Source organism: Struthio camelus, chromosome 13 (genome assembly GCF_040807025.1).
Source record: "Struthio camelus isolate bStrCam1 chromosome 13, bStrCam1.hap1, whole genome shotgun sequence".
NCBI classification, from domain to species: Eukaryota; Metazoa; Chordata; class Aves; order Struthioniformes; family Struthionidae; genus Struthio; species Struthio camelus.
In genome coordinates this window covers 12,078,711-12,349,115 of record NC_090954.1, presented here as the reverse complement: position 1 = coordinate 12,349,115, position 270,405 = coordinate 12,078,711, and the positions used below count along the sequence as shown (strand labels likewise).

General features: G+C 50.0%; 7 protein-coding genes across 20 annotated transcripts; 3 read left to right on the top strand and 4 right to left on the bottom strand.

Annotated features, from left to right (window-relative positions):
• Positions 1 to 10,561: 10,561 nt before the first annotated feature.
• Positions 10,562 to 14,888, bottom strand: LOC138069069 (protein FAM133-like). The gene is made up of 5 exons (XM_068959193.1): positions 14,391 to 14,888; positions 12,269 to 12,329; positions 11,985 to 12,130; positions 11,195 to 11,251; positions 10,562 to 10,738 (listed from the first exon to the last, which is right to left on the bottom strand). Exons 2-5 carry the CDS (start codon positions 12,285 to 12,287, stop codon positions 10,694 to 10,696), a joined length of 267 nt encoding a protein of 88 aa, XP_068815294.1. The 5' UTR covers positions 12,288 to 12,329; positions 14,391 to 14,888; the 3' UTR covers positions 10,562 to 10,693.
• A 2,606-nt stretch (positions 14,889 to 17,494) lies between these two features.
• Positions 17,495 to 28,583, bottom strand: FAM114A2 (family with sequence similarity 114 member A2). 2 transcript variants are annotated; one of them, XM_068959187.1, is made up of 15 exons: positions 28,384 to 28,583; positions 27,749 to 28,026; positions 26,971 to 27,182; positions 26,649 to 26,748; positions 26,318 to 26,413; positions 25,911 to 26,023; positions 24,792 to 24,926; positions 24,470 to 24,628; positions 23,714 to 23,837; positions 22,679 to 22,758; positions 21,751 to 21,876; positions 21,394 to 21,533; positions 20,510 to 20,582; positions 19,878 to 19,931; positions 17,495 to 19,128 (listed from the first exon to the last, which is right to left on the bottom strand). In XM_068959187.1, exons 3-15 carry the CDS (start codon positions 27,178 to 27,180, stop codon positions 19,027 to 19,029), a joined length of 1,512 nt encoding a protein of 503 aa, XP_068815288.1. In that variant the 5' UTR covers positions 27,181 to 27,182; positions 27,749 to 28,026; positions 28,384 to 28,583; the 3' UTR covers positions 17,495 to 19,026. The 2 variants fall into 2 exon arrangements, with proteins under 2 accessions (XP_068815288.1, XP_068815289.1); XM_068959188.1 differs by lacking the exon at positions 21,751 to 21,876 and having other exon boundaries at positions 28,384 to 28,486.
• Positions 28,546 to 39,067, top strand: MFAP3 (microfibril associated protein 3). 3 transcript variants are annotated; one of them, XM_068959191.1, is made up of 4 exons: positions 28,546 to 28,858; positions 29,299 to 29,365; positions 33,069 to 33,530; positions 34,961 to 39,067. In XM_068959191.1, exons 3-4 carry the CDS (start codon positions 33,251 to 33,253, stop codon positions 35,704 to 35,706), a joined length of 1,026 nt encoding a protein of 341 aa, XP_068815292.1. In that variant the 5' UTR covers positions 28,546 to 28,858; positions 29,299 to 29,365; positions 33,069 to 33,250; the 3' UTR covers positions 35,707 to 39,067. The 3 variants fall into 3 exon arrangements, with proteins under 3 accessions (XP_068815292.1, XP_068815290.1, XP_068815293.1); XM_068959189.1 differs by lacking the exon at positions 29,299 to 29,365 and having other exon boundaries at positions 28,551 to 28,858; XM_068959192.1 differs by lacking the exons at positions 28,546 to 28,858; positions 29,299 to 29,365 and adding an exon at positions 32,220 to 32,452.
• A 28,768-nt stretch (positions 39,068 to 67,835) lies between these two features.
• LOC138069155 (uncharacterized) lies at positions 67,836 to 76,067 on the bottom strand. 7 transcript variants are annotated; one of them, XM_068959922.1, is made up of 7 exons: positions 73,187 to 76,067; positions 71,240 to 72,509; positions 69,988 to 70,109; positions 69,786 to 69,881; positions 69,155 to 69,275; positions 68,804 to 68,890; positions 67,836 to 68,071 (listed from the first exon to the last, which is right to left on the bottom strand). In XM_068959922.1, the coding sequence occupies exons 2-7, from the start codon at positions 71,673 to 71,675 to the stop codon at positions 67,932 to 67,934; spliced, it is 1,002 nt and encodes a 333-aa protein (XP_068816023.1). In that variant the 5' UTR covers positions 71,676 to 72,509; positions 73,187 to 76,067; the 3' UTR covers positions 67,836 to 67,931. The 7 variants fall into 7 exon arrangements, with proteins under 7 accessions (XP_068816023.1, XP_068816021.1, XP_068816024.1 ...); XM_068959920.1 differs by having other exon boundaries at positions 71,240 to 71,648; positions 73,187 to 73,831; XM_068959923.1 differs by having other exon boundaries at positions 69,155 to 69,250; positions 71,240 to 71,648; positions 73,187 to 73,831.
• Positions 76,068 to 94,336: 18,269 nt separating this feature from the next.
• Positions 94,337 to 190,937, top strand: GALNT10 (polypeptide N-acetylgalactosaminyltransferase 10). 2 transcript variants are annotated; one of them, XM_068959558.1, is made up of 12 exons: positions 94,337 to 94,593; positions 141,447 to 141,549; positions 142,389 to 142,527; positions 146,211 to 146,377; positions 164,556 to 164,741; positions 166,621 to 166,804; positions 167,715 to 167,832; positions 178,093 to 178,200; positions 180,270 to 180,491; positions 181,241 to 181,357; positions 183,507 to 183,656; positions 184,433 to 190,937. In XM_068959558.1, the coding sequence occupies exons 1-12, from the start codon at positions 94,417 to 94,419 to the stop codon at positions 184,598 to 184,600; spliced, it is 1,839 nt and encodes a 612-aa protein (XP_068815659.1). In that variant the 5' UTR covers positions 94,337 to 94,416; the 3' UTR covers positions 184,601 to 190,937. The 2 variants fall into 2 exon arrangements, with proteins under 2 accessions (XP_068815659.1, XP_068815660.1); XM_068959559.1 differs by lacking the exon at positions 94,337 to 94,593 and adding an exon at positions 97,189 to 97,269.
• A 4,968-nt stretch (positions 190,938 to 195,905) lies between these two features.
• On the top strand, positions 195,906 to 206,370 carry SAP30L (SAP30 like). The gene is made up of 4 exons (XM_068959654.1): positions 195,906 to 196,175; positions 197,970 to 198,092; positions 199,678 to 199,776; positions 201,766 to 206,370. Exons 1-4 carry the CDS (start codon positions 195,990 to 195,992, stop codon positions 201,892 to 201,894), a joined length of 537 nt encoding a protein of 178 aa, XP_068815755.1. The 5' UTR covers positions 195,906 to 195,989; the 3' UTR covers positions 201,895 to 206,370.
• A 10,300-nt stretch (positions 206,371 to 216,670) lies between these two features.
• Positions 216,671 to 220,063, bottom strand: HAND1 (heart and neural crest derivatives expressed 1). Of its 4 annotated transcripts, none has more exons than XR_011143916.1 (3): positions 219,376 to 220,061; positions 217,942 to 218,109; positions 216,671 to 217,008 (listed from the first exon to the last, which is right to left on the bottom strand). XR_011143916.1 is itself a non-coding variant. In XM_068959607.1 (2 exons), exons 1-2 carry the CDS (start codon positions 219,871 to 219,873, stop codon positions 218,038 to 218,040), a joined length of 570 nt encoding a protein of 189 aa, XP_068815708.1. In that variant the 5' UTR covers positions 219,874 to 220,063; the 3' UTR covers positions 216,677 to 218,037. The 4 variants fall into 4 exon arrangements, 2 of the variants coding, with proteins under 2 accessions (XP_068815708.1, XP_068815707.1); XR_011143917.1 differs by having other exon boundaries at positions 216,672 to 216,905; XM_068959607.1 differs by having other exon boundaries at positions 216,677 to 218,109; positions 219,376 to 220,063.
• Between the last annotated feature and the right edge of the window lie 50,342 nt (positions 220,064 to 270,405).

Sequence of the window (270,405 nt, the reverse complement as noted above, 5' to 3'; positions counted from 1 at the left end):
GGGGTGTGGGGCGCTGCGGGGCAGAGCTGCCGTGTTTCGGAGGTAGCCTGGGGTGCGGGGTGCCGAGGGTGCTTGGGGCTTTCCAGGGCAGTCTGGGGTGCAGGGCACGGGTGCTCCAGGGCATGGGGCGCTGCGGGTGTTTGGGGGCTCTGGAGCAGAGCCGGGGCACAAGGCACTGGGGGTGTTTGGGGTGCTCCAGAGCAGAGCCGGGGCACAAGGCACTAGGGGTGTTTGGGGTGCTCCAGCCCAGCTGGGGCTAGCGAGGCCGGGGTGCTCCCCTTTGCAGACCCCACCATACAGACTCTTCATTGCCAGAGTGTTTAGGGGGGAAAGAGGTGTCCCTCCAGTCCGGGTGGGAAACTGAGGCATAGTGCCATGAAGAGAATCCCCCCAGACACTCTGTGTAGCCAGAGCTGAACCAGTTTGGAGCCTGCGTGGGGAAAATCCCTTTCCCACTCACTGGGGCCCTGCTTGGGCTCAGTGGCGCAAGGTGGGATGCATCCCTCCACTGAGCAGCGATATGCAGAGGGGCCAGCAGCTCTTAGAGGTGCTGCAAGCAATAACTGAAAGCTGGTAACTCTGGAGCTCGGTAGCTCGGTCTTCATATAAGGGCGATCTGCATACCCCAAAGGCTGTTTTGCGTCCCCAGAAGGAAATCCCCCCACACAGTGGAAGGGATGCAGGGGGAGGGAGATCACCAGTAAGGAGTGCTGGTGAAACCCATGCCCCAGTAAGGGAGTGGCCCATGGAGGTTTGGAGTGTGGAGCAGGGCTTGTTTCAAAATCTGCTATGATTTCATTAAACAGGTCTCAAATGGTTTTAAAAGCTTAAAAAGTAAATATTTTGTGTAGCCTTTGGAGGATTCACAATCTGCTCAGTATCTTTCAAAATCGTCCCCTCAGGGTGGTGAAAGCTCCAGCCTGGGTTAGCAGCGCAGCCCCAAGGGCTTTCTTCCCCAGCTCTTGATCCCCTTGTGGTGTCCAGGCATGGCTCCAGGGACTGTGGTTGCCACTGCGAGGGTTGCAGGGCTGTCCAGGACACTGCTCTGTGCGGGACTTTCTCCAGGCTCTCCATCTGCTTCGGGGCCAGATCAATCTTTAGTCACCCTCCCAGAGGGGCGAGCTACATCTCTTACACCTAAGAGTTTTCCCATGGACATATCTCAGATGTCCAAGGCTCATTTACACCAGACCCAATCCTCTCATGTTATCGTTCTTGCCACTGCTAGCACCTGGACAGCCAGGGAAACACAAAGCTTCAGGCTGAGAGAGGATGTGAACTGTGGGCCCCCAGACTTCACAGCCTTCTGCTTTTCCACTTGAGCATCTGGGACCCTCCCTGGGGCTGGTGGTGCACGCATACCAGCGTGATTGCCCCCAGGGAGTTCTCCTCAGTCTGTTAGCCCAGATTCCTTGCCCAGCTGCGGTGGAAACGGGCTGTAGGACACCCAGAGGGTTCAAGAAGGATAAGTTTATGGCCCCTGAGCCATAAAACGAGGGTGATTTTAACTAATGGGGCTGACCTTGCAGTGACATGCCTGAAGAGTGCTCCATAACCTGGTTGCGTGGCTCAGCTTGGGAACAGCAACCCTCCACGACAGGGAGTTAAGTTGGGTGACAAGAGTAACATCGTACATCACCCCAGCCAAATCCTCAGGGAGATACTGGGCTGCTCCCTCAAGGTCGTGCCTTGTTCTGTTCTTCACCTCCTGATTCACTGAACAAGCCTCCTCGCGCATGTCGTTCTCCAGCACCTTGTGAACAGCGAGGACATGATGCTGCTTTTGCATAATGCAGTTAAAAATCAATCAGCCACAACATGCAAATCCATTGGAAACCAGGCTTCATTACCACCAGTGTAAGAACAATTTGTTTTCTTCATTCCACAGAGAGCTCAGCTATTTCTGAATTCCAAACGCTTGTGCTTGTCGCTGATATGTTTGTGCTGACTCAGCATATACTGGGGCAGGAGTCAGGAAGCTTTAAATGCTTAATGCTAACCATTCGGCTGGCCAGAGAAGGACTTCGTGTTTTGCATAATGTAGAACAGATCACGTGGACTTTAGCTACTATTTGCAAAGCACAAAAGATTTTTTTGTTTATATTTTATACTTTAAAGGTGGGAAACAGCCCAGGGTCAGTATTCCAGGTGTCAGTACGATAGAAATCAACTCCTCCTCCTGTGGCTCGCATCCACTCACTCTGGTTGCGTTTGGGCTCTTGCACGGCCTCGTTGACGTGGTCCAAATTGTTAACAGTGCAACACGTCATGGGAATCGGTGATTTCATATCAGTGATTAATTTAACCCCTTTTTGTAAATATTTGCTGCCAATGTTGGCATTCATATTTGACACATTTGGGATTAGGAGTGACACAGAGGTGACAGCACCTACGTGTGGGCATTGCCTTCTCTGTGCAGATCTGAGTGCATGTTAGGATACCTTCAAAGGCACCATAAGCACTTGCTAAGCAGGAATATACACTGTGAATGTCAGGCCCTCTTTTACAGACAGATAGCTCTGCGCCTCCCACCAACCTCCTTGTGCACTGATGAGGCAGTCTCCATTAGACCTACAAGTCCTGTTGAACAGAGGGACAAACCACTTTCCCTGTTTCAAAAGACCAGAAGTAGAAATGCATCAGCATCCCTCTCGAAGAAGGAGTGCGCCAAAAGGGGCTCCAGTGTTGCCATCAGCAAGGGCCAGGAATCTGGGCTGACAGTGGCACACATTTATATAAGCAAGTACAGCTCAAACAGCATAAGACCCAGAGTTTTATTTTTTTTTGTTGTTTTTTTTTGTTTGTTTTACCTAGGTGACTGGGCAAAGAGCCGGGTGATCCGTGGCACAGAGTCTAGTTGGAGGCCTGCAGCGAGCGGTGATCCCCCGGGGTCAATACTGGGTCCAGTACTGTTTAACTTATTCATCAGTGCCCTGGATGAAGGGACAGAGCGCACCCTCAGTAAGTTTGCTGATGACACAAAACTGGGAGGAGTGGCTGATACACCAGAGGGCTGTGCTGCCATGCAGAGGGACCTGGACAGGCTGGAGAGCTGGGCGGAGAGGAACCTCCTGAAATTCAACAAAGGCAAGTGCAGGGTCCTGCACCTGGGGAGGAATAACCTCATGCACCTGTACAGGCTGGGGGTTGACCGGATGGAAAGTAGCTCTGCGGAGAAGGGCCTGGGAGTCCTGGGAGACAACGAGTTGACCATGAGCCAGCAATGTGCCCTGGTGGCCAAGAAGGCCAATGGTCTCCTGGGGTGCATTAGGCAGAGTGTTGCCAGCAGGTCGAGGGAGGTGATCCTGCCCCTCTCCTCAGCCCTAATGAGGCCGCAGCTGGAGTACTGGGTCCAGTTCTGGGCTCCCCAGTACAAGAGAGACATGGAGCTCCTGAAGTGAGTCCAGTGGAGGACTACTAAAATGACTAAGAGCCTGGAGCATCTCTCATATGAAGAAAGGCTGAGAGAGCTGCATCTGTTCAGCATGGAGAAGAGAAGACTGAGGGGGGGGGATCTGATCAATGTGTACAAGTGTCTGAAGGGAAGGTGTCAGGAGGATGGGGCCAGACTCTTCTCAGTGGTGCCCAGTGACAGGACGAGAGGCAACGGGCACAAACTGAACCACAGGAAGTTCCATCAGAGGAAAACATGAGGAAAAACTTCTTTCTGTGAGGGTGACAGAGCACTGGAGCAGGTTGCCCAGAGAGGTGGTGGAGTCTCCTTCCCTGGAGATATTCAAAAGCCGTCTGGACACAATCCTGGGTAACGTGCTCTAGGTGACCCTGCTTGAGCAGGGAGGTTGGACTAGATGATCTCCAGAGGTCCCTTCCGACCTCAACCAGTCTGTGATTTTGTAACAAAATCCAGCCTCAGCATCTGTGCAGTCCTGCTCCTGCCCCTATGATTTACAGCACCCTTGGAGCCTTGATGTGGCTGGATCCAGGCTTTTCTGCAACCACTGTCTTTAAGACTTGGCCTAACCCATTATTTTTACTCTTCAGTGCGTGCAAATAACATGCAGGGAGTCATTTGCATCATATCCCCTCCCAGCATGTCAACAAATACATTGGCTTCCTGGAATTTCTGCTGTCTTTGCACCATAATATTTCTATATGTCTATATATTTCTATATCGTATTGCTCTATACAAAATATATGTATTTCAGTAATATAGTATCAATATTATATTATTGAAATAATATTGAACTACCAGAATTCTCCCTTTGCCACCTACAGTTGAAAGCCAGTCCTGGTAAATGAAACAAAAGGAAGTGGAAGCAGGTAATGTGGGAGACTTTTTGTCTCTAGCCACAGCTTGTCTTTTATAATAAGCACCTTCTCTTTCAGAAGGGTCAAGTCTCTATATCCAACAAGTGGAGCTGCCTCGTGCCTGGTTTTCTCTCTGACAGGTGCAAGCAGATTGCCACACTGCTCCTTGATGTCCGGTATTCAAGGTCTGAGCTGTGCTGACTAGGTGTTGGGTATGAGCCAATCACTTAAATTACATGGTGTCATTTCTGAGTCCTGAAACTCAGCTGGCTGAGAGCTCAGAGAAGGCCTGACTCTCTCAGTAAGGAGGATCAGATGTAAAGAGGGTTAGGGAATGAAAGAAAACTTTAATATTTTCCTTTAAAGAAAACTTCAATATTTTCTTTTCTGAGTCATGCAGGCTTTGCTGGAGGCAACATCATTCCTAGAGAAATGAGTTGACTATCACATGGATTGGCTGGACACAGACCTGAAATGTAATGTTATCTCATTGCTCATGTAACCATGCTTATGCCTGAAGTCTTGGAAACTGGAGAGATGAGCGGGGAGAGCCCAGATCCATATCTGGCTCATTTTACTCTCTGGAGCCAAACATCTTGGCTAAGAGGTTGGCAGAACATTGTCAGACGGTCTTGGGAGCAAGTCCCACATAAAATACTTGGAGATCTCCTTTTCCATGGGCGTTCATGTATGAGTCACATACTCCTGAGAAGGGAGTACAACTAAAAGCAAGGGCAGATTTGTCCTCATTGTCAGTGGGGTAGCACTAGGATGGGTGACGAGACTGTGGTCTGCAGTGAAGGATGCTATAAGCTTGCCTTGGTGCTTCACATTTGCTTCATCGGTGTTTCAAGGGCAGCCAAATATCCTCTTTTTGGCAGGAGATCCCATGGGGGGGCCAAAGTCAGCACTGCTCATTCAGCTCCATCGCATCCTCTCCTTGCGAGAAGTGAGTAGGCTACCTATGGCCACTGGTGACATACCCAAGTAGTCAGAGATGCAAGAGCCATAGGACCCCACTGTCTCAGGACATGACTACGCTTTTATGCTGTGGCAAGCTCCACCGCTTCCAAGGAGTTTGGTGTCAGCATAACACGGTGACGTGGGGGCTGTGTCTTTGGGGACCAGACCTAGAAGTCACGTCACCAGTCCCTCTCCCAGATGGAGAGAGCTGACTGATTCCCTGAGACACTTTCAGGCCAGCCGTGGAAAGGTTATAAGCCTTTTACATCCCCTGGGAGACACCCTGGAAAGACCACTTAGCTTCATCCTCAAGCTTTGCTCCTGGAAACAAGTGCAATGCGGTTGTGCTCTTCATCCCTGCACTAAACACAGCTGCAACTGTTTCAGCTGTTTCAGCATTGCTTCTTGCATTTCTCTGCGCTGAGAGCCGCGTAGCCCCCATCCCCGTGGGCACGCAGAGCGCAGGGTGTACCAGCCCAGCCTTGCAGCTCTATCACATGCTGTTCCCAGGCAGGCAAGCCCAGGCCTGAGCATTACTGAGAAACGTGACAGTTGCTCCAATAACTCTGTGAGACCAGTGAGCATGCGAGACCGGGGCCCACTCAGGAACTCCACCATATTGTGTTTCCCTGATGATCGGCCGTTGCTAGGGGCTCAGACAAATCTTGGTGGCTCCACGAGCTACTGTCCAGCCACATGCCTGAGCAAGTATGGCTGGGGGTGACGCCAGCCCGGCCACGCAGGGACTCGCCAGGCTGCGCTGCCCCTGTCCCGCGCCAGCCCTTGCTCTTGGCTCCTTGCCACAGCAGGAAGAGTAGGTGCTGCCTCCCTCATCTCTTCCTTTTTTGTTTTTCCCCGTCTTGCTCCCACCCGCCTGTCAAAGGCACCACAGAGGAGATGGCAAATGAGGGCGAGCAGGGGACATGGTAACTGCACATGGCAGGGCCTTCATCTGAAGTGATGCCTCTATCCTGCCCTCTTATCTATCCTCTAATCCTGCCCCGGCCACGTTTGCTCCAGCGCCCAGCTCGTCCCACGCGCTCCCTGCCCAAAGGAGTCAAAGGAGGGCACTAAATGGAGGAGGAGCCCAGCTCCTAATTCCCAAGGCACCATCTGGGAGTGCTGCTGGGATCGGCAGGGTTGTCGGGGCGTCAGAGCGCGGTGGTGCCTGGCGAGGGCGCGCAGGGCTGCGAGGGGCTACGGCTGAGCACCCCTGCCGGGAATACGCCCTCCCCAGCAGCCCAGAGCCAGCAGGGCCAACACGCTCCCCCCGGCCACGCTGCCCAGCGGGGCGGCACGTCGTTCCCTCTCTCTCTGCTGTTGTTGTCTGCTTCTGCACAGATTTTTTCCCCGATGAGCTTTCACAGGCATATCTTCCTCTTCCTTTAACCTGGTCTATCTTCCCACTACTCCAGCATTTCTATCGCTACCTCTGGCCTGATAATTCGGTGTCCCTCTCATGCAAGGGCAAGAGCTCTTGCAGGGCCAGCAGGCGCCTGTTGGCTGCCCCAATTGCAGCTGAGGCCTGAGGAAGGGGGAGAACGAAGCACCTCGAACCTCGAGGAGCAATGCGGCAGGCTTTGGCACGGCACCGAGCAGCCCCCCATCCCACTAAGCACAGGGACTAGGGTGGTTTTGGGGCAAGAGGAGCGTAAACCGTCGGCTCCCTGGCTTGCGGCAGTGGCCCAGCTCCCCGCTCCGGGAGCGGACGAGTATTTCTGGCCGTGCCTGTTCTGCGCAGGGTTTGCCTCCACCTCTCTCTGCACTTTGGACTCCAGGTGAATCCCGTCAGGGTGAGTGACTCCGCTCAGGCGGCGGAGCCAGCGGGGCCTTTCCTTTCTTACGGCACAGACAGGCGGCCCGGCTCTTAAAGGAGTCCAGTTGTTACTAGTCCGTGGAAGACCTGTCACCCAGAAACCTGTCCCGGTGAATCTCCTGAAGCAAACTGCAAATTTGCCTTCACAATCAACCTGCCACCATTTCTTTGTGGATTTTATAAATGTATTGTGGTTACATTTTGGGAGTAAAGACCCATCTGTGCTCTTCCAAAAGAGCAAATGCAGGAATCCTAGAAGAAAGGGCTTGTAGGGGAGAACAGGGTGTTGTAAAAGAGTGAAGCATTTGCCGCTTCAGGATCGCTGTTATGAAAATGAATCCCGAGCAGCTCAGTGAGTAAAGCTCGATATAACTTTTAGCTGCTAATTAACATAGCAAAAAGCATAATTTACAGATTTTTAGAATGAGAGAGAAAGTTGCAGAAGCGCTCAGTATAGAGAAGAGTGAGTCAGAGCACTCTTCATGGAGCAAAAGGGGAAGCAGAGATTTGACCTTCCAAAACACTCTTCAGTTGCAAGATGCATGTTATGTTTTGGTTTTGTTTTTTTTATTATTTAGCTCAAAAATAGAAGAGTTGGCTTATAGGAAACCTCTGCCTAGTGCTTTGTGGAGATTAGCAGATCATAAGCAGGGCTGCAGGAATCAGCTTTTCTGGGAAAGTCAGGATTTCTAACTGTTTCCATTTCTAGTGGAATGAAAAAAACAGCTTGAAATTTTCCACAAAGAAGGTCACTTGGGAACAAAGGAAAAATTTCATTTTGATATCTACCTTAGAGAAGCTTGCAAACGTGTTTCTGTAATAAGACGCCAAGGTTTACCAAATGCAGCCCCTGGGTGCAAGATAAATAATTTCATATCAAAATAAAGAGCCAACATTTTTGTTCCGAAATCGTGGGTATTTATATAAAATAGCTTCACTTGGGGGCATCTCTGCATGAAATGGTACAGAAATCATCTCCTCCTCCACCCCTCCGAGCCGGGCACCGTCCGGTGCCACCCAGAGTCCCGGCGGCTGCAGCGACCCCGGGACGGCGCGAGCAGGGGCAGCACAAGCCCTCCTGCTCCCAGAGGACCAGATGAGGTTATTATATAAACAGAAGTAAATGCGTATAAACAAGACTTAAGTAACTCCAAGGCTGCCAGTTTCTCTTGCTGGCCTTTCCCTACTCCACCCCTCTGCGAGCCTTATGCAACGGGCTGCCGGCACGACTCCGTCTGCGCCCCTTCCCCAGCCCGCCGAACCCGCAGCAGCGCCACGGACCCACACCGGACCTTGGCGACGCTTTGAGCAGATTATACGGTTGAACACCCCGATAAGAGCCACCCTGCTGCCAGCAGGCACTGGGGAGGTCCTGGCTGCCCCACGCGAGGGCGTCACGGCTCCCGGCCCCGCGGGAGGGTGCCCGGCTGCCCAGCGGCAGGGAGCCCCCGTCGCCCTGCCAGCCCCCTGGCAGAGCTGAGCATCCTCCGGAGCCCCAAAAGCCACGGGTTTTGCCTGCTTTTCTCTTCCTCCACTAAGCGTTTTTAAAGCTCTAACTCACATGGCAGACGTGAAGCTCGTGCTATGAGCTCCTTCGCGGCACCTGGATGCAAGCCAGCACGGAAAGGCAACGAGAATTAGAGACTCCAGATGCTTTGAAAGAGTTATCGCTCCTGCCTGCAAATTTTGGAGGAAACTTCATCGGTTTGACCTGTGGCAGTCTGTGGACACAAAAGGGGAGAGAGCTGCACCCGGGATGAAGAGCAGGATGCGGGAAAGCGAATCCCTCTGCTCCCGGCGCAAACGCTCGGCCGTTAGCAGAGCTGTTCCCCACATTTATTTTGCTTTTTGCTCTGGTGCCACAGGGATCTGGCTGCACATTTGCTGTTTGCACAGAGCTCAGCGCAGTGGCCAGGAGCAGGGACTGTGAAACGCGCACAGCAAACAGCACGCCTGGCCCGGCTCCTCGCTCGCCGCACGGGCTCACAGGACACGCGGAGCTGGGGCAGCGCGAGGCCGCGTGAGCCGCGCGCAGCCGTTCACAGGCGTCACCGGCTCGGGTTGCTGGCGGCTGGGCCACGGGGTGCAGAGGGCGGTTTCAGCCTGGCTCTTTAGCTCATCGCAGGGCGAGATACCGCCATCAGCTGAAGAGCAGGCTCTCGCCCCGGCGTGATGCAACACCCCTGCACTGCAGCTGGGCATCTGCAGGCATGTTTGACCTCAGAAAATACGACCTGGCACAGCACCCTTAAAAAGCTTCCAACTTTTAACTTTAAAAGCAAAAGCAGGGCGTCCCCTTTCATGTATTCCCACAGCTTTCCATCCTGCAGGAGCCTGGCCCGAGGGCGCTATAAAACGCCGTGGTCCCAGATCGCGTTTGGAAGTAGGTTGTGCCCTGCACTAGAGTCCTGCAAGCTGGCACGGAGGGCTGAAGGGGAAGAGGAGTGGCCGCACAGCGGTGTTTTACATGAAGGTGTCCTTGCTGACGTGACGTTTGCCTGCTGCAGCCAAACCAGTGTATTGAAATCCGGTTCAGCTTTGGGGTTTACTTGTTTTTAATGTCTTCATGTTTTCCCTTTAATCTCTGCGCTGGGTAATTAAGACAACATTCCTCGGCATCTTTGCTGTGATTACACCGGAGCTGCTTCATGAAAACAATAGCTGAAGCCGCGTTCTGAGGTTTCAGGGAAACTCCTCCACAATACCGACTTTCAAACACAAGTTTGCCTGAAATCCCTGTTACCAGCAAAGCTCTGTCTTCCTGCTTGGCTTAGCAAAATACCCTTAAAAATACCTAGACCCCTTCCGAAAACAAATCAAGGCAGCAACGCAGCGAGGAGAACTCTTGCTTCAATTTGCTTTGCAGTTTCTAGTTGCAGCACTATTACCTGCGTTGTTTTGGTGGCGCCAGCAGCTGCAAGGGGTCAGGGTGCTGGTGCTGGCGCTGCCGCGAGGGGCCCGCGCGGGCTCCTCTCCTGCAGAGCCGCGTGCTGCCGGGGGCCGGAGCGCGGGGCCGGCGGTGCCCGGGCCGCAGGGCTTCGGGCGCCCGGAGGCGGCCGCTCGGTCCTCGCGCGCCGAGGGAAGCGGACCCCGCTTCACCCCCCCGGCGCGACTCCTGCCCCCGCGACGAAGGGCTGCGCGCCCCTGCGCCCCGCATCCTGCACCCCGCGCCCCGCCTTTCGCTTAGCCCCGTTACCGGCTCGCCCCGGGCAGCCTGCCCCGGGCTGCTGCTGGGGCAGCCTGGCAGAAGAGCGCTGCCGAGCGGCCCCGGCCCCGGCAGGTGGCGGTGACGGCTCATTTTTGGCGGCTCCGGCCCCGGGAGGAGCCCAGGCTCCGCCCGAGCGCAGCGCGCCGGCTGCCGGCAGCAGCACGGAGAGCAGCTCCCCCCCCACACACACACACCCCCAAACCTCGCCGGCCACTTCTTTTCTGTTTTTGATAAATGTGAAGCCGCGGCCGGCTGCAGCAGCCGAGCAGAGCCCGGCACTGGAGGAACAAACCGCGTCGCCCTTTGGGGCCCAAAACACCTTTATTTAGCTGAAAGTGGCCCGGTCCCCCCCTCCCCCCCCCCCGCAATGCGCTGCCGCCTGCATGCCACCTCCCCGGCGCGCTCGGGCCGCACAGCATCGCCGCAGCGCGGAAAGGCTAATCTTCATCTTCCTTCTCATCCTCCTTGCTGCTGCCGCGGTCCTGGGGGAGGACGAAAGAGAAAAGCAACCCTGCGTGAGGGGGGTGCGGGGCGTTGTGCGTCCCGTCCTCCCGGTGTCGATAGCGCCCGCGGGAGGGTTCAGGCACGCGGACTCGGCGGGGGTCGCGTGCGATGGGAGAGCGGGGAAGGCCGGCCGGCATCTCTGCGCCAGCATTTCACAACCCCGCCAAATCCCGCAGCGCTCCCAGGGAGGCCGAGCAGGGCACGCGCGCGCTGCACCTCCCCGCTCGGAGAAGGAGAGAAAAGCAGCCCAGGTTAGCCAGAAACACATGCTATGACTTTTCTCTCGGGTGCCGCTCGCTGCCCAGGCGGGCCGCAGACGGGAGATGCTGCGGGGGAGCGGGATCTCTCCTGCTGCTGGAAGGACGCGGCCCAGGCTGGAGCAGGGAGCCCGGGCTCAAGCGCGTGCGCCAGCACGGAGCTGTGCGTGGCGTTACCTGCTCCGAATCGCTGCTGGAGCTGCTGCTGCTGCTGCTTGCCCCTTCCCCGTCTCCCTGCAGAGGTGAGGAGGGAAGGACGCGTTACAGTGGGACAGCCATGCGGCACCAGGCACCCCGGCACCCAGGATCCCGTCTGCGTTTTGGGCTAGAGCCTGGAGTCGGAGAGGCGTTGGGTCTCGGGGCCGTCTCAGAGGCGGTGGTCCTGCGGAGCCCCCCGCAGCGCGCCCCGCCAGGCACAGCGCTGCTGGCCGTAGTCCCGTTGGGGTTGAAAGGGGAGGAAAAGGAGGGGGGAATTAACTGGGCACATCAGGAGCAGAGAGAGAGCTGTCTCTGCGTGGAAAAGCCATGCACGCGCTGTGATTTCTAGGCTGCGGATGGTGCGGCACCATCTGCCAGAGGTGTGGGGTCACCGTGAGTCACACGCTGCTTCCTGTCCCAGCCAGGACGTAAATCAGTTCAGGCAGGTGCTTTCTAACAGCTTGCAAAGCCTGGCTGCCTGCCGTGCCGGCCCGCGCCGAGCAGCCCGCTCTGCAGGGCTCAGCAGCAGCCGCCCGGGAGCTCCGCGTCGCTCGCGTCCCCCATGGCGGGCAGCGGCACGCAGGGCGCCCTGCGGGTGCTGCGCGGCCACGGGCACGCTTGGACCAGGGCTCCCCAGCACAGCCCCCGCGTCGGCTGCTTTGGGAAACACCAGGCTCACCCTGAGCATCACGCTGGGGACTTTGGGGCTGACAGCCCTCTGGCAAGTGGTTCACCAGCTGATCTGCAAAAAATCCCATTATCCCCCTACCTTTTCCTCCTCCTCCTCCTTTTTCTTCTTGTTCTCCTCTTTTTCTTTCTCCTCTTTTTCTTTCTCCTCTTTTTCTTTCTCCTCTTTTTCTTTCTCCTCCTTGTCCTTTTCCTTCTCTTCGCTCTCCTTATCTTCCTGTCCAAACCCTACGCCGGGGCACAGAGCGAGGTTAGTTGCTGTCGTGCAGCAGCCGGCACGCGCAGGGCCACCGGACACGTCCGGCTGCACCGACCAAGCAGGGTCCCCGTCCCCCCATGGCCTAGGGGCTCCCACCGCACACTCACATTTCAGGATAGTCGACATTTCGCAGCAGCCGCTCGGCTCGTGGGCACGAGGCCGTCACACCTACAAGGAAGAGTAAACAGCCGAGTGACCGGGGCTGGGACAACGTGCAGACGCGGGTGGGCAAATGCGCACGGGGATACAGGTGCCTCGAACCCCACCCCCAAAACCAGCTGTGAGCGGGTGAAAATTACAGAACTATTTCAAATGAAAGGCGGGTGAATCGGTGAAGAAGGTGCTCTGGGGCTGGCAGGACGCTGCGGCAGAAAGGAGACCTCCTTCGGGGAGAGGGCGGCTGGCGCGGGGGGAGGCACAGGCAGCAGCGGGCAACGAGGAGAGGGAGCTGGGAGCAACAACAGGAAAACTCGGAGCATTGATTAAGGGCCTGAAAAGGCGACGATGGAAAAAAAGAGCACAAAGGAGAGAAGGTGGCTTTCTTTAAAAACAGCTGGAGCAAAGTCCAAGCAATAGCACAGGCAGGTCAAACCCTCCCTGTCGCACACAAATGGCAAAATCACCAGTTGTGGCGGAGGGAAGGCAGCGGGGTCCAGGAAACGGGTCTGTTTGGTGCGCAGGAAAAAGCAGGGTCATCCCTCCCCCTGGGGAGGAGGTAATTAAGAAACAGCCTCTGTTCCAGCCGCCGATGGACGGAGGCAGGATATTAACGTTTACGAGTAATGTTTCAAAGCCCACAAAATGACACGACCTGTGGCTGCTGTTTGTGCTCTTACAAGAGCTGGTTGTAGTTTGCAAGCCGATAACATTGATTCGTATTTTCTAAACATGCCGCAAAGTCCCCGGGATGCTTCAGGGGGGCAGAAAGCAGCTGGGTTTCGGGCAGCGATGGCGAGGAGAGGCAGGGTGGACAGGGCCGGCAGCGACCGGCCCGACTCCGAGGAAGGGCTGGAGTGCAGAGAGTGGCTGATGAAAGGCGTAATCAGTGCAAAGTTAAAATCTAATTAATAATGAATAGTAACGTAATTCATCTCTGTAATTAAGAAGTGCAACTACTAATTTAAAATAAGTATTTTTTAATCTCAAATCATTAAAAATAATCAAACATTAACAAAAGAAAAGGCAGCCCGTGGGAAGGTGCACTAGAAGGTGCAGCTGAGTCTCCGGCCCTGGGTCCTGCGTGCCAAAGCTCCTCTGCAGCTCCCGTGACGCGTGCCCAGCCCCACATCTGTGGGAGATGCCCTGATTTATGCCTTTGCTGCCTGGAGGTGAGCAGGTAGAAAGGCGCAAACCTACCCAGCGTACGGACACGGACCAACCTCGGCCCTGGGAGACAGGCGACCCGAGCAAAGCTGCAGCAGCCCGGCCTAGCAGGGGGCAACGCTGCCCCAGCACAGGTTAAGAAATGCCACCGAGTGGGTTGCAACCCTTTAATTTCCCACCCCCGCTGGTAACTTTGTCCCCAGGAACCAACTCAGCAGATTTCCAAGAAAGGGCATCGATTCCCGTGTCCCGGTGGCAGGCATTGCCACCCGCAAGGACACGACCCAGCGCACCGCTCGCAGCGCCCGCTTTGGGCGCTGGCCGAGACGAACACTGCTGATGCTCAGCGCCTTTCCAAACCCAGCCTGGCAGATCCCGTTTCGCCTGTTCCTCTTCCCGAGCCTCAGTCATCCCGTCGGCCAGGAAGGCGCTGCGGGCAGGCTGGTGTCCCCGCCCCGGCGAGCGGGTTGCTAGAGCTCAGGAGGACAAACCAGCAGAACGCAGCCAGCAGCCCTGCGGTCCTCGCTGAGGAGCTGCAGGCGTCCTTTGAGGCTGAGCAAGCGCGCATGGGATGGATGCTGGCTAACAAAACAGATTTGCACGTTTGTGACCTAACCGAACACGATAGGACAGATATCCTTATTTCCCCTGGGCACAACGGGCTTAGAGCCAGGAGGCTGGTGCTGCTCCCGCCTCGCTGGGGAGGACTGGCTCGCGCTCCTGACGTCCTTCCCAACGAAGAGGTCTCCATCCGGCACAGGCGCGAAGCAAGAGCTGTCCCGGGAGGCGACCCTATCGCTCGCCGCGCTCTGCCCGCTTTTCCGCTCTGCCCCACCAGCCCATAAAGTTGATAAGTGAGGCTGTAAATCCCCGCAGCGACGTGAGGGAGGCAGGAAAGCGCCTTACCTGGAGCAGGAAAGGGCAGGTGGCCTCCTCGGTGCCTTGCCGGCAGCTGCCCGCGGTTCTGGGTATTTGAGTGTTGCCGTCTCCTCCCCAGTCCCACTTTTGGAGCAGAAAAACTGGCTCTACCGCCCACCACAGGCAGCACATGACCCTGACAACACGACCATTGCGTTTGCACCCCTGGGAGCCTCACAGACACTTCTGCCTCCAGCGCGGGCAGGAGCAGCAAGACCTCCTGACCCTTTGCAAACACATCAGGGCAGCTCTCCTGGCCTGGGGAGCAGGGAGGGCACCTGAGGCTCAGTCTAGGAATATCCTTTGGTCAGGACCCTGTTTGAATTGGAGATGAGAGGATTTTGGAGTGTCCTTACAAACCACGATGGGACAAATCTCGGCCAGGTGCTTGTCCCCCGCCTCATGGGTGGGCACCCGGCCAGGAGCAGCTCCCGGAGGGCTGTGCCGCGCACGCAAGGTGGCCCAGCGCAAGTCAGCGCTCAGCACTCCCAGCCCCCTCCGCGCTCGTCCTTGCTGCTGGCTTTCGCTCCAACATGTCATTAAACAAATACTTGTCAGCAGAGAGCAGTTACCAGCAGGTCGAAACACTTGCAGAACGTGCTTCCCTCTAATGCAACGTCCTCATTTCTAATAGCACCAATACGGGATAATAACCGTCACAGTAACGTTAAGAAGGGCTTGTGTACCTGAAAGCTAATTTGTTTTCTCCGTCTAATGAAAGGTATTACCTCTCCCACATGATTTGCCCCATTTAAACCCTTCAATTGTACAACAAAGTTGCTCCTGCAGTAATTTCACAGCTGTAATTGGAGCGCTGGCGGAGTCACCTCCCTCGGAGCAAGACTAGCTCCGGGCAACTCAGGCGAGAAGGCGGCAGCTGAACACAAGTCACTCGGTGCAAATCACGTCCCTGACTCAGAGCTGAACTCAGCCCCACCTGCCCCCACGTTGCTCCCAAATACGCCGGCTACCTGCCACGTGCAGAGCAAGTCGCCTTGGCGAGCTTAGATCAGAAATAAGGCAGGTGTTTTAAACAGCACGGGGGGATAAACCCAGGAGCAGCCCGGCAAGGGCTGCGGTGGAGTCGCCAGCACTGCCAATTTTGGAGTCAACAGTGGCTGTGTTTTCTGGGAGAGATGCTTTAGTTCACACGCGCGCCATTCGGGGGAACTCCTGGCCAGTCTCGGAGTAAACGATTGCAGCAACCCCGACCCCGGGCACGACGCAGCCGCCGGACCAAAGCGGGAGGTGAACCTGGGCACGGCGCAGGGAGCTGCTGCGAGCCCGCGAGCAGGGAGCGTCGCTGCCAGGGCGCCTTCAGCATCCTCCTGTGAGCGCAGCCAAGGTGCAGCCTTGCCGTCGCTCCCGAGACCACGGCGCACCAAAGCGCGGAGCCCCGGGGAGCTGGCAGGCCCCATCCGCAAGGCCGGGCTGTGACCACCAGCGTTTTACAGCATCACGCTGGTTTCCCCTACTCAGACAGGGCAGCGGAGAAGGACCACGCTTGGGTCTAGGGCCACAAACCCCACACCTGGCTACACGCGTGCTGTCATCTCTCCCCTGCAGGGCTGGTCATGGCTGGCACGTGGCCTTCTCCAGTTTTGGGCCCAGCACCCAAAATACCAGCGCGCACAGCTACATCCGAGCTGCTGACAAAGTGCCGAGGTGCAAGGGACCCGCTGACACTACCAGAAAACATTAATCAGCGCAGTATTGGACATTTACACCCTCCCACGCTAGACCGACTTCCGTGCCAATGAGCCTTTGGCTACAGAAGACCAGTCTTTCTGCTTGAATCACATCGCTGTAGATCACTGCTTATTTGCCACTCAGCGAGGGAAATACTAGCTTTCCCGCTGCCTCCTGCCACAAGTTCTCCCCTTCCTGCTTTGGAGCCGGGCCGTTTCGTTTGCGCTGGGGGCGGCCGGCACAGCTGCCCCCTCGCTCAGCGCCGCCAGCCTCCCCGGCTACGTGGCTGCCGTCTCTTCCGAACGAGCTGGACGACTGCTCGTCCAGCCTGTGTCAAAGGCTTGGCTGCTGCTCCAGGGGTGCGTTTTAACAACAATAAAGAGTCCCTTGAAATGTGGCTGGGCAAGTGCAGGGAGCAAGACCCGAACCGTCACGGGGAGGTCGGAGCCTTTGTTTGTTTTTACACCTATCCACCGCAGCTGCCAGGAAGCAGCTTTTACAGCTGCAAGTTAACAGATTCTCTCTCCAAAGAAAATAATTGTAGCAGGCTTTTATCCCCTCCCAGTCACTGGCAGCATCTTAGCTAATTCTTATCTATTCTCAGCCACCTCTCACCTCCCCAGACAGTACCAGAAGTGCTCAAATCCCTGCCAGCTCTCATTAGGTTCATGCACAAGGCAGGGCCGAATAATAAAGCCTCCAGTCAGTTGGATGGTAAATTCTGATTAATCCTTTGGATAGAAAGATTTCAGCATTTGTGTAACTATTTTTGTTGGTAATCTAACTGCAGTCCTTATATTGGCACAAGGGAAGCTGGGGCACGTTTGGTTATTTGCTGCTATAACGAAATCCAGCTGAGCATATGACTGACAGAATTACCACCTGCATCCTTAAAGGAAATGATTTTTTTTCCTTAATTATTAGACTTAAGGACAACAGGTAGGCTTGAGTAGACTCTACCTGTGAAAAACAAGCTGCTACTTCATAAAAACCCATTATCTTTATTTCCTCTCTTCAGACTTTTCTGAATTTTTCAGCTTTGCAGTAGAAGCAGCAAAGTTGACGTTCTGCACTGATGCAGGAATTCAGAGCTCAGCAGTAACTGCCATTCACCTCTCTTCCCAGCCTGAGTTTAGACTCCTCTTTTCCAGGAGACGTCACCCTGCCATCACAGAGGCCCCAGCTGTACCTGCCCCCGGGCAGCACTGAGCCCTACCTTAAAAGCAACAGCTGGAGGTGGGAAGCAAACAAACAAAACCCCAAAACCACCACCAACAGAATTCCACAAACTCACAGCGCAAACAACAAAAAGACAACTCTTTCCTTCTTTCTCCCTAGAAATATCCTCATAGCTCTGAACTGAAAAGAGTTGTCAAAACAAATTTAATAACGTTATCAACATAAACAAGACAGAAAATAAAGTTTATTGTAGTGCAGAATTTTTCCTCCAGTCACACGCCTGTCAAGCTGAGTTTTCTTTTAAAAAACAAAACAGAAAAAGGCTCTCCCTTGGAGATCTGTTCAGCCTAACCAGGACTAAAGCAGAAGTTTTTCCAGTTTAGCCAAAAGGTAGTCCAATCATAAAAACACTTCCCTACTGCACAAATAGAGCAGAGGGGCATTAAGCCTTCAGTATAGCAGAAGTCTGCAAGACCTACTAAACTCAGTAGATTTTAAAAATGGGATTTGAGCATCATTGTTACCAATGAGCAAACACAGTGGCAGGTGTGATAGTCAGCCACCTATGGTAAGCTATTCTGGACTTTAAGTCTCATTTAAGCTGCGCATTTCTGCTCTCGCGATTCGCTGTTCCTTCCCAACGGGGAAGCTCAAAAGATAAAAATTGTGAAAGGGAACAAAGCGGGGAACTTCTCACAGCACAAAGGAAAAGGTATCATATGTGGAGCAGCTTCCGAGACAAATGAGGACTCCCACTAACAGAGTCAAATTGCTTCTCCCCCCCACCCCCCGCCCCCAAACACACTTCAATACATCTTCCAAGAAGAAGAAGAAGAAGGAGAATTGCATTACAGTGTTTTTACACAGAAATGGAAGAAAAGCGGTACCGGCGTTTGTGATCCGTCTGTCACTGGCATGTCAAGTTGCATTAAAAGAAGGGAATCCTCCTGCTAAATTACCTCATTAAATTGCCCATACAGGAACCAACCCCTTTTAGCCACTTCTTATTTATTGCTATGAAGCAAAGCACCCATGTTCTTAGGGCCAGACCAGCACTTTCCCAGCTCCTGCTGAAGTAAGCATTCTGCAAGAGGAGGAGAAATAAGACCTTGGTGAAAGTCCCCATCCCACATCCGTGAGTCACTAACAGACATCTTTAGGAAGCTGGGGCTTCTCTTTAGCAACACTGCTTTGATAAAGCATAAGGAATACTCTGTTCTAGTCTTTCAAATCGAAGAATTGCAAGGTTCATAATCATAAGTTTCATAATCATAAGTGTTTCCTTTTTTTAAATATTTTTTTTGCTATTCAATATTCATTTCAATACCAACACAGAGCTATTAGGAACCTAATTATGCCTCTCAAACTTAAAAATCACACCATTGTTTTAGCTAAGTCTTTAATCAGCCAGCTGCTACTCTTTTCTCCAGCACTGTCTTCACAGTCCAGAGAGCTTCTCCAAAGAGCTTTTTAACACACACAGCAGAGGGATTTGAGTGAAAAGATATAGACAGTCCATGGAAACAGGGAAACAGTCTGCACTTTAAGTCGCTCTCATTGTCCTCCAGTTTGGACTATGCTAATCTCATCTCTCAATGAGCTGCAGAGCTGTCTTTGCCCATCCGCATTTAATCACCATTCTTGTAGTAGCAGTGATCAGAGTTAATTTTTCCCCTTAACATCGACCATTATACCATTCTCCAGCATGAAAACTACGAAGTGGGAAGGTCAAAAAGTTCTTAATTAGAAGGAGTATTTATTGATGCAATAATTCCGTTCTAGCCTCAATAAGAGAGATCTGCAGTACAGGCAACAAGAGCTGAAAGGCATCCTGGATATATGAAGCACTGTTTGAAGCCTATGAAAACAAAATCAAAACAAATACGTGAATAATTATGCTACCAAATCAGCTTCACTAATCATATATTCATTTCAGACAACACTGATTAATGTACATAAGAAACAGAAGCCTACTGCTTGTTGAGTCTTTCAAGTTTCATTCTAGCAATGCATTTTATAGTACATTTTTTTGAGGGGCTGTATATCACCAGACAAAAGAAACTGATTTAAAGCTGCTATACAAGATCTGTTGCAGTCTAAATGTAGGATACTCTTCTGGATAACAGATGAAAACTATTCATTTCAGAGGGAAGCAGAAACATACTGTGGCAGGAAGGAAGAAGACACGAACAGGAAATACCCTTTTCCCGCCACACCTCAGAAGTTTGTAAGCACTGAGCGGCAACAGAACAGCTGGGAAGTGTTGAGACTTCTACACACTAATTTATGACCTTGTCTAAGGTTTGACCTCAGGCATCTAAATTCCCACTAAAATGCTGGAAATCTAGACTGCTGAGCAGCTAATCTATCTTCTGACCTATAACTGTCAGCTGTGACAGCAATACAGCCTCACTCTTCACTAAACAACTCATGTCTCGTGCAAATCTATTCTTAGGTATTTAGTAAAAGTGGTAGGTTATCAGATAGGCAAACTAAACCTTAGAGATTGGTTAGAAAACTTGGTATGCATACGGATACTGAAGTGGAAGTACTAGCATATCCGTTTTCTAAGTATTAGCTTAAAGTTTTAACTTCAGCATAACTGACCTCCAAAAACACTCCAGTGATTAAGGGATTAAGCACATCTGCTTTCTCTTTGACCTGCAGAGATCAGACATACATTATCCTGATTGAAAATTTGATCACATTTCTTCAAGCAAGATAAAGCTAAATCCTCAGCAAGTTTAAAATCACCACTGCTCCCTTGACGCCAGAAAAGCCGAGTCACAAGCTGCAGAGGATCTGCCCTGTAGCATGCAAATAAGCACAAAGTAACCCACATAAGCCCAAAGCAGGACCCACATGAATACACACATTGCATCTTCACATGAACTGTGGACAGCTGAAGGATTTAGAGATAGTGATTATCTTCAATAACACCTGAGTGTTTTGTAAAATCTACAACAAGGAACATAAATCTTATTTTCATTCGTCTCATAAGCACTGTCAGCACCAGTCCCCACTCCATTTCTGAGCCAGGCAGAATGCAGCAGGATGCATTCAGAAGCTCAAGATACATTGAGCTGCCACAGTCTGGGGAACACTGACCCAGAAGATGAGTTCACAGGGCAAAAATCTGCATGTATAAATGAGCAAGCACAAAAAGCACTTTGTGGTAAAAATCCCAAGGCTGTGATCAGCTAACCTATCATCCCTAAGAACTGTGATGTAATTCTTACCCCTGCAGTCGTTAAGCACGTAGTAAACTCTTTAGAGAAAGCTGATAGTTCTTTACACAGTACAATTGTCATTCTGTGGAAGAAAAGTGGAAAAATTACGTAGTAAAACACCTTCTACAGAGAATCACTTTCTTTCTGTGTTCCTCTAAAACACAAATGTCTTGTTTCCATGTATATAAAGCTAAAATCAAGCCAAAACTGATGTATAACATTTAAACAGCATATGAAGATCTTGAAGTTCCCAAAATAAATTACAGTGGGGAAAGGTGGCAAAAGGAAAAAAAAAAAAAGAAACACACCACGAAGCTGAAGATATGAAACACTGTTCAGAGGATACAAACATCCAATCAAGAAGGAACAGTACTAACTTTATTACTGGTAAGTGCCATTTTCTGAATTAGAAAGTACTAGGTATTTCATATACTTGCCAAGTATTTCCTAAGATAGAGAAAAATCTCCTGTTGTGTCATGCATTACTGGTAATATTAGTCCACTAACTAGTCTAATAATTTCACAATATTATATACCTAATATGCTAAATAATTAGTAAAGAGGTGATTAAGAATCACTTTTACAAACTGTTTTCTATCATTTTAAATATTGTATATCTGACTAACTAGCACAAGCTTAGGGCAAAAAAAAATTCTTCTTAGCTATATGAGAGTTTTCAACTGAGTTTTCTCTTTCTCATGATGAAATGTCTTTATGTTGGAAAGAGAAACAGACAGCTGAATTCTGCTGGAAGACGGCGATGTCACACATGGCAACTTCAAATATATATATATATATATATATATGCAGATTTCAAGAATTTCAAGAGAGAATTTCAAGAGGCCTGCCTAAGTCCAATTATATGCTAGGTATTAGTTAAGAGATGAACGTACTGTGAAAGACACTTGGCTCGGTCTGTGGCTGTCACCTCTTTCTTCTGACCATGTAGGAATAAAGCTGCAGTTTTGTGAAACGTTTCAATGGAGTATGCTGTCAGTTCAGCCAGGCTTCTAATGGCAAATGCATGAATATCCTGCAAGAGTTAAAAAGATCCCCCATGCCATACAAAATCTAGCAGCTTTTACTATTTAAAGCAAATAAATTGTGCAACGTACTACCACCACACTGTTTTTCAGACCTCAGCATCTGCATTCAGAAATGGAAAACCATAAGCTCTTGAGATCACAGCTACAACTTAACAGCCAGATACAGTCTGCTTTTAGATATCCTCTCTTCCGTTGCTCACTTACCTCTACTGATTTTTCAGCATTATGGTCACCATCTCTGGATTCTACTTGGTTTTCTCTGCTCTCTTCTTCTTCTTTAGAAAGATCAGTGTTGAATTGTGCTAACCATTCATGAGCAGATGTTCTCACCTGTATGAGGATGTGCCATAGTATTTAATGCCTGGAATGAAGCCCTCCTGCTCTCCACAAAGCATGGAGTACTGGATCTCCCTGGAGGAAGGAGATAACTACTACTCCTGTGCTGGAGAGAAGAACCAGGAGAAACGATCCTAGTGCCTTCAGAGCTCTGTAGAGGGTTGGCTGCTCTCGTGTTCCTGAATGCAATCATTTCTGTAGCACCCACATAACCCCTTGCCGGGGTTACCGGCAAGGCCATGACTAGCAGCAGCACTTTAAAAAACACGTCTGCAGAATGCTGCTGCCACTTGGTGGATCTGAAGGGTAGTGAAAAAAGACAAGAAGGGAATGCTTCCTCATACCAATTTTTGAGCACAGGGTCCTGGGCACAATGCTCTAGGTGACCCTGCCTGAGCAGGACGGTTGGACTCGATGATCTCTAAAGCTCCCTTCCAACCTCAACCGTTCTGTGATTCTGTGAAGAATCAGCTGCCTTGAATCAAGACCAGGGCTTCAATTCATGACTACAGGCTGATTTCACTGGTGGCTGAAGGCTTACTGATCCTAGCTCTGGACATTACTGCTCTGTGATAAGGCAGAGAGACACACTGGTGCCTACTGATGCAGAGCCAGTTATTTTAGAGAACGTGATTTTGCCCCTCTAAGACCAAAGGAAAGGGCCCATCCCTTTGGGTACTAGTCTCCAAGATACAGCTTGTATTCATGCCTTTAACACTTTCACAAGCAAAGCAGGACTGAGAAACAGTTCCCACAAGGAAGCTCTCCACCTTTTAGAAGGCGAGAAATAACTCACCATGATCAGCTTGTCTGGCTTTGTGGAGACATGCAATTCTGAAAACAGCTCTGTTACTTCCTTTGTGAATTCCTCATCACCTAAAGGAAAGAAAAGTTTAAAAAATCCATACAACAGACAAATACAGGAAATAAGCAGCACTTCAATATACAACTAGTTCTGCACAAGTCTGTCAACTGTTTCCCACACTTCTTTGAATCATTCACTCAGGCAAGGATACATCAAACCTGGTCTTTTTAATACAATTTAAAAGGCAAATTCTGAAAAGCTGGAGACCCCCGTGCCAGATTAGCCTTCGCTTTCTCAATCCTGTTTTTTTAGCTAAGGTAATTCCTTTTTTACAGATAGTCTACAACCCAAACGAACAAACCCTGTATTTTATAACGCACTAACTTGCACATCACCTTGGAGACTCTGAAACATCACTTACCAATGGTTCTGCTGTTACATGTGGCAGGGCAGATATTAACAGGGGGAGGAAGGCTGTGAGATTCATAACGTGCAAATATAAAAGATGCATTAAATGTTAAACGGTAGCAAGTGCAGGTGTGTGAGCCCTCCCTGATGAGCCATTTAGGTAAGAGCAATGGAAGAGATTTACATTTAAATCTGCATAATCCTCAAGAATAAGATGGCTCTTGCAGATGGAGGCACCTCTGAGTCTTTTGGCCTCTGTAGCTAACGCTCATTTAAAGAGCTAAGATCACTCCCTCCCTTGCAGGTTCAACAACTCTACTCACAGGCTTTCCCTTACGGTCAGGGAAACTCAACAAATCTGCATTTGGGTCTTGGCTTGAGGTCTATTGTATGAATCGCCCAGGAACTCAGCAGTTCTAATGCTGCTCTGGCAAGAAGTCCCTGCTACAGAATTAATGCATTGCAGCTTTCCAGAGACAAAGGCCATGACTACCTGTCGTGCTCCTGGCCAAGGATGGATTTGGGATTAAGCATACAGTTAAAGAATAATTTAACCATGGCATCATGCACATTGGTTGGTTCTGCACTGAGAATTTCAGTTAGAACCCGGACTCTTACCCCTCTTCTCTTCCTCTTCTTCTTCAGAGAATTCAGCTAATGAAAATGCTTCTCTAAGCTCCTCCATTTCCTCCTTCAACGTGTCCAACTGTTCCCCGGAGAGGGCATTTAGAACCGATTTTACCTAGTCAGGGCAGGCCAGCCAAAGAGAGACTCATGAATCCAACACGAAAGAAAAACAAGATCGAAGATGCAGCACTGCGTTACATCACACGTAAAAACATCAGGCTCATACCAGTGAGAAAGGGGCATTTTTCTGTGGGAAGGAAGAAGTGGGGGAGACTTGCTTGCAAAGCCTCTTCAGGTAATAATGTATTCTTAAGCAGCTATTCAAATCATTTATTTTATGAAAAATGGAAGTATTTCTCAGATTGTTTGCTGATCTGCCCTCCTCTCTGCCCAGGGACACGGGGGATAGTTTCCACTGTACCTGTGATGCTCTCCTCCCCCCCAGTCCAAGGCAATAAATAAGCTGGTACGAGGAGAAGGCGACTTGGGACAAGTTGTTGAAGAAATGCAAGAAGTAAGGCTGGCTGGGTAAAAAGAAAGGCTCTACGTGCTGAAAACAGGACACAATGCTGCCAAGGTAAAGACCAGATCATAATGTAGGGGGGTGAAAGTAAAGTTGTGTAATCAATCATTTTATAGCAAGTTCTGACTTCTGAGTATTTGATTTTGCATGCCTGTACATATATTTATCTTTTTTTCCTGCTCAGCTGAACTCAAAACAGAGAGAAAATTGCTCAAGGCCATTACCTTTGATTCACTCTCTCTGGAAAGCATCTCTAAGGCCTCCAGATGCGAAAGACCCTGAAACTCATCAAACAGTAACCCATAATGGGCTTTCTTCTCGGTAACCATGGTAACCTCAGTAGCTGTCTGCTGCTCTTCTTTCTCCTTTGCCTCTCGTAAGACCTGAAAAAGAAAAGCAGAGGACTTAGGTCAATGCCTGAAGATACAGAGTAAGGGAGGACAAGGCTTTTGGCACAACAGTAAGAAACGGTTGATTAATAACAGGACCACAAGAGAAGAAAGAAGTGAGAGATATCAGTGAAGAGCTGATATGGAACTGCCATACCTGAGACAGTGTAGAGGTCCGGCTCATTAGGCCCTTCGTTTTTTTGAAACCTGGGTCCCCCTCAGCTATCACATCCATTGTCTTTTTCCCAATGAATTCCAAGGCATCCAGACCTCCGCTAATAACACTTTTTCCCTAGGAAGTAGATTTGGATATAGACAGTGCATATAAGTCACAGAAGACTCTACAGCTGAAGAAATTAAATTGGGGGATTTACATTGGCAATGTTATAGGCCAGAGACTCACATACAAGCCAAATCAGACCTCATCACCCCAAAATTCAACCCTAATCACTACAAAGAGAGAAGAAGAACATGAAAAGAGCTACAATACACAATCATTCCACAGTTTAAGGTAGCACTCAGGCAGCTGCAGCAATCTGAAGGAAAATGGATTTTATTTTGTGAACAAGCCGGTTCTCAGCATGGCAGTATGAGTCATCCTACACTTACACACAATTCTCACATTGAAGTATTCAGTTCTTCTCCTTCAAACGAGAAAACACTAGACCTGTGCGCTTTGGTTGCTAAACTCTTGGTTCAAGCCCTAGAAGAAGCAGCAAGCTTTCCATCTGCATCTCTTTCAGATTCATGGGCAAATTGACAAGACAGCAGATCATAAAAGTGCAGTTTCTATGAGTAATGGGCCCCTTTGAAGTGCATCTCCCATGGTCACAGGAGCAAGCTGATTTCCAAGCAATTTGGGCTAGTTTCACAGCAGTTTTTGAAGAGGAGAATGGATTTTAATCTCTGGGCAGTTCTATGGAAGTCAGTGGAATTATTCCAGGAATTAGTTTGACCCTGCATTCGGCCTAATACTATAAAGGAAAAGGTCAGAGAAGAGTACAGAGGTGACGTGCACGAAAAAGCATACATCACACACTCTTCTGTCGGCCTTCTCTGTTATTTAGTTCAAAATTATCAAAATTCAAGACAACTTACACATAAGGTGCCAGTTAAAAGCAAGACACAGGATAAAGAGTGTCTGAAGGCTCAGATAGCCTCTCACCATTCATCTCACAAAAGAATTAAAGATTTCCTGTTATGAGGCTGCAAACAAGGCAAAAAACCCCCTAAAGCTCTCTTAACCCTGTTGCTCTTCCCTTCCCAACTCACTCACTGTGCTTTGGACAGCAGTAGAGATGGTTGATAAAACTCCAAGAGCCCCAGTGATAGGAAAGGAAGTGCCATCATCAACTGCATCTGTGCAGCTATCACCAGGATTCTCACTTCCTGCATTAGAAGGAAGAAAGTTAACCTCCTCACTCCCCCAGAAAGATCCTGTCAGGTGCAGAGTGGAGAAAATTAACAAACAGCACATGTTAGCCAGGGGCAGTGCTAGAATGGGGATTACGTTCCTACCCGCAAGACTTTTCGGAGCTAGCAGCAGTAAGCAATGGAATATCTTATTAGCACATAAAGAGGTATCTACCTCAATATTCAAGGAGCAAAGTAAGATGCTGCTATTTGGGGGCTGATATGTTATGAGAAACGTTTCAGTGTTCTTCTTACATAATAAAAACTGACCTTTTGTAGCATCTCTAGTCTCTGAAGAGATTTCACTAGGACTGGGGATCCCAAGGGATGTTTCTGCTTTTTCTATGACATTTGAAATGCCTTGACCTAGAGAAGACAGTAATGTTAACTTTAATCATTGGATATAACTGTATTTTTTTTAATCCCTCAGCAGAAAAAGAAGAGGATCATGGCTGTATATCCATTTTTACTGTTCTGGCCTCCCCCTGTTCAAAATACATTTTCCAACCCCTGCTTCTATAGCAGAAATTCCATTCAAAAGCACTAGCTGGAGACCTGAAGCATGGCTAAAATATTTATCAAGTGACAGAAAGAACCTTACCTACAGTAGCAACAGTAGCAGATGCAGTGGAGAGAAGCGATTTCCCCCAGCTTCCCCAGTATCCCCACCCTGTCTGAGCTGCAGCAGGAGAATCTGAGACCTTTAATGAAGAAAAGCAGAAAACGGAGATGCACGTGTGTATGGTGAGGGGAGGAGGGGAACACAGGCAGTCTGCGACATGTAATTTTTCTGAAGGGTTTTTTTTTTCCCCCCAAACAAACAGCAGTGTGAATTTTCAGAAGGGGAGCGAGGCTTACAGTCAGAATTCTTCTGTGCATAAAACTGTGAAACTTGAAGACACAGGGCTAGCACAGAGATGTACCTTGAGTGTTTCAGCTGGTGCTTTTGCTGTGGCAGCAGGCTGACTTGGGGGTTTGGGTTCAGGTCTTTTCCGAGTCATAGGCACAGGTTCACGCTCTTGCTCTCCCTGTTCACTACTCTCAGTGGAGCCAAGTTCCTCAGGTTTCTGTTCATTTTCATCTCCATGAGAGGCTTCTTCTTTTAGATTTTCACTGCTGTCTTTTTCAGACATGACTACAACATTCAAAGAAAGCAAAGCAGAAAAAATAATCACTCCTTTGTACTCATTGACATTCGTTTAAGAGCGTCATATTTGTATTTTGAATAACTAAAAACAAATAAGATAGAAATCCCTTCTTCTTGTGACTCATATTCCTTATTCCTGTATAAACAAGTCATATTTTTAAGTGAGTTTGTACAATGAGTTATACCTAACCAGAAGCGTCACACTTGGAAGTTTAAAGTCCCACAGAAACACGTGGCTTTATCTAACTAGCACACCCTCTCCACAGGAAAGAAATAGATTGATGATTCTGAAAAGTAAACTGAAGGTACAAAAAGTCTTCAGATAGTTTAACCCACGGCTTGCTTCACACACACACAAAAAAAAAAAAAAGCAAAAATAAATTGCTTGGAGTGGCTGCTTCGAGGGATATCAGATACGAACGGGGATAGCTATTAGAAAGCTGGGCAGGTATGAGGCGGTGACTGGTTTGCTTCTATATTTAGGGACGAGCTTCTTCAGGGTGTTCACACCATCTGGAATTTGAAAAATGCTCAGGTTGCCACAGCAACCCTACCTGACACCGCACATCTAGAGCCGACGGGGTGCACAGCGACGCGGCTGCCAGGCCGAGGCCTGCACGCAGCTGCAGGCAGGGAAGATCCTTCTCCTTCTCGCTGGCTCCGCGGTGGGAGCTTTCACCAAGCCCGAGCCAGGAAGGAGAAGCGCAGAAGCCGGAGGCAGGCAGGGCGATGGCGCGCGCCGCACGCCGCGGTCCAGGGTCGCTGCCGTGGCCGGGGGAGCCCTCCAGCCCCGAGGGGCGGCCGCTGATGCAATCCGGGCAGCTCCTTTCACCTACAGAACAATCATACGTTTAAGGGAGATGAAGCCAGCCCCTGCTGCAAGGGCAGCGCTGTGTGAGCAGCCCGGGACCCCCACCCTGTTTCCCTGCGGCCCCGCGTTGGCGGGGAGCCCGGGGGGGGGGGGGGGGGCTCAGCCCGGAGCACACCGGCAGCCCAGGCCCGGGGCGAGCCAGGCCGCCCCCGGGGACCCCACGGCTCTGCCCCCACCCGGGGCACCCTCCGGGGACACCCCCTGCCCCAAGGAGGCCTCCCCGCGCCCCTGCTCCCCACGCAGGCCCCGGGCTCCCTCAGGGGGCCTCGCCCCCCGTCACGGGACGCCCGTGCTTCCCCCCCCCCGCCCCCGCCTCACCCGGCCGCGCCGCCCCGTCAGCGCCGACACCCCGCCAGGCGGACCGCACCATCGAGGCGCGGGGCAGAGCGGCCCCCGCTCGCTGACCCCGGAAGCGCGGGGCCAGCCCGGAAGGGCCGCCAGGAGAAGCACGTCCGGGTGGCGGCGGCGGCGGCGGCGGCGGCGGTAGGGGTACGTCGGTGCTCGGGCAGCGGGGCCGCGGCCGGGTGGGGTCGTTCCTCAGGCCGGGGAGCGATGTTCTCTGACGTCACTGCGTTGTGATGACGCCAGCTTTGATTTGGTGGCGTCAGAGTGACGTGACGCAGAGTGGCTGCCCCGGGAGGCTCCACGACCCGTGGTCTGGCCTGGAAGCCCTGTCCGGGCTGGGGGTCGTGGCGCGACGTCACACCGAAGTGACGTCACGTTGCCTAGGTCACAGCATCGGCGGTGTTCGTGCCTCTCCTCTTTTTCGCTCCCCGCGAACCGCTGAGCAGCGGTAACTGGGGGGAGGGGGGGGTTGTCGCGGGGGGACCCCGAGCGTACACGGGGTCGGGGCCTCTCGGCGGGTGGGGGGCGCGTTCGCTTGCCCGCTTCGTCCGCTTCTGTGGGGAGACGCGTTGAGGCCTGGCTGCCTCCCTCCGCCTCCGCGCGTCATCCCCGTGGCGCGGACCGCGCCCGCGTACGGCGGGAGAGCGCGGCACCGAGGCGGCCGCGCGCCGCCGGTCTGCCCTGCCGTTTGCGAGGGGCGCCCGCGCTTGCTGCTTTCCCTCCCTCCGGGTGCGAAAGGGGCGCAGGGCCGGGGAGCCAGCCCCGAGGCTGCTCCCGCTGTGCAGCGGTCTGTGGTGCCCAAGAGAGGCTGAGCTCGCTCTGCAGCCTGACCCGTGCTGGCTTCGGTCGTGAGGTCTGCCTTGAGCAGCACGCTGCCCGCTTTTGCAGACTTGCCAGGACCAAGGTCTTCAGGACTCTCTGAAACGCTGTTGAGATGCGTTGGCAGACTTGAAAGGTGGGGACCGGCAGGATGATCAGATCAGCCTCGTTTCTGCAGGAAGCCAGCCTGCAAATAGGGTGGTGGTCTGTGTGCAAAAAGCATTGGTCAAATATAATTAGTGCACGTTATTACAGATTAGCTTGTTTTGAAATCATTGTAAGTGCCAGAATACATTTCCGCATTGTTTGTCAGAAGCAGCGGTTATTTAGAACAGTCTGTGGTTTGTGAGGTGTATCTTGGTTTATTGCTTTCCATTTCTGCAGGTATGAAATGATGTTATAGCCAGTGAATGCACAGCTATATAATTTGCAGCCTCCTGGGCCCCAGTTTTGCAATGGCTTATAAATACGTGTGTTTTTAAGTACTATCAGTACTTCCGTTGACCTCAGTGGGACTACTTATAGTGCTTTAAGTTAAACACACGTACGTTTTTCAGGGTAAGAGCCAAAGATGACTCATAGAAGTGCAAGCATCATGGATTTTTAGCTTTCCACCACTATTTGTTGTTACAACTTATGGTTTAATAGAGGTTAAATATATTGAGCTCAACTTCAGGTTCGGCTGTAAAATATCCAGTTTCAATTCTGCATGTTTCATCTTACTTGAATTTAATACTTCCTTGAAAAATCTGTAATGTTGGCACTGCTCACACTTTATCCTTCTTGGATCCTTTATCAGCTCCAGCAGCTGTTTTACATAAGTGTAACGGTTGAATAATATGTGTTTTGCAGATCATTATCTTTTCTGGCGTTCAGCAATGAGGGATCATTGTCTGCTTAACAATAATGGGTTTTCCAAAAGCGAAATGTGACAAACAATTTATAATAAATCAGACCTTGAAGAGTTTAATAGTGAAATGCAATGACCCATCACCACCAATGTTTTATGCATTATGCACTTGGTGCAAATATAGTGGAGAGCATATGCAGTTACTGAAGATGATTATCTTATTGTTATGAGAGGAAAACATTGCTCAATATTTCTTGCATTAAATAATTGGCTGAGCTTTCTGATGTCATTTTAGAAGGAGTCTCACGGACACTTGGAAATCTAATAATTTAAATTTAATAACTTAAAATGACAAAAATAACACAGGCGAAGTACAGGAGGTACTGGAATTATTCTCTAATAAATATAGAACGTTATTAGTTGGGAGGTTATTGTTTTGGAAGATTGGAAGTTATTCTGTGTGTTCGATTCAATAATGAGGATGACAGTTTGTCTTCGCTTCAGAGCTATTATGTTATAACTGCATTAAATGCTCTAAAGTCGAGTCCTGACTGCGTAAAAGGAAACATTAACATTAATGTGCAGTGGTACTTTTAACTCAAGACAGCTGGGCTTTTGAGTAATGTATGCTGAAGATTTGAGAAGCGCAGCTCCTCACTTGCTAGCACAAACTGTGACAGATGCTCAAGTGGCAACTCTGGTAGTCCAAAGGTCAAAATTTTCAAGTAGTGGTCCACAAACCAGCAGCAATCCACGGCCTATTTTTAAGGAATCTGCAAATGGTTACCAAGAAAAGCAAATCTGTTGTCGGCAGCCTTAAATTTATTATGAAAATGTCTGTACATCGCTCTGAAAATACAAGGGATCTAAAAACAAAAAAATAAAAACCAATGCCGCAAGCAAAATAATTGTTGGTCAGCAGCAAACTTAATATTGTTTTTTCAGACTTATGCACTTGATGCGGCTAGGATGCTCTTTTTCCAGAGGCGACAGAGCTCAGTAACGCTTTCCCCAAAGTATAACTGGTGGAGAACAAGAGCAAAAGAAACCTTAGTCCTCTTAACTGTTTAGCTAAGGGAAGACTGCTTATTCAACAGAGTGGTGCAAGCACCGTGCAAGTGGTGCTCTTCTCTGTGCTGAGCTCATCTTAAATGAAAAGGCAAGAATCGAGATAGAAAAAAAGAGTAGGGACAAAAAAAAAAAAAAGAATGCAGAGATTGCTGATTGCTGTTTACAAAGGAAAAAGTGCGGGGACTGTTTTCAAGTTTTCCTTGCAGGTTTCCATGTGAGAGTTGGTTAGTCAAGCGTGAAGGAGAGCTGGACACAGCTGTATTCTTTCCCTTTTTCATTAAACTGATTTTGGCAGTAGCTGCAGCAGAAATGGGTCAGATGTATAGTTCTCTTCAGAGGTCAAATTTGGGATCTGGTTTGTCCCTGGACAAATTAGCTTTAACTGAAAAAGTTTAACTGAAAAAAAACTGAAAAGTAACACTGGGTAGTGTGTTATCAGCAAACTTTCCCGTTCCTGAATAGGCTTAATTTACCTCTGCTAAAAAGAGAATTAGTGTAAATCAGCTATATTTATTCATCGTAAATTATTTTTCTGAGTGATTAAATTTCTCTCTGCTTTAGGTGGTGTTAACTAGTGGTTCTGGAAGAAGTGTCTGCATTTCTTATTAACAAAAATTGCTTCTTTGTGTTGTGATATTTATGAAATGCAACTCCTCTAGCATTTCTTATTGGTAGAAGAAAAGGTGATAAATTTGAAGTCACATAGTCAATGGAGTGAAGTGAGATATACTTTGCAATAACTGTTCTAGATGATGACTTCTGTACTTTGTAAATTGTTTTTTGTGGCTCTGGAGCAGTATAGACGGAATCATAACTTCAGGGAATGCATATTGGATTAGAAATTTTGTTGAGTCAGGCTTGAAAGAAAATTGATTACACATTTTCTCGTGTCGGTGTCATCTCATTCTTGTTACATGTTGACTTTGGTCCGGATTTTAAAAAAGAAAAATCCTTATGTGGAAAGAAAGTCAAAATAAGGGCTTTATCCTAATGTCTTAAAATATCTTGTGCACATAAAATATCGTGTGTGCACATTAATCTTAAGAGTCTGGATCCTATCCCTAAACAGGACAATTTTTCAAAGTGCTGTGAAATATGAGGCAGATTTTGGCATACTGAAGATGAGAAGATAGGACCACTGAGATGTAGCAGCATAAAGTAACAGATTTTCAGTAGGAGCCTACTATAAAAGAAAAAAAAAAAAGGCAGATAATGCAGCAGCAGCAAGAAAGATGGCAAAAAAGGATATTTAGACATCAAGGTTCTGATATTCAGAAAGAGACTTCCCTTTTTTGTTTGTAGGTAACTACCAACAGAATTTTCCTAACACAAATAACTATAAGTGCATTATATATTACTTAGGCATATAACACTGATTATGCCTTAAAACGAAATAATTGTATGTATAAATGCTAACAATTTCGTGTATGAGTGCTTTGTTTTTTCGGGATGCTAAATGAAGGACTAGCACTGGAAAACCAGGACGTAAAAGTACTTTGATAATGGTGAGGAGGGAGGCTGAAATTATATCCTCTTTCTTGCTTCTCTTCCTCTATTATGAAAATGCTTTTAACTCAGTTAAAAAATGCAAAATTCTCTTTCTGACCCTAAAGTTAGTTATGCATTTCAAGTAGTGTGAACTATCTGTTCTTTTTTTAAAACCTTTCTCCCTTAATGATTATTGTTCCTGAGATTGATTATTTTGGATAGGAAGATGAACATCTAGAGCACTGAAGGTTGTGCTAATGCCTTCTTACCCTCATTTCATTACTATGCTCCAAGCAGAGCTCCAATTTGGAACCTCGCAGCTGACAGTTTATATTACGCTAACCGAAATCTGTTTGCTGGAAATGAAATTTGAATATGCCACAAGCTTGCTATCGTTAATAAACTTAATTCTTTTTTTTTTTTTTTTCAGCTGGATTTCCAGTTTCCATACTTAGTACTGATGATCTTGAAAGTGCATTTGGATCGAAGACATTTTCTATCACGGAACGAATGAAGAGCCTCCTCTCCTATCCCAGAGTAATACAGACGGCTTAATATCATATAACCTCATTTCTTTAAATTAAATGAAAAAAGAATTTTCTCTAGCCTTCCATGAAGCTCAGCTGCTGTCTGTTACTTTTGACTGTTAGTGTTGATCTTGCAGTTGGATTTACCGTGGAAAATGTAGTTCCTAACAGGACGGTTGTTCTGAGGTCTTTCAATACATCACTTCATCCAGTATTTCAAGCGTTAGTAAACTCTCCAGCATACCATGATATCATAGCCAAGGAGGGGACCAGTGTTTTAATTGAATGTAAAGTGAACATCAGCCAATATGAATATATTCTTTGGTATAACTCCAGAGGACACCTGCTTGAACAAAAGGATGAAGGTGAGCTTTTCTGCTATTTTATGTACTTCAGCATTCCGCTTTTATATAGTTTCTGAAAACCTCTGGGACTTTGTTGTCTTTTTCCTGCTATCCTCCCCTTTTTTACAGTTGGGAGATTGGGAGAGAGCAAGACCAAGCCCTTTTCCCACGGACATGTGGCATCTGGTGGAGCAGGAATTGTACCTGAGTTCCTTTGTCCCTAGCCCATCCTTGCTGCTATAATGCCCTGGAGAATTGTTTTGTTCAAGAGAAATCACGTTATTCAGTGTAGAAGAACTGAATCTGCATCCTACCAAACACAGTTACTGATATTTTTATTTATTCTTTCTGTTTATTAATATTATATCTTTCCAAACACTTGTTAAACACAATTCTCCACAATTTGTGACCTTTTCTAGCTGGCAGTTGGTGCTCTAATTTCATTACAGAATTTTTAAAAGCATGAGGAGACTTGATAATATTTATTTCCTCGTTTATGCACCAGTGACACCGTGGAAACCAACTTGATTTGTAACGGCCAAGGAGGAAATACGTGCTGTTTAAACCTTTCATACAGAGGGAGAGTATATTTTCTTAGCGTTGGCTCTTGCAGTTCTGTCCCTCTAGTTTTTAATTTTCAGAAAATAATACCTTTTGGAAGCTCCACAGAGTATCGTTTACTGTATCAGTATTAACGAAGTCATTGAGTGAACTGGTAGGACCTTCTCAGAGGCCATCTTACTGCTTTAAGTTTATTCAGTAACCTTTTTGTAGATAAAATGCCATCTGGAAATTAATTTGAAGTAGAGTAATTAGACGTGCAAGCTGTGAAAAAGAGTTTTTCTCCCAAGTTGTAAACACATAGGAAATACTCCATAAAGCTAGCTGCCTTTATTGATTTCTTTTTACAGTTTGTATCAGTTTGAGTTCTGTATATTAGCACTGTATGCTCAGCAGAAAGCTATGTCTCAAGAAAATCCTAGGCTCTTTTGCCAGCTGAGCCTTTTACAAACTGATCTTTTCATGGGTCACTTAACTTCTGTGTCAGAACATATGGAAAATTAAAGTTTATAGAGGAGAGTCTTCCAACATACTGTTACAGAATGGGTGAAACATGGTATCTAAGAATTAGATTCCCTGCCAGAAAGAACTAGCAGTCCAACACAAGAAACTCAAAAGAAAAGCACAGATGATAGAAAGCAGAATAAACAGAGTAGCAAGTATGCAGAAGTCTGTACCGTAAAGCAGTAGGATTGGTATCCGAGTTGTACTTTTCTGTATCGTAATCATGAAAAGGAAAATTCCATCCTTGGGTGGACTCTTTGTGTTGTGCTAGAAATGGACTGTTTACTTCCAAGTTCTGCCTGCTAACGGTGGGACAAACGCTGTGCATTATGTTTACCTAGTTATTTTGATCTTGTTAGCTCAGTTTATTTCTTTTGACTCTCTAGGTGGACGGTGGTGGATTGCAGATAATTCCCTTAACATCACAAAGGTCAACTTTGCTGACCGGGGGCGATACACGTGTGCAGCTGTTAATCGTAATGGCACCTTGTTTTACACAGTCACCCTGAGGGTTATCTTCACCTCAGGAGACATGAGTATTTACTACATGATTGTATGCCTAGTTGCCTTCGCCATCACCCTCATTTTAAACATCACCCGTCTGTGCATGATGAGCAGTCACCTTCGCAAAACGGAGAAGGCTATTAATGAGTTCTTCAGGACAGAAGGGGCTGAGAAGCTTCAGAAGGCTTTTGAGATAGCCAAGCGTATTCCTATCATTACATCTGCCAAAACACTAGAGTTGGCCAAAGTCACTCAGTTTAAGACCATGGAGTTTGCTCGCTATATCGAAGAGCTTGCGAGAAGTATTCCCCTTCCACCACTGATCCTTAACTGCAGGGCGTTCATGGAAGAGATCTTTGAGGCAGTGCGAGTTGATGATCCCGATGAAGTTGGTGAGGAGGTGAAACAAACCCAAGCCTGTAGTGCCCAAGCTGCGATATACCCCATCAACCCGGAGATCAAGCGCAGCGATTCACCGTCTGGGGATTCAGACGATGGGTCCATGAATGAGCAAGGCCAGGAGATAGCTGTTCAGGTGTCCATTCACCCGCAGTCAGAAGTGCAGAGCATTGACACAGTCTCTCATGACAGCTGCCAGTTTGCTCCTTCCGAGGAAGGCACCTGCTGAGTCCAGCGGTACGCTGTGGTGAACAACGTGCAGGTGACCCAAGGATACTGCAAGAAAGAGATCTGCAAAAAAGCTGCCTCAGTCACATATGCACAAGAATTTTCTTTTCCAAAAAACAAGGTGCCAGAACTACTACTGAAATCTGTATTTTCCGTCTGTTTTTCTCAGTGTTGGATCTATTGATTTCAAGTCTGTTAGGGAAGGCCATTTGGAGTATTGTGCAGTGGCTTTTTTTTAAAGCAAGCATAGTATACTAAAAATATTTACAAAACAGGAATTCTTTGTCCTCAACTCCTCCGTAGCTTCTCATACTGTATTGTAAGTGGCCAAGTTGAGCAAAACAACTTGCGGTAAGATCTTTTCCTTCATGAACTGTTTCTTCCTTCGCAAAGTGAAACCTGAATTACTTTTAGTTAATGTTGTCCTGATGAATTGTGTGCTTTTTCTGAATCGCCTCTTGATGCGCGTAGCCCATCAGACCCACGGTGAGCTTGAACAAATCTGTTGTGTGTAGTGTGCTTCTGTGCTGCTATCAAAATATAGTGTGCTTAGAAAAAGAATAGTACCAGGATCTGCTGCTGAATTAAATGAATTGTTGTAGTTTCAAAAGCAGCTTAGAGAACAACCTGGAGGTCTCAGTTTTCCATGCACCTGCAGAAAGCTTGTGTACTCTGGTGTGTGGAAAGCAAATGGTTGTTGCAAAGCTTGTCACTTAAACTTGGTGCTGATTGCCAAAGCGCCTTACCCTGGTTCTGTCTTACAGAACAGAACAGTAAGTCAATACTGCTGATACTATCTTTCTTTTGACTGCTGATTTCACTCACTATTGAAACTCCAAAGTATTATAATGTATTTTACATTGTTGTGAGAAAGGAATGACACCGTGGTCATGTAGTGACAAGATTTAAAATGGATTAATCTACAGATTAGAAATCTCAGGCAGTTCTTTCTGAAAAACATAATAAAAGAGGGGAAAAGTAGTGACACTTATTCACTTAGCTCTGGTTAGTACTTTCAGAAAGCGGTGGAAGAGAGAGGGCTTAGCAGAGGGGCAGGCTGAGCCCCCGGTTTGCTGCTTGCCAGCCATTGTTTACAGGAGCGGAGTAACTCTCCGAACATACCCTCTCCCAGCCGCTGAAGAGGAGCGGCAGAAGGGAGAGGCGCAGGTGCTGACACGTGCCCATACGTTCTTAACCAAGGATTCTCCCACGCGGTTCCTCCGCTGTAGAGCTCCAGCCTCGAGGAATCAGGGCAGAAAAGAAGCTAGTCTCCTCTTTCACTCTTTGGTGCTGTTTTTTTTTTTTCTCCTTAACCTTTTTAAGTTGAATCACTTAAATAGCATTTTATATCACGTTGAGATTTACTAGACATAAGGCTTGTAAGCACTCCACAAATTAATTTTGTACAACTACTGGAAGCATATCACCATATCATTTTAGCAACTTGGCAACAGGAGCACCATTTAAATTCCCACAACTCTTTTTTCTTTTCCGTATTATTACAAAAATGTCAGTTGAACAAGTCATTCTGGAAGGCTGCTCAAGATTCTTAGGATGATTTGACGTTACATTTACATGAAAGGAGATGGAAAATGAGGCATAGTGGTAATAACAGGGTGGGGCCTTCTGAGGTAATGCATCCTCATAATGAAGGGTCTGAACAAATTATATTTGTCGTATCATGTCAGAGAACAGGAAGTTGAAGCCTCCATTACCATTTTAAAATACCTTCTGGGGAAGGTTCTGTAGTCAGCCACCAGTAAATGCAGTCGACTAGACTTTGGCATGTCTGGTAAGAGCTACGTTTGTCAAGAAGAGAAAAAATTGCTAGCCTTGGTCATAGTAATGCTCCCATCAGCTTGGTACCATTTCCAAGACTTAGGCAGCATTATCTGCTTCAGGGGAATAACGCCTGCTGTAGACACTTACAATAGACACTGTCCTCAACCGTACTTCTTTTTAGCCTCCACAGTTAGATGCACTTTATATCCAGGTGAAAAGTTTATGTATTTCTGTGTTACCTCTTGGGGTTCTTTTAATTTTTTTGGTGTTTAGTGTTAAAAGATACTCTTACGGATAAATGCCTACTTCTCTTAGAAGCTCTGCTGAGGTGCGGCTGGCCTCACTCGTGTGCTGCATGCAGTGAGCTCTCCAGATTTGTTGCATGTGGATGAGTGGAGTTTTGGGGGTTTATACCATTTTGAATGTCCTTGTTCAAGGAGATAAAGGCTGCAAGAGATTATGGTCTGTTGTGATCTCTTTGCACCACCAGCCATCAAGATTGTACCTGCACATGCCTTTTTTCCCTCTCAACAGCTGTTTTGGCTTCTGGGAAACTGTCGCATTACATGTGGCAATAGCATCTTTGACGTTTTGCCCCCATATGACATATGCAATTTAGAGATGCAGCTACAAAATCAAAGCTCCTTTTAAACGCTTCCTAAGAAGCAGTTACGCAATAGTGATTGGCAGATGTCTCATCAGAAGTGGCAGCTTACATGCAGCAAAATGACACTAGAGGTGTGTCAGGAGAACAGTTTCTGGAGTAATTCAATCTGTTCTTTGATTTTTTTTTTTTTTATTTTTTACCTTTTATTTACACAGCTCTGAGTTCTAACTCAGCACGGTTACTCTGTGTCTTCGTGTTTCCAGTTTTCTTCTGGTGAAGAGGGAAGAATGGTCATGCATAAAGATCCTCAGAAAAGCAGTTGCTGTGTCAACTGCTATATAGTAAAACTATGAATTTTACTGAATTGATATACTATTTGGTTTCCTAAATTAATTTCATTCCTGGGAAGGCGGCTGTTTTGTAAGGATTTCAGTAAATCAGTAGTACTTATTAAATGTAGGAACTGATCCTATTCCCACTGAATTCAATTAGAGCAGATATGAAGCTCTGGTGTATTTTACAAACTATACTGCAGAATTTTTATGCATCTGAAAGCAAGGATGATGGTGATGTTATACAGTAAATGTAATTTCCAGAGAAAGAAAGCTGACACTCATTTCTAAACAATTTGTGAACTATTCTTTGATGCAACTAACTGAAAAGTAACATGGAACAATTATGCAAATGTCACTGTTCCTCTCTAACTTTTTGTAGGGCAAGAAGGTTGCACAGAGGTTTTCTTGGTTTAAACTGAAGTCTTTGACAATCACGAGGCTATTTTATCTTTTCTTTATAGCTTTTTTTAAATAATGCAAAATCTACTTGTTATTCAAGAGAGTATCTAAAAATAACTTTGTAGTTGTTGTTTGTATTGTATACATTGTAATGTAACTGTTTAATGTAACCACATAGGATTTCATACTTTCATAAAATGAGTTGGTAGATTTGCAGAATAAATTAAAAACAAACCCCTTGTTTTGCTAAGGTTTTCTTTTTTATCAGTAAGGGTTGATGAGTAGCAGTCTATCAAAGGTTAAATAACGGCTGTATTCAGATAAGCAGAACGTTGTTAGCCACCCTGATAAAGGCTGCTGGGACACTGAGTCATTCAAGGGACAGCGCGTGCTATGACATCTTTGGGTTTGTCATTTTTAATGTCTCAAAGTCCTCAGCAGCATCTTTAATAATTCTTACCAGCTGCATAAACAAATGGTTACAGACCTGAAATGGTTTCAGTAAGGCTTAGGCATTCTTCCTCATTTCACTTCTGCAGCTAAGAGGATGATTGTGCAGTGCAGCGACCCTCAGCCACCAGTCCGTGTTTTCTGTTCTTACCTTTTTTACAGGATTGTACTATTCTATATTGTAATCTACTCTTTTTTTTTTTATTCCCCTCAGAAACTAGTATATTTGCATCTCATCTCTGGAAAGGCAACGTGCAGTTAACACAACACAAATTTGGAGTGTATTAAAACTCTCAAAGTGGCTGAGTCTTTCACTGGTGTTCCAGTGAGTTGCTGCAATGGCATAAAGAAACTTTCACTCCTGCTGTTGGGGAAGCATGCCGACTGCTCTCACTCTGCGTCCCCAGGGCTGGAAGAAGCATAGGTCTAACCCTACCCTTGCTCTTTGCAGTTTATTAAATCGCACAGGGAGGGAGTAACGTCCCCTGGAGCGCTGTACAGCTGGCATACTAAGAGTAGGAGAGAGCGGGCTCTCCCCCCTCGCACAGGTGGTCACCCAGAAACAGGCTTGGGTTTCTGATCCTGTTGCTGTCAATTCAAAGTACTAAACTCTGCCAAAGGATGATGCAGAGGCCCTAAGATAGGAACTTACCTATCAGCATTGGTTTTACCGTTAAGCCATATTTCCCGTGTAAATGCCTGTTATTGGATGGTAAGGATTGTCTTCTGTATGGGCATGTCCTGAAGCTCTGGGTGTGTATGGGCATGTCCTGAAGCTCTGGGTGCTAGCCTGGAGCACAGAGTAAAAGTGCCCATCATGAAGTTTAAACTTTAATCACCCTCAAAAGTTTGCTGTCACGGCTTCCCAAGAAACCCTCTATAATACAGTCGATGGGGTTCTGCAGGGGTAAACGAGAGCAGACGTCACCCACATTGTCTTTAAACAATAGTCTTCAGTTGCCAGGCTCTGTGCAAGGAAGATAATAGAATTAAAGCTGAATTTCTCTCCCTGGCAGGAGGATTTTCCTGTGAGAATCAGCTGCTTAAAGGAAGAATTATTGGTCCCATACTTCTCAGGCTAGGTCAGTGTTCAGTCAGCATCTGCTTTCTATCTCCCTGCTACAGGGTATGCAGGAATGATACCCCTTCAGTTCCTTATGCTCCTTTAATCTGACTCTTCATGATCCTAACCACAGTGAACAAAATAATCTGCATAAATTTAAAGCGTTCTTCTGTTTGGATAACAACGGATCATTGAAGAGGGAGGTGCATTGAGGATGATCATACTTGAATTCTAGGTGCGTTCTTTAAAAAAAAAAGATAGCTTCTGTGTTGCAGCACTCTCACCTCGTGAGTCAGGTCTCTGGCGGGAGACACACAGTGGAGAAGACACCATCTCATTCAACCCGGGCAAGTTACAGCTTTATTCACTTCTGTTCAACCAGGTCATTTCACGCCAGCTGGGTATCGTTTTTTATTATATGACAGCTCATTCAGATGTCTTCAAATACTGCTAGTTTCTGAGCATGTGGAAGGGAGAATGACATCATCTTTCAAAAAAAAAATTTTTTTTGGCTGGATATTCCTAAGTCAAGAAAGCCTGAAAAGCCAGAAAGTTGAACTTTATCACCAGTAGGACAAGCGCCTATTCCTTGGTCACTCCTGGCTGCCAATGATCGTAATAATACTGAGCAATTAGACCTTTCATTTTCATTAGGTTAATTAATTGTTTGCACAGTGCCAGGATATGGAATCATTATTTTTCTTTGGAAAAAATAAAAAGATTAGAATGGCCTTATACTTATCCCAAGATGCTCAGAATGTATTTTATTTATGTTATGAGAGAAAAATTCTCTAGTGCCTCAAATGCAAACCATATACTTGAGTGTTAATTCTTGCACTGGGACATTTACATCAGCAGAGATGCACACAGATTATACGTATGTCCATCCATCTGCCTAGATGCTCCATACGGTATCCAGGGTTCCTGCTGCATGTCAATGCGTCTGCAAGGAGGCTGGCATCGTTGTTGCGTGTGTGTTGCCAGGTTTATATGTGAGCCGTTGTCAGGAGCTTGAGGAAAGATGAGCGCATCCCTTTGGAGATCAGCTGTCCACAACACAGACGTGTGCAGAAGCCAGCGTCGCTATAATTATCGCTGCGTTGTGATAGCGCTTAGAGGCCAGGGCACTGTGGTGTATGAATGTACTGGAGAATCTCTCAAGAGGCTTACACTCTTAAGTAAATCAAAGGCAAATGAAGCCTAGACTAGGATTTCATAAAAAAATGGTACCCAGCGGATACAATATTGTACAGGCTATTGCTACCTCTTTTTGTTTACGTTTGTCCTATTCAGCACCTCTCCATGCTACCATATTATTAAATACATATTTCATATTAAATTATTTCAAGTGTAATATAAGCTTGCAGACTACCATTTAAGTGGAAAGTGAGGGGTCCTATTCTTCAACCTAGAGTTTAAAATCTTTCAGCTCTCTAATTTTCACAGTTAGCTGCATGTATGGTGGGAGAGGCCACACGTCTGATGGGGCCACACAAGCTTCCTGTAAATTAGTTGGAGATAGCTAACTGATGTCCCCCTTGTGTTTTTCCATCTCTCTGCCTCTGGTGTCAGGCCTGTTAGGGGCCATCTGCAAGAGATAAAAGTGAAACGTGTGTCCCTTACTACTTTCTCTTCCATTAAAGACCAAAGCATGGTGAACGACTGAGGGTTAGAAGGGAGTATTAGAGGCCACCTGGCACCTGCTCTGTGCCACCCTGACAGGTGTCTGTCCTATCTCTTACATAGAGCCAGTGACAGAAATGTCTCATCTCCCAGACAATCTGTTCTAATGTTAAACTGTCCTGACAACTGGAAAGATTGTCCTAATATCTGCCCCCAAGCATCTCTTACGGTACTCTAAATTCATCACCCATCTTGTCCTATCTGTGCCTACTCCATCCACAGCCCAAATCAGGGCTACCTCAAACACACAGGAAAGGAACTAGCTGGTTATATAAACCTGTGGCCATACTTGGCTTTCTGTGCTTATAGGCTCTGATTAGTGTCTCTTTCTGTGTTCAGACCTAGCCTGCAGAGTTTAACTGAAAGTCAAACTCCTTTTGCTTATTTAATGCTCCTCTCCCATCAAACTGGTTTAGGGTGCTGGGGAAACCCGCTCATCAAAACCGCTTCCAGAAAACAGGTGTAAGCCAAACAATACTCTGTGGTGATATCTAGTGCCTAAGGAGAACAGTGACTTTAGTTATTCCTCTGGTAATATGACGGAGCAGAAGTCTCTTCCTGTGTCTGAGTCTTTGCTCCTTTTGTTACAGTTTTTACGTTCAGAAAACATCAGGAATTGTTTGGTGTGGCTTCGTTTGCTTTGGTCCTTCTTGCTGTCTAACTGTTCTGGGTCATGCAAATATCCCTGCCGTTAGTGCTGGCAGCTAATAATCTCAGTCTTTATCCAGGTAAATCTAGTAACTCCTCCTAGTATTTTGGATGCAGCGTTCCTCTTGCAATAGCTTCATGCTTGTATGTGGTAGGGGATGGAAAACAGCCCCTGCAAAGGACTTGAGAATGTCCTACTGTCATCTCAAGGCTTTTGAGCACTTCACTTATTTTCAGTTCTTGGTGCCTTCACTTGAATTTTCCCATAGTAAATATTCTGAGTTTCTTGCCTGGTCAATGGGAAAATCCAAAATTTTCATTTTTCTTCCTTCTTTTTTTTCTTTTGTGAGTTTTTCTCAAGCTTAACTCTCCAAAGTAATGAGGAGGTAGGAGGACAGTAGGCAAGAACAGACATGAAGGAGTTTGGACAACTATCCTAGATTAGAAGATGAATTTGTTTTAGAAATCCTATATGCCTCACACCCCTTTACTTGAGAGTTGTTTTAACAACAAATCTCTTGCAGCAGGGTGTCAGTTCAGCTCCAAACATTACTTGCAATGCTTTATTAATTTGATGACCTTGTGGGCACTCAGAAAAAGCCATTTATCAGTGTTTTGAGGAAAGAGAACTCCTCTGAGCTAAAGGGACTGTTTTGTTGCTCAGATTTATTGGTTGGCTGACTTAATTCACCATTCAAACATCATGATTTTTAGCTGCTGGGCAGTGGCCCTTTCAATATTAAAACTAATTAACTGCTAGAACACTTCTTAGTAAGGCTGTTTTCTTTGTGTTTTTTTAACACAATGAAATAAAGCAAATACAATCCTTGAAACACAGGCTGCATGGAGACAATATCAGAGGCACAGAACTGTGTTGAATCACTGTTTTGCCAAGAAAATGAGGCCATTCGCTGTCCCTGCTGTCTATGTGACAATATGCAAAAAAGAGACAACATTTGAAAACAGAAGAAAGAAGGGACACCAGGCTCATCTCAAAGCCAGAGCTCAGAGAACAGCAAGGGAGGGCTAGACGTTTGTCTCGAGTTTACAGCTAGGGATCCACAGCCATCAAAGGTCCAAGCAGTTGCTTGCTGTCAGGTCAAGGTCAGCGGCTATGCCGCTGGAGAGTCCTTCCACCTACCTCCCTTTTCTCTATCTCCACCACTGTTTTCTAGCCTGTACCTCTGAAAGAACCATGTGCTTCACAGCTTGGATAGATCACAAGGACTGCAGTGATAGCTCTGTTAGGATCTTGTCGAAACTTTACATGGGAGGAGATGGAAGGGAAATGGAGGTAGCTGGTTATTGGGACATATCTGGCTGCAAAAAGTTATGTTGTTAGTTGTTTAGCTCATCAGTGAATTCTGCTTATCAAAACATTTTCTGTGAAACATAGCCCAAGTGGTATTTCATGGCAAGGTCTAAAAAAGGCATAAAGTGGTCTGTAAGCTGAAGCGTAGGTAAATTCAGTGTCCTTTGTCCTCCTCCAGACAGTGCTTTTGTGAAGTACTGCAGCCCTGTTCTTTCCTCTGAGTCCATAGGTGCAAATGAAAAGTAAATCGCAGCGGTTAACTGAAAGTAGGGAATCCCTTGCTGGCTCCAGCAAGCTTCTCATCTGTCTTTGTCCCTGGCAGTTTTGTTACCTTTGATGACAATTACCTTTGTCATCATCTTTAAATCCAGAGCTGCAGATACCATTAGTGGTCATAAAGAACAGCAATTCTCCTGACGTGCTTCGGCCACAGCATCCTCCTCAACTGGCAGCAAGCAGCACAGGCTAGCCGTGTGTGAGGCTGCTATGCTGAGCTGTCTTTCTCCTGTGAATTTGAGCTAGGAATCTCAGCCCCAACTCTCTGTACATGTCCATCCCATTGTCTTCCTCCCTGAGTTACATCTTAGATGTTCTCAGGATTTCCAGCCTTCCTCTGAAGGTTCACAGTCTAGTTACTTGTCCCAGGAGCACAGGAGCCTAGAGAAGCATTCTCACATTGCTGATCAAGGAAATCTCTTCACTAGAATTGCTTGGAATAAAGTGGGAGGAAGTGCAGAGGACCAGCTGCCTCTCAGAGAAGAGACCTCTGCTTCCAGTGGGTGCTGGTGATGCTCAGCTGGCCTGGGCTCCTCCCAGCTAGAGCTGAGGGGTTTACTCATTCTCTCAAAACCCACCGTGGGACTCCCAGAGAGGACAGGACACGAGGGACTCACACTGAGGTCAGCTGTGTGTATCTGAAGTGCACCAGAGAGTATTGCAGGACAAAAAACTGGGAGGTAGGAAATTACCCTCCTGCTTTTACTGCTGCATGGTTGCTTTAGTGCTTCCTCTGTTCTCACATGTTGGGATAAAGAGGTCCCAGGTCAGGGAAGGTAAGCTTAGGGGGAGGACAGGACGCAGCCAGGGTGTGAGGGGACTGCAAGAGCTGAGGGCTATGTACAATCCCGAGCGCGCACTCTAAAAGCCACAGAGCTACTGGGACAAATCAATTCTCTTCGCTCCCCTGACTTTCCTGTACGGCAGCGAAGCCACCCTGGAATGAAGCACACATCTGGTCCACATTTCTGATCATTTGCCAAACAGCCCTGCTCATCTCTTCCCTGCCTGTGAGCACCAACGCTTTGCCTCGACCCCAATGTCCTTGAAGGGATGCAGCAAAGTGCGGGACATGTTTGCTGCTGCTCTTGTCTCGGCAGCCCAAGGCTGCTGAGGACAGGCGGTTTGTGTAACTGAAACCCTGGGTCAGGGTTTGTAAGTGCCAGGCTGAATCTGAACAGCAACGGCACACAGAGGAGATCAGAGCCAGGGTTTGGGCTGAAAGTGGCCTGGCAGAAGGGGCAATGGCACGCTGGGGACCAGCCGAACACGGCTGGAGAAGGGGGATGCAGACGATGGGAAGAGATGCCATGGGGAAGGGATGCCATGGGGAAGGGGGATGCCGTGGGGAAGGGGGATGCCATGGGGAAGGGGAAGCTGTGGGGAAGGGATGCTGTGGGGAAGGGATGCCATGGGGAAGGGACGCCGTGGGGAAGGGATGCCATGGGGAAGGGGGATGCCGTGGGGAAGGGATGCCATGGGGATGCGCGGGGCCAGCGCTGGCTCAGGGCCGCGGCAGGTGGCAGGGAGGTGGCCGGCACGGCGGGCGCCCGTGCCGGCCCCTTGGCCGCCCCCCCGGCCCTGCGAGGCGGCGGCGGCGGCAGTGGCGGCCGTGCTCCCGACAGAGCCCGCTGAACGCCGGGCCGCGATCGCCCTCCCTTAACCATCCTCCGCCGTGCGGCGCGGGCGGCCGGCGGCGCCTCGGGCGGCCGGCGAGGCCGGTGGTGGCCGCCCGCCACCATGTCATTTCATTTTGGTGCTGCGGGAGACGAGGCTTACGGTCGCCTTAAAGGAAGAAATGATGCATAAAAATATTTGATCAATTAAGCCGAGCGATTTGGCAGGCGCAGGCTCCTGCTGCACCCATCCTCCTCACAATTGCCTCATTATCCAGCACTAAATCAAGCCGTCGCGGCTTTCTTTGGCTTGGGGAGGGGAAGGGCGGGAGGGAGCTGGTTTCCAGCCTTCACCTCCAAAGCAAACGCTCCTGAAGCCGGGAGCGGGGCGGTGAGTCACGGCGAGCGTCCCCCCGCCTGCCTTCCCCCGCCGCCCCCTCGCTGCTCTCTCGCTCTCAGACGGAGGCGAGCTGCCTGCGCTGCTGCTCCTCATTAATTTGATCAGGGAGCGGGGAGCGGAGATATGATTTCGGTGCCTGGAGCACGCCACGGAGATGTGAGGGTAGGCCCTATTTTTGCACCACGGCAGTTCACGGCTTCGGCTCGCGCACGCTTGCACACGCATGCCTGCGCGCGGCTCTGCACGCCGGGACGGGGGCTGCCGGGCTCCAGCGCTTTCTCCCGGGAGCCCTGCCCGTGCCATGGAGATCGAGCGAGACGGGACAGCGGCCTCGGTGCGTCTCCAGCGGACGCAGGTCCGCAGTGTAACAAGGGTTTGCACAAGCAGGGGACCTCGCAGGGCCGTGTTTCGTAGCCGTCAGCCCCGGGCGTTGGGTTTTGTGCCGATTCTCTAGTGTGTAGTAAAGGTTGGGCTTGTACCGCGCTAGTCCCTAGGTGGGGGTGTTTCTGCTGATCTACCTGCACAAGATTTGCAGTCAGGGAGTATCAGGGAGACATCCATCCTCTGTCAGAATCAGCTGCTGTTGGCCAGTGGATCCAGATGTTGCAGGAAGAGAGATACCAATGGACACACCTGCACAATATTTTCAGACCAGCCTCTTTTTGCTAGGAAACCACAAGAAAGTTGCACCAAAAGGCCCTTGATACGAACAGAGGGAATGTGTGTGTGTGGGGGGGGGGGGGTTAGCCCCAGATACCAGACATGGAGACTTTCCTGTTCATTAGTCAAGGGAGAGAACAAAATCCATCTCACCAAGAGCCTCAGCATTGCAAAGACCCTGGTGGATATGGTCTAAGGGCCTATTCGTTCGCATCCAGTGGAAAATGGTGTAAAAGTAGAGGGACCGGGAGCGTGAGCATCCCTCTCCCCAGACCGCAGGGAAGGCTTTCTCCTGGGATGGGATGTGCTAACCCTCTCTCAAGCCAGGATCTCCTCTCCCTCCTCTCTCCTCGCTCAGCTGCACCCTGGTCGTTGTGCAAGACAGGGCAGCTGCCGAGACTCCAAAGACCAGGTCTGCTAAATGGATTTGGGAGCAGACCCATCCGTTCACTCTGCTGGGAAAGCAAAACAGCCAGAAACTCGTCTGTTTAATGGAGCAGAGCCAGGGAGCCAGAGCATCCCAGCTCCCCTGCCCTCTCTCCAGCCCAGCCCGGGGCTCTAAGGGCTGTTGAATTTCAGGGGCTCCTGCTTCACATTTTAACCATCTCCTGTCGCTTTTGCCATCCAGTTCTACCCAAATCTGGCCAGAGTCCTTGGAGGACAAGAAAATCCTTCTAATTAGAGCCAGGAAAACATGAGCTCAGCGTGTCACACATCACAGCCCACACAGGGCCATCCCATGCTGCAGCAGGCCACAGCACCCTGCCCTGCACCCTGACTCTGGTGATGGCCAGTGGGAGTTTTGGGGAGAGGGTGAGAAAAGGTCTGGGAGAAGCGCTCTCACCCCCAGCATGTCCTGCCACCCCTCTCATCCCACCTCTGATCCCTCCTGGCTCCCGTGTTGTCCTACTTACCGCCACCTCCCTGCCACCCTCTCCGTATAGTCCGTGGGAAAAAACACATTTCACAGTGAAGACACTTTCACCCCACAGTCCCTGTGAGCTGGAAAATCTTCACTCCAAGGAGAAAAAGAGAGGATCACATGCTATAATCACAGACTCCTGCATACAGAACTGCTCTGACTGGAGTCTGCCAAAAATGTGATATTTTCTCCTGCTGGCACAACTCCATCTGGGCAGGGAAGGGACGCCCGTGGCTTGGCAGGCAGGCTGGGATCCCACCGTTGCTCTGCTCTCCCTCACCGGCACCCGGTTCCCAGGATCTGCCACGCTGCTGAAGGCCGCCGGCAGATCGGCTCAGCGATGGGTAGCTTGTGCCGGAGTGACAGCTTGCATGGGTGGTGTGTTCAATCCGCACTGTTTAGTTTCAGTGCCTTTTTACCGCTGTCAAAACATAAGACGCTCCTGCTGCTTTCGCAGCCTTGCTAATTGGCTGCAAAGAGCAGACTTATGTTCAAATTGCAGCTACTTTTGAACTTCGGACTTGTCTTTAAAATCCAATTTCTACAAGCGTTTTTTTTCCCCTTCTAAGCACAACTCTTCTCCAGCTCACAGAGCTGAGCAGCAGCACAAACACCAAGCTGCTCTCTCAGCCCTCCTTGGAGAAATAGAGGGCAAGTTATACACCCATGCAGGTATCCCACACGGGCTTTTTTTGTTTCTGTGCCGACTGCCCTGGGCTCCCACAGCACCCGGGACCCCTGTGCGTAGCAAATGCGCACAAAAGAGGAGGGTCATGGTCAAAACCCCAGGGAACAGCAGTTGTGTGATACCTGGGGCTGCCGTTCAGAGCTGAGGCTTCCTGCCTCTATAGGGCTGCCAGAGCCTGCCAAGCCCTCGCAACGTTTTCCTGGTGAAGGTAATAAGGGTGCTTGGCTTGAAAGTTTTCTCTTACTGTTGAGTGGCGTGAGAGTAGGAGCAAACACAACGAAGGGTCAGAGTTCCCACAGGGTCTGCCCAGGGGTGGAAATTTGGGAAACAGATGCATTTCTCCAACTCAGTAAGATGTTTTGATGACAGAAAATAAAAGCTTGGCATGGGCTTTCTTACTGCTTCAACTTGCAGAAGGAGGAGCTGTGATCAAAGGTGCTCCTCTTGGAGCGATCAACGGCTGATGACGTTTGGAGACACTTTTCAAATCAGTGTGTTTGCTTTTGTTCACTGCAGCACTGGATTCAGATACTCATGTCCCAGTGCAGGACAGCAATGCTGGTCACACTTTCATCACACTTTCCTGCTGGAGTCTTCTTGCCTGGGACTGCTCTAGAAGTGCAGGGGAGCATGGAGCCATGATCCAGCATGGTAAATCAGGCCCTCCAGGCTGTGGATATTTTCCCTCTGTCCTCCCACTGATTTCCCCAGCATCCCTCACCGTTTTGAGGGGCAGCAGTACAACGCTGGCCATTGCTCCCTGCCCAAGGAAACCTTCCCTGGCCCATCCCAACCCCAGTGCCAACCCGTCGCCTGAGCCGTGCCTGGAGCCTGCAATAAATCTGAGGGTCAGCAAGGGCTGCCCTTCTTTTGAGTGTGGGGTTGTGTTGAACCGCTAACAGATGTAGCTGTGCTGACTCCAGCACAGAAGCCAGTTCTCAGGTCTAAAGCCCAGCAGGGATCCAGCCGTACTGCAGCTTCTGGTTCATGTTCACCAAGGTCCTGAAGGTGTCACACCTTCATGTGGCCGTGGGAGTTGGGGTCCTCTCTGCCGGCATTCACACTACGGGCTCCCACGCTAACTGTATGAGGCAACAGCGGTCAGCAGGCTCGCACAAGGGCTTGTTAGGCCAAACCATCTCCCCAAAGAAATCGAGGCTGGATTCCCACAGAGAAGGGAAAGCTTATGCTGAGGTGGGGGTATGGAGCTGTGCAGCACACTCCTTCACAGCCCCGGTCAGCGGGAGGGATTACCAGGGGTTACCCTGCGCCTGGCCGTCCCTGCGCTGTCCTCGAGGGCTCTCCCTGCTCGCTGCCCCGGTTGCTGGTTATTCCCCCAGTGAACTGCTCTGATTGAGTTGGTGCAGGATCAGGCCATGCACATTGCGTGAAGCACCTACATGATTCACAGAAATAGCTGAGCTCCCTCTGTATCTGCCACCCACAACCCATCTAAGTCACCTCTGCAATTCGTTTTTGTCAGTATTCCAGCTCTGCCTAAGTCAGTGACGGCTTGTGCTTCACCACAGCGCTGAAACCACGAGCCGTACCTGGCCGATGTCTGAGTGTGCTGTGACGTGCCAGCAGGGAGGAAAATGCAAGGATGGCACCTGCGCAAACACGTGCAGCCACGAGCTCTCGTCAAGGCTGCGGGGCTCAGCAAAACAGCCCTGGACCAGCAAGGAGCTGCCCGCCAGAGCAGATGGGGCTCGTCTCCAGCGCACCCTTGGCTGGGCAGACATACTTCAGGTTCATCTAAGCCTGTGGAGAGATTCCAGAAAGGACTGAAAAGGAGTCCTCAAAGGGTGGAGAAAGGCTCAGCTCCACGAGCTGTCATTAACTCACTGAAATGATTTTCATTGACTCACGAAATCTGGATCTTGGACTCAATGAAAAGCTTTAAGATCGTGAAAACCACCTGAACACTTCCTTCGATCACCTCTTACAGCTGCCCTGAACGGCGTGTGTCCCAAAACCAGCCAGCCTCTGTGCTGCTAGTGGGCTGGGCAAGGGGGTCGGGCTGCTGCTCCCGTGCCGCAGCCTCTTCATCCTCCTCCCGAGGGCCCCGAATGAGGGATTTCCTCCGCGTGAGGCCAGATACCATCGCAGCAGCTGGGTGGGAGCAGCCGCAGCAGGACCCGGGGAGGTGGAGGTTGCAGTGCCCAGGGGGAAGGAAGCTGAACTCGCATGAAAAACAACGGAGGAAGCACACTCGCTAGAGGTATTTGGAGCAACAGCTTCACGTTTCTACATTACTTGGTAATTTCAGATCACAGATGGAAATTTCTAAGAGAAGCTTCTCGTAAATAACCTGTTCTGTGAGTTTTCTCTTTTTCCCTGACTCATTACAATGGAAAATTGCAGCCTGTGTTTTCAAAAGCCAAATAATATACCAGGCAGGCCCCGGCAGGCTGACGTCCAGCTGAAGCGAACTCCACTCCAGCTTGCTGCGCCGCTTTGAAAAGACCACTGAACCCTACAGCTGCATTTTGCGGAGTGTAATTTGTACCTTTTCCCCTGACTAATTTGGCTGCACAATGCCTTTTGCATCCTGGGCCTGATTCACCATTGTTCCCGTCCCAGTTTTACACCAATTTAATCCATTTGAAGTCAGTGGATTTCAGCTGTTAGAAAACACAGAAAAGGAAGTGATTGGAGAATCAGTAGTGAGAGTAATACAAAGATCTATTTTGATATAAGCCTCTGACAAAAAATGAGAAAAGAAAGGAACATTTGTTGCCAAAAGTTACCACGCTATTTCCCTGCACTGTTAGGCCCAGAATATCTTCTTTAAAAGTTCCCTCCCTTCTGCAGGCCCAGGAAAAACATGTTGAATACCCTAGGAAAGACACCTGGTAGCACTTCATGCAGCAGGTCCGTATGCGAAACCACATCCTCCATCTGTGCTCAGTCCCAGCAAAGCCAGGATAAGTGTCACCGACACGTCCCTGATCCCAGCCTAGCTGTGCACCAGCCCCTGTGCTGCAGCAGCCCTGCGGCTGCTCTGGCTTACTGGAGCGCCCGGGGGGAAGCAGTGCCACCCGGTCCCTGAGCCGTGCCCACCGGGGTGCCCCGCTGCCCCCTCTCTCCCCTCTCACCCCGGGCTGTGCTGTTGGATGGGCACAGCGGCAGCTTCGTACCGGCTGCTCAGGACGCGCCCACTGATTCCTCTGGGGGTATGCTCATCAGCTCCCATTTTAATTATACAGAAGTCAAAATCTGCCGCAGCGTCTGGGTAATTCTGTACAGCACAAAGGAAGTCATGTTCATTACTGTGCAGCATGGCAGCGTTTATTTTTTTGCATAATAAAGGTAAAGCGACACTAGGGACATGTGTCTGTTATGGTCAGACGTCAGCTGCCTGCAGGTCCCGGGAACTGCGAGCGGGAGGGAGGACGAGCGAGGGGAGGCAGGCAAAATAAACAGATAAATCCCTGGAACATATAGCCCGTGCTCTGTATCTTTACGCATGAAGCACTCCACTTAATAAAAGTTTAGGATGGAAAAGCCAAATAAAATTGATAATCTGCCCAGAGAGGGTGATTCAGATGAAGTAAGCACGTTACGAGGGGGTGACTGATTTACAGTTTTCTTCTATTTGCAGTTTTATGACTATTACAGTTATTCTTTTGAATATAATTCATTACCATGCTATTATTCCCAGAAGTGAAAATCAAAGGTTTATCAACCGACACTGGCAAGCATGAAATACTGCCCCAACACACAGCTCGGCACTGGAATAAAGCTCCACACCTGCGGGGGTCTAGGAGGAGGGGGGAGGTGGTTGTCTGCCGGGGTGGAGCAGCCAGCAGCTGGCCACCAGCCTTGTGTCAGGTCCAGGCAGGAGTCTGAAGCAAATTAAAGCAAAGCTACTAAAGAGGGGTAAGACACTTTGCATTTATTGTGGGGACACGGCGTGCTTACGGGCTCGGTGGGGTGGGCAGGGAGGGAGAGCCATCACGAATGGGTTAAACTTGCATGTAACATCCAGCCGCGCAGAAGGGTACCGGTGGGGCAGGGTAATAGGCTGGAAAGCAAGAGAGCATGAACTGGAGCGAGAAAGGATGAATTCAGGGGAGGGTTTTATTTTGACTAACACCTATAGCTGGAAGCAATGGACTAGAACAGGTTTTCATCCAGCCTAAAAAGCAGTCAACAGAGGAATGAAATGTAGTTTAGGTTGTTACTCCTTGGATATCTGATTCTACAGCCTGTGTTTGATACAAATGTCGTCATTAATGCAGTGAGGTTTTTCCAACTGCTGCTGATGCCCAGCCCCAGCGAGCATCTGGCATCCGATCCAGGAACGTGACTGCACGTCCTTCCTCCCTCCTCATCCCGAGCGGTTCCAGGCCCTTTCACTCCCAGGGGCCAGCCTCAGCTGTGCAAAACAAGATAAATCTCTTGCAGCCTCCCTTGCTCCTCCTTTCAGCAAGTTTTTCTGAAGTGACACGCTTTGCCTTCGCCTGTCCAGCTCCACGATGGGTCCTCATCCCAAAGACTTCTCTTTCAGTGTGATTTCAGCTCCTGAGGAAGCCTGAGAACAGCTCTTCTGGGTCGGACCAAGGGTCCTTCAGCCCAGTCCCAGGCTCCTATCCTGACCAAGAGCAGGAGTCACGGAGAGGGCAGGAGGGACAGGGCAAACTGGGAACGGACGCTTCCCCAGAAAACACCTCTGGCTTCCACCCATCTGTGGTGCAGGGGTTATCTTTGCACTTAATAGCTCTTGATGGATCTTTTTTCTTCCTAGAATTTGTCTAACCATCTTCTGAACCCTTGTAAAGTTTTGACATTCGCAGCACCTCCTAGCAAGAAGCCTCCAGTTGGCGCGCACGCCGCAGGAGGAAATTTCTCCTCTGGCTTCTTTGCTTTTAAAGTTTTAGTCTGTGACTGTATTATCGAAGCCACATATAAAGATGAGAAGTGTGAACACAGAGGAAAAGCGTTTACTCCTAGTCACTACAAAGTACAACACTGGGAGCAGAGAGTCTGAAGTCTGAACTGCTGAGAGGGAAATCAACCTCTGTCCTCAGCTGCGTCGTCGGACTCCATCCTCAGCCCTCCGCTCCCTCCGGGGCCTAGAAATGACACAGCCCAGAACAGCCGAAAACAAGCAGCCAGGATGAGCAGCAATCGCTGCTTAACAGCTTTAGTACGCAAAAAAAAAAAACCCCACACTTAAGCAGATGTGCCCACCGCATCGGAGCGAGCTGAAGCGCTGCCCGTATTCAAAGCTGAGCATGTGTCAAGCGCTCTGTTGAAAAGGGGTGGTTTGGAGAAGCCAAGAGCTCAAATAGGGAGATGTGACTCAACTCACAAAGGCTCGGCCCGGCTGCGGCACCTCCTGCCGCCCTTGGGATGGCAGCCGCCAGCGCCGGCCGCTCGGCCGCAAGCCGGGGCCGCGCACCGTGCCGGCGCTCCCACCGCAGGCGGGTTTCAGCAAGTGCTTCGTGCCTCAGGAAGCGCCAACTGGACATGCGCAAAGCAAATCCTATTAGCTGCATGCCGCATGAAGTGAAGGCGTATCAGCTACAGTAATAACCGTGTATTTTCACTGCCAGAGGCTGGGGACAGGGTGTTTCGGGGCCTTGAACGTGCCCAGCGAGGACGCAACTCCGGATTCAGCGAATGGAGGGTGTGCAGCCGAGAGGCTTTAGCATCGCGGTTAACTGTGATGAGCAATAAAACTCCAGCTGGGGATGAAGGTCCCGTGCCTGCCAATTAGTCCTGGCATCCTGAAGACAGCCTGTAATGGGATTATTGAGCTGGTGCTATTATGCACTAGCAGCGTCCGGGGAACCAGCCATTGTGCTGCTGCCGAGCTGATTAGAGCAATGTGCACAAACATCACACGCCAGGGAAACCCGCGGAGGGAACCGAGCCGCCCGCTGGCCTTTCCCCCCCAAAATAAGCACCTTTTCTCGCACCCTGGGTAGAGCATTCATCATGCCAAAGGTGGTGCTGAAACAACCGTTTCAGTCCGCACGCGAGCGACAAAGCTAGGCAGAAGAAGTGCTCGGGATTTTGCTATTTAAAAGAAAAATGAAATAATTTGCTCCCTTAGAAGAAAAAAAACCCAAAGAAGCCTGCATCAGCCTCCAGCTGAGAATATTTAAAGGGAAGCACGGATGCAAGAAGCTGTTTGCTTGGCCGTCTCGCTGCAATGGCAGGTATTTGTGATTCAGAGCTGTCTCCTTTGCAGCCCTGCCGAGGTGACATGTTCATACCACCGCCGTCCAGGCAGGGAGGAGCAGCTCAGCCCGCCAGAGGAACCCTCTCTCTCTGCGGCTCACGGGTGACGTTCGCAGCCTGTTGCTCGCTGCGGTGGCCGACGGAGGGGGGCTCCTGCGGAAAAAGGCGGCTCCTTGTCACAGCAGCCGCCGAAAAGCCCTGACTCTTCTCCGTCTCTGCTCGCTGGCAATGTTGACGGAGGAGTCTCTCTTCGATCTCGCTTTTACACGGCTGCAGGCAGGAGCCCTTGGCTCAGCCCCGGGGGCCGAAAGGTAAAAGCGTGGCATCATTTTGATCTCTGGACTTAGCCTGAGAGAGAAAGTAATATCACAGTGAGCCAGGTCATCTCCCGCTTCTGGCTTTTGGACACTTCTCCTCTCCCTCTGCTGCCAGGACCTGGCCGACGACGGGGTTCAGGCACCCCCTGCCTCCCCAGGGAAGGAGCCCAGCAGTTTTTTGCGGGGTGCCCCGGTCCCTCCGCTCGCCCCGACCACGGCCGCGGCGGGCGCGAGGCTCCGGCAGCCGGCGGCCCCGGCACGCGGCAGCGCTGCTCCTGCGGGAGCCGCTGCCGCCCGGTGCGCGCGCCGGAGCCCCGGCAAGCCTGGGAAGGAGCCCGCCCGCCACGGAGAATCGCAGCCGTGACGGGCTTGCAGGCTGATTAGAAAATTGAATCAGAGTCCATTTATTAGGCAATAAAGGGGCAGCCTAAGCGGAAAACGACTGAGGTGGGAGAGGAAGGGTTCTGGGTTGTGTCTGCAGGCAGCATTAACAGGGCATGGTTTATGGCGATGAAAAGCCATTTGATTATTAGGGCAACATTTAGCGCTTGTGGCTGCAGGAGAGGAAATGCTGCTTCTCTGTTCCCCGTTCAGCGCAGCACAGAGCCAGGACTGAACCAGCACGTGCCAGAGCATGAGCACGGGAGCGATCGCTGCACTGATGGTCTGGAGGGGCGCTGCTCCCAGCCGCGGCTCAGAGAGCGGCTGGCGAAGGTGGGAGAGCGGGGGAGGCAGGGGCGCTCCCGGCAGGCCGGGGCTGCCCGGGGGGCTGCGGCGAGCGCGGCCGAGCTGTGCCCGAGGGCTGCGCTCCCCCTGCCGCAGCGAGGACGGGGCCGAGGCCCGGCGACGCTCCCCGGAGCAGCTCAGCAAGCGTCCCGCTGCCGGAGCAAGGTTGCTCTGTCCCGCACCGGGCTGCAGCCATTCCTTCCTAAAACAACTTAAAGAGGGTCCAAATTTTACCCTCGTTCCGTTAAGAAGCTTTGCGTTAGCGGTACCTGTTGCTTTCCTTTTCACTTTTTGGGGCAGTGGGCTTTCATTTCACCTTTAGCACCTCCTGGCAGTTCCCCCAGCTCCCGGGAAGGTCACACAGCAGGCGCAGGGCTGATGAGCCGCTTCGCCTTTAGCTGGCTCAGGCGAGATGACCCGCACATCTCTGCCCAGGAAGACCCCAGGGACACGTGGGAAAACGCCCTGGGAGCCGCCGGCGACCCACGAGCTGCCCTGCTCTCCCCGCGAGGTCGAGCAACGCCAGCGGCCTGCAGCCAAACTCAGCACAGACTCTGAATGCATCGTTTCCACTGCTTTAATTTCTACTCGTTATTGATCACCTTGTAACACGCTAGGACTGTGCTGTGCCTCCGCCAGTCCTGAGCTATGAGACCATCGGTATTTGGTGGAGGTAAATGATGCGTCCTCAGGACCCATCTTTGCCTCGTTACGCAGAGCGGGAGAGCGCTCCCGGGGGGCTCCTGCTCGGCGTGCGGCAGTCCAAATGCGGCTATCGACAGTGCTTAGCCACTCTTAAAGGAGTGTGATACGCCAACAGCAGAGCAGATGGACTCTGCTGCAGGTAAATCACAGCTCCTGCACTTGTGAGCTTATAGGTATTTGGGGGCTAGAGAAGAAAGGAAAGCTAGGAGAAAGGAAAAAATACCATTTGATTATATTTTTAAAGACTTCAGATCATGTTTTTTACTTTGAAGAAACTCAGTAATTATGGCGTGAGAGATGAAGTATTGTTCTGCAGTAAAGACTAAGCGGTGAAACGAGGGCACAGGAGTCAGGAAGGTGGCCAGAGCTTTGTCCCGAGTTCCAGAAGAGCGTGAGCACGGCGCGTTCGGCTGCCCAGAGCTGATCTGTCACCAGTGTGATCCAGAAGCATGTACCGGAGCTTCTTTTCAGCACGCGTATTTGTGTCCTGGTGCGTGCTTTCACGCCAGTGCCACCCCGGCCGCGTGAGTGCCCTCCAGGAGATGCTGAGCTCGAGCTGGAAGAGGATTGAAAAGAACAAGAAAACCACGGGAGCTCCTTTTGTAGATTGGGGCCGTGACCTCATCCCGAGGACTCGTTTGAGTTATTTCATCTGAAAATTGTCCTGGAGTCTCTAGGGCAGGAAATGGCTTCAGGCGAGCGCAAGAGCAAAGCTTTGCAGCGCAGCGGGGAAGGAAGAGCCTCCACGGCGAGGGAGCCTGCGAACAGCCGCTTGGGCGAGGGGGTAGCTGCGAGGCGCTGCGGCAGGAGCGAGCGGGCAGCGGCGCCACGCCAGGCCTCCGGACACCCCTTTTCACCGCGTGAGCGCAGGAAGGCGGTTGGACAGCGCCAGGAATTTCTCAGGGATGGCCTGAGCACCGGAGACCCAGCCAGGAGACGCTGAGCTCTCCCGAGCTGCCGCTCCGGAGCGGCGTGGGGACGGACGGCCCCGTGGCGAGACGTGCCCTGCCACCCCCAGACCCTCTGCTGACGCGCACAAACAAAACAGACCGTTCATTTATCACGCAGGGATGGAAAAGGGGAAGCAGGGGCTTATTGCAGCCTGTGTGCGGCCGCCGTGACCCGTACCCGCTCCGGGACGCGGGATGCAGAAACACGTCCCGTCAGCCCAGCGCAGCTGCGTCCGACCCCGTTTACTCAAACCCGAAGCTCTGTGGGGTCTTCCCGGTATTTTCAGCGGTTTTTGTATCTGCTTCCTAATGACAGAGCAATGCTCAGGCAACGCGCAGAGAAGCGGGGAGGGTCTGGGCTGCCGGGTCTCCTAAAAGCAAACAGGACTTTGATTTGTTAAAGATTAAGCGCTCAAGGGCTCAGCTCCCACTCGGAGAAGCCCGTACAAGGGTCCCCCGCTGCGCTCAGCGCGGCGCAGATCAGACGGGCGAGCGCGACCGTGCAAAAGCCCTCTGCCCTCCAGCCTGGCCCTAATTAGATGTAGGAGCCGCACGCGCGACCGCGAGCGAGCGCGCGCCTCCGACTGGGAAACTCGGCTCAGCCTCCGCAGATACGCTAAGGAGGGCAAATATTGGGAGGGTTTTTGCCCCTCGTACTGCAGGGCAGAAGGTGACCGTCAGCCGGTGCCAGGGGAGGGCAAAACAGGCGGTCAGCCGGCCCCGACGGCAGCTGGGCAGCAAAGCTGAGCCTTTCCCCGCCGGGCGGCCGCCTCCGGCAGCTCGGAGGATGTTATTTTGTCGCTGGCTCTAAAGGTGGGGAAAAATCCTTTAAAATGCATCTCAGCCAAGGCTCATCTGCCCGTGACCCTGGAGACGAGGAAAGGGCTCTCTGATGTCCCCCCAGGCCAGGTCCTGGCCGAGGAGATGTCACCCACTCTGGTAAAATCCAGGTCACCGCCAGGGCGGGACGTGGAGGTGGGGACGGACACCGGGCCCGTTTGGGGCCCCCGGTCCAGGCCTCCCCACGGGGTGGCTGTGCCGCTGGAGAGGGGCCCGGCACAGAAATCACACTTTCACGGAGCAGCACAGTCATAAGCATTTCCCAGGGACTTACTAATCTCAGCACCAGCTCACAAGGGCCAAGGCGGAGGGTAGCGCTGCGCTAAAACGGCTGGTTTCACAACGCAGTCCCCACGGCCATCTCCCCGCGGTGCGGTCACGTCTGCTGACCCGGGGCGTGAAGCGCGGGTCCCCGGGGTCCCTGCGCCAGGGAGAGGCTGGAGAGCTCGCTCCTCCCCCGGGAGCCGGCACGAGACGCGGCAAAGCCAGACCCAGGGCAAGCTCGCGTCCGCCTCTCCCGGTTGTCCATCACCGGAAGATACCGCTCTTGCCTAGAGCAGCCCCTTGGCTCCGGATGTTGGAGTTAATCTGCAAAGAAAGCAGAAGTTCGTCCGAGGTTACCAGGACGAGCGTCCCTCTGCCTTGCCTCCCCAGCGCCTTGCTTTGCTCTCGCCGGGGAGCGTCCCTGGCTGGCGGCAGGACGCGCCGCTCGGACGCGCTAGGGTTGGTCTTGGGGGCCGGGATACGGCAGGAGCTCACGCTAACTGATGCCCAGGGACTGTGCGTGCAGATGGCACGGGCACACGCTGCAGCTTGCTGTAAGTATTGCTATTGTAGTCTTAATTTTTGTCGTAGGTTGTTTGTGATCCGGAGACTTGAAAGTGCTAGTTTCTTATCTTTTCCAAAAAACGGAGCAGCCCAGTATCTGCATTAAAACCCAGCACACACTATTTCTCTCAAACTACCTGAATTTCTTGTGCCAGCGCATTACCTGCCAGCAGGCGTCCAGCGAGGCATTGCATGGCATCCCCCGCTTGGAGCGCCCGTCCTTCAGAGCCACCGTGTGCGAGATCATGTTTCCTCAATAAGACATAAGCAGTTGGAAAAAAAGAGCAAATACAGGAAAAATCACAGGGAGCCTGTGAGCACATGTGGAGGAAAGGAAAAGCAAGTTTTGGGTTTCCTATCTATGTTCCCTTGAGCATCCTATTAAATTTGCAAACCAACTGGAGGCAGAACGGTTCAGAGCACAGCTGTTTTGCAGCCATGCAACATGAATCGCCCTTGGCCCTACAGCGAAGTTTATCTTCACTTGACTTTTGCATCCTTGGGGAGTCTTAATTATCCCCTTCTCATTCTCCAAACCCTCCTGGGCTTTGCACCCCGCACGCTGGGTCGGGCTGAGCCAGGGTGCAGGATCCGGGCTCCCAGACCGAGCCGCCTCTGTTCCCATGGAATCGTTGCCGTTCCCATATAACTGCTACAGAAATACATGGTGGCACTTTTTTCCCCATAAGTGTTTCTTTTCCTAAGGAACTTATTTCTAAACAACTTACAAACAGGCTTAAAAAAGCGGACAAGCCCCCTTTTTGGCGTCATGGCTCCAAAGCATCCATAATTTGAACGAATGAACAACAGCCTTGAACTGCTGGGGGGCATCTCCCGCCCCGGCGAAGCGCCGGGCTGGCCTGGGGCTGCAGGCGGGCTGCGATGCTGCCTCCCCCGGAGCCCGCCGGCGCCTGCAGACCCCGCGCGGGGCCGTGGGCACCTCCGCTCGCAGCGGCGGGGCAGTAAGCCCTGGAGCTGCGCTGTCCCCTTGCAGCGAAACTCAGCCTGGGGAGGGGAAGCGCGAGGCTGCGTGGCTCCCCGCAGAGCCGGGGCCATGGTACGTGACTGGGAGGAAGAGCAGCCAGACAGCAGCGCTCCCCTTACTGATTTATTTAGAGAGGATGAGATATTAATACGAGACCTGTTGTTTGCACCGGTTTCTTCTCTCCAGGCGGAGGGAGGAGGCCTGCTGCGCCGCTGCGTGCGCGCGCGTGCGGACGTGTGCACGCGTGCGCCGCGTGCTGATCCCTGCCCGGGTCCCCCCTCGCTCCATCTGCTCCTCCTAATGATTCACTCTGACTCCTCAACTTCCTATTCCCTCTCCCAAGCCTGAGCAGGGAGCGGCTGGCAATTAAAATATTAGCAGGAGAGGAGGCGTTTCATGATGCCCATGATCATCCCTTAGTCCAAGGAATTTTAATTAGCTGAAAACACAGATGAGCAAGTTTTGCAGGTTGGACCCTGCAGCCTTGCAGGGGAAACCTCGCTGGCTGCTTTCTCCCACCCTTGATGCGACTCGGATGCCCCATTATTACTTGGTCAGAGCCAGCACCTTTGGATTTTCCTGCAGTTTTATTATTACATTTACATCCTGAGTTATATAACAAACAGGTTTTACAGCAGGCTGTTTTTTGTAGGTTTTTTTATCTTGTTTTAGTTTTTGCTCAGTGGCATAACGAGCCAATGGCGTTTATGGGCAGCTCTGGGTTTTCCATTAACAGCTTTTCTTAGCGAGATCATCACTTTTGTCCCTGCCCTTGCTGGCCTTTGGTGGTCCCCAAGGGACGCAGCACACATTAGTCTCCAGATGCTGTTAGAGCAACCCAAACAGGGGTCAGACAGGAGCTGGTTTACCTAAACAAAAGTTTCAAGAACAGCAGGATTTAAGTTGTCTTCTGAGGGATTTCCTTCTGCTTTCATCCTTTAAAACAGGCTTGGGCAAAGCCTTGCTTTTGGGGCAAGCAGCACTGACGCAGTAAGGACCAAAACAGTGGTGGTTAACACCGGATGGGGACAGGAAGAACAGCAAAAAAAAAAAAAACAGCCCCCCAAAAAGCCCAAAGCTGTAACCTGGCAAAGAGATACAAAGAGATGGGGTGCTATTTCCTAACGGTACCAAACCCAGGACCCCGATGGGGGAAGGTAGGAGCCAACCTCCCTCCTCAGCTTGTGCCCGGAGCTGCGCGCAGGCTGGAGCTGCGTGGAGGTGGGGGGGAATGGGACAAATTTGGGGCTGTGACCCTGACGTGGGGGGCAGCGGCCTTGCAGCGCTTTGCGCCCTCCGCTAGCTCGCAGAGCTTGCATTCGCAGTGTTAATGCTCAAGTCCTGTGATTTCCCTGAGCCTGAGCCCCGCAGTAGGGCACCGAAGAGCAAAGGGAGCCCCGTACCTCCAGACTTGCTCGTACAACGGTCTCAAGGAAGGATGAGGGCTGACAGCTCCCTTTTCAAACCTTCGTCTCCGACAACTTGCAGAGACAAGCACATTTTAATGCTTTCTCATACATTTTGCATATATTGCCCTGCAAGTTTGGCCAAATGTTGGATTTTTCTCTGCAAAAGAAAAATTCCAGTCGGAATGGGATCCACAATGGTGCTAAAATAGGCAAAAAGACAGGGGGTATCCCTCAGAAAGGTGTATTTCCCAGAGCTGTATTTCAGCTTCCTTAGTGGCACCGGAGCATCACCAGATCACCCTCCAGACCACCCTCATCGCTGCAGGGTCCCGGAGCGGCTCCGGCACGGCGGTCCAGTGCCAGGCCGTGCCACGAGGAACGGGGCAGCGGGTGGCATCTGCCCGGGGCCGGCCGAGGAGGCCGCCGAGCCTCTCGGGATTGCGCTGGCTCAGGCTCTTGCAGGGCCACGGGTTCAGCGAGGAGATGTGACGCCAAATCCCGACCTCGAGCTCCAAGTAGCATGTCCCGAGCTTCATTTCCCACCCGTGCCCCACACCCGGGCCACCATCCCGGCCCAGGCGCAGCTCCTGGCCGCCGCTGCCTGGGGAGGCAGAGACTCCCCGAGAAGCGGGATTGCAGCAAGATTGAGGAAAGCCCTGGAAGAGGCTACGCAGCAATCACTGGGGGGCTGAGCAAGCTGGAGAGCTCTCCGGCAGGCAGCATGCGGGCAGAGCCTGTCTCACATCCAAGCAGCATCTCTCCAAAGCCTCCCCATAGGCTTCCCAACGTGCTGCTGTTCTCCAGCTCCAGCTCTAGCCCTCAGGTCTCCTTCTTCACCACTCAAATAAGACAAAAAAGGAGGAATTTCTAGCAAATCAAACCGCTTCGGTGTGGAAAGCCTTTCCCGTCGCAGGAGCCCTCCTCCCTGCCTCCCTGGAGCAGCTGGGACGTGGCAGAGCTGAATTATTAAGTCCTGCCCTCCGGCAAAGTGAGAAATTGTTCACTGGGTAGTGTAAATATTTCAGCAGTGCATTGCACGCGTTTAAGTGCCCTGTGCACTCCCACGGACTTGCCGCTAATTCCTGCGATTCCTGTGCACGTGCAAAAAAGAGCCCCCAGCCCTGAAGTGAACGCAATCAAGTTGTCACCAGGCTTCAATCTAAATAAACAAACAAACAAATAAATAGGGTTCAGTTCATTCATGCTCCTAAAACCCTGCCAGCCGGGCTGCGGCTCGCTCGGCTCTGCGCAAGGCGGGGGCGAGCTGGGAGCAGCCGAGGCGAGCGCAAGCCGAGGCGGAGCGGCCAGAGGCGCGCCGGAGAGGAGAGCGGGTGCCTGGGGCAGGTTATCGCCCCGGGTGGCTGCGGAGAGCCGCCACGGATGGGCTCTCCCCTGCCGGCGCCCGGCGGCTGGCGGTGCCGCTCCGCGCGGACGCCTCTCCCGCGGGAGGGTTTCCCGGAGCGCGAAGCGGAGCGTGAGGGTCAGCGCACGGCACACCGCTCTCCAGGGCCTCCCGGGGCAAAGGGCCACTAAAAATCACTCCACACACGTGGTCTCAGAGGGCTGGAGAAACTTTCCCCGAAGAACCGGGCGCCCCTGGGTCCGTGGTGTTTCCATGCTTTTCTTTATTTTCGGCTTCTTTCCTTTGGGAGAAACGCACAAAACCTACGTAAAATAAAAACAGCGATGCCGACTTCCTTTCAAAGTGATTTGAGACTCACTGGTGCAACGTAACTCATCAACAAGGCCTTGTTCCCGCGGCAGCACAGCCCCCCTGCCCAAAGCTGCGAGCGGCCAGGCCCACGTGCTGTCACCCTGCTGTGTTTGGATAGGAGAGGAGAAGTCTTGGGTGGCTTGCGAGCAAATAGATCGGATTTCTTTCTTGCTTTGGAGAAGCCACAATAACTGTCGGGGGGGCAAGACAAGAGGCTGGGATCTTACTAGCGCTGCGGCGAGGTTTGCTGGTAAAACACAGCCGAGGCCGTTCCCGCACCGAGCCGTGTGTCAGCTCACCTGCTGCCGGAGCCGAGCCAGGACGAGCCAGACCAAAACCCAAGCTGCTAAGCGGGGGGAAATGATATGAGCAAAATGATATTTCAGGCTTTGGAAGAGACGATACACTCGACAGGAGGAACTAGCGGAGGGAAGAGGCAGAGGATCTCCCTGCTCGGACTGGGGTTTGCTTTCAGCGGTCGAACACATCTGGGGCGAGGACGTGGGTTAGAAGCAGAGCTGCAGGCGCTGGTGAAGGACATCTTTGGTGGAGGCACAGCTTTGAGCTTAGAGCTCGTCTTTCCCAAACTTCTGGTGGACTTGGGCTGCCCCGGGCATCTCTAGGTCCCATCCAGGAGGCGGAGAGCAGCAGCCCAGTGCCCAGGCAGGACCAACGCCGGCCCTCAAGAGCGCACGGTCAAAATAAACAAAAGGTGCCAGAAAGCAATCGAAGGCCAGGAAAATGCAGTGAATTTAAAGCCAAGTAGGAATTTCCTAGGAGAACAATTTGCCAACTGAAAATGCCACGCTCTTAAAAATTATTTTTTTTCCTTTGGGGCAATTTCAAGTTTGATGAAAAATTACGAGTTTCCTCAGGGGAAAGTGGCAGGAGAACCGGAGACACTTGTCTAGTCCAATCTCTGCCTACAGAGACAAAGCGATATTAATGGGCGCTGTCTGAGCAATCACGCGGCAAGCTGAGAAACTCGTCGCGGTTCTTCTAAAGCTGTTTTTTTCCCCCTCTCTGAAAATCCCTTCCCACGAAAAATGTCTCATTTTGATGGGTTTCAGTGCGTCAGTGCAGGTCCAAAAATGCTTCGAAACCACAGGCTGGAGCATGGGATGGGATGGGATTTCAATTTCCAGCTGGCAGCAGCCAACTCGCATCAGCAAAACCTTGTGCTCTCTCCCGCCATCCCCTGCCCAGCCCGGCCCTGGTGTCACCAGCTGAAGTAGCCGCCGTCCCTGAGGCATGTGGCCCAGCTCCATGAGAATAAACCGGTGGCACCTTCTTCCCCACCGGGGGCACGCGAGGGCACGGTGGGGTCCACACGCTGGCGGCTGGACCGCCGTGCCCTGCCTCGTGTTCGCTCTCCTTTTTCCCCTGAGCCCAGAAATTAGGTGGTTTATTTTTTTCCTCAAAGTTTCATGCCCGGTGCACATGAAAAGTCTGAAGAGGGCCCCAGGCGGACTCACATCTGCCTCAGCCACTCGATCTTGTCTTTTAGCGAAGGGAGGAAAAGAGGGAAAAAGGAGCCTGGAGGGAAACGAACCCTCTGCCGAGCCTCGAAGCACGGCTCCGCGGCGGCGTTGGGGACCCTGCGACAGCGTCTCCCCGGCAGCGCGACTAACAGCCGCCGCGGGCGCTCGGGGGCGGCGAGGAGCATCCGCACCGCCCGCCCGCGGGAGGCTCACGTTTCGTTTACAAGGCTGCGGTGGGGGCAGAAGAAAACTTCTGCCAGGAAAAGCGCTCCCGGCTCTTCTCTTCTGGGCTCGCGAGCTGATTCTTCCTGCTGACGGGGAGGCCTCAACCCCGTCAGTGCTGCGGCAGCGCTGGAGCAGCACCTGGGTTTCTTCTTTGAACTCGCTGAAGAAGGATGAACACTGATGGGTGATGCCTAAGGAGCCCCAATTATTAAATGTGCTTTTGTGGAGCCTTTTTTGCTTCAGACTTCACTAAAAAGGTCAGCTGCAGGCTGGCAGCTGAGACAGTTAATAGCAGCGGCGGGGTAAGGATGCTGTGCAACACAGAGAAAAGCCCTCTTTGCAAGGACCGGCAACAGCGAGACGCTTCGGACGAGCCTGGCCGGACGCCCTGCGCCCCAGAGCACTGGAGAGGTGGCCGGGACGAGCCCCGAGAGAGCGCCTCTGACCCAAAAGAGCCGACTGTAACAACGCGGTAACAGGAAAAGCCACTGCCAAGAGGAGAAGTGTCTGTCCTTCGTCCTCTGCTGGTTAGCACAAGGCAGGGCGGACTGAAACTGCAGCGAGAGCGTTTGGGGTTGGCCATCAGGAAAACTCTTGAAGGGTAACTGCGAAGATGGGGTGGGCTGGTTAGGGAGAAGACAGCAGCTCTGGCACCCCGAAGAGCAGGCCAGGCACACGCCTCCGCCAGCTCCGCTGTCCTAAGGGCCAAACCAGGGTCTCCCCTTGTGCCCGAATCTGCTGGCAGTATCCATTTACAGCCTGCTTTTTCCAGTTTAGCGCTGTTTTTTCCCAAATGAGTTCAGCCCCCAGGGCTGGCTCGGGCACCGCGTGTGATCCCACCAGGGGAACTCGCTTTCCCCGGCCGCAGCGCGGAGCTGCGCGACGCCCCGCGGGAGCAGAGCCACGGGGCCGGGAGCCACGCGGTGCGGCGGGCTAAGGCACCTGCGCGGCTCGGGCATGGAAACGTCAGAATAAATTTTCCTTGATTAGGGACAGTCTAAAAAATGGTAAAAGACGGCCTGTGTGTTTTTTCCCCAAAAGAGGAGCAGTACCCCTGGGCCGGACTGTGTGTACTGTGCTGACCTCTTTAAAAGCGCTGCCCGGTTTCCCTCCTTTCCCCCCCTGCTCATCCCCACCCCAGCCAAACCTGCCCCCGTTGACACCGAAAATACCCCTGCAGCAGCGTGGAGCGGGTGTGCATGCAGGCCTTGGCTTTATCTCGCCCTCAGGGTGAAGGAGGGGGGCTGGCAGGAGGCGCCGGAGGGGGGAAGGCTGCCACAGTGGAGTTTACCATCCTTTTATGGCGCCTGATTTTTGTCATCTGCAAAGCTATCAGCTGAAAATGTCAAATTAGCGCTGTTAGTCCACTGTGCAGCTCTTATCTGCGTCTCTCAGGATGGAAGACACTTGAAGATGATTATTGTTCCCCACTGCTCCTGGAATGAAATCGGCCCTCCCGGAGCGCTAAAAGGGAACCGAGAAATTGTTTGCCTGAATTTGCATAAAAAACCTTGGAGACGCAATGAAAGGGGGTGACAGGCCCAGTGTCACCTTCTACCAGTTAAATGAGGGAAGGAAATTTTTCCTTTTGCATTTTTCGTGCAAAATGTTTCCAGGCCCCTTCAGGGCCTCGTTTCCCTCCCGTGCCGCTGCCCCCTCGCCTACCTGCCCGGCCAGCCCCCGAGCCCTGCGCCTGCACGCTGCCGGCAGCTGCCTCCGCAGCCGCCTGGCCTCGAGCCGGGACGACGCTTCGCCAGCGGAGGAAGGCTGATCCTAATCCAGTCTCCCGGGTCAGGCGGACGGCTGCGCGCTTAGAGGGCTCCCGAAAACGCTCCCGACTGCCGTGGGATCGACACAGCCTCATCAGCCACGATCGGCTGGGAGAGCAATGCCCCGAAGCGGGCAGGAGCACAGCGATGGGGCTTTCGGGCTAAATGCCCACGGCGACGGGGACCCGGGTACAGAGCTCCTGCGTGCAGGTACAAGAAGGAGGGGGCAGTTTTGGTGTGCAGCGTCTTGGCAGCCGGCTCCCGCAATCCACAAACGGGATCCAAAATCCGAGTCCTGCTTCACCTGAGGCCGTGCAGAGCGCAGCCCGCCGGGCGCTAGCTGCAGCCGGCCCCAAGCAGCGTTTGCTCACAAGGCTTATTTGGTGAAATAGCCGTTTCTCACCGGCCCTGTGACTTTTGTTGTGCTTCTCCAGCTCTGCCCATACCAGGCTCCCGGCTTTCGTTTTGCAAGGGAGTGCCGTTCTGGATCTCATGCTCACGGAGGAGGCCTTGAAATCACAACTCAAACGAGCCCGAGAGCTCAGAAACCAGAAGGCAAACACTGAGATCACGGACTACGCAATCAAAAAATAAAAATTCACCATCTATTTGGTGTGTGTAATCCGAGAGAGGAGACCAGACGCTCTGCCTAGCTGCTTTGGGGCAGGGCTAGGCTATTTCATCGCTGGAGCCCGGGGGTGCTGGCTTGGATACTCACCTTCGCTCACCCTTTGGGGAACAGCGAAACAAGGAGGCCCTTCCCAGCTCAGCTGATCTCGGCCAGCGAAGCTGCTGGCTCCGCTTGGCCACACGGGGTACGGCACTGACCCCGTGCGCTCTTAAGCTCTTCTTTCCTCTCTTTCTGCCACACTGGTGTTTGCCGGGGGGGTCTCAGATGCTGCAGGACTTTGCAGCGCTCATGGCAGGAGCAGGGGAGCCTTGAGGACACCTCTGGGCTCCAGATGCCTCCCCTGGTCCCCAAGGGCTGGCCCAGAGCTCCAGCCTGCCTCACCTCTCCTCCGTTCCCAGCAAGCTTCATCCTGCACCGTCTTTCCTCTCCCGCCTGCTTACAGGGCAGCCTGAGTGCTAACGAACCCAGGCGCCCTGCACCGGTGCAAATGGCTCTGGACAGAGGTGCACGGGGGGAACCTCGCTCCAGGGACTTTATTCTGCTTTGTTTCTCTTCTATCCATAAGCAAGGAAAGATCATGGAAGCAGGACCAGCGTCTGCTGGGAGCAGGTTCTCAATCTCCACTTTCCTTCAGAAGCTGCTTCCTGCAACTCCGCCGGCAGGGCCTGTTCTGCAGCCGGTCACCGGCGCGGGGCTCAGGGACCACGTCCGCGGCTTTTCCGACGAGAAAATCCTGTTCTCCGTCTCCGATGCCTGTGATAAAGGGCAAGAAGAGGGAGAGTGAAGGGGCTGCGGAGCTGCGCTCGCGCCGAGCCGCAGAGGGAGGTTCGAAGCAGCGGTAACTCGCTGCCTGGAGGAGTCTTCCCCTGTCCACGGGGGGCGCGGGGAGACACTCCAGCCAGAACCATTACATATATTTATGCATTAAATGTTATATGTTTATGCATTTATATCTATCACTCCAAACACCCCCAAGGAAAAGATAAGACACTGAAGAATTAGAGCCACAGCCAACTTCTCTCATTCCTTGCATGTCCGCCCTGCTGCCTCGCTCGGTGCTGCTCGCCCAGCCCGGAGCCCAGGCCCTGCGGCAGACCGCAGCAGCGGCAGTGGCGCACGCCGCCCTGCTCCCGCTGCTCGGAGAGGAGCGGCGACGCTCTCGCGCGCGCCCTCGTGTCTCGTCGCAGAGCCTCCGGCGCCTGTGCCCTGGCCGCACCGGGCACCGGAGGGGACGCTGAGCAGAAGCGTCCCTCCGCTTCCGGCAGCGCACAGGGTGCTCGGCGAAACGGCGGCACGGGAACCGAGCGGGGTGGACGCGTGCAGCTGGGCCGGCGTTTCAGCCTCCGTCCTTCTGCCATCCCAGGGCACCCAGAGTCACAGACCCGCTCATCGCTCCTCTGCCACTTAGTTACTTAGAGATAAAGGCTGTGCAGCGACCAAAGCCGTGCCAGTGGGCTTGGACCCGGGGAAGGACGTGACACAAACCGCCTCCTGCTTGGTCCGAGCGCTGGGTCTGGTACCGCCGCAGCTGGGCCACCCTCCGGGGCGCTTGCAGACGCGCAGGGCCTTTCCCTGGGGGGAAATGGGAGAGCCCGTTCCCTGCACTGCCAGAGGCCGGCTGCACAGGCAGCTCTTTCGCCTTCTTAGACCGGGTTTAGCACATTTTTGTGGGGCCCTGAGACCTGCCCCACACAATGAGGAAAGGAGAGGTTGGGCCACGGACAGGAAGGGGCACCCAGGGCGTCCCGCGGGCCCTCAGCTCTGCCGCTGCCCAGCCCGGCGGCCCTGGGCACCTCTCTTCACCCTGCTTTTAGGAGAAACTGTACCGGCACGTACCTCCTCTTGCCTCTTCTTTTTGTTGCACCTCTGGGCGCCGTGGGAGTTTTCTCGCCGCCTCGCATCCCGCGCCCCAGCAGGGGCAGAGCGTGGTATCTAGCCCATCCTCGAGGAAGAGAAACTGAGGCACAGCCGCCGCGGGCAGGCCGGGAGGCTCTCGCCCCTCTTCTGGCCCAGAAACGCCCCCCGCCGCGCCGCCCGGTGCCTCCCGCCTCCCACCGCCGCCCCAGCTGCCACGGGGGGAATAAACCTGCCGGGGTGCGGGACGAGAGGCTGCATGAACAGGCAGCTTTTCCATGAGAGCGCTTGTACGCGAGGCTGCCTGCCAAGGGGAAAATCAGGCAGAAAAATATACGGTGGGGAGCTCAGAGTGAGCTTTAGGAGTCTGACAGAGGGAGCCGAAAGCCAAGCCACAGTCGAAAAAGGCAACGAATAAAATCCTTGTGGCTCAGCAGTGAAAGGAAAGCAGCAGTTACAACGGGGAAAACGTACGTCGTAACAAAGGAGGACTAGAGAGCGATAGTTGCTGTATAGAAGACGCGAAATGTTAAAAATGCACCAAGGGAGAGAAAAATGCCAGGGAAAATCCATGACCGGAAGGGCTAAAGCAATAAGGAGTTTTAAAAATTACATTTGTGTTGTTGTAGACAAATGCTTGATGACGATGGCAAATTGTTAAGGATGATGCATAGCAGGCGGGCGCACGCAGCAAATATTTCTGTTTGGCCTGTGGAAATGAGCAGGCAGCTATATTTGTCTCATGCCGGGCTGCTGAAGGGCGCTCCAGCTCGTTAATGATGTGCCTGTATTAAACATCATCTGCCAGGACTAACCGTTTCGCAAAGGGTAGGCCAGGGCGCCGTGGCGGAGGGGCCGGGCGGGTGGCCGGGCTCGGGCGCGGGCGGCTGCCCGCGTCGACCCCGACAAATACAGGCTGCTCCGCCGGGCGTTAATCCTGGACAAGGCAAAGGAAAAGCTGACGTGAGATTTAATTAATAAAGAATTAAAGGATAGAAATGTAATTAGCGCCGGTCCGCATGGTGTCGTGGAAAATACATCTGGCCAAACAAACCCGGTTTGGGGCTTTGAGGAGACCGGGAGTTTGGTTAGCAGAGGCAGCTGCCGGGGGGAGCCGCGCGCTTGGCGAGGCCCTGGCTCGGGCTGCGTGATACCGTCCAAAAAGGAGCAGGGCGCCGGGTTAGCAAAGGGCACGTGAACGTCCCTGGGCCTGCCCAGTTACCAGTACAAACCAGTTTGCCAGCTCTGGCGAGGCTGCTGGTGGCCGGGGCTCCCCCAGGGCAGCCCCGTCTCCGTGCAGCTTCCGAGGGCGGCTCTGCAGGGCACCTGCCGGTCTAATCCGCTCCGGCAGTCCTTAAATAAAACTCTCGCTCAAAGGCTGAATTTGTCCCGTATTAATTAAGGCAGAAGAAGAATCCCCTCGGCTTTCTTGCCCGCGTGCCGCGCTGCTGACAGCGCCGGAGTGGCGAAGCAGCCTCCTCTGCCAGGCCTAGCAGGAGTTATGTTTGCTGTCACTCTTGATTACGCGCGATCCTAAATTATCTCCACCCGGCTCCTGCTCTTTGCACAATCAGACAGCTAGCTCTTTCCCCTCTTTCTGGCTTTTTTTTTTAATGGCCCCTTGTTATTTTCACTTTTTTTTTTTTTTTTTGCTTTAGTTTAATCAGTAGATCCTTGCAGGTATTTTTTGGAGGTGAATTTCAGGCTGGTGGAGACCACCGCGTGCCTGGGTGCCCGGGAGCGCCAAGCTGCCCAGGAACAGGCGTTGCGCCGCAGGGCGCCGCAGGCACAGAGCCGACGTGCGCTGAACCCGGGACGAGGCCGGCAGGCGTCGTCGCCCTGCTCCTCCGTGGCAGGGTGGACGGTTTGCCCAGGGACCTGCCCCACGCCAAGGGGGCAACGCTCTTGCTCTCGCCCCGTCCGCCCCAGCCTCCCGGTGCCGTTCGGCCGGAGCCATCCCACCGATCGCGGTGGCCGCGGCAGCACCAGCCGCCTGGAAACGGTACCCAAGCTGCTGGGTACTTTCTCAGACAGACATTTTTGCCTGTTTCTTGCGTTCCCACTTACCCCAGGCAGTTAGGAGCAAATGCCCAGCGGTTTTACCCACCGCGGGAGAGCTCCTCGGCTGAGCCGCCAGCGAGGGCGCCTGCTGCCAAAGCCTCCCGCGCGAGAGAGGCTGCGAGGCCCCAAGAGCAGTCCGGGAAGAGCAGGGGCTTCTTGCAGACGCTTTTTCGGCGCTTCCTTTAAATCTACCACAGCCCTCCCCAAGCGTGGAAGCTATTTCTGGCGTGTTGTACATCGCTTTCGCGCCTGAGGATGAATTATCTTTACAAGAAAAGACAGAGACATGCTCCACGCGTCGGGTCCGGCGCAGCTGGCGCGCGGCCCGCGGCGGGGCAGCGCCGGACGAGGGTGCCCGGAGATGCCCCTCGGCTTGGCCAGGCTGTACAAAGTCACCGTACCGGCGGGCGAGAGGCTGGAAGGGAAAGCAAGAGAGACACATCGGCTACGCAAACGCGCGCAAGCGTGGCACGGAGGAAGACGGGGCCCTTCAGCCTTCGCACAGGTCCCGGCGTCCCCCCCACTTTCGGGAGGCTGTGGGGGCACCATCGCCCCCCGAGCCCGGCTGGGGCCCCCGCGAGGGCCTGTCCCCGCGCGGCCGTGCCCTGCTCTCGGGGGGCCGCGTCCCGCGATTCAGAGCGCAAAGGTAGAGCTGCGACATTTTATCTGCGCTTCAGGGATCGGCCCGTTTCGGCTTCATTGAAATTCCACGTCCTCATGGTGTCTCCCGACACTGTATCATTTACAATGCCCCTGAGGCAAATACAATGAGTCATTATTATTAGTTAATGAAGCATCCAAGCACTAAACCCACAGTCTGCCAGATGGATAAAGAGCTCAGACTGAATCCGATTTAGCATGCATCTCTTTGGCTCTGCCTCCCGACGGCAGAGCGGCCGCCCGACGCGCTCCCGCCGCCGCCGCAGCGGAGCGGCAGCCCGAGCCGGCAGGCACCGGGGCGCAGAGGGCTCGTGGCGCAACCCGCCGCCCGCTGCAGGCCCGTTCAAATCGTGGGGGATTTGGCCTTGTGTTCTCTTGGGGTTTATGGATTCATTTTGCAACAATGCACCGCGAACGGTCCCTCCGTCCAGCGCCTGCTTGGAGCCGGCTGGGCAGGGGCAGGGGGAGGCGCCAAGGACACGAAACATCCTTGGTCTGCGGCGCGAATAGCGCAGGATCTCTCCGGCTGTATCTGCCTTCCCAGATGGATAAATATTTGATGACGAATTACTGTGAAGATAATCCACTTAATCCTTTGCCGTGTCTCCAGGTTTCACTGTAATTAAAGTGTGATTAATTTTCTAAAGAAAAGCTAAAAACCCATGCCGCTCCCCACCCCCCGCACCCCCTGCACCCAAGGGGCCGGCCGAGCCCGGTGACAAGGGACGGGGACCGGTCGAGACAACTGACAGCGGCTGAATGCAGACGAGAGTGGTCCCCGCTGCAGCCCTCCCGCCTGGAGCCAGGACGCGGGAGCCAGATGCACCTCCTCACCCTCCGCTGGCCTCCCCCAGCCCCTCGCCCAAGTTGTCCCCTTGTCCCCTGCCCGGAGCTGTGCCGGTCCCTCGCCTGGCTTCAGGACTGGGGTCCGCACGGCTGCGAGGTGCCGACCCCGCCGGTGCTCCTCTGCACCCATCCGAGTGGCAGGGCGGACACCCACCCGGTACAAGTTCGGCCCTTTGACCATCACCCTTTTCTTAGACATAAACTTTTATTCTAGCGGCTTTTGGCAGTTGCCTGTGGAGGGGTGTAGCCGATGAGGGGCACGCGGGGCAGTGAGTGCCGGCCTCGCCGCTGCCTTCCCACCCCGATCGTTTCCATCACCTTGCCCCTCTCGGAGCACCAGATCCAGGGTTTGACTCAGTTTATCAAAAATAGAGAGTGAGGGGAGGTGTGAAAGCTAGTTAAGGAAAAAAAAGAAAGAAAGACAGAAAGAAAGAAAAGCCAACCAACCTGACTAATGCAATCCGCATCCTCCTCCGCCTCCCCCGGAGATCCTGGAGCCGGGGAGAGGAGGAACCTGGCTCGAGTCGGGGAGGCGTTTCCGAGCCGAGCGGTCCCCGAGGGCAGCGGGGCTGGCGTGTCCGGCGCGGGTGCCCCCAGGAGCTCCCGGCGGCCGCAGGGCTGGTGGCAGCTCCGGCCAGCACACGCCGAGGCGAGCCGAGGGCCGGTTATGCCACAGCCTCGCTGGGAAGAGAAGGATTTGTGCCCGTTCCCAGGGTATCCAAGGTGACGCGGTGTCAGCCTGACCCAGATAACGCCGGCGGATCCGGCTGCGGGAGCGCCGGTGCTTCTCGCTGTCCGGCCCCGGCAGAGCCGCCCGACCCCTTTGGCGCGGGGCGAAGCGGGGAGAAGCCCCCAGCGGGAGCGGGGTGACCCCCCTCCGCAAGGGGAGCAGGAGTGAGGGAAAGACGGGGGAGGAAGGGAACGCGCGAGCAGAAGAGCGAGCAGGAGGAGGGGACGGGAACCACCAGGCAAGAGAGTGAGCAGGAGCAAAAGCCGGCGTGCCGCCTTGCCCCGGATCCGCGCGCGGGCGCCGCCGGCTGCGTGCTGCAGGGCTTTGCTAGGAGGAGCCCCGCAGCGCTCGGGAAGGGGTCGGGCAGGACGGGGTCCTCAGCGAACGCCAGGAGGGAAGGCCCAGGCACGGGAAGGCTCCTGCGAGACCAGCTGGGGAAAAGGGGTGGCACGGGGAGCTGGGAAGGGGAGAAATCTTAGGCAGGAGCCCTGTCTTTTGGCTGTGCCAAACTTTTCAGCGTGGCCTTCTCCTGTAAGGCTGCAGTAGCAGCTCTCTGAGGAGCTCCTCGGTGTCCAGCAGCAGCACGCATGAATGCTGGGACACACAGAAACATGAGGCCCACGTCATGCACATGCACTCGCACGGCCACTGTCCTCATGCGCTGCTGCCGTGGAGGACGAGCGGAGCAGAGGACAGAGGCAGCCCCGGCTGCTGGCACTTAAATATTACACGTCCCTCGAGGCAGAGCAGCTTTCTTGGCTGATGCTCTCCTGAGCCCTCCAGGCCGAGAGCACAGACCTCGCCGCTTTGCTCAGGCGCATGCGAGTTTGCAGCGGTTTGCAAGTAACCGGGAGCGAGAAATCTTTCATTTCCTTAAGCAGATGTTTCAGTAGTTTTCCTGGGAAGGAGAGGCCTGGACTGTCTTCCCTGGGCCCCTTTGAGAGCATCCCTCTCATCCCACCCTCTGGGTGTCTATCTCCCCGAGGAGCAGCCCGTGGTGCTGCCGCGCAGCAGGAGTGCTCGCCCAGCGCTGCCCAGAGCCCAGCCCCAGCCCCACCGCCGCTGGGGGACTGCTAGCGCCGCGCTGCACCGTGGCACGGCTGAACTTCGCTGCCCTCTTCCCCAAGGCAGAGGGAGCAGCCCAGCTTCCACCACGCTGTAATCCTTCAAAGCCTCCAGCATTTTGAGCCATTAATTTGTTCAGCTGCTTTGGCCTGGCTGGGACGGTCCACGCCACGACTCTTGCTGCTTTCTGCCTTGCTTTGGCTATTAGCATTTTCTCTGGCCTGGCATCACCACCTAACTGTCCTCAGGGACTTTCCCAAGACCGCAGCCAGGGGTTGCCTGGCTTCCTTTAGCCTGGGGTTGGCAGCTAGCAGGGTGCCCTGAAGAGTTCCCAACTGCAGCACGTGCTGAAAGGAAAAAGCCGAGCAGCCGGGGTGGAAACTGCAGGCGACTGCTGGTGGGAGCCGTCCTTGCCTGGGGTCGTGGCAGCCCCTCATGTACACACCGCCCCCACCTTCACCCCAGGAAAGCTGCACCGTTCGTGGCCGCCAGGCGTAGAGGAAGCCCATCCTGGAGCCTGCTAAATCAGAGGAATATTAATTTGCTTTGCCCGGATCTAACAAGGCTATGAATCTTGGCTAATTAACCTTGTGCCTTTACTGTACCACTCCAGGGGGGCCTTTCCTTGCTGTTTGTCCCGGAATAGCTATGTCTTCAAGTTCAACCTATTAAGAGAGGCTCGGGACCATGCATTATAGAGCAAACCCCACCTGAATGTAAGGAGCATGGGAGAACCGCAAAGAGCTGTGCCGATGGGATAGCTCAGCCCAGGTTCAGCTCTAAGTGCGCAGATGAAGTTGCATTATTCACAGTATTGGGTTTTCCTATTGAATCCCAGTAGCTGCTCAAGGCCTTTAATATGCACAAAGCAGCAAGCAGAGCAGGCTGAGCTGCAGGCTCTGACGGATGTTGCTTGGCACACGTTGCTCCTCTCCCCTCTCCGTTTGGCCACGTGAGTTTTTGAGCAGCCAGACTTCACTAAGGAAGGACGAGATCAGCCCGGGAAGTGGAGTTCTCCAATGCACAGCTCCGCCAGCCAGTCAGCCAGCTTCTCTACTTCTGTCCATCATTAAATTAAAAATGAGCTTTCCTGCTTGATCCACTGAGCTGGAGGAGGGAAGCCCAACCACCCACCCAGCTTCAACGGCTGCATGTCCATGACATCGCCGCATGTCATGGCTGGGCGTCTGCACAGCTGGAGCTAATCCAGGTGGAAGGCACCCATGTTCAGATCTGGATCCCTTCCTGCAGCCAGCACGTGTGCATGGAAGTGCAAATTCGTGGAAGTGGGGGAGCCAGTTTGTGAAGGCTGCCAAAGCGTCAAGGGAAAAAGAGTTGCACTGGTGAAGGACAGACGTCAGCTCCACTGCTGCGAGGAATCACACGGCGGCAGCAGCCCTCGGTGGGGGGGACCCCGCCTGCGCGTCCGGCAGCTGATGCGCAGCTCTCTGGGTATGTGCTGCTGCAAGCGAATGGGGTGATGCTGCTGCCTGAGAGTCATGAGTTTTGCCAATAAAATACCATCAGCTTTTGTATCACAAGGTCCAAGATTTTCATTAAATTATAATGTAAGGATTAAAACTCACGGCACTTTCCTAGTTTTTCTCTTGCTGGTATTCAGGTTACCCAGGCAATGCAGTCTGCAAGGTACGAGCGCTCTGCTCCTCAGCGTTTCTTTGCTTTTGTTGTACCTCAGGGTACCCTGAGGAAGGGAAGAAAGAGTTGCTTTCATAAGCCTTCCTCCCTTCCTCTCTCCTCCTCTTCCGCCCCATTGAATTTAGATTCCCAGCTCAAGCAGAACCAGGAAAAGAAACTCCCACGATCATTGCCAGCTGAGCACACTCTTTCCACCCAGCAGCAGCAAAGAATGGTATTTTAAGGGTACCCGTTGGGCTTTCTGTATTTCTGTCTATCCTTACAGGAAGCACAAAGCTTCAAATGACAATTGCAACAATTTTCCTTTTTCTGCTTCTCCGCCCCAGAGCAGTGGGTGTCAGCCAGCCCAGCACCTCTGCTGCCAGAGGCCCTGCTCTGCTTTATGCCACCAGAGTAGAGGGCACTTCTTGGTTTTTTCATTCTGTGTTTACCTTACAGCTAAGGGTGGCACTGAGTCAAGGTTCAAATCCGGATCGTGCTTCCCTAAGGCTTGATGCGGCTGGATACACCCTGTATTTCTGCATTTAGTGTGTGAAAGAGGAGCTCAGGACAGGTGTGGGAACCCTAGTTTCTCCCCAGGAGCGGAGCCGCACGGTCAGTGCTGACAGCTGCACGTCAGACGTGAGCTGAAGTGGACCTGGCTCTGCCAGCTGCCTTTGGATTTGGTTCAGGTCCATCCGGACTGAACAGGCCAGGCCAGGACACCGACACTGGTTCAGAGCATGGCCTGGCCAGAGAGCTCCTGGGCGAAGAGCAGCTGCTGAAGCCCAGACCAGGGTGATGAACTGTGATACGTGTCCTGCTGAAGACAGCATCCTGCTCCCATCTCCTCTCGCCCTGAAATTTATCTTGCACAACAGGCCAAGGGCGAAATCCTGGCTGTGGTGAAACTCCAGATTCAGCAGAGATTTCATTCCCCTCCATCTGCCCCAGCAGCTAGAAGAGCTGTGTTGCTAAAGGCCAGATTAAAAGTAGTTGATAACAGTTGCTATCTACCATGACCAGCAGCTCCAAAAGCCTTTCAGCAGCAGGAAAAACCCCAAAGGCCTTTCCACATCCTGGTGCCGTGCTCCTCGTTGGCAGTGACACATGGAGAGCAGGCTGAGCTTTCCCAGCCTGTCCTCTCCAGCACACGTGCGCAGGGCTGGGAGCCACCAGCGTGCACAGAGATCCCGAGAAGAGCCGGACCCAGGCGCTCCGCTCGCCAGCATCCAGGGCCATCCTTTACCAGCTCCAGAGCCGTGCGGCAGCCGGCAACGATCCCGCTGCGGATCGGGTGCAGGAGCTACCTCAGCGCGGGTTCACCTGACTCCACTCTGGCAGCTAAGTTCTGTATTTATTTCATTTGGAAACGTCACCTTAATGGGCACTTAACATTATGCTTAAGTGACAAGGAATTACACATTTTATTTAAGAGGAGAAACAAGGAACAGTTTAATTCCCTATAGACTAATGGTGCACTTCATCTCACAGACAGCCAATTAAACATTTAATCAGCACAATAGCCAGTTAAGTATTGTATATGGGCCTAAATACAACCCAATACATTTCCACGCTACATTAAACTGAAGCTTGTAGGCACTTGTCTCCCCAGCATCAGACACGACAGCTAGGTCGATGCTGCCTTCAAAAGCAGATTCTATTTATTTTCCATCACATTAAGTAGGCATCATTTCTAGTCTGTCCCAACCAAGTATATTAACTCTTCAGCAGAACTGTATGAATAATCTGCATCAAATTGTGGATTAGGTGAAGATTGCTTCTTTCCTGCTCAGCAAGTTTCTGTGAGCTGACTGCAAATTTCTGTGAATAATTTCTTTTTGGATGGCATCCTGGGACTCTGGCAGCGACTGGAGAGCCTTTGCGCTTGGTGCTCCTTGGACACTTAAGATGAGACGATCCCTGCCCAGAAGATTTAACAATTAATGGCACAAGCCAGAGAGAAGGGGGAAAGAAAAGCATTCTGACTCTCCTCATTTAATAGAGAGGCCTGAAGGCAAAAAAAGAGATTAAAAATCAGGTTTTCAGACACATTTTAAGTCACACATGTCTGATTTCAGTGGGTGAGATACCCAAGTGCCTGTGATGACCTGTGATACGGCTTGGCCAAGATTACCTGGGGAGACGGTGGCAAAGCAGCGAATTAAACCCTTCGCCACTCCCAGAGCAGGACCCAAACCTACCCGGCTGCTCTTGCTCTCGTGGGTCCTTTCCTCGCGTGGTTGGCCGAGGCGATGAGACCTGATTTTCGCATGCGTCACCACTCCGTGGCCACGTGTAAGTGCCTGATGCCTGCCACGAGCTCGCCCCAAGAAACCGCAGCTCCCGTTGAGTCCGGCCTCGGCGCGGCTCAGGGCTGGACATGGGAGCTGAAATGGCCGGGCGCCTTCCCCGGAGACATGTGCTGGGCAAAACTGCCCCCAAAAACTATGGGAAAAGTAAGGCAACAGGAGAAGCAGTGCGGCAGAGCCGCTCCGAAGCGGGTGAAGCAGTCGCAGGATCAGAGCCGCTGGCCGGGAGCTGAGCTGGCTCCCTCATGCCCGCGAGCTCCGCGGCCTCAGCGCGAGCGATGACGGATGCACTGAAAGAGAAAGACGGGAGACCTCCATGGTCTCTCCTCTGTGCAGACACTGGTTTTCTTGATTAATATTTAAAATAAGACAAAGTGGTGGTGGGAGAAAGGCAGGGAGCAAAGTGCTGCAGACTTTCCTCTATCCATTTTGGCCTTCAGATTCCCTGGCACTTTATTTCCTTCCGTCCGGATGATGATGAAGGGGGGTTTGATTTCCCCCGGGGCCAGCAGCAGCGGTGGCTCTTGGTGGCCGAACCCAGGCAGCGCTCGCCGGCACTCCCGCTCCGGCCAGCCCGCCTGCTCCGGGGCCACGGCAGCGTCGCTCACCTGCAACAGCGCGTGGGAGCCGAAACCTAGATCGACCGTCCTTAGGGGAAAGAGGAAGAACAGGTTTCCTGAGACCGGAGAGGCGGCCTGAGAGAGGCGGCATGGGAAGGGGCTGGAAAGCAATAACAGCAAGCAGGAAGGACTAAAAGCGCAGAGGAGTGAAGCTGGAGGCACCTTTCCAGCTCTCCTTCCACTTTCTTCCATTACGGGAAATTTCCCTGGGAAATCCGGTTTCAAACACGCCGCCGAGGGGCCTGGGACGGCCTCGCGAGCAAGCGCCCCGTCGCCCCGCAGCAGCCTCGTCCCAGCGCTCCGGCTCCCGCGGCAGGTCCCGGGGGCGCCTGCACGTGGCAGCGTCGCCCGTTGGCAACGGCCCTCTCCCGGCCCCAGCGCTGCACAGAAAACTGCCGGTCTCAGGAACAGGCTTTAAATAAGGACAATAATCCCTGGCATGCAACAACAGCTTTCTCAGGAAAAAGAAAACGGACTCACTTAGAGGTAAACGGTGAACTTAAAAATGAAAGCATCAAATGGAGCATCCTAAAATCTGGTCGTGGCGGCTATGTGCGTGGCTGGGCTGCGTGGCTCGCGCGGGCGCAAGGTGCCCGCGTGCAGGGCACCCTCGGCTCGGGGCCCCGGCCCGCCGGGGACGCGCGGTCCCGCAGCAGCCGCCCTCTTCGGTGCAGCCGGGGCTGGGTGGGAGCGAGGAGCTGTGCGCAGGGCAGGCGGCGAGGGGCAGCGGCCCCCAGGGCCCCGGGGCAGCCGAGGCATCGGGCGCTACATCGTCTAGCGCCGGTAATACACACAACACCCTGCGCACGGCCGTATCCAGTGCAATGTACAGGGAGACAAACATTTACGCCGTTTTCTTACTGTCAAGGAGAAATATTCATTCCACGGGTGTCCTATTTCGGAGCTGATTTCTATTCAGCTTTCTTCCAGTCCCCTCTTCACTTCCCGAGCTCTCATCGACTCAGTTATAACCGTAAGAATGAATCTATTTACGGTGCATTGTTGCAAAATGAATCAATAAACCCGAAGAAAACACAAGGCCAAATCCTCAACAATTTGAACGGGCGGCTTTGTGTTGCCTGCAGCGGGTGTTGGGTCGTGCGTCACCCCTGCATTTATCAGGTAAGTGCTGTTCGGAAATGTACGGTTCATTCCCAGTACAAAAAGTTAAGCTTGATGGAGGGGACAGTTGATTTTCTTTTCTGGCTTTGACGTGACTTCAGACATGAGTCAAAACTCTTTTCTCAGTCGCCCTGATGCAAGCCGTGGTGACCGGCGCTGCTAAAGTAACACGAGGAATATGAGCCACTCTTTGTAGAGATCGACTACTCCTGGAAAATGTATCTTTGCTTAATTTCAAGACAAGTGCATAATATAGCACGCGTTTAGATACAATACCTAAACACAGCGCAGGCTGACCCCAAAGAGGATATTGTGTTAGACGGCATCTTTCCTACTCAATGTATTTCCAGTGCTCTACAAAATACAGAACTGGGAGAATCCAGCCAGGGTGAACCAGGTGTCAACTATCATGTACAAAGACAGAGTTCCCGGGCATCAGGGACCATTTAACTAGAAGGGCACCGGGGTAAATGCTGCAAAATGTCACTGTAAAAACAAAAGCTTTTGAAGGTTTTTGAGCAATGCTTCAGATAGTTAGAGACCATGAAAGGGTGATGTGTAGAGAAAGATCAAAACATGGGAGGGACACCATTTTTGTGTTAAATTCTGTATATCTTGGAATAGTTTCTGCAGAAATCTATTACATTACGTAAAGGTTTGGCACTTCACATTTCTACAAGTCTTGTCTGTATCAAGTTATCCCCCAGCCCTTTCCTAATGTAAGCTCTTCAGTGGGAATCTAAATATCCACCCGAGCCAGATGCTGAGACTGAAATTCTCCTTGAGTGTGAGCCGCAGCCCTGCTCTGAGCATTACCAGCTGGATGCGCTGAAATGAAAGAAGTGGTAGCGAGAAAAAGTGATGGGAGCTACAAGTCTGCACGCAAGTAGATGCAATCAGACTGCCGTGCCAACTGCTGGATCTCGTGTAGTGATGCCGCTAGAGCTGATGAGCTCTAACCCAGAAGCCCAGTCCCAAAGGGCGGATTTCTAGAGCGGTCCATGCAAGAAGTGACCATGTTTAAGTGACCAGCTCTGGGCCTCCTCCCAGAGACACTATTTTGAAAGGCAATGCTTTTAAAACAGCCATGAAGCCAAGCCTACCTTTCCAGCATCAGCACTGCTCAGAAGTTCCCCTCCCAACTACCTCTGGATGAAAAACAGCTATTTCTGGGAGAGGGGGTGAGATCTACTTTCATCCACAGGAATCAAAACCTAATTTTCCTTGAAAAACGTGAAAATTGACCACAGAGTATTTCCCCAGGTGCTCAGCAGCAGAAAGAGGGAAGTATGGAAATGCGATGGCTGGGTGTTCGCTGGTAACAGATGAGCAGACTGGGTGTCCCAGCACCACCCTGGCCCCACGACCAGCGATGGCTGAGCAGGTTAGCGCTTCCCGATGACCTGTGGTGGCCAATAAAGGCTATGATAACTGGCTTCATGGTCTCACGGTGCTTTAATCTAACACGCATTATTTCATCCTTGGCCAGGCTATGAGCGTGCTTCTGTCACTTACATCATTACAGCTGAAGGGCAGTAAGTCTTTAAGCCACGTTAATGCCCTCAGTTATATGCCCATAGCCTTAACTGTAACCTGAACTTCATTAAAGGTAAATTTTGGTCCTAGACAGGGGAGCAACAGAGCCAGGAATCTGCCTCCAAATACCCCCAGCCACCGCTATCTGCTTCCGGCAATAAATCTCCTCCCAATAGGAAACAACATGCAAGTGCTAGGGGTGATTTCCGCTTTTATCTCTCTGTTGTGTTTAGTTCAACCTCTGCAACAGCTGCCAGACATCATAAATCACCAAGCAAAATCCTGGGGCTCGGGATCACTGTTGTGTAAACCAAATATCTTCCAGATTTTGTAGCACCTGATGCAAGTTATAAACTGTTGGTTGCCGGGTTCTTCCTTCTCTCTTCCATTTAATTCCTAGCCCCATGTCTCTGCTACACCTCGTCCGCTATATATCTCCTGCTTACTGTTATTTCTTTTCCCCCTTTGTTTTCATAATTCTTTTATTGTGGATTCTTGTAAAAACAGCTGCTCTAGCTGGTTAAAAAAAAAAAAAAAAGAGAATATCTGGAAACAGATGCTCTGGCATTGCTTCGGCTGTAATCTGCTAGATTTATCATTCCTCTCCAGTTCAATATTGATTCAGAATAAAGCAACTCAAAACACACTGGCAGCTCACAGCTTTTTGCAGTCTTCCTCTATCTTTCTTCTTCTCTGCTGTAACATTTCTTTTCTCTTCATCCAAACAACTGAAAATGTGCAGAGGCACAAAACAATGAGAGCTGATGAGGGACACCCGAGTGTCTGCCGAGCAGAAGGTTAATGTCTGGGAAAGCTCAAAAGAAGGTTGTCAGCTGCTTTTTTTATTCTTCTAATCTATTTTCTCCTGTTCAGCGTTTGCTCCCTCCTCGCCGCATCCCCCGTTAAGTGGCTCCCCGGTGTTTCACGGGACTGACAAAGCCGCCGTGGCTCCTGTCACTCACGCGGAGGCACCGGCAGCCCGGCCGCCTGGGGACGAGGTGCGGGACCTGCCACAGGTGGCTTTTGTGGAGGTCCCGCTGCTGCAATCTCTTTTTTCGCACGAGATAGATAGTGCACTTCGGAGACCAGCCCCGTGGCCAGGCACCAGCGCTCCTGGTTCGCAGCCCCCGTCTGCCCTTGAATTGCTCTTTAGGGGTTAGGGAGTCTCTTAACGGCATGCCAAAATGGAAAGAATAGCATTTCCCTTTGGTAAAGTGCCTTGTGATCCCTCAAAGAAAGGCAAGAGAAAGCTGTTAGGATATTTATTTCTGGGTGTATTTCTGTCTACAAATATAAGCCTATTTAGCAGGCACGCACTAAATATTCAGCTTACATCATCCGCCCGCGAGCTCAGGCACCAGGAGTCCCTGAAGCCTGCCTGTCTGTGGCCCCAGGGCCGGTGCCTCTCTCAGCTGTACCGTTTATTTGCCGGCACATAGATTTTTTCTGACTTACTCCGGTGCAGATGAGACTGCATCAGGCGGGCTGTAGCCTAAGTGCAACGCAGAAGGCTTGTTTGGAGCGTAAAAGATGAATCTGATCTTTCTAACATCTCTCCGCGCATCACACCTCTCTCTTACCTCTCTATTTCTTTCAGGGCTATTTGGTGTGAATGCTTGGGAACTATTTATGCCTGGCTCTTCCTTTCCAGCCCAGCACACCCATCTCTTGCCTGTGACAACAGCTCTGCCAGCCCTGCCTGTTCTCGCTTCCCGGCAGAGCTCTTATTCGGGTACCATAAATTAGTGTATTGATTTATTCTTCAGCGTGGGCTCTTTTTAGCTGGTGAAAGCGCAGGTCTTCTGCAGTTCTCACCCCCTGCCCGGACACGGTGCGGCAGCGCGCTGCGAGGCAGAGGGGTCTCCGGCCCCCCCGCCTCCGAGGAGCTGCAGCGGAAGGGCAGCCCGACGCCCTGCAGCCACGCGTCCCTGCGCTTCCCTCAAGCCAGCCGCTTAGAGGCACAGTTCAGGAAGGTGACGCACAGGATCGGTCCTACGATAGGGGCAGAAACATTTCTTCCTAGTGAAGCTACACTGCTGCGGGGCGTTTAATCCGCGGAAAGAAGCTCTGGCCCTGCCAGCCGACAGCCCGACCGTCCGTCTCCGTTCGGTAGACGGTTCGCTGACTCCCCAGGGGCTCCCACGCGCGGCGCCTGGAGGAGTGAAACCTCTCCAGTGTTCGTTGCTGGTTTGCAGCCCCGCGGGGCACACGGAGGAAGAGCGACAGCAAAATAACTGAGCGTTTCCCGCGAAGCACCTCGGGGTGCAGAGGGGGCCGCGGGTCTTGAGCGCGCCGGCTGCCTCCCCGCCGCGGTGCTGCCGGCGATGCCTCCCTGGACGTGCGGCTCTGTCTTCAGTTCTCAGCACCAGAGGGGGGTCGTGCAGCTGCAGGGCACCACGCTGGCCTTGCCGCCCCCTCCTCCGCCTAGCAGCGGTCCCGGGATTGAGCCCGTTCCCGGCTGGCCAGGCTCGGGGTCGCGCAGTGCAGCCGCACAGGAGCGGTGGTTGTCACCCGGCTTCGCGGCAAACCCTGCTGCTCGCCACGGTCGGGGAAGGGAGCTCGGTGCAGCAGGAGAGACGGCGAAAGCAACACTGAAGCTCCATATAAATGAGATTGCGATAAATTAGACTGTGAAAGAAGGGAGGAATCCGCCAAGTTTTCAGGAGCGGGGTCAAGGATCGTCTGGGGAAAAGCAGAGAGCAATAAGGAAAGTCAGCGGCACTGGGCTGGGGCACGTTTGTGCATCTCACAACACTCCGATGCAGGTCAAGCGCTGCAACGCATGGTGCCCGGGGGAGGCGCGGAGCAGAGCCGCGCTCCTCGGCTGCCGGCGCGCTGCAGGCCCCCGGACACAAACCTGACCCCGGATCTTTGCACAACAGGGGCCGGGGGGGTCCTGTCTGAACAGGCTGCTTTCGGAGCTGGGAGGAGGGCGAGCTGGCAGGAAGCAGGGCAGTTTGCAGTATGAAGCCACCAAGCAAAGGAAGGCCCATGACCAGCCTGAGGTTTGTCATAACGTCCTTAAAATCTGTCTGTGCAAAATGATCCCGTTTTAACAAACTGGCAATCTGCAAGGGAAAAAAAAATGTTCTGTTGAAGCATTTCCAGTCAGCTCTGTGATCACCATATTTTTCTTTCAAGAAATAATGCATTTGCAGAGACACACGCCCCGTGCGGTCTTCCCCAGGAGGCCTCTCTCTGGCTCCTCTCTCCCACCCGACTAATTTCCAGCATTATTCCACGCCGCGCTTCATCAGCGTTGCTCTGGCGGTTATTTGCTCCGATAACTGGCGTTTCCAGCCAGAGGCCGCATGGGAGCCTGCCTGCAGGGAGCGGGCAGCGCTTCTTACCCGGTCTCTGGTGCACCAAGTGCACCTGCGGGGAAGAGAGCTGATTCTGCCCACCCCAAGAAAGGGACCCTGTCCCAAGGACAGCCGGCCAGGGCAGGGGCTGCTAATACACAGCAACAATCCTCCTGCTAGGAATTGACAGCCAGATGCAGAACTATCTAGTGTTGTCCTAATTTGATTATTTGCCAGTTGCCTTCACGGTGCTGGAGGGCGATGTTTTCAGAAGCAGCCAGGACGCATACACGAGTTTGTGGCAGAGATTCAGTAGTCTCATTGCATATAGCCCATTAAACAGTTGTGAGGCTCTGACGCATCTCTTTAACTATATTTGCAATTGCACTGTTCTTTCTCAGCTAGTCTTTATTTATTCGTGTATGCATGGGAGGGAAGGGGGAGTTGGTCACGCTGCAAGAGGTGGTGGCTGGAAAAATAGTCCATATAAATCCACAGGGCAGTCCACGTTCCTGCAATCCCTGCACAAGGAGCTGGAGAACGCAGCTTCACAGCTGAGACCATCTCCTCTCGGGAGCTGGAAACACTCACCATGTGCTTGTGAAGTCCTGCTTCATCAGCTGTGGATAAAACACCTTGGAGGGGAAGAAAACCCCTCAGCTCTCCGGCTCTGCTCTGGGCTGGAGCAAGCATTGCCAGGGCTCCGCCGGGAGCTGGCTGGGACCTGAGGCAGCGCTCAAATACAGAGAAATTGGGGCAACTCGTTTCCCCTCTCAGACAGCCCAACAGCAAAGCGAGACACCTTCCCGTGATTTGCCCGGGCTCCTCCCTCACTCCTCCAGGCTGAAATTCAGGAGTCCCAGAACTGACAACTTTTCCCAGTTTCCAAAGAACTGAGCAGATAACTACCAGATGTGCAGCCAGGCGTACTGCGGCCCAGCAGACTGCAAACTTTGCAAAGAATGCGTCCCGTCTCCCTGTCCTTTACTAATAGCGGGGAACCCCAGAAACCACCTCCTCGGACCCAGACCTGCTGTGATCTTGACCGCACAGCTTCTGCGGAGGAACATTTGTGCTGCCTCACGGTGGTACTGGCACAGCTCAGTCCCAGGTCTCCCAGGAAGGATGAATTTTTCTGACTCCTCTGACGCTTTCCGGTGTGGTTCCCAGGTGGGAGAGATTGGGGGACCCTATAGGAAGAGCTTTTTCTTGGAAGATACCGCTGCGGTTACTGTTATTTTCACACTTGCAGAAGCTGTCAGTTATCTTTCATGCTGTTATGTTCTCTGGGAATAAGGCAGAAATGTCTGCACAGCACCTAGCAAAATGGGCTCGAGTCTCACCCTTGGGGTCCTTTGGGCTGCTGAATTGCAGTTTACCAGCACAGCAACAGAGATGTGATATGACAACCATAACCTGGGATGTCTCTGGGTTTGCCCTGCAAACTCACCTTCCCAGATCGGAGCCGCTTCCGTCTGCAAAGCTCACTTTCAGAAAGAGAGAGTTTAGCTCCAGGCTGCAGCACGACCTTCCTGTCAGATACCCAGAGCTTGGACTTTGAAAGCAGCAGCACACAGTCAGTGGCAGAAAAGCTGATGAAGATCCTCAGAGTGATGTGGTATGCAAACTAAAAGCCCAAGAGCAAGTGCCAGCCTGGTGTTAATAGCAGAAGGGTCAGGGAGGGCTGATATATCCGTGCCCTGCTGTGCCTTTGCCGTTCTGCTGTGTCCACACAGTCCAGCGAGCTGCTGAGGGACCCGCGAATCTTCCTCTCCCCGCTCCCAGGAGAGGGGCAGGCGGCACGTGGCGCCTCCCCACGCTCACGGCTCCAGAGATGTGCATCGCTCTTGTTCTGAAGCTGCCGAACACGCTGCAGCAGCCCCAGCCTGGATCTCGGGAAGTGATGTGGAAGGGTCTTTTTAATTTCAGGTTTGGAAATGGCATCTGCCTGAGGGCACTTGCTTGCATGGAAATGTTGACACATGTCCTCCCACACGCACTCCTCTCCTACCTAAGGGCATGAGCGGGTGCTGTGGAAGAGGCTGTGCACACCCCTAACCTGCTATTTAAGCAACCACGGTACAGTACAAGCCAAGTTTAGCTTCCCAGGCTCCTTCGTGATTTCCAGCCCATCCCTGGGAGCCAGCCCGCCTCCCTGGCCACCAGGGCTCTGTCCCAGCAGGGACTGTCCCCTCTGGTGGCAGTGGCTGTTTGTACACAGCCCCAGCTCCAGAGGTTTCACAGCCTTCGTGCCTCCCTCTTTCTGAGCACTGAGTCTCACAGGAGGCCAAAATGCAACAAAGCAACCAAACCTGGGAGCGTTTGAAAGCAGCAGCTGGGTCAGGGCTTGTCCAGCCCCTGCCAGAGCCCGATCCTCCAAAGGCAGCGTCTGGACAAGGCTGTGCACCTCCGTCCTCCCTTCATACTCGCCCCAGCTCAAAACTAATTGCTTCCAAGCTCTTCTCCTTGCAGGAAGAGCCTGGAGAGCACGTGCTGGTTGCCAGCACTGAAAGCTTGTCACAGTGAGCTTTCCCGACAGTCCCAGGTAAATCTCTGCTTCTCACGCACGCAGCCACTTAAGTTTGCTCTTCAAGGCCCCAAGAGACTCCTGTCCACCTGGGTTGCTGTTTTAGAGAGGCTCGCTCGGGCTCCTGCAAGCTCCCTGCCTGCTCACAAACCAGCTTGGCAAGGCCACGGAGGGAGACGGGAAGCGTGGGCAGCAGCCGGGCTCACCACTACGTGCCTATCCTGGGTGTGCAGGGAAGAGGAATCACTCCCAGACACAAGGCTGAGGAGAGGTTTGGAGCAGATACCTGGGTGCAGGAGAGCCTTTTGGTACACTAGCACCAGGAGTCTTGGCAATAGTGCCAAGGCTCTCTGAGGCCAGAAGATATGGCCCGTGATATTGACAGAGAGAATGAGGGCAGCCCTCGTGCCACTGAGTGGGAGAAAGGAAACAAGAGGGTATCTAAGCTTTATGGTATGAGTTGATCTCTAAAAGATAAAGGAATGGGAAGTGTGCCAAGTGGGTGAGCAGCTCCATCACTGATGACTACGTGGTCTCACACAGCAGCCTGGGCATGTGAAGATTGCTTGGTTCAGCTGCCTGAAGATATGGAGGGCAATGTCTTTGAGGCCCAGGCCAGTGAAGTACAGTAGAAGAGCTGGCATGACCTGATAGAAATCACTGCTGCTGCAGACCTGCTTCCACATCATGCCGGTCTGAACAGGGAGCTCCAAACTGCGCAGTCTCCAACTACGTAGCCACGGGTCACCACCACAACGCTGGCAAGGACTTGCCCTTCCTGTCTCCTCTTTCCATCCTACCGGCATTTGCCTTGCTTTTCTTCTTCTCAAATACAGTGGGTTTTCTGCCTTTCTTTTCAGGATAGAAAATAAAGGAGAAAGGGCCTGGCTCTCTTCTGGCTCTTGAACACAAGAGCCCTTAGAGAGGACCTATTTTAAGAAAGAAGAGCCTTCCCCCCACTGGAAAAATGGCTCAGCAAGGGCAGGCTCAGTGCCGTGCCCTCCAGTCAGGCACTTGAAACAACTGCTAGCAGCCACTTCAGCCGCCAAATGCTTCTCCGACTGCAGCAGAAATCAATGTGTGCAAGATGTGCTCCAACAGTAATCACAGAGAAGGCGGGGAGATGTGCGTCCCGAGGAGAAGTGCCTGCCATACCCACCGCCACACAGTCACTGCTTAGGGTGGCTCCCCCAGTGGCTCCTTCTCCCTGGGGCGGGCACCAAAAGAGCTACATGCAAGGGCACATGCTGGGTGGCTCAGACCTCCTCTGATGCTGAACATCTGATGTTTTAAGTCCACAGGCCCAAAGAGGCAGACGGTTCCCATGAAAAGAGCTTGACCAGCTCCCCTCGCAGCTGGCAGTCTCTTCTTTTCAGTATGTAAGATCTTCAAGCTTACTTTACATCTGATCCAAAGCCAGGGCAGGATGCGGTAGAGGTCATTTGGTGTCTCTTGCTCTGTGCTTAGGTCCAAGCACGTGTTCCTGGGACACCGTCTCACCAGGCCTTGGAAGGTCCCAGTGTTTTCACTCCAGCAACCTTGCCTGGTAGGTCATTCCCAGCATTTATGATCCTCCACTTGGAAAGGTACTTCTTGACGTCTGTTCTGAATTTGATTCTCCTCTGTTTCCACTTTATAGCCCTCGCTCCTCTTCCCTCGGTGGGGCTGAGTGCAGTAACTCAAGATGACATTATCTGCATTGTTTAAGGTTTTATGTGCTTCACTTAAATTTTCTCTTAATCAGCCTTCTTATTTTTCCCCTTTCTCCTAGCTGTCTTCAGCATTAGATATTTTAGCGCTGGGTCAAGCATCTTTGTCCTTCTTTCCCCTTTCTAGAAGGTTATTTTTTAATGGTGTTAGCAGAGTTTATCACACTTAGCAAAGACTCAAACAGCGCTTCTCTCACCCCAGAGCGCATCCAGCGAGCGGGAAGAACAGCAGACCTCACCTTTAGGTTCACCTCAGTCATGTGCAAACTAGTCATGAACAGTTGCTCATCTCCCTCGATACTCAGCTCTACCTTGCTTCTCACACATGCATTGGAGAATCTGCCTTAGAGTCCTCCTTGTTAAAAACGTGTGAGCCTGTTGCAAGCATATTTTGAAAGCCAGTACTCGTTTCAAGCACTAGCATCTGCTATGGGAAACAGGACAAGAATCAAAAAAGGAAGACTGAAGACGAAGATGATCAAGGCTGCCGCAATTATTGGACAGTGAGCTTCCAAATCCCTTGAGAAGCACAGAAAATATTGCCCTGAAAAGTCACGGTATTCTCAAAGAAGCGGAAGCCAGGGAGCTTGGGGGCATCTTTACTGCAGTCTGGCTCGCTGGCTCTGCCAAACTTGGAATCGGTCCGATTCATTGCAGCATCGCTGAATTCAGAGCAGAGGGAACAGGCAAGGCTCATTGCCTATTCCAGGCAGAAAGACTGCAACAACAGTTGCGGTTTTCATTTTTTTAATAAAGTTACCGGAGTAGATGGCCACGAAAAACCCTCTTTCCTCATTTCCAAACTGAGCTGCGCTGCTAATTATACACAAACTGTCAGGGCTGCTTTGAGAAAACAGCACTGGAGCTAAACCAGCCTGACACGCTTTTAGGCAAGGACAGCTTTGCCTGGAGAAGCGGAGCCCTGGCTGACAGCAAAAGCCCAGCAGGCAGCAGGGAGCGCAGGGCAGGGGCCGCTCGGTGCCGTGTTTCTGTTCTGAGCTCTGCCGCTGAGGCTGCGCCTTGTGCAGCTGCGCCCTTGCATGAGTCTCTGGGTCCCACCGCCGAGGAGATGTCCCTGCCGAGAGCCACTGCAGCAGCCGCCCGTGCTTGCAAAGCGTGGCAAGGCCCTTTCCTACTCTTTTCCAAACCAATTTCCAAATCGGTTTCCAAACCGATTATGTCCCTGCCTGTGGTGTAGCCTGTCCCAGAGGTAGGCAGTGGATTCGGGTTATTTTTGGAAAAAAAAGCATGTTCCCATGTAAAGCCAATCTCTCACTGGGTTCGTGCAACCGTTTGCGACACGTGGGAAGGAGGAGGCTCGTGTCCCCCTGGCTTAGCGCTCCGCTCTGGTATTCACCCTCCCGGCAAGCTGTCGCCACGTCTCCCTCCAGGCCTGTGCTCGAACCTAGACATAAGCAATTCCCCCTGCCTCAGGGGACAGGGGAAATTATCTAGCTAATTTAAGGCCTGGGGAGTTACAAGAGTGTTACGCTCTCTTCCAGCAGCTCGGTTGCTTTTGCATCTCTGCAGGCTGCAGACGATCCCGGCCTCTCCTTTCGCTCTGCATCGGGCTAAAGACACGAGAGCCGGCGCCAGCGCGGCTGGGAAGGAAGCCGCCGCGCACCCTTCGCTCCGGCCAGCGCCCGGCCGCCCCGCTGGGCTCCGCCGCGGGCGCCGCTCGCTTCCGCCGGCGCCTCCCGTGCCGCCCCCAAAGTCAACGCGGGCAGATTTCCCTGTTGACCGCGGGGGTTTTGTTCGCTCAGGTGGATCCACAGGGAACAGCAGCATTTTTATTTTATTTATTTTTCTGCTAAAATCGGCACGCAGGTCTGTGACTCGCCTGGAGGGCAGCAACCGCGCTTCCCGGCCAGGGGCAAGGATTCCCGGGTGTTCGTGCTCTTTCCCTCCCCTCGGAGGGATGGGAGGTGGGTCGGGTGCCCTCCCACAGCGCCACGGCTTGTGATCCCTCTCAACACGCCTGTAACCATCCTCACTTCTCTTGAGCTATTCAAGCTCTTAAATCTTTCCACAGCATCACGAGTGCCGGGAGGAAGCAGCTCCAAGTTCCCAGGAGCTGAGCAGGATCACCGGCGGGCCGTGCCGGCGAACACCGTCCTGCTGGGCAGCAGAAGAGCGGGTTTGCCCCTGAGAACGGGTGACCCAGTCGCTGCGCCCAGTTGCATTGCCTTTTACCGGGAGAGAAAAAAGGGGGAAACAAAAAACCCAAAAATCAATTCTGCTCGTGTGAGATTTGAGCTAAACTTCAGCCAACAAATAGCAAAGGATAAAGAGATGCCATGAAGAAAAAACTCCGTCGGGTCACACTCACGTCTGAGGTTTGTTTAGTTTTTAAAGATTTATTTTTCTCTTTTCCCAGTTAAAAACGAGATTTGCAGAAAAGAGAGCGCGTCGCCAGCACACAACCACGCGTCCAAAAACCTTCCCCAAAAGTAAGTGGAGGAGCCGATTTGCTATGTGAGAGCAGCGCTCTTAGGGTGCAGAGCGCAGGCCTGGAGGAGACTTTCACACTCCATCCCCAAAACGAGTCGCCTCGCAGGGAAACCAAGGGCCTGCTGGGTTTTTTACCCCCTTTGCAGTAGGCGAAGGTCAGAATCGGGCCCCTTGTGTGAGTCGCTCCCTGCCCCGCAGAGCTGCAGCCAGAGGGGAGCAGAAGGCAGGAGAGCGCCCATTTCCGAGGTCTCTGTCCACGCCGGCACGCCATCCGCAGGCATTATCGTCGGGACGCCTGTTACACGCGCTCCCGCTTGCATTTTGTGATGGCCCCGTGCCCTCTCCTAGCACCTGCTGAACAAGCCCCACCAGCCGCCCCTGCCCTTCCTCCGGCATCCGATGCTGCGTTGCACCACCGTCCGTCTTTGGGGCGCTCTCCCCGGCAGCATCTCAGCACCGGTGCTGCGAACGCCACGAGGAGCCAGGCGAGCTGGCTTGCTGGCACAGACAGCTTCCAAACGGGGACAGAGTTATTGTTAATTTAACCTAATATTTGCTTTGCAAATGTGCCTCAGCAAGGCGTGCCATTTCCATTGCCAGTTAGGGGCTTAACAGCTGCATTCCTTCTGTCTCAAAAACACAAATCCATGTTTATTTTGCATGCAACCAATTACACCCCCCATGCGTTGCATCCAGCACGCTCTGTCTGCACCAAAACACTTGAGGTGAGGGAGAGTCGCTCCATGCCCCAGCCGGAAGGAAGGGCTTGGAGACGGTCTGCAGTCAGATTTTGATTTAAAACGAGAAGCGCCTGCCTCAAGTGCCTTCACCGGGGGAGGGCCGGACTTCATCTTCCGGGAGACGCTTCCAACGGTTTGATCGTTCGAGAAGCGAGACGCTCTCAGATACAAAATCCTGATCTACCTGCAGCACGTTCTGCTCCCGGTTAAAGACTCGCGCAACGCTGCTGAAGCCGATTTATGAGACAAACACTTAATTTAGCAAGCAGGCTCCGAATCCTGAATTTAAACATATGTCAAGCCAGCTCGTAGCTTTGTTTTGATTAACTCTCAAACTTTGTGCCTGTCATTTCCTTATATAAATGCGGCTGCTCTGCCAAGGGCGGAGCGTAACCCTGCGAGCGTACCTGCAGAAGGGTCTGCTGCCTGCCCGCCGCCCCCAGCAGAGCGCTTGCGGAGGCAAGGGGGCGTGAATGTCATTATCAGGGTCCATATGGCGGTACAATGGCACTGCGGTATTAAATCAGAGGTATCGAAGCTTGCCAGCCTCGATCCTCACCGGGAAAGTACCGCGTAGCGTGTCTGCAGCTTTACTGTTGCACAATTTTAGCGGCTACGCATCACTCAGCGCCGGCCAGCGGCCTCCTGCTCCGGCGGCGCCGGAGGCGGTGCGGGCACGGGCGAGCAGATACGTTTCGCTCTGAAGGCAGGAGCGGAGCTGGTCTCTTCTCGCGCCCCGAAGACCCAATGGAAGCATTAACGTTTCTAGAAAAGAAATAAGCTGGCGACAAATCCTCGTAGATAATTAAAAGGGAAGTACAAGCTGCCTTAACATGTAGTCAGACTTAGGGACTGTAACCTGCTCTCTAAATTAAATGCTCTCCCGGATAATTTGACTGTCGCACCAGGCGCTGAAATCTGCTGCAAGATGCCATCTAGCGGATTACGGCCGTTTATTTAAGTTTAAATGCACGCGTGGGGCGAAAAGAGCGGAAAGAGAACTGCAAACGCTGGGTTTCTGCAGCATTTTTCATAGACTTTCTGCTGCCGCTGTCGTCCTAGGAAATAAAAACGTGCCCGCAGGGGCTCTCAGCGGCAGAGACCTAGCGTTTGTTTTCGCAGCAGGCCGCGGCAGGGTCGCAGCTCTGCCGTCGCCGTTCGCCCGCGGGGCAGCTGCCCCCGGGGGCCGCCCGTCTGGAGGGGCGAATCCGTTCCCCTACTTCTGGGAAGCCGAGCTGCCGCGGCTGCGGCTGCTCTTGTTCTGGGGTGCTATTTCGGAAGTCAGCCAGTCTGGGGCACGGTGGAAGCTGTTGCACGGGTGCCCCGCGAGCAAGGAGCGTTTGGGGGGGGGGGGGGGCGGGAGCAGGGCGCTGCCGGCTGCGCGGCGCTCGCTGACGCGGCCTCAGCGCCGCCGTCCTCCGGCGGCGGCCGGAGGCTGTTTTGCCTGCGTGCGTGCGCAGTCCTTACAGGCTTCATTACAGAACTAGCGCAGGTTTATCGCGGAGCGACCACCGGCCGCTAACGGGCCCGTTACAGAACCGTTCCCGCCCCGTTGCGGCCGCGGCCCGGGCCGCTGCTTCGCGCCAAGGTCGGGGCAGGCCGCGGGCGTGGGCGCTACCACTCTGCGCCGCGGCGGGGGGGGGAGAGGGGGGAAGGTTGGGGTGAGCGGCGCCCGCGGCTGCCGGCGCGGGGCGGTGGCGGTGGGCGTGGCGGCGGGGGTGGGCGTGGCGGCAGCGCCCCGCCCCGCCCGTCGGCGCGGAGCGGAAGTGCCGGAGTGGCCGCCCGCCCCGCCCCGCCCCGCCCGCCGCTGCCGCGCGCGGGGAAAGTTGGGCTCCCGCTCGGCGGCGGCGGCTGGCGCGACCCGACCCGACCCGACCCGACCCGACCCGACCCCCTCCCCTCCCCTCGCGGCGGCGGCGGCGGCTCCGATGCGGCGGAAGCAGAAGCGGCTGCTGCAGGCCGTGGGGCTGGCGCTGGCCGCCCTCGTCTTCCTGCCCAACGTGGGGCTCTGGTCCCTCTACCGCGAGCGGCAGCTCGAGGGCGGCGGGGCCGGCGGCGGGCAGGGCGCCGCGGGGCCGCCGGGGGCACCGGCCGCCGACGCGCCGGTGAGTGGCGGCGGGGTGTGTGTGTGTGTGCGCGCGCACACGTGAGTGCCCGCGGCTGCTCAGCCCTCCCCGTCCTGGGGGGCGTTTGGGCGTCTGCGCGTGTAAGGGTTGGGGGGTGTAAGGGGGGGGCTGCGTGTGCAGAGGAGCTTAAGGGGTTGTGCGTGCAACGGGGGATGTGCGTGCAAGGGGGGGTGTGCTTGTGCCACGGCACTTGGCGTGTGCAAGCGGAGGGTCGGCGTGTGCAAGGGTACTTGAGGGGGTGGCATGTGCGTGGGAGGGGAGGGTCTGCATGTGCCAGGGTATCGAAGCGGGGTTGTGTGAGCAAGGGGGGCATCTGCGCGTGTCAGGGTTGGGGGGGGGGTTGTGTGTGCAAGGGTGTTTGGCTGTGCATGTGCAAGGATGGGGGGGGTTGCATGTGTAAGGGGGGTTGTGCATGCAGGGATGCTTGAGGGGGGTTGCCTGGGCCAGGGCACTTGGGGGGGGCTGTACGTGCAAGGGGGGGGCTCTGTGCGTGCAAGAGTACTTAAGGGGGTTGTGTGTGCAAGGCTGATGGTGGGGGGGTCTGTGTGTGCCAGAGTACCTGGGGGGGGGTCTGCATGTGCAAGGGGGGGGATCTGTGTGCATGTAAGGTGGGGTGCAACGTGAGCAGTGGCGGTGGGTGGTGGGGCACCCCCCCCCCGCAGCGGGGCAGGGGAGCTCGCCCCGCGCGTCGGTGGCGGGCAAGGGGGCCGTGGGCAGGCAAAGGCTGCGGGAAGGGAGCTGCGCGGGGCGGGGGGCGCGAGGGCAGCGCTCCCGCAGCGCGGACGCTCCCGGGAGCGGTGGCAGCAGCTGCCCTTACGTAAGCCGGGGAGGGCAGCGTTTGGTGCAGGGACGGCTGCTCTCGGCTCCGGACGGCTCCCCTGGCGAGAGGGAGACGCTGCCGGGGCGCTGAGGGGCAGGGGGGCGCGGGTGCCCCCTGCCCCGGGAGGAGGAGCCGCTTTCCTGCAGCCCGGGGCTGGGCGGACGAGCGCTTTCTTTGCAGCCCGTGGGCGCAGGGACCGGAGGTCCTGCTTGGCTTTTTGGCCAAGCTCGGTAAGGGGCTAGAGCGAGGCCCCCCCCCCCCGAGGAAGGGGGGCGCGGAGCGGGGCCGCCGCTCCCTTTCCTGGGGGGGCTTTCTGCTGCGCTTCTCTCCCCCCGCCGCGGGACCGAGCGTCGCCAGGGCCGGCAGGGTCCCCGCCAGGCTGGTGGCGAAAGCCGGCGGGTCGCGCGGCCGGGGGCTCTGGCGGCGCCCGGCTGCCCCCTTTCCTGTCCCGCTGCTGCGATGGTAGGTTTAACGGGCAAACCCGCCTGCTTGGTGTGAGAGACGGGAATGCTAGATCACCCAAATTAGGCGTCTGTAAGCTCAATTTAGCTGCGTTGCGTTCTGGCTGTGTAATTGCTTTATCTCACTCTTGGTTTGGCTCGGTACCATTAAGAACGATTGGGACCCGAAAGCTTGAAACGTCAGTGTGTAGCTGTTGGCTCAGCTTGTGCTCGACAAGGCTCTCCTTGTTCAAAACCACTTAAACTCTTAGTTGTCTAAATCTCTCCCTCCTCGGAGACTTGCCATTGTGACTGAGCCGTAAAGGTGGAGAAACTTACTGTGGCAAATTTCGGCCCTAAGAGAGGGAGAGTATCCTCGAAGCGGGGAACGGTCCCACCGAGGTTGAGCTCTTCCTCCCCAGGAGGAAACCTTCTCCAGCTTCGAGCGCTGAGTGTCAGCGCGGGCACGGCGGGGCCGGCGTCCTTGTACCGCTCCGTGCTGGCGGTGAGTGGGGTCTGCTGCTACCTGCCGTAACGAATAAACGTCTAGTGAATCCCATGTCTGCACAGAATTTTGTTGTTTTTTTTTTTTAACATGTGCAGCGGCGGTTGCGTGCCTGCAGCTCCTGATGTTGCTGCCTCACGCTCGCAGGTCTGCTGCGCGCGGTGGGCCTGTTTGGCACGGCTGACAAAGCCAAGGCCTGTCGTCTGCTGCTGCACGGCTTCGCGTAGCTGGGGTCGTGGCGGGACGAGGAGCAACGCAGAATCACGTGCTTTTGGGCGGCTGCGGAGGAGCGAGTCTGTGGATGTTTTTCGGAGGCTCCTTGCTGGAAGTAGTCGTTAATTCTGATTAAATCTGTATGGGCTGAGAACAGGAACAAGCTGACTTTTTGTTCTGGCCTTCCAGAGTTGCGCCTGTAGGGCGGCCTGTGGGCTGGAGCAGCTGTAAGGCAGGCAAGGCAGCTGCTCCGCCGCTACCTGCGTATTCAGGGTTCCCAGCGTTCAGGACCCTTGTACTGCCCATGCTGCGGCCGTGCTGTACGTTTTTCTTTATCCTACGTTTGCTTGAAGCGTGACGGCTGCCAGTAAGTCGAGATGTGCCTCTGTTTTGACCGTATTTTGAGCTGGGCAGGAAACGTTTGCGTAGGGTACAGGAGAACGCGAAATAAGCCCTCTTTGCGCGTGTGCAAATGGGAGTTGCTGGGTTTTAGGCCGAAGGCTTGACCTTCCCGCCGAGTGAACTCGGAGCGGTTCTGCGGGCCGCAGCGGGTCTGGGAAGGATGTACCTGTGCCGCGTGCGGGTGCTTCCTGGAAGGATCGGGCCCTGAGATGATAGCTCTGTTTGCGCTGAGCAGGAGAAGGAAAACAAACCCCAGAGGAATAGCGACTGTCATGGTAAAATAATTTCAGATGAAGCGGAACAAAGACAAAGCAAAATTTTTTTTCGTTGTTGTCACAGCCTTATCTGCGGGCTGGCTGCAGAGGGTTTATTGGGCTTTTCAGATTCGATGGTCACAGCCTCTCCTCCTTGGTCCTGACAAGCATTTATGGGTTTTGTATTTATTGATCAAAATCCAGCTTGTAAATGAGCATGCTGTTTATGTCTGCTTGTTCACAAAGCCGTACTGAAGAGCTGGCTTGTTAATACCAAAACTCTAGTTTAAGGTGATAGGAGGCTATCTCACAAAAAGTGATATACATAGCCGTTGGAAAATACTTCTCCTGGCTTCAATCTGCTTTTTTGTGCTGGCTAATCTTTGAAATGAAGACAGTTCAGATGTGACACTGAGTTGAGCTTTTCAGTGAAATCTCTGTCTGGTCTCATTCTTTCTTTTTGAATGGTGTGTACTGATTTCACTCAGTAATTTTCTCTTTCAGAGTAACTGGAAAAGGGAGAAAAAAAGTTGTAAGGAACAGTTGGATTTAAGATGCAGGGAGTAGTTCCTAGGACATAAAGTTGCAGTGCTAAAGATTTAAATTTTAAGTCGTACTAGGAGTTTGTCTAGTTGTGTTGCTTGTGCTGCATGTTACCTTCAAAATGGCAGTAAATCAACAGAGGGGATTTTACCTTCTTTAATCTTTCTAGTGCTGGAGACAAATGTATCAGAAAATTAAGCAATCAGAAGCCATGTAAATACATTCGAGGAAAAATTATGCTAAACTGTTTTTATAGCAGTGCCTGGGAAACTAATTGCTTCTGCATTTACATGTTCAGGTGAAACATTATGCTGCCTGAAAATAACGTATTGCTTTAATAGCGCCAATGAGGTCCGTGTTCTTTATTTCCGCCTTTGAGCTTGTCCCGGAGCCTGGTGGCGGGTCCCTGCTCCCGGGAGAAGGGGTGGCCGTAAGGCAGCCGAGCTGCGGCCGTCCTCGGGACGTGCTCTTCGCCGCCACTGCGCGCACAGAGGCGTCCTCGTATCCTCCGGTCCTTACAGTCGCTCGTCAGGCGATGGGAACGTGGGGACGACGCTACTGAGGTGCTAAAGTACTCCTGCTGACAACCAGCAAAAGCATTAGCTCACCAGCTATTTAAGCTTCATTCTTCTATACCTCACCTACTTTCTCTAACCAACTAGTATGCGTATCTCAGCAGGCACACTTAACAGAGATCAAATTTTGTGTAGTTTCATCTTTTCCCACCTTTTCCACAGATATTCAAAAGTTAAAACACATGGTTTGTAGGTGTAGGAAAAAGTTAGAGAGAAATTTAGCGATTCTTGTTGTCTCCGCTGTCTGCCTTGGATGCTGGTGGCCATCCTCAGCTGAAACGTTTCCCTGATGTGTGGTCCCGCAGTAGGTAAAGCACTGAGTTAATCTGTGGGCTGGTGGTTTGTGCTGGGGCTAATGCAAATGTTTCCGTGATTTCTGTCGCTCCAATAGCGATGCTACCCCGTATCTCTGCGGTAAGGCCGGAGGCGCACGCTGTGCGTGACACGTACTGTCGGAAGGAACGTGACCCTTGAACTGCGAGACAGCTTAAACATCAATGTCTCATTCTTTGAATTGTCAGATAAGGCAATTTATTATAGCAAATCAGTTCCCTTTCATTTTATACATTGGGTCTGATATGATGCATGCTTTGTGGAGTTGCCCCGTAGCTTGTTGTAGTAATTTGCGCTCTATAAATTCACTTGTGGGTATGATGGATATATATAAATCATATAGTTGATTGTGTGGTGCCCTCTGCTGCCAGTACCCTAGAGCAAAGTTGAACATAGCTCTCTCTTGATGGGGCGTGGAAGAGAAACTAGCTGTCAACTTGTCATTGAAAAATGTTTTGCAGGAATGCTCCTCCTGCAGAGTTTGGGGTCATGAACTTTGACTTCAGTAAAAATTAAGCTTAAAGCCTCCAGCCTGTGCTGTGGAAGTAGTAGCCCGAATCGTGGCGGGAATGGGGAGCAGTGCAGCGTTGCCTTCCAAACTCTGCTCCTGCTGCTCCTGTCCTCCTCGACAAGCAGGAGAGCAAAACCCTCATCTTTTTGGTTTTGGCCCCAGGGCAGCTATGAAACTCTCGAGGATTGTCAGCTTCGTGGTCTTTCTGGGAAAAACCTCATCAGGAAGAGGATGCTTTGGCAGACCTTTTGTGCAGCCAAAACTGGGGCTGGAGGAGCAAGGCTTGAGAAGAGTGAGAGGAAACCTTGCTGCTCTCTGCCAGCCAGAGATAAATAGACCAACCAATTTATCACGCTCCTAGGCAGAGATTTCTTTGGCCAGGCCCTACACCCTACTCTTTTGTTTGAATTCTGGGACTTGGCTCCTTTCTGACCTGTTGGAGGCTGCCGTGTTGTCAGTTGTATTTAACAGGCGCTTGTGAGCTGATTTGAAAGCAAACTTTGAAAAGCTTATCTTGCTAAGCACAGTGTAAAACGATTGGCATGTAAGCACTGAAGTCCGAGTGCTAGAGCTGAGCAAGCTTGTTTGAGTGACTCACTTTCAGTGTAGGCTATTGTAGATAAAGTTGATTATTTCAGTGCGATTGTGGAACAAGCAGTTTTTCCTGGGCCAGATAACTGGCGTAGCACTTCTCTTGGTTAACAAAGTGAGCTTAAGTAAAAGCCCGGTTCCTTTCCCCAGTAGAAAGGAGATGCTGGTGGGATTCCACGTGAGTTTGGAGCACCCAAAGTGGCAAAACTGCCATGCAGGTGTGAAGTTCAAAGTCAAATTTGACTTTGATATTGATTAACAAAATGCAGATTTTAGTGGTCTCTCTTCTGGGTTTCGCTATTCCTTCTGGTGCTCTTGGCTGTAAGTTGAATAGAGCTGAATGGACAAACGGACTGTATTCTAGGTATGTCTTATGCCGCGTGAACCAAACAGGCTATCGAGGGGGCTTATCTCTCTGCCACGGAGCAGATGCTCCTGTTATCGGACAAGCGGTTCCATTTTTGGCTGTTCAAACATGCGCTGCGTGCAGTTTGAAAAAGCTGCAATGATTAACTCTCTTCACCAAAGGAAGATTTTAGTGGGAAAAGAAAACTTTTTTGGCTCCTGACATCTGGATCACTTCCTAGATTGCCAGTGAGAGCCATAATCATACAGTAATCTGTAAAGCTGTTGGCCTTTTCTGTATGAATATGGATCAGACGATGAGAGACAGCAAGATTTATGAGCAACTGCAGTTACAAATTTCCTGTCAGATAGTTGCCATGCATTTGACCAAATCAGTTGATAAACTAATGGAAAATTTCTCCACCAACGGTATAGTTTGTTGGTGAACTTAATCAGAAAAATCCTTTGTACCAGCCTTTTAGCTATACGTTATCGTCTTCCTGTTTAAATACAATTGTTTCACTGAAAAAAAAAAAAATAAAGGAACAGCGGTTAACGTTCCTGTCGCTCTTATATTTACTTCTCATTGGAGCCAACTATAACTTTGCTTATGTTGCTTAGGAGTAGATCCTGTTTAAGTTAAACATTGAGGAAATTGTTATCTGGATGTAAAAGGTATCTGCACACTGCTCTAGTTTCTCTGTAATCTTGTCGTATACCAGGCAGCACAGATGGGTAGCCTTGAAAGATCTTTGTGGAAAATCAAAAGCTGAAGAGAAGGTCAGGAGTTGGTAGGAAGTATTGCACTGTGTGCTTGAGCTATCACTGGAAAAAGTTATTTGTACTGCAAAAATTCATTTTGATCCAAAATATTTTTTAAAAAAAGTGCAACCACTACAGAAATGGCTTAACTTGGTGCTTTCTATCATCTCGAGTATAGTAGAGCTGTGATTTGTAGGCTTTTATGGGGTGCCCCTTTCCCAGAACGTGCTGTCCTGAGTGTTACAGTATAGTCTACTTCAGGGTGGCATAAATGCTTCGAAGAACAAAGCTGTTGTGATCTTTACCATCGTAAGACTATTACAGTACTTTCTCTATTATAATGCTTTCTCTAGCGTACAGGATGTTTCATGTTTACCATATCGTTAGCTCTGTAGAATAACCTCAGTAAGTTGTGCCACTTTAGATCATTTGATGATAGCATAAATACTGTGTGATACATCGACCCGGGGCAGAGGTGGCTTTAGTAACTTTGTGCTTGTGAAATCTTTTAATAGCAGTAGTTGAGTACTCTCCAGATACGTAACCTGAATGTGTGTGTACATTTTCTTCTGGGTTACGTTTACTGGAAAACTGGAAAGGATTTTTTTCATAGCGGATTGGATTAAAAACTAGCTAACCTGATGGGATGTGCTGGGATGGGAAGCAGACATTAATGATTATTTAAATAATTATTCATTTAAATATTATTTAAATGTTACTTAAATCAGATTAAGGTAGGTTGAGTTAAAGCTGAATGGTTACTCTTTATTAACCGTATATGTCTGCTCCTGTTCTGGAATAAAATCCAGGAGTAGCCATTCAGCCCTAAATTTGCACTTTGTCTTAATCTGAGTTAATCTCCTAGGCAGAACTATTTGAGTCAATCCTAATGAAGTCAGACCATCCATGTATTCCCTGTAGGTATAACTGGAAATCCTCTGCTTCTAGAGAGAATCATAAAAGATATTCTGGTTTGACTTCAGATTCCAGATTGCTTGCAAAACTGGTAGCTATTGCTGGGGGGGGGGATTGTTAGCAGTGAACAAAGTGTAAATCTGTTTATTGGATTTCAGAGATTCCTGAACAAATCCTAATGCTCAAGTCACCTTAAAGAGTATAACAGTAAATGTGATACTCTCTTCCCCTTTCCAGGGATACTATAGTTCCCCCCCAGCCCCACTTTCTGATTTTGAATTTTTCAGTTCTCCTTGTGGACTGTCTTCCATCTTCTTTGCCATGCCTAAGCTTTTGAGTTACCTTCTTAAAAGCTGACTTGTGGTTTTACCTTCACATCTAGCACTCTGCCTATGACTCCTTAGAAAACAAGGAGGTGGAAAGTGTCACTCGCTTTGCTTTTATTCAACATGAAACGTAACCTCTTTGTGTTAATGCTGTATTTTGTGTCAGTGTAACTGACGCTGATGGTCGCTCTTACCGTGTTTTGTGCTGCCCTGGCTAGATGTTGGGTAGGTTACAAGGATGGGGGTGTCCGTCATCCCAGATTTGTTAAGTGTGTAAGTAGTACTAGATATCAAATTATGGGCGACTTGTCGGGTTCCTCTTTTGTTAGTTTTAAAAGGTCTGACAGATGATTAGAGAAAGCTAGCGATAACCAAATCAATAACGAAGCGCGGTAAGTCACCAGGAAGCCCTACCTTTTTTAAATGCTTGGGTAGAAAATTAACTTCTCCTGTGCTGGAGATCTGTCCTACGTGACCCTTAAATTACAGGAAATATATCACTTGACATTTCTGCTTATTGTTCATAAACTTACTAAAGCCGTAAGTCTCAGCTTCAAAGTAGGGAGGTCTACTTTCTTTTGGTCCTTAAATTTGCTTTTCTTTCTAAATAATTAGCTCATTTCATTGCCCTTTTGCAGTTGCTTCCTTTTCTCTAGTCTTAGCTTGAGGGTTAAGAGAGCCCTCTCCAGCATATATCTATAATTAAGGCTTTTTAACCCTAGTAGCAGTAGAGTGTAAGCAGTGCTCCAGGTCACTAGGGGAAAAGTTTCCCTTAGTGAAAAAGCTGCTGATTTGATCGTAACTAAACTCTCTGCTATTCCACTCATGAAGTTCCCTGTAGTACTACAACACGCCTTTCCACTTTGCCAAGTTGCCTTTTGGAAGATGGTAGCCATTAATGGCACATATTCTGTAGCTCACAAGAAGGAAAGAAGATTTTAATTTTATTTATTCTGCCTGTCACGTTCTTGGGAACGCAGGCTATTGTGAGCAGCGTCCCTCGTTAGTACATTCGGGAAGCTTGAGGTCTGAGATCAGATTTGATGCCAAGGTTTGACTACTTCGGGGCTTGCCTGTGCAAAATGGCAATATCTTAATGGAAGGTGTGCTTTAGTTAACCAGAGGTTGTGTAGATGCAGCGTTCAGCAGGCTTTCCTCTTTTGGAAAAGAGTGGTGTAAGCACGTGAGCGCGTTGCCACCAGGGTAAGCCAGGAGGAACTGAAATCCCTCGCTTAGCTGCAAGGCCTCCAAGAACACGTGGACTAGCACGCCTATGGGCAGTTACTAAATAGTAGCTGAGGGGCTTAAAATTCACATCCTACAGAACATGGTCTATGTTTCCATAGCCTCTGGTTTTCTGTATGGTTGAGCCACGCTGGAGTGACAAGCAGTTAAACATATTAAGGATTTAAAATGGAAAACCCAGTGTCAGTGAGTTGGTGTAATTTTCTCCTGTGGGAAGAGTGATTCTTTCCTCAGCCAGAAATAGAAAGTGGAGGAAGGGGGATGGAGTCAGCAGGGGCTTCAAAGCACAGTGGTGCCCGGTCTGGTGGAGAAGTTCACTCTTTGTGCTTAAATCAGTGACTCTCTTTCCCTCGCAACCTCTTATTAATCTTCCAGCTATAATACTATTTTCTTCGTGATTAGCACCACAAGTAGCAGAAAGCAACTTCTAAAAGCTGTCTTTCAAAACAGCGAGCGGTGGCGTCCATCCCCGTTAAGCTGAGTGTTGCCTTTGCAGTGAGGTAACTGATTTCTGCTCCAAATGTCTCCCCTCAACGCAAGCATGTATTTCTTGCGTGTCAGACTTAGCTGATGTGGCAGTGACCTGATGCATTTCCCTGCTGTAGCTTTCAAATGTAGAACGTGAGCTATTTCCTCTGTTAGGAGGTTCACAAAATGAGTGCTGAAGTCAAAATTTCAGAAAAGCATTTCAAATGCATGGAAAGAGCAGCTGTTTTCTGAAATACTTAATGCCCAGCCAGGGGGGATAAATTTAAAACAAATGTTGAAGGGATTTTTTTTTTTCCCCCTCAAATACAAATAGTTGAGCTTGCATCTTCTGAAACTTGGATGTCTGTAAATGAACCCTGTCTTCCTGCTGTAGAGCTTGCACTCAGTAATAAAACAGTGGCATTGCAGAATAACGGTAAATAATAGTCTGTCTCCTGCAAGAACTTTATGGATGAGTGAAATCTACCTTCTCACCTGCCTACTCGTCCTTTCCAAAAATCTGATTAGACTGAAACTTTCTTTTTTCGTCAAAGTCTTCTTGCATTTCAGGGCATGCTAACAGGAGCTTATGTGGAAACACTGTTGGCTGTCCCTCCTACATGCAGAGCTGCTTTGTTTCTTCCCCTTTGAACAATTGCCTTTACAAGGTTGATCTGTTAGGAGAAGTTTTGCTCTACTTGATCTCTGGAGCCTGAAATCCTATGCTTGTTGTTAGAGGTGCAGGCTAGGGTGACTTTTCAAAGGAAAGTCGTTCCTTTTTTCATCATTGTTGCTTATGATTACACAAGAAGATCTGAATATTTAAAATCTCTAATATCCAGTCTTGTTTTTCTAGTGACAGATTGCGTAGGCTTGTCGTTGTATAACTTATCTTTACTTGTGTTCAAATTTGTTTTGGAAGTTACGTTTACATAATTTGTGATGCTAGCAACAAAAAAAATTTTCTCCGTGATGCTAGGGAAAAAAGGTCGTTTGTTCTTTCTTGAGCATACCTAATGTTTCTCATCCTTTAGGTGAAGTCTTGAAGAGAAATATTTTCTTGGGTGCAAGTAAGCATGAGCTTGTTACTTATTAAGGAAAACTCAGGTGAAATCAAGTTTGAATATTCTTAGCAGTTAGACCAAAGTTTTCATAGATGTCTTAGTGTGTGATGTTCCTTTGAAAATCAGTGTCTTAGTGACTTTGATCTAGGGTATGATACAGAAATACACACAGCCAAGTCTGGAAGTCTGGCATCCCATAAGATTGTCTGGCTTTATTCTTTTTTTTTTTTTTTTTTGCTTTTTTTTAAAAAAAGCAGCTTCCTCACTTCTACTCAGACTGACTTTAATCTTAACTTTACTTCCTTGAAAGTGACTCTCTTTAGAGACTGTACTTTCAGTTCAGATAAATAAAAGCAAAACATTAGCTTGCTAAAGAAAATCAGAACTCCAAAAGCTGCATAAATATAGACGTGGCTCTGTTGTAAAGGTATTCACTTAGGCAATATATCTTCTATAATTATTCTGTAGAAGAAGAGACCTCCTACAACATTACAGGAGATCTCTTAAATTTAGCCAGTCAGTTCATGTTAGCCACTACTCAACAGGATTATTCTGTGTCTTAAAAAAGGTGGACCCTGTGATTATTTCCTGTCGTCTTGTTTACCTTCCAGGTAATATACTTGGAAACTGCTAACTAACCCCTGGCAAATAACAAGGAATAACCATTTGTTTCACTTCTGCGTATGTTTATTTTGCTGATCCACCAAACACTTTGGACTCCCACTTCTGTCTCATTCTCAGGCTGCATCCTGATATGTTGAGAAGACTTTAAATTCCTATTGATGTTTTTTTACTGTAGCATGCTACCTAATTATTTTGTGGCTGTGTTGGAAACTGGTTTGAGGAACTCATCTAGCTTTAAAAAACAAAACAGAAACTCTCCAGAAAGCAGTATCTATTCCCATGTCTTGTTCACAGTGGCAAAGAAGTGATGTTGGCATAATTAAAGCGTTTGCGATGAGATTTTCCAAAATTATTTTCCCTGGCTGGTGTGGAAGACATGGAAGTAACCTGTGAAAACATCTGCAGAGTATTGGAAGACTTAGGATTTCAACGCAGAAACTGACAAAAGAATATTTGGATATATTTATAGAGACCAGAGGGCTATCAAAATGTTTGTTACTGCTACAGTTTTTCTACTGTTGCTGCTGAGCCTTTAGAAAGATGGAGGGGAGCCTGTAAAGAGTAAATTGTCCCAGCAATTGCAGCTTACACTGTTTCTTCATTCTTTCTTTATTAGTCTAAACCCACTATGTTTTTTTTTTGAATTCAGGATGCACTGAGGAATAAACACGTTTCATAAAATACTTGATTTCCATCATGGGCAGTTTTAGCTACAGAAAAAGGTACTAGTAACACTAGAAGAATGGACTGTGGCGTTGGAAGCGCTGGAGACCTGGGCCCAGCTCTTCACAGCAAATCTACTGGCTTAGATGAACTCCGATCTTCACGCGGTCTGCCTCAATCCTGTTGGGCTCCTTCCTTTGTAGAAGGAGCTGTGAAATTATGGCTAACATGGATCTCCTTTGGAGAGAAGCAGAAGAGGGAGGGGAGTTGTGTTCTGTGCTTAGCTGAGCGTATACATGGTAATTATAGATCTTTGTAGTGAAACCTGGCCAATGCTTTCTGCAGTGCATTTCGCATGTGCAAAAGCTGCATCTCCGCTACTCCAAACAGTTATGATTTATCAAAATATCCCAGACGAAAGTGCATAAAAGTATTAAAGGCACGAAGGTGACAAATACTGTTAGTGGAACCATTCTTTGTCATGACTTCTGTCATTGTTGCTTGTAGTACAAATGTTTTAAAATGCATTATGAAGGCTATCAAATGTTTACTGTTCCTGTAATTGAGGCTTTCAGACAACTGTTAGGAAATCCATCTTCTAGCTTAGTTCACAGGATTCCTGTTTTCTGGAGCAGGTAGGCATACCCTGACAAGACAGGGATGGGTCATGTGCTTTTTTCTCCTCCCGTGGCAGCAGATGCAGGTGGTACTTTTGAGGAGCCCTCCCTGTGGGACCTCTTGACGTACCTGGGACGCTGCTGTCCTCTTGGACCGTGTTTGGTGTTCTGCCGTCCCACCTGAGCAAAAGCATGTCTCTTCAGGCACTTAAGCGTGCCTGGTTTTAGCTTTCCTCTCCAGTGGTCTCAGCAGATGTCTGGTGGGGAGAGGGTCTTTACTTGACCAGAAGATGGAGGCTGAGGATTTCTTTCCTTGGTAGTGTTACCAGACGCACAGTCAGTCTCTGCTGCTGCCTTTTGCTCTCTCCCCCTGCAAAAAAGGAAAGCAGCGCTGCTGGTACATACGGCTTAAAACTTCTTCAGTTAAAGTGGCAATAATTGATTGCAGGAAACGTCGGTTCTCCTCTTTTTCCTTCTGTGTGCTTCTAAGCAGGATAAGCCATATACTCCATCACTTAAATTAATTCTTAAATTTACATTTTTTTTTTTTTTTAGAGCTCTGCAGAACACGTGACAGGCACAGCAGTGGAGCCTGGTTAGCTAGCTCAGGACTACTGCTTTTCCAGGATCTAATGTAAATTCACGGTCTATAACTGTGTTCTTTTGCAACTGCAGTCTCTTAGCTGACTCCGTGGAGAGATTTCCCCGTTCCGCCTGGGATTGTTTCAGATCTTCAGGTTCTGATTGTGCTCTGAGTGGGCATGTGGGAGACTGGGTAAGTTTTATCTGAAACACATGAAGGTGCTACTTGTATCGCCCTTGATCTCAGTTGCTGCAGACAGCCTGCGTATAAAAGATAATAGGTTTTCTTTCACCATAGTTCCATATTTTCTGCAAATACGAACTTGGGCCAGCTGACTACAGAAAGAGTCTTTGGCAAAGCCGGTTAAAAATCTCACAAGAAAATGTCTCGATCCTCCCATCTGTGCCAAGATCCTTTTCCTTGCGTTTGGCCAAAGCTGTTATGAAGAAGAATACTGTGGGTGAAAGGCTTCCTCAAGTTCTGGAAAAAGTAATGTGCTTGTGGCTTTCCAAGCGCTGATATTTTATGATAAGAGGCTGCTCATAGTAGGAAAGTGTCTGAGAGGAAGCTGCAAATTAATGCATGTGAGGAGAGAGCCCTGGCACTGCAGATAAATCAGCTAGGCATTGTCAGTCGTGCAAGAGAACTCAAATATTGGCTTAACCTGAAAATGTTAAATGAAATATAAAACTTTAGATTTTATCTCTGGATTTTTGGAAAAAATAACAAGCTATCTGAAAGCTTTTTCTTAAATTTATTTCTAGGGGGTATGAGTTTTCCTGCCTAATGTGGTAAAGACTATTTTTTATAGTCCTTGAAAACAGAACCTGACAGACAGTATTTGCCAGTGCTTATATTGCTCTGGTGACACAGCTTCTTTTTCAAGCATGCCAGAGGAAATGCTCCGTGCTGGAACATATGTTAGCGATTAGTGGGACCAGTGCTGTGGGATAAAATGGGAGAAATAACGGTTGTGTGTAGGAAAAAGCTGAATGGACAAAACGTGAGGAATGTAGTGGTTTATGGATTGGTTCTAAAGTAGGAAAGGAATACAGTTATTTTAAGGTAAGATTAGGGTTATCTCTAACTAATGTACTTTCTTGCAAATCAGTTCAGGTTTAACTGAGCAGACAGCTCCAAGACACCTTTCTCTGCATGTTTCCTGCAGTTTCCCCTTCATTCAGAGACCTCTGTTCTTTGCCCTTTACATCTGTCGTGGTGTGTGTATGGCGTAGGTGTTCGGCGTTTGCAGGCTGGTTATGCCAGGGTGAATAGAAAGCCCTAGAAGCGAGGGCCTTAAATACCTAAATCCCCCAAAGCAGTTAGGCCTAAGTGGGTTAAGGGATTGAGAGTGATCCTCGGAAGCCAGCAATCCTTTCCAAACGTGGAGTTCACTGTTTCGAAGCTCTTGCTGGTCAAGTCCCCGAGGCGTGCGCTGGAGTCCTGCCTCCACGCCGCTCGGGGCTCAGCGGCTCTCGCTTCGCTCCCGTCCACGGCCCCCCGCAGTTGACCACTTCTCACAGTAGATTAAAGCATGTTTGTCTGACCTGGGTCCTGCACGAGTCACGCAGGACCCTGTTTACTTGCACTTAGAAACGTGGGGGGGAGGGAGGAGGATGGCGCTGTGCTGTCTTGCGGCTGAACAGTGCCGAGGAAGTGGGAGACTCGGGGTTGGGTCCTTCCTGAGCGCTCGGTAGCAGCGCATCTCGTGTGCTCTGCTGGGATGGCCTCAGGCACCAGCCTCCGCTGAGGCCATGCCGGGGTGCAGACGGCCTTCTCTGTACCGCTTTGTAATTCCTCTCTGGCCCAGCTGGCAATTAGGGCACAGTCTTGGGAGAGCTCCCCCCTTCCGCAAGGATTGTCGATGGCTTTTATTTGGTGTTTCCGTGACGTAGCTACGGCACTCTCCTCGGAAGCAAGCAGGTGACTTCAGGCCCCTGCTTTGGCCGTGCTTCTCCAGGTAACCCTTCTTCTGGGTTTCGGAAAGGCTCAGCCCAGGCAGCAAAGCCTGGGAGTGGGGGTGGATGCTTGATTTTTAGGAGATGCAGAGGCCGCCTTGTAGGTAAGGGCCATGTACTGAAGATCTGGAGAAATGTGAGGTATAAAACCCACCATCTCACCCGATTGTTCCGATTCACCTGCGGGCTCTACTCGAGGCTGCAGCCCCACGGCAGGGACTGCGGACCGAGCAGCTGAGGGGTGAGGTGCCCGCGGGCTGAGCCCTCCACGGCACAGACGTAGCTCAGTCGGGTGCTGCACAAGACGTTCTCCTTCCATACCCTGCTCTCCATGGGGTTTCAGTTATGATGGCAAGCGCCTGAGTTTTTCTGCTGCAGAAATGGGAGTGAAATGAGAATGCCCTCCTCCCTTTATTCACAGTTGATCTCTGTATTTGAATTTTGGCAGTGTGTGTTTACAAAACTGCTTACTTTCTCTCCTGAAATCTTTTTGACAGAGGGATTAAAAGAAAGTCGTGTGCGGTTAGAGGAGCCAGAGGACTAGAAAAAAGCATGCGTCAGACTCTGTGTAGTGTTATCCTCTCAGTGCTGCAAGTCTAAAAATTAGACTTAGTTTTTATGGAGTGGACATTTGATGGCTATTAACTTTTTTAGAAAGAATACAAGAAGATAAGTTATTTCCAGTTAAATCCAAGTTATGAAATTGTTCTCTCTTGACCCTCCCAACTGCTGTGACTTACCTGTCTTCCCATTTTTTTGTGCAGAGTTTTCTCCCCACCCTTAGCAGCTTTTAAAATTACTTTAGGTTTATTTTTTTTGCTAGCCTATAACATTCTTGCTTCTGAGTAACTCTTGAGATAATTAGAAAAATATAATTAAATTCTCTGGGCCCGTTAAGGGAAAGTGGCTTCATGAGAATTGATTTGTATTTCTGTAGCACGCAAGAGGCTGTCAGAAATCTGTAAGGAAAAAGTAGTACACTCAAAGGAAAAATGCTTCTGATAAAGTAGCATCGCTTTGGAAGTGCATTTATTTTTCTTCTCCTATAGTTGTTCTGTAGAAAGTGCCTTAAAAACCAAACCTTATTTGCTGGAACCTGTACCAAAAAAGCAGCTTCCCAGGAGTACAATAATTTGACTTTATACTGTGTCACAAGAACTCCGTCCGTGGCTTTCTGAAAGGGACAGCTGGATTTTTCCCTAGTGACTGAACCCAATGTTTAAAGATCTTAGGTGTTTTCAGTTTTCTGATGTGCAGAGTGCTCTTGTAATTGGTATATCCTTAAATCTTCTGGCTCAGAAATGAAATTCCTGGTTCTGGTTTCTTCTTCCTTAGCTTGTCAGAGCTGTAAAAGGATCTGACTTTAGAGCCTTGATTTTTTTTTTTTTTGGTCCCTTTTTTTTAGTTCTTTACAATTGTTAGAGGTCTAAATGTTTAAGAGGAGCACCAGCTTACCTCATTTATGAGTCATACCTTCAATAACAGTGTGTCGTCAGCAAAATGTTTTCAAGCTCATTGAAGCTGGATTCATTAGTGATGAGTTCACGTGGGCTTTTGGTTGTATCTGCAGGTATAGGTGTGTGTTAGAGGGGGTGGTATTGGATTTCTTTTTTTTTTTTTTTTTTTTTTTTAAGCGGAACTGTGCATACAAGTGGCTCTTCCAAAGATTGCTGTTCCTGGGCAGCAAAGGAAAGGTAATACCTCTGATCAGAAGATCAGCAGAGAGGCACTACATTCATCCCTCCTCTTCTGGTGGTAGCTTATTGAACCTAAGATATTCGTGCATCTTGCTCATGAAGAGTCTTGTGCCTTGTTAAGGCAAACCTGCACGTAGGCTGCAGCGATCTCCTCCATCCGGAAGGGTGGCAAAGAATACCAAAGAAAATTTTCTTCTATTTATAGGCTTTGCAACCTTAACACGACTGAGTTTGGGCATGTGCTCAAGTGCTGCTGGATTATGCAGTTAGGATGCTGTTCTCTTTCTGGTTTTCTAAAAGAGAACAACGTGTAAAGCATCACTAATTCACCATATATGTAATCTGTTCTTGATTCTGTGGTATGTACAGTCAGTGAGAAGGGTTAAGAATTCAATAAAGAGGAGGTCAGTTCATGCACCTGGATCCTGTTTTAAATCACTGGGTACAAAGCTGCTAAAGCCTGTGAAAACTCTCGGCCTCTCCTCAAGTGGCGAAGCTGGTTAGTGAAGAAGACCCCTGAAAGCTGCTTGGTTATAGAGTACTCTTAAAATTTAATGAAATATAATCCAGCGCTTTAATTGCACGTCTGGGCTTGTGAATTGAATGTTGACTCTTAGCAATTCTGCTAAGTGTCTAAATGGTGCTAAACTATGTAACAAGGAATCTCTCTCCAAAAGATCTTAAGACATAAACTGATTTCTGAAAAAGTCAGGGAGGGAGCGGCAACAGTTGCAATAATACTGGTTTCTTGAAGCTTCTCAGGTTTTGAGTTTCTTTTGTGGTTCAAAGCAATCTTGGCTTTTGATTACATTATGAAAATTGCTTCCTTGTTAGTTTGCAGAATGGTGTAGGCAACCTACGCTACGAATGCAAGAGATTACCATGATCTGCAGCCGACATGGTGGAAGCATTAGACAATGTTCTTTAGCAAAAGAGCTGCACAACAGCTTTCCAAAAGAACTTATTGTCGCTCAGCCAGTAGCCACAAATGCTGGCTTGAACTCCTAGGACGCTGAATGTTTGGGAAAGTAGCTTAGTTAGCAACGGGAGTTAGTCAAGAAGTTAGCTTAGCTAAATAGGTGAGATAGACTTAGGTAAATGTAACCTCTGGGATATAGCTGTGTGCCCAGTCTGAAATGGGATGCTAGTTTAGCGATTCTTGCCCTTGGTGGTGGTTACATGCAAGTCCAAAATAGGCGAGTAACAAACAATTTTTACCAGTTCCCTATTCGTCCACTGCAGGAGATGAGTGCCCCCCTCCCACTGCATAGGCTGTTGTGGGAATGGGACTGAATGCGCTTTTCTGGAGCAGTGGACTTAAAGGTGAGGAGGAAAATAATTTCCGTTTCTTTATCTTATCCTTAGCCAACATCCAAACTGAGTTGGCAGAATGGACTGCCTTTGGAAAAAGACTTGGCAGTAGCACTAGCAAGGTTGGCAATTTTGTCATACTAGACAGCTGGCATCCTGTGGATCTGACACTGTTTGACACCACCATTAATCTATGTTAATGGAATTGCCCGAGTGGCCTTAATTTTTCCGTGTGAAGTTAGCGAGGTGAGGGTTCGAGCCAGGGTGCCTGGATACGCGCTCCCCAGGCTCTAATCCAGTTCCAAGGTGGGGACTAACTCCTACCACAGGAGGTTAATGCACAGCTGAAGTAGGAAGCGCTTATGCTAAAGCCAGAGTCTTGGAGGTGACTAATTCTGTGTCCTGTCCTGTTTTCATGTACTAGAGCAGCTCTGGTTTCTCTCGTGGTCTGCCGCTTAAGACTGAAAGAAAACATCTGTCATGTGAACACTGTCCTTTTGTAAGTATTGAAGGAACTGGAAGAGTAGCACTGAGGAAATGCTACTGTTTTGATGTTGTTTATAGCGCAATTCAGCATGTAGAAACAGAGCGGCAGCAAAGTGATGGGCAGCTTTCTTTTGAGGAACTGCTGATGAAGCAGTGGCAGTCATTTGAAGACCATCCAGCAAGAGAAGTCCTCTCCAATTTTTGTTCCTATTGATGGTAAACTATCTGCTGTACTTCAGAAAGTTATAGCTGTTATAGCTGAAGTTATAAAACCACCTCAGCAGGGTATAATCTACTCAAAAGTAATCTCTGAGGAGCTGCGCGTACTTGATAAACAGATAATTTTCAAGGGGGGCATAAGCCTTCTCTAAAGAGTAAAGGAAAATTTGTGCGTATCCAGACAAAACCGTTTGGCCAGCTAGACTTGACTTAGATACTGTTTGTGCTTGCCTGTGGGTGAGGAGGTGCTGTCTGAGCTGTGGCTAGAATGTGTTCTGCAACATATTTTAGTAGCACGTAAGCTCCCTTGACCTAATTCACTTGCTTTTCCAGTGGATTAGTAATGGCCTGCCAGTATAAAAGTAAGCAGCAGTTAATGCTTGTAAGTCAAGTCCTGTAAGACTGTGATTTGGGTAATGTCAGCTCTGTGGGAAAAATATGGCAAACTCCTTGAATATATGTGATAACGGGTAGGCAGGGGTGATCCTGGTGCCCAGTACTGACGTGGTGGACTGGCAAATTGCATGCAAAGAGTTGGGTTGTGCAGGCAGCTTCTGACTGTTGCTTTTCTTCTCCAAGTCATGGCTGATCCCAGCTCGTAGCCAGGGCAAGCTTCCCTGGAAGCCTTAACACATTCCACGGGATTCTAGATTATTCTAAAAATACTTTCTAAATGCTGTCTTAATTAAAGATTTCTTTAAGTCAGAATTAAGTTATTAAAATGTTCCAGGCATTTTCTAGGAGACTTTGAAAGCTGGCTGTACATTCCTTTCAGAGTTGATTTATTCCCTGTTACAGGTTGTGAGTAATATTGTGCTGCTTGTGGGTTACAGATAAGTTTAAATAAAGTGGGTTTTTTTTCCTCCTTGCAACAGTTTGTCTTTTTGTGAACTGACACTGCCATTAAGTCGCTCTTCAGGATTTTGCAGTGGTGTAGTTAAGTGCTTTAGCAGTAATGGAAAAGGCGTCTAGTGTTCCATGGAGGATGTTTCCAAAATCCGTTGGTAGGTTGGACGAGGTAGTGTTGCGTAAGACAACGCAACATGTAGACTAACAGCTGTTTAAAATGCTTTTTTTGCACAGCCTGTGGCAGTTTCTGAAACACTCGGTGATCATACACGATACTTTACCAAACAAATTGCATTGAGTGGAGTTCTTGGCAGCCCATACAGCTGTGGTGCTACAGATTTAATATGCTGTTACGTGATTTGAAGAAAGCAAGTGCTTTAAGAGACTTGTTTTAAAAACAAACTGCGCTGTCCTCGGTCTGTCTTTACTAGGATCAGTGAGAAGAGGGGATTTTCTCCCATTATAAATAATAGTTAGAGCCCTGAGTCTAAAAAGCATGGTAGTTTTCTTATATCTTGATGCGCAGACCTGTATGGGTTGAGTGTTTTATTGGTCTGTGCTGTTGTTCGTGGATTTTTAAATTAGGGTTTTAGGTTTTTAAAAGCATACTCTAACTAGCTGTATCCTGTATATTCAACTTTCTTGACCCTACAAACTATATGCCGGATTTTGAAAGCTGCAAGCCAGTGTCCCAGAGGTGTGAAGACGGGTAATTTGCTGATCAGAAGCGACTGGCTCACTTGGTGTCTCTGTGGCAAAGCTTGGCCAAACTGGCACGCAGTCACGTCTCACCAACCCTGCTTCTGCCGCTGGGGTGGTAAAACCATTCAGCAGCCCTTCCCAGCGCAGTCCTCTTGCTGTTTCCGAGCGAGAGCTTCTGGATATGACTAGCATTTGAGCAGCACTTCAGCATATCAGGTCAGAGACACGGTGGGTTCAAGCTCTTGAACTACTCGAGGCCATCAGCCTTGGTCCCTGGCTGCAGATTTGTAGACAGAAAGCATCCCTTGGCGCTGAAATGAAGGGGCTGATCTATCAGCCACTAAAATTCAGTCCTTTGTAGTCTGTTACCAAAAAGGCTGTGTATCAGAGAGAAGTCAAGTTCAGTGACAGTATAGCAGAGTTCTTAGCTTAAAAGCCATGTAAGGGAGCTTTGGGTCTACTATATTTCCAAATCCATATTATAGATAGTTGTTGTTTTTTGCATTGAAAGGTGATTTTAAAGAGCTAATAATCCTTTGGGTTCTGAAACAAGGATGGGAGGCAGTTCTCACGGTGCAAACAAGAACTTTGTGCTGAGGTCAGACACTAAGCAGCAAAGGTAATTATAAGCGAGTGCGTTAATCTATGTGCAGCTGAGGAAGAATGTTTCTCTCCTTGGAGAACAGGGCATAACAGGACTGTTCAGATAAGTTTCCCAGGATATACGAACCCAAAACATGTTGTGTTCAGCCTCTCCTGTCACTTTACTTGATAAATTCCTTTGTAAAACTTCTTACCTGGAGAAGTCGTCAGTTCTTGGCTCTGGCCTTGCTCCCCTGCTCCTGCTGTGTTCTTGAAAACATTTTGCAAATTTGCCTTGCTTATGAAACATGCTTCCTCCAGAGCAGCATGAATAGAAAGAGGTTTAGGGCGACTTACATTAAAAAGGCACCGTAGTTTGAGAGCTGCGTGACAGTTGCTTGTCTCTGACCAACAGAGGAACAGACATGGGGAAGGTGAGGAAGGGGGGAAGGTTGACATGGGTCTCACACCATTTCACTGCAGTCTGAAGCAAAAGTTATGTTTATTTTGAGGAGTACCGCCAGCAGTGGTTCCTTCTCCTGGTTCCTTCCCTCTGGATCTGGATGGTGGCCTGGCCTCAAGAGTGTGGGACTTTCTGCTGCCAGGCCGCGAGCTTGGGCTGAGAGCTTGCTGAACGCGCTGTTTGCCAGTCAGGCAAGTTCCTGCAGTTGGATCAGCCTTTGCGTGCAGGGAGTGCCTGTTGGGCCAGAGGGAGCGGGGGAGCCAGGGCAAAGGGAACCGCTGAAATACTTGAAGTTTTCCAGAACGTGGACTTTCCCTGGAGGAGTCCCTAAAGCAAAAACCTTGGAAAATTTGACAGACAGGCAGTGATTTGGGATGAGTAAACCCTGCAGGTTAGACAAAATGGGCTGAGCTGGTGGAAGATGAAGGCTCGTATGGAAACTCTGTGTACAGGGCAGGGAGGGAGGGTCCCTTCCAGAGTGCCCCGTTAGCCGCGCGGGTGCAGTGGTGCAACTTTGTCCCTGTTCCCCTGTATTGCTGGGAGCAAATCAGCAGCCCTGTGGTCTCAGCCGTACCTGTGGCTCGAGGCACTGTGCTTCTGCCATCTCCGTGTTCACGTACGATATAGCGGACTCATGCATATAGTTGTGTACCTTGAACCTTTGGAGCAGGAAAGCTGTATCGGCTCGCGTTTGGATGGTTTCTGGAGGGAATGGGAGGCCTGTGTTAGAATTCAGTTTCTGACTCATTTAAAATCCCTTCTATCATTTCATCTCATCTGAATCGGTAAGCCAGTATTCCTTTGAAATAGAGTTTAAATTTAAACACCATAATGTAAGTTGCTCTTGGGTGCATCATTTTGTGCACCCTCAATGGTGGTATCCTGGATAAAACAATAATCACAGGAAGCTGGTTTCTGGGGGAGCAGGAAAAGGAGGTGATCTGGGTATAGCGCTCTAACGAGAACTTCTGAAGCTTGGGCCTCTGACTGGAAAGGCTTTAGATGTGTGACCTGCAGGATCGAAACCAGGTGGATTATGGGAATTGAAAGTCCTTTTTTTATGCTTTAAAAAGCCCAAGAAGTCCAATTAGTAGAATTCAATTCATGGGACTTTAAAAATTAATGGTAAGTTACCTTATAAAATATAGATCACTTGAGACTACGCTAAGAGCAAGCATATGGTTTTGATTTTTTTTCCCCCAAACACTGGCACAGTACTAGTGCCAGACAACTTTATTTTCCTGATGCATTATAACCAGCTGCAGATGTTTTAATGTTATCACTTCTAAATGGGCTTTGACAAATGTCTGCTGGAAGCCAGCAGCTGTAAATGTTACATGCAGTGTATTCAGAAGAAATGTTCAACATAAAGTTTTGGGAAATAAATGTTTAGTGTCTAAATCCAGAAAACTTGCTTTCTGCCCTTGTTCAGGCGTTTGCTAGCTGAAAATATTCTTTTGCGAGACAGACAAATGTTAGTAAGGACAGGTATAGGCACTAGGAGGAATACTGCCGTGGATGGTCTTAAAGTATGCTGTTTACTGGCCTCTGTAGCTAATACTGCAAGATGGACACTTGTTTGGTAGTGGACTACCAGCTATATCCAAATGCTGAATGGAGATTTGTAATAGGTATGTAACTTTTTAGCTCTAGGGCAAAAAATTTAGAAATGTCCATTTAAATATATGGAAATACTGAGTTTTGTGCACCAGTGACAATGGTATGGCCCTCCACTACAGGAGTTTTGTGATGTTACAACTATTCTGCTCAGGAATAAAATAAAGGATTTTAAATAAAAAATTGTTGGTACTTGTTTGTCTGCGCCTTATCGCTTTGAATTGAACGCTTGCCCAGAAAGGCCTTTTCATATGGGATGCAAGATGTTGTTTCCATGTTCAAGTGTATGGCACTGGGGGGAAGAGGGACTAGATGGTTACAGACATGTGCATGTGAAGTTTGAGATGAGCAGGGAATAAATGGCTCCCTGTTGGTTGTGCGTAAACAAGCAGAAAGCACTGAAATTAAGACAGCTCTTTGAAAGGCACTTGGAAATGTGATGAGTTAAGCTCTGATTCTTCTGGGAATGAGTTTGACCACTACTGGGACAGGATGAAACTTTCTAGGAATCGCATCATGTGTCCTTTTAAAATTCGGACAGCTTGACTCTCACAATTGTGTAAACCATTCATTTTTCCATAGCATGGGGGAAATTTGTAGACTTTGCTGTAGACATCTCATTGAAGTGTGATTTAGTGTTTAGCAGCCTGTGTTCTCAGACTGGCCAGTGCAGAAGGAGGGAAAGAGGCATCCTTAAAGGACAATCTGAGTGCCTACAAGTTAGATGCTTAAAACAAGGTAGTAGAAATATCCCTTAGACAATGAGCTTCCAAAGAGGCAACACATTGTTTATGGATTGAATTGTTTATACTTAGTAGTTCCTCAATTAATGGTGGTCATAATTCTGTGATTGAGTGGGGAGGGGGTTGCCAAAGACTTTTCTGGGAAGTTTGAAAGGGAAGTAGGGAATGAGTGTTATCAGTATCTTTCTGTGCTTTCTTCTTTCTTTTATTTGTGAAAAGCATTTCAGAACAGGATACATCGTTAACCAGGGATGCATCTGGTTTGTATAGCGTAAGGTAACCAAAGGGAATCTGCTTGCTCATCCATCTTGCCCCTGAAGAGCCTTCTTCCAGCTTTGGACCAGTTTAAATATAAGCCAACTTGTGCTCATAGAAATCCTTTGAGTCTGTCTGGCACTGGGGGACGATTCCAGGAGAAGATTAGAGATGGCAAGCATCAGTGGGTAACTACTTGAGCAGGGGCGTTGCTGCTTGCTTGAAGAAACGTGGCACACTGCCCTGCAGCAGGGAGCCGAATCAGGCAAATGCAAGTCTAATGATTTGGATTTTGCTACTTCACATTAGTGTTTAAAACTGCTTAGACATAATCCTCCTAGCAAATCTCTCCATGCTTTGAGATGGCAAACGTTCACTACTGCACGCTGATTTTTAAGTATGAACTGGTTATGCAGAATTCTTTTGCAGCTGAACAAAGGCACTCACTGATGCCTGGCAAAGAGAAGTTTTTGTTTGATTCTGTTTGCACAGTAGCATAAAATGCTTCTTTGTATTGGGGGGCTATAACAAATGAAACATTCGGGCAGAGGTTGGGTTTTGATGCTTCCCAGTAGTGTAGTGACAGTATTAAATGTGAGTATCAAATACTGTGGGGAGGGAGAGGGATTTGGCTGACTGTACGTTGCTGTAGAGCTGCTGGTTACGTGACCTTAGTTGTACGTGTTTTCTTGTCTCACTAAGCATTATTGAGAAAGTTTAAATTGAAAGTTACTGCTCATAATACGAACCTTTTCTCTGTGGCTGCTTACCTGAACCATGAAGAGCTCTGCTTTTGGTAGCATCCCAGTTTATCCTGAGGGTTTTGACCTGTCTTTGTCTGTATTTACCTCACAATTTAGTGTTTGTGTAACAAAGCCATGTAATCCGTGTGGGATGTAATAGGTGTACATTCAAATCTGAAAGTCTCCCCCTTTGAGATGGTGGAAGCAAGATGGTAGTTTGAAAGGGAAAGGCATGGATGCCTGACTTGTACCTTCAGTAGCTACCTCAGTAACTTCTGTTAAACAACTCTACAGGAAAAATGTTTAGAAACTTGTTTTATCCAGTTGAGATATGGTAAAGGAAGACTGAATCTTGTTAAATAAGTACACATATTTATTGGAAACTCTTTTATCCTGGCAAGTTTCTGCAGCAGTGGTAACCTGCAGAAAGACTGGACTGTAGGTGGTCTACATCATGCTCTGCTGTAAACTTAAAGCCGAGTAGTGAGCACAGCTGTCATGTTTGAAGCCAAGCTCGATACCTGTCTGGATGCTCTGTATTGGACTTGGTGGATAACGAAGAAACAGTGAGCATCACTGATATGGCTTTTTAGGGAGACCAATTGATTTCTCCCTTCTCCTCCCTGAACACTGACTGTGAAAGTGCAGGAAACTGAGTAAAAAGAGACCACTCTTAAAGAATCATTCCTGTATGTGTTTGATGTAGTTGGGAATGGAAAAAAACTTACAAATTTGAGGCAAGGTGATGACCAACTGGGCGCCTGTGTCCTTTGGACAGTGAGATCCTTTGAGAGCCCTTGTACTGCAGGTCCTTGCCTACAATTCCTGCTGTACCCAGTGGTTTGTACTGGGAGATCTTCCAACTAGTGGGAGTATTAGTTCTGCTCCTCAGCTCCATCAGTGGTTGTTGGGAGATAGAAGAGTTGGCTTAGTACCTTCTCCCTCGTATTGGAAAGGTGAACACCGTTAATTACCCACCAAGCTTTGAGAAGTGTTTTACTTTGCCCTCGCGCCATGGAGGAGCAGTTCCTGAGTGCCTCCGCACAGCACCAAGGACAACGTGCTCCTGCCTCTTGTTCTGGCCCCGTTCTGCAAGCCAGAGTCAGGGTCAGGCTTAACGCGTGCCTCCTTCCACCAGACCTACGCATAAGTATGCGTTTTTATTCTGTGCAGCAGCAGAAAGCTTGTTTCCTTCCTGCCACCCAGGCTCCCTCCTCTTCTGCCAAGGTCCGTTAGCTTTCTGGGGGTTTTTTTCTCCAGCCACCGCTGGTGTTTCTGCTATCTGTAGCGCTTGCTCTGGTTTCTTGCGGTAACTTCATGAGGAGACCTGAGTGCCCTGTGCCCGTTCACTGCAGCTGTCCCACGCGCTTATGCTCAGAAGTCCTCTCTGTCTATGGAGTCTGCAATTCCTGCCGGCTAATCTTTCCTCTTCCTCCCCTATTGGGGTCTGGGGATGGGGGGGGGGGGGAGGATTGATTCCCGCAACCTCCACCCTATCTCGTGGTATGTTTGAGCCGGGCTTCTCTGCATCTGAGACGCTCTCCCTCTTCCCTTGCGTGAGGAGATGGCCGCGCGCGCTGGAGAGCTGTCAGCTCCCTGCTGAGGTAATTAAGGTTTTCCGCTGGGGAGAGTGACAGCATCGCCGCGGTTGGTGTCTGACAGTTGGCAAGGCTGTGCTGCTGTCATGTTCTGCAAACTCTGATTTATGTCTTCAAGGAGCTGTGATTTTTTTTCTTTTTTTTTTTCTTTTGAGTAAAGGATACCGTGCTTGGCCTAAAGCAAAGTTGGCCTTGCCCGTGGGTCACTTAGTTATCTCACTGACACGTGGGTCATCGTTTTAAAGAGCCATTTTCTAAGGGTCAGCATTTCTGATTAAAAGACCAGCCAATTTATGTATTTATTTTCAGAAACATCAATCAAAAAAATGAGTATTTTTGTGCAGGGCTCAAAAGATTGATATGAATATTTTGAAATACTTAGTAGCTATGAATTTTGGCGTGTGTCCTCTTTTTAAGGAAGAGAAAATGATCCTACCTGTATTAGAAACTACCAGAAAGGTAGATTTGATTTAATTGGTAAAGAAATCAGGATGGTTTCTTGTCCCTGTGGCCTAACTGGAACATGTTGGCTTGTCTGAAACAACTGCTGCTGTGGAAAATGCTTGTAACGGAATTTTGGGGGTAAAAGTATTTGATTTTTTTTTTTTCCCCCCTTACATCACCATATACTATAGATTCTTTATACTTTCCCTTTTTAGATGAAATGTTTAGCTTACTCTAGTTACAGCTGCTCTGTAAAATTATTCCAGACAGTTAGAATGCATCTTACTGAAGATGGAGGATTAAGTGAGGAAGGCTTTTAACTACATAAGCGTTGCTTTTTTGCATGCAGTGATCTTGCTGAAGCTTGCAAAGAAGATTATTTAAGTAGAACAGTATTGCTGCGAAGCCATTGTTGTTTAATTGGGATCTTCTTCAGCTGTCATTGAGATTAAAATGTCAGCATGGGCTTGATGCAGTTGTGAAAACCGAAGCAAGCGCTTTTTAAAGTTTTATATAGGGAAGATTGTTTAAATTGTAGCAGCTAACTAGATTCGATTGTCTAGAGATGTTAAAACACTGTATAATTAAGCAGCCAAAAACGTGTTGAATTTCCCACCTACCACTAAGCATTTATTGATTCCTTTAGGGCTGGCACAGAGGTTTCCCTTCTCTTTTACATAAGCACCTTCCTGCTTTGAAAGGTTTAACTTCTTTGGTCCAGTAAGCCTAGAAGTTAAGGGAAAGTGGAAACTGGTATGTATTGCTGTATGAGGGAGTAGAGAATCTGAGTTTTAGTGGTAACGATTGCAAGGAAGAAAGGCAAGGGAATTACCTGAATACTCTCCTACCTGATGAGTAGCAATCCAGTAATTAAGCAGTATGTGCTGGGCACAAATCCTCTCAGTGGCAGAGGCAATTTGATGCTCTTGCCCCCACTTTGCAGTTTGCTTCCCCCTCCGTAGTGCTGATACAGCTCTTCACGGAGACATGCTGTAAACTAGATCAATGAAGTGAGCTGGGTTCAGAACAAGAAAAAAACCTTTAAAACTAGCTTTGCTCCCAAAGAAAACAAATGTAGAAGAGCACCATTACTCAGTGAGCTGGTTTTGCTCTGCTGTGCAGCGGAAAGAGGTGGTTGGTCTGCTGCTTCTTGCCCAGACTGTTCAAACAATCTGCAAGGATTTGCTCCCAACCAGGGGGAAACGTGTCTGGGCTTATCAGTCTAAGGCTAGTTGTACTTGAAAATACATAGCAGACTTGGGGTGTTTTTTGTGTGTACGTTGTGTGTGTTTGTTTTTTAATTGGAAAGTAATTCTATTCAATTGCATGTTGCAATGCAACTGATGGTTGTCTAAGCTCTGCTTTTTTGCTCTTTTGGGATGGTGAGCTTGTCTTACCTCTTCACACAGTGGTAAATTTGTGGGAATGCATAAATATTCCCTAATCTGGGAGTGCTGTATGGAGCCTTAAATCCTGAAGTCTCTTTGCTTGTTTCTTCATGTTTCAAGGGATGTTCTTCGAAGTGAAAAAAGACTGGTTCGCTTAAAACGCTCTAGGGGCCAAACGTGTTACAACATGAGGTACCTGGAAACAGGTCTGATTAAAAGCATCTGTGAGGCAATATTGGGAAAGAAGTAAAAGCTTTAGGGGGAGTGAGAGAGTATTTCATACAAACATTGAAGTGAATTCAGCTGCATCTGAAAGACCACTCTGGTAGCTCGCTGTGTAATAGCAAGGCTGACTTTTGGCTTGTGCATTAGATATGAAGTGATCTGAATCCGTATTCAGTGCATGTCTTAATAGCAGAAAATTATTTGAAGCTGTGCTGTTTCCTATCGTTAGATGCCTGGCATATTTATGATTCTCTTGCCCTTCTAGCAGAAGTGGTAACTTTCACATGTAGTATTTTGAGAAAGCAGTTGCTTTTTTATGTTTTAAAATGTATATCTTGTCTCCCAGCAGTCTTGTGTGTGCCCACATCCAAAATTAGAATTGTAGCTGTTTAATGGATTTAGTTCAGGATTCAGAATAACACTGTTGAGGAAAAACTCGCCACGTGGCATAATGTTTCCTGATCTCATAGGGATTATCAGCTCATTGCTAGCAGGCGTGGTGAATTTTTTGGTCGTACACGCTAAACAATGCCTACTTCCTGCTGTTCCTTCTGGTAAATACTGTGTCGTTTTTTCTGATGCTTGATACCCAGCCTTCCTCTTGCACTTCCTGCTATTGCTTAAGGTAATCTTTCTTATCCCAGCCTTCCTCTTCCTTGCATCCTTTCCCTAAGATTAGCACTGCAGAGATGATGTTTTCCACAATAGTTAGCTGATTAAACGTTGCAACGTTATAGCTACTCGAAAGCGGTTGCTGGTGCCTTTTTTACTGTCAAGTCGTTCTCCCTTAAACCCTTTAACTCCCTTTTAGAAAGGTCATTGTATGTGGTTCACCTGTAAACATATCATTCCTGTCTGCCCTCCCTTTTGGGGAGGGGAGAACAGATGTTGCTGCCTGCTAAAAGATGTTTTGGGTGCTTGCTGCAGGAGATGGTCTTCAGGCTGTCAAAAGCAATCTTTATAGGCAGGTTGGTCTTTCACAAGGAGATGTGTTTACAGAGCATGAAATTAACATTTTTGCACAGAGGCAAATAATTGCTTACAATAGAAACTTTAGTAGCAGATTTGAAGCTTGAGTGATTATTAGTAAGGTCAGATGGAGCACGCAGTGGTGTCCACCTCCTGAGCAAAGTCATTCAGAACTCTTAGCTCTTCGCTTACGCTGGAAGGTTTTAAGATGCGGTGATGTTCATGCCTCTAGTCTGTCACTTCTGATAAGAGCTTAAACAAGCTTTATTGCTGTGTATGTGGTACGATTCCTTTGAAATGATTCTTGAATGGTAAACAATTTTTTGTTTGACTTGCAGGAAGAGAGAACCCTTATTCCCATTATTAGTCTTAAATCATTATCTAGTAGTGCTCTGATATTTTAAATAAAATTATTTAAAGAGACTTTGTGAGACGCGTCTGTGAAAGAGGCCTTTGTTCTGAACAAAAGGGATTTCTGAAGGCTTCCTGTGGTCAGGAGATTGGTCTAAAGAGCCAATAGGTCTTGGACGGTGTTGGCTGTCCTAAGCTGTTCTGGTTAGTGCTCTCACTCTTAGTGATGAAAACCTGTTTCTGAAGATTGGATATTGGCAAAATGAATAGAGTTGATTCTTCACTTATGATACAGATCAAGTTTTGAACTTCCATCTTTTATGATAATAAGACCGGTTCATTAACACTAATTGCCCCTCTTCGGTCCTGCTTTCCTCAGCGTGCTTACTCCCTCAAGGTGACTTCCCGCTCAACAGATATGCATAATGTCTAACACAATGTTTAAAAATCACTGAGCTTGACGTAGATGAACTTTCTTCCAATTAAATGCTGTTCTGCTGCAATCAGCCGTGGCACAGAACTTAGTAAAAGTCTGACTAATGTTAAATGTAAGTGTCCAGTTAAACTTTGGGGTGGCAGTAACTCTTCTGGAAGTCTGCTTACCACACAGTTGCACGTGCTGCTTAAGACTTGTGGGAACGCTCCATTTTCAAAACTTCCAGGCTTATGCAGGGAGAGAAAACGAATACATCGCTAACGTAGCAAAGGTGTTCTGAAAACCTTTTTAAAGTGCTGCATGTTAAACTGATGATCTTCCTAATGCTTTTTTTTGTAGAGCCTCATTCTTCAGAGGCACTGGGACTGCCTCCTTTCTCTACGCTGTGCTGATCTGCCCTTAGCAGTAAAACCTCTCTGTATAGTTATTTTTGCCTGTTTTGAAAGCCAGTGAACTTGGGCTTTGTAGAGGAAACATCCAGTCACCAGAAACAGCATCTGAAGATCTCCTATTTAGTGATGGCCCAGGGCTTTTGTTGATCTGGGTATATACTTCGGTGCAGTGCAGGAATCTAAAACAGTGCTATTCTTAAATGAGAATTTTGTTCCCCCAGGTGCATTGGAAATGCACCACCTTGTCTGTTTTATGTATCTTAAGCTGCATTTCACCCTCCTGAACTGAAGGGCTGGATATGAAGAGGAGGAAGAAGGTATTGTGCCTGCATATTGGCAGAGGATGCTGTTCCAGGGATGTGGATTTCCTGTCCTCTGCCTGCTGCAGTAGTTGGGATGTTTTTCTGTGAGTTTTCTTTCTTGCAGTGGAGTCAAGAATGCAAGTTTTTATTCCGAATTCTCACTGCTCTTAAGGAGGCAAATATGGAAGGAACAAAGCATTCGGCAAGCCTACCGAGCCCAAGGCTGAATGCCCCCCAGAACGACTATCCCTCGTGTTCTAAGAAAAGCCAAAACCCAGGATAAAGGATACGTTTCATTCCCCTCTCCCAGTAAAAGGAGACGTTAAAATAGTTTAAAGTACTTCTTTCCAAAACTCAGTAGCTGTTCAGTTTTGAAATTCCTCCAGACAAGGGAAATGGAGCTCAATGTCTCTGTGCACTCTGTGTAAGCCGTGCAGTAGCACTGTCTTGGCAGAGTCGTATAAGGTGTTACATCCATAAATTTTCAGAGGACACAAGAAAAATAATGCATACAGTAAACTGTTCAAAGGCACTGGAACAGACCTACTAATAGCACACCCTCTTTGAAGTAGCCCTAGCAGCATGAACTCTTTTTTTTTTTTTTTTCTCTTTAGGAAAATGTGATTAAAATAAGCATCTAGGCAAGTCTGAAGTGTTTAAGTCGTTCTCTGCTGTATCTTATGTACAAGTGCGTTTTATTTCTTTATTGATTTTTTTGGTCAATACTTGAACAGGATTCTTTCAATATGAAGTGAGACTCATAAAATACTAGATGAAACATGTTCAAGTCAGATTGGGTGGTTCTTTATTTTGGTATGAAAAGCTACAAAATATTGTAGGAAGTGTCTTGCTATACAGCAATGTTTCTCAGTCCCATGGAGCTTCATTATAGTGAAGCTGGACTATGCACCATAGAGGAGAGAATTTATATTTTATCAGGCTAATTCCTGTGGTTTGTAATGACCCTGAAAGACAGGAAATGATCCAAGTAGTTCACCATTTAGAATATGCTTCTACTGTTCTGTAAGAACTAGTGTAGTTCTAAGAGAATGGAAAATATTGTGGTAGTAGATTTTAATGTGAACCTTACTGGATGCCTGTGAGACTGTCCAGCTGTTGTAGCCCTCGCAGACGTTAAGCTTCCAGAATCCAGTCAGTGCAGACTTCCAGACCTCAAGGATTTCAGTGTTCTCTCAAGGGACAGACCTCTGTAAGACCCCTGCAGTAAAATGGGACTTCTCAAAGTCTGGCTACGTTTTGGCCTAAGATGGGACACTTGAATCTTTCTTGTAATTGAAAAGCCTCTTCCGTAATTCCAGCTGTGTTGCACTCTTAGAATTTCATATCTTTCCATTTTCCTCTTTGCAGCAGTCTTGAAAAATATGAGGACTATCTGTAATACCCTTCCTTTTTGCCTGGTCATCTCTGCTCTAGTCAGCACTGATTATTATGCATTTTTCTGTGTGATGCTTCTGTAAATATCTCGGGATGAAACTTGCTCTTTTCAAGTAGTAGGACACTGATTCATGCAGTTTATGCTCTGCTATCACTGAGAAATGATAAAACAGCTGTTGAACAGCTGTGTAACAAGTCATTCTTGTCTTGCTTTTGTACAGTTAATTCATGTATTCTTTGCCCTTTGAATTGTATCCCAAATTTTTTGACAGTTTCTGCTGTTTTGTCAGGACCACTGCTGAATTTTAATCTTGCTCTTCTCTCAGCTGGCAACATCAGCACATTTAACAGGCATGCTTTTTATTCCAATATGGAAATCAATAGATAATTTTATAGGGTCTGGAAAGATTAACAAAGCTCATTTTGATAACATGGCTTGAATGTTTGCCTCAAAACTTGCAAATTTTTATTAGAGTTGAGTGAGTTCCAATTTTGATATTAGCATTGACCAGACTATTCTATACTCATGATTGCATGCTTTAATGGAGTGGTGTATCTTTTGTCTCTCCTTTCTTAGTGGTTTGTTGCTTGCCCCAGAAGGAAGTTGCTTATTTTTTAGCTTTGTTTCTGATGCTCATGCTCAGCAGCTGTCTGTCTCTCAAGTGACACCTGAAAGCGTATGCCTTGATTTCATATCTGGCAGTTCCTCCCTCCCCAGCCTCTTTCCCACATTTCCCCAGATATGTTTGCCCTTTTTAAGTTACTGGAAATCTCAGCTGTCTTTCACAGGTGCTCAGAGATAACAGCTGAGACTCAACCACCTTCTTGCTCAGCTAACTTGGTTGGCCTGGTAATTCTTAATATTTTTTCCTATTGCAGCCTAACCTGACTTATGGCCCTCTTGCTACTGGCAGTATGAGCAATCAAATAGTTTCTTGCCATAGTAATAACTTCCAGCTGCTCATGTCAAGTGGTGATCACGGCTAGACAGCATCTGCAGGGTGGACCAATGCACCCAAATACAATCAAGCCTCTACCTTTTGCAGTTCAATGCAGAGTGCTTGATCCTTTCCTTACCTTGGGTCAGCCTCATCTCAGACCAGGATGGAAGTAAAGAGAGCAGAAGCCTTGGGACAGCATAAAGATCTGTGAAGTCCAGAATTTCATGCCCTGTTTGGAAGTGGTACAGGCAGACCTCTCAAGCTGTATCAGCAGTTGGCTTAGGAGAGAAGACTAAACCTGGGAAGTGTGATCACCTAGCACATACAACACACAAGTGTTGCAGAGGGTTTTGCCTGTGCTTCCCTTGGGGAGGGAGGAGTGGCAGAAGGGTGATAGAACGTATCTTGCTAGGTGCACGTTTTCGCTTCAGCATTTAACTGGTGAGAAGTAGTTATTGATCACTGAAAACCCAGCATATTTTTAGGGTGCCCAGAGCTTCTCATGGGATAACCTTCAACTGCCAGTTCATGGTGGGTGTTTAGTACTTAATTGCGTGATGTGTGTGTTCTGCAGATCTTTGTAGGCTGTGATTGATCACTTGATTTTCTACAAGTTTCAACACTGAAATAGGGATTTTTTTTTTTTTGTGCTCACAGCTCTATTTTATGTTCCAAGTGGAATAATGCAACTTATGCCTGGTCTTGAGTGGTGGCTCGCGGATCCTGACAACAAAAATCGTTTACTGGAACGCCACAACTGTACAACAGTCTCCTAGAGCTAGGGGCCAGCTGCTCTGCGCTGCAGTGGGCAGCAGAGCTTTTCGCCACTGAGGGCACTAATTCTATTTACTACCTCCCATCAAAGGAGAATTGGGAGATGCATACAAAAGACAAGTACATCAAAGGAACTGACAGCATAAATAGGGGGAAATTGCAGGTGGCATGGCTCAAATGTTTTAGAGTACTGAGATAATAGCAGGAAGTCTGATTCTGAGGAGAGTGTGATTAATCTTGGCATAGACCAGTGCATTTTCTATTGCTTGATGCTGTGCGCTAGTTATTTGAGCAGCAGTTAAATAACTTTTGGGGAAGAAGAGGCGTGTTAAATGTTGCTTTTTAGTGCTGATGCTTTCAATTTAATGTAACACTGTCAAGAAGCATCAAGTCTGCCAGGAAGCCAGTAGAGAATTTACTTTAAAACTATTAAAAGATCAGAAAGGAAAATACTGATATTCTGTTGTGTTTTTTTTTTTTTTTAAAGGGTTTACTGCATAGCTACTAATAAATAGCTCCGTGCAGAGACTAATGCTAGCAGTATAAACTAGGAAGCAAAATGAAAGTTGGGCTCCTTAAGGGCACCACCTGAAGTAATAATAAATACATACATTTAATTGATAAACAATTGTTTTGCTAAACCAAAGCTGTCGCAGGTTACCAGCACTGTTGGTCGAACTTGGAGTTGTGTGAGCCTGGAAGACGAGCGAGCAGTGTCAGCACTGCAGGTTCTGCGTGAGGAGGGTGGAAAATAAAATAGAAAAATGTATGCAGTCCTCTCTGCTTTAATGAAGTTAGTCAGAATTGTCTTGTTTGAGGGATGTTCCTAAAGGGTAATGTTTGGATGTGATTGTTCCTGGTAGCAGAAGACAACAAGGAGGAAAAGTAATCTCTGAAAATATCAGCAAGCTGCCTGATGCCTTAGGTTCTCCTTGAAATCTTTTTGGCCTGGTTGGTTCTTCTGCAGGCATCTGTGGCGGGGGAGATGCAGGGGGATTCTGTGCCATCCATCCACGCTTCCAAACACTGCTTATTGTTAGCCTGCGACTGTGACTTGTTGAGAAAGACTAGCTGGTGCAGTCTGTCTGGGGCTTATTTGCAGTACCAGCAGGTGACTGCCGTTTACCAGTAGTCTCATGGTTTGCTGTCCTCTGGTTTTGAGTTTGACTTCCCAGCAGATAGTATTGTCATCCTCAGATTTTGCCTGCTTTCGATTTCTTGATAGATATTTCTATAACTTTATGTATAACTCCTAATGATGCAAAGATGGATGAAGGCTCAAGAGCTGAAACACAGCCATATTTTTTCCAGAACCTTTCACAATTCTTTGGGGGAGAAGCAATTTCTAAGTTTGATATGCTGCTTGCTATGGGAAGAGCTCTGTCTGCTGACCTAACACTGAATCTGAGTACCTGACACAAAATGAGAATTACAGTTCCTCTTCCAATCTCCGAGTAATTTCTGTTAGGGAGTTTGTGTGAACTGTGTATCGTTTTCAATAGCAGAACTTGAATTTTACCTTTCTGGAGCATGTCAGAGCAAAAGTATTTATATTTCTGAAGCCAGTGTACTCTGCATCCTGACAAATCTTTGCCCCTCACCAGGGCACCAAACTTCTGTCATGTGCCCTTGAATTTTACTTGGGGAGATTTGGCATCAGCCCAATTCTTAGGAAGTAGGGTGACGATCTGATCGACACGAGCGCTGTTTTGACAGCTGTCTGCTGCAGAGCTTGTGATGCTTGTGGCTGCCTTGCAGTGCTCTGCTCGCTTCTCTGGGCAAAATCCAGACCGCGGTTCCGATAACTATCACAAATAGTGCTCGTAGTTCATCTTGCCTCTTGAAACGCGAGGAAAAGTCAACTGTGCTTATAATGCAGTCTCTTTCTTAATTGTGATCACGACGCACAAGGCATGCTGGGAGTATAGTTTGCATGTCAGAAAAGTCAAAACGGACTTGTGCAGCATGGTTTTCTCTCGATTTGTTTGTCCTATGTGAAATATTTCGACCTCCTTCTCCTTTGGGGGTCTGGTGGATAGATTTTGTTCTGTCCTCACTTCACAGCTCATTCGAACGTTAGTACCCATCTCCCTCCCTGTTTCGGTACTTACACCAGGTTTTCCCAAGGCTTCATTGTCCAGCCAGGTTTCCAGCATTGTTTTGTTGTATTGTACTTAAACTTTTTTGCTAAAACTTCTTTTTCTTGTCCTTTGAGGTTAAAAATGGCTGCTGCGCTCTCTGTGGAATCTGAAGCAAGCATTTCATGGGACTTGCAAATTCCAGGAGTTCCTACACGTTCGGAAGAGCTACAAATGCTATTCTTTTCCTTTGGCAAATTGAACAAAGTCAGATTTGCTGTCATATGTTTAGAGTTCACCTACTTGCGGCACCAAGTGGAGCTGTGAACTTGTATTCATCTGCAAGTTCGATGCAGAAGTGGCATGAACAGTATGTGTAGGACGTGCAGGATGTTCGTTTGTGATATCTTTAATGAGATGTCCAAGGTGTGAGTCTCTGCTAGCGTTCAAAATATTTGGAAGGAGTGTTCGTTTGAGCAATCCTTGATTGGCTTAACATTCCTATAATCTGACCAGGAATTTATAGCTCAAGTACAGGGAATTCATGGAAATGATGGAATTATAGGTCTCATAAATCCTGCATTTCTATTAAATCTTAATGCAGATTATGCCGCATATGCAGAAACACTCAACCAATCTATAAATCTAACTGATAAATCAGATTTCAAAGGATGTTGTTACTGCAAACTGCTACAGCTTGCGTGCCCTTTGCCGCTGTTAGGCGAAGCGCAGGTATATGCAGACACCTGGTGGGAACCTGCTTGCTTGTGTTCAAACGTGCCTTTCTCAAGTTGATCTCCAAACCAGCTTTTGTTCTCCCTTCTTTCCCTGACTGTCGGGCTTGCTCTACTTAAAATAGTTGCAGATAACACCCAACGCTGTGGGAAAATTCAAAGCGCGTCTTTGAGGATTTCATCCTTGTAGCTTCTTCCAAAAGCCATAGTCAAAATTAAACTTTTAGACAAACAATAAAATCCTGTGTGCGAGTTAGTTTCTTGGGAGAGCTCCCCTAGTTTTGAGTTTCCAGAAAGCATATAAAGTAGAAAGGGAAGGAAGGAGGGAAGGGAAGTCTGTAATCTCGTTTGGAATGGCAGTTCAGAGAGGACTTTTATCTCAGTCCCCACACTTCACGCTGTCAAAGCACCTCATGGTAGTGCCTGCAGCAGCGTGACTAACGCGGCCTCTTTCCTGCCTCCACAGGAGGAAAGCTCAGGGAATAGTCTTGTCTGGGAATTTTATGTCGTGCTGCTGTACGTTGAGGCAAGGCTGAGGGAACGTGCCTAGCGCTTGAAGGGGAAACTGAGGAGGTTTGTGAAGCAGCTAAATGCCTGCAGGAGCTTACTCCACGATTTTGAGCAGATAGCTAAGAAATGCTACTGTATGGGGAATAGAGCATTTCTGTAGATTTGAAGGGCTTTAAAAATTTTAGTGAACAGCAAAGACGAGAGAAAGCTGTCGTGGGCAAATTAAAGCAACGGGTTCTGTTCCGCAGCCTAAAAATAGGCCAGCTGGATTTCTAACGAGTGAACGATGGTCTGAGACTGACACTATAGTGTGCACTTAAGCTGTGCTATCGCAAGATGTGCTAAAACCTAGGGAAGAATTTGCTGCTTAGCGCTGTGCACTGACTTGGAACAGGCGTAGTGCATTTAGTGGCCCGGATTAAGTTAGTCAGCCAGTATGTTTAGAACAGCAAACACTGCAAGACCATAATGATATCTCTAAAGGCAAGTGAAGAACAAACTTAGGTATTTGGTAGAGATAGATGACTAAGCTGGATGTCAAATCGCTGTCCTCTGCTGATGTCTTTAAACCTTAATCAGCTGATGAACCAGGACTTTTTCCTAGATTAAATTTTTTTACACTAAGGGTTTTTCAGCAGCCAAAGTTGAATAAAATCAGTTAACTCGAAGGAATTTAAAGAGGAAAACAAAGTTGAACAAAGTAGTGCTCTAGCACTTGAAAGCATACAGAGGCAGCTAAAACTGAATAATGCTAAAGCCGCAGGCCGTCCTGTCCACCAAGGAGCTGCATGCCTGGGCTCCTGCAAAGAGCATGTTTCCTCAGTAGCTCTGCAAGCAGCTCCCAGGTGTCCCCAGCTATTCTGCAGGCAAGGCCCTGCTCTGTGTCCTCACGCATGGATTCGTTGAGCTGTTTCTGGTCTAGCTGCAACTTAATTAGCTGTCAGGATAGGGACCAATTCAGGAGTGTGCATAGTAGATTTCGTGACTACTTCCTGAAGGACCTAGGCAAATTATATAATTATATCCATAACCCTAAGCATGACTTCTTCCAAAAAAAAAAAAAAAAAAAACCCACACATAAATCTGAACATGGATTTCAACTTTTTCAACTTTAATGGTGTTTCTGGTGGGAGAGAAGAGCATGATGGCTGAATGGTAGGATCTTGGTGTTATGCAGGAAACCTTTAGGTCTGAGTTGAACCTGTCACTTGCATTTGAGTCACAACACAGCTGTGAAGATGTACTTGGTTTTTTTTTTTTTTGTCTTTGAAAGTATTTAATCGTTCCACATGATGTACTGCCATTTAGTCCTGCATTGCCTTTTAACAGCTTCTGAAATGTTGAGGTATGGATTATACTAATGTGGCTTTTAAATTTTTGATAGACTGAAATACCTTCAAAAAAATTAACCTTCTGAAAACGCTTGGATAGGTTGCAAGACAGGCTTTTAGCAGCCTTCTTTTTTCAAATAGTGTCCTATCTCCGTTTCAATAAACGAAGACCTTTGACTAGTTACGCTCCGCTTTCTGTCCCAGCAAGAATGCCTCCAGCTGATGTTGGAAATATTTTTTCTCATCAGATCATCTCAAAGTCCCAGCTGTTTTCCGTACCACTACTAGGATGGAGGCTGGTTGCTCTGCATGGCTGTTGTACCCATTTGTCATTCTACTTGTTCTAATAGTTATGTGTCAAGCTGAAAAAAATTTATTTCTTCATTGTGCAGTAAGGCTTGATATTCATTTGCTTACAAAAGGGTTACCTACGTTTAGCGTGGACGGTTCCACAGTCGTTAAAATCTCTGCTGCTTTTGCTACAGCAAGTGGGGGAATTCGCCGGGTGTTCAGACAGACCTGTTTTCTGTCCTGTTTTCTGCCTTCCCAAACCTCTCTTGTATTTTAGGTTTTTTGGAAGCTGGGGCTGTTCAGTGGTGAGGCCAGACATTTATTTCGCTTTTGCTGTGGCACAGATCCTGACAGCTAGATCGTACACAAAGTGCATGCTCTTGTTTTAAATCTTCCATTGCGTCATCCAGAGCGATGACAGGAATCTGAATTCTTTGCCCGCGTCAACCTTAACTTGCCAACTCTAACTTGTGCCAGCATGTATATCTCCAGCCATCGTGTGCTAAGGCAGCCAGGTCGCTATGCAATGCTCGGAGCGCTGCAGCATGGCAGAGCAAGACTTTCCTGTTGAAGCGGTGGGGCAGGCAGAGCCCAGGGAAGCTGCTGCACGGAGGATGCTTGTGCTGAGGAAGCTCTGCAACAGACCCCTTCTTTCAGCTTTCTTTTATTTAGGCAGAGCTTTCTGGGAAGTGAAATCTCTTCCTCCTTGCCCTTCGAAGCGAAGTTTATGCTAACAGTAGAAGAGGTAATCCAACCTTTTTTTGTGCATCCTATCACTTGCTGAAAATAGCCAGCAGTTGTCACAACGGCTGTGGGGTGGTAACCAAAACCTTGCTCTTAGAGGAAGCTTGTCTGTTTATTATTTTATGCTCTAATTCTAGTTAGCATGTAGACCTATCACTATCTCTGCCTCAGGTCGTGACTCTGTTTCGTTGTAAGGATACAAAAATGATTTCTGTTTGCCCTGCCCTTTCCCTGATATTTTTCTGGGTTATTTGTCCTCTTCAGCATCCTGTCGTAGGACACACATGTAAGATATGCTTGCTGAGGTGCTAGAATAAATGAAGAGACCTGGAGTGAAACAGCCTCTTTCAACATTGTCTCTGCATATCATAGCTCTTTGTGTCCGAATGTGGCAAAAATTAGCAAAATAAATGATTGAACAGAGTTTGAAATCTGTACGGCGTTACACTTTGCGTGCGTACTTCAGCAAATCTTTTCTCCTCTTGTGCAGAAAGCAGTTGGCTTACATCTCCATCCGCTCTTCCTTTATTCTGGCTGGAGCCAGGCACACTAAATAGTGATTAAACAAAAGATTAAAATTCCATTTTTGTGTGTTTGGCGTTTGAATGCTAATCGATTCCTTTGGCGGAATGTTAAGTAAAAGCATGGTAGACAGCAGAAGGGGCTTATTTACAGCAATCTGTCTAAATCCATTTTCAATGTGTTGCTTAATATGCCTTTCTACTCTAATTTCAGTTTTAAAGAAATGAAGGATGGAAACAGGCAGGAGATTAGTTTAAAATATTGCTAGAGATTGTAATCACGTCTTAGTTGTAAACAACTCGCAGTATTTAAGGAAAAGAAAATGTGCTTGAGCTGAAACGGAAGCTATGGGCTTGCTGTAGAATTAATGGGTAAAATTCAATGGTCTGTGCACTTACAGAGCTCGACCAGATGATCATAATGAACCTTTCATGCTTTAAAGTCTTTCCATTTTTTGCATTGCTATTTACAACTGACCATTTAAAAAGTGAACAGATTTTTGCAAAATGAGAAGCTGAAGTAGAGCAAAACAGAAAATCCCAAAGGCTTGCAAAGCTGTCGCCTGGTGTTTCTATTTGCTGACCTGTTTTATAGGGACAAAAATCCAGACATTTAGTACTGACTTAGCCTACGCGTGCGGAGGTAATAACTGCAGAATTTAAACAATGGTCTTTGTTTTTACATTTGAAAACATAGGTAAGGGTGGAATGTGGTGGTGGTTTTTGGACAAAAATAATGTCTCTTGCTATGTAATTAGAATTCATGAGAAACGAGGATTAAAGTGAAAATTTACCTGAAATACAGTATTTCAGGTAAGGCATAGCTCCCCTCAAAAGGTAAGCTTGTTTAATAGTTAAAGCAAAAGTGAGTGCTAGAAAACTTGCTGTGTTTTGCATGATGCTTAGATATCAGTCTAGCGCATCCGTTGAAGGGATATCATCAAGTTATTTGATTTGCATAATTAAATCAAATCCCATGCAGCATCCCTGAAGGAAACAACTAAAAAAAGGAACAGTCTGGTCTCTGTGTGCTGTGTGTAGATTTTTGGAGCTTAGATGTCTTTTACAACAAGAGAAGTTTCCAAAATAACATCAATATCAGCATCCTGCCCAGTGCCGTTTTCAGAATGAAGCAGACTTTTGCATGTATATGCATTTATTCCCTATGTCCGTGGTGGCGTGCTGCCTGCAACTTTACATGCTGTTCTGCTAATAGTGATGATATGAGCATAAAAATTGCAGTCGAGGGAAGGCAAATGTTTATTTACATTGTGTGGGTGTGTTTGGGGTTTTTTTTTCAGTCTGTTTACATTGGTTTTGAATTAGCACACTTATGCCAATCAGACTGCTGCAGCTACACCTTCAGTGCGGGGGGCTTTGCTGATAGTGGGTGCTGACAAAGGTCGCAGAAGCAAAAGCGCTGACATTCATTTTCTAGCACGAAAAGTCTCTTCGAAATTAATGTTCAGCAGACATTGTTGACAGAAGTTGTCAGTGACTCGCAGCGGACTTTGCAAATACGGTATTTTAATGGTGACCTGCAAAACCCAATATAAATGTTATATGTTTGCCTGCAAGTGATGCTATTAAGCGAAATATTCTAAACCCTTAACACCCAAGCTGAGTTAAAACTTAACGGAGCACTTCTGAACTGGGGAGACTAATGCAACTTACCTTCCAAAGACGGAAGAAGCTCCAGAATGCAGCGTCTCTCTCCTGACCATCTGTAGACATGTCTAGCCTTAAAGATTTAAATGGTACTTATAGAAAGGTGTTTCATTCTAAAGGAGACTGATGTTGTGTTTATCTCCTGTGAATCTGCTGTCTGGCTTCAGTTCTACAGGGCAGTAACTTTGTAAGCACTTCAGGCAACGGAACAGATAATGAGTCACCCCATGAGGTCTTTTTTCTTTTTCTCTTTTTTTTTTTCTAGTGCTAAAATGAAGAAAAATCAATTCTTTAAGTCTCCAGGAGAGAGCCTAAGAACATGTTCTACCCAGGGCTTAGCCGTACTCATATTTTGTGTGCTTCCGAGTCCAATGCTACGGTTTGGGAAGGTCTCGCTCGCTGATGTCTGTACTCCATCATTTCCTCGCTTCCTTGATTTAAAGTTTGCAAATTACACACATGGCCTCGACAGGGTTTAGCTTAGCTCAGCTCAAAGACTTTTTCATGTATGAGTTTATTTAGGACCGAGGGATGTAACATAGCTCTCCCCTAGCCTGTGTCCAGTGCCCTGCCTGGGCTGGGTCCTGGAGATAACGCGGTGGGGCTTTCTAACAGAACTGGAGGGTGGTGTGCTGCTGCCTGCTTTCATTCGGTATCTCCGTGCTTACATTGCGTGTTTGGCTCATTCCTCTGAGGGTATTTAAATTTATATTGCTGACCTCTCTAGAGAATGACTTGAAGCTGTGCAGAAAATTCACTTCCCTATTCATGTTAGTTTATGCTGAGAGCATGAACCCGAGGGTGACTCCAGCCCAGTGCCTGGGGGCGCTCGCCCTGGGGAGGGACGGGCAGAACTGCTCTCTGATGGCTTTAGGCTGCTCCTCCTTGGCCTGATGAATGTTGGATGCTTTCTGACCTGTGGTGCAGTTTTGATGCAAGGGAGTGACGTGCCCCTCCTGAAACAGCCAACAGCCCCGTGGTGCCTCCTCCTCCAGAGGAGGCTGGAGAGGTGCATCTGAACCCTCTGGGGTATAATTTGGACTTGTGTCCTGTCCCCTGAGAGCTCTTTTGTGGGGGAGAGCTCAAGAAGCTCCTTTTCTTCTAGGCATGTTTGAAGAGAAGAGCAATCTGCACAAGTGCCTACAGCGGTGAGCAGGTGTCTTCTTCTAAGGAATGTTTTCAAGCTAGAATTTGCAGGAAAGGGAGACCCCTCTGCTATTTTCATTTAAGTTGCTTGAGTCCCAAGGCAGGTTGGGGAAAAACGCCCTTACCATTCCCTTATTAGTCAGCTTTGGATGTCTCTTTTACTGATGTGGTGTGTTTGGGAGCGGGGGGAAGGTTTTTTTGATTGTCTCTTTGGTTTTTAAGATCCATTTTCATTGTGCCTTAATTTCCCTGGCCACTTCATAGGAATCTGGATAGCTGGCAGAGGATGCTGGATTCCTTTGTGCAGGGTGGGAGTCACGAGGCTCTGAGCTGCATGATGCATTTCTCAGATCTAGGCCCTGGACAGTCCCATTATACTCTCATCTTAAGTGGATGAGATTTCTAGAGTATCTGTTAGTAAGGGTTTTTATAACAAGTATTGAATCACAGCAAACAGTAAAATGGGTAAGAAGCTTTGTAAGTGACTTGTCTGGTGTGCCGACTCAGTCCAGAGTGCTATAAACAGCAGACAAGAGTTTTAAAATACTGAAGTTTCGAATTGGCCAGTTGTTCCTCCTGTGCCCGGTGTAACCGTTGTGCACAAGCCTATTGCTGCGGAAGCTAGCAAAGCGCTCCTGCCAAGGAAGCTGTCTGGTTTGCTAGAGCTTTCCAGGACTTCTGTTGGCAAGGAAGCATTCTGGAGAGGAAACAAGCCCATGAGCAGACCTGACAAAGTAGAAATCTTGTGAAACAGAAGCAAAATCCCACAGAACGGTAGTGTGTTCTGTGAGTTATTTAGTGGGGATGACGGAATAGTATGCTGTCTGAAAAACTGGAAACAACTGTGGTGGGCCGGACAAATGCTGACCGTGGCAGGAGGACAAGGAGGCTGCTTCATTGTGCTGAAAACCTGGTTAGCTTTCTGCCAAAAAATAACCAAGCTCCCCGTTCTACTGCTGCTCTGTCCTGTCACACGGTTGCCGTTCGTCCCTGCTCGTATTAGCTCTCCCTAGCTAGCAAAAGTCAGGTAGAGCTTATCTGCATAAACTATTCAAGTGAGCATTTAGTCAGATAAAACCATCAATAGATGCTGAAGTTTAGCCTGTCCCCATCACCACAACCCACCTTCTGCCCTGGTCCTGGCTCAGTGCACTGAAGGGAAGCATCTCACACCATGCTTGGAGGAGATGTTGTTTGATCTTTTGCTCCCCGTTGGCACCTACTATGCAAAAGTGGTTGTAACCTTCTAGGGGTTGGACTGGCATTGGCGTTCTGGTTGGTGTTAGTACGTATCTTGTAAATTTTTCAAGGTGTTTTGTGATTGCGTTGTTGAGATTAGCCAGAGCCTACCTTTATGCTTTTTTTTTTTTTCCCTTCCCAGAGTAGCTGCTGCCTAATATGCTAGTTCAGTTTGACCTGCTATTGAAACCCTCCCACTGTTTCCTTTCACCTGTTTGGTTCCAGGCTCACACATTTGTTTTGACACTTAAATGTGCTTTTAGCAGCAGGTAATATATCTGGAAATCATGTAAGAATTGATAGGATTGGTGTTTAAGGGGATATCTAGAAAATCACAAAGCAGATTAAGCAATTTTGTTTGAAATATCTGCTGGGTTCAGGTATGGTCAGAAGCCCTCCCAGGAAGGGGGAGAGCAGTTCTTCACCGCAGCTCTGCTTTTCCAGAGCTGCGCTTACCTGTTTCTGTATGTTGGGAATAGGCAAGGCTTTTGCAGCGCCTCTTGTGAAACCTGTTTCCCTCAGCAAATGCAGCTCTTCAATGCGTGCGAGCAGAGCTGAATTGAAAACATGAGACTGCTGATGACTATATTCATTTTGTGTCCTAAGAGGTGCAAAGTGAAATTCTGGACAGTGCACTACCAATTTCTGTGTGTCAACAGAAACAAACATTCATAAGAGGAAGAGTTTATGGGTGGAAGGGACAATAATTATTAAAGTAAAAATGAGCTATCATTTTTGATACAGATAACAGGTGAACAAAAGAACAGGAAGATGAAGATGATTAAAGAATCGTGGAGTAGATAAAATAAGTCTACCAGGCCATCTAAATTCAATTCTGCTGGGATGTTTCTTAGAGGTAGTCGCTCTCCTCCTGGGTTGGGTGTAACTGTCCCTTCCTGCCACCCTTAACAGCCTAACTAGCCCTTTACTGGCAGTCGTCTGGATTCCACCCCTGTTACTTACGTCCCATCGTGTAGGTCCGCTCTTCTGGTGCAAACCGAAATTCCTCTCCCTCCCTGTTTCTGTATCATAAGTATTTTCAGAGAGTGTCTTGTTAGCTCTGGGTGGCCTAAGCATAAGTTCCCTGGTGTTTGTTTAGGCTATGAATCCTAGCTGTGTGCATTTTTGTCCCTTCCGAGTGCCAGTCAGCATTCCTTCAGCAAAAAATAAAACTAAGTTGCAGGAAGGAGAATGCTCTGTGTATCAACACTAGTTAATTGAAATATGTAATTGAGCGTCTGCTTTCATGGATGAAAGCTGACTGCTGTCAGATATGTCACCATCTGCAAAATGTCTTGCAGGTAAGATGAGAAGCAGAGCATAAATCGCTTTGTCTTCCTTCATTTGAAGGGATCTAGAGTCATTTTAAATCTTCTAGTAAATGAGAGCAACTCGGTAAGTGTTATCGGCGTACAGGACAGTTTTTTAATGAGATCTAGCTGGGTTACTCTTAGAGTGCTTAGCTTACAACCTTTTGGCCTGCTAATGCAACCAGCACGCCTCAGGGTGTTTGCACAGTTCCTTTGCTGAAGGTTACCACCCTTAACAGAGTAAATGGAGCAGAACATGCCCTGCTTAAAGGTGCTCTAGGTCAGTTTGGCATCGTAGCTGAAACCTGTCTTTGCTGATGGTTTTGCAAGGTGATGCACAGGGCTTTGAGCTGGAGGAGGAAGGGTGCGAGCGAGCGTTCCCTTCCTGCTGCCTGGTGTGGAAAAGGGGTGGTCAGATGGGGTAAGGTAAGGACCTCCTAAACCTTTGCAGCGAGAGCTGCTCCCTCAGACCGCAGTGAGGTGAGCTCCACGAGACCAAGACTAATTTCTTGGAATAGCAAGTAATATGTCCAAATGTCCTGTTTTCCAAGACAAATCTAGGCATGAAAATTATGAGCTTGTAATTTAACTATTCAAGCAAATGAAATCTATCCTAGATGCCAAAGATATGTCTGATAACCTTGCAAGTTGACTGTGCCAACCATTGCTGTTTGTTGTTGATTGCTTGGTTTGATTGACCCATTAGAGTGACACTTGAAACCTTTTGTCCTCTGAGAAAGGAAGCTTTTTTCTTTCTAGGAAGCTTTTTTCTTTCTAGGAAGTCCTAGCTTGTGGAGTTTGCTCTGTGTGTCAAGAGTCAGGCTACTACAAGTGATTTGTATTTATACTTACCAGTATATTACTAGGTAATTGAAAAGTCATTCTAAGAGAAGGTATTCTCAGCTTGCTCCTACTCCCTATTTAAAAAATATATATATATATGTATCCATTTCCCCTGGACTTTGGGAAGGACAGTGTTTTAGAGATGTACCATGGCTTTCTTTCCGCAGACTATAGTCTCTTTGCTCCTGAATTCACCTCATCTTTCATTTGCTAACTTGCTCCCAAAGCACCCATTGCTTTTGAATTTTAGGAACTCTGAATGGGTTCAGTGCAGACTCATGCCTCATGTAAAATTTGCTTTTAAGTTGAGCAGCAAAAGTCTTAATAAATGACATTTAAATCTTATTCTGATTTTATTCAGGTGGAATAGTATCTTCATAAATAGTGATCCTGCAATAGAGGTCTCATTAAATCTTTATTGTTAATTAAGTAGGAAGTAAGGTGTATTAGATGTTTTCAAAATGAAAATGGGAGTTTTTAATAGATTTTCTGATGAAGAATATTGGTCCTGAGTACATGATGGTGCGCTGAAAAATATCTCTGAACAGCTGTTACTTTAACACTTAAAGTACTGTACTGAGGCAAGCAAAACTTGCTTTCTCCCTCATCCTTTTCAGGGTAAAAACTACTTGCTTGTGATAGTCTTAAGATACTTCCTCTCCTTTTGTAGGTTAAAGTGTGGGAGGGAATTAAGGGAAGGTTTCACGTGTATGGGTTTTTCTTTCTTTTCTTCTTCTTTTTTTCTTTTTTTTAACATACTCAATCTTTTGTTTAAAAGGCATCATATCTGAGGCAAAAGAAAGATCCTTACTTTGTTGATGGAGAAAGAAAAAAGGACTGGCATAACAAAGAAGCCATAAGGAGAGACTCCGAACGTGTAGGTATGTAAGATTGCTATGAATATGTCTCAATATAGATCGAAAGTTAGTTGGATTTTATTTGGAAGGCTGAGAGCAGAACAGCTTCTGGGTCAAGATAATGTTCTTGCCATGATGCAGTTATTGCAGTTAGTTAAAGCCTCCAAAATAATGATCTTGAATGAAAGGATGTTGGTAAAATCTTTGTACTTTTAGGATAGGTGCAGTATTGATTCTAAAAAGCTTACAAAAAGAGGTATGCCTGTGCCTCTGATAAAATAAAATTAAAAAAAAAAAGAGAGAGACAGGGAGATCCAGGAAGGAAGAAGTGTGAGAAAAACATTCTGGATGATGACGTTTGCACGGCTTTTATTCTAGTCCTGGCTTCTGCCCTATGTCATACAAAAGGGCAACCCTTCTGAATGTGACAGCTTTACGCTGGTGTGTCTGCAAAGGCTCTACCTCCTCTCCACAGGCGCTCAGGTTGTTAAGCATGCATATCCATCTGCACTGAAAGCAGTGGTGGTGAAGAATTCAAACCATGTGTATTCTGCTGTTGTGAATGAAAAACCATTGTATACATCCTCCCCAGTCTTGCCATCACCCGCTTACCTAGTATGAGGAGTTTTAGCTTGTATGATTTGCACAGCTGAGTGGTTTGTCGCAAACCTGCGTACCCAATAGAATTGCTGGGTTGGTATGGTTGACCCGATGTTGCCTATCACTTAGAGTACCAAACTAGTAGAGGATTTTTTCAAAAGACTATAAGGTGACTGCTGTCCTTTTAATGTATGGGTTAGTTTCTGGCCAGTTAAGTACCAATTAGTAGTAATGATGCTTGTTTGCTTTGTATCTATCCATAGGAAATGGAGAACAGGGAAAACCGTATCCAATGACTGATGCAGAGCGAGTGGACCAGGCATACAGGGAAAATGGCTTTAATATCTTTGTGAGTGATAAAATTTCTCTGAATCGTTCCCTTCCAGACATCAGACATCCAAAGTGAGTACATGGTTTATGTTTCCGCGAGTGAAAGTTGACAGGCCCTAAATTACCACATCTGCAGCAGTGTGCTTTTTTGTTTTTGTTTTTACTTTTATTCTGGACTCTTGCACCTTTGCCCATCAAATACAAGCCTCTCACAGGTGGGGTCCTGTTAGCACTGCTGCCTCCTCAGTGAAGGACAGTGTGCGGACATTGTCACATGAGCTGGAAGAGACAAATCAGAAAAAGCCTTTCAATTTCAGAAAATTTCTAAAATGCTAAAAACTTGCAGCCATGCACAAAAGGAATTGTGGGCTTAACCTAGAGGTGTCTACCTCCTTTTGCGTCTCCGGACATGTGCCAGTTTAGTTCTTGTGTCCACTGACATAACTAACAACTACAGCAGCTAAAAAAGATGGAGCTGTTTCGTTCTGTATTGAAAACTGATGTAAAGGTCAGGCTTTGTGCAAGCAGGAAGGAAAGCACTTTTCTTTAGCAAAGTGCTTCAGTTAGGATTGAACCTATGTATATATGTGTGTGTTTGTATCTTGCACAAAGCTGCAGGAGTTTTTAAATACTGCATGTGCAGTATTTAATGTGAGGGCCTTGTTAGACTTTGGCTAGAAAGCTCATTTTGTATAAATCCATTTTGGGTAGTCTGAATTCAACATCCACTTTTTTCCATAGTACAATTTTCATAAATCAGGTCTTATAACTTACATTAGCTGCACACTTGAGAGAGATCATCTCCTCTGCTGTTGCAATCAAGTAATCAAATACGCTAGCTTGACACCCTTTCTCGATGTATACTCATAAACTGAGCGGTGAATACAGCTCCATAAATGTTTTAGGCATGCAGCTGAAATGTTTGAAGTCTTCAGTCAGGTAACTGAAGAAGTTTGGTCAGCTAATAATCAGAATTCTAGGAAAATACAGTTGGTGTGCTTGCTAAGCCTGGCCTCCGTTTACACAGGCTGCTCACAGGCAGGCTACACAGCCTCAGAAGTCAAGCTTTAGACAACGACAGCGTTTCCTCACCTGAGGATTTAATATATTGCCTCGTGTTCCCTGATGTTTCACGAAGTTGCTGACTCCTCACTGCTAATTCTGCTAATTGAACTTTTTTTAAAATGTAAGACTTCAGACTCCCGTCCCCAGTTAAAATTAATAAGTGAAGTGTCTGGGTCACCACCAATTTAAACTGAGATTAATGATACCACGGCAGCTGGTTTTGCTTGTTTCCTGACACACGCTGCCCCAGTGTAGCAAGCTATAATCGTGGCGGTCTCAAGGAGAGGATAAACAGCATGCATATAATGGATGCTAGCATTAGCTAGGAAGGCAACAGGGTTATGTATAACGGAGATCTGGAGTAAAGGAATTAATGACTGAAAAGGTCTGCTGTGCATTCCCTGCCCCTTTAAACAAAAAAACATAAAAACCAAAAACTTGAAATGGTATGTTTCATGTTATTGGGAGCTTGATGAGGTCAATTTATAATGAAGTTTGGCTCAGATGAAGTCTTTAAAGAGCGCTATAGAAAGAAGTGAGCCATGTGTTAGAGCGCTCTTATTTTACGTAACCTTTTACTTCACAGAAAAGGAAGTAGAAACTTCATAGTCTGGAAGGATGCTCACGGACGGAGGGGAGTATAAGCAAAAGGTGAACTGGGGAAAAAAATCATCTGCCCTGTCCCTTACCCACACGTGAATTTTGCTGCTCATGTAGTATCACCTCAGTTTCCAAGCTTTTTAATATTAAATGCTAGTCTTAGAGGTCTTCTAAAGCAATCGCAGATGTGATAGCTGGAGGGAAACAGCTCCTTAGCAGGCTTAATGGTGATAACAGCTGAAGTTTCTCACTTGTTAGAGCTGGTCAGAAAATGAGAATTCCAGTTTAAGAAGGGTGAGATGAGGTTTTGGCACTTTTGTTTCATATTGTAACAGAATTAGAGCCAGTAAGTACGTCAGAAGAATGTTAAGGTTGCAGCCTCAAGGGCTGGATGAAAGCAGTCGGTACAGCTTTGTTTTGCACCTCTTGCATCTGTGCGTTGCAGCTCTAGCCTGCAAGCTGTTGGAAGCACCCCAAGACAGTTCATTAGACCCAGAGTAAGGTACTGTCCTTTCACACAGGCACCACAGTCGCTGGATTTATTGAGCATGTATATGAACGCAGATGCATCCTTCTCCTTTCCCTGAGAAAGGTACCGGGAAAGAGCTGCTGTCAGAGCCACTTTCTTTCCCATCTGTCTTTCTGGGAAGCAGGGAGGGAGTTGCAAGCACGCATGCACTGTATTGTGCAGGTACTGATAGTCGTCTTAACTGCTTGGGAGGAGACACTCTGCAAATCATCCCTAGTGCGTGCTATGCAATGCATCTGGTCTTGGGGCTGGGAAGTGACTGGAGCGTGACCTCCTTCGCCTACCCGTTTAAAGCACGTAGCCTGCCCTGCTGGGGGTGCTGGCCTTTAACGTGTTCTGAAAGTCTGTACTCACCTGATCGCCTCCGCCTGTGTTGCAGGGGGTACTGTGAATATAATAGACGTCTGTCCCTAGTTAACAGCTCCTGGGTATTTTTTTTAACTGCGGTTGTTCATTGTGTGGCCTAAAATCTTACCTGTTTAACAACATTCAAACTCCACTCTGAAAGTCACACCTACAGGAAAATAAACACTGCGGTTATTGCAGTAGTTTGAATATTTGTTCATAAGGCTTTGAACAGATGCTCCCACAAGGCAAGGGGATGTTAGCTCCGTTTCACAATTAAGGAGAGATTAACGGACTGGGGAAACACCCACAAACTCAAGGGATCCATAAGGGGACCCTGCAGACCTGATTCTTCAGTGTTATCCAAGTTATGCAGTGCTTTGTCTTCAGAGCCCAGCTTTCCTGACTCCAGCCTACAGAGCTGGTCCGTGGTATCAAATTAGACCCACTGAAAAATGAGGAAAATAACTGGTTATTTGGGAAAAGTTTGTTTTGATTAACTTGTCCAGCGTGACAAAGGAGGTCTGTTACAGATGTTGGGGGTTCATCTGCTTACTAAGGGAGCTGGGTTTTTTATTGAGCTGTTTTTGTTGTGTTGTGTTGCTGTTGTTTTACCATGAGGTTATCCTGTCTCCTCCATCTCTTGTTCACCACGCATCTCTTGCACAAAATCCTACTTTCTTTGCATATCTGTTTAAAAAACACTGGATGAATGTTATACACGAGATTAGAGTGATTGGCTTCTCTGAAAACTGCGAATAAGTGAGCTAGATCGTTGTCTCAATAGTGCCTAGAATAGAAGTGAGACATCAGCTTTTGAAACCACTTTATTCATAGAAATTCCTCTTCCTAGTGATCTTTGAGCACTAAGGATAAAATCTTAGAAGAACAAGTAGTTCAGGCTTCTGCATCTTGAGCTGTAATTGGCACTTCCTCTGAAAGCAGCTTCAGCACATGATAGATCCTTCTAATAACTTTGTGATGTGAAGTGTTACTTGCTGGCAATTAACTGGCCTTGTTTTGTACAGAATTGATTTTTTTTTTTTTTTTTTTTTTGGTCTGGTGAAGTAGGCCAGGCTAATGCTATCTTAACAAGTTTCTTTTCAGGTACCGTGCATCAGTTTGAGTCATAGAGGATGGGTTACTTGATGGTAATTAGTATGGAATCACTAGTGTTTTTCGGCACCACCGTTGACCTTATTCTGTCTATGTCTAGTTGCAAGAATAAACTGTACCTGGAGAAACTTCCAAACACTAGTGTGATAATACCGTTCCACAATGAAGGATGGTCCTCTCTCCTCCGGACAGTGCACAGTGTCTTAAACCGCTCCCCTCCTGAGCTGATAGCAGAGATAGTGCTGGTGGATGACTTCAGTGACAGAGGTATGATAACTTGTATGTAACATCTCTACCTATGTTTATCTGAGTGGTCAAAGAACTTGCAAATATGTATATAAGGAATCTTTGAAAAACCAAAGTCTCACAAAAAAGAACACATTCCATATTCAGTTTGTATTATTTTAGCTGCTGATGGCATCAGTGATGCTGCCTTTTGAACAATGTAGATAAACAGGATAACTGGCTTTAATATTCTATTAAAGAGCTTGTGTAGCCAGTTGATCAAGGTTAGGTGTTTGACATTTGGTATCATAATACTTCACTCCTTACATCTTGCATTTTCTTCTAGACACAGAAAATTATAAAACCAGCCTTGAAAAAAGTCTTCCACCCTGGACTTCTTATGCTTTGGCTTGCTTTTCTCCCGATTTTTCTGCTCCTGAAAATCTGTAATGTGAAAAGTTTTGACTGCTCTCCCTTGCTGACTTGCAGTGAAGTACAAAAGTGTAGTCTCAAGCAAGTCTCAAGTATGAGAGTATAGTCTCGAGCAAGAAGTAATCATTCGGAATTGGGCTTAAGAGTGAAGACATGTAGTAGCTGGCATAATGCATCACAAACACATGTAGTTACAGCAGCAGCTTGTAGATGTAGCTGCTGAATTTACTTACACTGTAGCAGAATGACAAGAGATCTTATTCTCCGAACCATGTATGTGCTCTGTGTTTATAAATTAAGCTACAGCTTAATTTGCATCTTGAGATAAAACATATGCAGTTTGCACCCTTTTTATGGTGCAAAAAGGTAATCAAATGAAGGAGCTCCTTCATCCTATAGAGACTGCGTAGTTAGAAAGATCACATGGAATTTGAAAGTCTGTGGAGCAGGTGGTGTTATCCTGTATTGAAGAGGGTACAGTGACTTTAAGGGTTTATAATTGGATCTAGCAAGTCTAATGTTTTCCTCCATTATAATTACTATGAATATTTATCTCTCTTATTATGAGCTGCAGAGTTCAAGTCCTACCAGATGAGATTGCACAAGTGGGAAAAGTACTCTCTACAAGGATACTAAAGGATACATCTCCAAAAAACTGACTCATAGGAAGTAGTAGCTATGATTGATTCTGAAACTCATACAATGAGCTTGGAAACAAGGTAGTGAGTATTTGGTGTTCTGACCCATATCAGCTTTCAGATAAGCATTGCCCAACAGCTATAGTATTTGTTCTAAAGTACATCTCTTGTTAGTTTGCAGGCAAGGGATGCTGATTTGAACAAATCAATCAGTTATATGAAATAGGTATTTCTTTAGAGAATTTTGAGACTAAGCTGCGGTTTGCGGGGGGGGAAACACCCTCCCAGCAGGGTCTCTTTATTGCTGCTCAGCCTAGAAGCAAATTAGACAAGCTCGTGCTGTAACAAGAGCTGAATTGTGCAAATAAGTGTGGTTTTTTGTTTTTTTTATGGGAGAAGTGGAAGTAATGAGAACTGGTTTCCTGTGGATCTGTTTTCCTTGTTCTCCTTGCTGTGCCCCTCTGACTAGGCCAAAGAGAGCACTTCCCTGGCTCTCCCACCTGTGCTCCCCATCAGTCTGTTCACGTGCTGTTCATCCAGCTCGCTCTCGCTCTGGTCCACCTGCCTCTGATAAGATGCAAATTCTCTCCGTTGGTCATCTGTCTTTCATGCAAAGGCTGCAAGAAGCATCTGAGATTAATTGGAATGCAGCGTATATTTATAAATGGATATAAAAGACTACTGGTATTGGACAGTGAGCTGAATCGCCAAGGGAGCAGAACAACAGACAGACACACAGTGTGATAATAACCTTTTTCAGAAACCAGTGTTTTCCTGCTAGCTTAGTTGATCTATGCATGTTGGGACAATTACTGGTTAGGATGAAACGTTTTCCCTTCCCTGCTGTCAGTCATGTATCTGCAGAGCGGTGTTTCCCGCTGGCTGCTTCTGCATTTCCAGCAGTCAATAATCTTCCTTAGGCACTCTGGAGTTGATTTCCACATACCTCCAAGTCTGAATAGATAGATCACTAGTCTCCAGGAGGCAAGAGCATGAAAAGTACTAAACATGTGATGTTGATTTGAAAGACTGTTGGTTAGAAAATTGCTTTCAATTTATCAATTGTATGTACTTAAAATAAATAACTCAAGAGCTGAGAGCTGAAGACTTAACAGGAACTGAAAATGAACTGTGGGAAGGAGCAAAGGCTCCAGCTAAGATTTTACTTCTCATGTTATATGTCTGAAAAGGCCAATATTTTTGGATTTGGACTCTGTTAGACTGCTGCTCTAGTTATATGTTTATCTCGTGATTAAGTTGGGCAGAAACTGAAGACCCAGTGTCTGAGTTGATGATCATCACCACCGTTCTGCAGAAACAGTGAGCAGTTAATAGATTGTGGAGCGGTCTCTTGGTTTTCTTTGAAAATCATAAGTGATTAGTCCTCAGCGTTAAGGCTGCCAGGTGGAGTGCCACATTTGTTTCCCATGGTAGTCCCACAGATTTGTTACAGCATCTTTCTTCTGAAATTACAGAGCCACTGCTGTACATAGTGATAGCTGGAGGCCCCATTTGAGATCGGAGAGGCACAGTAACAAGAGTAAATGTCAGTGTCTTCCCCAAAGAGATCAGTAAACAGTCGTCATAAACTCAGACTGAAAAGTAAAAGATGAAAAGGATAATTGCACACTAAAAATCTATTATTCGTTGTTTTATCAAGAGTACCCTGACAAGATAAAATATCCGATATACTCTGCTTGTACCTCATGGTGACCTTTCATTTGAAGGTTGTCTAAACGAACCTCTAGCACTTTTAATAACTCTTTTAAAGATTTATCTTCAAAAATGTGGCTATCCCTGGCAAGCAGACTATATCCCTCCTGCTAGGATTTTTTTTCCTAGATATCCTTGAGGTCCTCGTGTTAGTGTTGCTCTCTTATTCTGCTATTGTGCTAGTTTCTATAGGCGGTGATATTGGTGCCGGTCCCTCAGTCTCTTTCTGGGTGTATCTAATTAGTTCTCATTCTTGGAGAGTCTTTATTTCACAGAAAGTAAAGAGGATGTTATTAATAGAAATAAGAAATATGGAAACCTGGCTACTGCACTCAGCAGTAGTGTGTGTTTTTTCCCTGCCAGATGTTACTTTCATCTGCCTTCAAGCTTGAGAGTAAACAATTTTTGGTGTAGTTATGAAGAGGGTTGAAGAGTCAGCTGATACAGTGATACAGGAGTGAAGACGCAGATTTCTAGGTTAGTTGGTGGCTGCAGCGATCTGCAGCATACCTGAAAGGCAGCTGCGTTGCTCTGCGTTGTTGGAGCTCTCAGATGAATCATCACCTGGAAGTGTTAACAGCCATTTATTTCTTAATTTGTTCAAGAGACAATTCTGTGACCTTTAGCAATAACCATTTTTCAACCGAAAAAGGCTGTCCTGATGACAGTAAATCTTAATAGCAAGCAGCAAAAGTTTCCATATTCATGTTTTTTGAAATGTTACTTTTGCTTTCTGTTTGAAAAATTGGAATGTGCTGGTACAACTTGCTGTCCGGGTTTTCTTTGCATGACTGTAGTATAATGTAAACAATCAAAATCTCTTATTTCAGCTGAAGTTAGTGCTGGATTCTACATGAACCGCCTTGTTCTGGGAAGGGCTAGCTAGGTGATCAGTCTGATGTGGTACTGTAGTAACATTCAGTTTGCCTTGAGCTGCAGACCATGTTGTCACCTGCAGTGTCTTTTCTGACATTTGGCTCTTCCTTTACCTGTGGGGCTACCCCATAGTAGACATTGTCTTCGCAGTCTGGGATGGGTTAGCTTAAAAGAAACTACACTTTCCATCATCTGCCATTGTTCTCAATGGGCTAACGTTATGGGGTTGTTTCTGCTTTCTCTAAGAGTAGTCTCTAATATCAACATAACATTCCCAGTAAGACCGCCAGAATAGCTTGTGCTTTTCCCCACAAACTCAGTTGGGCAGTCTGTGATATAAGGACTTTCCTCTCCTGACCATGAGCATTTAAAAAAAAATTCAGGGATTTAGTGTGCAGAAGAGCGTTGAAGAGGGAGGCGTCAACTCAGAATATTGTTGGAGAATAAGACTTAACCTGCCCAGCATTGTCTGCCTCTTCCTGCTCACTACTGAGAGCTGCTGAAGACCCCGGGTTGACCTCCTCAGATTAATCTCAGCAGTTTCAGGGGGTCGCAGATAACACAAATCCTTCCAGATGAGCAGAAATTAGAAGGCAGTACATGTGAATTATGCCTTTAGAATGCCTGATCATAAAAATGCTTAGCTATGGTAGCCCCATGTGGATTTGTGGCTTCACTTATAATTTCTATAGCTATTTAGTCCTGATCTCAGTTAAATTAAGCTCTTTCATATGCTGGCTTGCAGGGTACTAATTATATCCCTCTAAGCTTGTTGTTATCAGAGTGGCACTGAGTAAACTGAAAATCTTTTGCTAATGTGTATCAATTTTCTCCTGGGGACTGTCAAATGTGAAATTTATTTGCTTTTTGATTATTTAATTATAATGCTGTTGACTGGTAAGTGAGTTCTATTATATCATAGAAACAGGAGGACGAGAAGAGAAGTTGAAACTCGGGTCAGTTGGTAACATTGCGGATTGTTGTATTAGCTCTAGCGTTTTATCATTGCTAGTGAACAGTGGATATCAGACAGGTAGTTCGTGATGCTTCGGGGGCTGCCTCAGTTCTCTAGGCCGACAATTTGAATCTGGCTATGGTTGTAAGAAATCAAGACGTTCGTCTAGTGCCTGTCTGTCTTCTGCAAAATGGATTGTTGGTCTCCAAGTTCTTGTAACTTGCAGACACTGTGGCATAAACCTCCCTTGCATTTGCACAAGCTGCTTTTGTCATTCTGGAACTGAATCCACCTCGCTGTCCATTTATCTAGCCCGTGCTTCATCACTTTGTCCATGCGGATGTTACGGGAGCCAGCGTTGAAAGCCAAGATGTCTTTTATAAGTAGGAAAAACTCCAGAATGAAGTAATTCAAACATACTGGAAGAGTAAACCTAATTAAATGGACTGCACAAGGATATCGTATGCCCCATTGCCCTGGCTGCCTTTTCTAGTCATCAAAAGGTAAAACAGCCTAGGGAAATCTAGTGCCTCTGAAATTTAAAAGTAATTGCTTGTATTTGTCAGTTTGTTGCAGGCAAACATGCGTCAGGTATTTCCAGGCCTTTCTTTAGTGTAAAACATACTAGGTTTTTGCTTTTTCACCTTTTGTAGCAATTCAAATTTTTAAATTATTCAAGGCATTGTAAGCTTCCTGTGTGCTAGAGGTTGTAACATAATAGCTGAATGTCATTTGCAAGAAACATCTTGCCCTGTACTTCAAGTTAGCTATGTGCAGAAGTAAACATATATACCACCCAGGTGGTGTTGGGAAGTACTTCAAGTAAATCTTATTTTATGACCTGGCTTGATGGAAATCGGTGATTGTGGCTCAGTGTTTAAATGTCACACACAAATCACATTTCAGCATTAGGCTATTTGCATATTGACTGACAGCCTGTTCTTACTCATTTTAAAGACTACTTTTGTATAAATGACAGTGTTTTAGAACAAGTTTGTCCCTTGTTAAGGAACAAGAATCATAGCGTCAGTCATCTCTAAAGCTTTCGTACGTTATATGCAAAGCACTGTGTTAAGACAGTAATGAAGCTGAGTGTGGCAGCGCTGAAAATACTGCGGTCTCCAAACATCAGGATTGCTCTGGAAATGTTAACTCAGCTGGGCTGCCTGATTTATGGCTTTGTATGTGTGTACAGCGGCAATGCATGAAGGATTAATATCCTGCTTGCAGTAACTGGTCAAAATGTGTACCTGCGATTGAGAGGCAGTAACAGTTTCGCCTGGATTAAGTAAATTGAACCCAACAGGACAATGACATTTGTGAAATCAGCCCTCTGGCTTTTTAGGATTCAGTTATCCAGGAGGCATGCACACTCAGTTATGTTTGGTTTGGAGGTGAGAATTTTGTTCCAAGCAGGGTGCGTGGGTCTTGTTTTGCCTCGGGGATGGTTAGGGAGGCTCCAGGTTTCAGCTTCCTCTGTCTTCCAACGCCACCGTTTCCTTGAGCCTCAATTTAAATTGTGAAAACTCTTGTCTATTTAGGAGTCCTGCAGATACTTATTTGTCCCCCCATTTTGAATGCTTCTTATTCTTTCCCTGCTTTAACTCACTCTGAGGTGTGTTTTTTCAGCAAGACGTTGTGTAATAAGTGTTAGAGCTGCTGTTTCACGTTTGGGAGATGCCTAAGCATTGTGAGCCCAGAAGGTTGCATGCTGCTCGCTGCCCATCTCTGGAAGGCAACGAGAAGCTGGTTGATGCGTTAGTAAAGGAGTCCAAGGAGTGTTTTCCCTCAGCAATGTCACCTGGATTTCACCTGTTAGAGAGATTTCAGTTTTGACCAACTTTTTTCCCCTTTGTTTGTCCTCTTCCCTCATGTAGGGTCAGCTGTCCTTGCCTTGTCGCTTTGTGCTTTCTCCACGCGTATCTGTAGGTTGCTTGAAAGTTTGCTATTTGTAGTCTCAGAGCTTATCTGTTTGCTAAGTGTCAGAGGTAGCCATAGACAAATCTCCTTTTTTCCCTTTCAAAGATAAATCCCTGTGACTTTTTAAATCTCTCTATATTGCAGAAACAGTAATTCTGGAGGTAGCCATATGGCATAAGCTGAATGGAGAAACAAATGTGGGTAAGGCTACTTGGCTGAACTGCATGCAGCGTAATTTGGTCTGAAGGGCGTAAGTCATTTTAAGTGGTGTACTGAAAGGGAGAGGCAAGGGAGGATTCATGTGTAATTTGGTGCAGCATCAGGTATGTAGCAAATACAGCCCTCTTCCGTTAACAGTACCTGCCAGCCTTTAATTGAAAGAAATCATATTCTTACTATCTGCAATGGAAAAGTGTTTAATGCTTGAATTCTTTTTGATCTTTAAATGGAACAGTAAGAGATTTATGCAGCCGAAGGGATTATCTTTTCATCTGTAGGCATACGCATTGTACAAGTTGCTTTTTTCTTTTAAATGTACTAGCATGCATCTGGTTAGTACATCTCTGAATATGGAGTGACTGTGTTTAAGACAAAGTAGTGATGGTCACTGAGTTCTGAATATGATCCTTTTATAGCTTTTAACCTTAAACATTTTTTAAAATAAAAAAAAGCCAAGCTTTGCTTAGAGAACTATGCTTTTCTACAACCTTTTCAACTTTCCTTAATGTTCCTCCTCTTGTAGAGGTTGTGGTTACTACTATCTCAAAGGACTTAAAGAATATTTTTGTAAATTGAGTTACAGAATAAAGAAGTGTTTTTTTCCCTTGCACTTTGAATTCATTGCAGATCATCTCAGATCTGTTTAGAGTTTCATAACAGCTCTGAAATATCTGTCAGTGAGATCTCCCCTTGAGTGCATGGTAGAAAGCTGGTTCTTTGAAGCGTGGAGATTTGGAAGGCTGCTTGGGGGCGGGGGGGATAAGATTCTTTATCCTGATATTTGTATGTTATTAAAACTCAGGCTCTTGATGCTCAGTTTGTGGAGCTGGTTATTTGTCTTCTGATTTAACACTAGCAGATGTATCAGTTGCACAAACTTACGTTAAAAACAATTCTAAGACTTTGGCTATTAAGATGCTTCTGATGGGGAAAATTGCATAGGTGTTGGCTTCTCTATAGAAAATCACTTAACTTTGAATACCGCTGGTTCAGATGAACATTTGAAGTTTCCTAGGTAAAGAGCTAGGGCTCGACCTCGTTGTTTACTTCAGGGGTTCTTTTGTGACAGCTTAAACTAGCCAACCAGTTCACTTTTCATCGTCTTGTATTTATTGCTTTAACATCAGTTGTTAGTGATGAAGGAATCTTCTGGAAAAAGAGATAAAGTGGATAAAATACATCCAGTTTTACTATAAACTAATTATTGTGTGATGAAGGATGTCTGGCACACTAAAGTGGTTTTTTTTTTTAAAAAAAAAAAAGATAGGGTTTCCCATTACAGTTCATTACATAAATCCAAGTGTGTTGTTTGATACTATGAAACTCTATGCATGTAGCTTCTTTTAGTGAGTTGGCAGGGAAGCAGCTTTAATTTTGTTCTCCTCACCTTGAAGCAAGTGTCTTCATTTGCTAGGAGTCAAAAATCTAGATATCTGCCAGCTGCAGTGTGAATCAGCATTTTAATGCTTTACAGCTGCTTCTCTATAGAAGTTAATTAGAAATGATTCAAACACCCTCTGCCAGTGCTCGTATATGTCTATTATTAGTAATCATCGTTTCTGCTATTTAAGTGTGCGTTTTGGGTGGCATTGACAAAGCAGCTGCCCTATTACAGGGACTTTGTTAAAGGCGGAAACTTCTTCACTGTGAGAAAGTTGAAAGGTAATGCTTCTGCAATTTAAAAATTAACATGGGAAATCTAATACACATTCCTCCTCTTTACAGTTTTAATTGCAGTGAATAGGACATTTTTTTCAGTGAAGAAATGCCCAACTCGTTCTCTCGGCGTAGCATTTACTCATAACTGGCATCAGGACCAAGTTTGCCTCTTACCAGTAAGCTTAAGCACGCGGTGTCGATGTCTCTGCTGGAACATGATAGCTTACCAGGCTGAGCAGTGGAAGCCAAGGCTCAGGTTTAAAAGCAGTGTGCCTTCAGCTATCAGTACTACCCAGCTGTCAGTACCCTCCTCTGTCATCCAGCTGAAAGGAGTGAGTTGGTCAATGGAGAACAATATTGTCCATTAGATATTTGAGTTTTGGTGTTAGCTAGCTGTTAACAGTCCTAACCTTTCTGGCAAATGTCAGTGACTTATTTTAATACTTGCATTTGCTCTCTGATAAAGTAAATAAAATTGGGAACTGATAACAAAGAAGACTAGAAGAAGAGAGTAAAGTGTGAGTGTTAAAATAGACTTCTGACATGCCAGGGGTTACTACTGCAAGTCGAATGCGTCTATGTATTTTTTTAATTCCAGATGTATTGGTAATTGTTCCGTGTGCCAAATATTATGTTTTCTGTTCTCTGACATATGAAGTACAAGGCAACTATGATTTTGCTTTTTGTCACTCATGGTTATTGATATGTGTGGCATTGTGTATGAATGAAGGCCTGTCAGTTATTTTTTTCCAGTGTTCTGCTTGGCTGCAATCCCAAAGCAAAATTATTACAAGTCTACATTACTCGTTTCAGGTTTCACAGTCGTTCTTTCTCACATAGGCGCTCACGATCAAAGCCTTTGGACTCGAAAGGATGCATCCCTACCAAATGGAAGCAGCTTTCGAGTGGGTCACACCTAGGACCTAAATGGCATGTTCTCGAACAGGACAAAAGTCCTGAATAGACTTCTTTTTCTTCTAATTCTTGTGCTCTTTCTGCAGTCTTTTCTTTCTATTGTTTTCTGTAGAGCGAGTACTCTCAGTTCTTTGTATGTAAATATTACTGATAAAGGCAAAGCTAAATCGTGAAGGACTGATTTTTTGGGGGGAGGGGGAGGGGAGGAGGATTCCCAGCAAAATTCAGTGACTTTTAAGGCTTAAATCTTATAGCTTTGATACGTTCCAAAATGTTTTAGTGTGAGGAGTCTTAAAACTTCATCTACCTATGTCTTTCCAACTGGTGGCAAGTTTTTTTTCCTCTCGGTCATAGGCTTTAGACCCAAGCGGTGATACCCTGTCCGGTACATCGCTTTCACTAGCGCGAGTATCCTGACATGCTAACCAAGCTCAGCCCTCTGGCACAGCAGCCTGTTCTGCCTCGTCCCTGCGCACCTGATGTGCCCTGAGGCCTGCTGATCGCCAAAGCCATGTTCGAGCGGGTTTGTTCTGTCCTGTGAGCAAACTTCTGAAACACTCTTGCAGCCTTGCTCGTCTCTCCAGGGCTCAGAAAGCTCAAAAAGCAGTTAGTGATGTAGATTAAAGACAGATAAAGACTAATCTGGTGTCTCATGATTTTTAACTCTAGCAGGAAGTGGTGTGCGAGTCTGCAGGATCCTGAACCAGTGTATGGTGCATATATTAGGCTCCGGTTGCTGGAAATGTTACTGATGTGATGGCTTCTCTTAATGGTTTTTCAGCGTTTGTTTCATCTGCCCATAAGATTTTTACCAATTTAGTAAGTTTGTTAGCATTGAGCAGGCGTGCAGACGTTCTCCTGGTTAAGCAAATAGCTATTCAAGAACACTTATTTGGCCTTAAGATGAGGACACAGATTCCCCAGTTTGAAGGCGGTTTTTGAGACTGTAATGCCCTTCCTGCTAGTCGTCATGGCTACATCAAACTTGAGCTGAATATTAAGTGTGCTGTAAGGAGTTTGCTCCTGTGTCAGCTGCTATGAAGGCTGCATAGCCCCAAAACTGTAGCTAATTTGTATGTCAGCAAAACATTCTCTGATGTTATAAAAGCAATGAACAAGGAAACGATTGAGAGTCACCAGATCACCTCTTTAGGTCAAATATAGTCAACCGAACAGGAAAAAATGTGAGTGCTTTAATCTTGAAACATATTTAATGAAGTGGGGAGGGAGAAGAATCAACTAATGAGAATCGCTGTTCCCCTTGGGAAAGCTTGACCTGGGAGTCAGTATGTAAAGGACCTAAGAACTAACATGCAACTCGGGTTGGGTCCATTGCTCCTAGTGAGCAAAAGGTGCTTAAACCTTACAGCATGAAGGATGGATGAGCAGAGTGAGTAAATGGATTTTCTTGGATTTCCTCAGAAGAAACTGTTGGAGTAGACTTCCTGCACAAAAGAAAGCTTTCTGAGATTAAAGAGTTATGCTGTAGCTAAGATGATTATTTCCTGAGTATTTTCCTGCTTGGAAACGTAGCCTACTAAACTTTCCCTAAAGTTTGAGTGTGAATATATGTTATGCCAGTAACTATGGATTTTCTCATTTTAAGAATACACCTTTGTGTCTACATTTAGTGCTGGTGTATCCTGAAGCTGTAACTGAACAGGGTTTGTGTGGCTGCTCTCGGATGGAGGAAGCGATGGGAAAATTCCGACTGCAAATTCAGGAAGTAGTTGGTGATACAGATGAGTCAGCAGAAGTTAAGCAACCTGGGGCTGGTTGTGGTGACTCTGTCAAAGCACTGAGCCTAGGCTCACAGATGTGATCTTTGCCCCCAACAACTTTGCGGTCTGGCTTATTACTTAGGTCCCACACTCCTACTTTTATGCACTTTATTATGCATAAAATAGAAGCTTTGTTTTTTCCAAATAAACATCTAGGAAGAGAACAGAGTGAATGAGACTTCCAGGAACCTGATCTCTCTTTTAATTTATATTTAGTCTTTATAGTAATTAATCTAATACAGCAGTCATTACTATTTAGGAAGTGGGGTGTTAGACTTTCAACTTTTATCCCGTGCACATAACGCTTCTTTCCTAGTTTTCCTTCCTGAAGATGTCTTGAGACCCAGAACTGATGCAGAGGGGGCAGTGGAAACTGGGGCTGCCTCCGCACCATATCCTGCTTCAGCTGCAGTGTGTTAGCAGAGCACAGGTCTGAGAGCCAGCAAGGCTTTTTCAGACATTCCACCACAGAACTGTAATCAGTGAAGTAAAAGATATTAATTTTCCTCCCTTTTTAAGCTTTTTCTTCTTTGTTTGTAAGAAGATTCAGCTTGGAAGGCTGTGATCAGCTTAATCACTTGCTATTATTGGGACTGGTGTTAGCAGTGCAATTTATTAAATCAGTTTATTATCCTCCCCACCAACTTCAGTGATCAGAGGGGGAAAACACTGAAAGAAAATTAAAACTAGGGTAAGTACTGCCTGTTTGTATAACAGCATATTTTGCTATTTAAAAGGATTACTCATCTGCACCAAAACAGAGAGAGAAGTTAATTTAAACGATGAAGAGCTTTCTATTTCAGGGAGGCTTGGCTTGCACATTGTGATACATTCAGGAAGGAGTATAATTCGTCCTTAAATTGTTAAACAGCATGTTAGGACCAAGTATCTGAGCAAAGACGAATGGAGTCATTTGTAATCTTAAATAAGCTTATCTCTGTGTAGGAAGGTAGGGACAGGAGGGTGGAGATAACTTGCAAGCAAATACCAGACAAACCAGTTGCACTTTATGGTTTAGTGTTTGGAAGATGGCCCAAATAACCTTCAGGAAAGAGAAACTAGCATTGGTTGCTTGAAAATGAATTCTGTGGATCCTCCAGTTCTCTTCTCCTGTGTCATGTGCCCTTCAGCAGGAGAGGGAAAGAGTTCTCCAAGCTTCCGGAGTATAAAATCCTTCCTTTCTTCTTAATCTTTCTTTATCCTTCTGTGTTTAAACGGAGCACTGCACCTCAGCAGGAAGCAGGATTCTGAGTACACACACAGCAGAGGGAAGTTCTGTTTCACCAGTGGCGTTTGAGTAACGCAGGAAGACGTTTGAGAGTATTTTTGATTTCTGCAATGCTGCTCATTCTGAATTGGTTTGAGAAGAGGAGGGTTGGTAGCACTTACAAGAGCAACCATGCTGAAATCACTGGAGATGTGATTCTCTAATGTAAAATTCAGAAGCCAAAGGTGATAGGGTCTGAAGTAACATATGAATCAGAAATACTTCCCTAAGAGGAAGAGCCTTTCTCCCTCCATCCTCTGGATATATATCTATATCATAATTACAGGTTCTGTCTGATACTTGCACTGAATTAAGTTGTTTCTTACCCAAGATCACAAATGTTGGTACCCTCCTCCCTGGCAAGCACTACAGAGACACACTTTATGCTGACCACATTATTGCTATCTGAACTCTGAGGCCTAAAAGCCCTGCCTTGTCCACCTCTAGCAGAGGACAGTTTCCTGAGTTAAAAGTAAAGGGTTTGTTTGCAGTTCCTTTGAGTTCAAGCATCTGTGAAAATAAAGATTTAATGGGATGAGACCACACAAACGAATTTGTTATCTTTCCAGCCCTGGGATCAGTTAATTACCTTGACTGGTCAGAAGTCTGAGCAATGGCCAAATGATTCAAAGTGTTCAACTTGCATCCTTTGGAGCGCAAAAAGCAAATGGGTATGGGGAGCTCATGATTCCAACGGACCAAGAATTGCTGCATTTGGAGGTGAAGGTCAGCTCTTCTCTATCATCTGTGTGCTGGAGAGTCCCAGACTGCCACCAGCCTATGACTTCCTCTAAAAGGCCATGCTGTTTTCCTCAAAATGACACCTGTCTTTGTGTCTCGGGAGAGAATGACGGAGTCATCAGCTCCGCTTCCTGCAGTGTCTCTGTTTAAAAACAAACAAAAAATCTTCAGGTACCCAGCAGGCCCGATGCTACTTTTTTTTTTTTTTTTTTTAACTGACTGGGGAGCAGCCTGGGATATGCATATAGCTTTCCTGGTTGTATGCACAAGTTCCACAGAGCCGTGAATCTTGTGGCTGTCTATTGGGAAGGCAACCAACCCGTTTGCTATTGTTTCTAAGTAGGTGCTTGTGTAATCATCTTCAGGTCTTGGCCTGTGGTTTGGGGGAAGGGAAAGGGCACATCTAAACTGTATGAGCTCAAGAGAATGAAATTCCTTTGTACTCCAAAGCAGGTTATAAGGGAATAGCTGTCTAACTTAAAAGCACGCAGACAAAAAATTGTTTCAAGTCATGTTATAAACCTGAGAATTGCTGGATCTCTTCTAGTGAATTCTGGGGGAAATCAACTTTGGTCTGGACCAAACTGATCTAAAATAAGCTACAAACATATTGGTGATTTTGCACAAGTGTCTCTGACAATGTGGCTGAGCCAATAGGGTATGAAAGAGATGGGAGGATCTAGACATTGCTGAGTGGAGAAGAGATTACATGATTTCACAGAATCACAGAATGGTTGAGGTTGGAAGGGACCTCTGGAGATCATCTCGTCCAACCTCCCTGCTCAAGCAGGGTCACCTAGAGCATATTGCCCAGGATCACATCCAGACGGTTTTTGAATATCTCCAGGGAAGGAGACTCCACTACCTCTCTGGGCAACCTGTTCCAGTGCTCCGTCACCCTCACAGTGAAGAAGTTTTTTCTCAGCTTTAGGTGGAACTTCCTGTGGTTCAGTTTCTGCCCGTTGCCTCTTGTCCTGAGACAAAAATTATTTCATTTGCAGTGCAATAATGTATTGAGATAACTTCTGCTTTGACCAAACCTGAGCCCTACGGAATCTGGGACCGCAGTGCTGTTTAAGCCATCCCTGCGTTACAGATTCATGGCCAAGTTGCCAAGTTCTCAAGCGTGTGCTTTCTTAAGATACAGAAAAACTAATCCTCGCACTGCACTGTCCTCTTCCAACTTCTATATATGTTTGCTTTTGAAGGGATAGCGTCTTATGTGCCTGTTTGATTGGCAGGCATGCAGTGGCCAGAGTGAAAAGTCAGGGATACGAGAAAATCCTTTCCGGGAAAGTCCCTGCCATGCTACAAGTGGTCACCAACTAATGGCAACTAAGGGCAGCTCTGCTCAGATGCTGAGACCAGAAGGAAAAAGTGCAGTAAGAAGGCCACAAGAATTTGGCTGAGGGAAAAAGAAATCTTATTTTGGAGAGTTTTGGGACTGCTGATGTTATCCAGGCCTCCTATTGAAGCCTCTCCTCATTCTTTGCACTGAGTTTTATTTACAGCTCAGAATAAAGCAAGTACACTATTTAAGTAGCTCTTGACTGGTATTGTTAATGTATATGCTGTATATCAAGTTTATTGCAAAGTCTGTTAGCAAGCTACCAGTCTAGTTTTTAATCTACGGACAATCTAACTCTCATTTATATGTTTAAGCCGTATTACTTTGCCCAGAGTAAACGCAGCCATTGGAATCCATCCAGTTCACCTAACAACTTTCATTAAAGAAAATTGCCCTTGTAATAAAAATTACTCAGTGTGACAAGAAGCCATAATATATTTTTTAAAGCCTCATAAAATTTTGTAGCAGTTAATGCCCCTTGTTTGTTTTTGAGATTTTCTTTAAAAAGCAAAAAATTGACTTAATTGTGATAATATTTACAATAGAATGAAACAAACGTCTGTCTTCTGTGTTTGTGGAGGCCTGGCTGGATGGTGGGAATAGAGCAGGGATTAGGAAGTGAGAAAATGTGCTTTTGAAAAGTAAATTTCATTGTAGTTTGTAATTTGTGAGGTTGTTTGAGAGTCTGTGACCCTTGTTTCGTAAGAGAAAGTACATACAATAAAGTCTGCAAACTTGAAGTTCATGATACCTAAGCCTTAACCTTATAAAATACAATGATCAAGCATCAAATTTTCTACAGCTGCTGGGGGCGTCTAATCTGAGCATCATCTCTCCTTGCAAAGAGGAGAATAGTATGATGGGCCCTACGTCGGTGGGACCGCATGAGTGCTGAGGCAGTACCCGCTAGCTCTTCCTTGCGTCTTCCATCCATCAGAGTCATAAGAAGATTCCTTGTCTGTGAGACCTTGCTTACCCGTGCAGCACAGAGGAGGCCACTTGCTGCAAGCATGAAATGCTTTGGTATCTCTTCATACAGAGACTAAACAGAGGAATGCTAAAGAAGTAAACCTAATGTATGCAAGTTGTGATGGCAGAGGCAGAGTGGGAAGTAGTGGATTAGACTTGTTGATGCTTTCTGTAGACTGGTTGCTTGAGAAAACTGGCTCCTATGCCTTTTTTTCTTGCTATGCTATAAAATTGGGGAAATTTCCCTCAATTCCTAGCTGCTTATTCATTAATTGCTACGAACCAGTCTGTCTTCAGTTAGTCTGAGCAGAACAGAGCAGTCATCACAGTTGCTACAAATACAGCCAAGTCCATAGGGACTTCTTGTTCTTGTGTTAGCGTGCTTCCTCGTGCGAGACAAGGTCCTAAAACGCGCTGCTGTTTCTTGAAGGAGCCTCAGCTATGCCATGCTCATACCAAAATGTAACATAACCAGCACCACAGGTGGGAGAGAAACCTCTTGGATCTTTCACAGTCTCATCTTCTTGTTTTGATCGAAATAAAAAGTTACCAGAAAGCTATGGGTATTCTCTATTGCTTTGGAGCTTTGGATGTTTTAAGACTTGCCAGCGCTTTACAGAAGTCTGGTTTAGATAACGTAGCTGTGGTGGGGTCTGATCTTGCAAATGCTGTGGTGTCTGTGGTCACTGTTAGGAGAATTAGACCCAGAGCTTTTGTATGATGGTTCCTTCCTCTTACTATGATGAACACTGGCAGCACTCTTTTACGTTTGGTTGTCTTGCTTAGATTAACTAAGCTGTACATCATAGCATGGTTTTAGCTGGTTTATGCTTGAGGTGAGGACTCTTTCTCTTTTTATGATAAACTAATGATGGCAAGAGATGATACGTGAAGTTAGCGAACAGTGGTGGTGGCTTCTTTTTTGCTTTTTAAGTCTACCCACTGCCTCACGAGGAAGGCAACTGTACTAATAATATATCTAGTCTCCCCAGAAGCCTCTTATTTGAAAAATCTGTAATTGAGTGGACAAAAATTCTGGTTGCTTGAGAGGATCTATTCAGAAGAGACTTGAAAAGGATGAGGGAAGTGTGCTAGACAGCAAAAAGTACTAAAGGCTCTACTGAGCAGTCTAACCAAGGTAGATATTGTGGGACAGTTAGCCGTGTCAGGCAAAACACTAAAATGCATTTCTGAACAAAAACTCCTGGTGAATGTTAAATATAGCTTTGAAAAAGGTAAAAAGCTTGCTAGGAATACCTCAAAAGCAAAGAGCAGTTGATTTGCGTGATCACTGAATGAAGGCAGGCGATGGCTGCTTCAAAGGGGAGGTGCAGAATGGATGTTAGTCAAAGGGATTTTGCCCTTTTTTTTTTTCCCTCCGTTAGCCGGAACCCCAAGGCGTGATTGCTGGGTCAGCACCATGCAGGAGAGCTCATGGAATTTGTTGAGTTTTTTTGCCCCTTCACCCTTGTTAGAAAGCTGTTCTAGGACCTGGCTTCCCTGGTGCCCTGTTCGGAGGTGGTTTCACACTGTCTGCCTTTTCAGCCCCTACCTTTTATGCCTGCTTTGGGAGCCAAGGAAGGCTCCCCTGTACAAACAGTTGGCAGAGGAAGAGTGGTACCTTTCAAAGGACGGCTCACTGCACGTAGGCAAAGCTCTTGCTTTGTCCCCTGTAGCTGAGGAAAATAAACCTGCGAGGCTATTGGTACTAAGCGATTGCCTCTATTCAAGTCTTCTGTGATGGGATTTTAAGACAGTTAATTGCTTACATCTGGCTGACTAGCTTTTGCCTGGAGAGGTTGGTCTCCTTCATCAGCTGCTGATGGCAACAGATCGTATGACGCATTAACGAGCGCTGGTTGTGTCCCTGGCACGCTGTGATTTGGGTTTGCTGTCAAGTAAGTCCAAACTTAAGATGCCTAAAGATCAGTCTATTAATAACTAGGCCTGCGTGGTCAGCTTTTACCCTCTTTTTAGATTTTTTTTCAGTGCTTTGCTCTTTGATATAAAGACGGCTGCATGCCCCGACTCTTGATGTAGATCGAGCCACCTCTGCTTTTTAGTTCTTCTAAAACAAGCTACCGTTGTTTTGATCACTCAGTAATCTTTTTTTTTACAACTTTTCTGTTTGAATTCTTGTTGATCATGGTGACCACAAGTGCGTGTGCTGTTCCAGGTGTGGCTCCACTCCGTTTTCAGTAGCAGAAATGTTTCCATATTTAAATGCAGATATCTCCTCTGCTAAGCGTTTTTATGCAACTACCCACATATATTTAGTGGCCGTGCCTGCCTTGCCAGCTTCGAGGGCTGTTTGACTAGGCTTTTTGTTGCTTTTTATGTATGCATGAGTGGATGGTCATGTTCTGCGTTCCGAGGAAATCAAACACAGCTTAAATGCACTGAGTGCAGTACACTTCTGAAAGTAACACGTCTGAGAATCCTTGCAGTATGCTCTGATAAAGTTCTCCCAGAGCTTTGCCAGTAGGCTTTTATTCTTCGTTTCCCCTTTTCCCTACTGCTTTCGTTTCTGTCCAGTACTCCTCCATCTCTTTCTGGTTGCTCCCTTTTTTGTTATTGCTAAGCTTTTGGAGTGTCCTCAGAAGTCTTAATTAAGAGGTCATGTTTAAACCTTGGATTTAAATGAAACTATTCTTACTTCCTTCTTTCCTGATGCTGCCTTTGACTGTTCAGAACCTACTTCCAAAGATACCTTTCTTCTAATAAGAAATAAGCTGTATTTTTAAGAAATGATCTGTTACAATATTTTAATTTCTTATTTTCATACAGAACACTTGAAGAAACCACTGGAAGATTATATGGCCCAGTTCCCAAAAGTAAGAATTATCCGAACCAAAAAGAGAGAAGGGCTAATAAGAACTCGAATGCTTGGGGCCTCTGTGGCAATAGGAGATGTCATCACTTTCTTGGATTCCCATTGCGAGGCCAACGTGAACTGGCTGCCACCTCTGTTAGGTAAGCAGCTGGTGTCAGGTGTTGTCCGTAGCTGAAGACTGAACTGGTAAAGAACTGGCAACAGATGTTAGCGTTGAATTTATTGCATTTCCACCTTCTGCTGTTTCCGTATGGTGTAAGCGGATAAAAAAGATGATGAAATATCTAAAAGCGGAGGGGAGGAGAAAACACTCGGGTGAATTGTTGGCAACTTGTAGCCTTTAATACAAGACTCTTTTTCTGTGCAGGAGTCCTACACTGTAATATGCTTTGCTTAATTAAAGAGCAAAGATCGTGTTCTTCTGCTTCCTCACAAAATGAAAATTTAAATAACGTACAGCTTGCTAGAAGAGTAAACAACTACCTGGTCATTCAGCAGCTTGCAGAAGGAAATTGCTTTATGAGCCAGAACAGATCTTTAGATACAATTTTTAAGCAGCTTTCGGGTTTTTTCTCCCGTAGAACTATATTTAACTTGCTAGTCTGCAAGCCTGCAGAAAATACTTCTTGTGAATAACAGCTGCCGGTATGTGTTTGTAGAACAGGGGCAGTCCTCTCCAAGGCAATTCTTTATTGTTAAGAAGGCATCAGTTTTACAATGTCAGTCCTTTTCAAAGGTGACTAATTAAAAGGACACTGCCTTCTGTTTTGCCTCGGGCCAGCACCGCCTCTGCTGATGGGGCGTTTCTGTTTAAGTAGCGAGCTACCTTTTCCTTTGCTCTTTGCAGTGCTTAGCTGAGTCAAATTATGCTATCTGGATTGTTTATTTGTTTTGGAGGAGTGTTTTTGTGCCCTGCTGTAGATTCATCAAGTTTTCCGACTGTATCTGCTGCACGCCCAACGCTATTTCAAGTGGGCATCTGGCAGTATCCAGTTCACCTTAGCTGCCAGATAGGGTGCTCTATGAAAGTAGAAATTTACCCTTCAGAATACCAAGCTCCTCTACAACCCTACTGCAAGTAACCTGTCCAAGCTCTCTGAGGTGTGGCTTTGTGGAATAAACCCTGGCAACAACAGTCAAGTCACAACAGATTTATCAGCTGGTTCTTAGATGGTAATACTGTTGCTTTCACAACAGCTTGTATGTGGTGTTAATTCTGAATAGCGTAAAACATTTGCAACTTTTTGAGCCCCAGGGAGGGAGGATAGAATTAGCTCAGATGCCATTTAAATGAGAACATGTACAGTATGCTTTGATTTTAAAGCACAGAAAGTATTTTTGTTAGACATGCATGGGAAGCTGAAACATCATTTGTTGCCTCTGCTCTGAAAGTTGACTTCCAACAAGAGACCTTCTCAGTAATAAAGTATTTAAGAAGTTCCAGATGTTTACACAGGAATTAGTCCTGTCTTGTATTATTTGATTGGAAGAAAATGTTGAGGGGAGGAGACTGCTTGATGTATTTCTTGCGACTGCTAAGAGTAGCTATGCCATTAGTCTGGAGTGCTTCCTGCCAGATTCTGGCACAGCAATTAAAGCTTATTGGGGCTAGGTAGTACAGCGGGTTGTTACCCTGGTTTTGGACCAGTGCAGAAAGGGTTCACATACAGTTCGCTCATTAAAATGAGTAACGTTAACTCAGTAAGTACAAGACTGTCTCTTTTTAGCCTAGTGTTTTAGGTATCTGTGGTAGTGTGGCTGGGTCTTCCTCTTCTGCTTCAGGGTGATGGCCACTGTGGCATGAGTGCTCGGTGTTTTTTATCTCAAGAGTTTTGGCTAGCATATCTCAATCATACCAGAAATACCAGATAAACTGACACAAGTTGGGACATCTACCAAAAAGAGACCAAAATGGAAGAAAGCTACGACTGTCTTGATGTTTTGATAGTCTTTTCTGTAATTTCACGGTCAAAGAAACTAACTGGTGCAGGTTTTCTAACATCTTTCTCCAATCTTCAGATCGTATTGCCCGAAACCGCAAGACTATCGTTTGTCCCATGATAGATGTTATCGATCACGACCACTTTGGATATGAGACTCAGGCTGGAGATGCAATGCGTGGTGCATTTGACTGGGAGATGTATTACAAGAGAATCCCTATCCCTCCTGAGCTGCAGAAACCTGATCCCAGTGATCCCTTTGAGTAAGTTACTGAAATGTGGTGTGGTGAGAGCCAGCTAACAAAATAAAACCCTGCTACAGTATTGGTTTACACCTTAGTGTAGTAGAAGTGACAAGTTGGTGGTAAGCTACTCTTTTTCTGGCAGCTGTTTGCTTTGTTGGTTTAAATGAAATGCATTGTGTACTAGCTGTGAACACTCTCCTTTTCATTGCTATTTTTTGCCACCCTAATTCCTGCAGAAGTTAACGTTCCATTTAAAACTAATGCGTGACATTTAATGTGGTCATTTATTACGGAGATCTTTCAAACATAACTTAGTTTCCCTAATGCTCTGCCAAAAACAACAAACCAATGGCAGCTAATATGTCATTCCCAGGTGGGGGGAGAAGAAAACCTAGCAGAACAATTACAGCAATTTCGATGATTGCAGTGTGCTGCAGAACTAAATCTGTGATCAAGATATGTTCTGCTGTCGTTGTGCTTGCCAACACTGACACAGTTCTGCTGTCCCTCACGCTTCTGCAGTATTAAAAAAAAATAAAAATTTTAAAAAAGACACGCACACAAAACACCTTTTGAGGTCAAGCTCAATGACTTGATCATACCACTGAGATAAAGAGCACTACATGTGCAGCACGTGGGTCCCTCTGGGAGAGGTTACGTCCCGTCACTTAATGGCCAGCTCTCGTGCCCATTTGGAGGAGAGGCATCGACTGGTTCTGAAGGGAGCCTAGTCTAGCCCTCCTTGTTTGCAAGTGGGAAATTAGCAGAGAGTGCAAAACCACATTTGCTCCTACCAGGATGCTAAGGCACTGTGAACAGTGGGTGGGGAAAAGAGTATTTGTGAAATCTTGCTTTGTTTTTTAAATGTTTAGCTAGAGATCTGTATCTTTGAATATGTTTGTAATATGGAGTCTGGTTTTTTCTTAAGGTCTCCTGTAATGGCTGGAGGACTGTTTGCAGTCGATAGAAAGTGGTTCTGGGAGCTGGGAGGGTATGATGCAGGTCTGGAGATATGGGGAGGAGAACAGTATGAAATATCCTTTAAGGTGAGCTATGTTCTCTGGAAATTACTTTTGCTTTGGAAAGTAAGAATTGTTCTGAGGCGCAGAATGTGAATGATCTATCTTGTCCTTGCTTTTGCGTGTGACTGAAGGTGAAAGAGCTGGGAGTAGTAGGATGATAGCATGCAGAAGAAACAGCGATGGTGTAACCAGTCATTTCTGAGGGTCAGTTTTGGAGCATGATTAACTGGGCTGTCTCCTGTTGGGTGGTCCCTGCTTCAGCTGCAAGTGCCCTTCCTAGCAAGGGTAAGTCAGCTTGTGTGGAGTTCTCTAAACTGCTAGGCTTCTATTACCCACCCTAGCGAGAAGATGAAATACTCTCTTTCTTGAGGGGAAAAATGATTCAGGCTTTTCAACGTTTGCCCAATTGAGTGCCTCAGTCCTGAGTTTGCGTTCCCAAAGATGAGAGTAACTTACTGTCTCTGCAGTCAATCCATCTGACTCCTGGCTGCGAGGAACTGAGGCTATTAATTCCCTTGTAAGAAATCCTCAATAACTGGAATAATAGTGTTGTTGCTGGCAATGAGTTTGGATCATTATCTGCCTGGCTGGAGCACAGTTCTGTTACTTATTGATTGACCAAGCTGTTCAGTTTGAGGGCTTTAAAATGAGACGTAGCCAGTTGACCAAAAATGCTTGCTAATAGTGATGAGTCGCTGTGACCCCCAAGATCTTTGGCACCTGTGTTATCTGGGAATATCGCACTCTGACACATGTCCTAGGAAACCCGCTGGAACGTCCCAGTTCCCTGAAGGCAGGTGGCTTCCCGGAGAGAACGAGGTAAAGATTTCTGTGTAAAACTGTGTTTGAGTCAACGTGGTGTTTCTTTTCAGAGATGGCATATATAACCTTATAGGTGTCTGGATGCTGCTGAGCTAAGCTAGTTGGCCTCAGCGTGGGGCCAGCAGATGGTCGCAACGCTACCCCAGCGCGCAGTTTACCTGGGGCAGCTGGAATCCCTCCTCTGCCTGCCCTTGCGCGCAGTCGTGACTGGTCTCTCTCAAAACAGATTCCTAAATCGCAGTGGCTTTATGCAGCTCAAAGGCCTATCAAACTATTCAGCAGGCAATTACCATACAGCAAACTATGTATTTTCTTCCACTGTTTGCTTACAAAAAAACTATTAATAAAGTCACATGGGAGGTCCCTTAAGCCCTGTAGCAGTGGCAGGAAGGGGGGACATTGACACCCTCTTTGGAGATGTCATTACGGTTAGAGCGGTTTGTTCTTTGTGCTGCATGCAATGCAATAGTGTAACAAAGTCATCCTCTGCAGGAGGGGCAGTGGCAGTACTCAGTCCCTTTCCCTTGGCCCTTTCTGGAATTGCTGGTTTCCAAGAGCGATGACAGTGGCTGGGCAAGCCCTTTGTCTCTAGTGCCACAGCAGACAGTCGCACTGCTTGATCTGCGGGAAATAAGAGTACTCCATTCATCTGTTTGCTTATCCTCTCTGAAACGCGCTGTGTTTTATTTCAGTCCAGAGATGGTAATTTATGGAGGGCTAAATTTGCCTTAATTAATCTCTGCAAAGACCCCCTTTTTCCTTTCATTGTGCAACAGAAAAATGAAGTTTTAACTGAAAGAGGCTCAGTGTGTTTTCAGAAATTAAGATAAATTGATACATTCATCTATGGCTGATAGATTTAATAATTCTGCTGGAATTGCAAGAATAGAAGGTTTGTTCACCGAATTTATGAAGCCATGACATTTCCTGGCGAGCTTAGAGCTATGCTTTTACCTTGAGAAGCAGACTGAGATTTGGTAGTTAAAGGGGTACTGTCAAATAATTTAAAGCTCAGGGTTTAGACGTGGGGTACCTACTTTCACATTATGTATTATCTAATGGGAAGCATCTTTTCAGATTCTAAGTGCCAAATTTACAGCCCACCTTTAACAAAGAATCTGTTCCTGCGCTTGGGAGTTGTGGGTGCAGGTGCTCTGTTGTACTATGGGTCTTTGAACCATTGAATCAAATCTGGCCTTCTCAAACTTCACCAGGAATAGATTTTAACATAGTCTTATTCTCTGTTGGCCACATATGGATGGTGCTTTACAGATTTTTGCCTTTATTTTAAAATCCAGGGCTCTGTTGCTGAGATACTGGAGATAAACAAGTTTATTTAGGAGCCTCTTGCGTTTCTGTTTTCTGTTTTGAAGATCGTATGTATTTCTGTCATTGTCAGCTGGCTCTCTTTCCTTCAGAGGAGAAACTTTCAGGCTGAAGGCAAGCCAACAGAGACACCATCAGTACTTAGCACTTGGGAAAGCGCTTAACCAGAGGATGGGTCAAACTCTGTTAAAAGAAGCCCTGCTCTTTGGGTGGAACGTGTACGCTGAACATCACTTAAAGAACACAGCATACTCGGGGGGGCAAAAACGCTTAAAATTTAGGCAACCTTTGAATTAGAAATTAACTTTCTCACTCAGACCCTATCCCTAATACTTATAAGAATTATAAAAGAGCAACCTACCGTCTAATACTGAAACATAAAAGAAACATGCCTCACTTGGATGCTTTATGACTCTTTTCAAAGGCTAGGAACTATAATTTTTTTTTGTAGGTGGTCTGTTCCTTTCAGCATAGCTTGCTGAGTGGTCCCTGGGCAAGTGTAGAAGACTGTGGGAGAGATTAGAAGGGGGAGGAGAGAGTACCTCTCTTCCCCCCCCCCCCCCGTTCTAAAAATGAAGCAGAGAGAGTTGTCTTTAAGCTGCAAAAAAGGGCAGCAGTCCCAGCACCTGTAAAACAGTTTCTTCTCTTACAGAAGAAGGAACTATGGGGATTTAAGTGATGGGGTCTCATGGGCATTACACCTCCCTATGTCTTCGTCTGAAGTGTCTCTTGTGCCTCTGATTTCAGGGCTGCAAGCAGGATCTGTTCTGTCTGCATGGCCCTAAAACCACTTGCGCTGTTGCTTCATAGAGCAGTACAGGCGGGTTGTTAGCACTATAAGGCGAGGAAGCCCAGCTGCAGATCCACAGCCTGTGACCTGTGGAGCTGTGAGACCATTAACCTCGGACTGGTGCTCTAGGCATGGGATGAGACGGAAGAGGAGGGTAAACAAGGGGACTCCTACAGACAGAGAGGAGGGAATACCCTAGCAAGAGAAGGCTTGACCCTGGCCAAGACACAACTGTATTGCAATTTCAACTCCTCTCTAGCAAAAAGTCTGTAATATTTCATTTTCCTCAACTGCTTTACATTAATGGAAACATATTGACTAAGAGATCTCAGAGCAGTAAGGCTCGTTAATGAGCAATTAACTGTCAGACAATACAAAAATTATCTGCCTCTCTGCAAGAGGGAAAACACCAGCGCCTATCAAAAGTGAGGGAACTGTTTTTAAATTGATAATAGATTAGGAAAGGTAAAGACACAGAAGAATTTTCCTTTTTTCTGACTTTGTCTACCCAGTGCAGTGCAGTACCTGGAGTTAAAGACGCTGGAGTTAGCTGTCAGCTGATTTATCCTATGCAAAGCAACCCAGTGCCCTGCAGAGATGCTGGCTCAGATCCTGAAAGAAGTGCAGTCATGTTAGTTTGCTGTTTCATTTGAAAAAAATTAGGCTTGCTTCTTAACAGGGCTAATTAGCTGAGAAGTGGCTCCACAGCACTGAAGCTTTTTTGGATCTTAATTCTGGTCCTAACTGTGGTGTCTCTTTGTGCTCTGCTGCAAGGTAGAGATGCTGTCAGGTATTGCTTATAGAGCAGATATTGCTGGACGCAGCAAGGTCATCTCTTTAAACAGACAGCCCGCTCTTTTGAGGCGCTATCTAGCCAGATGCATCGAGTTCTGTCTCATGAGAAGTTGCTGAGGGAAGGTTAGGTTGTCTGTCGCTGCAGCCTTCCTGGATGCCTCCTTCCCCACAAAATGTTGAGTAGAAAGATTGGGACTTTCAGCAAACTGAGGGATTTAACCCCAAACGACTGAAACATTTGTCCTCCTGTGGAGAAGGAGGTAGTATCTTTATTTCTGTCATATGTTTAACCATTTAGGTCTTTGTAGCAGAAACACAGTCTGTTCCTGGTGGCTGTGTAGACTGCTCAGTGGTTGTATTCTTCTTTGTGTTTTGGAGGAGGGCTAAATAAGCATGCACAACTCTTTCTCTGTGGCACTTGTTACCTTTCTTTTCTGGTGCCCCCTAACTCAGCAGACCTAGTTTCTCTGTTCAGTGGATTTTTTAGGCGGCTTTTGTTCTTTTGGAGTCACTTTCATGTCTCTTTTCTTCTGTGGCTTTTCTCAGTCTTTTGCATCTTTCCGCAAAGATGTGAACAAAACTGGACACTTCACCCAAGGGGAGGGACAATGTGTCTTTCCTCTTTTAAACACAACTTGGTAGCTCTGCTTTTCTGATGCTACTGCATACTCAGAAAATACCTGTACTGTGCTGCCTACGTAACCACTTCATTCTCTTTCTGAGATGAACCTGTTTAATTCAGGGCAGTATATAGAAGGGATTTAAATTGTTCCTTTCTGCAAATGCCACTTGGTACACCACTTTTCTATGCTCATTTTCACCTGCTATCATATTGCCTGTTTTCCAGGTTTTTTTTGGCTCCCATTCTTCTCTGTTTACATAATCCTCACTAAACTGCCTCACCTTTCTCTCCCGTAAATAACTTATTTCTGACTTTTCGGGGTATGGGGAAGCAAGAAGAAAAAGTGGTGGCTCTGACTTGTATAGGCGTAGGTGTACCTTGCGCATCAGACCTTGAGGGATGTGGTTCTCCATCCTTTAATTGTATGTTGTACTTCAAGAGCAAAAAATGGGAATCTGGAATATCCCTCAGGAGGTGATATACCATTTCAGTTTTAGAAATGTTTGGTTTAAATAGAAATTCCAAAACCTTTATAAAATTCAAAAGGGTTGGTGCAGACATGCAATTTTGAGAGTTGCCCTGAAAATAATGATTAAAAGGAGGCAAAAGAGAAATAAGCAGCGCTTGTGGTCTTCTGTCCTTGCTTCAGCAAAGGAAAATGTCCACTGCACTTACTCTGGTGATCACAGGTCATTGCATTTTTCCAGATCCTTTCTCCAAAGCATCAATAGGGATTTTCTCCCAGTTTCCACAGCATAAAGCAGGTTGTGCATTCTCCTGCAAATCCAAGTGTTGCACAGCTTCTGCTAGCATATCTAATGCATGCGTTGCCTCTGCCTCGTGTCAGCGGCACGTTTCTGATTCACCCTTTGCTGCTGGCCTCTGGCAGGTGCATAGTTAGGGTGCTGCTGCCAAGGGGTCTCTTCTGACAGCGTTTCTAGTTGTAATGCTGAAGTTGGTGCTGATTGTGAGCCTTCACTGCTTATTCTAGGCACATATTCGAACCGCTTTCCAGCAGCTCACGTTTGCCCACAATGAAACAGGCTGGGCATGCTGCCACTTTTTAAAGCCAGCACATGCTGCTTAATTCTAAGGCTCTCAGCTGCAGTACAGGGTGGCTTCTTTTTGCCTTCCTTTCCTGTTGATGCGGAGATCAGCTTCAGACTGTTGACTTGAGTTTTTGTTCTGAGTTCACCCTGTGTGCGTGGGTCAGGTTTCATGATAGCCTCCTACCAAGCACCAGCAGGAAGATGGAAACCCCCCTGAAACGTAGGGAGATTCCCCCCACTTTATTGGAAAGTGCTGTCGTTACTGTAAAACGCTCCAGACAGTAAGGAGGTGCCGTGCCAGTGTATGTTGTGCAAGAGAAGGCGTTGGGCAAACACACAGGTCCTAGTGCCTTTTTAGCTACCTTAATCCTTTACCGAGCGGTAAGTTCCAGCTGCAAAAGCAGCTGATGCTCACAGTTCAGAGGATTAAGATTTTCCTGAATTGCTGTTTGTCCTTGTTTTCATCCCCTCTGCTGCCCTGTTAGGCAGAGAACCCCCTACGCTTATCCAGTGTCCTTTCCTTCTCACCTTCCAGTGGGTGCTCAGCCCAGCTGGCTTCTCTTCACTGGTCCATCCCATGATCTTTATATTTGTTGTGGCCTGCAGAAGTAGCTCTCTTTTTCCAGGCTTAACTCATTCTTTTGTTCTTGTTTTTTGGTTCCCCCCCGCTCCCCCACAGAAGCATTGGCTCATCATGGTGCAGCCTGTGGAAACCATAAACCTTGTGTAACCAGATAATTTGTGTTCACACACTAACTGCACTATTGTATTGTGTGTTTGAGAGGAGAGGTTTGGCTGCCTCACGTGACATTGTTCTCTGAAATGGCAGAAGGGGAACTGGGGCAGCGTAGCGTTCCCGTGTAGACAATAGGTGGTATATCAGCTTGTGCTTTCACAGCGCACTAGCTCGGTTGTGGGCTGTTGAGTCACTTTATGAATATGGAGTTATAGCTCTCCAGGCCACTGAGGAGATGGTAATATCATCACCTGTATTGTTATTTTACGCCTCTTGCTCTGTATATACCCTTATGATTAGCGTGCGACTGGGGCCTTACAAAAGTCTGCTGCAGCATTCCCGTTGGCTTTAGCGTGGCCTGGGTTTCTGCTGGTTCCAGCAGACGTGTCAGCTGCTAGGTTCCTCCCTCAAAACGCAGAATGGTACAATTGTGCCCGAGGAGAAAGAGAAATTTCCTGTTGCCTCCTAATAAGATCTGATTAGATCGCTGTAAAAAGCCTGCCTGCCTGACCGGCTCTCGCTCTTGTTCGGGAGGGTGTTCTAATAAATGGCTGTTTGAAATTAAGTGTGTCGCGTGCAGGCGCTGATGTTTACTGTCACATCAACCAGGGAGATAAGGTGCCTTCTCACTCTATTATAAAACAACAACAACGAAAGCAGCTCCGCTGGCCAAAGGCGAACGCAGTAAGTGACGGTGTCGCTGTGAAAACACGAGGTGCTGCCCCACAGACCAGAGCTGTTTCAGCTGTTTGACGGTGCTGTATTTTCAGCAGTGTCGGTGGTGATGTTTCATGCCGGTGAACTGTACCCTTGTTTAAAAGCAACCAAATAGTGCTAACTGACTGGACGCGTCCTCTCAGTCAGCACGCGGCTGTTTTGGGTTGCCTTCCTTTGCAGTTATTCCTTGACAGACCGTTGGTTGTGGTTCCCCCAACCTTTAACTTTCTGATGCTTTTTAGCTCTGTCTTACTGATGCGCCTCACACTCTTCCTCTCTCCTCCCTCTTCCAGTGTAATAGGTAAGGACTGGTAATTGTCTTTATGGAAGTTGTAATGAGTTCTGTCACCGCTCACTAATAATGTAAATCAAAGCAGCAATGAATGAATGGAAAGCATGCTTTTAAAATTAGATTTGTACTGCAAGTGCCACGCTGTCACTTGCAGCATGAGAGAATATTAAAAAGGCACTGAGTTGGCAGAGTACATTGAAAGGTCATGTGGGGTTTGCAAGCTTACCCTTGCTTCCATGCAGCACTGTAATTGCAGCACCACTGGAGAGTAAATATTTTCAAGTATGGTTAGAGAGAGAGCATGTAAAATTGATCTTAGATTGTATGTGTTTGGTAACTCGGTTAAGTAGCTTTTCTTATTTCATTACATTTGTTTATGTAACATCTTCCTCTGCGCCTAGAGTCTTCTAATGCCAGCTGCTAGGAGCTCTTGGCCCAGCACATCCTCAGCTCTGTCTAGCTTCCCCTGCCCCGTTCATCTCCGATACCCGCACATCGGGTATGTGCTGTCTGTATTGCTTCATGAGACAGAAACCCACAATGCTAGGACAGTGCTCTCCCCTCTGTCTGCGCGTGGACTGTAGGGGTGAATTTCTCATGTTACTTAGGGAAGCCGTGTCTTCTGGGGGGACGCGCATGCAGGAAAGCCTGGCTGGAAGCCTTACCTTAGAGATCGAGGGTAGGTAAGGAAGCGGGTAGGCAGGCAGTGAGGTTCAACGCTAGGGTAACAAGCTGCTGGTGTTGTAATTCAGGCTTTTGTCATGCTAAACTGCAGTCACCTTTGAACTAATAGGACACTAGTGATGCTAGGTTCAGTGCACAGTGTAAAAATGTTGGTTGTTGAGGCAGTTGTGTTCATGATCGCACAGGACAGGCCTGTGTCTTGGTCTCTGTTTAGGGGAACCTACCGCAGCTGTATTTTCAGAGGGGTCTTGGGTGCGATGGTTCTCTTGTGGGCAAGAAAGGAAGGGGTCTGCTGATGCTTGTATATTCTGCTCTCCTGCTTCTTTTTTCCTTCCTCTTGTGTGTACGCAGAGTAAATGAGATGGGGCAATAAGTCCACGGAAAATAAGGAGAGGTAAACTTGATTCGAGATCTTCACCTCTGTCTCTGCTCCTCTGACCTCCATGCAGTGTTAATGCCCCATCGAAGAGGACACTGCTGGTTTAGCTGCCTGGAGCGAGGCAAGAGGCAGCATCATTTCTTGGCCCTTGAAGCATCCTTGAGCCTTGAACTGCAGCCACTGCTAGCGCAGATGCTCTGCAGCTCTCCCAAGCTAGTGTGTCTGTGCAACTAAGCTCGAAACTTCTCCAGCTGTTTCTGCAGTTTTTTATGCTTTCCAAGTTCTGTACCTTTTGCAACTTGCAGCTTATCGCAAAAAAAAAAAAGAAAAAAAAAAGCCAGGCAGATCTGTTGCAGCTCTTAAAGCCTTGCACAAACCATTTGTGTAATGGAAATGCAAAACATCCCCAAATTCATGTTTCTCAGTCTACCTGTTAATGTCCTAGCTGAGAAATTGTATTGTGGCCCTGTGTAATAAATCACAGCCACCACAGAGTAAGAATTATTTCTGATATAACTGGAAACTTCACGTAAGTTGAGTGCAAGTCTGTCCTTTTGCATCTTTGCCTCTTCTGTAGCAGCTTGTTAAGACGCAGCAAGGACAAAAGGAATGAAATTCTGTCAGAGTGTTTGTCAACTTTCTTCTTGTCTTTCTTACTATAACGACAGGTAATTAAGTACCCTGAACTATGGAAGTTGCCTGTGACAAATATTCCGCTAACTGAGAGTAACCAACCTCCATTAAGTTATACACAGTCAGCAAATGACTGTAATTATTAGGGCCAGTAGACAGAGCTGAAACTCCAGAGGACTTTAGTGTCAGAGCTAATAATTATGCAGCAGCTTTGGCCAAATATTTCTCTTCCTAGCTAAGTATTTAATATTGTCACCACAGAATATTAATGGAATTGCCTACTGTGTGTGAAGCTGTTGACTAAGCTCATTGTACAGTGAACTGCAGTGGCTCAAATTAGCCACACTGAATGGAGATATCGAGAATACCGCATCAGCTTGCAGCACCAGCGGCCCCTTTCATACTGCTGCTTTAGGGGCATTAACATAAGATGTAGGGACAAAATGAAGGGCACGACAGTGTCGTGCTTCCAGAATTCAGAAGGTGTTGTTTTGCATAGCGAAGGATACTTTGTCGTTAATTATCGCTTAGGTATCTCCGGGGAGTACATATGGAAGTATGTCTTAAAGCTATCAAAATAGATTAGCTGGTTGAGAAAACACGTCCTTTGACTTAACTTCCTTGAACAAAAAGGTTACATCCATGCTATAAATAAGGAATAAAAGAAAGTTGTTGCAGGATGTTGCCATAGAGTGAAGTCATTCCAGATAGGGGGGAAAAAACCTTCCTGACCTAATCAAGGCATTCATCAAGCATCACAGTAGCATTCTTCAACCCGCAGTGTGTTCCGGTGACTTTCCAAGGGCTTTTTTTAAAGCTGTTTTCACCAGGCAGGGATTTCTACTTAATTGTAAGGTTGCAAAAACAGTAAGTACGTGTCAGCAGTAAAACCATATTAGCGATATCCCAGACTTTGCAGTGATAACCACAGGAAAAAAGTAGCAGTGTTTGCTGTTTTGGCACTTAAGCAGCCTCTTGAGTTTCCTGGAGTGTTCTGTGTAACACGTGGCCTGCGCTGCAGAGGTGGCCTCCCTTCTACAGAACTGTTATATAACCTAGGCCTAAGATCTTATATGGCAGTCCAGTTTAATCATTATGGTTACCATTGCTGTAATAACGTGTGTTCATTTAAAAAGTGTGCTGCGTGCTGTTCTCTGGGTGCTTGGATTTTGTTTCTTTTCTTTTCTCTGAAGAATGCGAAATTAAACTGTTTAGCCACTGGGCTTCATAGCATTTGTGCTAAATCAAGGCTTGCATGGTTCTGAGCAGCTAGTTAGAGGATTTGAGACTAATGGAAGGGGGGAAGGATATTTGGGAAAGAACATACTTTGAAGTAAAAAATCTGGATTAAGCTTTTTCATGTCTTGAAAGCCTTTTTTTTTTTTCTCCTTTTTTTCCTCCACGTAACCAAGAGTGAATCTCTCTCTGCTGTTCCACAGGTATGGATGTGTGGGGGTCGCATGGAGGACATCCCTTGCTCTAGGGTGGGCCATATCTACAGAAAATATGTTCCATACAAAGTTCCAACAGGAGTCAGCCTGGCAAGAGTAAGTGGCAGTGATGTTCCTGTTCCTCCTCCTCCTGTGCATGATCGGGTGCCAGCCTCATAGAAGGCTCTGCAAAGCAAAGCTCTCTTCCGTTTTCTCTGTCTCTTAAGCTATGACACATCTTACATCTGCATGACCGTGCAGTTTTCTCCTGTCACCCCACAATGGGAGGCAGAGTTAGGCGTTGTAGTATATACAGCTGTAGCTGTGCAATGGGCAAACTGAGCAGTTTTAGCAGAGGCGGATGTCTAGCATAAAGGGAGGTGAGCCTAGGAGAACTGCAGTCTCTTGTGCAGGCAGCTGCCATGCTCAAGACACCAGCCATTGCAAATTGTCAGGATGGGACTTTGTGATCAGGCATTGACTGTGGAATCTCCAATAAAAACAAGATAGGACTGTATTTGTGTGATAGTTGAAATTTTATAGCTGTGTATGAGCAGCAGGCTGCAGCATGGTGATTGTGTTTTGGTGATTGAAATACCTCTCAGCTTCAAGTGTCACAGTCCACTGGATGAGCGCGCTGTAATTCTCCATGATAGAAATTTCTGTGCCATCTTATTTCTTAATTTAGTGTAGCCCAAAGAGAAGGAAGCCCTTGCTTATCATGCACTAGCTTTCTCCAGTTAATTTCCAAATTGAGAAGGGTTTACATTGCCCTCTGGTGGGAGGAAAAAAATCATACGCACAGGGAGGCTGCAAAACTAAAAACTTCACAAAGAGACCTTGCTGTTCTTGTAGTCTTATGGCTTGCATAGCATTACAAAATTTCTCAGTTTAATAGCTTCACCCTAGTTATAGATCTGAATTTTATTCCTCTGCCCAGCAACGACCTGTCAGAGGGATGGACGCTGTCCTGTCTGTGCCTCCTCTTCAGGAAGGAGCTGTATTTCTTTTGATCAAGCGTTTGAGTCTTGCATTTTCCCACAGCGCTGGAAGAGGATGGGGGCAGGTGCAAGGAAGGCTGTTTCCTGGCATCCGAGATCGTAAAGGCAGCTTGAGATGAACGCCTGGTCTTGCTTTGCGTAGGTTGTGTTTGAGGCAGTGTCAACGTGCTACTTGTTCTTAACATGCTAGTCTTTTTGGTGGTGAATGGCCTTGGAGAGGTGGACAGCACTGCTGGGTGACTGAAGTCGTGACTGCATGTCACATTAGTGTGTTGTGGCACCAAGAATGAACCTGACATTACCAGAAAAGAAGTCCAAAGTCTGAAGGTCTCCTGAATGTGTTGTGTCAAGCAGCAGGGCGTATACCTCGAGAGGGTGGTGCTCAGTGCTGACTTGGAATTGCAACATGGATTAAAATACTGCTTTAGGATTGCAGTGATGCTTGCATTCCCTGTGTGCAGTTATGTCTGTTTCTCCCAAAAGAAGAGACAGAAGTCTCCTTGCAGAGCCAGTACAAAGCTTGAGTTAGTATTCATATGAAAAGCATGATTTTAAGGGTATATTTTAATCTAAAGCAATGTGAAATACACTGCTGACTGGAAGTAAATCCATTGCTTCTGTTTTGAAAGGTCATCATCTGAAAGATGTACATTCCTACTGTATCTCTGAGTTTTTCTTAAATTGTTTTTTGCACAAGGAAGTAGAAAAATAGTGGCAGGAGAGAATGTTGTGAACTTATGCTTTCCAGAATGGGGGACTGCAAATCCCGCTTGCAGAGGGATATAAAAGATGCGGTAGGAAGGACTTAAGGAAAGTGTTTTGTCAGGACCTTTGAATGTTCAGTGGTATTTACCAGCATCACTGTCATCTACTTTTTGGAAAAAAGAAAAAAAAAAAACTTTTGACTACTGTTGTTTTCTTGGCCACGAGGAACTAGATATAATGGCAAGGTGTCAGAATTCTGTTCTGACCTCAACTGAAAATATCTTTCCAAGTCCCTTGGAACTAGAGAATAATAAAAATAATCTTAGTCCTAAAGCTGGAGAGAGAGTGGATATGAAAGAAAATCCTTTCTGAGCAAAACCACAAGAGAGCTGTTCTGAATGCTGATGTCAACAGCTTGTGCAGAGTTCTCATGTAATTTCCCCCCTCTCATTTTCACACACATGGCCGTTACCCACACAGAACTTGAAGCGTGTGGCCGAAGTGTGGATGGACGAATACGCGGAGTACATATACCAGCGTAGACCAGAGTACCGGCATCTTTCTGCAGGGGATGTGGCAGCTCAGAAGGAACTTCGCAACAACCTCAACTGCAAGACCTTCAAATGGTTCATGAATGAGGTCGCGTGGGACTTGCCAAAGTTTTACCCACCAGTGGAGCCTCCAGCAGCTGCTTGGGGAGAGGTAAGCTCAGCAAGTTCATGCTCTGAAATCTGCAGTGGGCAAACAGGCTGCAGTTTCGTTTGTTAAACCAGCATTACCTCTGTGCCCGTTTGCTGTGAGTACGGTGGCATGTGGGTGTTTTTAAAGATCCTGCTTGGTGTGTTTTGAAGACCAGAATTCCGATGGCGTTATGTTGGCCTGCTCAGAGGGCAACAGCAGTTGCAACTGTTTATGCAGCAGTTGCTGTTTGTGCACAGCTGCAAGGAGAAACTTGGCTTGTTTGGCACATTGTGTATTTAGTAGAAGGCAAAAGACTCCACAGGAAGGACGAGGATTAGGAGGCAGCTGAGCAATAATAGAAATTGTATATCTTCAAAGGGCTACACAACTGTTTTGAGCTACTCTGCTCCTTAACTTTCCTATCTGTAAGCCAGGAAAGCCATACCTGGCTTTGAAAGTCAGCTGTACTTACAGAGAAGAATCACAAGGCTTGGACTGTTAAACACAGCAAAACAGTGGGCTCTGCACTCCTCTAACTGATGGTTTGCTGTGTCTTGCAGGTTATTGTATGGCTTGAAATGGGTCCCATTTTGAGTTCCAGTGCTTTCCTTTCAGCTGCAGTCTGCCAGCTCAGTTGTATAGTTAAGTGAGAAATCTTAAGCCTGTCTTCATACAAATACTGCCACTGTTTGAAGCAGCTTAAGCCTTCTTTCCTGTTGGCTGTAACTTGGTAAGAGTTAGGAGATTTAATGACTACTTTACTGTTTCAGATACGCAATGTAGGAACTGGATTGTGTGTGGATACTAAGCACGGAGCCCTGGGATCCCCACTGAGGCTGGAAAGCTGTGTGAAGGACAGAGGAGAGGCAGCATGGAACAATGTGCAGGTAATAGTCCCTCTGATAACCCATCTGCTCCTAAACAAACTTTGGGAAGGAGAAGGTTACATGAAGAAACAAGTGTCTGTCTTTTAAATCCAGCTGGAGCATGATAATAGTGCTGCAACGGCCGTCACTTCTCAAGGGAGCAAGGTGCAGGGCTCTGCCAGATGAACAGGGGGTGCTGGGCACCCCAAAGCCCATATACTAATTATACTTGATTGACTCTGTAGCAGGATGTGGCTTGTGCTTGTGGCAGGGTCTGGAACCTGGCAGACTGTGTGCAGAGCTTTTCCCCCATGCTTTGAAGTTCTCCGAATGAACAAAGGAAAACACAAGAAAACAATATGCCAAAATAATAAAAGAAACCAGTAACAAGGCAGCAGTAATATGTAACAAAGTGAATTTTAACTTCAAAGGTTGCACTGAAAGAAGTGATAGAGGAGCATCATGCATATTAATGAACCTGCAGGTGCATTCAATAACCACTTACTATCATCCTTCTGACAGGAGGCAAATGCATTATAAACACCCAACCATTGCTGGAGAGAGACGAAGCCGGTCAGGCTATAGATTCACCCCCTTGACATATAAGGTGCCAGAAATGACAGCTTTATTATAACAGAAGGGAGGGAAACATTAGTTTGTCTAAACTAGAGCAGCTGAGCTGAGAAAAGATGGAGAAAACAATGCCTCTATTACGAAGCCACACATAACTCTTCAGGGGAATGGCTTCAGTAGTAGGACATAAAGGGTTGTTGCATTATCAATTTTGATGCATGAAAACTAGAAATGAAAACTAATTTACTCAGGCACAATTAGTGTTGGCTTACATTTAGGAAGAGAATGTGCTCTGGATTTTTGTGTAGCCTGAGCCTAAATGGTTGTGGTAATTTCTCTTGCAAGAGAGGAAAGGGACAGAAACAAAGCAGCTGCTTCTTGCAAAAGTTTTTGGCCGTGTTGCTTCAAATATTAGTTCCTTGCTCTTTGCTGATCTTTTTTTACTGCCCCAGGAGATCTTTGTAAAGAGAGATCTTTTCCCCCACCTGGCTCCGAAAGGAGCCCCCAGAGCAGCCCCTGCCCCTCAGGGAATGAGAGGGAGGGAGGTGTGCTGGCTGGTAGCCCTACAGCGCTGCACTGGCTAGTGCTGGTCGTGGGAGGAAACTTGCACCCTGCTAGAGATGCTGTTCTTGTCAAAGTGGAAAGCAAAACATCAGCACGTGCATTTAAACAAGTTTGTCTCTTCTGGGATTTAGTGCTACAGTGCTTAAAACATATAAGCCAAGCCATGATCACTGGACTGAAGATGGAGCTAGACCTGCCTCAGGCAGTGGCCAAAAGCAGATGCCAAGCGAAGAGTACTAGGAGCAGAGCACGCGTGTGGTGTTACTTCCACTGACCTCCCAGCTTCCAACACTGTGGCCTAGGGGATTCCAGGCCTCATCTGCTGGTATCTGGCAGCTTACACCAAGGCCAAGACTCTGCTAGGTGTTGATAGGTTATGCCTAGTTACTAGAGCTAACACCCTTTTTCTTTTCTGCAATAACTCCCTCCCTTTCAGTTCACTGCAACAAAGAAAGGGATCAGAAAATGTGAGAGATCATTGCAGGGTCAGTAGAAGAGAGCGCCAGGAAGCATTTCGCTCGTGTTTGCTTGTCTCGTACTCCTGTGGAGTGGGGTGGGGAGCTGTGGGCCCCCTGGTTTCTTGTCCGAGAAGACATAGGGACACACTCCTCGCAAGGTGACTGCAGGCTGCTTGTGCAGAATAGGGTGTTTACTGACAGTATAACTCAGAGCTCTTGTAGCTCTCGCCCTTTTTTGCTAGCTGGGAAACACTGTAATTGGTCAGCTGCTCGCTTAACCCGTGAGGTGTGTCTGCATTGCGGAGACGCCCAAGGCTGCCGTTAGTACCCAAGCTAACTTGCGTGGCTGTTTGCAGCAGCACAGCCTCATTTAGCATGCTGGGTGGCAGTCTGTGGGGTAGCTGATACAGTCAGTCCTGGTCAGCAGTCCCTGTCCCCAGAGGTGGAATTAGTTTTTCTCTGGAAGTTTTGTCCTTTCCCTGAAGCGATCCCCACCCTGTGGGCAAAGGAGGGAATGTCAGTCTGCTGGTGGAAGCACCGTTCCCTGTACCTGCTGTACCTGTTTATCCTGGCAGATATTCACCTTCAGCTGGAGAGAAGACATCCGTCCTGGGGATCCTCAGCATACCAAGAAGTTTTGTTTTGATGCCATTTCCCACAGCAGCCCTGTGACCCTCTATGACTGTCATGGAATGAAGGGGAACCAGCTCTGGAGATACAGAAAAGTGAGTGTGTGTGTGTGTATTAAAGTGTCAAATTGTCCGTAGGCACCTGGGTTTCCTTAAAATGACGCCACACGTTTTATTCTTCTTTCATGTGGCTTTAGTAAGAGTATTTGTGGGCAGTTTGTTGTCAGTGTGTCCTCAATTAACCTTTATTAGAAAGAGGCAGCTCCCCTGTTCCTCCAGTTAGAAATGCTGAGCCCTGTTCCTCCAGGGCTTGCTAAGTAAAAGGACGCTCTCCTTGCAGTCCAGTCCACAAGTGGCAGTGAGGTGGTGCAGCACCCTCACAAAACCTTTTTGCATGCAGATGTGCTATGTTTATTGTTTTCTTTTGAACACCAGAAGATTATGCCAAAGTTAAATAAGGCGTCATTGATCCTTCTAAGCAATGCTTATGTGCTAAACTAGTGAGTAAGTTTTTGATAAATGCTCTGTCCTAGTTCTTGCAATCTGTATGCACAGTGCCATGGAGTGCCCTCAGCAGAATGAGCCTCTAGGCTGGAGAATCCAGCTTTAGAAACAGCTTTTGAGCTTCCCAGGTCAAATATGAGGATTGGGCTGGATACTGTTGCTAGGGTGGAGGGTAGGGGGAAGGGGGCGGGCTGGGGAGAGAAGGTAGTAGCATGACACGCGCCAGACAGTTAAGTGTGGAGCAAGTTCTTCAGTTACGTGGAAGGTGATAAAAATGGCTTGTTGTGGCATTTTGGCTTCTTTCTGTTGGTTTTAAAATGCCTGTGCTTCTCCAGTTGGCAACTTCACTTCAAACTTCTCTTCTGCAGGACAAGACCCTCTACCATCCAGTAAGCAGCAGCTGTATGGACTGCAGTGAGAGTGACCGAAAGATCTTTATGAATAGCTGCAATCCTTCATCTCCAACACAGCAGTGGATATTTGAACACACAAACTCAACTGTCTTGGAAACATTTAACAGAAATCTTGATCTTTAAAAGACTGGGAATATATATATAAATATATTAAAAAAAATTATAGTTTTTACTGGGGAGGATTACAAAAATTTTTTTAAGAATAATTTTTTTTAAAACAGTTAATGAAGGTAAAAGGGAGAATCTCAGGAGAAGGTGTTAACTAGCAGGCCAGTCTTTATTGTGAAGATGCTGCATCCTTCTCCTCTGGGGATGGTGGAATTCAAAAGGCTTTTCCAGAGCCACTTCTGTGTTGAGACTGGAACAGAAACTCTGTTTAGAGGAGCCTGAATGTGATTCAGACTTTTTTTTTTTTGTTACTGTTTTACTTCCCAATCTGGGTCTGTTGTAAATGATTCTGTTCTCAAGGACCCTTGAAGTACAGTACTTCTTGTAGTTGCTTTACCACCTGCTGAAGCATTCACACACAGGTGCTTTACTTTCCGAAGTCCATCTAAGTAAAATCAAGATTCCAGTCCTTCAATGTCATGGATATATTAAAAAAAGAAAAAAAAAAAAAAAAGGACATCAGAATGTAAAATGAAATTAGTAATTTTTTTTGTCCTAAACCAAACAACATTTTAAACAGATCTAGTGTTATTAAGTTCCAAATGATAGCTCTGATAAAGGAATGCACTCTAAAGGATGTGCGGCCAACTGTTGGAGATACCACTGTAGTTATGAGCAATGAAGAATCTGGGTTTCTGGTCCATTCACTTTGCAGTCAGTTTGTTGCTCACTGTTGAATCATCAAGGTGAAAAATTCAGAGGGCTATTAGCGAAGGCAGTGCTTAAAGGTTCACTAAGAGCTTTTGGGTATCAGGTTCCAAATTTGCCTCTCATTCAGCAGCATCTTAGCATGGACACCTTTAGGGTTTCTCAGAGTTAAAACTATATAAAGCCAATCTCCAGATTTCCTTTAGAGATGTAAAGGCTAATTCAATTTGCAATTGGTGTGAGCAGACTAATTCAGGCTCAATAAGTCTGGGCTGAGATTAGCCATTGGTCTTTATCTGTTTGTTCATCAGTCTGTAGTTTATTCCAGGCATGAGTTCTGTGGTCAATGGTGTTGCTAGGCTTGAGGGAATGTGCTATTAATCTTTGCTTCTTTCCCAGTGTCCACAGCATGTACAGTTTAGTGTGATTGGAAATCTGTTTACTTAAGCTGAGATATGGAATTGGTGGGCCAGTTTCATTGGTACCACAGAATCACAGAATGGTTGAGGTCGGAAGGGACCTCTGGAAATCATCTAGTCCAACCCCCCTGCTCAAGCAGGGTCGCTTAGAGCACGTTGCCCAGCATCCTATCCAGATGTCTTTTGAACATCTCTAAGGATGGAGACTCCACAACCTCTCTGGGCAACCTGCTCCAGTGCTCTGTCACCCTCACAGAAAGAAGTTTTTCCTCATGTTTTCCTCTGATGGAACTTCCTGTGGTTCAGTTTGTGCCCGTTGCCTCTCGTCCTGTCACTGGGCACCACTGAGAAGAGTCTGGCCCCATCCTCCTGACACCTTCCCTTCAGATACTTATACTCAGTCTTCTCTTCTCCACGCTGAACAGATGCAGCTCTCTCAGCCTTTCCTCATAGGAGAGATGGCCCAGTCCCTTAATCATCTTAGTACTCTGTCCATTGTGTAGTCAGTCAGCACTGCAAGGCATTTACCCTTCTGGTTTCACTGCAAGGCATTTACCCTTCTGGTTTGGCTGCAGGATCTGTCAGATACTGAATGAGAATTGTCTCATCCCAGAAGCTGGAAAAAAGTACTGATACTGAGAGATGAGTAGGAGACCATTGACTTCAAGTCCATCTGAAGTGAGTGCATATTAAGAAAAAAAAGTTTTTTAAAATGAATTGTTACAAAAATAGACTTAATAGTTTATCAGACTTAAGTCTTGTACTGAAAATAGGTGTGATATTTTCTAGTAAAAACTGTGAATCATCATGCAGTTAGCCTTTTGCAAAGATGCTGCATAAATCGATAAAATTAGCCCTTTTCCAACAACTGCCTGGCTGCACTTTGTCCAGCTGCCCATGCAAAGAATGCTGCAGGAGGAGGCAGCGTGCAGTGGAAATGAAAGCCTGAAACGCTCTTGGGAAGAGCAAGATAGCTCTCTGGGACTCTGATACAACATGGTTAATGGACTTCCCTTCCTTGGAGGGGCATGAAAGCTCTGCTTTGGGATATCTTTCTCCCCTGTGAAGTCAAGGAGGTTTTTGCCTAGGGTCAAGAAACAAGCAGGCATTCTCCCTGCTATGTAGAGTCCAGAAATAAGCCCTTTCTTATGTTGCCAGTTGTAGGATTATTGTCCATGTTTCAGACCCCCTTAAGGCTGAGCGGTTCTGTGTTTGGAACCTAGGAGCAGAACAGGACAGAACCAGCTGCCTCTTGAGCTGTCAAGTCTGATGCATTGATTGCCAGTTAGGCTTAAAATCACTTCTGCCTCTTGCTGCCTTGAGCTGAGCCCATCTCTGACCTGTACTGCCAACTCACCTGGCACATGCAGTCACAGAGCAAGGGAAACACAGGCACTGCATAGCAGCTAGACTGAGGTTTGGCAAATATATTGCGGTCTCACATCTTGGGAGTGAAGAAAGGAAAAAGTCTCTTGACTAGGTGTTCTTTGTGACAGTTTTGCAGCAGCATTTCTGTGCAAGTGAGGCCAGTGTCAAATGGAGTTGACATCTTAAGTTCTCTGTAATTACAACATGTCTGTCATTAGGAGCCCTTTTCATTCCTGTGGGAGAGAACACCGGTTTCCCTTGCTTTGTGCCTGGCTGTTGCTTTTCTTAAGTTATTCATGCTCTCATTAGTCTAGTAGTGCTGACTGTGGATTGCTAAATGGCCTGACTAGATGTCTTTACGTATGTTTTAACACCTATGGAATAAGAAGCTGTTTGTCCATGGACAGTGCCAGTTTATTATAATTGGAACACAGTCAGTAAATGGTATATAAATGGACTGCAGGTCATTCTGCTTGCAGCTTGCAACATTGGCTGTCTTAGTTTTCTAATGAGAGGATTAGCTTCTGTTGCTAAAATGCATGGCATGCTTTGTACTTGGGCTCACCTTGGGAACAGGGCTTTGGAGTCCTAGCTGCTTGGCTTGCTGGATGCTTGCTTCAGAGAGAACTACAATAATGAGCAGATCTTTTACCTCTTAGTAATGTCAATTTGGTGAGAAAGGACAGCTCTTAGCAGCATGCACCAGAAGATTAGGTAATACTGAGGCAGTTCCTGTTTGACAACTGATCCGCCAGTACGTGGAAACTGGAGCTTTGGTGTGAGTGGTCCCACTGTATTCTTCTCAGTACGGTTGATCAGATCTGTTTTCCCAAACTTTGGGATCTGAGTGTAGTAAGTGCCCCACAAATTCAGTGCCGTTCTGACTGGCTCACTGGGCTTTGAGCTATTAATTTATTTACATCAATTATACTTTTCAATACCCTAGAGGCTTTGCTGACTAATGAGAAGACTTAATATAGCCAGCCATCCACTGATGGAGAAATAGAAGCTATATTTCATCGTCTGCATCTTTAATTGAGCCTTTGCTGGGCAATCTGGTTAATTATTCCAATTACTTTTGGTTATTTGTAAGCAAAATTGCTAAAGCATGAATATATAAGCAAATCTTCACATCTGCATGCACGTCAAGAGTGGAGATTAAATACCAGTGATTATCTAATGCAAAATAAATGCTTTTCTTTTTTTTTTTTTTCCCCCAAAGTATTCAAGCAACCCCTCTATCCATGGCTGCATAAAGTCTGCTACTTCTTAATATCAGAATCCCAGACAACAGGGGCATTCCTGGATATGTTATGTCCAGTAATGATACTTTGATTTGCTCTTGAAGCTCTTGTTGATTTACATGGGTGCTAATCTCTAAGGCCAAGAAACAGAGTAACAGGTTTTGTGCTCTTACGTGTGCAAGATGTCTTTTCTTCCATGCCTGGGAATTAACTTTCTTTTCCATACCATAGCAGAAGAACATATGAGCCTTACTGAAAGGGGAATACAGCATCATTAAAATAAAGATGTGCCTTTTTACATGTAAATGTACAGCAAATGCCTAAACTTGAACCATTTCCTAGTGCCTTGCTGGACAAGAGAGAAGAGGGGAGGGGATTAGGGGGATAAGGGTGTTATGAGAGAGCTTGACTTGTGCAGTGTGTGTGTGTGCGTGCGTGCGTGTGTGTGTGTGTATTTTTTTTTTAAATGTTCAACCTTCAGTGCAAAATTTTGAAAGACAGTACTTCAGAAGCTCCTGGGTTTCTCTGTTAAACTGATATCGGTAATGACTGGGCTTTTTTGTCACTCTTAATAGGAAGACTTGGAAATTATGGTAGCTTTATCTTGGTTTGGTACAGTATATCCACTAAAGCTATACCAGAGGATGTCTTGGTTGGCTTTTAGATGTTTCACTTCATGGTGAAGGCTCATGCATTTCACCTACATCCAAGATTCTGCATTTTGTTCTAAGTATCCAAATCAGAAGTATTCCCAAAGGCATATCAAATCTGTAGTAGAAGTGTCTTTCAGAAAGTCAATGCCTTGCATAACTGGGAAACACTTAAAAGGTGTGATTTAGTCTCTAATACAGAAGTAGCAAGAAAGCAATTTCTATGCATAAGGCTAGTTCCTTTCCAGGAAAGTCTCAGTCAGCAAACTTTCCTGCTCCCCTAGCAGGAAGCTGCTGTGTTGAGACATCAATATATTGAAAGTCAAATAGGCACCACCAGCAAGTAGTACTGCAAGAACAGGGTGCTCTTGTAGCTATTCTAGAATCCTCATAGTAGCTATGCAGGCTTACCCCACTTAGCTCTTTCTCCTACCCCCTAAAAGTCATATGGGACAATCACGTAACTGCTGTGTAAAAAGGGAGAAGCTTTCATTTCAAATCATCTTTCAATATATAGACAGAGAAGCCTAATATAGGCTGGCTTTGCTAGCACGTGGGATTCAGGTTGCATCTGCATCCACTCTGGGTGCTGCATTTCATGTCGGTATTCCCCTTCTATGTTTCTAACCACTCACAACAAAGGAGCGTGATGGTGCTAAACCAGTCACTATCTGACAAGCAGAAATCCAGGTGTGGCTCCCATTCTAACAGAATTATTCAGCATGGGAAGCTGTTTAAACTGGTAGCAAGCTGTTGTTGTTAACATGGTGAATAGTTTTAGGTTAATCTCGGTGTCTGTGGGGTGTCTGGGGGGGTAGCGTTAAAAGGCCTTTCACGGGATATAGTAAAAGGGGAGCCGACTGGGAGACAGGAGTACTGAGACCTGCTCCCAGTTCCCAGTGACCTGTTGTTTGACCCTAAGCAAGGCAAGTCTGCTGCAATTTCCCGGCCTATGTACTATTTACCTTGAAGTGTTTTATTTGCAGACCTAGTGAGTGCTGTGTCCATATCTTAAGACAAGCTGCAGTTCTTCACCTGGTTGGAATGGAGGGGAGAGATTCAATGGGTGGAGAATGGGAAAGCTGACACCTGAAATTTGCAGCAGCATTCATCACTGACATGTCCATTGAATTCATTTCACATTCCTCATTAGCCAGTCAGATTTGCCTTATCCACAATATAAATTTAAAGTGTAACTGAAACTAACTGACCTCCAGCTCTGATTGTTTATTCTTAGTGTCATGCTTTAACTTGGAGATCTGTGTATAAAACTAGACAATGACAGATTATGGAAATCCTAATAAAAATCCTATGTCTGGTTTTTGGCTCTGCCTCTGCTAGCTGAGTATGGTCCCTTATTCACTTTATTCTGAGCTTTCTTGATGCTTCTGTATTACCCAGAAGGCTTCAATGGTTCCAGCAGATGTGAGGGATTTGGAGGCTTTATTTAAAGCCACTGGATCTTTGTGGTCTCCAAACTAGTAGTTCAACTCTAGGAAAAAAAGTTCTAACTAGTCCTAATAGTTCTAAAAGTCCCAATTAGCAAGCAAGCAAATGTGAAAATTGGACAAGGAAACAAGATAAAAACTGATCAGGCTAACAGACTAAAACATTTTAGCCCTTATGAGAACAGTAACAAATAGCTTTAGCCTCTAGGGTGATGAATGGAGTTAGTTTTAAAATGCATTTTCCAGGATCTTGGTGATAAGGTCTAAGTTTGTCTGTTCCTTGTACTGCATGCGTTTTATCTGTAAAACTGGATGGTGTCTTTTGAACCGGTGTATATTTATTTCTGTGCATATTAGGACCAACAACATAATATCTGGGTGGTAAAGGACTCTAGCACTTTACTGTAGTAGCTTTCATAAATCGGGAATCATTGATAGAATGCCTAGTGTTTTTAAAGTTGAATGGACTTCCTTTTATAATATATTTAAAATAAATTTTTAATGTGTTTTCTGAAGCTGTGTATGCAGATATGACTGTCCCTGCCTGTTCTACTCCAGTGACTGACTTCCTTTTTCTCTGCTACTTAAAGAACAAGCTTAGTTACCCTTGTCTGGTGTTTCCTCAGCATAGGTTTCCTCCTGAGTTACGCGCCGCTCTCCTCTGCCCTCCTTGGGAAATGTGCTTTCCTGCTGCCCTTTGCATTGGGCATCAATTGCAAGCTTTGCTGTGCTCATGCATGAGTGCCCAATTAGCTCATGTCTGAGAGCTGTGTTGGGCATACATGACGAGTTTAGGTAGCTGGGGGCTGCAGTGGTGCCTGTGTTGGCCGAGGCCATGAACTGCCATGTGCCCGTCACAGCTGCTTCCCCAGCCAGCTGTTAAATCACTGGGAACACCCCATTGCTCCCCAAAAGGAGCCTGCAGTGCCCTGGCTCAGACATTTAAGAAAGAGAGCAGCCACTAGGGGAGGAGGCACACGAGAAGATACGTAAGGAGACGCACAGGGGACGCTGGAGGAGACGTGTGGCTAAAGACATGTTTGTACAAGGAGGCGCTTCTGGCCTGAGGGACTCTGGCCCATGAGCAATGCATGCTGGGGCAGGGACCCACACCAGGGTGGGGATGTCCCTGAGAAGGCTGGCCCACACCAGGGTGGGGACACCCCTGAGGGACTGTGGCCTGCTGGCAGCCATGCCAGGGCAGGAACAGTAATAAGCACAGAGGAAAGGAGGAAACCTAGTAGGAAGCAGAGGCCGTTACACACACAGCCTTGACCTCCCGTGCTGCTGTTGCCTCACCCAAGGAATTGGGATAGTCTGAGCGTAACCTGCGGCAAAAGCAAAGGAAGTTGAGACTAGGAAGGGGGGAAGATAGGTGTTTGGCCTAAGATGAGCCAGGGGAAGGAGGAGGAAAGATCTTTACAAAAGCATTTATTTAATTGTTTTTTTTTCTTCATACCCAAATCAGTGATTAGGAGTTTGTATTAAAAAATTAAACAAATTAAAAAGTTAAACAACAATTTCCTGAGCAGGGACTGCTGCCTGTGATGCTCTTTCTTTACACGATGGTGCATCATCCACCACAGCGCGTGGGTAAGTACTTTAGAGAGGCTGGGGTGGAACGGTGCTGAACCTTGCAGACGCTCTTGTTCCCCTCGTGTAACACTGCCACACTGTCATGCCCGTATGGTGACCCCTTGCAGTCCCTGCTGGAGCACGAGCCTTGCTGCCCTCTCACAACCAGAGCCCTGCAGGGGAGCCGCTCTGAGAGAGGACCCTGGGGCAGGAGACTCCATGCCTAGGATGGTCTCCCTGAGTCTGTCACCAGCCACAGATTTAAGGTACTGCAAAAGGCTTTTCTCATAGCCAACTTGTGTTTACTGCTGAGATATACAGCCGTGAGAATAAAAGGTTAAAACCACCTGAGCCATAATGCATCTTGTCTGAACTGCCCTTTGTTGCAGTTTGGGAGAGTTCAGCGCCACACGACTATTGCACAGCTTAGGGCTGGGTGAAACTGGCCCTTTCCTTTCTCTGCATCTCTGCCTTGGAAGGAATTGCTGGTCCATCCATCTTATTTCTTAACTCCATGGAGTCAGGCCAAAAAACAGTGAAATAAACTGAGGGGGAATACAGACAATAGCATATGTGAGAACCTGCATGCGTGAGGGAAGTGGAAAGCCTCTTCCTCCAAGGAGCAACAGACAACCGCAAGGAATGCGCCTAATGGAAGATTATGTGCCGTGGTTCTTGACCGTGGGAACACTTCCCCTGTGGGGGACGTGCCAAAAGCTGTGAGGTGCTAATGCACCTCACGTTTAAGCATTTTAGCAGTGTCATCATGGGCTCGATGTAGGCCACCCTAGAAAAATGTTAAAGAGAATGGGAGTCTGGGGAAAAGGATACCACAGCAATGTTTCCCTGGGCCCCTAAGGTACAGAAAACTGAAATGGTCTGATGATACCTGTCTGGAGGTAAAAAGGCTTCTTCCAAGGACAGGAATATCTTCAGCAGTACAGATCGTTCAGAGATAGCATTTCTGTCCCAAGAACTCTAAATGACTCAATTAAAATAGTAGGTAGCAGAAATGATGGCTACATAGTGGACTTGTTTTAGAGGGTAGTGCTGCTCCAGTTAAGATTGAAAGGTCTGTGCAAGTTTCCCTAATTTGATTAGGGAAATTTGAGGGCTGACTTAGATGGGGAAGCTATTACAGCTTCAAAGGCACTAAAACTGCCTCTGTGCTGATGGGTTTATGAAACATTGTTTCTCACTTCATTGCTGCTCCCACAAAGAATTATTAGATGAGGTTAGTGATAGATACCTAATAAAAAAATGTCTCTATGAAGCAGTTTATTTTACAGTGAGCTAGTTCCAAACTAGCAGACTGTCAAATCTTGAGATTCTCATGAGGATGTGCTGAAATGAACTGCAATTATATGAAGATGTCCATGTACTTTTTTTCCAGACTGAAAAAAATGTATTGTTGTTTTAGCCTGAGCTAACACAAAATTTAACATTTAATTAGCAAATAGACAGTGACAAGAGCAGCTTTTGCCCGTAGCAGGCATTGCAAAACAACTTAGAAAAAAAAAAATTCATTTGCACGGGACAAAAAGATGTAGCCCAAAATGAAATACAATGTGAAGGTAAGCACCAACCTGCTCTGGCACTGACTGTGCTCGTTGTTCAAGCCATTCCCACTGTCCCTTGCAGCAGTCCATGCAGCACCTAGAGAATTTTCTCTCTCGCAGGGGCATAAGGAACTCGTGCCTTTTGTGCACATTCCCTCTTACCTACTTGCTCGCTGCTATTGTTATCTGTCCGTACAGTCTGTGCTTTCAGTTTCCAAAATGTCAAGATAGCTCTCCTGCTGGACAGTCTAAGACTTCTTCAGCCTGCTACTTGAGATTTATTTGTAATGTTATAAAGAGAAACCTAGAAAGCTCACTATCAAGAGCTCTGAGACCTCCACGCAAGTGCTGTCACCAGCAGCAGTGGTGTTTTCCTTTTTCCCAAAAAGGGATCTGTATGTTTCTTGCCAGAAGGGGTAATACTTAAGGCAAGCAATTTGGATAAGGGCCTGAGGGTAAACTTGTTTGCTTTCACTGCATTCCTATTGGAGTGGTGAGCTTCTGTGAGCGTTGTCCCCAGGGGAGCACGCTGTGGTTTTCTAGCAGTCACAAGGACAAACAAATTATTCAGTGGCTGAGTGCATCAGCAATAAAAACTAAGACAAAAAGGCAGAACTTGAGAAAGAGCATTAGGACTGTGCCCTGTACTTGCGATTTATTCTGAGACACATTTATCATTGCAAGGGCAGCCTGAAATACGTTTCCAGTGTTTCTCAGTCTTCTTGTTGGGAGCAGGCAGGACAGGTTGCAAGATGCCTTGTGTCAGGGTTACTGTGAAGCAGGCTGATCTGATCAAGGGCTTTGAATGGCCTCTTTCTTTCAAAGGTCTTTTGTGTGTGCAAATTCAACACAGTTCATCCTGTACTAAAGCATTTTGTTCCACATGCGTGATTTAGGACTTCAAAGATATTCTGTTCTAGAGAACTTATTTCTGTTTGTGCAAAATGTCTTTTCTTCTGGAAGACATAGTCCTTTCCCATTTGCAGCTGCCCACACACCTTCGACAATAGCACATGCTGCCTGGTATTACAGAGGTGACAGCATTTCTCCATACAGCAGTAGGAATTCAATTTCTTTGTGAAGAGAAAACGAATGCAAAGCTTCAAGTCAGATTGCTTTGGGAAACACTTCTCCAGGTCCAATCATTTCACCATCTTTGCCTTTTAAGTAGGAAAAAAAAAAAAGGAAGAAAGAAGAAAAAAAATCTTTAATGTTTCAGCCAGGAACTCCTGCCTATGCTAGCTAGGTGCTAGCTAGGTCAGGAGCTTCACGTGACGTCCCAACCAAGAACAGGTACTTGCAGACCATGTCCAAGTAAGTTTTTTTTTTTTTTTTTTTCACAAAGGGGACTGTGCCAGAAACGCACATTCAGCAATTCAGCCTATCTGTTTTCTTTCGTGGTGTATTAGAGCGATGCTGATTCAGCTTTTGCCACGCAGAGGAACGTCGGGTTGTGAACCTGTGGCCCACAGACTGCGACGGGCAGCGCTGCAGCCAGAGGCTGGGGGTGTCTCCAGCGCGCGAGGCGGCGGGTGCCGCGGGCCGCAGGGAGCCCGCGCGCCGCCGCCTCACGCGCTCTGCGAGGTCCCTCCGCCCCCTCCTCCCCGGCCGACAAGGCCGGGCACCGGCTCTGTCGCCTCGCGCGAGGGCAGCGGAGGGGGGAGACGCCGAGTTTCTTCAGCAAACGCTCCTTCTTCTCGCAGGAAGGGCAGGCGGCGGCCGGGGCGGCCGTGACGGGATGGCGGCGCGGGCAGCGCGCTCCCTCCCCGCCGGCGCCCGCCGCCCTGTCAACGGCCGGTAACGGTCGTGGGGGGGAGGGGGAAGGGGGGACTGCGGTGCCCTAGCAACGGCGCGCGCCGCCCTCCCCCTCCTCGCGCTCGCGCGCCCGTCTCGCGGCGACCTTCCGGCTGCCGTGCGGGCGCGGAGGCGGGCCGGGGCAGCGCGGCGCGATCGGACAGGCAGCGTCCTCCTCCAATAGGCGCGCGAAGCGCCGGCGGAGCGCCCCGCCCCGGGAGCCTCGTCGCCCAACCGGCGCGTTGCTTGCGGGCCGGGAGGGCGGGACTTCCGCTGCCGGGGAGGCGGTTTTGTGTGTGTGTGTGGTGCGTGCGGGGTCCCGGCTTCCCGCAGGCGGCGGCGGCGGCTCTTCGGGGCGCCCGGCCCGCGCTGAGGGGCCCGGCGCGGCGCGGCGCGGTGCGGTGCGGTGCGGCGGGGGGCGGCCCGGCCCGGCCCGGCCCGGCCCGGCCCTCCTGGCGGCGCCACTGCTTCCGCGGGGGCTGAGGGGGGTCCCCCCGCGAGGGGGCCCCTGAGGGAGCGGGGGGCCCCCGCGGGGGCGGCGGGGTCCCCCCGCGGGCGCGGAGAGCCCCGGCGGCGGGGGGCGGCTCTGCCCGCCGGTTCCCGGCTCCCCGGGCGGGGCGCGGGGCGGGCAGGTGGGCGATGAATGGTTTCAGCACCGAGGAGGACAGCCGGGATGGGCCTCCCGCCGCCCCCTTCTACGGCCAGAGCTGCTGCCTCATCGACGACGGGGACCGCTGCGTGCGCCCCGCCGGCAACGCGTCCTTCAGCAAGCGGATCCAGAAGAGCATCTCGCAGAAGAAGCTGAAGCTGGACATCGACAAAAGTGTGAGTCCGGGCCCCGCCGAGAGCCCCCGCGCCGGCGGGCGGCGCGCCCGCCGCCGCACTGCAGCTCCCGCGGGCGCGGGGCCGGCCGCCGCCGCCCCCCAGGAGCCCTCTCCCGCCCCCGCGGGGGCTCCCGCTGCCCCCGGTGCGGCGCGGCGCGGCTCTGTGTTGCCGGCTGAGTTCCCCTGCACCGTGGCTGGGTTTTTTTTTTTTTTTTCCCATCCCGCGTTGCTGCGGTAGGATTAGAGGCAAACACGCCGTGGTAAAGATACGGTGCTTCCTGATGGCGCCCGTCGTAACGTGAGCCTTGGTGAGGCAGGTCGAGAAAAACGGGGTTGAGAAGGAAGCTTTCCTACCGAGGGCAGCAGGTTGTGTGCAGGGTGAGCAAAGGAGCGACTTGTCCTCGCTTCGGAGGCGCTAGCGCTGGTTTTAGTTTTCGAATTGAAAAATGCAGGTGCTGCTTGGTGAAATAATATATGTGGGTTACTGCTCTTTTGGCGAGATGTGACCAACTCCTTTAGTTAGGAAGATTGCATGTTCTGGTGAAGCAGATTATTTAAAAACTGTCGCAACTGAATGTGAGGTGTACTACTTCTTAAATACAGCAGCTGCATATTTGCTCTGTGGTTGGCACTAAACAGCCCTATTTGCTGCTGACCCCTTAATGATATTGAATGACAGCTGTCAGCTCCAGATAGAAACAGGCTGTTTGCTGAGTAGAGGATAGGTAGAGCGGAGCAGCCTGTCAGGTTTACAGAAGGAATTCCTTAAAAGCAACTCTGTTAACATAAGTCTGCTCTGTAAGCGGTTCTTACCTGGTCTTTAAAAGTTAAAACAACTGAAAACAGAAAGGTGAGGTTTTGAGTTGGACTGTTTCACAGTTTCTCTAGGTAGTTAGGTCGCTTTTATGTGGCCAAAACATAAAATATCGTGTGAGGAGAGATTAAATTTGAAATATAAACTTATTTTTAAAGAAGTTAAGTTTTTCTCCTGGTCTGAGTCCTCAGCAGGTTTTTGTAGTAGTACAGTCATTCTTTTCATTGTAGAAAAAATGATTTGTTACCAGAGGAAAGGCCTTAGGAATAAAAAGAGGAAATCAGGCTAATGAAATGAACATGAAGGGAAAGTATGAAGCTGTCTATGTAAAGTGATTCCAAATGTAGGATGCATTTGTTGTCTGAAGACATTTGTGCCTTATGGTGTCAGTTAATTTTGCGGTCCATTTTTGTATATATGCACTAATCCTTGTGAAATAATCTCTGTTTAAAATGATTTTCCATAACAGCATAAGCTACAGGAATGAGACATTTTTCCTTTTAGTTTGTTTGCTGTAACTGAGGTTTTTTTATTCTGACTTGACTTTGAAACAACTTGCATTATTAATCTCATGTACTGTTCTAATAAGAAAGTTCACGAGCACTGGAAAGAATAATATTTCTCTTAACCACCTCGTAGTAACTCCTGAAGCGAATATACTTCCTGCAGACAATTACTTTTTTTTTTTCCCCCTCTCTTGACATGTGATCACAGCTATAAAAAAGAAATTATCAGCAGAGATTCAGTTTCAGCTGGAGTTCTTGAGTACTTCACTTCCCATGTCTTTAGTGCTTGTAATGTAAATTATCTTTAATTCAAGAGTATGATATGAGGCCCAGGGTTTAAGAATAGAATTTCCTTAATGTCGGTCATGAGGTAGGAAGCGTGCCTTCTGTAGCACTGGTGTCTAAGTGGCTGTTTGGGATGCTGGTTTTACAGTACCTGTTTTGATTGTTTTTTTTCACCACTTTTGATTCTTAGGTGAGGCATCTATATATTTGCGATTTCCACAAGAATTTCATTCAAAGTGTCCGAAACAAAAGAAAGAGGAAGACAAGCGATGATGGAGGTGACTCTCCTGAGCATGAAACGGATGTTCCAGAGGTTAGTAGGGGTCTGAAGTGGGTGTAGGATGCTTTACCAATTTTGAGCATGTTGCCGTTTCACTTCTATGTTTTCAGATGCATGAAAATTTCCAAATTTTAAATTTTTAGCTTAACTGAAACTGCTGTGGTTTTAAACTCAGTTTTCAGGAAGATTTTACTTGATATGTAATATTCCAGTTTTTATCCTCATCCCTGGATGAGTTCTTTGTCCGTATAAAGCTTTCTATGAAAAGAGGTACGATAATGTAACTGTACAGCTTCATGTACGTAGAGCTTCCGAACAGTGAGGTGTTAAAATAGGGTTTGGTGATAATCCTCTTTTAAAGGTTAAAATGAAATATTTTTAGCGATAACTGGGGCCCCAAATGGTTTTTTGTTATCTAGCATACATCATTTTGTAAATGATGTACCAGAGAGTCCGGTTGGTCCAGTCACTTTATGCTTGGGTAGATGGTATCCAGAGATACTAAGCTTCTCCAGACCTTTGCATACAGTATTTTGGTACTATTTAAAACTACCTTCAAATCACAGACCATATTCCTAACATCTTTTTATTTTGACGAAAATAAATCTATTGTTACAAAGCACTACAGTAATCTCTTTTCTGTGCTATTGTTCACAGTGTTTGCTCTGATGATGTTTCTGGTACTGTTGACATTGCAGAAAGTTGTGCAAAGGTGATGTTTGCAGAGGAGCCCGGCTCCAGCCGCATCGGCAGAGCCCCCTGCTGGAGGTGCCACGGAGGCTGGCACAAGGCATTTTTCTTTTGAAAAAGCTAGAACTGTTTTGTAGGCAAAGCTATATCTGTGTTGGAGGTGCTGAATGTGTCACTCTGTTGTAGTTGTTCGTGCTCTTGTTCCATGGAGTTTTCTGTCAAAACTTTCTAATACAGGCTTTACCATAGTTACCAGAATGATTGCTGAAGAGCCAACTGGCATCTAAAAGCTTTAGTGCTGTAGAGCATGCGGGCTGTTTGATAGTTGAAAACTGAGGATGCACATCACGTAACTCGACAGGGAGCTCTGCAGTGTATCAGTCATAATGTCGCGTTCTTCTTGGTTTTCAACAGAGTGTCCTTTTGTTTTTGAAGCATGGTATTGCCCATGTGATCTTCATCTTCCTTCCTGTAACCTCCCCCTGCTTTTAAGTGGTGCACTTCCCATTGAAATATTTGAATTTCATTTATTCTCTGTCCTTGTGTTCTGTTTTATGTTCCAAGCCATTTGTTCAGGGCCTGCTAAATTGATAACTCACGTGTGAGCTTTTTAAACCTTGTGGGAGCAAAAGGTTCCCCTTTGTTCAGAGGTTGCAGAGGTGTAATTGAGAGCAGAAATTGGCCAGCAGTTCTGTTGACAGCATGTGAACCAGAACAAAATTTTGTATTTCCCTGAGGCTATTTTGGTCCTTCAGCCTTAACAAGTACAAAATATACTTAGATTTGTCACTAAGGCAAGCCAATGCGGCTCTGAGTGTGGGCAAGAAACAGTTCTCTTGAGGAAGAAAGTTATATTTAGATAACTCTGCATTTCTGCTTAATAGAAGCTAAAGGTGGTGCTCATCCCCCTTCTCTGCATCACATCCAGGTTGACTTGTTCCAGCTCCAAGTGAATACGCTACGACGTTACAAGAGACACTATAAATTGCAGACTAGGCCTGGACTCAACAAGGCTCAACTAGCAGAAGTAAGTGATGACAGAAGCTGTGTTATCTCTGTTATTAAAAAAGCTGTTCTTTTTCCTCTGCTCAAATGCCATTTTCTTGGGCTCTAGTAACTTTAGTGACTCTCTCACTAGTTTGTGCTATGTGCTCTGCAGCAAGTTTCAGGGCGTGGCGTCAACAGAAGGCTGTATGCTTTCTTTCACCTAAGGCAATCATGGAAATCTTGAAGCTGCCTCTTGAAAGCATGTCTTAATAACTTGCTTTTCTCTGCTTCCTTTCCCTCCTTGTTTGTAGTCACAGTCAATTATAGTCACTTTCAGGAAACAGATCATAGTTTCTAGTGGCCTGGGTATTAGTCTCACTGAAACTCAAACTTACGTGCTAATAATCACTTTCAGTGTTTCTATTAGTTTTTCTTCCCTCACAGACTCTTGAACTTGTTGGAATTGTTAATTATTAAAGGCAAATCACTGACCGTGATTTCAGATTCCGTATTCCCCTCCCTTGTCCTGGCATTTTATAATTTTCTATTAAGTCAATAAAAGACTCTTTCCTTGGGGCCTCTACTGGTTCTTTCACACCGCATGGGATACTTGTTAAGAGCGTAACTCTGTTACTGGGGCTAGTTGTGCTTGGTGTGCATCTTGAGGTGGGCATCTGCTCTGTTCTTTCTCCTGACTTGATCTGAAGGCGTTCCCTGGAAAAAGTCACCTCTAAACTTGGAGGAACTGTACCAGTTACTGAATGGTAATGAATTTTGTTTTGGTTTGGTTTTGGTTTTTTGTTTTGTTTTGTTTTTAAGTAGATCTTTCACAACTGTCTGCACCAAGATTGAACTGTTTTGCCTTAAAAAACCTAAAACAAACAGACCAAAAATGCCAGCAAAACACTTTCTTGCTCCCTTTCAAAGTAGACTAGGGAATTAATGTACAGAATGTGTAGGGTAGTGCATGGAAAAATAAGGTGAATGAAGCAGGGTGGGTGTATGTCTTCATTAGCTGATCTGATTTGTCATGTTTTAACTAAACAGTTCATAGTCTCTGTTACCTCCTGCCATGAAGGACCACATACTTAGGCAATTTTCCGTGCATCTGCCTAGGAGAGAGGGAAAAAGAAAAAACCTGCTATGCAAGCAGAAAGAGACCTTAAGGGGAGCCTAACTTAAAGTTGTCACACACTTCCCAGATTTCCTGTGAAGTCTGAGCAGCTGTGACCCTACGCTGGATCCTCGTCCAGCTCCCATGCTTGAATCACTGCTGCCTGAGGCTCTTAGACACCTGCTGCTAACCCACCGTAAGGAAAACTCAAACTTCCATAAATCTTCTTGGAGTGACTCATTGCTCAGCCTGCATCAAAATCCAGTTCTGGAGCTGTGTTGGGTACCAAAAAAGTGTTTCCTCCATACGAGAAGCAAATCTCCTCACCAGCTTCAAGATGTTTCTTACATTCCTTTTTCCAAGAATGAAACAGCTAACGTTTCAGGGTTTGAAACCTGAACCTTGTCTCTCCCCTTGCAAATACCCTGTTCCTTTCAGTGAAAGCTTAACTAGTGCATTTACCTTTGTCCAAAGATTCTCGTTAGCTTCGCTGTTGATTCTAAATCTTTGCCGTATCTGGTTCACACAGAAGAGTGTTCCGATAACTCTGACATTCTCATTTGAAATACTGAGATAGAGGGAAAACTTGCTCTCCACATAATCTCGGCGTGAATGCCACTTAGGAGAGGCTATGCTGCTTTGGCAGGAGGACATTCTGGCTTCCAAATTCTGCTTGTAGGTTGGCTGCAAATACTGCTGACATAGCAAGACTATGTTCTCTTCATATGCCCGTTCCAGCTGTAAAGAGAGAGGTAAATGAGGACTGACAGTTTTGAATTGGTGCATGTTTGCCTAAAAGTTTATTAGGCTCAGTGGCCATGAAATCGGTTTTGGGAAGCGCAAAGAACCCCCAGTTAGGATTATTTCTACTTTTTAATTTCAGAATTTCTGTCTCTTTACATGTTGTCCTTCTAGACCGTCAGCCGTCACTTCAGGAATATTCCTGTGAATGAGAAAGAGACACTTGCTTATTTCATCTATATGGTGAAGAACAACAAGAGCAGGCTGGATCAGAAATCAGAAGGTAGCAAGCAACTAGAATGAAGATTAACAGAACTTGGAATAAGAGAGACCTTGAAGGAACAGATGGTATTGTGTGGTTTTAGGTATATAAAAACTGTTGAAGTATATTGTAAATTTTTTTAAATGCAGTAAGTCTGAATGACAGAAAATATAGACGTTCTTATCAGGAATATATGAAAACATGCACCTAGCATGTTTCTGAAGACTTTTTTTTCCCCTCATTTCAAAGTCACATTGGAATAAAGAAATGAGGATAATGGGGAAACAAAGTACATGTGTAGGACTGTGGAGTCTGTCACCTCGGTGTTTTAAACCATTTCTGGAAATCTGCATCTCAGTGCAATTTAGATCACAAATGGAATTCATTCACTGAATTCAGACTGCATCACAAAACCACCATGCAATTTACCTTGGCACAGGACTGGAATAGCAGCAGAGATAAAATTTGTAATCAAGGTGCATGGGTCAGAAGTTTATCTGAAGCTTGCTCCCCACCTCCCCACCTACACATGATCTGTCTCGCCTTGAGCCAATGCTTCAAGTCCCAAACTTCTACAAATGCTTCAGCTCACCAAATCTGCTCCAGTGAATGTTACTTGACCGGTCTGAAATTGATTTTTTTTCCCCCCTCCTTCCCTCCCTCCGCAACGTGGAAGCCAAACAACTCATTGAAATCATTTTTTTTCCTAATTTCTTTTATTTAAGAACTTGCTACTTAATTGTCTAAGCATTTGAGAACTTCTGTGTTTCCTCAGAATGTGGTATTAAGGCAAATGTAGCTTTATTTGCTGGGTTTGATCATGTTGATAGAAATGCTTATTTAACTCACTCAATTATGTGCGTTTCCCTCATATGCAAGGCTCAGCAATGATAGGTGGAACAGCAGGTTAAGACATCTGCCTTTTAATCTCTGCGTCAGATCAGGTATCAGTCACAAGTGATGTGACTTTTATATTGAAGTTAGACTTTAGCAGATGTCACAAAACTGCTGTGTAGATTAGTGCGCTCGGCAGTCTCCATTTAGCATAAAGCAGATTTATGCTACTGGGTGTAGCACCGTAACCAGAGTAGTGAACTAACTGGAGCATGTTGCATTTCATTGGTCTTTGCAAGTGGACAAAAAGTACTGAAGCACTCATCTCTTGTGAGCATTACATGTGCTTTCATAAGAATTCTGTGAAACAGAGGGTGGCATGCTGGTGCTCTTTAACTGGGCGCTGTAGGAGAAAATCACTCTGATTTTGTTATCTAAAGCCAAGGTGTCCTTACAAATACACAATGGTTATTTTGGCAAAAGAAGCTTACGGAAGTGTTGATTGTGAATGACTGTTCTCCAGTGACCTCAAATTTTATTCAAGGGGATCTTGCGATTTTTAAAGCACCACTCTGTTTCCTTGCTGTCCTAACCATTGTCTCCATTCTGTTACGAGATGCCAAGACTCCTCTTAGAGTGTATTCTCAACAAGCCTTAAGCAATGAACTGAACAGTGGAAAACCTTGGCTAGCATTTTGTCCATAGCACGTTCTAATATTCCAAAACTGGATGAAGCTTTGAAGAACTAAACTCGCAGGTCAAAATCCCAATTCAGTACTGCATTACATGTTTTGTAAGGCATGAAGGGTTCACCCACTGAAACTCTTGTTGAAGCTCTCCTAGATCTCTTTACCAATCAAGTCACAATTTAAAGCAAGCTGTTTGCATCAGCTTTGAAATGTTTGCTAATATTCCAAATACACGTGCAACAGACTTCAACATTTTTAAGTCCTGTGTCATACGCAGAAATATTCTGTTATGGTACGTGTCCCATTTGTGAAGTTTTGAGGAGTGTGATCGTTTCAGCATTTCCTCATTCGACCCAGTGTGGATTTTAACAACATCAGACAGAAGAGGGGAGACTCAAGCTCAAGGAATGAGGAGAGAATATCTTGTGCCAGTATTTCATGAATGTTTAAAAATTTCCTGATTACGCTGATCCTTTCCTTATTGAAAGGATGGAGTAATTCCCACATTAGTCAACATGATCTGGCTTCTCTCATTCAGGACAGATGGTTAAGATGGTATGTTCTCTGAATGCATGTTAATCTTGAAAGCGTTCATGTACTTGGAGGATATTAGCAAGAGAAAATGAGCTTCTGAGTTGAGAGGGTATCGCCTCATCGTAACTTCTAGACCAAAATTGTAAAAATGCAGTTTGTTTGGGGGATTTCTTTTTCTGCTGTGGGCTTTTTTATTTCTAAGAGTAAATGAATCTGTTGCGGTGTTTTAGCAGCCAGCAGCAAAATGATTTTTTTTTCACACAAATATGGTGGCAGGTTCCATCTGTTCAGGTGTATTCACTGGTATGCTTTTGTGTGGAGGGGGGTATCCAGGAAACTTTTTTTTTTCTCTCTCCTCTGAAAATGGTCAATTGATGTAAAATGTCATTGTTGTTGGTTTCACTCTTAAAGCAATTATACTTTTTGAAAAAAAAAAAAGTTAGTGAAGTGGGATGATGAAAAGATGTTTACCAGCCATTAGCAGTCGTTTATAAGGTGGTAAGCTTGGAGGCAAGACACCAAAGAAACAGAAGAATCTTTGGCTGTCAGACCTCATGGCCTTGTAAACCCTTGCAAATGCCTTATTATCTTGTTCGCAACTCAGCTAGAGCAAAAAGCCTTTAGCAAAAGAAAGCCGATGTCTTGTTGGAAGGGTTAGCCACTTTGTGGCTGCCATGCTATAAACTGCAATCACACGTCAATTCAGTAGCAATATCCATGTTCAGGGTGCCTGTGATTCTTGAAAAGCATTTAGTGTCTAATAACCAGAAAACGCAACAATGCAATTGTCATTCTGTGTAATACCATTCTGTGTTTTTGATTCCTTATGCTGCATGCCAATTAAAAATACTTTCCAACTTTTTTTTTTCTAAGAAAAGAAAAAAAGAAATTCAAGTAAATGTGTTTGAACCTCACACATGTGAAGCCATGAGGTAGGATATTTTGTCAGCACTTTTAGATGGGACTGGTTGGAAAAGGAAGACGCAAATTGCTTTGGCTGGCATGATGAGACTTTTTTTTTCCTTTTGCATTTTGTTTTTCACAAATGGGCCTTAAATTCTATCTAGCTTTGAACCATGGAGCACAAGCCTTGGGGGCAGGGAGGACGACCACATGTCACCTTCTACCTATACTACTGGACGCTTATTTCTTACAAGCCTGCATAGGTGACATTCACCCTGGGGCAGAGGAATCTTCTTTAAAGCCCTCCAGCCATTACATAGCCTATTTCAATTACATAGCCTAATTCAATTCTCATTGAAGAGCTGCATTAACTTCATTAGACTTTTGATCAGAGCCGAAGCCATTAGTATAAAATACAAATAATGTGGAAACTGAGCCTCTTCCAGGCTCAGTTTTATCCTGTATGCTGACCCTTTGCTCATCTTAAGGGAAGAAGAAATAATTATTGCTGGTAATTATTGGCTTGAGCTCAACTCAAGGGAGTTTGAAGTGCATGAAGACTTGAGCTGGTAGCAATTTGATGGCTGAAAAGTGCAAATATATCCAAGGAGACTCTGTTTGCATGCAGTTTTCATAAATCTCTGCATCTCAAGGAATATTGTATATCAACTTGAAGTAAACAATTGCATTAAAAGATAATGTTTCTTTTGCCAGGCACTTTGGATGTTTGGACTGAGAAAAGGAGAGCAGGCAGGTTTGTACCACTTGCCCCCAATACTATGGTGTCCGATTTGTCTTAGAAACGTGGCTGTAAACCATTAGGTACCCTGGTGTGCAAGACTTAACCAAAATACATGAAGTCTTCATTAAAAGTTAGTCCTGAGTGCAGACCGGTTTCAGAGGCTTTGAAATCAAGAGCCGAAATAAGGCACAGTAAGAGTGTGTTTCAAGCAGGTCATGATAGCAAAGAGAAGATGAAACAGAACACAGTCCCTGGAGAGACTGAATGAAACGCTTCCGCTGTTAGCAGCGTGGGGGAAGATTTGTTCTGTGTTAACTTTTGCAATGGGTCTTTAATGAGAGAAGAAGGGGGAAGCTGTGCACTTTATGTCTTTTGGTTGAGCCAAATGTGAATACCAATGGGAGATCTTCAGCAGTAACTGCAGTTGGAGGGGGAAGGAATGGTCTGCTGCAGGACTGTGTATTTAAATTGGCGGACCGTTTTACTTCCCTGGAGCACTAGCGTCACTTTGCCTCTACAGTTTAAAAAAGTGGGTAAGATGAGGTAGCCTCCTTTACACAAGGAGTCCTTGTCTTGCCCAGAGCGTTGACTGAAGAGTCCCAAAGGTGAAAGAATGTTGTTGATGCCTCACTTCTCTTGACACTGATGCCCTTTAGCCGTCCCTAGCTTTCCAAGTTAGGGAGTTTTTGTTTTCCACTTTCAAAGTGCAAATTAACTGTTGAGATGTAAGATACTCCTTGCACTTTTCGCAGCTAACCCTGGTCTCGCCTTTCTGACTTGCCTGTTTGGAATGAATTAAATAGTTGAAGAAAGTGTGGGGAGATTGGGGGGGCTCCTGCCTTAAATCTGAACTTCCCTTGCAAGCAACTCTGCAGGCCATCCTGTATATCAGCAGGTAGCTGAGCCCCAACGGGGCAAGGTTTACTCCCGTCCTAGCCACAGCTCTCCACGGTTAGAGTACAGGAGAGGTGAATAGTAGATAACTTGCAGAATGGCTTGGAGTGTTTTAACAGGCTTACTGGGAGAGAAAAACTGTGTTCCCTCTTCTGTTTCTGGCCTCCATGCGTTGTGCTGATCTTATGCCAAATGTTTTGGACACCTTGTATTTTTAACTGTGTAATATAGCTGTGTATTGTTAAAGTAACTTAGTAACTTATAGCAAAACTGTAGAACTCATTTCTCTGAGGTGTAGGAAATGTCCTGCTTCCACTGTGTATGAGACTTAAACTCTGTACTGTCTGTAAAAGATGAAAATGCCGAATTTCACTTTAATAAATGATCTATCTAGCAATAAGGTCTACGTTCCCTTCTGTGTTTGCCTTTTCGGCATTTAGAATATTTGACTCCTGATCCGGTGGAGTTGTGCTTTGCATGGTTGTGTTGTGCCAGGCTTTTCTGATTCGCTCTCCTTTCTCCTTGCCTCCCTGGGCTGAGAATGTTGCAGACATGGAGGGGAGAACGGCCCTTGCTGGCTAGGGAACGTCAAGCCTGAAGTAGCAAAGTGAAGTGATAGGATATTTTATGACAAAGCTGTGTGGGTGGCATAGACACAAATCATGGAGTCTTTCGAATACAACCAAAAGACTTCACAAGCGAGATGGAATCAGCTGGAAAGCCTTGTTACCTTGTATTCTGGAGAACGCTGAGCTTTTCTATGTTTTTTTTTTTTCCTCACCTATCATGAACTGTCAGTCAAGTGCAACAGCTCATCTGTTTCCTAATGAGTCTCCTTTATGTCTAGATCAAGCCTGTGCTTCTGCTTCCTTCGAAATTACACTCTTGGCCTTCTTCCACACATGACTTCAGCTGATGAGTTGGGTACTGCTCCAGAGCATTGCTGACAGGTAGCAACCCAGTGTTAAATCAGTTGAGCTGAGAGAGTCATTGATGTTCCCTTCTTTTCCTATGAGGTGCTTTATTTTGTTTAGTTTAATTTTTTTCCCATCCTGCTTTTTTTCCTGACCATCATATTTATAGGCAAAGGCTTTTTTGCTGTAGTGAGACAGTGATGCCAGAAGTTGGGCTTGAATACTTTGTTCTCCTGAACCGTGACATGGAATTTCCCAAGGCTGTGCTGGAATTATCTGAGGTATGTTTAGACTTCATTTTTAGGTAGGAAAGAGGCTGTAGTGTAGCTTTTCAGACTGCTGGGCTCTCATTAGAATGCTGAGAGACTGATACTCAAAATACATGACCTGAATGTATCATCACCAAATAAATTGCACTGTTGATATGCAGTAAAGATTTACATATATATATTTCTCACCTAAACAATCCCACAGCAATTACTCTCTCCTTATTCCTTGGTGCCATCTTATGGCAAACTGACCTGTCTGCTCATCAATTTTGAATTAATGGCGAGGGCTAAAACGTGCTCTGGAAGAAGGATGGCAGCTTGTGTTGCTGTAGTTCCTATTTGCTATGTGGCAGCTTCTAGCCATGCAGAACTTGTCTGTTTATACTGCCAGCCATGCCTGCACTTGCAGGAAATGCTTGGTCCCCCTTGTCCTACATCCCTGGGTAATAGCTTTCAATAGTGAGGGTGAGGGAGCAGGCATAGGAAGGGAAGGGACCTTGGGAAACTGGAGTAAATTGTGCAGATGCTTTACTCTGTTGTGGGAAGCGATCGGTGACTGGTATTTATGTGCGAGTCTAATGTTCCCTTAGCTAAAAGAGAGACCTGGATGTATTGGAGAGCTGGGAGAGACTGAACTGGCACTTCAGGAACAAATTCCAATGTCCGCAGTGCCTTGATTTGTGGACGTATCTGGAGGCTTTTGCAATGAAGCAGGATCTTGTGTGAGGTAGCATGCTGCTGTGCTCCTGAAGTATTGTCCCTCTCTCAGGAAGCTCTCAGTTGAAGAAGACAAGAGTAGAGATGCCACAGCCAAGCAGGGGAGCATCATGAAACAAGGAACAAGGGTGGATCACTTCACCGGACATCACCTGAGTGATAACAAAAGGAGGGGGGATGGCTGTAAGCAGCAGCCTGTTGTGCAGGTGCAATTTTTATCACAAGAAGGTGTACTGGGAAGTCCGGTGATATAAATAAGCTCTGCGGGTTAATCTGTTATTTATACACGCTAATAAGTAATGCTGCTTAATCTCATGCTGGCTCCCTGCCAAGAAACCCACAGACGATGTCATGCTCAAAATCAAGGAGGAATCTAATCAATCTCTTTTTAATATCTTTACACTGGGGAATTAGGCAAACATCAGGTTGATCTAATCGGCCTAAAACTGCACATCCCTCTCTCCTCTCCCTGCCACCGTGCGAGGGCAGTGTTAGCTCAGTAACCCAGGTGGTGGGTGCTGTGCAGCCAGCTGCACCTCTGAGCCCAGGGCTGTGTGCAGCTGGCGGAGGGACCAGAGCCATTTTCCTGTCCTGAAGATGGCTCCTCAGCAGGAGCTGGCTGTTCTTGTCAGATACCGGAAGTGGGATTATACTGTAGTGGGATGTGGAGATCATAAAAATCATTTTGTTTGGGTGTTTTTTCCTGGTGGAGATTGAAATTGAACATGTCCGATTCTCAGCATGAGCCTTCCTCTGGCCTCCTTGCAAGGTTGATATAAACCAGGCTTCAGTCTTTTTGCTCCCCAGCAAAAAGGGCAGCACAGAGGACTGGGGAAAAATGTGAATGTGGATTTAATGGTTTTATGTTTTAGAGATGTGGTCTAGCAGGCTGAGCGTGGAGGGGAGAGCCTTGGGGCAGGCTTTCCTTTTTTATTTCCCTCGTATCCAATACGGGATGACTGCACAGCTCTGCCAGCACTCAATCTCTCTCTGCCAGGAGCTGGAGCCGATTTCACATCTCTTATCCTCACAAGCAATGTTGGCTTCTGCCCTAAGTACCTTAAAGCTCCCTAATATGCTTTTACTTAATTGTTTTGGAAGGTTTTCCTTTCCTTTACATGTTTCAAGAAGCGCTCTGCGATGGCTGCAGCATCCTCAGCAGGGAGCACCAAGGTGGAAAAGAGCCACCCGCGTAGGGAAGAGCAGAGACTGCAAGACAGATAAAGAGGAAAGTGTCAGGTAGCTGAGATGGCTGTGCTACTCCTTCTCCTGCTACTGCCACAGGGTTAGAGCGTGTCCCTGAGACTACAAAGGGACCTGAGAGCACAGTGACCAGCACAGTTTTAGCAAGCTCCCTAACCCAGGCTGCTATCACAAAGCAGGGAGGAGGCTCTGAGTGCAAGAGGTGTGTGAACGTTACCTCTCTCTCTTCCTTACGCTGTGTGGGCAAGCCCTTTTTTAGAAAGGGGAACGCAGTGGGTTGCAGCCAGCTGTCCTGGAGCCGGCTCTTTCATAGTTCGGTTTGGTGTCTGTGTTTTTGCCAACTCCTGCGCCTGTTGAGCAGGCAGGAGGCCAGCAGCCATGGCCTGGCAGGCAGCCCTCAGCAATCTGATCCCCTCTGTTTGGTGGCTTGCCATCCAAAGCACAGGCCTTTCATTGGGCTGGGGTGGGAAAGGCAGGCGCCACATCCAGCCCCTCTGCATGGAGACATGAGGGAAACTGAGCCCAGCATCTTCTCAGCTTTGCATTGCCATAACAGCAACCAAGATCCCCATTGGCATCCCAAAATAGTGCTGTTCAGCTCTTCCTTTTCTGTGCTGAGCAGGTTGATGTTCTCATTGATCCAAGCCCGCCTGCCCAATGGAACCTTCCCCCCCACCCTACCCCGCCCTGGGAATTTCTACTGGTTTACTGGGCATAAGTCCTGGCCCTCACACAGAAAGCTGGGCTGAGATTCAGGAGCTGTTTGTGCTCTGTTGCTGGCCTTGACTCAGCTCTGCCCTCTGTGCCTCCGTTTTCCTGGGAATGAAGTGCAGGTTGAAGGCACAGTGGCACTGGCACAGGCACAGTGAGACCAGTGGGAGACCAGCAGAGCTTCTCTTCAAGGCAAACACAAACTCGAGTGCCAGTGGAAATGCAGTCCCTCCCTGGACAAGAGCGTCCTGCTTCCTTCTCCCCTTTTCTTCCTCCTGCTATCCCTGCTGCTCATCTGCCTCATCTGTCCTTCATGCATTCTACTCCCCAAAGCGGGTGTATCTCGACAAGGACTTCCCACCTCTTTATGCCGTGTTCCTTGAAAAAGAAGCCCAGAAGAGCATTGGATGTGGAATCAGTTGGCTTTAGCCGTACTCCGCTGGCTTAGTTCTTGGTTGTTTTGCTGGTGACTTGTTGAATGCAAGCCCAGATGTGAGTCTGAGTCTAGCTGATGAGCCTTTAGCGCAAAACCTGCTTCTGCAGTATCTCCATCAGGCATGGGACCAAAGTAGGGGGAGCTAATTAGTGAAGGCAAGCAGATCAAGGAGCTTTGATGTCGACACAAACTTTGAGTGCTAGCTTGGACTCATAACTGCTTCTGGCTTCTCAGTTTGGGAAGAGAGCTCCAGGCTGAGGCAATTAAACCAGCCTGCCCCTGCCCCTGCCCCTGCCCCTGCCCCTCCCTGGCTGCTCCTGCAGGTCAGTTACAGACCATGAGAATTTTGTCAAGGTAGCTGCAGCTTAAGGAAAAAATCCCTTTTCCTCTCAATTCCTCAGCTTTCAGCCACTAGTGATGCCACAGATTCTCTTAGTTCTCTGGTTACTGTGAAGTCTTTCCGGGTGGTCAGGACCTGAATTCCTAACGCTGAAGAACTAGCAGGCAAAAAGGAATCTTTGCGAGCAAGGACCTTCCCTGTCTCGATGATCTGTCGTAAGGAATCAGCAGGGCTCCAAATGCATGTTCTTGCTTTGCTGTCCTTCAACTTAAGCCTCTTTGGTAACTGCCTTCCTTGTCCTCCTCTCTCCTACCAATCCTCAGTTCCCACTTGTGCTCCAGCAGGCCCCTCTGGCTCTTTGGCCTATCTGAACCACAGGCTACTCAGGGCCAGCTCAGGGAGCTGCTACAGCAGCTCCCGCCTTGCTTTCACAATTTCAGCACTGAAGTAACGAGGAAAGGCAAAGCTTGTCCAGAAACACACAGCTCTGGAGATGGCACAGAGCCCTGCTGAGCAAAGTGCCCTTTTCTTTTCACCCCCTCTCCTGAACTATATGGCACTTACTTTCCACAAGCCAGCCCCAGCTTCCACCCTGGACCTTAAACCCTGTCACTGCTCACTGCATAGGAAGCAGGTGGGCTGCTGTGCCACATGCATCACACAGTTTCACCTGAGGGCCATGCTGAGATGTCATGGCAGAAGGTCTTTAGGAAATCAGCAGCAAAGCGTCTACTGAAGGAGAAGGCACTTGCTAATGGCGTCGCTCCACCACCGTGCAGGGCAAGGATGAGTCTTTGTGCAGAAAGCACATGCGAGCCCTGTGAGGGGAGTAAATGCTCACTTCTCCCAACACCCTGCACTAGGAGTGGAGTGGCAGAAGTTGACTTTGGAGAGATGGGGGCATGAGGTTGGAGGTGAGTTTGTCTGTTGCTCAAAGGATGCTCTTTGAAAGGTTGGCCTAGCATGCAGTGCTCTGCCTTCTCCCAGCATGGGCAACTGCATGGAGAAATATGCCCCAGGCAGAGCTCAGTGCTTATAGACCCAAGCGAGGACAGCCACAGGGGTGCAAACCAGGAGGTGCTGGTGGGCACCTTAAAAAAGGTGGGTGCTTTTGTCTGCCTTATGGCTCTGGAGTCTTTCCATGCTTGGATATTGTTTGCCACAGCAATTCGTTGGAAATGCATCCTCTCTTTAGGTGGGTCTACAATCACATGACTCTGGAAGCATGGAGATTTAAGGGAAAACTTGAACTTTGCAACTGGGATGGGTGTCTGGTGGATAGAAAGCCCTCCTGCCCTGAGTGATAGCCTCAGCCAAGCAAAATCTTCTGCTTCTGCAAGCTGTACTCTAGTCGACGTTTTTCTGGCACATCTGCTGCTGCCAAAACCTACTCCTGTGCTTCTGCCTCGTACAGGCAAGTTAGTGGGTGGCAGGGAGCTGGTGCTCCAAAACAGGGAACGTTTCCCAGGCAAGCGGGCGGGACGTGGGGATGCAGCAGCATTGCCTCCAAAGAGGGTGTGCAGGAGGAGACAGTCTGACTTGGGAGCCAGTAACTGGGCTGAGAGGCTCCAAGTGTTGGGCAAGGATCAAAAAGCTGCCCTGGCAGTAAATCTTTCACCTGCCATGTTACTCACTGGGGCTTGTGGCCATTCCTCCGAGGTCGGCCCCGGGTCAGGATTTCTCCTGTCTCTTTAGCCCCCAAACCTGGAGATTTTTGTCTTATCTTTGACGCCATCTTGACACTGAAAACAAATTATGGCCCAATTACCCTTCCCGAGAGGGGCTGGAGCCACCTTAAATGGCCAGAACTGCCAGGCACGTCCTTAAGAGCTGATAATTAAGAGTGGGGTGGGGAGGGGGCAGGGGCCAGGGGACCCTCTTGGCATGGGGCTGCCCCTGCCCTCCTGCTTGGCATGTCGGGAGGCGTCTTCACTGTCCCGTGCTGTCCCCTGTGCTGGCCCAGCCGTGCTGCACCCGAGGGCCTGCTGCAGCGGACGGGGCAGCAGACGGGGCAGAGATGGGGGCTCCCGGGCCTCAGCGGGTCCTGCCGGCAGGACAGCACCTCTCCGGCTCGGACGCCGGGTGCGGAGGGCTCACCCCGTGCCTGTGTCGCCAGCGCAGGCCAGAGAGGCCCCGTGGCAGGAGGCCTCCTCCTCGGTCCTGGCCGTGACCTTCGGGGTGACCTTGAGCGCGTCCCTGGGGACCGGCTTTGCCTCTTGCTCCGAGCGCTCCTCGGGCCCCCTGCGCTGCTGGGCCTCTCTGCGCTAACCCCCGGGAAATAACAAACGGCGGAGTCGCGGCCGGAAGGCCGGGGGCTTTCGGACGTGGTGCCGCGGGTCAGCCCTGGGTCCTGCACCCGCTCTGGCTGTAAGCAGCTACCGTCACATCTGACCTGAAACTTAAAAGTCCTTTTCCTTTTCCTCTTCCAGTGATATTGAAACACAGCTCCCCCAGTTTGCTGCGCGCGGGGGGGAAATGCCCGTGCGTGTCTTGCTCAGGGATATGATGTCCCCTGGCACCGGCAGTCGTTTGGGTGCCCAGCTGCGCTGCCCTGGGTGTGAGCCTGCGGCTTGCGTCGCTTTATCTGGAGGCCTCTGGCGGAGGCTCCCTCGCCGCCTGGGCAGGTTCTGCCGCTCCGGGCGGAGGCCAGGAAAGCCCGAGCAGGAGGCGCGCGTGGAGCCCGGTCCCCTCCGGCATCCAGCCCCGAGAGCAGAGAAGTGAAGCTGTGCAGGATCGTGGGACGCTCCCCTGGCCTTGCAGGTTTCGCTCCAGGTACCGTCCCGCTCCTGGGTGAGTGGGTGGCTTGGGCTGCAGATGGGTGTTTCTTTCCGGGGTTTCTTTTTTTCTTCTTCTTTTCTTTTTTTTTTTCCTTTTTTGTTTTTGTCAGATTGGTATTTTATTTGGCTCCATACTGTCTACCGGGCTGTCCAGTGTAACCCTTCCCTTGCTGCTTATGAGATAAGGGCAGGCTCCCCCAGGATCAGATAAACAGGCCCATAAATACCTAGAACAACAACAAGCAGGGTCTCGGCTTGGCAGGAAGGGAGAAGTATGCAAAAGAGACAGGGCAGCCGTTGCTCCGCACGCCAAACCCCAGCGGGGCAGAGAGTGGGGCAGAGCCGTCGGCGTCTCTCCCCCAGCTTTGCCCCGTCGGCCAGGCAGGGGGGCGAGGGGCCAGGCAGGCCGGGCGGAGGGGACGAGGGGGCTGCTGGGTGCCCTCGGTCGTCCCCGGGGGCTGGATTCCAGCGGGGGACGCGGCACGTATGCTGTTGCCCGCGGCCAAGTGATCCGTGCGCTCGTGCGCCTCTGTCCGGGCAACCGCAGGCGCAGGCCTGCGTGCCGGGAGTCTCCCGCTTCCCGGCGGCATCAAGTTCACGGCACGGTCGAGCCGTAGGTGTGCGCCCTGGCCGCCAAGCGGGGCGGCCACAGGGCTGGGAAGTGAAAGCCAGTGGTCAAGCTCTTCTTCCACCCAGGCAAAAATCAGTGTGTGGCAAAAGAGGGTGAGCCCGGGGAAACGTGGCAGTCGGGGTAGGAGCCCTGCTGCTGCCTGCCGGGCTCTGCCAGCCCTGGCGCGTGGCCCCGCGGTCCCTTTCTCCCCATGTGCTCATCCCCAGGTGAGCTGAATCTGACCCCTGGGACTGAGCAAGGGTTGGGCAAGGCTCCCCTCTGAGCTGGCCGGAAGACCGGCTGCCCCTGCACCAGGGCTCCCAAACCCTCCGGGTTGGCACGGTCCTTGCATCTGGAGCTCCTGCCCTTTTACGGGGCAGCATGACCCCATTGTAGGCTGGACCCAGTGTTGACCTCAGCATTGGTGCCCCTTCCCAGCTTTGGAGCAGCTGAGCTGTGCGTGCAGTGCTGTGGTGGGGACGGTGCTGCACGGAGCCGGGCATCAGCAGGATAAACTGCTTCACCCCCCTGAGGGCAGGATCCCACAGCGGACCTCTCCTCCACGCTCCCTGCACGAACAGGCTCCCGATCTGCTTTTCTCCAGCTCGGAGCTCCCCTTGGCACTGAACTGCTTGCAAATAAACAGAGTTTGAAGTTTTCATTTTGGGGAGTAGTGCAGCCTCGGGGAACAGGAAGGGTTTAGCGCTTGTTTTCACCCACTCCGAAACACCGATCTAATCGCGCTGCATCCCAGCAGGGAAGCCCTCTGCAGACATGGAAGCGGAGAGCACTTGCCCTTGGAAGCTCACGAAGGAGCGAGGGAGGCTTGCCTGCGAGAGCAGCTTTTTGGAAGTTTGCAGCCAACAGGTACCACGTGCCAGAAGCTGGCGGTAAGAAAGGCAGTAAGAGCAGTGCACCGTTCCCAGATGCAGAGCTGGAAACCCGAAGAAAGACGAATAAGGCCAGAGGTTTTCAGCAGCGTAGTGGAGGGTCGGTCCCCAGACTGCAAAACGACGTTCCAGATAAAGCTGCCGTGCTGGGAGGGAGGGGAACGGGGACCAGTGCAGAGGGAGGCTGAGGAGACCGAGTCCTGTCCCTGGCACAGGACCCTCCTGCGCAAAGTCCCCCTGCCTTACGGAGGAGCGCACGTCTGAGGTGGCAGTCCAACGCGTTCTCTCGTCCGACGCCGCGCGGCAGCCCTGACTAGTGCCATATGTATACGGGGTACAAGCCAGCGCACGTAAACAGCATCTGGGGCTGGACGCGTTTATGGTGCGCTGGATTACAGTGTTATGGTGATGGCTTGGGAGCTTTCCCGTAAAAAACAGCCCTTTAAGGGATTGTGAAAGTCAGCTATAAAATAGGATATTTGGGGTGGATTTTCTGTAACTTTTCTTTTCTCTTTTCTTTTTTTTTTTTTGCTTGTAGTGAGTGTGTTTGTTTTTAGAAAGGCCCTGTTCTAGCTTTACTCAAGGAGTTGGTGCTATGCTAAACGTTTTATAGCAAAAGCAAAAAATACCGGCACGGGCTGATTGCTGCACGCAGGCAGTCAATTTTCATCTCGGCCTCGTTCAAAGACGTTGGAAAACAGGTCTGATTTGGGGTTGGGAAGGCAGCTGTGCTGCGGCTCCACAGCGAGCCAGCCTGCAGCACTGCGCAGCTGATTCATACAGCCTGAACATACCCTGAGTTTTAATTACGCCCGTCATACCCCAAAGCGTTTGCGTGTCCAGGGTTGCAGGCTCCGGGGAACGGCGCCGCGGTTGCAGAGTCCAGGCCGTCCCCGTCTGTTGTAGCTGCTTCCTGGTGTGAGTGTTTGTGTACACGTGTGCGTGTGTTTGCTCACGCACACAAAGTGGTTATAAAACCTAAGTTGCGCCTCCGCAGATGTTGTGGGGTGAGTTGGTGTATTTTTGGTGTATGCAGAGGTACACACACAGTTTGATAGACATGAATGTGATTTACAGATGTTGCATCATTAGTTGAACACCTTTAGTCGCAAGCAAAAGCTTGTTTTTAAATGGAAAATGTAATGCTCCCCGCTGAACCCTCTGATTAACCCTACAATAACGTACAACTTCTCCTATCCCGGTTTCCTTGCCTGACAAGCGTTCGGGTTTATCTGGACGTCTCTGGGAACGGCAGCACGGCCAGGCGAGGAATGCAGGATCGGGCCCTGAACCAGCGTGCGCGCCTGGGTCTTGGAAGCAATGCTGCAGTAACGAAGCTGGGCGAGCACAAAATAAAGAGCGAGGCTTCAGCTTTAATTATTAAGGATTATTAAGGATTTATGCCTGAGACGTTGAAGAGCTGTGCAGAGGAGATTTTGGACTGCACGGGCGTCAGTGTAGCTGAGGTTGGAGGCGCCTGTCGTGTTCTTACTGCGAGGAGATGGGGGGAGGACGTTGCTCCTTCCAAAATGAAGCAAAGGCGGCTCCTAGGAGGGGATCCCTCCGACAAAGAGCTGCGGGAGCCAGAGCTGCCGGGGCAGAACACGGGGAGCTGGGCCGTGGGTCTCCGCGTGGGAGCCGGGCGCACGCTAACGCGGGGTGCCACGCAGGGTCGGGGGGCAAGTGCCTGTGCTGCAATGAAACGGGGCCTGCGTGACTCTAGGGTGCTTGTGTCATCCAGCCAGTGTAAAAGCATAATCCTGCCATCTTTTTCCTAGTCACATACAGGTCAGGTCCCTCTAGGAGGTCTTCTGGGTCAGGATCCAGCCTCTAACATATATCTTGTAGGGAAGGGGCAGAGTTGGGGCTCTAGGGCAGACTGCAAGTGCGTGTTTGCAAGACAGGGCCAGCTCCTAGGGAAGCAGAAAGGATAAGGGGAGGGCTGCAAGCTGTGCCCCGCTTCGGGAGGATCCCCCCAAAGAGCCAGGTGCCTCCCGGGATCTCGGGCAGGAGGGGCCCTGGCTCCATCTCCCTCTCCACACTCGCTGTCTGGACGTTTGCAGCTTTGACATAAAATGTGCACGCACAAACACGACATAAAAAAGGCCCAGAGGAGCTGTGCGGAGGAGCCCGTGGAGCTGCCCGAGCCAGGCAGGAGGCAATTGCCCAGCGTGGATCAACCTCAGTCAGGCACCGACTTAAGGGGAGCCCTTAATCCTGCAGAGCCCGGCACCCTTCACCGCCTGCAGGCGGGAGGGAGGGAGGCCCGGCCGGGGAGCGTCCCCGTCAGCCCTGCCGCCTTCTCCAGCACGCGTCCCGCTCGCCCGGGCTGCGGCTGTGCCTGCGCACCCCTGCCCCGGATGATGGCGGCTGCTCGGCAGCGACTGCCCGAGCTGCAGCGGGCTGAGTCTGGGCGTGATTGCGGGAGAAGGGCCCAGTGTCCGGCGGGGAAGGAGGACGGGGGGAACCCAAGGCTGTTTGCATAAAGTTTTAATTTTATTTATTTATTTTTTTTAATTATTCTTAGACGCTTTTAAATATGTGGCGTGGCGCGCCCGGTCCCTCGGGAAGTGGTCATGCGGATCTGAGGTAGAAAACCCGGCACAGGAGCGTTCCCAAACGCACCTCTAGGTAGTTTCAATGCAGCCACACGTCTCTCGGCCACGGTCGGGCAGCGGACAGGGACGGGACGGGACGGGACGGGACGGGAACTTCTCGTATTTACAACAGCAAAAGAATAAAACCGTTTCGGCCCGGCCCGGCCTGGCGAGGGAGGGCAGGAGCCGCTGAATACTGCTTACAACGGGAAGGAGCAAAGATTACTTCAAACAGGGGAAGGGCGAGGGGGCAAGTGGCCGGCCGGGCCCCGCCGCCGCCGGCCCCGCCGGGGCGGCAGGACGCGGCGCCCTCGGCGGCGGCCGCGGGGCTCCGTCGGGGCGGCGAGGCCGGCCGGGGCCCGTGTCCTGCGCGTCTGCCCCCGCGGCTGCGGGGGCCGCGGCGAGCCGTGCCGGGCTCTCTCCGACATTGCACATGGAGGGGCGAGCGCGGTGCGCCGCGGAGCCGTCGGGGCGGGCGGGCCGCCCTCAGGGGTTCAGTTCCAGAGCCCAGACCTGCTGGGGCCAACCCGTCCGGCCCTTCAGCTTCTTCTCGCCGTGGCCTAAAGGCTGCGAGTAGACTTCGGGCTGCTGCGGGGGGGAACAAGCCGGAGAGGAGGGGAGGGGGGGAAAGAAAGAGCGGTGAGGAGCGGAGCCCGCCGACCCCGGCGCCAGCCCCGGCCCTTCCCCGGGCGGAGAGCGGGGCGGCGGGGCCGGGGCCCGGACCGCACCGGCCGGGGCCGGAGCGCGGCCTCCCGCCGCCCCGCTCGCACCTTGCGCCCGCTCGGCGCGGAGGGCCCGGCTCGGGCTGCGCCCGCCTCGGCAGCCCGTTTGGAAGCGCCGGGCCGAGCCCCGCGCCCAGGCTGCGGCTCCAGGCGGTTCGTCTCCGGTTCTGTATCGTCTCGGGCCGAGGAAAAAGTTTTTTTTTCCCCGCGCTGCAGCACGGGGGAAAGCGGCCGTCCTTCCCCTGAAAGGCACCCGCACCCCGCCGCCCCGGGAGAGCAGCCGGGAGCCGGGGCAGGGCGAAGCCGCGGGGACTTTCTGCTGCCGCCCGCCGAGGGGTTTCATCCCTCGGGCAAAGCGCCGGGGAGCCTGCGCCGGGCCCCGCTCCGCCGGCCGAGCGCCCTCCGGGGAAGGTCGGGCAGGGCTTTCTCCGCCGAGGTTCCCCCCCCCCCCGGGGGTTCTGGCTGGAGAAAAGGCTCCAGCGGGGCTAGAAAAGCGGTTTTCCACCCGGCCCCGGAGCTCCCGGGGCTGAGCACCGTGCCCTCGGCAGCGCGGCCCGGGGGGCGCAGGGGAAGGTGCCTTCCCCGGCCGCGGCCCCGACGCCGGCCCGGTGCCGGCGGGGCAGCGCGGGGCAGCGCAGCACCGAGGCGGCCCCGCGCCGAGCCCCGGCGCCAGCCCCGACCCTGCTCCCGGGGAGCGCGGCGCGGCGGGGTCCCGGCCGCCTTCCCGGGGCGCTTCTTACCGTCTCCCGTTTCCGCTTGTTCTCCCTGCCGTCGGCCTTCTTGAGCTCGGCTTTGAAGCCCTCGGTGTCCCCGGGCTGGCTGTCCTTGGCCAGCACCTCCATCAGGTAGGCGATGTAGCTGGTGGCCAGGCGCAGGGTCTTGATCTTGGAGAGCTTGGTGTCGGCGGGCACGTTGGGGATGCACTCGCGGAGCTCGGCGAAGGCGCTGTTGATGCTCTCCGTCCTCCGGCGCTCCTTCTTGGGCCCCCCGACCCCTTTCCGCCTGCCCAGGCGGCCGCTGAGCGCCTCCAGCCGCGCCTGGCCCGCCGGGCCGTACTCGGCGGGGCCGTAGCTCGGGCTCTGCCCGGCGAGCTCGGGGGCCACCTCGGCCGGGTTGAGCACCCAGCCGGGGAAGTAGGCGCGCTCCTGGTGGCACCGCGCCGCCGGCCCGAAGAGGAAGGGGTCGTGCAGCATGTGGTGGTGGTGGTGGTGGTGCTGGTAGCCCCCCACCAGGTTCATGGTCCGCCCCGCTGGCCCCGGGGGCCGCTCTCAGGAGCGCACCATGGCCGCGGCGGCCGGCCGGGCAGCGCTCGCCGCGGGCGGCGCGGCAGGCGGCGGCGGTCGCCGCTCCGGCGTGGGGCTGCGATGGTGCCGGCTGGCTTTGGGCTTGGGTGTGTGTGTTTTTGTTTTTTTTTTTTTTTAACCCTTCTGGAGCCTCCCAGCCCTGCCTTTATATAGGGCCGGGGGGCCCCGGGACCCCCCCCCCCGCCGCGGAGCCAATGGGCAGGGGAGGATGCTCGGGGCCCGGGGGGAGCGGGGCGGCGGAGGGGGCGTGCGCCGCGCTGTTGACTCGGTTTATTTGGGCTCACACCTCCGCTGTTTGCTCTCGCCTCCCGCTCGCTCCCTGCTGCGGGGGGAGCGGGCGAGGAGCGACCGCAGCCCCCGCCGCGTCGCGCTTCAGTCCCCTCCGCGCCCTGCCCCGCCGCGGGGGTGTCCGAGCCACCCCGAGCCGGGCCCCCTCCCCGGCTGCCCCACGGCGGAGAGCAGCGCCCCGTCGGGGGCAGGAGGCGGCAGTGGGTGCAGGGGAGCCGCGGGTGCCCTGGACCCCCGACGGCTGGGCCAGGCCATACAGGCACTTGAGGGCCGCAGTGACCCCGGGTCTTTCTCGTTCCTCAGTGCCGGAGTCCCTGAAGAGGGGAAGTGGCCAGTCCCGGAGCCACCAGCTTGGTCCCATCCCCACCCTGGGAAGGCTTGGCTCCACGGGGATGGGCACCTCCAAGCCCCCCCCCCCCCCCCCGGTCCCGAGGCTGCGCTGTGGAGCCCAAGTGGCCAAGCCAGAGGGCAGGCTGGGCTGCCTAGGGCTGCACCCGGAGCTGCACCCGGAGCTGGGCCTTGACCCCCGCCGCTGCTTTGGAATGGGCCAAGGCCGGTGGGTAACAGGGGAGAGGAACTGCCAAAGGCTGGTGGTGGTGGAGGGAGGCCAGGCTGGGCGCCCTGGGTCCCGCTGTCCTCAGTTCTGGGCACATCAGGCCAGCAGTGCCAGCACCACTGTCCCCGGGCCAGGCTGGCACAGATGGACTTGCTGCACAAAGGGCACGCTGTGTATGCGTGCTCTGCACAAAGAGATGCTGCACACACCTGTGCGCTACTCACTTTCAGCACACTGCACGTGTATGTGTGACACACAGCTGTGTTGCAAAAATGCACGCTGCACATGTACATGTGCTGCACATGCATATGGGTGAACCGCACACGCACATGCTGCTCACACAAACGCGCCGAATATGCTGCATGCGCGTACCACAAACATATATATGCTACATGCACTGAACACACATCTGTGTTGCAGATACAGACGCCACAAATATATCTTATACACACACACTCAACTGCACGTTGCATACACTGACTTACCACCACCCATATTCTATACAAACACACCACACACATATATGTACATACATACCCGTATGTTGCATACATATATGTTGCCTACACACACGCGCTGCCTGCGCATATTATATATACCGTGTATGCATATAGGCACACACAGTGTGTGCATGTTTCATATGCACCCACATGCATATATGTGTGTTGTGCATACATGCACAGACACTGTGCACATACACACACATATACAAATATAATGAAATTACTTACACTATATATACATGCAAGCATATCTACGATAGGGCAGTGGGTGTGGGGGGGATGTGCCCCACGTTTCCCTGTCCCAGTCTGCTCAGGAAAGGGTTGGGGGGGGGTCCGGCTGGGGGTGAGATCTTGTATTTCACTGCAACCCCTCCACGCTAAGCCCAGCATGGGGCCCTCGGTGGGGACAAGGCGTCCTGCTCTCCTCTGCACCCCTGGGTGACAGCTCCCCGTCCCTGCCCTTGTCCCCCAGGCTGACCAGGTGACTTTGGGGCCGCCCCCTCTCTTGCTCCGGGTCGTCCCGGTGTGGACAGACTGGGCGCTGTGGAGTGGCGTTCACGGCGCGGAGGGGCAGGAAGGGGCTTTGGGCCCAAGGTATGTTAGCGATTAACGGCGCTTTCGAGCGATTCATCTTGCAGCGGAGGGTGGAAACGTTGGAGGGTTGTTTGCAGGCGCTTGTATTAATCATCCGGGCTAACACACCATTAACGTCCTCCTGCATTTTAAAGATGACAAATTTTATTTGACTTCTCTCAATCACGGTTCCCGGGCGGATTCGGGAGCCACTTAAATGCCTCGGATTTTCCATCGTTAGCTGTTACAAGGCGAGCTGCAAAGGCAGGAGGAGGCGGTGGGGGCCGGGGCCCCCCCGGTCAGCCGGGGCTCGGTGGAAGCGGGTCTCCGGTTCCTTTGGCTCCCGGAGGCCGGTGGGGGAAGGCCGAACCGGATCTGCCCCACTTCGCTGCCCTCTGCTTTGTTCTCAGAGGATGCAAAGACCCCCCCACCCTTCCCCCAACCCCCCTTAAGCGAGCGCCCTGCAAACATTTGCTAGTGATTACTTCCCCGTTGGAGTCAGGCCTTGGGTGGGTTGCCCCCTCCCGGGATTTCCTCCAAAACGCCGGCATCCGGGTGGGTTCCCTGAGCCCCACATCGAGCCATCGGGGGCAGGTCCCTGCCTGGGAGAGGTGCGGGGGGTCCCACTTCATGCCTCCCGTCCCACCGTGCCCGCACAGCACCCACTTTCCAACCCAAGGTCCCTCGAATAAACCACCCAGCCTCTCCCCCAGCCCTGTAAAAGCTCCGATTCAGGCAAAGGGCCAGGAGGGGGTCCGGGCCGTCCAACCCCATCCCTGGAAAACACGCCCCGAAATCACTTCCATCCCCACAGCCCTGCATTGCACGGGCCACTCACAGGCACGTCCAGCTCGGAGCCGAGCGCTGCGCCGCCGCCGCCGCCTCGGGCCTGGCGCGAGAGCCGCCTTCAGCCTCCCGACCGCGGAGCCGAGTGAGCGCAGCCCAAGCCGGGGCGTTATCTTGCTTTGTTTTTACCCCCGCGATGGCGGTCCGCGGAGCCGGTGCGCTTTGGAAGCGCTCAGCTGAGCAAACAGTGGGAACAGCGCGTTGATTTTCCTTTGGAAAATCGTTCTAATCTTTCGTGTTTTAATAAAATAGTAAAACCGGAGCCCTTTTCACTCCGACACCTTCTAAATCAAACCAGACTGCCTTTGTCATGGCATCCAAATTTAGCACTTCTCAAACTTTTGGTGAGTTTCTTTAATTTCGCGTCTCCCCGCTCGCATCGGGAGGAGCGCCCGAGCGGTTCGGATTAGGCGATTTATGACTCGCGTCGCGGGAGGAACCACGTCGCTCTCCACCTGTTTTCCCTCAACTCCGTCCCAGGGAAAGATTTCCTGCCCTCGCGGCCGGGCGGCTGGCGGGGCGGGGGGGGACCGTGCCGCATGCGAGTGTTAAGGTGTGAGGTTATCGCAGGTCTCTGCGCCCCCAGCACCGCGCCGGAGCCGCCCGGCTCAGCACCCATCACCTGCTCGGGCACCGGGGGCGGGGGGGGGGGGGGGGGCGCGTTTTTGGCCCCGGGCCCTCGGCCGCCTCCTTATCAGCCCCCAGTGAACCGGCAGCCCAGGGTGTCCTGTGACTTTGACGCCAGCTCCGCTCCCCCTCCCCTGCTGCCTTATCTAAATAGGACCGTAAATCAGGGCCTTGGCAGATGCCCTGGCAGGACAGGGACTCCATAAAAAGGGGCTCTGCTCCAGCTCTGTTTACATTGCAGCCCCGTAAAATATTCCCCTTGTCTTCCCTGCTAACGTCTCCCTGCAGCATCCCGGCACCGCGATCATCCTCCCCCCCGCGCCGGGCCCACTGCGGCCCCGGGGTGCCGCGGGGCCCCGAGGCGCCATGGCCGGCCCGGCCGCTGCGCCTGCCCGGCAGGCCGTGCCCCGCGGTGCCGCCGCGCGGAGCGCCTTCCCGCCATCCCCCCGCCGGCGGCAGCCGCCGCCAGCGGCGCGCCGGGGCTGAGCCAGCTCCCCCGGGCGGCTGCGTTGTGTCTAAAGGTGCCCCTGGGTATTTATAGCGCTCGCCTGAAATAATGCAATAATAATCACTCAGCACCTTCCTCACATTTCTGCTTCTCGAGGCCTTGGGGGAAGGGCTGCGCAGCGCCTCGGGAAACTGAGGCACAGGCAGGCGCCGCGTCACGGCCAGGCGCGAGGTGCAAAGCAGGACTGGCTGCGCGCGTGTCACCGGTTTGGGGGGGCGGTTTTCCTCCCGGGGGGGGGGGGTGCGAAGAGAGAGCGAGCCTACAGAGGCAAACGAAAGCAGGCCAGCGTAAACTGGGCGTCGAGTGACAAGGAGCCCAGCGGGCCGCTCGCCTCGGGCCCTGGGCCGCAGGAGCGCGGCGGTTTCCAGCCGCGGCTCGGGGGGGTCCCCGGCTGCCGAGGGTCGCGGACGGGCGCGCCTCAGCTGTGCCGCGCCGGTGCCGGCCGCCGCGCCCGGCGGGCCGGTGTGCTCGCGTCGCGGTGTCTGGGGGAGAGGGCCGCGGCGCCGGCGCGGGCCCGCGGCTAGTCCCCGGTGCGAAACGCCGCGCTGCCGTCCCCCCCCCCGCAAGCTCGCTGGTTTTTAGCGCAATAAATCGCGCTGATCGAAACGAAACCATCTGTCCCGACGTTTTTACGGAGCTGCGGCGGCCAGCGCTCGTTCCTCCCGCCCGGCTGGGCTCAGGCAGCCCTTCCGCCGCCGGCCGGCCCGTCCGCCCGCCGCCATCCCGCCCCCGAGCCGCGTCCCCGCCGTCGGGAAGGGGCTTCCTTCCCCTCCCCGCCCCGTCAGGCGAGCTTGGGGTCCGGCTGGCCCTTGTCAAAGCGCCACCGAAGGACGGGGCAGGTTGCGGACCTCCTCGTGGTGGCTGTGGCGTGCCGAGGCCGACCTTTCCTCGGCTCCGCAGCTATCCGCGGCATCTTCTCTGTATACACATCTCCTCCGCCTCCCCTCCGAACTGCATAAAGGATGACTGCAACCATTGCCTCTCAAGAAATACAATCTATTTATGGCCAACCAGCCCCTGCCCTGTCTGGATAAATCAAAACGAAAACAAAGCTTTATGGAAAAAAGATTATTAAATTTTCCATGTGCTCCTGAAGGGATGCGCCAGGCACTTGGTGTTTATTTTTTTCCTTTCTCCTCGCTCGTACTGTAAATGACATTGTGTTTACAAAAGTTTTTATGTCATCAGAGCAAAGTCACAGCTCAGCTTCCTCTCCTGTGTATTTTATGTAGATGGATGTGTCTGTGAGGAACATTCAAACTAAACAGAGCGCTGGTTTATAGGAAAATGTATTTATTTGAAAAATCGTAACTCACAATTTCGGCAAAACCGGGCTCCACATTTATTGCCGCTAATGGGGTGTGGCGGCCATAAATTAACCTGGAAAATTGCTGCGGCCATATCAACAACGGCTCATTGTGCTGACGGAGCAGAGCAGAGCAGCCGATCCCCAAAGACGTCTCATGTCAATTTGCAATTACGTTTGGATGCAAACAATAGGGAAAGGGAATTTAATGGCAGCCGCGCAACTCGCTGCTGGAACTGATCCCAACGTCATTACGCCACGCTGGCTTGGGTGCCCTGAGTCTTAGTTAAAGCAGTGCTGTTCCCTCGTCCGATGCCACTGGAATCGATGGAGGGATTCTCTAAGCGCTGGAAAGGGACTTGGCTTCGTTATTACGTTACCCGTCAGGGACACATAACTGGAGATGATGGAAAGAAGGTGCTCGAGCTCGGACTCGCACCCCGGGTAACGCCGTTTGCCGGCCCGCGGGGCGAGTCGGCCTCGTTCGCTCCCGCTCGCAAACGAACTTTAGCCATGAAGCAGAAACAGCGCTTCTGCCCCAAATTCTCTTCTCTCCTCCGTTTGAATTCCCCGTGGAGACAGCGTGCAGGCGCGACACCTCGGGGCCGGCTGCTGGCAGGAGGTGCCGCCTGGTGCCGCCTGGGTCTCCCAGTGTGCCCGGGGGTGCCCAGCCCAGAGCCCCGCTCTCGGGGCAGGATTTGGGTGCCGACCCGGAGGGGCATCTCTGCAATCCCAGCGATAAGCGGAGAAGAACTACCAGCTGGGGCAGCTCCCTGACAAAAACCAGTGCCCTGCCCCTCCTCCGTACACTTTCCACTCCTGAAGCAAATTTACAAGGGCTCTAAAATGTCATGCTCCAGGGCATAAGCCAACTGCTAATGGCTCGGGATTGGGAAAGACATTTCCTCCATGAGAGCACTATTGCATAATCGCCTATTAAGGCAGCTCCTGGCGTCTTCACGTAAAGCGTCTGGTTCTGGCCACGGTGGGAGACAAACTGCTGGATCCGGACGGGTCAGACCTGGGCTGGTAGCTCCAGCTTTCCCTTCCTCCTGACATGACTGCAGGTTTGGGTAGTCTCCCCCAGGCATGAGCATGTGTGCACACTGCTAGGAAAAAAGTGGGGGGCTGCAATGCACGCTGCGTCTTTCTCCCTCTCTGCTCTCCAGCTCATACTGCTGGTGCATTTACAGCCTACCGCGAGGAGCCCGCGGGCACTCGTGGTGGATGTGGTGCCCAGCACTGGTGGTGTTAGCGCCCCTGTGGCCTCAGTAGGACCTTGCATGCTGCAAGTAGCTCCTTAGCGCCATTCAGTCCATTGGCTTTTGCTTCCTGACGCCTTATACGCGTTTGGCAGGAGGAGGCGCTGGATGAGCTCGTGGCCCCTTCCTGCCCTGGCCACTGTGACTCTGTGAGCCCGAGGGATCTCTCTGGGCCCTGCTCGTGCTGCTGTCCTGCCTTTCTGAAGAGATGCAGCTCCCCTGTCTCATGCTGGCACCATGCCTCATGCAGGGAGAGAGGCTGATGCAGATGGTTGGTTAGGTATTGAGGGCGCCCTTGCTATTGCAGCGTTTGCATGACATTGCAGACAAAACCGAGGCTCTGTGCTTAGTTCTGTAGTGAGAGATGGACAGTGAGGACGCAAGCCACCATATTAGGGTGGGAGGATCTAGCAGAGCTCGGCCATGTCCCAGTGCTTGGCAAAGCATGTTTGCAGTGAGGAGCTTCTGGAAACACAGCCAGCATCCTGTCCACGTTTCTCTGTGGTGAGACCTCTTCTCATCTTCTGAGCTGTGTCATAACTTCCCACCCACCTCTCTGTGCGTGTCCATCTTGGTTCTTCTGTTTTGATTATAAGTGGTTTGGGGCAGTTCTGGTGCTCTTTATACAGCACCTTGCACCAGGGTCTGCCCTTAGAGTTCCCGGTGCTACAGTGTCACCAGAATAATGACAATCCGTGGTGCAGTCTCACTGCTGCTATCTCATGTCTCATAAAATCCCAGGGCAACTGCTCCCCTCTCCCTGGAGGCCGAAGTTGCTGCTCCACAGTCAGGGAGCAGAGGGGCTGTTTTTCCTAAAGGTCTTTCTGTGGGGTAGCCCCACATTTCTGAGATGCCCCCCAAATCCTTGTCCCTGTCGTGGCCGTATGGCTCGGGGGATTTGCTTGCCTCTTCCCCACCAATGCCTGCCCCAAATTCCTGGGTTGCTGAAGATCCTGAGGTGCTGGGAACCCAAAATGAACTAGTGCTAGTGGAGGCCTCCTGGAACAAGCCCTGCTCAGAGCCTGGCTCCCTCCACAGCCTCGCCGGGGCAATTTCTGCATGGCCAGAGCAAGGAGGGGCTTTAGCAGCCCAAATGGGCTGGCTTCCCCCACTGGGTATCCCGAAAGCGTCCAACAGAGCCCCGAGCAACGCACGCGGTGGAAGAAAACCACGAGGGAATCGGGCTGTGTTAAAACGCTCCAGGGCAGAGAAAAGGCAGATGCCACAAAATTGTCAAAATGGGCAACAGAGCTCGAGCCTCGAGAGCTCGCGGCAGGAAACGAATCTGAGCAAAGACAAAAACCTGAAGGAAACTTGAGTTGGAGGGTAGGACGTGGCGGGAGGGGGGGAGAGGGGCTGCGAGGGGCAGAGCCCGGGGGGCCCCCAGAGGCGCTGGGGACCCCCGGCCCCGCTCTCCCCCGGCCCTGAGGGTCTCTACAGCCACCAGCTTGGCAGTGCAATTACGGCAAGGGTTGCAAGGCAGTTTTGCAAAATCACAAAGGTTGTGATGATTTTAAAAGTTAATAAGCATGTTAGGACTTTTCCTCAACTGAAAATCGTTTAATAATTAATTGTTAGATACGCTGGGTGCCTTTTTTCCACCCGTTTTTTCCCCATTTTGCAAGTGTGAGTGAGCGGCAGAAGTGGGAGCGCAGCCGGGTTCAGACCAGAACTGCAAATATTTCCCTTTTTAGGATGCAAGCTTTAGGGGAGGAGATGGCAAGGAGGTGGGGAGGGGGGGGCCCGTTATTTTTGTTTGTTTCCTTGGGGTTGGCTTTATGGCCAAAAACTGGGGAGAAGACGTGGGAATCTGGATAACTGACGGACGGCTGCTGCTTTCGCTGAAAGAACATTTTCTCACGCAAAATTTCTGCCAGCCGCGGGCCGTACCCGAAGCGCCGGTGCCACACCTGCTATTACAGCCGCGCTGCGCGATGGAGAGCGCCGGGAGGAGAGGTGCGGCGGCGGCGGCGGCGCGGGACGGCCCTGCCGCGGTGCCCGCGCTGGCCCGGCCCGCGCGGCGCTGGAATGCGGCGCTGCACTACCCCATCGGAAAAGCATTACAGACACGAGAGCGCCGCGCAGCCCGCCAGCCCAGGAGGGCGGTTAACGTGCCGCCCTTATCTGCCGCCCGCCTCTGCTTCCTTTTGTCTGGCAGCTCGGGCAGCAAAGCGCGCCGAAGGCGGCCCGTTTGGGAACGAGAAAGGGCTTTTCGAGGAGATCGTCCAAGGCCGTGGCGCCGGTGGGGCCGTGGCGCGCCGGGCAGCCCCGGCTAGCGGGGTCAGCGCTGCGCTCGCCCCCTCCGGCCCCGGGAAGCTTTGCCGGCCCTTTGCAGGCGGCCGTGGGAGCTTTGCTTTTGCTTTTGAAACGAAATGCTTTGCTGTGAGCTGAAGACATTTCTGCTCTTGGCTCCTTGTTTCCCACAAGGAACAGCGAACGTGAAGGGAAAACAAGCTTTTCCTGTCAGAACGCGCTCCATCGAAACGCCAGTTTTGTGTTAAACTTTGCTCGGAAACAATTGGAGCAGCTTCGTGCAAACCAGTTCTTCCCTCTGAGAAGTCATTAAAAGAAAAAAAAAAACAACAAAACCCTCCAAACCAGCCATTTCTCCAGGAAGCATCTAGCTGGGCACCTTGGACAAAAGCACGCGGTTTGCTTTACACCACAAATCCGCGAGCTCCCGAGGAAACAGAGGCGCTCGCTGCCTTGCAAGCTGGCAGCCCGTCGCCGCCGGCAGAGCAGCTCCCAGGCCGTTTTGCGGGGGCCGCCGGCCCGCGGCGCCGGCGAGCTCCTGGTCGCACCGCCTCCGGACGCGGCGCCCGGCTCCCTCTCTGCTGCCGTGCTCTGGCAAAGGAGAGAAGGCAGCTTTCCCCGGCGGCGACTGCGGCTCGGGCTTGGCTGCCGGCACCGATCCGCGGGCAGGGAAAGCCTTCCCAGCCGGTGGAAGAGCTCCGACTTGAACGTCTGCGATTCCTCGTCAGGATGGCGGCTTGCAGCGGGGTTGCCTGGGCGCGGAGAGACTCTGACCTGGTGGGCCCCGCTCCGAGCGTTGCTCCCGCGGCCGCCGTGAAGCTGCTCCCCGCTCCGAGGGAGCCCGAAAACCTTTCCCAAGGAAATGGCATCACGATCCCTTCGTAAAAGCCCTTTTGTCACTGACTCCACATTACCCCCAGAGCACTGAAAAAAATCCTGGCAGTTTCTAATTCAGCCATATACACCAGCAATCCTTATAGGATATTTTAAATATATATCTTATAGGCTATTTTACATATATGTATACACATATATATAATTTAGAGGGTGCGTGTGTTTTCCCATCATGTGGCGGACCCGGTTCGCCTGACGCTCTCCAGTGCATGGCCGCTCTGCCTGTGCGGGGCGCAGGGCCGAGAGCCGGAGGAGCCCTAAGGAACCGGGATGCCTTCGGCCCCCCGGAGCCGCTAATTGTGCAATGGCGATCGGCTGCCATTTAGGCATAAACGTTTCTGTCCTGGGGTCTTTGGCTGCAAACTTTCTGGTATTTCCGACCCCCCTCTGCGCGAAGCCCAGCACGGTGGGACCCTGCTCTCTGCTGGGGCTCTGTGCCCTGCACCCATACAGTTAAGCAATAATTATTACTAATGGGCATATGCAAGCCCGTGAGTTAATGATGGGAACTGGGATCCTTCCGGACAGGCGCTCTTCCTCGCCGCGGCTGTTTGGAGGAAGCTGTCTCGGCCTCATCCGCTGCGCGTGGGAAGGAAATCCCAGGGCAGAGGGTCTCTACACGGAGATTTCGGCTGCTCCTGCCCGGCCGGGTCCTCCTCGGCGTCGTGGCACGAGCGCCGGGAGAGCCGGGGCCGCCCCGGGCGCTGCGGCCAGGTCGCAGCCGTCGCCCCAGGAGCGAGGGGCATGCTGCTGTGAAATCTCAGGTTTGGAAGGTTGTTGTTGTTTTCTTAAGCTGAAACCGAAAGAAAAATCATTTCTGAAGATGACAGGCTTAATTTACAGTGTCATTAACCAGAGCCGAAACCTTAGATGGGCTGGGTCTCCTGTGTAAAGCGCATTTTCTTCACGCGTTGCAGCTGATCTTGCTCTGATTAAGCCAGATAAAGGCCTTTGTTGGTCCATTTCCCTCGCTCCGTCCTTGTTTTTCTTCATATGGATGTTATTATTTAGCATATGGGACACGGAAGTCATGTCTCCCCCACCCCAGACACATCCATATCAAATGTATATAACTTCTCGAAAGCACCAACCCCACAGCGCGCTGGAGCTGCCCTGCTGTATTTGCAGGGGCTTCAAATCAGCATAAAAACCTGAGAGCAGAGAAGCGGCCCCTCTCGCCAGGAGAAAAAAAACTCTCATTTTGAAGCTGGTCACTGCCTTGAAACCTCATGGAAATAAGCCGCTGGATACGACCCGGTGGCGACAGGGCGGCGGGAAGGAAAAGGCTGGCGTGAGCCCCCGGCGCGCTCGCCCTCGCCCCGACGCCTCCAGGCCTCTCCGCCTGGGAGCTGAAGCTTTTTGCTGCCGCGAAGCGATTTCCCCGTGCCCAGCCCTGGACGTGCGCCGTGGCAGAGGGCCCACGAGGTCGCTCCCCACCGCGGCCGCCCCACGGCCCTGGCGCCTCTGCTGCTGCGGCCGCGTCTCCTGCCCCCTGCCGCGCGAGCCGTGGGCAGCGTCGGCAGGAGCCCCGCCACCGTCGGTCTCGGGGACCTGGCCGCGGTCACCAGCCGTACGCGCGGCCGGAAGCGGCTGCCGAGATCGGAGCGCGCTGGACGTGGGGAGCGACCCCCTCGTGGGCCATCTCGGATGCAGCGTGCAGCCACGCCGCAGGCTCTGCAGGGCTTACGGACACTGGCGCGTAAAAATAAACCACTGTTTTTATTAAGGTAGCGGCTGTGGGCTCCAGCGAGTTCACAGACCCCCGGTGGGGGCTTTCTGCGGCCTCCCAGCAAGGAGCGAGCGGGGAGACGGAGGCGAGGGCTCGCACGAAGCCGGCGGGGTCACAGCACGGTAGGAACAAATACCGCAACAGGCAAAGAATCTCCTATTTGCCCCTAAGCTCCAGCTCTTCCTGTGCTGATAACGAGCCCAGTTAAACCGCCCGGCAGCAGCGAGACCTTTCCTTTTTCGCTCCTGCCTTAGCAGCGTGCCTGCGCTGCTCTGCCCTTCCGCAGGGGAAACGCCAAAAATCAGTGCAGCCCTCTGAGCTCACCGACTGCCCCGTGGGGGTGTCGGCATCCCCGACGCCTCGCACCCCTGCTCCGGAAGGTTCCTGGGCGCAGACAGGAGCTGTCTCCTTCCTAATCGTCCGCCTGGACCCCTCGGGCTGAGTCGCTGGCTGCTGTCTCGGCCGAGGCGGCTTGCCCCAGGCTGACTCGGGCGAGACGCAGACTGGTAGCCGCTCCGCCCAGGAGCCGTCCGCCGACCCGCGGGGCTGCAGGGACCTTAGTGCCGCTCTGAAAAAACGGCTTTGCACGAGCTCCCGTGCCGCGGGTGAGCTAGGTCCCGCCGGGCCAGCGCGGGACGCGGGGCAGCGGCTGTCAGCCCCGCAGCCGGGAAAGGAGGCTGCCGCCCGGGCTCCGCCAGCGGCGCTCCCACGCCGGGCTGCCCCCGGCTCCCGGCGGTCCCTGCCTGCTACCGAATTGCCCGCGATAAATAATAGCCGTGCTCAGGCTGGGCCGCTGCCCCTTCCTCCAGGCCACGGACCGGCAAAACGCTCTTGGTTTTCCTCTTCCTCTGTCGAATCCCTCATAAATTTGCCGTTGCCGGCTCGGCCAGCGCCACGTTCCCATTAAAGCTTCCAGTCTGATTACATCTGTCAGTGTCACTGTCCGCGGCTGGAATGTGTCACCCCGCTCCAGAGGAGCCATTTATTTATACGTAGCAGAGCATTTCAGGACAAAGCGCTGGGTTAGATCACGGTGGGACATTTTTCTGCAGTCCCGAGCGCCGATCCATCTCGCGCGGCAGCGGGGAAGCGCCGCTGCTGGAATTCTTTCCTATTTCTTTTTCCTAAACAGAGGGCTGAGGAGGGCGAGAGTCGCCTGCCGGCGGGCTCCTGCGCGCTGCAGCCGTGCCCCGGGGAAGGAGGGCTGCTCTAAAACGGCTCCCGAGCCCGTGAGCCGGCAGCAGATGTTTCTTACGCCTCCCCGTCCCGTGTCGCTGTTTCGGCAGCGGCTCTCGGGTGCTCCTCGGCGCGGTCCCTGGCGCGCGGCGGCGAGGGCCGAGGCTCACGAGGTCGCGGCTCAGCCCCCGGATGGCCGCGCTGGCGCGGGAACTGCCCGCAAACGCAGCCCAGCAGGGCCCCGCGTTCGCGCAGGGCAGCCCAGGCGGGGAAAAGCTCAGCGTGACGGCGATTCCCACCTGGAGAGAAGCGTCAGCTCTGCTGGGTCGCCCCCGGGGGCCCTTTGCCCTTTGCGGGGAGCGCGCCCGCCCGGGCAGGCAGCGCGAGCAGCACAGCCCTGCTGCTGGGGAGGGGGGTCTTGTAGAGATATCGGGGTAACAAGCAGACGTTCAGGGTTAAAAAATAAAATGAAATTAGCTCATGCTTTGATCGACCATGCAAACATGCAGGTAGGTGAAGAAGCCCTGGGTGCTGGGAAGTGCTTTGCCCGACACGTGGCGCGCACCGGCCCTGCCTGGCGGGAGGCCGGCCCCGTGACGGCAGGGGACACGTGTTTTGGCGAACAGCGGTGGCGGAGGTGAGGAACCGTGAGAACGGGCGCCCTTCGGCGCCGGCCGTGCAGCAGGAGCGGGTCACCCCTGCGGCGGGGAGGAGGGACGCAGCTTGTCCCGGGGTACGGGGCCCGCGGGGCCGAGCGGGTCGCCGGGGGTGGGTTTCCAGCTGCTTTTTGCCACGCTACCTGTGTTGGTTGCTCCCAGGGGTGGCTTCAGATGTGCTGGAAAGCGCTTCTCCTCGGGGTGCTGCCCGGTGACCTGCATATGGTAGGGGTGGAAGAGACAGTCAGTCTGTATTGCTTTGTTTATAAGAGCATATTTGCAGTGATTGATGTCCGAGCCGTGGAAGTATGTTTGCAAGTGAGACTTTAAAACATGAATCAAACAATGTTTGGAATACGTATGCTCCTCTGTCAAACATTTCTCTGCGTTTGGAGTCTGCAGAGCCGGCGCTTCCAGAGGTACCAGTGCCTGCGCGGAGGTGCCTGCAGAGCAAGCGTTCACTCCCGCCGCCCGGCCGCGAGGGCGAGCGCGGGTCCTGCCTCGCCCCGGCCCCTCCGCTGGGCAGACCCTTCCCGTTTGGCTCTTTTGGGGGAAAGGGAGCCCAAAGTAAAGGCTCTGCCCTGCTCGTGCGCTCCACGCGCGCGGCCCCGGTCTGGCTCCCGCCGCTCTGCCCAGCTCCTCCAGCCCTCGCTCCCCGCGCCGCCCCGAGCCCCCGGGCCGCCCCGCCGGGCAGGGCCTCGCCGACCCGCTGCGCGCCGAGGTGTCCCGTTAAGTCACGTCCATCACGGGACGTTTTTTCCTAGGACACTCTGTACGGCCAAATCGTCCCCCGGGAAGGTCCAAGAATGAAAGCGGCCCTCAAGGACAGAGCCGGCTTTCAAGCTTCCTTCCCCTCTAGATAACCCAATTGCCTGCGCGGAGAAGAAAGCTCTGGAGCGCACGGTCACTATCCAGATGTTCACAAAGTGCATTAAGACCCTCAGCCAGAAGAGCACATGCTTCAGGTTAAGCCCCTGAGCAGTCCCAGCTGCACCAGTATTAACGAAGTCTTCAGTTAATCGCAAGCTAAACGCTCCCCCGATAAGGGCCAGCGTGGTTTATCCATGACGCCGAATCCCGCCAGGGTTTCTCTTCCCTCGTGCCGCCAAGGGACGCTGGCAGCACCCCAGCGGGCCCCGCTGCCCAGGCTGCTGTGGGGCCGCGCCGGACGGGCAGCGGGGCCCCGTCCAGCCCCGCGCCGGGGCCGCGGCAGCTCGGTGCTCAGCTCGCCACGGAGAGCCGGGCCACGCTCGCCCCGCGAGCAGCAATGCATCCGCTGGCCACAGATAGATGATGTTTCCAGCCCCGAATTCAAGGAGGGAGTTTGGGGCTGAGAGGGACGCCAGAAATTGGGCGTTTCTCCAGGACGGGCAGAATTGCCCTCCCTGAGGTTTTCTGAGCCTCCCCGCTAGGGCCGGCTCATCTGCCCTGCTCGTTCCCCCACCCCGCTTTCTTTTCTCTCTCTCTCCTGAGAAACCCCACGAAAACTGTTAGAAAGATATTTTTGGTCCGTGAAAACAGAAAGAGCTCTGTTCCTCCACCCAAGGGCACGGCCCTTTTGTGAAGCCTCTTTAACCCGCGTGCACGGAAACTGCATCCAGTTAGCAGATCGCTGTCTCTCGCAGGTCAGCTTTCGATGCCTTTTAGCACGAGGGAGATTTATTCACTTCACGGGTATTTTTAAAAGGTATTTTCTTTATAGCTGGGCTTCTCCTGCTTAGGAGAGATTAGGAGATCATATTTCATGACTTCTCGTGGATTCCCTTTCTGAAGCCCTAATGAACTATGGATGAGTGAGCGCAGTAATCCAGTCTGCGCAGGAGCTTGTTAAAGTCACTGATTCCATTATAATAACTAGCTGCATCTGATCAGATTACTTCTTTAAATCACTGATTACACTAACATATTAGAGCCTGGTCTTATTCCCAGAGCGGTCAACGGGAGCTTTGCTCCTGCCTCGGCGAGCGCCGGCCTCTCGCTTCGCGCGCTGCTAATAAGGCGCAATTCGATTACGTCGCAGCGCAAAAAGTAACGATTTCCTCTCTCCTTGCTTTTCTTGGCCGCTCCCGGCTGGCGCAGGAGGCCTGGTGTCCCCCTGCTCAAGCACCCGGTGCAAAGAAACAGTCCTGTGATTCTTGCTTTTTTTCTAAATAGAGATTTCAGGAAAACGGGTGGCGAGCGGGTCGCGGGGCCGGCGTGGCCGCTCGGCGCTGGGGCCGCCCGCGCTCGAGGCCGGTCCGGCGGCGGGGGAGCCGGGCTGGGGCGGCGGGCAGCCAGCGCCGTCTGCTCTGCCTCCTGCGACGAGCCGGCAGGGACCCTGCGTTGCGGCAGCTCCCGCGAGCTGCCCGGCGCCCACCCGCCGCGTCCCATCCGCCGCGTCCCACGCTCGCTGCCGGGCCAGCGGCAGCCACCTCCCCGACTCTGTGCCGGGGCGGAAAACAGGGGTTTTCTCAGCCCGGCCGCACGCGCCCAACCGCAGCCGTTGCGTCCGCGGCACCGGCAGCCCCCGTGAGAGGGGCGGCTGGCACCGGATGCAGCGCAGCCGTCAGCTCGTGGCTTCCACGGGGCGCCCAGGCGCGTGCGGGGGGACGAGCAGGAAAACGTCGGGTCCTGGCGCCTTTTTGCTGCCAATCCTCTTAAAAACCTTCGATTCCCTCTTATGCACCTGGCAGCGAACCCCACCGTCATCCCGACCCCCTCCAGGGCTTGCGAAGGGTTTCGTGCCAGCGCCGCGCAGCCGGCGGTGGCGGAAGAGGCCATTGGATGCACAGGTTTGTCGGGGAAGGAGCACCACCAGGGACTCCTGATGATCTCATTAGCTCACGGGAACAGCAGAAAATAATTGCTTGCCGCTCAATGCAGTCCATCTGTGTGGGATTTTCTCAATAATAAGTGCATACGGCCTGGTTTTAATGTTTTTCAACGTTTTAAACTAAAACATCTCCTCGCGCTGAAGCCTGGGCAGAAATCGGTTCCAGCCACGAGTGCAGCGAGGGGATTTAGAGGCAGAATTCTCACGTTGACTTTTTAACAGGGTTCGTACAAACTATCCTGCCCGTAATGCTTATGTAATTGATGCTTTTGAATGCTCTGCGGAGGCCAGGGCCCTCTGCGACTGTGAAAGCATGTTTTACTGGATTTTCTGTTGTGATATAGTTTAAAAAAAAAAAAAAAAGTCAGGCAACCAACGCTCCTGAGGCGAGCGATTCGGGGGAGCCCCGTGGTTTCTGAGAGCCGGGTCTAGCCGTCGCCTCTGCCCGTCTGCGAAAGCCAAGCAGCTAGCTGCCACCACTTGCCCGGGAAAAGGGAACTTCACGGGCGTCTTGCAAACGGGCGGGCAGGCGCGCGGGCTCTCGCCGGAGCCGCCGCCGCCGCTGCTAAAGCGACGCTCTGACCCCCGCCAAAAAGCCGTCCTGATAATGTCACCGCGCGGTGAAACGCAGGTCGTTCACTGCGGCTCTGCTGTGCCGGGAGCGAAGCGGGGCAGCGCCGGGCGCCCGGGCACGGCGGCGGGAGCCCGCTCGGAGCGGGGCCGGCTGCGGGGCGGGAAGTACCCTCCGAAAACCTCATCACGCTTCTTCCCTGAATCCCCCCTTTTCAGCAGCACCTTTTCGCTGTCTAAAGTGATGGGAAGCGGGTGCCGGGGGGGGGGTTGGGGGAGGCGTTGGGTCGTTTCAGAGGAGCGCTCGCCGGGTCCTCGGCAGCCAGAACCGAAACCGGCCCCAGACATCGGGGGCGGAAAAGCGCTTTAAAAGAGGAATTCAGCCGCGCGCTCCCAGCAGCGGACGAAGAGCAGCCGCTCCGAGCTGCTGCGAACGCCCAAGGGCAGGACGTCTCCGGCGTTTCGAACCCCCCTCTGCCGTCGGCGGCGCCGGCGCTGCTGCGCCCGCCACGAGCCTGCGGCCGGCACCGCTTCGGCACCGCACGGGCCGCATTTCCGCGGGTTATTTGTGTTATAACCCGCCGGCACCGACTGCTGCCGGGCAGCCCCCCCGGCCGGGCACTCGACCCAGCTCAAACGCCCGCTCGGGCCCGGCCGGCGGTTTCCGAAAAAGCGGAGCCCAGCCTAGGTTTAAGGACCGCAAAGATGCGGGAAGCCTGGCCCGGTGCTTGGCCCCCCGCTAAATGCGCCAACGCGTCGAGCCTCAGCCCTGGGGCTTCCTTGCGCCTCCGCTGGGGTCGGGCACGGCCCCTGCGCAGACGCCCGCAGAGGACGATCTAGCTGCCTCGAAAAAACTTTCTCTACAGTTAAGCCGGGCTGGTGGAAGCCCTCGTTTTCGGGCTCTCCTCCGCGCAAAGCTGCTCCCGGGGTTTATTTCACTAAGGGTGTTATTTCCAGAGGCTGAAACACAGGGCCGCTCGGATGCAGGGAGCGACGCAGCCATACCCCGCTCCCGGTCCCACTCCCGGTCCCACTCCCGGTCCCACTCCCACTCCCGCTCCTGCTCCCGCTCCCGCTCCTGCTCCCGGTCCCGCTCCCGGTCCCACTCCCGCTCCCGCTCCTGCTCCCGCTCCCGCTCCTGCTCCCGGTCCCGCTCCCGCTCCTGCTCCCGCTCCCGCTCCTGCTCCCGGTCCCGCTCCCGGTCCCACTCCCGCTCCCGCTCCCGCTCCTGCTCCCGGTCCCACTCCCGGTCCCACTCCCGCTCCCGGTCCTGGTCCCGGTCCCGCGCGGCCAGCGGAGCTCGTTTTCCAGGTGGGAAAGCTGAGGCAGGGCCGGGCCGGGGCAGGGTCTCCTCCGTCGTTTGGAGGAGGACGTTGGTTGGGGGCTGCCAGGGGCGGCCGCCTCCGGAGCTCGACTTCTGCCTCCAGCACCCAGAGACGGTTTTTTTTAGAAGTGTTTTTGGTTGCACGGCTCTCACCAGAAAAAAGACAAGGGGGAAAACTGGAGATCCGGGTGGCAGGAAAGCTACCAAGAAGCTTCGTTTAAAGCCTGGAAAGTGTTTTAGGTGCCCCAACTAGTTTTTCTGTTTCGGTTTGTTTGCGGAGGAGACGCTTTGCAGGCTTTTAGCCTTTTTCTGCTGAGCCCTTTTCAGTTACGGAAAGTGAATTCAACGTAGAGAGGCAACAGCTCAAAAAATAAAAGAAAAATCAAGCTGGGTTTTTCAACCGCTGCAATGAAGCGTTTGGGCTTTCTGCCGCTCACCCCCTCTGGAGCTGTTCAGCGAGCTTGATTTATAAATGATTTTGTTCACCCCCAAAATCGTATTTTTGGGGCCAGCTCTGCTAGCCGGTCCGTTTGGATCATGGCAATGAAGCAACGGCCGTGATCTCTTTTTTCCTGAGTGAGTTAGAAGGGAACGGGGACGTTTCGCAGCAAACCCCAGCAGGCGACCCGCTCGGCAGGGTCCCGCAGACGCGGCACTGCCAGCACCCCCGGCACCCCTGCCCGCCCGGGGACACGCGGCACGGTGAGCCGCCCCGGCACCGGCTGACACCTGCCGGCAAGGGGGTGACGCTGGCGGGAAAGAAGAGGGTCTAGCGGCGGAGCTGGCCGCAGCCGGGCTTTGCTGCCATCCCGATTCTCGGCTTTCTCGCGCCCCAGGCGGCGCGCGCGGGGGCCCGCTCCCGCCGCCACGCCGCGCGGCCCACGTGCGTTTCCGTGCGCCCGGGAACAGCACGAGCCATTGGAGCCCCGAGCTTCGGCTAATGTCCTTTCACCGTGTATTATATAAATAATATAAATAACTCGTCCTCGGACTTCAAACATGCCACTTCAGATGTATGGCGGGAGATTACAGAGTTTGTTAAAGCTCAGGTCTTCAATCATCCGGGCAGCTTCGAAGCCGCTCACTAAAATACAGATCAATGCTTCAATTTTATGGGAGGCCTGTCCCATGTGACCAGACCCAAATCCCTTATTTTATGGCTTGCTTATACATTCCTGGTGAAAAACGGTTTACATTTTGGGCCCCGGGAGCTCTCCTAAATCAGCTGCCAGGTTTTTGCAGCTGGTAGTAAAGGGAAGCGCTGTCATCGGGCTGCCCGGAGGTGAACAAACGAGCCGCGAGGCACGGGCCCGCCGGCTCGCGCCCTGCAACGCCCGGCGGCCGCAGGGCGACGCCGGCCCCGGCACCCCGCTCCCGCGCCTCGGCGCGCCCCCCGCCCTCACGCTCCCGCCGGGAGACCCCGGCAGCCGCGCGGGGGCCGTGCAGGCCGATGGAAGGGTTAAAGCGCGGCCGGGCGGCTGGAAAGGAGCGGGAGGCTAATCCCCCGGCTCTGGCCGCTGCTAATTATTTGCTGATTCAGCTGCAGAGCGGAGCGGAGCCCCGCGGCGGGGCTTTGGCCCTGGCCTGCTCTCTGCGCTGGGAGATGCGCCGGGTCCTGCTCGTGGCCGGGCAGGCTCCGGCTGGAGACGGGCAGCTCACGTCATGACTAGCGATGGGGGAAACTGAGGCACGGGCCCTGCCGGGGGGAGCCTGCGCTATCCTCTCCCATCGTCCCCAGCTGTGCCAGGGCCGGGAGAGGACGCAACACGCGCTCTCCCCCGGGGAAGGGCCCGGAGGCCCGGCACGCCGCCAGGCGCAGGCGCCTCGGCCGGGGCAGCTGCTGGGGACGCTCGTGCCGGCCAGCCCGCGGCCGGCGTTCCTCCCTGCCGCCAGCCCCGGAGAAGCCGAACAGACGCACGCCCGCCTTTGCAAACTGCATCGCTTTCCCTCCGTTAATGAGTATAACGAGCTTCTGGCGTTTCCCGTTTTTGCAAGCAAAGTCCCCTGAGGTTAAGGCTAACAAAGTCCACTCCAAAGTCCATAAACCCCCTGTTGTCGGCTACTACCTCGACCAGGCAGCTCCGACTTTGAGTTATGGCTGCGTCGACTCCTGCCTGCTAAGCAAAGTGCACAGTTGGTAGCAAGCAATAGACATAACTCCTGCACGTACAAACACCCCGAGCCACCCCTCTCCCGGCTCCTTCCTGACGGCGCCGTGACAGAAAGCAGCTGCTTTGCCGGGGAAAGGACTTTCTGCCTGCGGGCGAGGAGAGGTGGAAAGAGCCCGAGGAGCAAAGGCGCTTCCCGAGCGTGTCGTGGCCCTGCTGGCCGCGAAGCCTCCGCGTTGCGCAGCTCTCGGCTCCCCAGGGTGCTCGATCCCCTGCCCTGCTCCTGAAATTGCAAGCAATCCCCAGAGAGAGCGTATCCCCCCCGCCGCGATCTCAGAAACTGGAGACCACAGCTGCTGGTTTCCCACTCAGGCACCTTGCTGGTACCTAAGTCTGCGATGGGGCGCTCGAGTAAGACCAGTCCGACACCCAGCTGGGCTGAGCTCCTTTGGCTCGTGTCAGAGTCAACGTCAATGATACGCGCTCCTGAAAATCTGACTTCTTACAGTGAGGGACCCAAAATGAGGCACCCACCGCCGAAAACAACACCCGGCTCCTGACCTCGCACTGCCGAGTCGCGGGGGCTCATGCTCCTGGTGGGACTCTGTATATGATCAGTGGGATTTTGCATGCGTGCCAGGCTCCTGGAAGCACACAGTCTCTTCCCCCAGCTTTTGAACCACTTTGACAATTTCAGCCCAATTGAATAGAAAGGCAGAGCTGTAGAAGATACTGCTTTCCTAAGGCTTCACAAAAATAAGCCACTAGCATGAGAGAGCGGGAGCAAGGAAGACTCTGTTAACGTGCCCCTAAAGGAGCAGCTGCAGAATGCATTCAGCTCATATTAGACACCAGGGAATCTACATCGGCGAGCGACGCTATCAATATCCCGTCCAGAAGAAAAGCCTCGGTTGGCGTTTGCACCTTTTGAGACACCGGGGAACGCAGCTGCAAGGCACGAGGCCATGGGAAACTCGGTGCCATCGGCTTTGCTACTGCTGGAGCCACTTTCCAGGGCTGGAGCTGGGAGCAGATAGCTGGGGTTGAACCGAGGGCAGAGCAGTGGCCTCAGTCCACCGCCACTGCCAGAGCCAAGCTGCACTGCAATGAAAGTATCTTCTCCTGTCCGTTCTCTTGCCTTGATTTCAAGGGTTAACTCTTCAGGGACTGCCTCCCTCCAGCGTTGGTAGAGCCCTTTGGTGCTACCAAAGCATCAGCAGTGAGTTGTCACCTGTATTAAGGGCTGGAAGGTGAAGCGAAGCCCCAGGACCATGGGGGTTTTCAGCATGGTGCCCTGGAGGCAGTGGTGGAGTCAGGCTTCTGCAATGAGTGCAGCCGGGCAGGACTCTGCTGGAGAGTCAAATTGCCCCATTCTGGCAATGGCCAGGGCAAGGCTCACAACAAAATGCCAGGCGATCTTATCACACCCCTATCAAACAAAGCAGAGTTTCCGTCTTGCGGAAAGCAGACAGCGTCCTCCAGCTCCTTGCTATTTAGAGATTTTTTTTTTCCTTTTGCAAATGGGTAACTTCATAAAAAAAATGGCCGTATTCATCTTGCTTTGAAAATGCTGTAAATAAATCAATTCACTCCCAGGGATAAGCTCTCCCTTCTCTTTGCGGTTGACTCCTGCCAGTGCTAATTGGAGCCAATAGGCAGATCATGAGGGGAGCAACCCCCTTCACAGGCAACACTTCAGCCTGGAGAGCATGTTTACAGCCTTATTTCAAAGCCTTAAGGAGGAGGGATCTGTCATAAACTCTGGCAGCTTTTGCTGAGCAAATGGTGCTGCTAGAATATTTAAAACCCAGCGTTTGGGTGGAAAATATAGAAAACACATGTGTTTCCATGCAAGCTCTGCTGGTGCTCAGGGCTTGATTTGTGGCAATGTAGCCAGCGTGTTTACTCGAAGGCGGTCGGAGGGACACTTGGACATGCAGCCCGGTGAGGGGATGGCACTGGCATGGTGGGACCTCACTGGGGCCCAGGGTGGATCAGCCTCCCTGGAGACACCACCACAGCCTGCCCAAGGACCAGGACTCCAGCTGAGCTCAGGCCTCAGTCCCTCAGTGAGGTTGCAGTTGTCTGAAATCCTGGCCCTGTCTCCTGGATGGACCTTGGACTTCTGCTGCAGGTGGGTTTTCTCCTGGATGGATCCCTCAAACCCATGTTGTAGTTTGTCTCCAGTCTTGTCTCTGGCCCCATCTCCTGAACAGAGAGACCTTGGACCTCTACTGCAGGTTGTCTCCAGGATGGGCTTGGACCTGCGTTGTAGCCTGGTTTCCAGCCCTGCCTCTGGTTCCATCTCCTGGATGGATCTTGGACCTCTGCTGCAGGTTGTATCCAGGATGGGCTTGGACCCGTATCCTAGCCTGGTCTCCAGCACTGGCTCTTGCCCTAGCTCTTGCTGCTCCTGGCTGACACTAGCACATTGCTTGCCACCTCTGGGGTCATTGAAGGACCCTACATCCAGCGCATGGCTCTGCCCACTTGAACCAGCCCCTGTGGACTGCACACGGTCAGGAAGGGCACTTTTTTGGGGGCGGGGAGGGGGAATTTTCCTCCTCTTGGCTAGGAGGCAGTGCTCCTCTCCGGGAGCGACTCTCCAGGATTGGAAGCAGGCACGCATCTCCTGCTGCAGCACTCGCTCGAAGGGATGAGGGGTTCCCTGTCCTCCCCAGGCGGCCGCGCTCCCCATCCCAGCCAGGCAGCCCGGGGCAGCTCTGGGCTGCAATATCCCCACCAGAAGGGGAGCCGGATCCTGTCACTGACCCTGGACACCCCACGTATCTTCAGATACTGAGGAAGAAACTCTTACCTCGGGACCCAAACAAACCTCGTTTCTCGATCACAGTGAACGATTCCTGTTTCACACTGTGCTCCAGCCAGAGAGAAAAATAAGGAAGGAGAGAGGAAAATAATTGGTGCCTAAGGAAAGACGGAGGGTGAAAGCCTGAAGCCATTCCAGCTAGCAGCGCTCCTCCCAGGATTTCGGGGTTTTACCCAACAGATATTGGAGGAGTGGAGGAACTGATTTGTGGAAGGACTTTGGTATTTTGCATGTGTTACAATTTCACCAGGTTCAAGGATACCCATCCCCTGCACTGTGCTTATCCCAAAACCAGTCCTCAGACTTTTGGGGCTCAAGGTGCGTGAGTTAGGAGAAAAACACCTTTTTCATTCAGTGGAAAAGTTTGGTTTGGTTTGGTTTGGTTTCTTTCTTTTTTTTTTTTTTTTTTTACGTAACAAATATCATGGGGAAACTATAAAAAGTAACAGGGAAAATTATTTAATTTAGTAAAGATGTTTTCAGGATTACTTTTATCTGAAGAAAATAAGAAGAGATTTCCTGCATTAAAGATGTCAATGACGTTTATAGGAAAAAAAATAGCTGGTACAGGTTGCTGAATTGATGCTAACATGAATTCAGGGTGAAGGACTTGTGATCTGCTTCTGAGCATGAGACGCAGTGACTCTGGACTCAGCGGACCCTCAGCTTGGATGTTCGACGCTGGAAAAATGCCAGGACGGGGCTCAGTGCCACTGCTGCTTGGTGCCTGGCCGGCGCTGGCCACGGCTGGCCGGTCCCCTCCTTGCTGTGGTGCCTTCTGCGTGGCTGGGCTGCCGCACGTGCGCGGCTCAACCTTCTCTTTTCTAGCACTTGAGAATAAATTGAGTGAAAATAATGAGCCATAAATCAGACCTTCTGTTGCGCAGACTCCCCCAGCTGCACCCTCTGCCGAACCCCCCATGCTCGGTAGCTACCGGTGGGATTTTCCGCCCTCCGCCGGGGTGAGGACCTCTTTGTCCCAGCACGGTAGGGAGCAGAAAGTTGGCAGGACTCCAGCGAGGACACGGCCCTGACACAAGCCTTCCCCAAAAGATGAATGGCTGCCAGTTTTCTTAATCCAGCCACTTTGGAAAAATTGTTTGTTCTCATCCTGTTTGAAACAGATTCAAAGTGGCTCCAGTCTAGACTGTGCCAAGATAAATTACAAACCCAAAGCACTGATATAAACCATAGGGGAAGGAGTCATTTGCTTTAATGTAATTAAAACAAGATATCATAATGTATGTAAGTATGTATATGTGCAGGCACGCTCTCTCCTGGCCAGGCGCAGGGGCAGGCGAGGGGACGCTGCTGACCCAGGGCTGGGACATCTCCAGCACTAAGAGAGGTGCCTGCCACTTTAAAGGGATAGGGCTGAGAGGCCACGCCCACAGCCTCAGCCAGCCAATCAGACTGTGGCAGGTAGTTTTGACATCACCCCCTCTGGTATAAAAGGAGAAGGGGCCAACCTGCTGCTTCAGATGCTGGTGGGTGCTCAAGGGTTGTGGTGGTGTACGTGGTGGTTGGTGCACGGTGCACCTGCACTGTGCTGGTGCAGCTACATGGTGCTGGTGCACAGTGGTATGCAGTGCAGGGACGTGGTGCTGGCGCATGGTAGCTGGTGCACCCATGTGTTGGTGCATCCATGTGTTGGTGCACGGTGGTTGGAGCATGTACACGGTGTGCAGTACTGGTGCATACATAGTAGTTGGTGCATGCGCACGATGTTTGGTGTACCTGCGTGGTGCAGTTGCATGGCAGTTGGTGATGTACATGGTGCACCTATGTGGTGCTGGTGCATGGTGCAATGCTATTGCTGGAAGTGAGGGATAGGACACTGGAAGGGCTCTGTCAAGGCAGCGGGGGTCCAGGCCTTAATGACGGTGGGGAAGAGAACAACAGAAAGGCAGAAGAAGGGCTGCCCCAATGCAAAAGATGAAATAGAGAAGCTGGGTCTTATAACATTAGGAAGCCTTGCATCAAAGCGCATCTGATGGGACCTTTCTACTACAGCTCCCCTTGGGGCAACTGAGGAAAGGGCCTTTTGTCCTCAAGAAGTATTGGGTGAAACCAGCACTTTTCCCTTCACCTCGACTAGGTCTGATGTTGTGATGAACTAGGTAGAAAAAAAAAAAATCCTTCCACTTTGAATTGAACTTAATGAAGTTTAAATTAAATGTTACCCACCCTTACATCTTAATTTTCCTCTCATTTACTAAAAATGAGGGAAGAGAGAAGAGAAACAAAAAGAACAGACTTTTAATTTCAATTTCCTCTCATCCAAATTTAAGCTAACAATTTTAATCTTGAATAGCTTTGTTGAAAAGAATTGAATGCAAGAGTCCTCAGTGAGTAATGTTCATCTAATTTAAAAAGGCTTTTTAAAAAAATGTTAATGACAATTTTCAACAAGACACGGACTACACAAAAAGCTCAATGAAGTTGAATCTTACAAAAAGAGGCAGCTGTCAGCAAGGTGTACATGTGTAATTTTGTGTTACTACACTTGAAAATTAATCTACATATATATATAATAAATATACACACATGCGAAAACTAGCATATGTATATATGATAGTGAGTGCAGATATTTTGCTACACCGCAGTGCCACGATCCCGGTCTCCCAAGGGCTGTCGCTGCGCTGTAGCCCGTCCTTAGCGTCCGCGGGCACCTTGGGTTTTCCTCTGGGTCTTGTCCCCTGCAGCTTTCTGCAGCAGCGCACCCAAATGCCATCTCGGGTGTGAGGTGATTCCATCCCTGCCTTAACTGAAACAACCATTTTTCCAGCTCCTCCTGAGCTGATGTCCCCTTCTTGCCGCACAGATGCTGTCCGCCAGCAGCCGCTGGTGGCAGCGCCGACGGGGGGACGCGGCCCCGCTCCCGGCCAGCGCGGTGGGCGCCGGCCACAGCGCGGCCCCCCGTTACCGCCCGCTCCTTAGCTGCTGCCCGGGGGAACGTGGAGTTTCGGCCGGTGCCACAAGAGGTCTCAGCGATTTCCCCGGGTCGGGCCGAGGAATGAACTGCTGGTTCGCGGGAGCGGTGGCGACGTCCGGCCACCCGGGCTCCTACCTTCCCGTCCGGCACCTGCCTTGGGAACAGCCCTGAATCTGCCCGGCAGCCGGTGAGCCAGGCTCCGGGGTTGCTCTGCGCCTCTCGGGAGGGTCGCACGCGGAAAGCAAGCGGCCCTATCGTTCCTGCCAACCCCCCCTCAAATCCCCTGCCAACCCCCCCCCCCAGGATACATTTTTACGGCGAGGCGCCGCTGGCCCGGGGCTGCCGGCGCTGGAGGGTCCCGCAGCGGAGCCGGGCTCTGCTGCCCTCCCGCCCCCGCCAGCGCGGCGGCTGAGAGCCCTCGCCACGTCTGAAACGTTTTACTAGTACGGCCGTCCCTTTTTTGGGTGCGATCTAGCCAGACGTGGCTATAAATGGCCTCAGCTACATTAAAATCTTGCACCGTGGCGGCGGCCAGCAAAACCTTGCACCACGGCCGGGAGGGTGCCCCAAAGCTCCCTCCGCCGGGCGAAGCCACCCCTGGCCCGCTCGCGGCACCCGCGCAGCCTCCGCCGCCGCATAAATTTCGGCTGGGCGCGCTTTGAAGTGCCCGGCGAGGACAGTTGTTTTTGTTTGTGGCGTTGCTTATCGCCGCGGTGCCTCCCGCCTGTCTCCGCGCGGCCCCGGCCCGCCGGCCGTGCCGCCCCTCCGCCAGGGACCGCCGGGCTGCCACAGGCGGCTGATAAGGATGATGGATGGGGCCAAGGCTGGCTCCACCGCGGCCCGGCCGCTTCCTGGGAGCTCGAGAGGGCCGAGCTCTCCCCAGTCCGGAGGAATGCGCCGCCGGAGCACCCCGGGGGGAGCGGAGGAGGTGCGCGGCTCCCGCCGGCCCCGCGAGCGCGTCCCGGCCGCCTTTCGCTGCGGCCGCCGCTCGCGCGTTGCCCCGCCAGCATCGCCCTCTGCAGCCCTCTCCCAGCCCTCCACCGCCCGGCGGGCCGGACCCTGCCCCGGCGCCGGCAGCGGGACGAGGCCGGCGGGCGGCAGCTCCCTGGGGACGGCTGCAGGGTCCGGGCTCCGGGCAGGCGGCGGGTGCTGCTGCGGCGGCCCCGCACCCGTTAGCGGCAGCCCCATAGCGCGGAGCGGCCGGTTGCTGCTCCAGCACCGTGCCCGTGTTTAAGGGAGGCTCCCGGGGCGGGAGCGGAGCGTCCCAAGCAGCCGGGCTGAGCGGCTCCGCGCGCCCGCCTCGCCGGTCCCTTCGGCAGGCGTGCCAGCTGCGGCGCTGGAAGGTCCCTCGCCCGCCGACCTGGAAATGAGGCTGCGTCACGTTGCTTCATGCCTGGGACTCCTCCGTCTTTGGGGAAGCTGCTTGCAGTGATTTTCGGAGCTGAGCAGCTGCTAACATGCCGGGAGCGGCTCCTTCCATGGTCGGCCCTCTCGCACGCCATGCGACTGAGCGGCCTCCGTGTTGTCCCCAGCCGGGCATCGGAGAGCCTGTGACACCCTCCCGCCTGCAGAGATCTCCTCGGGAGACACGAGAATGGGGTTGAGGGGCCACAGGAGCTGCACCTTGGCCGTAGGAAAGGTGCCTTGCCGGCACATAGGTTTGGCCTGGATTCAGCTACCTCTGTTTTGGAAAGCCAGGCGCAAAGCAAGCCAAGGGAAACATTTTCCAGTAGCTACAAGGACCACAGAGATCTCCCGCAATGCCATTCTTGCTGCTCTCCCTTACTAGGATTTTACTTTGCCTCGGTTTGACCCAATCCTCCCTTTCATATTTCATTTCCATTCTCCCCTTTCCCCCAGCCTGCCCCATGGAGGGCTAAATGCCTCTGTTTCCAGATTGGAGCTGCCAAAAGCAGGCAGCCTGAATCTCGCTCCCTGGTCAGGAGGCTGGATTCAGTCTTCTCTAACGGGCAGGTTAGTGCGCTACCAAGAGCTCGCCGAGAAGCCCAGAGCTCAGAGGTTACCGCTAGCCGGTTTCCCCAAAGTGTCGCTAACTGATTCATGCCAAATCCAAACACGGGATAAAACATGCTAATTGCAGCACCTCATTCAGACAAGGGAAAAATTGGATGCCTTTCCACTCCAGCCTCATTAGGAAGGCCTCTTAAGTGGAGGTTGTGCTTGTAATTAAATAGCCATATCTTGGCTCCCACAGACAGGAGGAAAAGGCAATCTGAAAACGTATTAAAACAGGGGTTTTGGCAATTCTCCTGGATTTAGAACAATTCAAGGATTTAAATTGTTCCATCTCAAATATGTGAGCTTGCTTGCGATGGAATTAAATAAAGATGTGCAAGATGGAGAGAAGGCAGCACTTTCCCGGATGCTTTTCCCTCTCCGGCTATCAAGGGAGGGGGTAACACTGAGCTCCAAAAACTTATTTTGTAGCACTGTGTTTTCTGTGCTTGTCCGTGTGGCTGACACTGTGTCTGACTGTTGATGAGTATATGAAAACAAGAAGTCCTATTAATACCAAATTTTCCAAAGATTTCAGCCTGGCTTCTGGTTTTACACTTACCCTCCAGCTCTCCCTATCGCGTGCATCTTCCCTTTAGGAACGGGTGTTGCGGATGCCAGAACGCTCCCAGAGCATGAACAGACGACTGCCTGAGGATGGACAGACTCCTTTTCTCCAGCCGGCTTTTGTGCACTGATATCACTTTAAAAATAATAACCTACAGGTTTGTAACAAAGGAATCATCAGCCGCTATGCCCTTACGCACACTCTCCTATTTTGCATGCAACATCTGTAATATCATCGTGACATGAATTTCTACATCTGCAGGGAGAAACACATCAAACACTTGAGAGCCACATGGAAAAGTAACACCTCTTTTACTCAAAGAGAAAAACCTCCTTAACTGCTCTGTAGACAGCCGCTCTTGTGTTGAGAAGGTTTATCTCGGCAATGGCAGCTAGGACTCCTCAGCTGAATGTTGCTATCTGCTAGGGAGAAAGGTCTGAGCATCCAGCTGCACCCCAAAAGGACATCAGGAGAGAGAAACCTCCTTCCAGAGCACTTGGAGACCTATGCTTGGTTGGTGATTTATTGGTCACTACTATTTTAAGCCCAAGTCCCACCCTTTCCTTTCCCAGAGCCTGCTGTACGTGGGTGAGTTGGCAACGCCTGGTTTGGCTCTCCCCAGCACGCGTCCCGCATAGGGATGTACCCATGTGTTCCCGGTGCCCCGGGAAGCCGGTGAGAGCTGCCTCGTTTGCAGATCCTGGAGATCTGCCCAGATGGCCTTGGCATGTCCGACCTGCCCATTGCGTCTGCAGGTTGGGAGTTGAGGGAGCATGAGAAAAACATGTGAATGATGAGTTTTCACAGCAGAAATATGGTGACACATTCTCTGCTGGTATAAATCCACCACCAGCAATGGAGGAACTCCAGCAGAAAAATCATCTCCCTGCTCCCCTCAGGCTCCTCTGGCGTTGTGAGTGTGTTTGTGCACGCGCGTGTGTGATAGCTGAGAGGTGAACATGAGATGAACTGTGAGATGACTTACTCAGATAACAGGGAGACTAGAGTAGTAGTTTAAATCCAGCCCAACTCCTGATCTCTGTGGGCTTGACATAAGTATTTAAGCCCTTGGTTGGGATCTGGTGGTAGAAGAGGGCTGGAAAGCACATTTCTTCTGTGGTTAAAGGTCCTTTTGTCGGTCCATAAATCCAGACTGAGGTCTGTTTATTCTGTTTACTGCAGTTACCTAACCCGTGAGCCTCTGCATAAATCACGGGCAGCCGTGATTTAGAGAGCAGCTTGTCTCCTTGTGGCGTGTGCACCATGTCCCCTGCACAGAGCCCCCACACAGACATCTCACTCTTCCAGAAGCAAGGAGATAAGAGTAATAAAAGCTGGAGCTCTCTCTCCAGCACCACTACCGCTTAATTTTTTGGCATGGTCAAGCATTGCTACTAGCTGGTGGAAAGAAGAACTCGTGCCTGATCTTTTCATTTTTGGAAGCAGCAGCAAGAAAATCCTGAAGGGTGATCTGCTCCTCTTACCCAAGTTCTTATGACCTCGATGGCAAACCTCATGGGAGCCCAGCAGCCCAGAGGAAGGGGGGCAGAAAACGTGACCCACTGAGTGGGCATTCGATCCCCATAAGTAAGGACGGATGACTTTTTTTTTGAGGAAGGGGAGCTGCAGCAGGAACTGTGTGTGTATGCACAGAGATTTAAGTAAACGAGGTGAATGCCCAGAGAGGGGTGGGCAGAGCCTTCCTAACCACCCGCATGGGGCGACTGAGCCACGGGCGCTGGAAGTGGCTTGCCTAAAGCCTTCCAGCAAGGCAGCAATTTCCCTAGGGTTGCAATGCCCCGTGTCCACCCTGGTCCCGTGACAAGCGCCAGCTGCCCCCGGAGCCCAGGCCCGCGGGGGGATCTCCTCATCCTTCTGTCTGACAGGGCTTTTCCAGACGACAAGGTGCCCGGCCAGATAAGACCACCGCGGGTCGCCCGTGCCGAGCAGATGGTAAACAAGCCGTCCTCACCTGAGAGGTGCTGGCTCCCTGAAGCTGAAATCGGCAGCCAGATAAGAGAGTGGCTCCCAGATAACAGCAGCCAGCTGTTCCTTATGAGCCCTGGGGACAAGCAGCCTATAGTACCTACCAGCAGAACGTGGGAAGGGAGAGGAAGAGGAGGGTTTGGGCAACTGCAGGGGAAAAATCTCCTTTGTAACCCTGACCCTGGTGCTCAAGACTTGGGACCTGCCGGTTTGCTGCCGTCCAAGGTTGGCTGGGTGGGAATGAGCACGCGGCTCGTGCCGGCCCCGGCCTCGGGTCCCCCCTGCCCACAACCCTGGCTCCATCCGCCGCGGTCCCTTCGGCCCTTCCTCCGCCTCTTCCCCTCGGTCCCAGTTAAGTGGTCTCAGGATCCCCTTGGCCTTCTCCGTTATGACTTTGCTGCCAGTTTTGATGCTAAGCATTGCACTCGCCTCCGACACCCCCTCCCGGTTTGCAGCAGACGGCCGGAGCGGCGCGGCGGCGTTTTCGGCGCGCGCTGCAGCCGCCTGCCTGCGCGCGGCTCGCCTCCCTGGGGAGCGCGGCCGCGGGAGATCAGGCCGGGTCCTCGCTGTTTAGTCTACTGATCAGCTCGGTGACAAGGAGTCTAGCAGCTGGCAGAAAGCGCTTTCAGAATTGCTCGAGCGCCGGCTTCAAGCTGTTTGCCCCATGGATCTTTCTCTTTCTTTTAAGTCATAGAGAAGGGGGAAGGGGAGATGATTGGCAGGGGGCTGGATGAAAAACGTTATGTCCCTGACATTGAAGTCTTGGCAACTGGGGCCAGCTCTCTGCTGACCTCAGACTCAGAGGGGTTTGCAGTGTTGGTTACCTGCAAAAGATGAAGTCAAGATGCTGCTGGGCAAGGCACAGCTTTAGCTTCCTGCTTCCTTTAAAGGCCCTGAAGGGCCTTTAAAACCCACTGAGGTGCCAATTCGGAAAATCCCCTTAGGTATATGCCTCATTTCTGATGTGCCCCAGTCCCGGTTCTCCCCGACCAGGAGCTCACGGACAGTTTGCTGAAAGGGGCTGCTGTAATGCTCTCTGCCGAGCCCCGGCACAACCCGCTGCGGGCGCTTGCCCGGACTCCCACCAGCCCCAGCCGTGACGCAAAGTGAGCTTTGCAAAGAGGTGTCCTGCCTCGGCTTAAAGACTTGAAAGGATGAGCAGGTACGTGGGCCCAGCGATGGATGACCCAGGTCAGAGCTGTATTTCTGAGCTAACAGATGGCAAAGTGCTTTGCCGCGTACAGCATCGGTGAGAGGCACTCGCACGCCAGCGTGCATCGACAGGAGAAGCCCAGATGCCCAAGGTTAACTTGAAATCTGTGAGAAGTCTGCCTGACTTACAGCTCAGCGTGCACTCACTCACTGCTCAGTGCGCTGGCAAATCAAGCGACCCCCGAGGGGTGTCAGGGTGTTGGGGTTCCTCCTCCTGAGGGGGCCACCAACCCCCCCTGCAAGGCACCACGGCGCTCAGGGCTTTCTCGCTTTGGGATGGGTGTAGGCACGCTGGAGGAGCTGGAGAGCAGCAGGAACGACGAAGCGGATGGCCCAACCTGGCCAAAGGGAGGGTGTTGTTTTTTCTAGAAAAGTAGAGCGGAGGGGGACATGATAAGAGCCTCCCAAGACCTCTGAGACGACAGTGATCAATCGGTCTCCAGGTCTGCTGGAGCTAGGCCAAGATGTAATCAACTTAATTTGCAACAAGAAAGCTCAAAGGTTAGATATTAAGACAAATGTTCGAAGCGCCGTAGCGGGACAGTCAAGCCCGGCCCAGGTTACATAAAGGTTATTTTAAAAATAAGCTGGACAAACATATGTGGGGAACAGTCAGGTGCAGACGGGGGACTTGGGAGGACTTGACTTCCCTCTGCTTTGCCCACCAGCACCAGCCAGCACGACACGTGCTCCTGCCTGGCGAAACGCGGCCGGGGCTGCGCTGGAGCGATCTGGGCAGGCAAAATACACCGGACCCTGCCTCAGAGGATGAGCGAGGCTGGCTGAGGTCTCCAGAGCGTGTCTGCAGGGCTTCTCACTCGCTTTTGCCACCATCCCGTTGGCTGAAAAGGCAGGCGAGCAGTTCGACTCGCACCTCGCAAGCTGCCCTGGCGCCCGCCCTGCCGAGCTCATGGGCCGGGCGGGCAGACGCCCAGCAGTAGGTGCGCCGTCTCGCTCTGTCTCCAAATTTGTCAGACGGGCTTGACCCAGACCATCTGTCCCTCTGGTCGGGCGCCCAGCGCGCAGGGCGAGTTGGACCGCTGCGAGGCCGTGAGGCCGGGTGCGCCGGCGCGCGGGGACCACTGCTGCGCCCAGCCCAGCCCAGCAGCGCCGGAGGTGGCACTTCTGAGCCCGAGAGAGCGAAGCTCGGGGGCTTTTAGACACTTACAAGCTGTTTTACAGGAATTTTCTAAAACTTGTTTTGGGCTGGTGCCTTTTGGCATTTTAAAGAGAAAAATTATTAGGGGGTTGAGGCTTATTAAAATCAGAAACTCGACCACTCCTGCAAAAAACAACCCTGCTTGTTCCAGCCTGGGTTTTATGACCGTTATATGCACGTGATAAAAACCTGCTCGGGCTAGCATTAGAGCTGTTTGGCCATTGCCTTAGTCCAAACCGCATGTTCACGGGTGTGTTGCTGATTTGCCGAAGCACTCGGAGTTTGGAAACATTTCATTCGACCAAAGCGGGTGGGGAGCCGCGCTTCTCTGATGTTTTGAGGGCTCTTTCCTGTGAAACTAGATCTGTGGTTAATAAGCAGAATTAATCAAGGTTGCGCATGTGCTTAAACAGAAAGGCACTTTCCTCCCTTTCTAGAGCTTCCGCAAACAAACCAGAGGCTCCGAGGCTGCCGAGAAGCACATCCCGTTTCATCGCCGCTGGCTGCTGCACCCAAGACAAATCCAGATCTAACCCCAGATCTGCAGCACCCGCAGCGCGCTCAGTCCAGGCAGCCCCGCGCCGGGCGCCCGCTCTGCAGGGAGCCGCGGCCGGGCCGCGCTGGCCGGGATCGGGCCGCGGCCCGGCCGCAGCGACCCTCGCACGTCCCCAGGGCCAGGCCGCTGCTGCTCCCCTGCTCTGCAAGGGCAGGACGCGGGCGCCCAGGAGGACCCGGCGGGGCTTGCGCCTTGCGATCACCCTGCGGCTCTGCCACGCTCGTCCTGCCCTAGCCCCTGCCCTCCCTCGGTCTGCAGGAGCCCAGGGCAGCCTAGTTTGGGCGGGGGCAAGTCCCCGTGCACCAGGTCCCCGCAGGGTCCCCTTCTGCTCCTACACCCCGGCGCGAGGGCTGGCCGTCCCGGCCCGAAGGGCTTCGGGGCAGCCGTGTCCTGTGGCCGCCGGCTGCCGTGGGGTGCTGTGCCCAGCGTCGGGGCCGGCCAGCTCGCCTTCCTGGGCTCTCCTGGGGTCCCTGGGCTGCCCAGGACGCTCCGGACAACTTCCCACCACCTCTCTGCCGGGAGCTCGGTCCCTCTTGTGAACCCCCCCCTCCCCAAATCCTTTATCTCCCCAAGCCCGCAGTCCTGCGCCGATCCTTTCGGCCGGTGCCTGCTGTCTCCTCGTGAATAAGGAGGTTTATCTGGCGGAGTGGCAGGGCTTGCAATCAAAGGGCTGCGATAGGCACGGTAGGATTAACCCCAGAAGGGAAGGAAAATCCCTCTCCGGCCTCCTGCCTGATACATCAAAAGCAGCGCTCCTGCAGCTAATCTGCAGCACAGCCGAGCAGTTAATCACAGGGGAGCCCGGCCCTTTGAGATGGAGAAGCCCTGGGAGTCTGGCTCGTCCTCCCCCCGCCGGGCCGGGCCGGGACCCTCCGCGCATCCCTCCGGCCTGGCCAGGCTGCTGGCTCCCGACACGTCTCCCTCCGTCCCTGGGGCCCCAGCTGCTTTTGCGCCTGGCTTGCGCCCCCCCTCCCCCCGGGCCCATCACCCCGCTCTGGGCTGCTCCCAGCTGCTTTTCCCCAGGTTTCCCACACCAAACCCTGGTGGTTAGGACCAGGTCCCCATTCGGCATCGCTTTGCATGCAAAGAGAGCCCGACGGGCTGCTCGCTGGGGCAGCTGCGAAAGCTCGCCCGGCGGGACGGGAGAGCCGGCAGACCCGGCTGCTCCCGCCTCCGAGCGTCCCACCCCGCCTGGCCGCAGCGCGCGAGCCTGGCTGCGGGCTCCTGGCAGCGCTGGCGCCGGACGGGAGCTCCGGCCCCTTTGCTGCCCGATGACCTCTTTAGCAGCCCTGTTGTGGGGCTGGCCGGGGACCAGCCTCGGCCTCAAGACTTTTGGGATCAGGTGCAGCGTAGCAGGGAATCAAGCAGGTCGTTAGCACCATCTGTTGACAGGCAAATAAAGCAGCCAGCACAAGCCCTCCATCCCCTTGGAGGTGGTGGGGTGGGAGGGCTTGTGTCCCTGGTGGGTGCCCTGGGCTTGCCCAGGTGTGATGCTGGGCTGAAGTTTTGCCTGGGTCTGGAGCCTCTCCCTGGGGCGGCTGTGCTCTCCAGTAGCAAACGGGAGCAGGGTCCAGCGGTGATGGTGAGGGCAGCGGGGGGACAGGCGTCTGGGCTGGGCCTGGCACGGGCTGCCCCTGCCCCTGCCTGCAGTGAGGGCCTTGGAGGGAGGCTGCCACGACCCCTTACCCCATGCCAGGGTGGAGACCTGCTTGTGAGGCTGTCCTGAGACCACCCTTTGGCCTCTTCTGCCTCGCTTTGTGGCCCCATATGTGGTTTCCATCCCATGAGCAAATGCTTATTGCCGATGATTGCTCTGAAGCCTTTCCCAGTTACCAGAGCCCAAGCAAGGCTCATAAAAGGTGGCAGCCTGCAGTGGCAGACCCTGTGATCTGTCATTTTTATGAACCTGTTGCAGTACAGTTTCCTCCTTTATTGTGAACCAGCTTGCAAGCCTCGTACCCCAGCCCGCTTTTCCTCTGATGCCAGTGTCCCATTCCCAACTGCTGGGCCAAGCTTTGGTGGGCCTTTGGGTGGCTTTTGTGAAAACGCACGTGCTAAGCAGGGTGATTCAAAGGGCAGCTGGTGAGCAGGAGGCTGCGTGCACCCTGCTCCTCTCCACGCATGGAGCAGCTCATGCCCAGGCTGGGACTTGCAAGCTGCTTAATCCCTCTGCTCTCCATGACGGAGTGATCGCTGCCTTTTTGCAGTGAGAAGCCAATGAGTCCAATCCAAACCACGGCAAACAGCAGCAGGGCTGGAAGAAGTGATCCATCCTAGGTGCAGTAGCTGTTGAGGTTTCATTAATGCCCTGTGCAAGTTCCCTCCACTCCAGGTAGCAAGAGGGGGAGAGGGTCTCTGGTAGGTGGGCTGCAGCGTAGATGCCGTTGTTGCTGCCGATTGCCTGGTGTGATGATCTGACCGTGCTACAGGTGGATGGGATGTACAGCTTGGCAACCTCCCACTCGGACACGAGGCCAAACTGTAGTTTAAACTCACTGATGGCAACGTTATGTGCTGGGGACGACCCTTCCTGGGATGTGCCCTGCAATGCCACCATCCGCGAAGGGCACGGTGTCATGCAGATCCTCTGAGAAGGTTTGTCCCTGCCAGGACTTCAGAGAAGGGTGATGGTGGTCCAGGGGCTGGCTGAAGGTGTCGATGAGGGGGCTAACGTCCTGGTGCCTTGCTGAACGCAGCAACGCAGAGCGGCGGTAACACCAACGCAGGAAGGTGAGCAGTCCCCGAACGGGCAAACCAGCTGTAAATGTGGGGAGAAAGTTGAGGGAGTTTTTCAGGGGAAAGGTGCTATCTTTAGACTCGTAAGGGTTCCTGGGAACGGGAGCGGCGCAGAAATTCAGCTAGCCCTTTGTAATAACTTTGTGCTGCACCGTGTGCAGGAGCTCAGGTCTTTCCTGGTAATGTTCCTGAAACAGGGCGAAGCAGAGAGGCAGCGAGAGGCTGAAGCTGAGATGTTCTGCAGCGGTGTCACCTGGGGGTGTGCAGCTCTGGGGTCCCCAGGCGGTGGCATGAGTGCTGCCCTCCCCGGCACGTAGCCCCAGGGGCTGGTACAGGTCTTGGACCCAGCCATATGTCATAAACCACCCAGTGCAGCGCGGTGAGCCCCGCTTGCCTCCCCGTTTCCCCTTTGGCGGTTCTGCCGTCCCGGTGGAGTCCTGATACGCCCGGGACATTTGCACCGCAGGCTTGGGGCGTTCTGGAAGAGGCTTTTCCCTCCGTCGTAGCACTGCCGACGAGCCCAGCGGCTTGTTGTGGTCAGTAATAACGTTGTGCCCGGGTCATTTACCCAGTGCTAGAGGTGCCACCCGCTGCGGAGAGGTGCCCACGCGCGGCGCTGCTGCCTGCAAGGTCGGGATTCGTGTCCCGCAGGCGCTGCGGGGCCCGGCTCAGCCCCGCGGGAGATGCGCTGTGGCAGCCGGGAGCTCCTCTCGGGACGGTTCCTCCGGAGCAGGCGCCCGTCTCCGGTGCCCAGGGCTGCCCCGTGGCGTTTCTGGACCACGCAGACCCCTGCAAAACCAAACCCGCGGCATTTAAAGGCAGAGCCGAGGTCAGGCACACTCCCCGCACCGCGTCCTGGCCCAGGCGACCCCCAACGCCCAAGCGGTGCCAGGCGGAGGATGCTTAGCCGGCGCTGCCGGGGCTCCCAGCTCTGCGCGCGGGCCAGCGGCGACGCGGGGAGGCCGCAGCCACGCGGGGTGAGCGCGGCGGGCAGCGGACGGGGGACCGCGGGAGGGGACGGCTGGCCCTGCCTGTCCATGAGCCGTCCCACCGGAGACAGCTGGGCATCGATGCTCCTGCCTGAGCTTTCATGTCCCCAGCCGCCCCCTAATTTAGAGGGAAATGCCCTTGTAGCGTTTCTGTGCTTTTTGTCTTGTTTTTTGGCCGACCGCGTGGCTGGGGTAACCGTTCCCAGGGGCTGCGGGGCATCGGTCCCCGTCACTGCCTGGCATTTTGGCCAGCAGCGCCCTGCTCCTTGTTGGGCAGGTGACCCCGAGATCCGCTGCGGAGCCCGGGCAGGAGGGCTGGTTTGGGCCACGCGGGGCCGCGGTCCACATGTGCCACCCCATGGACGCTCCGCGTAAGCGACTCCAAGCCGCCAGCGTCCTGCATCGCGGCCTGGTGCCTGCGCCGGCTCCGCTCTCGGCATCGGCCGCGGGGCGGCCTGCGGGCCGGCGTTTGGGACCCTTGTGGCCCGGCGGCCGGGAGAGCAGCAGCAGCAGCACCGTTCTCCTCTGTCCGCGCCCATCCGCTTCTTTCTGCTGTAGGCCGGGGCTATAATTTCTTTTATGTCCCTAGATGCTGCCCGGTCACCCGGGGATTTTGCAGCAACCGGACCTCTGTGCAGCCCCGGCTGGCTGCACCGTGAGCGTGGTGTGCCCGGAGACGCCGCGGCACGAGCTGGGGCCGGCTCATCGCCCTCCTGCCGGGAGCCACCACTTCTCAGCGCCCTCAAGCCTTGCGCCCTGGATGCGAGAGGCTGCTGGCTCCGGCCTCCTCCTGGGACGCTGTCTCATGGCGCCGAAGCAGAGGGCACCGGTGTGGGTGAGGACGGAGGCTGGGGGCTGCTCCGGGACCCAGGCAGCGGGGGCGGCGCTGCCAGCGGAGGGGCTGGCTGAGGTCTGTAGAAAAGCCAGATGTTTTGCACCGCTGGGACTCGACCCAAAGAGACGCTGGGCTCAGACGCGGACCCCTGGCAGAGGGGTGCCGCTGGGTGGTTTAACCACGCCGGCCCCGGAGCCCGGGGCAGCTCTGCCGTCCCTGAGCGCGTGTCCCCAGCGGGGCTCCTCTGCGCACCCGGTTTCTTAGGCGCTTCCTTAGGCACTGCCTCCCGGCTGCTGTTGGGAAAGGGTGCTTGGCTGGCTGGGCCTGTGATCCGCCGCGGTATGGCAGTTTTTATCTACTTACATTTTGGCTAGAAGGGCTCTGGGCAGGCAGTTGTCCGAGCTAAATGCCCCGTGGCTCTGCTGGCCTCAAAGGTGGTGCTTTTTGGGAGTTTCAGCCCTCCAGTCCATGAGCTGTTCAGGGCGCTTTAGGGAGCAGCAGGGGCTGAGGTACGGATCCATTAAACTCTCTCCAAATTTGCAAAGAGCACCAAACCTCAGGGCTTTTCCACTGTCAGTTTTCCTCCAACCTACCCTCTCCACAGTATACCTTGCTTTAGTGCCGGCTGGGGTGTTTGAGGCGCTGAGATTTGGGGAAATGGGGGGAAGGAATCCCCTCTCACTGCACCAAGAGCAGAGGACGTGGAAACAAAATTATCTTTTTTGGAATCCACTGAAAATGGGATTTTATATATGTGATATATACACACTTCTATCTGTATATATATAAAACATATATTGCATATATGTGTATGCAAGAGAGATCTCTTACTGAAATGTTGCTATTTTGCCTGGCACCTGTGCTGCATGATGTCTGCTCAGTACGTTGAGATGCTATCTCGAGGGCTTGCTGGCAGTCCCGGGCAGAGCCAGGGCGTTTCAACCTGTACTGCACTGAGGACACCTTGCAAACGTCCTGATGTGTTCCTGAGATTTTTTTTTCTGGGCTTAAGCCAAGAGGGAAACTTTCTGCACATGGCTATCTGAGTGCAGACAGCTCTCACTGCCGCGGGCTAGCTGCTTTTCAAGCAAGCCCTTTGTCCCTGCAGGCAAAACACCTCCCTTCGCAGCTAGGGAACAGGCTTATTTTAACCTCTTCAGATCAGAGGGACGTTCCCCCAGCTGAGAAAAATCTGTTTTCTGTGTTTCTCTCCAGGATGGGCGGTGGCTGGTCCCGGGCAGGCCCCGAGCTCTCTGAGCGGCAGATGGCAGCAAAGCCGGGCGCAGGCTGCATCCCCAGCCCTGCTGTCTGCGAGGGCTTCCCAGCTCCCAGGCCTCCGTCTGGAAGAAGTCAGCAGCAGCATTTCTTCCCAAAGCTGATTTTCCTCGCGGGGCGGGGAGGCACCTGCCCCAGCTGTGCCCCGGGTCCTGCAGCCCTGCGCCCTTTCTCAGCAGCAGCCGCCGTCTGCTCTCGAGCAACGCCGGCAAATTCAAGCCTGCTCTCGGCTGCTCCCTGCCCGATGTCCCCGAGCACGAGCCAGCCTAGCGGCGACCCCGGCCTCGCAAGGCTGGTGCTCTCCCTATCCTGTCCCGTCCTCCCTCCTGGGTGGGATAAGCCATTCCCCCTGCGCTCCCGGCTGCTTCACCTGGTTGTTTCTAATCCCTCTTGAGAGAAGCCCTGGGGACCTGGGAGAGGGAAGCGGGGACCTGGGAGAGGGAAGCAGGGCCCTGGAAAAACATACTCTGCAAAAAGCCCAGAGGAAGGCAAAGCGCCAGGCTGGGACAACCAGGAGCAAGGTTTTCAGGGCTTGTCTTTCGCAAGGCTCCTGCCCCAGCAGCTCGGAGCTCAGCTCTCCAGCCAGAGCCCCGGGCCCGGGGCGGCCGCGGCATCCAGGCCCTTCCTCCACACCGAGAGACAGGGCGATGCCAGGAGGGATGTCTGGGAAGAGGGCTGAGGAGACTCCCTCCCTGGGGCCTTCGGAGATGCCTGTTTTCAGGGTCAGACAGTTCTGTTGAGTCACGGCTTGGGGCTGGCTGATGTCCAGCGCTCCACCACCAGCTGGACGGAGGCTCAGGGCTGCGCCACCCTGAAAGAAACAGTGGGCAAAAGCCATAGCCCCCGCGGGGAGCATCTTCTGCAGCCCACCTTGCTCTGGTAACCCCCTGCTTAGTTTAAAAGAGAAAAAAAAAAAAGTTAGGGCAGGGGAAATGTCTGTGCCGTGAGCGTGGAGCTCTTGCTGGTGGAGCGGCTCCTGCTGGGAGGGTGGGCAAGGCGGAGGGGGTAGCCAGCGCAGTCCTCAGACCCCGGAGCTGGGCACCTCGTTGCAGACAGCAGCAGGGGGTCCCAGGTCCGGCTGTGCCCACCGGGCAATGCTTCCCCGTAACATCCCCTCGTCTTCCTTCTCCAATTGCCCTAATCTTCCCCAAAACTTCTCTCCTCCTTTACTCCCTGGCTCTTCTCTCCCTGCAAGGGGGGAATTTCTCTGACTGCAAAGCCCGGAGCAGGGATGGGAGCACCAGCACGAGCGTTTCTAGTTCCCGGAGGACAGGGCCATGCAGGGATCCCTCCTGCTCTAGCACAACTTCCTCGGCTGCACCAGCGCCTGCCTCAGTGGGAAATTCTCCCTGCGTGGACGCAGTCCCCCTTTCCTTGCCAGCTCTGCCTCCTGGGGCGCTGCGTTATCTCCAGTACTTGGGTCCCGGGTGCCTGGGTCACCCCACCCAGCCTGCTTGCCGGAGGTGCAGTTAAGAGCCGGGGCTGCCCGTTCCTGATTACGCAGGCTGGTGCTGGAGGACGCGAGGCTGCTTTTATCGTGGGCAAAGCGCTGCTGGCTCATTCATTCCCTTTGGCCATCTCCTCCCCGTCCTGAGCGTCCTGGGCTGAGACCCCAGCTGTGCTATCTCCCCTCTCCACGTGAGCTGCACTGTGTGCAGCCTGCCTATCTGAAAAGCAGCACCAAGCAGGCCAGAGTCCCTGGCCTCTGCCCAAGGGAAAGTGCCATTTGCCACCGTCTGGGGAACTGGTTCGTCTCTGGAAGGAAGGAAGGGCTGATCCTGATTGCTTGCGCTGCAGCCCCTGAAGGCCAGCAGGTACTCCTGGGCTAGGTCTGGCCTAGGAACCAGCTCCAAGCTTCGTCCTGCCCCTTGGAGGGGGAACAGGGACAGACCAGAAGCATGGGGGAATCCAGAGAAGATGAAGGGCCAGGATTGCTCTCCAACAGATCTCAAGATGGGATGAAAAGGGTTGCTTAGCGTGTTAAAAAATGTTTACACGTGAGCATCCCAATGCAACCTCAGTGGGCTTTCTCTGGAGGTTTTGTCCATGTCTGGGACTCTCACACACACAAGCAGGCCGCTAGAGGGGTTGCACGGAGATCAGCTTCCCAAGGCAAAGCATGTGAAACAGTGATGCTTGGGGACGAAACATCTTCCACCGCATTGTGGAGGGGTGGTGACATCCCAAATAGCCCCTGCAGAGCCGTTGCGGCCCCTATGTCACTCCTACATCACTCCAGATCTCCTGTTTGGGAAAGGGACAATATTGAAGCATTTGGTCCCCTAGTCCTGCCCGGGAGAGTGGGCAGGGGAATATGGGGATCGCTGCCGGCACACCCCTGGGAAGGGATACCTGTATTTGACTGAAGACCAAACCAAAGACCCGCCCCGCGGTTAGGGTTAGTGCCGGCAGCTCGACGTCCCAGCCTCCGCAATGTTATCGACAATCATAGCACGTTGTCACCGCGTGCGGAAAGGCAGGAGGGCACCTTAATGAGGCTCAGTGAAGTAAATTATTAAATTAACAGCTAAGGCAGTAAAGCTGCGGAAACGGCCAGTGCTGGCGCAGTAATTGCAGCACCCTGCGGAGCAGCCCGGCTCGTGCCTCCCAGAGGGAGCGTGTCGGACAAAACAGCCTGGAGACCCTCTGGGAAGAGGAACCGGACACCCGGCGATCTGGCGGGCTCTGGAGGGGAGGGTGCATGTGCACAGATTGACGCTGCAGTGGGTTTTCCCTTCTTTGGTGGCCCCGTGCAGCTGGGCCAGCTTCCCTGACCACGAGAAAGGCCTCAGTGCGTCAGCCGGGCTGAGCCGCGGGAACCTGAGGCCCCCGGGCGCGCGGCTCCCCAAGGCGCGGGTGCAGCGCTGGTGCAGGCGAGCCCTGCTCCCAGCTGGGTCCTGCGTGCCCCGGGGCCGCTGGCTCGCGCTGCCCGGCTGTGCTGTGCAGCTCCCCCAGCCCAGCCCCACGCCTGGCTCCCGTCGTTCATGCTAACGAAGAGCTCGCTGGGCTTGCACACCGGAGATCGGCTTGCAGAAACACTCGTCTGCCAGGTACGTGGCACGCTGCTCCTCTCTGCTCTTTCCTATTAACTGGGGCTGTAGCACAAATACCTGCTCCCCGGATGCAACACCGGTTGCAGTCTCTCATACTGCTTCCGACTTTCCCGTTGCCCGGGAAGGTCTCGGGCCCCAGCAGCATTAACCTTCCCTGCTGCTCTGCAGAGCTCTGGCTGCCTTCCCGTGCCACGCTCCTGGGCACCTTCACGTGCTTCGCTAAGCTCAGATAAACTGCAGAGATGTTTTGCTTTGGCAAAGGCTTTGGTTTTGCATCTTTAGGAGAGGAATTACAAAATAATAAGATAAGCCTGTAGATTGGAAACATGCTCAAGAAAAACCGTCTCAAGTGTGAAGATGTCTCTCTTGCCCTGCAAACTTCTGGGGTAATCTTGTTTTAGACCATAAATTCCCGCAGAGGGTCTCTGAAAATCTGGAAAGCCCTTAGCGTTGCCTTGGGGTGTTGCTGTGTGTATCTTGGGCTGGCCAAACTAAACCACAGAAAAGATTTCTTTGTGGGAGCAGGAGCTTAGAAGTAACTTGCAGGGGTGGCGAGGGGAAAAATGTGCTTTTCCTCCTGTTTTTTTTCTGAGGAAGGGGAGGACCTGAAGGGTGACTCTCTCCAAAGAAGATGAGAGCACGGCACTGTCTAGCTCCACTCTGAAGTGCTGGCCTGGCATGCTGTCAGTTGAGAATATGTTTAGGAACAAATGGGGTTAGATGAGAAGCATGAAAATCTACCAGAGTGAAACACAGGCAAGAAATCTTGGCGCAGACTGCATACACCTTCACGTTGCATTATTATTGCTCCTGATTTAACTGCAAAGTCTAACAAACACCCTGGCAAGAGGAGCCCGTTCTTAAAAGTCAGCGCTGTCACTCTCTCTGGATGGTGCAAAGCTCTCCCATCACCACAAACTCGGGCAGCTGAACCATAGCGAAACCCACCTTCAAACTGCAAGCCTAAAAAGCAAGCCGGAAAGTTGACTGGTTCCGCAGAGAGAGCAATGCCGATCCACGCGGCGTGAGGCAGCGAGGGAGGCAGCGTACGTGAGCGTCTGGTGGCTGCTCTCCCAGGGGCCTTCGCCTGCCAGAGAGGAGATGGTGTCACCAAGGGACACCAATGTGTTCACTGGCTCGAGGGAAGATGCAAGACAGGGCCTCACACAGCCAGCAGGTACATCTCTGTTTTTCTTTCATTTTACAGTCATTGATATAAAACTGACAGTAGCAAAAGCAACGCCACAAATACCCTCTGGGGGAACCCAGCTGCTGGGAGGGAAGGTGTCTGCAGGGGCTGGCATGCACGAGAGGGCCTGTTTAAACCTGAACATAAGATGTGATTGCTTTTGAATTTCTTTCACTGTGTCATTGGAAGATGGACGCAGAGGCAGCTAAGAGCTGCTCTATTTGCATTTCCTCCGTCTCTGGCAGGGATAGCAAGCTAACGCTGACTCCAGAGGGAAGTGTTGCTATCTAGCTGTGCTGTCTCCTCATTTGTCACCAAGACATGCTAAGGAAATCCTTCTCTGGGAAGTTCTGGGGCGAGAAGAGGTTGAAAATAAAACAGCTACCTTGTCTTTGGTTCCTTTTTTCCACCCCCCCTTCCCAAAACACAGCCAGCCCACCCAGCTTATCTTAGCATCCAAGATGCTAAAAATAGACACCTCACCTCCAGCTACTACTCACTGCCAAAGTGAACAGCAGGAAAGGTTTTCAATAGGCTTTTTATACTTGAGGGATTTCAACTAGTTTTTGTGATGGGAGTTGGGCAAATTAAGATGAGAAAGTGCATAGTATCTCGTGTCCTTTAGTGGACACAGATCTAGTGCACGTGGTTCTGAATCCTCTGTGTACATACATCTAAATGTATGTGTGTGTGTGTGTGTGTGTGTGTGTGTGTGTGTGTGTGTATATGTATGTACGTATGTATTTTAGAAATGTATGTGCTAATATATCTTAGTTCCACATCTCCTATTGAAACGAACAGCACCTAATCCAGAAAACGTGCATATTCCACCAGCAGGTATTTGGCTTCTGAAGCAGAGCTACTTCATGCGGCTGTTTCAGCATTTTCAGTGGTTGAGTTTCAAGAGTTACAGAGAGAAAGCAAGCTTGATTAGCCCATTTTAGAGACCAGGACATTGAGGCTGGGAGCAGTCGTGTGCCCAAGACTAGCTCCACAAGTGTCCATTCGGACACTTTCTCCTCAGCCGTGCCGTGGTGCTGGTGCATCCGGAGCAGCGACTTTGCTCTTCGGTTGAGCGAGCCGATGCCCAGCAGTCTACGTTTACTCCCCAGAGTCGTCTCCTCATGGTCCTGTCTTCCCTTGTGTCAGGAGGACCCTCAGTGCCCTTTGCAGTATCACGTCTCCTACCATGCTGCTCCTGTCCCCCTTGCTACGTTGGCCACATAGGAGGCAGCTGGGGGACTCCAGGACTGTGCTTCTCTGCATTAAATAACCTCTGACCAGCTGCAGCCCTGAAGTCCCTTTTACCCAACTGGGCCAGAGCTGGTCAGTAGTTGTCCCCGCTGCAACAACCTCCATCAACTAAAGTGACCAAGACTTCTCCAGCTACTATAGCTGATAAAAATAAAAACATCAGTCCAGAACACAGCCTTGGCATCAATGCCTCTAACTTTACGACTAAACTTCCCATCCCACGTTAATTTCCACAGACAGCTTTGGAAGCAGAGGAGGTCTCTAGTCCTTGGGAGGGTTTTTTTTTCCCTCTTGTAGCTCACTTGGCTGTCAAGAACCAGAGCTTGCTGGGAAGTACAGAGGCAGAAGAGTCAAGGGTAGGAATAAAGTTGTAAAATATAGCCTCTCTATGCTTAGATTTATGGTCCCTTGCCCACGCCTGCACTGGCTCTCCATGGGCAGAGGAGCCAAGATCCTCCTGGACGCTTTGCAGCTGCGTGTCCCTGTGTGTACCATAGTCTTGTTTGCCCCTGGAGCTGTGAAAGTAGACTTGCTATAGTCAGAGGCTAATTAGAAATACTCCAGTTCTTGCCTTTGCGGCTACTGCTGCGGTTACTGGTCCTTTCCCATAGAGACAGTAGGAGGGCTGACTGCAGTTGCAGTTGTTAAAGCACGGACTGAACAATTCCTTTCCATGGCTCCCGTCTTCAGGACTGGGTTAGCTTCTTCAACCTTCCTTAGTGCCACTCGATAGCCAGGAAGTTCCCTATAATTCTCCAGGAACTATGGCATTATTTTACACCCCCAGTGTAGGTCTACCCAGGGAGAGGGCTGGGGGCAGCGGGGTCCCATTGCCCGGGCCAGTCTCGCTCAGCCTTCCCCAGCTGGGCAACCCCAGCTGGGCAATGCCCAGCGATGGCTGGCGGGAAGGCTACCGTGGAGCGGGATGCTGCACGCCTGCCCGGCCAGAACTTGATTCCCATTGCTGATGACCTCCCTGGGGACAAAGCATGAATATGAGCCCTTTTAGCTGTCGTGTTTGTATACACAAACCTGCTGTTGTCACAGATCTCTTAATCCCCCTCTGCGTCCCATGGACTGTGCTGGTACAATAGTACCCAGGGCTGGGTGCTGGCACTGCACTTTGCTGAAACCCTTTTACCTCTGACTCGCTGACCAGCTGCTGACGGGCTGTTGCCGGGAGGCCGTGGCAGGCTCGGTGGCTGTGCCAGCGTCCTGGTGAAGGGGACTGTCCCCAGCTCAACTCGGAGGCACCAGGAGGAAGCGGGCAGCGGGAGGAAGCACCCATGCGCGCTGCCCTGTGCTTTGGCTTTGGTTTGTGTCCAGTTAACACCTCTCACTCCATGGCCTTCAACCCGGCGGCGGAGATGGATCAGCTCGTGATTCAGCAGGCTGACGTTTCCTTTGTACCGGAGAACTAAATATCTAGGGAAGCAAAACATGCTGCTGGTGAGGCTGGGGGAGCAGTTACGGCCAGGGAGCGTGGCTGGCCGCAGGACGCCTCCGCGGGGCACGGAGCAGTGAGGAGGCGATGCTCAGAGCCGGCTGGAGCCGCGGCCCCCGCGCACGCCCCGGAGCCCCCAGCCCGGCCGCCCGGCGATGCTGCGTGCCGGGGCCGCGCGAGCCGGCTGCGACGGCTCGGCGCTCCCGAGAGCGGTGCCGGCCGGCGGGGGAGCGCTCTGCCCCGCGCGGAAACCTCTCCGGAGCGTGAGCGGGGAAGGGGGCAGAGCCGCGTGTGGCCGGGCGAGATCGGCGTCTGCACGGGAGCTGCGGGGGCTCTGCGCCGCCCCTCTTGGGGTCAAGGGGAAGGTTTAGCTGCGCCTGTGAGTCGGGAACAGCCAGACCCGGAGCTGCCTGCGGTTCAGCCCTTCGGTCAGATGCACGACGCAGCTTGCAGCCACGGAGGGATGCGCTGCCGTTCCCCGGGGGCTTTGCTGCGGTTGGTGTGGCGGACAGCGCTCCGGGCGCACAGCCCGGCTGCGCCGGCAGGGCAGCGGGTGCGCGTGGGCCCTGCGCCGCCGTTCCTGCACCGGCTGCTGGGTGCAGGAGACCTGCGCGCCGCCCTGGAGAGCTGGCCTTTCCCTCTCGCCACACTCCCCCGCGAGACCGGCCAGGTGCCTTCAGTCCCAGTATTCAGGACAGGCTTTTGCCCGGGTTTCCTGCCTGGTTCCTGCCCCTCCTGGTCCCCACCGTGATGCCCACCAGAGCCCGGGATGCACAAGCTCTTTGCACCTGGCACCAGAGCCGATGTGGCTGCACTTGGAGATGAGAGTATCACGGTACCGTGCCTGGTCCCCGCAAAAATCAGGGGCCAGAAGTCTGAACTCTAGCAGCCAGAACAAGTGGAGGCTTTTAAGTTTTAATCTCATTATCCTCTGAATCCCCTGTCTATCAAAGGAGAAGAACAGCGCCTGTTGGAGCCATACGAACTGGTGCAGCGCACGGATCCTAGCATGCTGCCTGCCAGAGAAACACCCGGCAGCAATGTAATTATGTTGTGGTTCTGGGAAAGATTTGAATAGCAAGGCCCAGGGCTTTGCTTTGACTGCAGAGGGGTAAAATAATATTTAAATAACTACCAGCCACGGAAAGCAGCAGGAGTCCCATGGGAAAAGAGAGAATTTGTGGACATGCGTTGGTGATGGTTTTATCATGTATATATAACCCACCCAGGGAGCAAATGAAGCTGATGGGAGCTGCCTCTGATTTAGTATTTCATAACTTTAGTGGTTGACTCCGAGCCTTTTGGCTCTTAATTATCCTCAGGTGCTTAGAGGAAAATATTCCAGAAAATCCACTCGTAAATCTTATTGATTCTCACCGTGAGTCTTTGGGAGCTTTTAGGTCACTTGCACAAGCTGCCACCGCATGAATTAATAGAGCTCCACGGACCAGCTGCCGGCTAGTATCTCCCTGCACATTAGGCACGAGACAGTAAGAAGATCGATGTCCCCGGCAAGCTCTAGCACAAGGTGCTGATGGCAGAGAAATGCGGACAGTTGGGACTTGCAGCCCGTTTCTTGCCCGCTCCATTTCTCCATGGGAATGGCACACGCCGTGCTGGACTGAGCGAGTCGACCTGCCCGGGGCCCTCCGGGGCTGCTTCGGCCAGCCTGGGACCCGGGAGGGGATGCAGGAGGCCAGGCGGAGATGGGCTTCTCTGAAAATCAGTCCTTGTTGATGAGTCTCTCTTGACAATGGGTAAATTTAAATTTTTTTCCCTTCGAAGATTCACCCGTGTCTTTTCCACAGGAGCAGGATAAAAAAATGCAGCATTCCTGGCAGCTGGCTAGGTTCAAGCCCCATCTAAAGCACAGAGACCGTAAAGCATTTTGAAAAATGTTTTAGAGCATTTGGGACTGATCTCTGTTTGCAGAAGTTGAAATATTTTTGCTGTAGTTTCTGAAGGCAGAGGGGTGGCACAGAGGGAAGGAGGCAGCAGTGCCAACCTGAGATAAATGTCCGTCACAGAAAATGTCAGTCTCAGTGGTCAAATTTCGTCATGTTTTTACAAACACCTGGAAATAAAAATTACTTAGGGGACATGTTAAGTAACCTTGGGCTGATTCATGCAGCAAAATATATGGGGTGGGGAAGTCTGGTCTAGAGGTATAGCAGAGGGAGATATTGCTCTCCGCAGCCCATGTCATCAAGAACTAGGAAATGGGGATGTTTTCGAAATTTTCCTCGAGCAGACAAGGTTAGTTATTGGCTCTGGGAGAGTTTTACAAGAACTGTGGCTTTTGGAGGAAGAAGTTCTCATGATAAAAGTAGTTAGTTATGATTTGATTTATTTTTCCCCTCAATCCATTCGTTAAAAAAAAAAAAGTGCAAAGACTGCATAGCAGGTTTCATATTTTTAATTATGAGATATTTACCCTCATTTGAATCTCACTTTTTCACACCAGGAAAATACATGCAGCACCTGCATGCTCAGTAAAGTATATTTGCAGCACTTTCCAGCGGACGCAGAAGATGTGCCTGAGCGACCCTCCAGCAGTGGCTCTGCGGAGCTGATGAGAGCTGGTTTCCAGCCCACATCCAGCGTGAGCAGCCTGAACAGCGCAGTGCCTTTGGCCTGGGCTGGAGGATCAGACTGCTGAGCCTGAGACTCTGGGCAGTGGAGTCCTGCTAAGTGGAAGCACTTTTCAATGGGAACCGAATGGAACTCGTTAGTATCTGCCATTTTATTACGTAGGTTGAAAATGACTTATTAGCGTGGATGCAGTCACTGCTCATGCTGATCATTCATACGTTTTGCTAGGAGAGTACAAGTACATTTATCTTGACACCAAGGATTATCTTGCATCTCTCTAAATCACATGGCGGCAGATAAAAAAAAAAAAAAACAGCGATGTGGGTGCTCAGTATATTCTGCTTCCCTTGCCTTGGCAGGAGAAATTGAGAGTTTGCTCTCTTTTGTGCTTCTGTGTCTGCATGAGAGAGCTGAACTTCTGGTAAACTGCCCGGCGGGACTGTGCAAGCGGCGCAGGAGGCCGCAGCCCGCCCCCTTCGCCCTGCACTGTCTCGTGTCCTTCTCTTGCACTGCACTGCGTCTCTCCTAGCTGTCACACGGGGCTTTCTGGTCGCTGGAGCCACCCGGGCAGCCTCACTGCTCTCCCCGCAGCAGCGGTGCAAGCGCTGGAGCTAAAAACCCTGAGCAAGGAGAGGTTAAAAGCTGGCTTAAAACAGGGAATGTTGAAGGACGTCTCTCTGGAAGAAACCTACAGGAACGGGCACTTGGTTTTGGTTCTGCAGTAAAGCTGGTGGAAATGCCAGTGTTTGGGAAAGGATTGGGGTATTTCTTTTCAGAAATACTCAAGTCCTTTGTAGTGGCCACAGTGTGCCACTAACATGTGCCTGCTGGGTTGGGAGGCTTTGCCATCAGAGAGTGATGCTGATTTGATGGCAGCCCGAGCTCGACGCGCTCACGGCTGGGGCTGCAAACTGGGACGTGACTTCAGGCTTTTCTCCCTGTGTGGAGCAGAACCTGATCCAAACTGAAATTGTTGGTTTAGAGTTTCATGATAAAAATCCTTAGGGTAAGCTGTTTATTTTTGAATGGGAAACGTTTGATGTTTGAAAACGTCCGTTTTTCTGAAACGGAGAATTCCCAGCTAGATCTCTAGTGCTGTAACGGGTGGCATAGAGACCTGGGAATGGTTCTGCACTTTCCAGATCCTTGCACGCAGCCAGGCAAAAAAACAACACTTTACACTAATCCAGTGCCACTGAATTTATTTAGTCATTGATTTTTAATACCAGCTCGGGTAGTTTTGGATGGAAAGGATTCATACCACAACCTAGGGACTAGCAATTTTGTCTAGAACCGTCCCATATTACGGGCCACTGTTTGGATCTACTAATGTGCCAGATTTCTCTAACGCAAATAAGGTCTGGGTATCCTCTGGAAAGTTTTTTCCCTGTGGATGTCAAAAGTGGTCCTGCAATTTGGTCTCTCAGACTGAATTTGCAAGTCACTTAGGAGAAGAGCAGATATGACAAATATCTGGGGCAGAGGACTTCATTTGAATGTGGTAGTCTGAAGAGCTGCTGTAGAGAAATTTGCATAACCTTGAATGTGTTGTCCCAAACAGCATTCCTGCCTGGCAGAGTTCATAGACCAGCAACAACTACATAAATAATTCAAAGCGTATGACTCAGGATAGGAAGTTTGGGTTTTTCTTGGCAAAATCCCCTTTCTCTTTTTCAAAGCGTGCCTGATCCTTACTAATCTGCTGTTCGTGTTTGAAGCTTGGGTTTGCATCTATTCACCTCGTTAGGGAGCAGGGCAATCAGCACTCTTTGGTAGTGAATAAACTGGTCTAAAGGTGCGCGGGAACAATTAAGAGATTCACTTCAAAAGCGCACTCCCGATCCAA

What these genes read in the sequence shown, in the direction of transcription:
- LOC138069069 (XM_068959193.1), bottom strand. An exon ending in AGGAGGAGGAGGAGGAAAAG is followed by an intron (nt 11,252 to 11,984) that starts GTAGGGGGATAA and finishes TCACCTCTGCAG; the next exon opens with GGAGACGGGGAAGGGGCAAG. An exon ending in CCAGCAGCGATTCGGAGCAG is followed by an intron (nt 10,739 to 11,194) that starts GTAACGCCACGC and finishes GTCCTCCCCCAG; the next exon opens with GACCGCGGCAGCAGCAAGGA.
- FAM114A2 (XM_068959187.1), bottom strand. Translation starts at nt 27,180, where the DNA reads ATGTCTGAAAAAGACAGCAGTGAAAATCTAAAAGAAGAAGCCTCTCAT. An exon ending in TGCTACTGTTGCTACTGTAG is followed by an intron (nt 26,414 to 26,648) that starts GTAAGGTTCTTT and finishes TGTCTTCTCTAG; the next exon opens with GTCAAGGCATTTCAAATGTC. An exon ending in ATGCTGAAAAATCAGTAGAG is followed by an intron (nt 21,534 to 21,750) that starts GTAAGTGAGCAA and finishes TAACTCTTGCAG; the next exon opens with GATATTCATGCATTTGCCAT.
- MFAP3 (XM_068959191.1), top strand. Translation starts at nt 33,251, where the DNA reads ATGAAGCTCAGCTGCTGTCTGTTACTTTTGACTGTTAGTGTTGATCTT. An exon ending in GCTTGAACAAAAGGATGAAG is followed by an intron (nt 33,531 to 34,960) that starts GTGAGCTTTTCT and finishes TTGACTCTCTAG; the next exon opens with GTGGACGGTGGTGGATTGCA.
- LOC138069155 (XM_068959921.1), bottom strand. Translation starts at nt 71,675, where the DNA reads ATGTGTCTCTCTTGCTTTCCCTTCCAGCCTCTCGCCCGCCGGTACGGT. An exon ending in AAAAGAAGAGGCAAGAGGAG is followed by an intron (nt 68,891 to 69,154) that starts GTACGTGCCGGT and finishes ATTTCCCCCCAG; the next exon opens with GGAAAGGCCCTGCGCGTCTG. An exon ending in CTCGGACCAAGCAGGAGGCG is followed by an intron (nt 68,072 to 68,803) that starts GTTTGTGTCACG and finishes CCTTTATCACAG; the next exon opens with GCATCGGAGACGGAGAACAG.
- GALNT10 (XM_068959558.1), top strand. Translation starts at nt 94,417, where the DNA reads ATGCGGCGGAAGCAGAAGCGGCTGCTGCAGGCCGTGGGGCTGGCGCTG. An exon ending in CACCGGCCGCCGACGCGCCG is followed by an intron (nt 94,594 to 141,446) that starts GTGAGTGGCGGC and finishes TTTGTTTAAAAG; the next exon opens with GCATCATATCTGAGGCAAAA. An exon ending in CCAGACATCAGACATCCAAA is followed by an intron (nt 142,528 to 146,210) that starts GTGAGTACATGG and finishes GTCTATGTCTAG; the next exon opens with TTGCAAGAATAAACTGTACC.
- SAP30L (XM_068959654.1), top strand. Translation starts at nt 195,990, where the DNA reads ATGAATGGTTTCAGCACCGAGGAGGACAGCCGGGATGGGCCTCCCGCC. An exon ending in AGCTGGACATCGACAAAAGT is followed by an intron (nt 196,176 to 197,969) that starts GTGAGTCCGGGC and finishes TTTGATTCTTAG; the next exon opens with GTGAGGCATCTATATATTTG. An exon ending in ACAAGGCTCAACTAGCAGAA is followed by an intron (nt 199,777 to 201,765) that starts GTAAGTGATGAC and finishes TTGTCCTTCTAG; the next exon opens with ACCGTCAGCCGTCACTTCAG.
- HAND1 (XM_068959606.1), bottom strand. Translation starts at nt 219,873, where the DNA reads ATGAACCTGGTGGGGGGCTACCAGCACCACCACCACCACCACCACATG. An exon ending in ACAAGCGGAAACGGGAGACG is followed by an intron (nt 218,502 to 219,375) that starts GTAAGAAGCGCC and finishes TCCCCCCCGCAG; the next exon opens with CAGCCCGAAGTCTACTCGCA.